The 288,358-nt window shown below is 38.8% G+C and overlaps 2 protein-coding genes across 5 annotated transcripts; one reads left to right on the forward strand and one right to left on the reverse strand.

Annotated features, from left to right (window-relative positions):
* The first annotated feature begins 39,516 nt into the window (after positions 1–39,516).
* RPS6KA6 (ribosomal protein S6 kinase A6) lies at positions 39,517–228,202 on the forward strand. Of its 4 annotated transcripts, XM_044235804.1 has the most exons (24): positions 39,517–39,621; positions 100,366–100,437; positions 101,243–101,299; positions 117,857–117,973; positions 128,381–128,462; positions 129,124–129,204; positions 130,668–130,747; positions 172,409–172,515; positions 172,821–172,858; positions 174,117–174,143; positions 179,892–180,034; positions 182,660–182,730; positions 182,966–183,054; positions 183,835–183,893; positions 186,424–186,526; positions 187,387–187,517; positions 188,316–188,438; positions 189,117–189,206; positions 190,224–190,382; positions 193,889–194,050; positions 204,892–204,968; positions 207,129–207,246; positions 220,975–221,115; positions 222,770–228,202. In XM_044235804.1, the coding sequence occupies exons 1-24, from the start codon at positions 39,544–39,546 to the stop codon at positions 222,893–222,895; spliced, it is 2,331 nt and encodes a 776-aa protein (XP_044091739.1). In that variant the 5' UTR covers positions 39,517–39,543; the 3' UTR covers positions 222,896–228,202. The 4 variants fall into 4 exon arrangements, with proteins under 4 accessions (XP_044091739.1, XP_044091740.1, XP_044091741.1 ...); XM_044235805.1 differs by lacking the exon at positions 100,366–100,437; XM_044235806.1 differs by lacking the exons at positions 100,366–100,437; positions 174,117–174,143.
* A 21,392-nt stretch (positions 228,203–249,594) lies between these two features.
* Positions 249,595–251,720, reverse strand: LOC122896583. Its single transcript, XM_044234715.1, is given in 2 exon segments — positions 249,595–250,142; positions 250,145–251,720. Coding segments are annotated over 2 exon segments (2,124 nt in total).
* Positions 251,721–288,358: the final 36,638 nt, after the last annotated feature.

The following is a 288,358-nucleotide window of genomic DNA, read 5'->3' on the forward strand; positions in this document are numbered from 1 at the left end:
CTATTCATGTCCTCTGCCCATTTCTTTTTTCTTTTTTTATTAAAGATTTTTATTTATTTATTTGACAGACGGAGATCGCAAACAGACAGAGAGGCAGGCAGAGAGAGAGGAGGAAGCAGGCTCCCTGCTGAGAAGAGAGCCCGATGCAGGGCTCGATCCCAGGACTCTGAGATCATGACCCGAGCTGAAGGCAGTGGCTTAACCCACTGAGCCACCCAGGCGCCCCCCTCTGCCCATTTCTTGATTGGATTATTTGTTCTTTGGGGGTTGAGTTGCTAAGTTCTTTAAGATTTTAGACACTAGTCCTTTATCTGATATGTCGTTTGCAAATATCTTCTCCCATTCTGTCCATTGTCTTTTGATTTTGTTAACTGTTTTTTTTGCTGGTCAGAAGCTTTTGATCTTGATGAAATCCCCATAGTTCATTTTTGCCCTTGTTTCCCTTGCCTTTGGCGATGTTCCTAGGAAGATGTTGCTGCAACTGAGGTCGAAGAAGTTGCTGCCTGTGTTCTCCTCAAGGATTTTGATGCATTCCTTTCTCACATTGAGGTCCTTCATCCATTTTGAGCCTATTTTTGTGTGTGGTGTAAGGAAATGGTCCAATTTCATTTTTCTGCATGTGGCTGTCCAATTTTCCCAACACCATTTATTGAAGAGGCTGTCTTTTTTCCATTGGACATTCTTTCCTGCTTTGTCAAAGATTAGTTCACCATAGAGTTGAGGGTCTATTTCTGGGCTTTCTATTCTGTTCCATTGATCTATGTGTCTGTTTTTGTGCCAGTACCATGCTGTCTTGATGATGACAGCTTTGTAATAGAGCTTGAAGTCTGGAATTGTGATGCCACCAACTTTGGCTTTCTTTTTCAATATCCCTTTGGCTATTCGAGGTCTTTTCTGGTTCCATATAAATTTTAAAATTATTTGTTCCATTTCTTTGAAAAAGATGGATGGTACTTTGATAGGAATTGCATTAAATGTGTAGATTGCTTTAGGTAGCATAGACATTTTCACAATATTTATTCTTCCAATCCAGGAGAATGGAACATTTTTCCATTTCTTTGTGTCTTCCTCAATTTCTTTCATGAGTACTTTATAGTTTTCTGAGTATAGATTCTTAGCCTCTTTGGTTAGGTTTATTCCTAGGTATCTTATGGTTTGGGGTGCAATTGTAAATGGGATTGACTCCTTAATTTCTCTTTCTTCTGTCTTATTGTTGGTGTAGAGAAATGCAACTGATTTCTGTGCATTGATTTTATATCCTGACACTTTACTGAATTTCTGTACAAGTTCTAGCAGTTTTGGAGTGGAGTCTTTTGGGTTTTCCACATAGAGTATCATATCATCTGCGAAGAGTGATAATTTGACTTCTTCTTTGCCGATTTGGATGCCTTTAATTTCCTTTTGTTGTCTGATTGCTGAGGCTAGGACTTCTAGTACTATGTTGAATAGCAGTGGTGATAATGGACATCCCTGCCTTGTTCCTGACCTTAGCGGAAAAGCTTTCAGTTTTTCTCCATTGAGAATGATATTTGTGGTGGGTTTTTCATAGATGGCTTTGATGATATTGAGCTATGTGCCCTCTATCCCTACACTTTGAAGAGTGTTGATCAGGAAGGGATGCTGTACTTTGTCAAATGCTTTTTCAGCGTCTACTGAGAGTATCATAAGGTTCTTGTTCTTTCTTTTATTGAGGTGTTGTATCACATTGACTGATTTGTGGATGTTGAACCAACCCTGCAGCCCTGGAATAAATCCCACTTGGTCGTGGTGAATAATCCTTTTAATGTACTGTTGAATCCTATTGGCTAGTATTTTGGTGAGAATTTTCGCATCTGTGTTCATCAAGGATATTGGTCTATAGCTCTCTTTTTTGATGGGATCCTTGTCTGGTTTTGGGATCAAGGTGATGCTGGCCTCATAAAATGAGTTTGGAAGTTTTACTTCCATTTGTATTTTTTGGAACAGTTTCAGGAGAATAGGAATTAGTTCTTCTTTAAATGTTTGGTAGCATTCCCCTGGGAAACCGTCTGGCCCTGGGCTTTTGTTTGGAGATTTTTAATGACTGTTTCAATCTCCTTACTGGTTATGGGTCTGTTCAGGCTTTCTATTTCTTCCTGGTTCAGTTGTGGTAGTTTATATGTTTCTGTGAATGCATCCATTTCTTCCAGATTGTCAAATTTGTTGGCGTAGAGTTGCTCATAGTATGTTCTTATAATAGTTTGTATTTCTTTGGTGTTGGTTGTGATCTCTCCTCTTTCATTCATGATTTTATTTATTTGGGTCCTTTCTCTTTTCTTTTTGATAAGTCTGGCCAGGGGTTTATCAATCTTATTAATTCTTTCAAAGAACGAGCTCCTAGTTTCCTTGATTTGTTCTATTGTTTTTTTGGTTTCTATTTCATTGATTTCTGCTCTGATCTTGATGATTTCTCTTCTCCTGCTGGGCTTAGGGTTTCTTTCTTGTTCTTTCTCCAGCTCCTTTAGGTGTGAGGTTAGGTTGTGTACCTGAGACCTTTCTTGTTTCTTGAGAAAGGCTTGTACCACTATATATTTTCCTCTCAGGACTGCCTTTGTTGTGTCCCACAAATTTTGAACCGTTGTATTTTCATTATCATTTGTTTCCATGAATTTTTTCAATTCTTCTTTACTTTCCTGGTTGACCCATTCATTCTTTAGAAGGATGCTGTTTAGTCTCCATGTATTTTGGTTCTTTCCAAACTTCCTCTTGTGTTTGAGTTCTAGCTTCAGAGCATTGTGGTCTGAAAATATGCAGGGAATGATCCCAATCTTTTGATACCGGTTGAGTCCTGATTTAGGACCAAGGATGTGATCTATTCTGAAGAATGTTCCACGTGCACTAGAGAAGAATGTGTATTCTGCTGCTTTGGGATGAAATTTTCTGAATATATCTGTGATGTCCATCTGGTCCAGTGTGTCATTTAAGGCCTTTATTTCCTTGTTGATCTTTTGCTTGGATGATCTGTCCATTTCAGTGAGGGAGTGTTAAAGTCCCCTACTATTATTGTATTATTGTTGATGTGTTTCTTTGATTTTGTTATTAATTGGTTTATATAGTTGGCTGCTCCCACGTTGGGGGCATAGATATTTAAAATTGTTAGATCTTCTTGTTGGACAGACCCTTTGAGTATGATATAGTGTCCTTCCTCATCTCTTATTATAGTCTTTGGCTTAAAATCTAATCGATCTGATATAAGGATTGCCACTCCTGCTTTCTTCTGCTGTCCATTAGCATGGTAAATTCTTTTCCACCCCCTCACTTTAAATCTGGACGTGTCTTCAGGCTTAAAATGAGTTTCTTGGAGGCAACGTATAGATGGGTTTTGGTTTTTATCCATTCTGATACCCTGTGTCTTTTGATTGGGGCATTTAGCACATTAACATTCAGGGTAACTATTGAGAGATATGAATTTAGTGCCATTGTATTGCCTGTAAGGTGACTGTTACTGTATATTGTCTCTGTTCCTTTCTGATCTACCACTTGTAGGCTCTCTCTTTGCTTAGAGGACCCCTTTCAATATTTCCTGTAGAGCTGGTTTGGTGTTTGCAAATTCTTTCAGTTTTTGTTTGTCCTGGAAGCTTTTGATCTCTCCTTCTATTTTCAATGATAGCCTAGCTGGATATAGTATTCTTGGCTGTATGTTTTTCTCGTTTAGTGCTCTGAAAATATCATGCCAGCTCTTTCTGGCCTGCCTGGTCTCTGTGGATAAGTCAACTGCCAATCTAATATTTTTACCATTGTATGTTACAGACTTCTTTTCCCGGGCTGCTTTCAGGATTTTCTCTTTGTCACTAAGACTTGTAAATTTTACTATTAGGTGACGGGGTATGGGCCTATTCCTATTCTTATTGATTTTGAGGGGCGTTCTCTGAATCTCCTGAATTTTGATGCTCGTTCCCTTTGCCATATTGGGGAAATTCTCCCCAATAATTCTCTCCAATATACCTTCTGCTCCCCTCTCTTTTTCTTTTTCTTCTGGAATCCCAATTATTCTAATGTTGTCTCATCTTATGGTGTCACTTATCTCTCGAATTCTCCCCTCGTGGTCCAGTAGCTGTTTGTCCCTCGTTTGCTCAGCTTCTTTATTCTGGGTCATTTGGTCTTCTATATTGCTAATTCTTTCTTCTGCCTCATTTATCCTAGCAGTGAGAGCCTCCATTTTTGATTGCACCTCTTTAATAGCTTTTTTTATTTCAACTTGGTTAGATTTTAGTTCTTTTATTTCTCCAGAAAGGGCTTTTATATCTCCCGAGTGGGTTTCTCTAATATCTTCCATGCCTTTTTCAAGCCCGGCTAGAACCTTGAGAATTGTCATTCTGAACTCTAGGTTTGACATATTACCAATGTCTGTATTGATTAGGTCCCTAGCCTTCGGTACTGCCTCTTATTCTTTTTTTTGTAGTGAATTTTTCCGCCTTGTCATTTTGTCCAGATAAGAGTATATGAAGGAGCAAGTAAAATACTAAAAGGTGGCAATAACCCCAGAAAAATATGCTTTAATCAAATCAGAAGAGATCCCAAATCGTGAGGGGGGAGAAAGGGGATAAAAAGAGTTTCAAAAAGAAAGAAAGGAAAAAAAAAAGAAAAAAAAGGAAAAAAAGAATTAAAAAAAGAAAACGAATAAAAATATATATATATATATACTAGATAAACTAGTTAAAAAAACGTTAAAAAAGAAAAGGGTAAAAGTTAAAAAAAATTTAGCAGAAGAAGAGAAAAAAAATGAAAAAGAAAAAAAATTAAATTAACTGCAAGACTAAAAAAATCACAGGGAGAAAGCCATGAGTTCCGTGCTTTGCTTTCTCCTCCTCTGGAATTCTGCTGCTCTCCTTGGTATTGAAACCGCACTCCTTGGTAGGTGAACTTGGTCTTGGCTGGATTTCTTGTTGATCTTCTGGTGGAGGGACCTGGTGTAGTGATTCTCAAGTGTCTTTGCCCCAGGCGGAATTGCACCGACCTTACCAGGGGCCGGGCTGAGTAATCCGCTGGGGTTTGCTTTCAGGAGCTTTTGTTCCCTGAGCGCTTTCTGTAGAGTTCTGGAGGACAGGAATACAAATGGCGGCCTCCTGGTCTCCGGCCCGGAGGAGCCGAGAGCCTAGGGCCCCACTCCTCAGTGAGCCCTCAGAAAACAGCGCCCAGTAACTCCCGTCTGCCTGACCTCCAGCCGCGCTCCGAGCTCACCGAGCCTGCTACCTGTTCAAGGTAACACCGAGCTGTGAGCTTACTGTCTGTCGGCTCTGTCTCTGTAGCTGGCTTTCCCGTTCCAATACCCGCAAGCTCTGCAACACTCAGACACCCCCGATCCTTCTTTGACTCTGCGGGACCTGAGGCCACGCTGACCCCGCGTGGGCTTCGCCCTGGTTTAGCCTCTGGAGGGATGTCCCTCAGCGGAACAGACTTTTTAAAAAAAGTCCTGATTTTGTGCTCCGTTGCTCTGCCGCTTGCCGGGAGCCGGCCCCTCCCCCCAAGGTCTATCTTCCCGTCGCTTTGGATTCACTTCTCCGCCAGTCCTACCTTTCAGAAAGTGGTTGTTTTTCTGTTTCTAGAATTGCTGTTCTTCTTCTCTTCGATCTGCCAATGGATTTGCAGATGTTTGCAATCTTTAGATAAGCTATCTAGCTGATCTCCTGCTAGCTGAAGTAGTCTCAGACTGCTACTTCTCCGCCATCTTGACTCCTCCCCCCCTTTCTTTCTTTTTTTTTAACCTCAGAGCAAAAACTCATTAGGCTTCTGTCTTCTATTAGTATCTTAGCATAGGTTATTTCCTCAGATCAGTTTTAATCACATAGCAAGTCTGTGAGATGAAAAACACAATATAATTGAGAATTGTTAGTAAGAAACAAGAGGAGGAATATTCAGAGCATAGATGGCTACTCTAGCCAAACAGCTTTTTGTGGAGGAACTTGGGTAGTTGAGGGGATAATATAAAGACCATAGAGGCCTGGTTATCATATGGACAGGGGCTGGAAGAGAAGAGGTAGAGAAACAAGACTTAAGTACAAAGCAAAAAAAAAAAACAAACCCTCCTCTCTCTTTATAGCTTAACTGAGGCACTAGCCTAATTTAACGCACTGTCCCCTGTCTATGGCATCTATTTTTTTTAAGGCTTTGTTGGTCAGAAAATAGCCATGATACTGCAAGAAGACATTTCATAACCACAGGTCACCTCTTCTACCTCTCTGGTCTTTACCTTTTCAGGTTCACAAATAGGGAAGAAAAAGATAAAGCAACTTGGCTTACAGAAATCTAGGACATTGTACTTCCCTACAGACCATGAGTATAAAGCTAAGGAAAAAAATTCTTGAGAAAGAGTGAAGTATAATATCAGTTAAGATTTTGGGGCTGGTGAGGAGACTTCTTCGTGAAAAGCCATGTATGAAAATTTGTGAAGTCATGGGAAACTTTTGTCTCTATGGTAAAGGTGGCTATGAAAGTTAAGGAAAAAATGTCAGCTTCAACCCAGTAAAGTGAGTCAGTAGGAAATTGGTCAGTTTGCAGAAATTTCTTACTATTAATCTTTAAAATGTTGTCTTCACATGGAATCTGGCTTTGAAGAAGTAGTCCTTGTTAAAGAGCTAGAAATTGTATACCATGAGTAATTAAGTAGTGGGGTTTTTGTTTGTTTTTTAAACCATTGAACACCTTCATTTTCAGGCATGACTTAGTAAGAAAAACATGAAGACTGTGGTTCTAAGTAGAGGATTGGAAATGATAAGCATTCCTGATGTTCTATTAGAATGCAGGTTTGCATCCTCTAAGTTAGATATCTCTTTTATTACTATGAAATTGGTCTTTAGCTTACTCACTTTTTGGAAATAGCATTTTATGCTGTTTAGGACTGTAAAAAACTGGAGGCACTCTCTAGAAAATGAACCCAAATAATCAACAAGATGGAGGTTAGGCCTTAACTCAATTAAATCTATTCTGTCTGGAGAAGAGAAGGGTAAGGGATAATGTAATTTCTGTCTACAAGAAAATGAAGGGGGCTTATGTGGAGAAAAGGGAGAGGATAATTACTTATCTTCTATGACCTTGAAATAGTTTGCCAAGGAAAATAAATCTGAATTTTAAACAGAACACATTTTGGTTGGTGAGAAACGAGTTTTTGAACCTTAGGTTAAAAAAATCCATGGTAATGAAGACTATGTGAGAAAATTTGGAGAGTCTCTAAGAGTTCTTGAAGAATAATAATCATGGACATATAGAAATTCCCTATAATATCTTTTCAACTTTTTGTTATAAAGATAATTTAAAATAATAAGAAAGAATAATGACATCATTGTAGAAGATTCTTTTCTCTTTTTTTTCTGTTGTCCTTGTTTTTGAGTTAATTATTTTTTTTACTTTGATTATATTTTTATTTTTTTAATTTTTTAATTTATTTTCAGCATAACAGTATTCATTATTTTTGCACCACACCCAGTGCTCCATGCAATCCGTGCCCTCTCTAATACTCACCACCTGGTTTCCCCACCCTCCCACCCTCCCACCACTTCAAACCCCTCAGATTGTTTTTCAGAGTCCGTAGTCTCTCATGGTTCACCTCCCCTTCCAATTTCCCCCAACTCCCTTCTCCTCTCTTTTTTTTTATTGTGGTCTGTTAGTCACCATACAGTACATCATTAGTTTTTGATGTAGTGTTCCATGATTCATTGTTGGCATGTTACATCCAGTGCTCCATGCAATACATGCCCTCCTTAATACCCATCACCATGCTCACTCATCTCCCCACCCTCCTGCCTTCTAAAACCCTCCATTCATTTCCTGGAGTCCATAGTCTCTCATGCTTCATCTCTCACTCCAATTTCATTTTTCCCTTCCTTTTCCTAATGTCCTCCATGCTGTTCCTGATGTTCTACAAATAATATGATAGTTGACTTTCTCTGCTTGCCTTATTTCACTCAGCATAAGCTCCTCCAGTCCCATTCATGTTGACACAAAAGTTAGGTATTCATTCTTTCTGAAGTCTGAGTAATATTCCACATCTTCTTTATCTATTTGTCTGTTGAAGAGCATCTAGGCTCTTTCCACAGTTTCGCTATTGTGGACATTGTTGCTTTGAACATTGAGGTATTGTTTCCTTTTTAAAAAAAATTTGTCTGTATTTTCTGATAATCCTAAGTGAAGACTATATTTTTATAATCAGATGGAAAGTGATTAAAAAGTGTTAAACCATGAGAGACTCTGGGAAACAAACGAGGCTTACAGAAGGAATGGGGTGGGGGTAGGGTAATGGGTGATAGGTATTAAGGAGGGTGTGTGTTGTGAAGAACATGGCAGAAAATTTAAGGGGTTCTCATAAGATGGTTTTGAATGTCATTACATAACAAAGTGAGATTATCTGAAGAGACTATGGAACAATGGGTAGCTACTGCTTAATGGATACAGACTGTTTGGGGGGATAAAAAAAATTCTGGGAAAGGTGGTGATAGTTGTACAATATTGTAAATGTACTTAATGCCACTTAATTGTACACTTAAAGATATACAGTGGTTAAAAAACTAAAAAAAGGAAACTATGGAGCAGAGGGCTGTTTGTGGTTGGAGAGTAGAGAAGGTTTGAAATGTCTATTAAAAGAGAGGGATATAAGAGGATAACGATGGCATGAAACCAAGTAGAGATTAAAGAACAAGAATTTGCATTAGACCAATTTACAGTTTTCTCTAAGAACACTCAGGAGTTCAATATAGTAAGGCCAAAGAGGAAGACATTTGGATTGATATACCTTCGGAATTTATCATGTGGATGCTACCTAAAGACAATGAATAAGAAAGGTGATGGAATTGGCAAGAGAACAAATGAAATCTAGACTGAATTGAGCAGTTAAGACAGGGATAGTCTCTTGATTACTCTACTTATCTCCTCATTGTATTTTCAGGGGAGTTGTAGTTCAAAAAAGCAGACAGGCAATGGAATTATGCAGTTTCTATATTCTTACAATATGTCAAAACATTAGCAACCTTTATTGCATAGCATAGCCATGGATATGCTGTATAGTCTTATCATAAGAACAAAGAAAGAAATTATGCCTTGGAAAGAGATGAATGTTATACCTAAAACAGTACACCTTCAAAACTAAGACTTTAATGGGAAGGGCTTAGCAAATAAGAGTGGTTGATATGAAACAATCTTGTATAGCAGAGTAAGTATTATAGCAAAAGCATGATACTTAGATTCCTGAGACCTGAGGCAAAATGCTGGTGGTAGTTTTGTATATTGTTCAAGCTCTGGCTTGGCTGGGTATGTCCACTTGACATAAAGGCATAAGAACAGTAGGAAGAGTAGAATTTGATAGGACTTGGTGGGAGATATAATAAAATGGGTCAAAGAAAGTAATGATTCATAAATAGAAGAATGTTAAAATTAAGAGAGAGAGAGAGGGCAAAAGATAGGGAAGCAGAGTTATGGGGAAAATATGTAAGTTCTGTTTTGGAATCTTGTAGTAATGATTAACTGTAGTAATGATTAACAATCATGCAAACATTTTCAGTAATAACTTAGAAACTAGATGTTGCCTGAAGATCTCACTTTAACTGTCATCAACAGAGATGTGATAGAAGCCATGAAAATCCTTGAAATTTCTAAGGTAAAGAATGAGAAAAAGACCAGGGGCACTAAAAATTAAAGTCCACAGAAAGATTTAGAAGAAAGAATAGCCAGTGAAGTAAATAAAGAATGAATATATGAAGGAAAGACAAAGAATCAAGATAGATACCGTTATGGAGGTAAGGGAAGAAAGACTCTCGAGGAGGTGATGGGCTACAACGTGCTGTGGAGAGACAATGCAGATTTCCTAAAAATTGAACCCTGAGCAAGTAGTTGTCCTAATGAAGTAGATTGCAAATAAAAATTGAAGTGTTATAATGGTGTTAATAGTGTTATTCCTATATAGGGAAGAGGCTGCTTAGAAAAAGGAAAAATCTTGCATGGACCATTTGAAAAGTTAGAAGATGAATGGAGAAAAAAGAGATGGTATTTGCTGTGAGCTTTTCATAGATGTTTTTATGATCTTGAGGAATGCTCCTTCTATCCCTGTACTCTGAAGAGTTTTAGCCTGGGACAGGTGTTGTATTTTGTCAAATGCTTTTTCTGCATCAGTTGAGAGGATCATATGGTTCTTGTCTTTTCTTTTATTGATGTGCTCTACCATGTTGATTGATTTGCAAATATTGAACCACCCTTGCATCCCAGGCATAAAACCCACTTGGTCGTGGTGAATAATCCTTTCAATGTACGGTTGGATCCTATTGGATCCAATTATCTTGTTGGATAATTAATAATCCAATTGGATAAAAAATAATCCAATTGGATCCTATTATCTTGTTGAGTATTTTGGCATCTGTGTTCATCAGGAATATTGGTCTATAATTCTGGCATCTATGTTCATCAGGGATATTGGTCTGTAATTCTCTCTTTTGTTGGGGTCTTTGCCTCATTTTGGGATCAGGGTAATTCTGGTCTTAGAGGAGGAGTTTGGAAGTTTTCCTTCTGTTTCTATTTTTTAGAATGACTTCTGTAGGATAGGCATTATTTCTTCTTTAAATGTTTGGCAGAATTCTCCTGGGAAATCATCTGGCCCTGGGCTTTTGTTTTTTGGGAGGTTTTTGATGACAGCTTCAATTTTGTTACTGGTTATTGGCCTATTCAGATTGTCTATTTGTTCCTGTTTCAGTCTTGGTAGTTTGTAAGTTTCCAGGAAGGCACCCATTTCTTCCAGGTTGCTTAATTTGTTGGCATATAGTTGCTGGTGATAATGTCTAATAATTGTTTCTATTTCCTTGGTGTTAGTCATGATTTCTCCCCTTTTATTCATGATTTTATTAATATGAGTCCTTTCTCTTTTCTTTTGGATAAGTCTGGCCAGTGGCTTATCAATTTTTTTAATTCCTTCAAAGAACCAACTTCTAGTTTCTCTTAAGATCAGGAACACAACAGGGATGCCCATTCACTTCTCCAAAGAAGTGCCCGGACACTTCTCCAAAGAAGACATGCAAATGCCTATCAGACACATGAAAAAATGCTCAACATCACTAGCCATCAGGGAAATACAAATCAAAACCACAATGAAACACCACCTTATACCAGTTATAATGGCAAAAACTAACAAATCAGGAAACAACAAATGTTGGCGAGGATGTGGAGAAAAAGGAACTCTATTACACTGTTGGTGGGAATGCAAGCTAGTGCAGACACTCTGGGAAACAGTATGGAAGTTCTTCAAGACATTAAAAATAGAGCTACCCTATGACCCAGGAATTGCCCTACTATGTATTTAGCCCAAAGATACAGGCAGAGTGACAAGAAGGGGCATGCATACCCCAATGTTCATAGCAGCAATGGCCACAGTAGCCAAACAGTGCAAGGAGATGAGATGTCCTTCAACAGATGAATGGATAAAGAAGATGTGGTACATATATACATTGGAGTATTATTCAGGCATCTGAAAGGCTGAATACCCACCATTTGCATCAACATGGATGGAACTCGAGGCAATTATGTTAAGTGAAATAAGCAAAGCAGGGAAAGACAATTATCATATGCTTTCAGGCATACGTGGAACATAAGCAATAGCATGGAGGACCATAGGGGAAGAGAGAGAAATCCAAAGGGGGAGAAATCAGAGAAGGAGATGAACCATGAGAAACTATGGACCCTGAGAAACAATCTGGGGGTTTCAGAGGGAAGAAGGGTAGGAAGGGGGTAATAGGGTAATGGATATTGAGGAGGCCACATACTGTGATGAACACTGGGTGTTATACTTAACTAATGAATTGTTGAACACTACATCAAAAACTAACAGTGGCTAACTGAACATAATAAAAATAAAATAAAATGGTTAACTATTCAATAAAAATAAGAGATTGTAGGTCGAGGGAACAATAGGATTATATAATAGTTGTTTTCCAGGTTGAGTTTACCTGTGCTTCCAGAAATTTGCTAAAGAATAAAATATTTGATTATTATTACATGCATGTTCTGCTTATAAAATCTAGTTATTCACTAAATCCATCAAGCCATCAACCAATGTACAAAGCGAATAGATCTTTAGTTGGTTGTGCATTGTTACTAGAATACTAGTGCTACAGACATGTCTGTTGATGTTTTATCATTTATAATATATTATGACAATATTTTTCCTTAACTGGATTTTTAGAATAGATTTGCAAGAGTTTATATGGCAGTGTAAATGATTAGATTATAAACACGCAGACTAAGTTTGAGCATTTGAAATACGAATGGTATTTAATGCCTAGAAATAACAGTTCCGAGGCTTAATTCACAGAATTCATTTTACTGACCCTAATTTCTGAACCCAAGAAAGCAAAAATCTGCATTAGTTTTTGTAAACATAGTTTATTGAGTCATAGTTCAGCTCTGTAAATATATTTATTTATTTACATTTATATAATAAATATATTTACAGAGCTGAACTATTCTCTGAATAGAGAAACTGTATTTTTTCCTTATTGTTCAGTCAGAGTAGAGTAGGGGAGAAAGTGATGAGTAGCCACTCTGTTGGAATTTAGCTTTTGTTTTTGTCTCATTCTTCATTGTGTTTTTCCTTTACCAGAGTGATGGGTAGTGGAAAAGGCACAGCCTTTGGACTCAGATTTCAATTCCAGTGTGAGCTATGCTGCTATTTAGTGGGGGACTTCACTTCTGTAAACTTACCTGCAAAATAAGAATGACATTTATTTTACAGAATTTTGAGTATTTAATGAGGTAACTTATGTAAAACATCTAACTCATTGCCTGCCCTCTATTTTTTTTCTTTCCTTCTTACGTTTTCTTCTTCAAACCTAACTACTCTTGTCTATAAAATTGGTACTATTTTCATTGTTTTATTCATATCAGCTGTAATGCTTATCACTAATTTTTAATCCAGTCCAAGGTCACTAAAACTCATGAATTTGAGGGTCTTGGTAATTGATTTTAACAACTAATGTAAAGAAATGTTTTCAAAGTGTACCTTTGAAGAATAAGAAAAAAGGACAACATCATATGGTATTCATAATATTTACTTCTAATAAGGCAAAATCTATTTTTTCTAGCACATTACATTGTTGGAGTAGGTTGAAAGAGAAAGAGGTAGAGACACAGGTTGTTGGAGAAGAATGTTCTGTCACCTACCCATTCTTTAAAATAAAGATCTGCCCTTTTCAGTAATACACTTGCAATACTCTTCATCAGTAAATGTTTCTTTTTAAAAAGGATAAAGCTTGTTTTTCAATCTCCTTATTTGGGAGTATTTAAGTAAAAATAAAAATAGAACATTTTAAAATATTTGAATGAAATTCTTTAATAATAATTGGTAATAGCCCAAAATCTTTTTTAGAAGTGGACTATAAATTTAAATAAATAAAATAAAATTTCAATTCCAGCTATCCTCTATCCTACATAAATCCAAGTGTTTAAAATTGCAAATTAACTTTACCTGCATCTATACTAATGAAACTGAAGTACTAAGTCTCTTTTCTATTGGGAAATAGACTTCCCCAACCCTTAATACTTTTCTATTGGAAAATAGACTTCCCCAACCCTTAATACTTTGGTCTAATCTATTTGAAGTTTCACCACAAACTTACATTAACATAGCAATACACTGGTTTATTATAACTTAATATGTATTGAATGTTAACAGCATAATAAATGCTGTCAACTGAGTTCACAGTTAATTACTTAAGTTGATATTTGTAGCATCTAAATTTTGTATAATTAGAGACTATCTAATTATTGATAGAACGGTTATGACCAGTTGTCTGGTGGCCCAGAAGGTCTGAATTGAGGTAAAAGAGTATCTTTATGCCAGGAACTGCCCTTGGATTAAAAAAAAAAAGTCTGAAATGGGAATGTGGGAATGCCAGGAATTTAAATGAGAAAGAGTAAGTGAAGATCCTAGGAGAATATAAAGGAAAAGAGAATAACTCAGACTATTTTCTCCTTCCGTACCTGAGGGATATGTAAAGCTTAGGTTTCATAGGGTGTGGGGACTCTACCTTTGTTCTACATCCTCTTCCTCTTGTCCAAGAAAAAGAGTTGATCTAAAAAGTTCCATTATTTTTTAAAATTATTGTTGTAGTCAGTGTAATATGCAGTGAATGCAGTCAGTTTCTGTCTGCATTGCAAGTGAGCTAGAGTGAAGATAAAATCTATTCTGGGAAGCTTTTCCCCCATCCCTTCCTCTTCTCATCCCCATTTATTGAATTACCGTATTTTCCTGCTCCACCATTTTTCCACCTCAAGTCATGTGCTTTTTGTTTTGTTTTGTTTTGTTTTGTTTTCAGGCTGTACTCCTGGCATAACACACTTAGAAACAGTTTCCATTGTGAGGCATAATGAATTCTAGAAGGACACATTGTAGAGCATGTGGCTGTAAGGACAACTCCAATTTAAGCCTGTGCTGTTGCTTTTCATTCTTCAAACATCAGCAGAGATCTGAGAATCAGGTAAGAGCTTCTAGTAACAAGTCTTTGGGTTTTATTATGCTATGATTAAGGGGCAGAGGAGTGGGAAATGTTGAATGTCTTAGTGTCTTGACTGTGTGTGGATCTACTAAATAGGTGTATCTTGTTTGAAGCTTTCTCTAAGAGATCATACCAGTCCAAAGAATTCTGCCTTTGTTCGTGTGGTGGATTAGGGAGGTGGGATAAGATTGGGATTCCGAACAACTTTGACAAGTTGGAGTTGGTAAAAAAAAACATGAACAAGACTAGATCTATTAAAGGCAAGTTCACTTACAGAGAAATACCAGATTACAGAAATGAGTACAAGGTGGCACTAGATTGGTTATGTATAAGTATAGCAAATAATTGCCTTGGGACTGTGGGAGTTGTAGGTTAAAAATGCCAGTAATAGAATGCCATATGGTTGAAAATGGTAAACATTAACTCATATATAGACACAAATAGATAGGTATAGGTATATTAACAGCATGAAGAGACTGAGATATAATCTTCTTGGTATATTCTGAATTAGTTAGGTTTTTATCATGTCTTCCATGTGGAATAGTACATTATTTCATTATCTATGGCTTAAATGAGATGTAGAGTACTTAGAGAAGGGCCAGGGTAATCTAGCCAAAGTGATTCTTTTGAAAGATTTAGAAAATTGCCCTATAAAAGAAACCTTAAGAGAATTGAGGGTTAATTTAACCACAAGTCTAAAATTGCTGACAAGATACCATAAAAGAAGCTGAAGGAGTGGATCAGGCAGCTGTTCAATATATCTACTCAAGTCAAACAGGAAGAGATGAGATTTAATTATAGTGGAGCAAATCAGAAATTTGTTTTCACGTAACCCTTCTCTTCACTCTACAGTACTGAAAAGTAACATTCTTTAGAAGTAAAGATAGAATTAAATTTTTCCCTATTTGTCTCTGAATAGGACAAATAGCTGACTTTATGAAATGACTATTTCAGATTGCCCACATGGCAAATGAATATATTAGCAGATTTTTATAAAGCATTTTAAATAATAGAAACCTGTTGAAGTTTATTCACCTTGGTTTCAACAGTTCAAAGAGGAAAATTGGATTCCTAAACATCCATTTTGTTTCTCATTATAATTACGATAACATTTGCCCTCGGGGCTATCTTAGTTTCATAGATGTTATGATTTCCCAGACCTCTTTTACCAACTTTTTTTTCTGGCTCTTAGCATGCTTACACATTTTTCATTTATCTATTCTGATCTCCTAGCCTGTGTGCTAACAACAAAAAAAATTGTATATGTGAAAAATATTGTATTTGATCATATTTCTAGTTAATCAGATTATTCTAGTTATCACTTAGTTTCTACCCTTAGAATTTTTCTCCATGCCCAAGAGTAGATGTTTGTGACAATTGGTTGAAATGAAATGAGATGCTAAGCTGCCCCTCAACTCATTTTTCATTATGTAATTACATAAATTCTCATAACATAAACTTATTTAAAGAGATAAAATGAGATATTGGAGAAGAGTAAGAATTTTTAATGTGCTACTGACTCACTGAGTATATCTGATTGGACACTGTGGTAGGCACGCTCAAGGAATATTTATTTTTCCTTACTCCAGTTTCACCACGGCTTTATCTAATTGCACCAAGTTTAGATACCGAATAACTTGTAATCTCAGGCAATTAGCAACTTGTTTGGAATTAAATATATTTAACACTGTTTTTTAAATTCTTTTTTATTTTTTATTAACATTTCACAGCACTCACCATAGTACATACCTTCCCCAATGTCCATAACCCAACCACCCTCTCCTTACCTCCCTCCCCCAGCAACCCTGAGCTTGTTTTGTGAGATTAAGAGTCTCTTATGGTTTTTCCCCCTCCTGATCCCATCTTGGTTCATTTTGTCCTCCCCTACTCCCCAAACCCCCCACTTTGCCTCTCAACTTCCTCATATCAGGGAGATAATATGATAATTGTCTTTCTCTGATTGACTTAATTTGTTCAGCATAATATCCTCTAGTTACATCCATGTTGTCGCAAATGGCAAGATTCCATTTCTTTTGATGCTGCATAGTATTCCATTGTATATATAAACCACATCTTCTTTATCCATTCATCTGTTGATGGACATCTAGGTTCTTTCCATAGTTTGGTTATTGTGGACATTGCTGCTATAAATATTCGGGTGTTAACACTGGTTTTGATTAATTTTTTTCACTGAAATTTTCAGTGGAAATCTAAATTAATTCATTACCTCACCCAATGTGGAGAATTGGAGCAATCATCCACATGATTTAAACAAAAAGATGACCTCTTTGACTTCAGTTATAGTACCTGAATGTTTTAAACAAGATGTGACTTTTGCTTGAAAACTGGAAAGAGAGTTGGTGAGAAATATTTGCAAATGTAATATTTGTTCAGAAAGCTGCCTAAATGGGGCACCTGGGTGGCTCAGTGGGTTAGCCTCTGCCTTTGGCTTGGGTCATGATCTCAGGGCCCTGGGATCGAGCCCCAAATCGGGCCTTCTGCTCAGTGGGGAAGCTGCTTCTCCTCTCTCTCTGCCTGCCTCTCTGCCTGCTTGTGATCACTCTCTCTCTGTCAAATAAATGATTAAAATCTTAAAAAAAAGAAAGCTGCCTAGATATTCAACTTCTGAGTTGATTTATATGTGTCTGAATAGTAATTGCAGTAGTGCTAATTAATGCAGTACATAGTGTACTGATCACTGACTAGAAAGTCATTGTTTCAAGACAAATACAAATCTAAATTATACTTGTGAAAATTAGGAAAGGAGAAAAGATGATAGAGATCCTAAGCTGTCTCTCATAGTTACGGGTGTGGTATTATACCAAAAATGTGTAGTAAGGAAAACAGAGATTCTAAAATTCACATTTGAAGTAGCAGCAAGTCAAATAATGCAGGGAATACTAAAAAGTGGCTACAAACAGTGGTGGCTGAATAGTTAGAGAATCTTTTCTTCTCTACAAATATTCATCTTTACTCTTACATCAGTTAATTAAAACTATGAGCAGAAGCAAGGTAACAATAGTCTTTTATTGCTGAACAGTGCATTAAAGCGATAGAAAATTCCACATGATTAATCATCATTACTTAGTAAGTCAGGAAAACAGGAAAGCAAATCAACCTAGGTAATGTGACTATGAAACAACTTGTAGTTTCAACAAATTTGGAATTTTGAAATTGAAGGTATCTGTATAATCACAAAACACAGACCACTAGACTATTTGAATTCTGTCTCAGTGTGATTAATATAAATTAGTAACAGAATAGATATACATTACAATAATTAACTATTAATATGGCACCCTCCAGACCCATCTCCCCCATCTCCAAATGCTAGTAGGCATTTTCATACATTATCTTCTATAATCCTCACAACTTCTCTACCAGACAGGTTTAATTACATAAATTTAAAAATTGAGGAAGTGGAAGAGAGTTTAAGTAACTTGCCCAAGGTCACAAAGCTAACATTTGGTATGAGCCATAATTAAAATTCAAGTCTGTAAGATGGTATACCACACTGTTACTTGTTGGTGAGTGCAAAGATATATAGAGAAGTAGCCATTAAAACAATTCTTGGTGAATATATGTCATGTTTACAAATACATTTATTGTGTTATAAAGGTTTATTTGGAATCCAATTATAATATTTCTAGCTGAATGACTTCAGCAAGTCATTTTAATCTGGGCCCACTTTTCATCATTTAGAGAAAAAAAATGTAAAACTATTAAGCCTTTCCTTGACACTTCCATGGATATAATGTATGTGATTTAATCAAAGCCTTTCTGCTTTCAAAATAGCAAGAGGCATATACATGTACACAGATAAGTTCAATAAAAGAGATATGTGTAAGGTAAAGAGGTAACACAAGGGATCAATATTTATTCATCTGAACATTTACTGAGAAGGTGTTATATGCTGGGCGCTGTGCTGGATGATAGTTATATACGGTGGTGAAATAAAACAGACATGGTTATGCCATTTTATAGCTCGAATTTTAGTGGGAGAATCAGAAAATAATAAAATAATCCCACATTAAATGTATGTATACAGAGTATAAGTGCTATGAATCAAAGGTATGTGATGTTACCAAAACAAAAATTGGAAGAATTTGATCTAATCTGTTAAGGCGGCTTCAGAGAGAAGGGGTTGTTTCAATAAGCTATGACAGAAACTTAGGAATCATTGAGTAGCTAAGGAGGGGAAGTGGGAGGTACAGAAATGGCTTATACACATAAGTTTAAGCAACATGGCATAGGAGAAATATAAAATATAAATGGGAAATTATCAAAAGATGAGGCTAGAGAGATATAACACTACCAGTTTATAGAAGGTCTGTAATACTAAATTTAGATTTAATTCTGAATATAATGGGCAGTCACTGGAGACTTTTAAACCAGAAGATGACAGAATTATGTATATGTGTTTGGAAGATCATCTCACTTTTCCTTCAAAGCCAAACTTAAATCTTAAATTCTAAGAAGGTTTCTTTGGTTTTCTTATGTTCTAATAAGAATGCATCTTTTCATTTTCCATATTGACAGCATAAAATCTATTTTCTATCAATATTACTGACCTATGAGTCCGTCTCCCCCCACATTAGTTTGCAAGCTTCTGATGATCAGGATTTGTCTTGGTCTTCTCTCTAACACACCTGGTGTGGGAAGATGCATATGGGGAGGCAGAGAGTGAAGAGAAAAGAAAATTCTCAGAAGACTTACAAGCTAAACTCCCTGCACTGATTCAGAAAGCAAGTTAAGGCTACATAAAGACTCTTAAAATGGTCTAGATGGGAAAAAAAAAACATTGAGTAATGGAAGTGGAACCAGTAAAAGGAGGAATGGAAAGGACGGAACACATCTAATCTCTTAGAGATTCATTCATGCATGCATTAGTTCTTTCACAAATATTTACTGAGCACCTTCTACGTGCCAGAAACCAGTTAAGCTACTGAAGATACAACATTGAACAAGGCAGGTATAGTTCCTGTCCCAAAGAAGTTGTATACAGTATAATAAGGTGGTTCAAAGCACTGGCTCTGTAATTGTCCAGATTTGAACCCAGATTCTACTGTTCCTTAGTTGTATGACCTAGGATAAGTTACTTAATCTTTCAAAACTTCCTCATTTATTAAATAGAGATACAAATGTCACCTGTTTTATAGCAATTTCTCAACAGATATCAGTAAAATTATGTTAGTAAAAATTATTATTAATAACTGATAGAAAAGTAAAATATAGTGCTTTGAAAGTGCTTTGGACATGTCAGAAGATTCTAATAGTGGAAGGAGTGGAGTCAGAAAAACACTTTTTAGGAAAGGAAGGAGGCAGTTACATTGGTAACCTACAGATTAATAGAAATTAGCTAAGCAAAATTTGAGACATGGGGAAGAAGGTGGGAAAAAGGTCAGTGTGGCTAGAATTTAGTAGTAAAATGAAGCCAGAGAGATACATAAAGCCTGATAGACCACTGAAAGCATTTGGATTTTATTTTAAGAACATTGAAGGTCCAGTGAAATATTATCAAGAAAAGAGATAAGTCTCATCTGCACAAAACTGACAAAACCAAACTTGACACCTGGATGTGGGAAATGAGGACAATGAAAGAGTTAAAACAACTACAATGTTCCTAGCACAAATGACTATGCAAGATGAGATCATTAACATAGCTAGAGTACACAAGCCCAACAGTAGGATTTTTATGATGGAGAGAAGTAATGAATTTGGTTTGTGACGCATTGAATTTGAGGTGACTGAGGAATTTTATGCAAAGATGTTTAGCAGGAATTTAGAGATTATTTTTAGAGCCCAGAACAGTGGCATGACTGAGGCTATTGATTTAGATGTTATCAATGTATAATAGGGTGGTCAAAGCCATAGAATTAGATGATCAATGGGAATTGATAGAGAAAGAGAGGAAAATGAAAGGGAAAATGTCATCTTTTAGAGGTTCTCAGAAATAGAACTCAGTCTTCTCAGAGAAGACTGAAGAAAGGTCAGAAGTTTATAAGGGAAACTAAAGGGTATATTGGGAGAGAAGCTAAGATGAAATATAATAAAACATAAACATATTTTGTAGCCTTCAGACATAATCTGAAATGGATTATCCTATGCACGTTCTGTGTGAGCATTTTTGCATAAACATTTATAATACATTTTACCCTGATGAAATCTGTAATCTCCAGCTGTCTTTCAAAAGTCAGATCCACTCCAAACTCAACGTTCATTTGTTCTATTCTGGGAAATTGCCATTAATTCTTGAGCAAATAATTTCTCTCAATTGAGTGCTAAGTATTGCTAGTATCTATCATTTAACTACCTGGATAATTATATGTGGATGGAAGAACACAGGGAAAGGATAGAACAGAAGACCTACCAAAGAAAATAGTCAAATTGTCAGAGTAGATTTAATGGACAGAAGCAATGGCATACTCTTTAGAAACATTATGTACAATGCATGCAAAAGCATACACACATATACATACAAAGTTACCTTTTGCTCCAATACAAAGAAACTATACTTAGTTTCTGCAAAGCAACAGGATTTCTCATCCCTAAAGAATTTTGCACATGTTGTTCCCTTTACCTAGAATATCCTTATCTCCACTAATTTCCCTCTCTTTCTCCTCTCTCTCCTTCATACTCAGGTCTCACACACATACACACACCATATCATGCAAATCCCCATTTCCTTTTAAAAATTTATCTCTTGGGTGGAGGAGTTAAAACGGTGGAGTAATAGGGGGACCCTGGGCTTGTCTCATACCTCAAACAGAGCCAGAAAAACATCAAATCTTTTTGAATAACTAAGAAATTGATCTGAAGATTAAGAAAACATTATGCACAATTGGAGGGAGACAATGTTGCAGATGTGAGGTTTGGAGATGTGAATTGGGGGAAAGAAAAACTGGTGCTATGGAGGGGAGGGAGTCAATGGTGTGGAGCAAAGTCAGGGAGAGAAAGAGTGGGAGAGAGAGTAACACATACGTTTCATGCAAGAGGCCATGGTGTGGGGACCCCCGGGTCGCACTGGGAGAGAATGCTCCCCTTCCTGGAGTACATTTGGAAGAGGGTATGTTGCCTCTCTATGAATGAAAAGCCCACCGGACCACATTGAATTGCCATTCAACAGCAGGGGACAGAGGCACATGCAAAGAGTAGATAGATAACCTGGTCACAGCTTTTCACTGTACTTCACCATAGACTCCTGGCACCTGCATGGCCGTATGACTACTTTTTGGGACAGAACTGTGCCAGGCTCACTGCGGCAAGGTTCGCCTCCAGGGAAGGGGAGGGGGTCCACAACTTGCCAGTCCTTAAAGATTTGGTGTTTTGAATCAGAGCTACCAGCCAGAAATAAAACACAGGAGAATTGTGGCGCTGGTGTGCCAGTGGCCTGGACACAGACAGGTTGAGGGTAGAGATCTGACAAAAGCCTGGGCCACAGGAGGGAAGATTGTTTGCATTTCTGTAAGGGCCTCCTGAACAGCAATGGCCACAAGTTCCATTCTCTGGGGACAAGAGGACAGGATGATGCCATCTTCCACCTCGTAGCCCCCCAATACCCTACCCACCACCACAGTTGGCCTTCAGAGAGAAACACAGTACATCCAGTGGAGGCTGGAGTCACTTACACGAAACCACTGTCCTGTGCCCTGCCAGAGCATTTTTATGAGGGCAGGTCTGACCAAGAGCCACAGCAGCAGGCCTCTCCCTCAGAAGACCAACACAGGCCCCCTGCATACACCAAGTCTACCGATCATAGAGTGCTCCAAAGGGTCAGCTTCAGTTCTGGTGGAAATAGGACTTATTTTATTTTATTATTATTTTTTTAAATTTTCCTTGGATCAGGCTTACAGTTTCTTGTATATTTGTTGTTTCTTTTTTTCCTTTTCTTGTTTTTTGGATCAAGCTTTTTTTTCATTCTTTCATTTTCTTCTCTTTTTCTTTAGAATTAGGCTTATAGGTTTTTGTTGGTTTGATGTCTTGTTTCTTTTCCTTTTCTCTTTTCTTGAATCAGGGTTTTAAAAAAATCAGGTTTATCTTAACAAAAAAAAAAATATCAAGGCACACCTTGCTTGAGGTCCAAACACTCCCCACTAAAAGCAAGGAGAAAACCTGCAGAGGAAAGGCTTCTGGGAAAGAGCAGCTATAACACAACAGCAGAGTATGCACCGCATACACTAAAAACACTTCCTGAAGTGTCAGACCGTGGACAGGGTATGAGCCCTTCTTTTCTATTTTTTTAATTTTTTTTTTTTGGAAATTAAGTTTCTTTTGGTATATATTTTTTAAATTTAATTTTTTCAGTGTTCCAAGATTCATTGTTTATGCACCACACCCAGTGCTCCATGCAATACATGCTCTCCTTAATACCCACCACCAGGCTCACCCAACCTCCCACCCTCCTCCCCTCCAAAACCCTCAGTTTGTTTCTCAGAATCCACAGTCTCTCGTGGTTCATCTCCCCCTCCAAAAGTGAATTGGGGTAAATCAGAGGAGGAGACGAACCATGAGAGACTATGGACTCTGAGAAACAAACTGAGGCTTTTTTTAATATTTAAAATAGACTTTTGGGGCACCTGGGTTGTTCAGTTGGTTAGCATCCCACTCTTGTTTTCATCTGAAGTCAGGATCTCATAGGTCCTGAGATTGAGCTCCACATCACTCAGTGGTCAATGGGGAGTCTGCTTGATATTTCTCTCCCTGTATCCCTCCCCAACTCATGCTTGTGCTCTCTTTCCAAAATAAATAACAAATAACAAATAAAAACTTTTTTAAAAATGGAGGAGGGGCAATTTGGTGGAAAAGTAGGAGACTCTGTTTCAGCTGGTCTCCTAAAGGTAGCTAAATATCTACCAGAACACTCTGAACACCCATGAAATCGGCCCGAGATGTAAGATTATACACTTCTTGATCTCTACAGGGGCAGAAGACACCAATGGACAGGTAAAGCTGGAGTGGAAACACTCGGACTGATATTGAAGGATAAACAGAAGGGGGAGGGAGCCACCAGAAGCAACCCACTGGAAAGTAATATCCCAGTACGAAAGTGTCCTGTAGTTGGGGACCAGCATTAACTTGGAGTTTGGATAAACACACTCGAAAAAAAGCAAAAGATCTTAAGGGGCAACTGGTGAAATCGGGTGGTCACAGGCACGGGCCCAAGCCCACAGACCCAGGATGGCCACTGCCGGTGACCACCCATGCCAGAGAGAGTGTGGCAAAGCTCCAGGCCATGGTCCCTGAGCCCCTGGCTTTCCACTGCTTGCATCAGCTTTGGGCTAGGCACACTCCTGCTGGCGCACGTGAGGGAGTCTGGTGTGGACGCCAGCCTGTGCTCTCTGGAACTACAGCTTTTTGCGTTCTACACACACTGAGTGACCAGGGTCTGACCCACTCCTCACCCACACCTGAGAGAGCTCCGTGTGGGCACTAGATGGCGGTCTCTAGGACCTGCCAAAGGTCTGGATACTCCTATCCCCGGTCGGAAGGAACTCAGCACCATCTCTGGTCAGGATCCAACCTGTGCAACTGTGAGGTCTGGATCACAGATAGCTCCTGGCAAAGGCAGCCACAGGAAGGGAGCTCCTTGGTCCAATATTGTTCGAGGTTTTAGTGGCACAGGGGTGTGGAGAAAAGCGAGGGCCTGGGGCTATCACTGAGATGGTCTTGGGGATGTGCACTGCCCATGTGAGGTTGACAGCTCAGCGGAGTTAGCAGAGGGGCTGTCTGTGTGTTCTGGAGCACCCAGAGGGGAGCAGACTGAGGCTTCTCTCTGAAGCAGAGGTCTGGGAGCAGTTTGCTTTCCACTAAACCTCCAAAAAGCCACAAAAGGCCACCAAAGAACAAAACCTCCAGAGAACAAAAGCCTGAAAAACCAGTTTCCACAGAGCCCAGCCCCTTGATAGGGATCAGGAGGACTCAACCTGAGCAAGACTGACTGAAAAAAAATGCGGCAGGCCCCTCCCCCAGAGAGCCAGCCAAAAGAATGAGAGGACAACCACCACAGGGTCCCCATAAAACTGTAAAACCCCAATGTTGGGGAAAAGAAGGTATTAAACTCCCAGTATTACCCTAAAGTCTGCATATTTCATAGATACAGCTTTTATTTTTAATTTGTTCTCACTATTCTTGTTCTTTTTAATTTTTTTAACCTACTTACCATTACAACTAGAGGTTTAATATAACAAATTCCATAATAATCTTTTAACTTGAACTTTTTTCATACACGTACCTGTGTTTTTCTTTTTCTTTTCTATTTTTTTAATATGCATACAGATATAAGCTTCAAGGTAGTCCTCTTTCCTTAATCAATACTACCCCTGTATATAAAGCAGTTTTAATCTCCCTTTATCTCTGGAAAGTTGAGTCCTTTAACAACGTTATCAAGATACCCCCAGGAAGAATCAAAATAACCTTCCTTGCCCACACTGAGGATTTATAACAACCCTCCCATCTTTTTCTTCTGTCAGTGATTCTGTGTATTTGTTTTTGTTCTGGTATTACATAAATCTTATTCTTGGGATTCATTTTGGCTGGGTTTTTTTTTTTCTTGCATTTACTTTTGTTGGTCTTTTTGTTTGTCTGTTTTTGTTTATACATCTTATAAATCTTACCTTTGGGGCCCATTCTGGCTGGGTCGTCTCTCTTTTTTTTTTCCTGTCTCTCTCTTTCTCTCTCTTTTTTTTAATCTTCTTTCATTCTTTTTGGTGGGGACTCCCAATTGCTCAGAAGCGTTCCAGGGTGCACCTTGCCCGGATTGAGGTTGATACATTCAGCTATACATTCCCTCAGCCATCTTTCACCAAAATGACCAGGAGGAGGAACACCCACTCCACCCATAGAGACTGTGCCCTCTCCATCAGAGCTATTGGATACGGACTTAGCACTATGTTGGAAAGGAATGTAGAGTAACAATTATCCAGGCAATGACTATATTGGAGAAAACCATTAGTGGCAACATGGAATCTCTAAAGGCAGAAGTGAAAGCCACCCCAGAAGAAGTTAAAAATGCTATCAATGAGATCCAATCTAATCTAAATACTCTAACAGTTAGGTTAACCGATGCAGAAGATAGAATTAGTGATCTAGGGGACAAAGTGATAAAGAAAAAGGATCAGGAGGAGGCCTGGAACAAACAGCTTAGAAGACATGAAAACAGACTTAGGGAAATAAATGATACCATGAAACATTCCAACTTCAGAATTATTGGGATTCCTGATGGGGAGGAAAAAGAAAGAAGACTAGAAGATACAGCTGAACAAATTCTCCATGAAAATTTTCCCAATCTCGGAAATGGAACCAGTGTTCGTTCATGTCCTAGAGGCAGAAAGACCACCCCCAAGATCAACGAATCTAGAAAAACCTCAAGACACTTGATTGTGAGACTGAGGAATCATAATGTTAGACAAGAGCTCCTGAGGGCATCTAGGGGGAAGAGATTCCTTATGTACAGAGAAAGGACCATCAGAATAACATAAGACCTGTCCACAGAACCCTGGCAAGCCAGAAAGGGCTGGGAAGACGTATTCAGGGTACTAAATGAGAAGAACATGCAGGCAAGAATACTTTATCTGGCAAGGTTGACATTCAGAATGGAAGGTGATATAAAGAGCTCCCAAGACCAGCAAGATTTAAAAGAGTATGTGACCACCAAGCCAGCACTACAAGAAATATTAAGGGAGGTGTTTCTATAAATGAAGAAAGAACCCAAGAGTGACAAAGAACAGAAATTTACAGAGGCAATTGATAGAAACAAGGACTTCACAAGCAACATAATGTCAATAAGAACATATTTTTCAATAATTACTCTCAACATGAATGGCCTAAATCCTCTCATAACACAACACAGTGTTGCAGATTGTATAAAATGACAGGACCCAGCCATATGCTGTCTACAAGAAACCCATTTGGACCCTAAAGATACATCCAGACTGAAAATGAAGGGATGAAGAAACATCTTTCATGCCAATGGTGCTCAAAAGAAAGCCGTGGTAGTGATTCTCCTATCAGATAAATTAGATTTTAAACTAAAGGCTGTAGTCAGAGATAAGGAAGGACAATACGTCATTCTTAAAGGGTCTATCCACGAAGAAGATCTAACAATTGTAAATATTTATGCCCCCAATATGGGAGCAGCCAACTACATAAGCCAACTGTTAATCAAGATAAAAAGTCATAGTGATATGAATATATTAATAGCAGGGGATCTTAACACATCACTCTCAGTAACAGAGCATCCAAGCAGAAAATCAATAAAGAAACAAGAGCATTGAATGACACATTGGACCAGACGTCATAAATATATACAGAACATTCCACCCTAAAACGACAGAATACTCATTCTTCTCGAGTGCAAATGGAACTTTCTCCAGAGTACACTACATACTGGGTCACAGATCAGGGCCCAACTGATATCAAAAGATTGAGATTATTCCCTACATATTCTCAAACCACAATGCTTTGAAACTGGAAATCAACAACAAGAAAAAGTATGGAAGGAATTCAAACACTTGGAAGCTAAAGATCACCCTGCTTAACAATGTTTGGATCAACCAGGAACTCAAAGAAGAACTTAAACAATTCATGGAAACTGATGAGAATGAAGACACTTCAGTACAAAAACTATGGGATATGGCAAAGTCAGTCCTAAGAGGGAAATACATAGCCATCAAGCCTCACCCATAAAAACTGAAATATTCTGAATACACCACATCTCTTTAAATCTCAAAGAACTGGAGAATCAACAATAAATTAAGCCAATCTCACACACAAGAAGGGAAATTATCAAGATTAGAGCAGAGATCAATGAGTTAGAAACTAGAGATACAGTAGAACACATCAATGAAACTAGAAGCTGGTTCTTTGAAAGAATCAATAAGATCAATCAACCACTGGCCAAACAAATCCAAAAGAAAAGAGAGAGGATGCAAATTAATAACATTATGAATGAAAAGGGGGAGTTCATGACTAACACCAAGGAAATAGAAATAACCACCAGAAATTATTATCAGCAGTTATATGCAAGTAAATTTAGCAACCTAGACAAAATGTATACATCCCTGGAAACTTATAAACTTCCAAAACTGAATTAGGAAGAAATTGACAACCTGAATAAACCAATGTCTATTAACGAGATTGAAGCAGTGATCAAAAATCTCCCAAAACACAAGATTCCAGGTCCTGAGAGATTCCATGGAGAATTCTACCGAACATTCAAAGAAGAAATAATACCTGTTCTCCTAAAGCTGTTTCAAAAGATCGAAACAGAAGGAAAACTTCCAGACTCTTTCTATGAAGCCAACATTACCCTGATCCCTAAACCAGTCAAAGAACCATCAAAAAGGAGAATTTCAGACCAATATCCCAGATGAATATAGATGCCAAGATTCTCAAAAACATCCTAGCTAATAGGATCCAACAGTACATTAAAAAGATCATCCACCATGACCAGATGGGATATATCCATGGGATGCAAGGGTGGTTCAACATTTGCAAATCAATCAATATTATAGAATGAATCAATAAGAGAAAAGAGAAGAACCACATGGTCCTCTCAATTGATGCAGATAAAGCATTTGACAAGATATAACATTGTTCCTGATTAAAACACTTCAAAGTGTAGGGGTAGAGGGAACATTCCTCAACTTCATAAAATCTATCTATGAAAAACCCACATCAAATATCACTCTCAATGGGGAAAAGCTGAGAGCCGTTCCTTTGAGATCAGGAACACGACAAGGATGCCCACTCTCACCACTGTTGTTCAACATAGTACTAGAAGTCCTAGCAACAGCAATCAGACAGCAAAAATAAGTAAAAAGTATTGAAATTGGCAAAGAAGAAGTCAAACTCTTACTTTATATGGAAAACCCAAGAGACCCCACCCCCAAACTACTAGAACTCATACAGCAATTCAGTAATGTGGCAGGATACAAAATCAATGCACGGAAATCAGTAGCTTTCTTATACACTAACAATGAAAATATAGAAAGGGAAATTAGAGAATCCATTCCATTTACTATAGCACCAAGAACCATAATATACCTGGGAATCAACCTAACCAAAGAGGTAAAGGATCTGTACTCAAGGAACTACAGAACACTCATGAAAGAAATTGAAGACGACACAAAAAGATGGAAGAGCATTCCATGCTCATGGATCAGAAGAATAAACATTGTTAAAATGTCTGTACTGCCCAGAGCAATCTATATTTTCAATGCCATCCTGACCAAATTCCACCAGCATTTTTCAAAGTGATGGAGCAAAGAATCCTAAAATTTGTATGGAATCAGAAGAGATCCCGAATTGCTAAGGAAATGTTGAAAAAGAAAAACAAAACCGGGGGCATCACATTACCTGATTTCAAGCTTTACTACAAAGCTGTGATCACCAAGACAGCATGGTACTGGCACAAAAACAGACACAGACCAGTGGAAGAGAGTAGAGATCTCAGATATGGACCCTCAACTCTGTGGCCAAGTAATTTTTGACAAAGCAGGAAAAAATATCCAATGGGGGGAAAAACAGTCTCTTCAATAAACTGTGCTGGGAAAATCGGACAGCTATGTGTAGAAGAATGAAACTCGACCACTCTCTTACACTAAGAGAATGAATTCATCACTAAGATGAATTCAAAATGGATTATAAAGCAGAAATCCATCAGAATCCTAGGGGAGAACATAGGCAATAACCTCTTTGACATCAGCCACAGCAACTTCTTTCAGGATACGTCTCCAAAGGCAAAGAAAAGAAAAGAAAAGTGAAAATGAACTTTTGGGACTGCATCAAGATCAAAAGTTGCTGCACAGCGAAGGAAACAGTCAACAAAACAAAAAGGCAACCCAGGGAATGGGAGAAAATGTTCGCAAATGACATTACAGACAAAGGGCTGATATCTAAGATTTATAAAGAACTCCTCAAACTCAACACACACAAAACAGATAATCATGTTAAAAAATCGGCAGAAAACATGAATAGACACTTCTCCAAAGAAGACATACAAATGTCTAACAGACATAAGAAAAATGTTCATCATCTCTAGCCATCAGGGACATTCAAATCAAAACCACATTGAGATACCACCTTACTCCAGTTAGAATGGCCCAAATCAACAAGACAGTAAACAACAAGTGTTGGAGATGATGTGGAGGAAGGGGGAACCCTCTTACACTGTTGGTGGGAATGCAAGTTGGTGCAGCCACTTTGGAAAACAGTGTGGACATTCCTTAAGAAATTAAAAATAGATCTACCCTATAGCCCAGCAAATGTACTACTGGGTATTTACCCCAAAGATACTGATGTAGTGAAAAGAAAGGCCATCTGTACCCCAATGTTCATAACAGCATGGCCACAGTATCTCCAAACTGTGGAAAGAGCCAAGGTGCCCTTAAATGGACAAATGGACAAAGAAGATATGGTCCATATACACAATGGAGTATTATGCCTCCATCTGAAAGGATGAGCCCCAGCTTTTGTATCAATAGGGACAGGACTGGCGGAGGTTGTGCTGAGTGAAATGAGTCAAGCAGAGAGAGTTAATTATCATATGGTCTCACTTACTTGTAGAGCACAAGGAATGACATGGAGGACATTAGGAGAAAGGAAAAGTAAATTGGGGAAAATCAGAGGGGGAGATGAAGCAGGAGAGACTGTGGACTCTGAGAAACACACAGGGTTTTGGGGGAAAGGGGGGTTGGGTGAGCCCGGTGGTGGGTATTAAGGGGGGCACATATTGCATGGAGCACTGGGTGAGGTGCATAATCGATATATTTTGAAACACACGAAAAAATTTAATTTAAAAAATAAAAAAAGAAAAGAAAATACTTTTTATAGCAGTTTTAAGTTCACTGCATAATTAAACAGGAAATACGGAGTTCCTGTATATGTCTCGCCTGTACAGGTACAGCTTTCCCTACTATCAACATCTCACACAAATTTGGACACTTTTTACAATCAGTGAATCTTTTTAAATTCCTGTGTATTTAATATATAGTGTTATATTAGTTTTAGGTATACAATATATTGATTAATATTTCCATATATTACTCAGTGCTTATCAAGATAAATGCACTCTTGATCCCCTTCACCTATTTCACCCATCCTCCCACCCACCTCCCCTCTGGTAACCATCTGTTTTCTACATTAAGAGTCTGGTTTTTTTCCTTTTTTTTTTTTTTGTTCATTTTGTTTCTTAAATTCTGCACATGAGTAAAATCACTTGAAACTTGTCTTTCTCTGACTGACTTATTTCACTTACCATTATATTCTCTGGTCCCATCCATAAACTTAACCAAAGAGGTAAAATATCTGTACTCTAAATACTATAAAAGAATGATGAAAGGAATTCAAGATGATATAAAGAACTGGAAAAACATTCTATGCTTACGGATTGGAAGACCAAATATTTTTAAAATCTCTGTATTGCCCAAAGCAATCCACACATATAATGCAATCCCTATTGAAGTACTAACAGCGTTTTTCACAGAACTAAAATAAAAGTTCTTAAATTTATAGAGAACAAAAAAAGACCATGAATTTCCAAAGCAGTCTTGAAAAAGAAAAACAAAGAGGCACCACAGTTCTGGACTTTAAGCTATGTTACAAAACTGTATTAATTACTAATTGGATCCTTGTTTTTTGTTGAAGATACGGAATTCTTTACATATTCTGGGTACAAGGCCTCTGTCATATATGTGATTTCCAGATATTTTCCCCAATTCTAGTTTATATTTTCATACTCATGATAGGATCTTTGCAGAACAAAATATTTTAATTTTGATGAGATCTAATTTATCAATTCAATATTGCATGCATGGATCATGGCTTTGGTTTCATATTTAAGAAATCTTCACCTAATACTTGTGATGCTAAGTCAAAGATTTTTCCTGTATACTTTTTAAAGTTTTACAGTTTTTCATTGTATTTTATTTTTAAAGTTTTTATTTACTTAGAGAAAGAGAGAGATAGTGAGCAGGGGGACAGGCAAAGAGGAGAGGGAGAGAGAGTAGCTCAAGCAGATTCTGCCCTGGATATGGGGGCTCAATTCCATGATCCTGAGATTGTGACTTGAGCCAAAATCAAGACCACCCAGGCGCCCCTATAGTTTTTCATTGTATAATAAGATTTATGATCAATTACTTTGCTGTTGCTTTTTATTTAGTACATGCTAGCAGGGTAGTGTGACAAGGATGTTTCTCTGCTGTCCCAATTCAGCTTCAGTTTTAGGTAGTCTTGTGTCTCTGGTTTTCCAGAATGTTTTCTCAGTATTACTGCCTCTCCTCTATGTGGCACTCAAATTTTACCTTATTATCTTTGTGAGCCTTTGAGGGAATTTTTTCACCCATTCCCATTGGTAAGAAGGCTCTAATTATCTGTGTCTAGAATGGTTTTCTTTCCCTCTCCTAAGAAATAGAGATTTTTTTTTCTTTTACCCTTCCTTGGAAGCAGTGGGTGTTCACAAGTTTCCTTAGAGGCAACCATGTGTGCTACCCCATTCCCCCACCTCCAATCAGTGACATTTGTGCAGTGTTTTGCTTTTCCTGCAACAATGGCTGTCCTCTTCTTCCAGGCCTGTGATGTTTAGGGAGGCTTTATCTGATATTTTGCCCTGCCATCCATCTTTCCATGATCACCAGATGTAAGTCTGTGAAGAAAAGCCCGAGAGTGGATGCCGACTTCCCTTGTCTTTGCAACTCCACGAAGTTCTATGATGCCATGCTATTCCACATTTGGCTTTAGGCAACTCATTAAAATATTTATCTCAATTCTCCTTACTGCTTTATTGCACCTTATGTCTTGTACCCTGGTGTTCTTCTATAGGTGAACCAATTTGTATTCTGTCTGTCTTTGGAAGTTTTGTCTTTGTATTTGAGGCTATTCTGCTGCCCTTTGACATCAACTCTTATGGGTTCAAGAAATGTTATGATTTTGTTGCTTATTTGCCTTTTTTGTTGTTGTTAGGGTAGAAGTGATGCTATTTCCATCTTTTCTATAACCTAGGTTGAAGTGGAACTTTGATTAATATCTTCTTAAGTAATAAATTTGCTTAAAGAACAGTGAAGGGGAGGATATATATGAGTTTCCTTTGGTATCATACCCCCTTGTATATAAGCCCAATTATTTATTCTAGGTCTAAGGTGTATTGCAATGTTAATATTTTATTATTTTTAAAAGGTTGAAAAATCTCCCCTGATTTAATTTATAGTATTTGTGTTTTTAATATGTTTTTCTCATTTAAATGTTATAGGATATATAACAAAGGTGTTTTTAGGATATTGTATTAGAGTCAGTTTGAATATTATCTGTTTAAGTAAGACTTTAACTTATTTTCTTCAAATGGACTTAAAATTCATAAGATAAGAAATACCACTTATGGACCTTCAAGTAAGCATAGAGTTCTAAAAATAGAACTACCACATGATCCAGCAATTTCTTTTCAGGATATATACCCAAAATAAATGAATTCAGTACTTTGAAGATATATCTGCATTCCCATATTCATTGCAGCATTATTCATAATAACCAAGACATAGAAATAGCCTGTCAATCAGTGAATGAATAAAGAAAATGGGATATTTGAAATATTACCTAATTATGAAAAAGAGGAAATCCTGCTATTTGTTTTGACATAGATGAAGTTGGAGGAAATTGTGCTAAGTGAAATAAGCCAGACACAAAAGAAAAATACTGGGTGTTCTTACATGTGGAATCTAAAAAGTCCAATACAAAGAAATAGAAAGTAGAATGGTAATTACCAAGGACAAGGAGGCAAAAGAAATAGGGAGATACTGAATGAAGAATGCAAAGTTACAGTTATATAGGATGCATAAATCTAGAAATTATCTACAGCACGATGACTATTATGCTAATTCACAAAATTGTTATATAATAATATATTTGTTAATATAGTTAATAATACTATATTGTTAATATATACTATATTGCATATATACAATATATATGGTTGTTAGTAATACAATAATTATATTGTTGTTAATAATACTATATTTAATACTGGAAATTTGCCAAGAGAATACATTTCAGGTGCTCTCATAACACAAAAAATTGGTAACTGTGAGGAAATGATACGTTAATCAGCTTGACTATAGTAATCCTTTATATATATACATATATATGTATATGTATATATACACACACATATATATGTATATATTACCAAATCATATTGCACACATTAATCATGCACAATCTTTTGTTTAAAATGGGTTTTAGGGACGGCTGGGTGGCTCAGTTGGTTAAGCAGCTGCCTTCGTCTCAGGTCATGATCCCAGCATCCTGGGATCGAGTCCCGCATCGGGCTCGTTGCTCAGCAGGGAGCCTGCTTCTCCTTCTGCCTCTGCCTGCCATTTTGTCTGCCTGTGCTCGCTCTGTCTCCTCTCTCTCTGATAAATAAATAAAATCTTTAAAAAAATAAAAAAATAGGTTTTAATCTTGCTTTAGTTAAACTTCTATTTAAATATACTAAAAGTTGTAAAAAGCAGAGAAGTTAGGTAGATGCTGTGTTGCCTTTAAGAACTTTCAGTGTTTATATAGGCTGTGTTTTCTAGGAACATGTTATGAAGTTGTAAGACCATTTTGTATTGTGTTCACTTTGAAAACCTGTTGAGACTACATTTTAGGTTAGTTCAATAAATAATTTAGGAGTGAAATGAACTCTGACTCACTAAATACAGGAAGGAAATAATGAAAATGATTCTTAATTTCAGGATGAAACCAAATTCTTAGTTTGAACTGTCTTGTTTTATCTACATATGTCTAGACCCTTACATAGACCTCCTTGGGATTATGGCTCTCTTTGTTACTTCATCTTATAGGGAGGCCAAATATTACTTAGGAAATTTAAACAATCCTCCACCCCCTAGTTCCTAGGGACTAAACATTATTCAAATATGTGGCCTCCTTGAACATTCAGAATTCTAACAAGAAGTGGGGTGCTAAGTAGGAAAGAGGCTTACTTAGGTAAGATTAGGCTTAGACTCAAACCAGCAACTCTTCCAAGGAGCTATCCAGGGTACTACAACACATCTACTGAAGTTGGCTAGATCCTTTTCTTCAGTAGCCACCTTAAAATTTGCCCATTTTCCCACTTGACTACCTAAAACAGGACATCAGACAAAAGCCACTTTTTATTATAGTCAACTCTGTACACTGTTATTAACATGCCAAATGTTTTTATATGGTCTTAAAATCTCTCAATAAGGTTTGTAACTTCTATAGGTTCTCCTTTGGAAATTTACATTAAATTTAAATTTACATTTACATTAAATTTAAATTTACATTTACTTTCCAAGTCTCTATTCATATGCCATATGAGTTCAAAAGTTCTGAAATTCAAATGAATCATTTAGGCTTTTTGGACAAAATTACTCTAAAATATCTGTCTCTTACTTTGGCTAATTGTAAATTAAAAAGCAGTTGTTCTCAAAGTGCAGTCCCCAAAACATCCTCAGAAGAATACCTGGGAACTTGGTAGAAATGCAAACACTCAGTTTCCTACCCCCAATTTATTGAGTTACAAACACTGGAGGTCAGCAATCTGTGTTTTGACAAAGCCCTGCAGAAAATTCTGATGCATACTTACCAGTGACTCAAGACTGTGCTGTTAATAAGACTATGATGGTAAGCTTAAAATTATCTGGTTCAGCTTAATATAAATTTTATTTAGAAACCTTAAATACATGGAGAATCTAGTAAGCAGGTATGGATAGGCCAAGGGAAACCTTTTATCATTACTTCACATATTTTATTGTAGGTGAAAACAGTTTTGTGAATTATATGCAAAGGACATTCTGAAGGTAATTAAACTGGTAGCTGCACACATTTATATATTTTAATTGCTTTACAGATTTATGAGCATGTGAGCATATTTGAAGTTTGTATGGGTCATGTAGCTACTCCCATATACTTAATCTGTGAATGCTCACCTTATCTCAGAAGGAACTCTCCTCAGCAAGGTACCAAGATTTGTTAGGCACCCAGTGGAAAATTGTGAGTTAGTGAAGAAACATCAAATAACTTGTCAAATCAGCTAACTTGACTTTTGTGAACAATGCTGTGAAGGACATTAGCAGCCAGATTGCCTTTACAAGTGGCATATACCTTTGGCTTATAAAAATGTATCCATTTTGTCAACTTAGGTTGACAAAACTGAGGTTGATTGGTTATAATATTTATTTACATCAACCTTGGAATTCATTTCCTGTCATTCCATCATCTTGGCAAACCCACTAGTAAGATCAATGGTCCCCCCCCCAAGAAAATAGCATTATAACCAAATATGTTGACATGTTTGAAGAGATTTAGAAATAAAAAGAAAATAAATTTTACTGCTTGATATTTTCCTTATATGTGATACAGTGGAATGCATTTGTAACCTATACCATTATAACAATTTAATGAGCTGAAGCTAAATCATGAAGTGTAAATACCTTTCATAAATATCTTGAGTTAGACTACAAATGATGGTTACTACTCTTCCTAATATCTAGTATTACTAAGGGATTTCACTTTTCATGTACTATAAAATTTGTTACTGTCCAAAGAAGAACAACTATTAAACTATGATCATATTTATCATTTAATCCTGTTAATTTCAACTAAAAGAGAATAATGAGTTTACATTTGATAAGTATGTTTTGCTTCCCTTTTGAAATCAATTTCTAGAAGGCCTTAAGTTATTTATTATTTATAGAGAATGAAAGTTCTCTGGCACTCCTAAAACATCATCTAAAGATTATAAGTATTTATTAAAAGTTAAACACTTTAAACTTTCCTATTTGTGTACATGACTCCATTTTTATTATTTATGTCTGAATACCTTCAAAATAAAAAGTTTGAATATTTTCCTGATAGTGCTTTTATGTTCTTTGTTGGCTCACCATTTTCCAGCTATTTGAATTATGAACTTTGTCAAATAAGCAGAGAATACTGAGTGATTAAGTGGCTCTTTCCATAATTATACCCTATATAAGCATTACTTTGTAAATGCTACAGTTTAGAAATCAAAACCATAGTGTAGAATCTGTGGGTGGTCTGTGATCTGCTGATCAAAGGATCTTAGTTCATATTTTACACCCCTTTAGTGGGGTCAAGAAGGTTTTTATCTCCATATGGGTCAGTTAACTTTATTCAGTTAAATTACATGACCATTTATTTTCACATTTAACCCTGGTAATCCAATGTATGTCATTTATTACAGGGTAAATAAATCACTTTGAATGTTTAAGTGTACTTTTTCCTTAGTCCTGAAAATACTCAGGACACATGTTCCTAATGGTGGTGGAACCCAACTCATTATCTTTTGTAATGAACAATGTATTATAGAGAAACTGAGTATAGTACATCCCAGCTCCAGAGCCACCAAAATATTACTAAATCTTGTGTAAACTTCTAATGTCATGCTCCAATAATTGGAAATCCAGAGACACATAGGCATACAGAAGATTTCAGGCTAAAAATTTCCTAAAGACTAAAGAGAAAGCAAGAATCTCTGCTATGTATATTTTGCAGAAGACTGAAACTTGTCTTCCTTAATACCTGTCTTTGTGCTGAAGAAAGTAATCATGTTTTTCACCAAGAATCTAAGGACCTCTGAGCTTGTCAAAATTGTGTATATTGGAGAGGGCACGGATTGCATGGAGCACTGGGTGTGGTGCAAAAACAATGAATACTGTTACGCTGAAAATCAATTAAAAAATTTAAAAAAAATTTAAAAAATTGTGTATATTAGGTCCTGGTCACTAGTAGCTTAATATCAGACACTATGCCTTTGATAAAGGGAATCAACACAGAGCAAATAAGCATTAAAGTCTGCAGAGTTAAGTACTGTCATACATTTTTATGTTAGCCCACAGCTTATACACAGTGTCTGGCTAGAGTAGAAAAATATTTTTTGTCCATCCAACGTGTTGAGCACCAGACATATGCTGTGTGTAGAGTTTAATAAGTTAATTCACTAACATCAAAACCTCAAAGTTTGTTAGTAAAGAAAATTAAAGAAGTGTTGAAATAAGGATATGGAAAATACTTTATGGAAGTAAAGAGAAATGGGTGGCTAATTTTCCCCAGAGATGAGTGTAAGGAGGGTATGGAGAAGGGAGGGTAATATCAGAGGGCTTTCACAGAACAGTGGGTTAGAAGTTTTGGCATCAGGCAGAAGTAGTTTTAATTCTAGAATTTCCATTTAATATCTGTGAGATCTTGGTAAAATCACTGAACCTTTTCTAGGGTCAGTTTCCTCATCTGCAAAATACAGATAATATAAATTTTTACAAATTGTTATAAGGGCTAAATGAATTCATGAAGAGCATATGCTTGGAGCATAGTGGGCTCTCAGTAAATAATAGTTGTTATTAATGACCGCTATTAAAAATAAGTTGATTAGGAAGAGTAGGATAGGGAAGATACAATAAGATGTGCATTGATTTTACTGGAATATGAGGTGGTAGATGAAACTGGAAAGATAGAGGCCAGTTGGTGAGAACATTTGCATTCAAAGCTAACAAGTATGGATATTTTAGTAGAGATGATGGAGTATCATTGAGGAATTTTAATTCCTGGGCTGCCAGAGAGGAAGATGGACTGGAGAAAGAGTATAAATTTAGAGTGAGAAAGACAAAATAAGAGGAATCGTTAGTATCACTAGCTCATATTCTATGGGGTAAACTGAGGCAATGACACTGGGGGGGATAAAGCAGACATTTAAAAAATATTTGAGACTGGGGCGCTTGGGTGGCTCAGTTGTTAAGCGTCTGCCTTCAGCTTAGGTCATGATCCCAGGGTCCTGGGATCGAGCCCCACAGGGGCTCCCTGCTCAGCAGGAAGCCCAATTATCTCTCTCCTACTCCCCCTGCTTGTGTTCCCTCTCTCGCTGTGTCTCTCTGTCAAATAAATAAATAAATAAATAAAATATTTGAGATAGACATCAAGGGACATGTTAACTGAAAGAACTGAGAAACAGAAATTTATTAAAATCCTTAAGTTGAGGGAAGGTTTTTGATTTTTTTAAATGAGAGAGATGTATGCATGTTTGTAAGCTAAGAAGAATGTAGCATAAACATTTATGAAGTCTAGAAGCACTGCGTGTCACCAGTACTTTGGAAACGCTGAGAGGGATGGGGTTGGAAGAATTAGGGAGTTCAGGTGTACTAATTCGTTTTAAATGCATTTTCTTCCTGCTTCCAGCTTTTAGAAACCCAGTGTACACTCGACTGAAATCCCCGCCCCACTACTCATCACTATACACAAATGGGTGTGGCTCGGTGTATAGGACACCTGCTTTTGTGAGCCCTGCAAGCCAATATTCCTGGAGTCCTCCCCTGACACTGACTCCTCCAACGCTATGGAGCGTCTCCCAGTTGCCACATTCGTTTTGGGAATCTTCCCGCCTGCAAGCCGGCTTCGCAGACTTGAGAGGGCCCGCTGAGCATGTGTGAAGGCGACGCGCATGCTCCGTGTAGTGGGCAGGTTTACCGCAGAGCGAGCAGTGCCTTTTACTACTCTCCTCCCGCCCCCTCGCCGTGCGCGTTCTTCTCTCTCACACAATCCCCAACCACGCGGTTCTCCGTGTTCACCCCGCTCTTCCCCACCCCCTCCCTTCAACCCAGGCTGGGGAATCTCCATTGACGTTCGGGTGACGCTCCAGTACTGCCGCCGCGGAGCAGGGAGGGGGGTTCCCAGCGTTGCACAGGTAACGCCGCCGCTGCCGCCATTTTGACGGAGCTGGGTACGCGGAGGGAGCCCTCGGAGACCGGGTCGGGGACGGAGGCAACATCGAACCACTGTCGCGCGGGCGGCAGTGTGAGCACCAGCCGTGCGGAGCCCTCCGCGCGGCAGCACAGTTTTCTTGTCTAAGGGGAGCAGATGCCCGCGGCGGCGATCCTCCTCTCCCAGCCGCTGAGGGCATCCTGCAGCCAGGGCAGCTGTTGCTGAAGGAGGCGCTGGGGGTTCCGCGGGTGGTGGCGGCGGCTGGCCAGCTCCAAGAACGGGATGCGCGGCTGCGCCAGTGGCTGGCAGCTCCTGCTCAAGTGCTCCTGAAGGGGAGATGCTACCGTTCTCGCCTCAGGACGAGCTCTGGAATCAAGAAATGGAGGTTTTCCGAGGCGGCGCGAGCAGCGGCGAGGTTAGTGCGGTGGCCAAGTGCTGGAGCCACTCCCCTCCTTCCCTCAGGACCCTGGCTGGAGGCTGGACAGAGAGGGTCATGGGGCTGACGGGCGGGGTGCCCAGACCAGCTCCCCGGAGGCTGTCGGGCGGCGAAGCACGCGCTGCCCCAACTGTGCTTTCGCTCGGGAGACAGCGGTCTGGGGCGTGGGGAGTCGGAGCCGCCTGGGCCCGGGCTCGGTCTCAGAAGGAGCTCCTGCCTCTCGGGCCACACTGGAACTGTGATATAAGTTCCTTCACTCTGAGACCTGAAGTGAGACAGGGGAACGCGCCAGGTGCTGCGTGGTGCTCAGCATATTCCTTTCTCTGCTGCGCCAGGTTTGCTCTCTTGGACCACTTTCGCGGACAGGGCTGACTCCAGCTAGCTGTTGAACCCGGGCGCTTTTGGAACCTAGCGCAACAAAAACACACCTAGGTGACAGTAACTCTGGGGACATTGGCTTATAGGGATGTGTGCTCCTTACTTAGTTTTCTAGTTTCTCCATGACATGTTGTGGGTTTTGTAACAACCCCAATGGAGATTAACTGGCGCCCAGGTTTCTTTGTTGACATTAAGGTGGTGTTCTGGGGTCCCCTCAATTCTACCACCCTCTTCCTCCTGTTCTTCTTTCCCCAACTGGTGTTCCCGCCCGCCCCCGTCGGTCGGTAAAAGAAAACACAGTAAACCCTAGCCCTTACAAGACGAATCTTTGGAAGACTTTGAGGTTCAACCAGAATATTTTGGTTCTCCTCTCTTCCCGCTCTTCTGAGATTGTTCTGGTTGGACTTAGGTCAGCTGTGCAGTGAAAACTTAGATGTGCACAGGTATTCTGTTTTTAGTGTTACTGCTGTTGTTGTTAGAAGCGGGCAACATTTAAACTCTAAAAATTAACCTTTTGGGAAAGTCAGATCCTTTTTTTGATAACTTAATGGATGGACAGCTTAAGAGCTTAAGAGGCCACAGTAGACCTCATAAAAAGTCTGAATGCCAAACTGGCGTTTTGAGGTAGGACTGGCAATCACAGACCTCCACCTCTCAAGATGCTAATTTGTGTTCAAGTACTTGCTCCATCTTTAAAAAAACATTCTTTTTTTCTTTTCAATGTTCAACTAAATTGGGGTTAAAATTCCATGCCAGGATAACATTTAATAAGAAATGTAATAGAAAAGATTCAGAAGGAGTCTAAAGTTGAATCCACTCCACTGTAGTAAATATTTTACTAGAAAACTAAGCAGTTCCAAAATGTATTTTAATATTCTACATCTCTAAAGAACAGGATAAGTGAAGAAAGCTAAATTTCTTCTTGGAATATAGGGATGTTTCATACTTGCAAGAATTTTCTAGCAAGACCATTCGGAGGGAGATGAATTTTATTCACATATGTAATTGGTTGACATGTAGTTTCATGTATCTGGTATATAAAAACAGTTACATGCTTGTATATAAGGATGGGGTGAGATATGGAGAGTCTTTTACATGCTTCCTATTTTATTATTTTTGTTAAATTTGAATGGAGAAATGTTTTGAATCATAATTACCACATAGGGTGTTTTATTGTTTGCAGTATATTTTAGGTATTAGAGAGATTTAATAATGTGTCTCTCTAACTCATCAATTCAGAAAAATACTCAAATGGAAATTCTTAAATCCTGTAAAACAAATGGTGACAGTTAATGTGGTGAACATGATATTGCTGCTGCCTTCGTCTGAAACAGTTATGATCAATGAGATTTGACTATGATGCGTCAAGTGACTTACTTAAAAATATTCTAGGTGAAAACTAAATACTACATCTGAACAGACCTGTTTTAACACGTAAAAGAGATTTTTTCTGTTATTAAGAAAACTTTTCACAGGAAGGAAATAGTTTTACTGCTCAGACTATATTTTTAAAGTTTTTTTAAAGGTTTATTTGAGAGAGAGATAGAGCGCACACTTGAGCACAAGCCACAACGGGGCAGAGCGAGCAAATCTCAAGTAGATTTCCTGCTGAGCACGGAGCGGCTTGGAGCTATCTTGTGACTCAGAGATCGTGACCTGAGCCACAACCAAGAGGCAGACATTCAACCAACTGAGCCACCCAGGCGCCCCCTCCCAGACTTACTTACTTTTTAAAAAAAATTTTTTTATTTTAATCCAACTCAATTAACATTTGGTATATTATTAATTTCATAGTTAGAATTTAGTGATTCATCATTGCATATAATAGTGTACCTTACGTCAACTGCCTTCCATTTTAATCGCCCATCACCCAGTTACCCCATCCCCTTATCCACCTCCCCTCCAGCAACCCTCAGTTTGTTTCCTATAGTTTAGAGTCTCTTATGGCTTGTCTCCCTGTGTGATTTCGTCTTATTTTACTTTCCCTTCCCTTCCCCTATGTTCATTTGTTTTGTTTCTTAAATTCCATATGTGAGTGAAATCATAGATTTGTCTTTCTCCAACTGACTTTTAATTATGTGTTTGTTGATATTGGCTTTGGAAATGTTAACACTTTGGCATGAACTTTGCAGCCCCAATCATGATAGTTTTTAGGACTAAGGATGTTATCATTGTAGAATATGGTTTTTGAACATGTGTTGGAATCCTTAAAGAAAATGTGAGTGAGAATGTGTTAACTTTAATGTCAAAGAAAGTAATTTCCATCAGTTTTTGTGTGTGTTGAATCCTGGTAAAATTAAAGATTACGTGCACTATTAAATACTATGGAGTCTTTTTCAGTATCTGTCTTTTACGTCTTGTTTCATGGGCAATTGTTAACCTCTGAAGTATCATTCAGAAGTATGAGGATTATTTGTTTGAGACTCTGAAAGTGCTTTCTCACAGTTACTGAGAGTTACATTTTTAGACCAAGACACAATAGGGAGTTAGAATGATACAGAGCCTTACCACTGTTTGTAAAATTGTCCTGTGGGAAATGTGTTGGAGGTTTGAAATAAGAACTAGCTTGGTTCCAGTGAGAGGTGGAAAATGGGCCTTAAAAGGGGAATATGAGTTCTTTTGGATACTGGGAAGAAGGTTCCTGGGGGCAGAAAATAAGATAAGCAAGAGGCTTTGGCTGTGAGAGCTCTTGCAGGAACTGTCTTGATTAGGTATACGAGGAATAGGGCCTTCAAAGAGCATCGCTCCACAGGAAGAAACGATTTTAGCTCTTGACTGGATTTTGTCAGGCTGAGGAAAGAGGTGTTACTTGAGATGTTACTGGGTATTGGGCATTCCTGGGTAAGGGTTATAAACAACAGCCTGATGTAGTAAAGTAAACTTCTTATGAGTTACTGCTCTGTGCCTTACAGTATACATTTGGTTGGTTGGTTCATTGCTTTTTGGTGAGAGAGTACTTGCTTCCTGAAGGAGGAATTGATTATAGTTTTCAAATTGCATGTTATAGCCCATCAATTTATATTGTAATTGGTACTTTTATTTGTTCATTTTTCTCCCAAATTTTTACTTAAATTTCAATTACTTAACATTCAGTGTAATATTAGTTTCAGGTATAGAATTTAGTGATTCAGCACTTACGTGCAACACCCTGCTCTCCTGCCAAGTGCCTTCCTTAATCCCCATCAGCTATTTAACCTATTGCTCCACCCATTGGCCCTCCGGTTTATTTTCAGTTATCAGTTTATTCTTAATAGTTAAGATTCTGTTTCTCGGTTTTCCTCTCCTTTTTACCCCCATATTTGTTTGTTTCTTAAATTCCACATATGAGTGAAATCATATGGCAGCTGACTGATTTCACTTAGCATAATACTCTTGGCTCCATCCTTGTCCTTCCAAATTCTTTTTATAGCTGATAAATTTTTTTTGGCTGATAAATATTTTTATAATGTTTAATATTTTATAATATTTTGTAGCTGATAAATATTATAATATATCTACATATATATGCATATATATATTATCCATTCATCATTCAGTGGATACTTGTGTTTCCATAATTTGGCTCCTGTAGATAATGCAGCTATAAACATCAAGATTCATGTATCACTTTGAATTAGTATTTTTGTATCCTTTGTGTAAATACCTAGTAGTATAATTGCTGAATCGTAGGGTAGTTCTATTTTTAAGTTTTTGAGGAGCCTCCATACTGTTTTCCAGACTGGCTGCACCACTTTGCATTCCAACCAGCAGTGTGAGAGGGCTCCCCTTTCTATGCAGCCTCACCAACATCTGTTGTTTCCCGTGTTGTTAATTTTAGCCATTCTGAGTGGTGTGAGGTCATAGCTCATTGTGGTTTTGATTTGTATTTCCCTGATGATCAGTGATGTTGAGCATCTTTTCAGGGTGTCTGTTGGCCATCTCTATGTCTTCTTTGCAAAAATGTCTATTTATAAAAAAAAAGTCTGTTCGTGTTTTCTGCTCATTTTTTAACTGGATTATTTTTTTTTGGTATTTAGGTTTATAAGTTCTTTTAAAAAAATATTTTTATTTATTTATTTGACAGAGAGAGAAATCACAAGAAGGCAGAGAGGCAGGCAGAGAGAGGGGGGAAGCAGGCTTCCTGCTGAGCAGAGAGACCAATGCAGGGGCTCTATCCCAGGACCCTGAGATCATGACCTGAGCTGAAGGCAGAGGCTTAACCCACTGAGCCACCCAGGCACCCTCAAGTTCTTTTTTATTTTTTAAAGATTTTATTTATTTATTTTACACAGAGAGAGAGATCACAAGTAGGCAGAGAGGCAGGCAGAGACAGTGGGGAAACAGGATCCCTGCAGAGCAGAGAGCCTGATGTGGGGCTCGATTCCAGGACCCTGAGACCATGACCTGAGCCAAAGTCAGAGGCTCAACCCATTGAGCCACCCAGGCGCCCCTATAAGTACTTTATATATTTTAGATACTAACCCTTTATCAGGTACACCATTTGCAGATATCTTCTCCCATTCCCTAGGTCGCCTTTTAGTTTTGTTGCTTATTTCCTTCACTGTGTAGGAGCTTTTTATTTTGATGACATCCCAATTGTTTTTTTTTCTTTTGTTTCCCTTGCCCCAGGAGACTTATTTAAGTAAGAAGTTACTACAGCTGATGTCAAAGAGATGACTGCCTGTGTTCTCCTCTAGGATTTGAGAGGTTGCCTGCCTCACAATTAGGTCTTTAATCCATTTTGAATTTATTTTTGTATGTGGTGGAAGTAAGTGGTACAGTTTCATTCTTCTGCATGTTGCCCAGTTTTTGCAACCCCATTTGTTGAAGAGACAGTCTTTTGACCATTAGATATTCTTCCCTGCTTTGTCAAAGATTAGTTGACTTTGTAGTTGTGGGTTCAGTTCGGGGTTTTCTATTTTGTCCCATTGATCTGTGTCTGTTTTTGTGCCAGTACCATACTGTCTTGATCCCTACAGCTTTGTCATATGACTTGAAGTCTGAAATTGTGATGCCTCCAGCTTTGCTTTCCTTTGTCAAGATTGCTTTGGCTATTCGGGGTCTTTTGGGGTTCCATACAAATTTTAGGATTGTTTATTCTCCCTCTTTGAAAAATGTTGGTATTTCAATAAAGATTATATTCAATGTGTAGATTCCTTTGCCTAGTATAGACATTTTACAGTGTTTGTTCTTCCAACCCATGAGCATGGAATGTTTTTCCATTTCTTTATGTCTTCTTCTGTCTTTATGTCTTTCTTTATGTCTTTCTTTCATCACTGTTTCATAGTTTTCAGAGTACAGGTCTTTTGCTTCTTTTGTTAGGTTTACTCCTGGCCATCTTAGGTTTTTGGTGCAATTGTGAGTGGGATTGATTTCTTGATTTCTCTTTCTGGTGCTTCATTATTGGTGTATAGAAATGCAACAATTTGCTGTATATTGGTTTTGTTTCCCGTGACTTCACTGAAGTCCTGTTTCCATTCTAGCAGTTTTTTTGTTGGAGTCTTTCAGGTTTTCTGTATAGAGTATGATGTCATCTGCAAGTAGTGAAATTTTGAATTCTTCTTTGCCAAGTGGGATGCTTTTTTATTTCTTTTTGTTGTCTGATTGCTGTGGCTAGGACTTTTAATAACATGTTAAATGACAGTGGTAAGAGTAGACATCCCTGTCTTGTTCCCGACCATAGAGGAAGAGCTCTCAGTTGTTCATATATGACCTTTATTATGTTATGTTCCCTCTACTCTGACTTTTTTGAGGTTTTTTATCATGAATGTATGTTGTATTTTATCAAATGCTTTTCCTGTACTATTGAAAGGATCATATGGTTCTTATTATTTCTTTTATTAATGTGGTGTCTCACATTAATTTATGAGTATTGAATGATCCTTGCAGTCCAGGAATAAATCCCACTTGATTGTGGTGAATAATTCTTTTAGTGTACTATTTATTTCAATTTGCTAGTATTTTTTGAGAATTTTGCAATCATTTTCATCAAGAATATTGGCCTGGAGTTTTTAGTGGAGTCTTTGGTTTAGGAATTAGGATAATGCCAGTCTCATAGAATGAATTTGGTAGTTTTCCTTCCATTTCTATTTTTTTGGGATAGCTTGAGAAGAATAGGTATTGATTCATTTAGCATTTGATAGAATATTCCTGTGAAGCCATCGAGTCCTGGATTTCTTTTTGCTGGGAGATTTTTGATGACTGATTCAATTTCTATGCTGGTTATTGGTCTGTTAAAGTTTTCTATTTCTTTCTGCTTCAGTTTTGGTAGTTTATATGTCTCTATGAAGTTAACCGTTTCTTCCACATTGTCCAATTTTGGCATATAATGCTTCATAATATTCCCTTGTAATTGTTTGTCTGTCTGTGGTGTTTCTTATTATTTTTCTTCTGTCAATTGTAATTTTATTTATTTGGTTCCTTTCTCTGTTCTTTTTTTATAAAGTCTGACTAGACATTTATCAATATTACTAATTTTTAAAAAGAACTAGCTCCTGATTTCTTTGATCTGTTTTATCGTTTTCTTAGTTGCTATATCATTTATTTCTGCTCTAATTTTTATTTCCCTCCTTCTGCTTGCTTTGGGCTTCATTCATTTTTCTTTTTCTAGCTCATTCCTGTGTAAGGTAAGGTTGTCTACTTGAGATTTTTCTTCTTTTTTGTTGTAGGCCTGTATTGCTATATGCTTCCCTCTTAAGGCTGTTTTTCCTGCATTCCGAAGGTTTTTGAACATTGCATTTTCATTTTCATTTGTTTCCATGTATTGTTGTTGTTTTTGTCATTGTTTTTTGATTTTCTGATTCATCCACTCATTCTTTAGTAGCATATTTTTTACCTCCGTGTATTTGTTGCCTTTCCAGATATTTTCTTGTGGTTGACTTCCAGGATCATAGTGTTGTGGTCAGAGAACATGCATGGTATTATCTCAAACATTTTTTTGAGGCCTGTTTTGTGACATAATATGTGATTTAGTCTGTAGAATGTCCCATGTACACTTTAAGAAAATGTATATTCTGCTGTTTTAGGATGAAATGTTCTGGATATATCTGTTAAGTACATCTGGTCTAGTGTGTCTTTCAAAGCCATTGTTTCCCTGTTGATTTTCTGCTTAGATGATTTGTTTATTGATGTAAGTAGAATGTTAAAGTTTTCTACTAATATATTATTATTATCAATGAGTTCCTTTAAGTGGTTGCTACTAATTATTTTATATATTTGAGTTACTCCCATGTTTGGGGCATAAATATTTTTAATTGTTAGTTCTTTTGGTTGGATAGTCCCCTTTATTATGATATAGTGCCTTTCTTCATCTTTAGTTATAGTCTTTGCTTTAAAATCTAGTTTGTCAGATAGAAGTATTATTACTCCAGCTTTCTTTTGACATCCATTTGCATAATAAATATTTTTCCATCTTCTTATTTTCAGTCTGCTGGTATCCTTAGATCTATAATGATTTTTTTGTAGGCAGCATATATATGTGTCTTGTTTTTTTCATCTGTTTTAATTGTTGATTTTGCTGGGCATTCTCTGTGTCTCCTGGATCTGGATATCTATTTTCTTTCCCAATTTAGGGAAGTTTTCTCTCTTTTTTTAAAATTTAATTTTTTTTTCAGTGTTCCAAGATTTGTTGTTTATGCACCACACCTAGTGCTCCATGCAATACATGCTCTCCATAATACCTATCACCAGGCTCAACCATCTCCCACCCACCTCCCCTCCAAAACCCTGTTTGTTTATCAGAGTCCAAAGTCTCTCATGCTTCATCTCCCCCTCCAATTTTCCCCAATTTACTTTTCCTTTCTCCTAATGTCCTCCATGTTATTCCTTAATGCTCTACAAGTAAGTGAAACCATATGATAATTGACTCTCTGCTTGACTCATTTCACTCAGTATAATCTCCGCCAGTCCCGTCCATGTTGATACAAAAGTTGGGTATTCATCCTCTCTGATGAAGGCATAATACTCCATACTTTGAAGGGCATCTTAGCTCTTTCCACAGTTTGGTGATTGTGGCCATTGCTGCTATGAACATTGGGGTACATATGGCCCTTCTTTTCACTACATCTGTATCTTTGGGGGTAAATATCCAGTAGTGCAACTGCAGGGTCATAGGGTAGTTCTATTTTTAATTTCTTAAGGAATGTCCACACTGTATTCCAAAGTGGCTGCACCAACTTGCATTCCCACCAATAGTGTAAGAGGGTTCCCCTTTCTCCACATCCTGTCCAGCACTTGTTTACTGCCTTGTTGATTTTGGCCATTCTAACTGGGGTAAGGTGGTATCTCAATGTGGTTTTGATTTGAATCTCCCTGATGACTAATGATGATGACCATTTTTTCATGAGTCTGTTAGCCATTTGTATGTCTTCTTTGGAGAAGTGTCTGTCCATGTCTTCTGCCCATTTTTTGACGTGATTATCTGTTTTTTTGAGTATTGAGTTTGAGGAGTTCTTTATAGATCTTTGATATTAGCCCTATTGTCTGTAATGTCATTTGTGAACAACTTCTACCATTCTGTGGGTTGCCTCCTTGTTTTGTTGACTATTTCCTTTGCTGTGCGGAAGCTTTTTATTTATTTTTTCAAGATTTTATTTATTTATTTGACAGACAGAGATCACAAGTAGGCAGAGAGGCATACAAGGGGGTGGGGAAGCAGGCTGCCTGCTGAACAGAGAGCCTGAGGGAGGGCTTGATCCCAGGACCCTGAGATTGTTATCTGAGCTGAAGGCAGAGGCTTAACCCACTGAGCCACCCAGGCAACCCAGAAGTTTTTTTTTTTTTTCCCAATTTATTTATTTTCAGAAAACAGTATTCATTATTCTTTCACCACACCCAGTGCTCCATGCAAGCCGTGCCCAACCCAGAAGGTTTTTATCTTGATGAAGTCCCCAAAATTTATTTTCTCTTTTGTTTCCTTTGTCTTTTGAGAAATGTCTTGAAAGAAGTTGCTGTGGCCGATGTCAAAGAGGTTACTGCCTATGTTCTCCTTTAGGATTTTGGTAGATTCCTGTCTCATGTTGAGGTCTTTTATCCATTTTGAGTTTATCTTTGTAAGAGAATGGTCAAGTTTCATTCTTCTATACATAGCTGTCCAATTTTCCCAGCACAGTTTATTGAAGAGACTTTTTTTCACTGTGCATTTTTTTCTGCTTTGTCGAAGATTATTTGACCATAGAGCTGAGGGTCCATATCTGGGATCACTACTCTCTTTCACTGGTCTATGTGTCTGTTTTTATGTCAGTACCATGCTGTCTTGGTGATCACAGCTTTGTAGTAAAGCTTGAAATCAGGTAACGTGATGCCCCCTGTTTTGTTTTTCTTTTTCAACATTTCCTTAGCAATTCGGGATCTTTTCTGATCCCATACAAATTTTAGGATTCTTTGCTTCATCACTTTGAAAAATGCCGGTGGAATTTGGTCAGGATGGCATTGAAAATATAGATTGCTCTGAGCAGTACAGACATTTTAACAGTGTTTATTTTTCTGATCCATGAGCATGGAATGCTCTTCCATCTTTTTGTGTCGTCTTCAATTTCTTTCATGAGTGTTCTGTAGTTCCTTGAGTACAGATCCTTTACCTCTTTGGTTAGGTTGATTCCCAGGTATCTTATGGTTCTTGGTGCTATAGTAAATGGAATGGATTCTCTAATTCCCTTTCTATATTTTCATTGTTAGTGTATAAGAAAGCTACTGATTTCCGTGCATTGATTTTGTATCCTGCCACATTACTGAATTGCTGTATGAGTTCTAGTAGTTTGGGGGTGGGGTCTTTTGGGTTTTCCATATAAAGTATCATAACATCTGCAAAGAGAGAGAGTTTGACTTCTTTGCCAATTTCAATACTTTTTACTTATTTTTGTTGTCTGATTGCTGTTGCTAGGACTTCTAGTACTATGTTGAACAACAGTGGTGAGAGTGGGCATCCTTGTCGTGTTCCTGATCTCAAAAGAACGGCTCTCAGCTTTTCCCCATTGAGAGTGATATTTGATGTGGGTTTTTCATAGATAGATTTTATGAAGTTGAGGAATGTTCCCTCTACCCCTACACTTTGAAGTGTTTTAATCAGGAACAATGTTATATCTTGTCAAATGCTTTATCTGCATCAATTGAGAGGACCATGTGGTTCTTCTCTCTTCTCTTACTGATTCATTCTATCACATTGATTGATTTGTGAATGTTGAACCACCCTTGCATCCCATGGATAAATCCCACCTGGTCATGGTCGATAATCTTTTTAATGTACTGTTGGATCCTATTAGCTAGGATGTTTTTGAGAATCTTGGCATCTATATTCATCTGGGATATTGGTCTGAAATTCTCCTTTTTGGTGGGGTCTTTGCCTGGTTTGGGGATCAGGGTAATGATGGCTTCATAGAAAGAGTCTGGAAGTTTTCCTTCTGTTTTTATTTTTGAAACAGCTTTAGGAGAATAGGTATTATTTCTTCTTTGAATTTTTGGTAGAATTCCCCAGGGAATTTGGCAGGTCCTGGACTCTTGTTTTTTGGGGTATTTTTGATCACTGCTTCAATCTCGTTACTAGATATTGGTCTATTCAGGTTGTCAGTTTCTTCTGTTTCAGTCTTGGAAGTTTATAGGTTTCCAGGAATGTATCTATTTCTTCTAGGTTGCTTAACTTATCGGTGGATAGCTGTTGATAATAATTTCTGATGATTGTTTCTGTTTCCATGGTGTTAGTCGTGATCTCTCCCCTTTCATTCATAATGTTATTAATTTGCATCCTCTCTCTTTTCTTTTGGATTTGTTTGCCCAGTGGTTGATTGATCTTATTGATTCTTTCAAAGAACCAGCTTCTAGTTTCGTTGATGTGTTCTACTATATCTCTAGTGTCTAACTCACTGATCTCTGCTCTAATCTTGATAATTTCCCTTCTTGTGTGTGAGGTTGGCTTAATTTGTTGTTGATTTTCCAGTTCTTTAAGGTGTAAAGAGTGCTGGTGTGTTTGGGATTTTTCAATTTTTTGGGTGCGGCTTGGATGGCTATGTATTTCCCCCTTAGTACTGCCTTTGCCATATCCCAGAGGTTTTGTACCAATGTGTCTTCATTCTCATTTAAGTTTAAGTTCTTCTTTGATTTCCTGTTTGACCCAAACATGCTTGCATAGGATGGTCTTTAGCTTCCAATTATTTGAATTTCTTCCAAACTTTTTCTTGTGGTTGATTTCCAGTTTCAAAGCATTGTGGTCTGAGAATATGCAGGGAATAATCTCAGTCTTTTGATCTTGGTTGAGCCCTGATTTGTGACCCAGTATGTGGTCTGTTCTGGAGAAAGTTCCATGTGCACTTGAGAATAATGAGTATTCTATTGTTTTAGGGTGGAATGTTCTGTATTTATCTATGAGGTCCATCTGGTCCAATGTGTCATTCAGTGCTTTTGTTTCTTTATTGACTTTATGCTTGGATGGTGTATTACTGAGAGCAACATGTTAATATTCCCTTCAGTTAATGTACTCATATCAATGTGACTCTATTTTGATTAACAGTTGGCTTATGTAGTTGCTTGCTCCCATATTGGGGGCATAAGTATTTACAATTGTTAGATCTTTTTAGTGGATAGATGTTTTATGAATGATGTAGTTTCCTTCTGTATCTCTGACTATAATCTTTAGCTTAAAATCTAATTTATCTGATAGGAGAATTGCTACCCCAGCTTTGTTTTTTGAGACCCGTTGGTATGGAAGTTGGTTCTCCATCCCTTCACTTTCAGTCTCGTTGTATCTTTAGGTTCCAAACCTGTCTCTTGTAGGCATCATATGGACAGGTCTTGTCATTTTATCCAAAATGCAACCCTGTGTATTTTATGGGAGGATATGGGCCATTCACATTGAGAGTGATTATTGAAAGATAAGTTTTATGGATAAGTGTTATTTGCCTGTGAAGTCTTATTTCTATAGATTGCCTCTTTAAATTTCTGTTCTATGTCACTCTTGGGTTCTTTCTTCTTTTATAGAACGCCCCCTCCTTATTATTTCTTGTAGTGCTGGCTTGGACCAAGTAATAGTGCCAGAACCTTGCGGGTCTTGGAAGCTCTTTATCTCTCCATCCATTCTGAATGTCAACCTTGCTGGATAAAGTATTCTTGGCTTCTTGGCTGCATGTTCTTCTCATTTAGTGCCCAGAATATGTCTTACCTGCTCTTTCTGGCTTGCCAAGTTTCTCTGGACAGGTATGCTGTTATTCTTTTTTTTTTTTTAAGAAGTATGCTGTTATTCTGATGGTCCTTTCTCTGTACACAAGGAATCTCTTCCCCTTAGCTGCCCTTAGGACCTCTTGTCTAAAATTATGATTTGTGAATTTCACAATTTATTGTCTTAGGTCTTTCTAGATTTGTTGATCTTGGGGAGTGTTTTTCTGCCTCTAGGACAGGAACACTTGTTCCAATCCCCAGATTAGGGCAAATTCTCATCCAGAATTTGTTCAGTTGTATCTTCTAGTTTTCTCCCTTTCTCCATCCACTCAGGGATCCCGGCAATTCTCACATTGGAGTATTTCATGGTGTCCTTTATTTCCATAATTCTGTTTTCATGGCTTCTAAGCTATTTTTTCCAGGCCTCCTCCTGATCCTTTATTTCTATTAGTTTGTTCTAGATCACTAATTTGATGTTCTCCCTCGGTTACCCTAGCTGTTAGAGTATTTAGATTAGATTGGATCTCATTAATAGCATTTTTAACCTCTGCCAGATTGACTCTTACTTCTGCTCTTAGAGATTCTATGTTGTCACTAACAGTTTTCTCCAATGTAGGCATTGCCCGTTTAATTGTTACTCTGAATTCCCTTTCTGACATATTGTTTATGTCCATATCCAGTAGTTCTGATGCAGAGGGTACAGTCTCTGAGTTTTTCCTTTTTTGGGTGTGCCTCCTCCTAGTCATTTTGGTGAGAAGTGGTTGATGGTATATATAGCTAAATATATCAACCACGATCTAGGCAAGGTGTACCGTGGAAGGATTCGGAGGAATCGGTAGTCACCACTAAGAAGAAAGAAAAAAGAAGAAAAGAGAATGAGAAAGGAAAACCGTGAACCCCACCAAAATGAGCCCCAAAAGTAAGATAAGGTACATAAACAAAAATGAAGAAACAAAAAGACCAACAAAAGTAAATGACAAGAAAAAAAAGAACTTAGCAAAAATGAACCTCATGAATAAGATTTATATAATACCAGAACAAAGCAAATTCACAGAAACACTGAGAGAAGAATAAGATGGGAGGGTGGTTATAAATCCTAGATATGGGCGAGGAAGGTTATTTCCGTTCTTCCTGGGTGTATCTTGTTAACTTTCTTAAAGGACTCAACTTTCCAGAGATGCAGGGAAATTAAAACTGGTATATATATAGGGGTAGTTTTGAGTAGGGAAAAAAGGATTACCTTGAAGCCTATATATTTATGTATATTTAAAAAAGGAGAAAAAGAAACACAGGATATGTATGAAAAAAGTTCAACTTAAAAAGTTATTATGGAATATGTTGTATTAAACCTCTAGTTATGGTAAATAGGTTAAAAAAATTAAAAGAACAAGAATCGTGAGAACAAATTAAAAAAAAGGAAAAGTTGTATCTATGAAATATACAGGTTTTAGAGCAATACTGGGAGCTTAATATATTGTTTTCCCCTGTCGTTGTGGGTTTACAGTTTTATGGGGACCCTGTGCTATTTGTCTTCCTGTTCTTTTGGCTTCTCTTCTGAGGGAGGGGTCCGCTATATTGTTTTCCCATCAATCTTGCTTAGGTTCAGTGGCCCTGAGGGCTATCAAGGGGCTGGGCTCTGTGGAAACCGGTTTTACAGGTTTTTGTTCTCTGGAGGGTTTTGTTCTTAGGCGGCTTTTTGCGACTTTTTGTAGGTTTAGTGCAAAGTCAAGTGTCTGTACCTAGACCTCTGCCTCAGAGAGAAGCCTCAGATTGTTCCCCTCTGGGTGGTCCAGAACACACAGACGAGTCCCTCTGCCACCTCCGCTGAATACTGCAACCTCTCCCAGTCGATGTGCACCCCCTGCCACCATCTCAGTGGTCACCTGAGTCCCCTGCTTGTCTCTGAACCCTTGTGCCACTAAAACCATGAGCGATACTGGTCCAGGGTTCCTGCTTTCATTGGCTGCCTTTGCCGAGACTGCTGTCTGGAGTCCAGGTTTATGCAGGGTGTGCTCAGACCCCACATTCTCGCAGGTCTCAGCTGAGGGACTCGGACCAGAGACAGCACTGGGTTCTCTGAGGCGCGGGCTGGGAGCACTCAGACCCCTCAGTCAGTCGCGGAAGGCTGCAGTCCTAGAGACTGCTGGCGGGCACCCATACCAGGTTCTCTCAGGTGTGGCAGGTGTGCGCCCAGCCAGAGTGGTGGTGCAAGTGTAAGACCCGCGGATCCCCTTACCCAAGAATTCAACACTGCCACAGGATGCAAACAGCAAGAGGTTCTTTATTGTAGCGCAGGCGCCTGCGGGTGGTCAGCAGCTCCTGCTAGCTGAGCACACCAGGCTGGGGTGGTGCAGGATTTTTATAGACAGATACAAACAAGTTTTGGATGGGGCAGAGTTGATTGGCTGACAACTTGAACATTCGAAAAAGGCATACTTGGTGTTTGCGGATTGGCTTTGGAGGACCCGCGCGCGAAGAAAAAGGCGGGAAGGGGGAGTGAGTAGGGGGAGTTGGACCTTATTACTCAGCAGAGAAGCATCCTGCCTACTTGACTATGCGGCCCCCTGCCTCCTGCCTATGCCTCGGCTATTAGCAGAAGGTATCTTGTTCAAACAGGAGACCAGTATCACCCCCTAAAAGCCAAGCGGTTACAGAAATGCAAAAGAGCAGTTAATTAGTTAACTGGGGGAAGGGTCTTTCATTCCCCCCTTTTTCTTTATCATGGATTAATCCTATATCCATTCGCTCTGGTCCTGTCTGAGAGAGGACAAAGGGGGTGATGTTAGTCTCTAAGGAATTTTTGGAAGCAAGGTCTGCAGGACCTTGAGGGGCCAGCTATTGTTGGGAGAAAGGTTATTTATTACTAGTAATAAAAATCTTCTTGTGAGACCTTTTAGATGTGTATCAATGGGCCATATGCTTGGGAATGATTCTCGACACTATCTTGGAGATCTAGAGACAAAGCTTCACATTTCTCCTATCAAGTGTCCTTGTTAGTGAGATTTGGGTTTAGAAGAAATTTAACTTTATTTACTTTTCTTTTTACCTCCGCCTCCTTTGGTTTCTTATGGAGGGGAGGGTGACGTTAGGGCTTGAGGAACTGAGTTATGTGTCCTTGGAAATTGGGCTATTGATAAGGTAACTTCTTTGTTGTAAATCTCAAGGACATTTGCAAACAAAGGGAGACTCCTGCCTTACAAGACTGTGATCTCTGTAATATAAACATTTGTTCTTCTTTCAGGGCAGTCAGGGGTGCCTGTGAAATGTCATACATATTACCAAGGGGAGTGGGTGGAGAGGGGGTGCAAGGCGCCAGCCCTTGCTTCGTTCTCAGCCAGCCTCCTACTCCCTCATCACAAGCAGCAGAAAGGCTTGGACTCAGAAACTAGGACCTGGAGGCTCCACTGCACTCTGTCTGGCATGTGTGGTCACCAGCAGTGACCATCCTGCAACTGTGGGCTTAGTCCCGTGCTCATGACTGCCTAATTCCACCAGTTGCCCCTTAAGATCTTTTGCTTTTTTTGAGTGCTTTTAACCAGACTCCATGTTAACGCTGGTCCCCCGTACCCCAGTCACAGGGCACTTGTATTGGCGTATTACTTTCCAATGGGTCGCTTCTGGTGGCTCCCTCCACCTTCTGTTTATCCTCCAATATCAGTCCAAGCATTCTCACTCCACTTTACCTGTCCACTGGAGTCTTCTGTCCCTGTAGAGATCCAGCAGTGTATAATCCTACATCTCAGGCTGATTTCCTGGTTGTGATGTGAGTGTTCTGGTAGATTATTAGCTCACTTCAGGGGACTGGTTGAAACAGGGTTTCCTACTTCTCTGCCGTCTTGTTTCTCTTCTCCCCATGCTAGGGAGGTTTTCAGCCATTATTTCCTGAAATAAATTTCCTGTCCTTTTTTTTTTTTCTTCTCTTCTTCCAGGACTCCTGTTCATGGAGTCATAATTCCATAATTCTCATATTCCATAATTCTCTCTTTTATTCAGCTTCATTTTTTTCCTTCTCTTTTCCTTTCTTTTTTTCCTTTCTAATCACTTATTTACTCCTTTGCTGCTTCTTTGTGTTCTCTTCATCTAGTCTGTTTTAGATCTCAGTTACTGAATTTTTCATTTCTGGCTGTTTTTTTAAATTTTTTTTTAAATATCTGCAGAAGGACCTCCCTAAAGTCTATCATCCTTTTCTCAAGCCCAGCAAGTATCCTTATGATTGTTGTTTTAAATCCTCCATCAGGCATGTTATCTAAACATCTGTTTCACTTAGATCTTTTGCCATGACCTTATCTTGTTCTCTCATTTGGGATAAGTCTTTCCATTTGCCTCTTTGTCTGAATCTCTGTCTTCTCTGTGTTAGAAAAGCCTGTTATGTTTCCTGATCCTGAGAGTAATGTTTTTATGCAGAAGAGTTCATATTGTGTCCAGGGTCTGGTGCTTCAGGGATTGTCGTATGTGTGTGCTGTATGTGCTCTGCTGGTATGTTTTGGCTGCTCTTTCATTACTGTCTGCAGAGGCTCTCCTTGCCTGCAGTAGGCAGTGTTTGGTCCTTGGTCCATGTGTGTTGAGTTTTAACTAGGTGTGTTCTGGTCTGCTTGATAAATGAGTCCTGATGCTACTTCTTCTAGTAATGAAGCCTTGCAAATCTCTCTGGTTGGGAGAGGAGGTGGTATGGGCAGGGATTTCTGCTGGTCTTCTGGAGAAGAGGCCCACTGCACTGGGATAGAGGCAAACTTGACCTTAACGGTCCGTACCAGCAGAGTACAGGGGTGTGGAACCTGGTGTAAACAAGTTAGACCACGGGTATTGGCTCTGTGGTACAAAAGATGGTCCTCTGTTTATGCTGAGGAGTGGTGGAAGGAAATGGTGTCATCCAGCTCCTTTGTTCCTGGAGCGGGGTCTCTGTGCTTGCTGCTTTCAGGAAATCACCCCAGGAGGAGCAAATATTCTCCCTGCTGTGTGTCCCATGTACCCCTGCAGATCGCTGCCTGCATGCTGTCTGTTTTGGGGCTGTTTTACTGCCTTCTTCCCAGAAGGAGTAGATACTTTAGGTTCTATCCCAGCCAACCCTAGGGACTTTCAGAACTCCAGGTTCTAGGGGGATGATGTCATCAGTAGTCTGTGTCAGCCCTCTGGGCGTGTTTCATTGTGCTGGGATTGAGAGAGGCTTGACCTGCAAGTGCGGTTGTGCCAGAGCACAGGGATGTGGGACCCAGAGTAAGCATGCTACGTGGTTAGGGTGGGGGCCCAACTGCCCTCGGCAGGTGGCTCTGTGTTTATGCTGTTTATGTTTATGCTCTCTGTGGCAGAGGAAGATGGAGAGGCATGTCTGTGAATGCTATCTTTCATGGAGGAGCTCCTAGAAGAGCTGATAATCTCCCCAATGTATGACCCAGGCAGTTCCTCAGCTCACTCTTTCCACTCTGTCTTCTCCCAGGGTTGTTTGTCTGCCTCTCTCCAGGAGGAACATAGCATCTTCAGGGCTTTATCCTAGACTAGACTGCTGACCTTTAAAACTAGTCTTCAAGTCCTGCTGGTTGCAAAAACTCATGAACATCAGCTCTTCTCATTTTTCCAGCCAGTGGCTTTAGGGAAGTGTTATCTTTATGAGTTCCACTGTATGTTCCACCCTTTCTCTCATCTTTCTCTGGTATCATGGTTCCCTCCCCTACACAACATCAGCAATCCATTTCTCCCATAAACCATGTCTTCTCACTTCCTATCTTCTTCTTTGATGTGGCTTCTTCTCTCCCTTCCATTGTAGAGTTCTGTCATTCTTCAGGTTGTTTTTCTGGGATATTCAGAATGACCTGATAGTCATTTAGTTGTGTTCTAGGGAGGAGACAAACCTAGGGTCCTTTTACTATGCCACCATCTTCATTTTTGCAATTGGTACTTTTATATTATTTCTTTAGCCTAAACACTGCCTTTGTTTAAAGAAGTTAATTTTGAGAGTAATAAAGTTTGCTGATAAAAAACAGTTTGGGATTAAAGGCAAAGACTTGAAATATTTAACCAGAATGTCAAATATATGGCAGATTAGGAAAAAGGGCTAGTTTTAATTTAATGAGACCCTATAGTAATAGAGGAAAGAACATGGGATTTGGAGGTTTATTAATCTGGGTTCCAGTCTCCCCTTCAAGTCATACTAGGTATGTGACCCAATGCAAGTTACCTAACTTCCTCGAGGCTAAGTTTCTTCATCTGTAAATGGGGAAAAAAAATCCTCAAGTATTGTTATGTAAACAAATTTATTCATTACAGGGCTTAATACAGTTATCAAGGTGCTTTGAAAACAAAACAAAATGAAACTGTATCAGTACAAAAAAAACGAGGGCATATGTCTTTCACGATGCAGTTGTTTTATAGAAGGGTGGAAATAAATTCATTATTATTTCAGCTCAACCAGCAAATTTTGTTTTTAGTTTTTATAGCAGTATGATGCGTAAATAATTAGCCTTTGATGCTTTGGGTTTTTTGTTCAGATGAGGGTGTACAGGATAGCAACAGAAATGTGTCTAGCTTAATTTCTTGGACAAGATAGTCTGTTTAATTACAAAATTCTGGGAGTTCTTTTATAGATAGTGAATACAATTTAACTGGAAAGGATATAATTGTCTCATCACATTAACCATGACTATTTTCGTTAAAAAAAAAAAAAACTTAAAGTTAACAGAATAAATAAGAGGTGCTTTGCATGTAGTAGTTCTCTAGTATATAGTAGATTCTTCTCTTTTCCCATAGTCGTCGTAATTTCCCTTTCCCTGCCCTTAGACTGAATTATTGTCACCTATGTCAAAACCTTGGGATTTAGATAGCGGCGGTCATAGCCCCCAGCTTATGAGCAGTGTTTTTAAGACTTCCTATATCTGAGCATTTCATTGAAGTATAGTAATCATATTTGCAACCACAGATAGGGTGATTCAGGGATAAAATATGAAGTTAGGAGCACTATGAAGAATAAGAAACAATTTCATTTGCTGTAACTGGCTTTTGAAGTGTGTCATCAACATTTACTTTTTACTTTTTTTTTTTTCCTTTCAGAACTTTTTCCATGGTAGGAATTGGTTCAGCTTATCAAGTGTTTGTAGGTTACAAGGCAGTGCAGTACATAGTACTGTAATATGAAATGTCTAAAGACATACCACCCTGAGTCTCAGCCTACTCCCATGGGTTTACATGTAGGTAGGCAAGATATACGTGTGTGGAAATTCATTCTATGAGTCACAAGACCATCAACAATGAGGTGGTTGTGGTAGTAGTTTAGGGGTAGATCTGGCAATACCTTGTTAAAGAGGTGGAATTTGAACAGGGCATTAGAGACTGGATAATATTTTCCAGACAGATGAAAAGAATATATTTCTGGTAGATGGGGTCAATATAAGCAAACACATGGAAGCATTCTTGGGAGGAATGAAAAATCTAATATTGCTAGCATATAAGTCTATGATACAAGAGTGAAGACATAGTATGAAGTGAGGTAGGGAATGTACTGAAGGTAGTCTTGTGTGGGACTTTTGAAGCTAGTTTAAGGGTTCAGTGCTAATTTATAAAGGGGAGCTACTAAAGGTTGTCGAGGCCATGAGTAATATGACCAGATCTATGCTTTGAGAAATAAGTGATGTCAGAGTGGAGGATGGGTTAGAGTGGAGGAGAGACTGAAAGTGGAGAATACCAGCTAGGAAGCTATTGTATTAGTGGAAATAGTAGTGAGATTTTAAAACTAGGGCAAAAGGGGAAGAAAAGAGAGGACTGATGGGCTAGAACTTGCAGAGATAAACTAATTAGAATTTAGCAACTGATTAGAAGTAAGAGGGAAGAATAAAATGACAGGTATTCGGAGTGTTTTGATAGGACTTAATTTAACAGACATTTTATGCATGCCAGCCAATCTAAGTATCTGTGTTAGCCACTGAACTAATACCAAGATAAGTAGATCTTTGCAGCATAAGAAGATAGCTAGATGAACTTTTTCCTCTCTTGAGGAGAATATTGTCTTGAACAAGAGAAAACCACTCTTTCTTAGTGTGCTTAAGATTTTTATTACCACAGGAAAATTTATTAATTACTTACCAAAGGAGGGGGGACCTTTTCATGCTTTCAAAATGATCCTTGGACCTGTAATTCTTGCTTCATCAATATTCATTTTCAGTAGTCGGCAGCCCCTGAGTGCAGAGGGCTGTTCTGAAAATAGTGGTCATTGCTGCTTTCTGGGATGTAGAAAAGAGAATAAGGACATCTTTATTTCTTACAGGCTTTCACCAGGTTTATTTGGAATAGGAAGGGGAAGGGGCCAAAACCGTCTTGCTTGCTCCACCACAGGTACCTTCCCAGTTGACTCCAAAGCTGTTTTCCTTTAAACCAGTCTGGTCTGGAAATATTCCAGTTAGTTCCTTCAGGAAAGGACCTTTTACTTCCTTACCTAGGCCTAACTTGGTGTGTTGCTATTGTGGACCATATTGTTGTTTCAGTACCACCCCTCTTTATAGTCTCCTTGATCTATAATTTTGAGAAGGAAACAGAAGATTTTTTCCCTTCCTGAAAATTTCTTTATTGGTGGATGCTGTCATTGTCTTTAGCAGCAGTTCTGAAGATCTGGTAAGCAGTTGGAGTATAGAGGTAAGTCTTTTAGTACTTTGTCAGAATTTGTTATATAATGTTTACACATATATGTTATTTTCAAATATTATTTACTATTCTTACTGCTAGTTTTCTTTGTGTATTTTGTTTTCTTCTGGTTTGTTTTTAGGTGAGAATTATCAAAGGAGTTGGAAGGGGGAGAGACTTAGAGCTAAACTTAATGGGGTTTTTGTAAATAATAGAAATGTTTTCTGAATTGCCCTGGAAGCATTCTATGTAACTGATTTTGCTGCTAGATTTCAACTTGTATCTATACATAGGTTCTGCTGTGTGTGTGTGTGTATGTGTGTTGGTGTATGTGCATGTGCATGCACAAGTGAGAGAATTTTACTTATACCTTACTTCATTTCACAAAATTTTTGAGATGGTTTATAGGAAATATTATCCAATAACAAAACTATTTTGATATTCAGGATAAGGAAAAACATAAAGTGAGAGATGTATGGAAAGGATAGAGAATGGGGTTGGAGAGTGAAATAGAAGACAGGTAAACAGGCTGTAAATATAGTTAATATAGTTAACTTAAAATATAATTGAATTGCAAATTTGGCTTTGAGTTTCCCTGGGGTTGTAGTACTCAACTCTTACTGTATGCCATATATACCTGGGAATTTTAAAACCATTGTCCATGCTAGTGGCTCAGAGAGACTGGTATTTTACTGATCTGGTGGGGGCCTGGGCATCATTCCCCAGATGATTATGGTGTACAGCCAAGGATAAAGAACCAAAGTAAAAAGAGAAATAGTCATATAGTTCTCATTATCCAACAACAACGACGATAAGCAATATCGGTTAAAAGCTAGCAGTTAGCGCTAACATAAATTTTCCATGAAACCTTTCCTTAGACCTATTTTCTAAATGTATATTGAGGAAAAATAAAGCTATTAATTAAAAAAAATTTTTTTCCATGAATTTTAAGGCTTTTCTGTACGTTTCATTTTGTTGTTTTAAGATATGGCTGGCGTATTGGGAATATTTTATCTGTCTTGTATGCTCTTGCTGTGTAGTTTTGAGGAACATGCTTTCCCACAGAGTAAAAACAAAATACAAGTGTCCTAGCTGATTTTTTAAATTGCTTAGCCTTGATGTGGAGGTTAAGTGATCTGTATACCTTATTAGCAGGTAAATCAGAAGATACTGACTCTTTTTTTAATAAAATATCCCAGTAAATATTCTATAAATATTCTATAGGCCTTTGATATTCAGACGCCTTGGATAATTATTCTTAACTATAGGATTTATTTGCCTCTCCTATAAAGTGGTTGGAAACAGACTTTAAGAGGAAATATAGCAATTCTAACACCTAAATGCAATTTTTTTAACCTGAAAAGACATTGAAATCCATTCCATCTTAAATGTTTTTAAACTTAATAGAGAAAAATATGACATTTATTGAACATGTACTATATCTTCAGTTTTATTCACTCTTCAAAATAGCTTTGTAAGAAAAAGGGTGTCTTTTTAACAGATAAGAAAAATACATACAAATTAATGGGAGGCATATTTGGAATTTGAATGTAGATCATTTTAATAGTTTTATACCCTTTTATCTATGCATTGTTGTCTTTCCCCACCATAAAGACAATATTAAAGATAAGGAGAGGATATAGATAAATTGTTGGTCATCATATCAGATTGGTAAATCAGATCTGATTTAATAACCATATCTACTCAAAATTATATAGGACCTACAATATCTAAAACAATTTTGAAAATAAAGACTAAAATGCAAGAAATCACTCTATATGGGATTTTAAGTAAACCTTAAATTTTAAATTTTAAATTTTAAATTTTAAATTTTAAAATTTAAAATCCAAAAGACTCCACTCCAACCAATTTTAAGTAAACCTTAAAATCCCATATAGGATTTTACTGTATTACTGCAATTAATTAAGACAGTGTGAGATTGATGAAAGTATAGATGCATAGATCGATAGAACAAAATAGGGAACCCAGAAATAGGTCCACACAAATATGCTTAACTGAAATTGGAGAAAATTATAGAAACAAATAAAGGTCTTCAGTTTCCTCACATATAAGATGGAAAGTAATGTATTTCTGATTATTTTGAGAAGTTAAATAGTTGTGCTTTGTACATAAGTTTGAGAAGAATAATAAAGTTTTGTTGCTTTAACAAAATGATTCTAAAATTTAGGTGTCCTAAACAAAGTACTTTTTTATCCTGATAAATAAATCAATGGACTTTAAACTTACTTCACATTTCTGAAGGTATTATTTTAATGAAAGTACATGAACCTCATATCTAGAAGAGGTTATTACAATGAGAAGAATTTCTACCAAAGAATGCCATGTTACAGACATGTCGTGTGTATGCATGCATTCATCTGTACATATATATGTATGTATCCTTTGAAAGTAGACTTTTCAAAGCTTATTGTGTAGCTCATATGAGGTTGGCCAGATAGCCAGTGTCTTGGCATTAGGAATACGGTGGAGCTATTAAAAACTATCAAAGTCATTGGCTCTGATTTCAACCAATCAGGGTAAACATATTCCTGCCAGATAGTAACCAGGGAATCTGTTTCTCTGTCACTGAACCAAAGTTTTAAAAATTCAAATGCTTGACAAATACTTTCTAATGTGTATATAATAGTGGTATGCTTAGTTCAACTCATAATGATTTATAATTTGCCAAACTTAAAGCATGATGGTAAGGAGATTGGCTTTAATTAGTTCTAAATATATTTTGCATGCATTTATTCAACATATTATTTTAAATGCCTGTTTATGTGTAAGGTATTACATTAGTTACTAGATATGGATCATTTGATTAATGTTCTAGTTTTCTGCCTTGATAACTGAAAACCAATTAACTGTATACATCCATTCTTGCATAGTCATGAGGAAATGTGGAAGGACCATAGGTCAAAAAGACCAACAAATTTAGGCTTATTGAAAGCTTTTCTTAAATTTAATCTTTCTGGGACATTAGTGTTTTAATTCTATACTCCTAGGGTATGATTACTTAGATTAACTGATAGTTCCTTTCCACTCTCTGCTTCTTAAAAAATATTGATAGTTTAAAAAATATTAATAGATTCTCTTGTATTTAAATCATTTGTCAAGAATCAAGTCACAGTATGTATGACAGTTCAGTTTATGTCTTATTCTTGTTTTTAGGACTTTCTCTTACTCCTGGCATTTGATTATGGCTGTTGGAGAGGATTATTATGTTTGGGTATATATCCCTCTTACTTTTATTTAGAGTTCTTCTAAAATCATTTTTGCTTTACGAGAAAGAAACTTACTTTTTACTAATGGATTGTCTTTGGATTTAGGTATCTTAGGTTTTTGAACTTGCTGCATTGGTGTTAAAATAATGAGGTTTCTAGAGGTTGATTTTCTCAGTTATCAAGTCACCCTTCAAGCTGCCAGTGATAGCTCTCAATTCAGTGATACTTGATTTTGTATATTTCACTTCCAGCTTGCTGATTTGTGTGCTCAAATGTGGCAGAAAACATAAATTAGTATTGTAGTGATGGTAGAATTTTAAAACTAGGCCTTTTCTCATTATTTTCATTGGGATTGTTCAGAATAGCAAGATAAATAATAACTTATTTGGCAATTTTAACAGATACATATTAGTAGTCCCTGTGAAACATAGGTTTGACTAGATAATGTAAGGCTGACTTCAGCAGTTTTCTTTAAACTACCAGGTTCTGTGTTACAGAAGTATTATTAAGAGGGCTATGGCATGGCTGTTTTTCTAGAAATAACAGCATCCCTGAAGAGAATGATATTTAATTAGGCTGTTGATTTGGTGACTCATCCCAAATGAATAGATTTTATAACTTTAGAGTCTATCTCTTTAATCTGATAGAAACAAAATGTCCAAAGAAGAAGTAAAACTATCACTCTTTGCAGATGATATGATACTATATGTGAAAAATCCAAAAGACTCCACTCCAAACCTGCTAGAACTTGTACAGGAATTCAGTAAAGTGTCAGGATATAAAATCAGTGCACAGAAATCAGTTGCATTTCTCTACACCAACAACAAGACAAAAGAAAGAGAAATTAAGACAGTCCCATTTATAATTCCACCCGAAACCATAAGATACCTAGGAGTAAACCTAACCAAAGAGGCAAAGAATCTATAGTCAGAAAACGATAAAGTACTCATTAAAGAAATTGAGGAAGACACAAAGAAATGGGAAAACTTTCCATGCTCCTGGATTGGAAGAACAAATATTGTGAAAATAGCTATGCTGCCTAAAGCTATCTACACATTTAATGCAATCCCTGTCAAAATCCCATCCATTTTTTTTTAAAGAAATGGAACAAATAATCCTACAATTTATATGGCACCAGAAAATACCTCAGATAGCCAAAGGAATATTGAAAAAGAAAGCCTAAGTTGGTGGCATCACAATTCTGGACTTCAAGCTCTATTACAAAGCTGTCATCATCAAGACAGTATGGTGCTGGCACAAAAACAGACACATTGATCAGTGGAGCAGAATAGAGAGCCCAGAAATAGACCCTCAACTCTATGGTCAATTAATCTTCATCAAAGCAGGAAAGAATGTCCAGTGGAAAAAAGATGGCCTCTTCAATAAATGGGGTTGGGAATACTGGACAGCCACGTGCAGAAAAATGAAATTGGACCACTTCCTTACACCACACATGAAAATAGACTCAAAATGGATGAAGGACCTCAATATGAGAAAGGAATGCATCAAAATCCTTGAGGAGAACACAGGCAGCAACCTCTTCAACCTCAGCCACAGCAACTTCTTCCTAGGAACAACGCCAAAGGCAAGGGAAGTAAGGGCAAAAATGAACTATTGGGACTTCATCAAGATCAAAAGCTTTTGCACAGCAAAGGAAACAAACAGTTAACAAAACCAAAAGACAACTGACAGATTCTGAGAAAAGATATTTGCAAATGACATATCAGATAAAGGGCTAGTATCTAAAATGTATAAAGAGCTTAGCAAACTCAACACCCAAAGAACAATCAAGAAATAGGCAGAGGACATGAGCAGACATTTCTGCAAAGAAGACATCCTGATGGCCAACAGACACATGAAAAGTGCTCCACATCACTGGGCATCAGGGAAATACAAATCAAAGCCACAATGAGGTGCCATCTCACACCAGTCAGAATGGCTAAAATTAACAAGTCAGGAAATGACAGATGCTGGGAAGGATGCAGAGAAAGGAGAAACCTTCTGCACTGTTGGTGGGAATGCAAACTGGTGCAACCACTGTGGAAAACAGCATGAAGGTTCCTCAAAAAGTTGAAAATAGAGCTACCCTATGACCCAGCAATTGCACTCCTGGGTATTTACTCTAAAGATACAAACATAGTGATCCGAAGGGGCACGTGCACCCGAATGTTTATAGCAGCAATGTCTACAATAGCCAAACTATGGAAAGAACCTAGATGTCCATGAACAGATGAATGGATAAAGAAGAACCAGTATATATATATATATATATATATATATATATATATATATACACACACACACACACACACACACACACACAAAGTGGAATACTATGCAGCCATCAAAAGAAATGAATCTTGCCATTTGTGATGACGTGGATGGAACTAGAGGGTATTATGCTTAGCGAAATAAGTCAATCAGAGAAAGACAACTATCATGTGATCTCCCTGATATGAGGAAGTGGAGATGCAGTGGGGGTTTTGGGGGTTAGAAAAAGAATAAATGAAACAAGATGGGATCAGGAGGAAGACAAACCAAAAGAGACTCTTAATGTCACAAAACAAACTGAGGGTGAATGGGGGAGGGTTGCAGGGAGAGGGTGGTGGGGTTATGGACATTGAGGGGGGTATGTGCTATGGTGAGTGCCATAAAGTGTGCAAACCTGGCAATTCACAGACCTGTACCCCTGGGGCTAATAATACACTATATGTTTATTAAAAAGAAAAAAATTTAAAAAAAGAAAAAACAAAACAAAAAAAATGTCATCATCATTTCGGTTTTTACACTATTAGGTTGTACATTTTTTTAAAGGAATAGTGTGTTTGAATTTCTTTGTTTTAAAACCTTGTAACACTTAGTTTGACTAAAATAAAATATTGGAAATTTTTGGCTGAATTATGTAGATTCCCAAAAGTGAGCTGAATATTCTTACCCATTAAGTTCTTTTTAAGATTAACAGCATCTATAACCTTATTGTTTATGCCTTCAGGGAGGAGTTTTTCATAACTTTCTGCAAATAAAATTCTTGCAAAAAAGCATAAAAATAAACCATTTTGTTGCCCTTTTTTTTTCAATTTTATTAGAGTACAAGGGATGTTGGAATAAAAGTAAGTTGCATATACAGGTTGAAAAAAATAAAAAAAGAAAATACAGGGTTACAAGAAGTACACACCAAGACACATAGGACTTAAAATGGCAAAAATCATGGTAATTAAAGCATTTTAGAAGTTGAAGGAGAAAAAAGACAGTTACATACAAAAGGAACACTAAAAGACTATCAGCATATTTCTCAGAAGCAACTTTGCAGGCTAGAAGGAAGTGGCATGTTATATTCAAAGTGATGAAAAGGCAGACTGTAGCCAAGAATACTACTCTTAACTAACAGGGGTATCATTCAGAATATAAGGAGAGATAAAGAGAGTCTCAGACAAAAACTAAAGGAATTTATGACCACTGAACTAGACCTACAAGAAATAATAAGGGGACTCTTGGAGTGGAAAGGAAATACCATCAGTGAGAGTAGAGAAATTAAAAAACACAAAAACAGTCCAAATAATTATTTCTGTAAAAATAAGTCAAGATATTCATAAAATAAAAGAATGTAAAATGATAGCAAATATCTGAAATGGGAGGGAGAGGAGTAAAGAATGAGTTCAATCTTAATTGACCATCAGCTTAATATAGACTGCTGTATGTAGAAGATGTTATATATAAACTAAACAGTAACCACAAATCAAAAAAACAGTATTAGATATGCAAAAACAAAAGGAAGAAAACACATATATCATTAAAGAAATCCAACAAACCATGAAAGAAGAATCAGAAAAAAAGGCTACAAAACAACCACATAACAAGTAACAAATGGCAATGGCAATAAATACATATGTAACAGTAATTAGTACAGCCATTCTGAAAAACAGTACCTGAGGTTCCTTAAGATGTTAAAAATAGAACTATCCTACAACCTTGCAATTACACTACTGGGTATTTACCCCAAAGATTAAGATGTAGTGAAAAAAAGGGACTCGTGTACACCAGTGTTCATAGCAGCAATGTCCGCAATAGCCAAACTGTGGAAGGAGCTGAGATGCCTTTCAACAGATCAATGGATAGGAAAGGTGTGGTACATGTATGCAATGGAATATTATTCAGCCATCAGAAAGGATGACTGCCCACCATTTGCATGATTTAACTCACGTGCAATTTAAGAAAAAAAACAAATGAGAAAAGAAAAAAAAAAGACAAATCAAGGAACAGATTTGATGGTAGAGAATGAAGCGATGTTTCCTGGGTGGGGGGGCTGGAGAGCAATGAATGAAATAGGTGATGAGTGTTATGGAATGCATTGTTGCAATGGGCAGTGGGTGATGTATGGAACTGTTAAATCACTACATCTGAAACTAATACGACAGTGTATGTTAACTCTACTGGAATTAAAATTTAAAAAATGAAGAAAAAGCACGTGGTTTGTGAAGTTAGTTTGTACTAATCTTGCTGACAAAATGTGTGGTTAAGATTTAACTGAAAAAAAAAATAACCCTTTGAGATAATTTCCATGCAAGATATGAAATAACAAGAATTTATAAGATACTTAAAAATTGTATGAATGATCCAAGCTATGTATTTTTATTTTAAAGATTTTGTTTGTTTGACAGAGAGAGAGAACATAAGCAGGAGGAGCAGCAGGCAGAGGGAAATGGAGAAGCAGACTCCCTGCTTAGCTGGTAGTTCTATGTAGCACTCTATCCCAGGACCCTGGGACCATGATCGGAGTTGAATGCAGATGCTTAACAGACTGAGCCACCGAGGTGCCCCTAAGCTATCTGTTTTTAAAATGATTTTGAAAGAGCTGAATTTTTGTTGGCTCTGAGAATTTAAAATTCAGAGTTAGAAAGATAAGCAAAATGACTTACCAAAAATACTTTATGGTTAAATTTTAAAGTTTATTTTAAATATTTCAAGTAAGAAAATAAAATCTAAGATAAACTTATCACAGTTATTTTTTATTGAAGTTACATTGAGTTCATTTAGAATACAAATTCAGTCATTCCATTCCAGAAATATTTTTCCATGATCTACTATGTTTTAGGTAATATGGAATACACTGGGGTTATGAAGATTTCTAATCCATGATCGATTTACTCAGGGAGTTTACAGCCTGATAGAGGGATGGAACTGATAATAATAAGAAGATAAAAAAGAACACATTATATTGGGGCACCTGGGTGGCTCGGTGTGTTGAGCCTCTGCCTTCGGCTCGGGTCATGGTCTCAGGGCCCTGGGATCAAGCCCCTCATCGGGCTCTCTGCTCAACAGGGAGCCTACTTGCTCCTCTCCCCCTGCCTGACTCTGCCTACTTGTGATCTCTGTCTTGTCCAATAAATAAATAAAACCTTTAAAAAAAACACATTATATTAATAGATAGAAGTCTGTGTCTGGTAAGGTGGAGGGAAAAATGGATGGTGTAACATTGAGTCTTGATAAATTGATATTTGATAGCATGGGTAACCCAAAGTGGGAAACACTTGAGACACCATTCACATTTAAATTGGGACTGTTTTTATGCTTTATCAATGTATGTATTTTATACTAGAACCTCATATATCTGTTTTTAAAATCCCTGACTTAGAAGGATAATAGTTTGGGGTTGGTACACTCTTGTTTATCCTGAGACTCTTTAAAAAACCACTCTTTCAGGTTGATTTGAAATAGAATTGTCCTTTCTTAAAATTGCCCTGAAGCAGTGACAGTGGCTAGATGGGTGTTTGAAATGACTAAACTGTTGGGATAAAAATGACAGGAATATTATATAATTAGAAAACCAAAATAGATCCCGCAAATCATTTAAAATGAATATTGTAGGTGCTATTGAATTTTCTGTAAGTAGTATGTTGACTATAAAATTCAATCCAAAAGATTAAAAAAAATAGTCTACTGGGGGGCGCCTGGGTGGCTCAGTGGGTTAAAGCCTCTGCCTTCGGCTGGGGTCGTGATCCCAGGGTCATGGGATCAAGCCCCGCATCGGGCTCTCTGCTTGGTGGGGAGTCTGCTTCCCACTCTCTCTGTCTCTGCCTGCCTCTCTGCCTACTTGTGATCTCTGTCTGTCAAATAAAAAAAAATCTTAAAAAAAAAACCAGTCTACTGGGGAAATGGCTGTTAACTTCTTTTTTGGCCATAACTATTAATATGGCCTTGTAGTTTAAATCTCAATGAGTAAATGATATCCACCATGTAGAAGTGAAAACAAAAAAAGATCTGTTCTTGGAAATTCCCAACTGAAAGACTTAGTGGAATTGATAAAGTAAAAATATACAAAGGTATTTTTCACTTCTCTCCAATTTCTGATTCTTAAAGCAAGATGTATATTCATGAATATATATGTACTTTTATGGTTTGGAAGATTCTTTTCAAGTTTACCAAAAATGATTCCATCTTTATTTTAAAAGTTATCTTCCCGCAATTGTATGACATGTTGAAACTAAAACTATTAAATCACTAGCATATCATGAGGTAGTAGTAAGTTTTCATTCACAAATGTTATTTTGTTTACAGGTACCATCATTCATCTTTGGTAAATTATTAAAATGTTTCATATTCTTTTTTGTTTTCTTTGTGGGAGGAAAACATTGACACATCAGGCATTTATTGAGCACATGGTGGACACTGCCACCTGCTTTAAGACGATTATAGAAATCCTTCTAACAACCCTAAAGTGCTTATTTTACAGTTGAAGAAATTGAGAAACCTCAATAGAAAGTTCAAGAAACCTCCTCAAGGCAATGAAAGAGTTTTGGAATAGGAATCTAGATTTGCTTGACATTAAAATATACTACTATGCCTCTCTCATGAATAAAGCATGGCATCTGCCCTCAAAAAGCTTTAAATCTAGATAGATAGATATGGCAAGAAGTTTATCTGTTATAGTATAATTATTATTTTGTTATTTTCTAAATATAATCTAAGGCATTTTTATTTTATATTCATTTTTATTTTTTTAAATAATTTTTTAAGATTTTATTTATTTATTTGACAGAGAGAGATGAGAGGCAGGCAGGGGGAGAGGATCATGCAGGCTCCCTGTTGAGCAGAGAGCCCAATGTGGGGCTCGATCCCAGGGCCCTGAGACCATGACCTGAGCCCAAGGCAGCGGTTTAACCCACTGAGCCACCCAGGCACCTTAAATAATTTTTTATTATGTTAGTCACCATACAGTGCATCAATAGTTTTTGATGTAGTGTTCCATGATTCATTATTTGTATATAATACCCAGTGCTCCATGCAATACATGCCCTCCTTAATACCCATCATCAGGCTCATCCATCCTCACCTCCTCTCCCTTCTAAAATCCTTAGTTTGATTCCTGGAGTCCATAGTCTCTCATAGTTCATCTCCCCCTCTGATTTCTCATCCTTCATTTTTCCCTTCCTTCTCCTAATGTCCTCCATGCTATTCCTTATGTTCCACAAATAAGTGAAGCCATATGATGATTTATTTTAGAGAGAACATGCATGCATGCACTCAAGCAGGGGATAGGACACAGGGAGAGGGGAAGAGAAAGTCTTAAAGTAAACTCCCAGCTGAGCACGGAGTCCAACATGCGATCATGACCCTGAGATCATGACCTGAGCTGAAATTAAGAGGTGAATGCTTAACCGACTGAACCACCCAAGCACCCCTATCTTATTATTATTTTTATAGTATTTAAAATTTGTTACACAACAGAACATTTACGGTCTTAACCAGTTTTAAGTATATAGTTCAATAGTATTAAGTACATTCATTTTGTTCTGCCATTGATCTTCAGAAATCCTCATCTTGCAAAGCTGAAACTCTTTAATCATTAATTACTTGCTCTTGTCCTCTCTTCCCAGCCCCAAGCAACCACCATTCTTATTTCTGTCTCTCTGAATTTGATTACTCTAGATATCTCATATAAATGGAAGCATATAGTAATAGTTTTTTTGTGACTGGCTAATTTCACTTAGCATAACATCTTTAAGATTCATCCATGTGGTAGCATGTGTCAGAACTGACTTCCTTTGTAAGGGTGAATAACATTCCATTGTATGTATGTACCAAGTTGTTTGTTCATTCATCTGTTGGTAGACACTTGGGTTGCTTATATCTTTTGGTTTTTATGAATAATGTTGCTTTTAACATGACATAGAAATATCTATTTGAGATCCTACTTTCAATTCTTTTGAGTCTATACCCAGAAGTGGGGTTGCTTGATATTATAGTCATTTCATTTTAATTCTTTTTTAGGAACTGCTATACTGTTTTTCATAGCAGCTGTACCATTTTACATTGCCATTAGCAGTGCTCAGAATTTCCACATTCTCACCTGTGGTAGAATTACTTTGGAAAAAGAAATCCTAGGATATGTTCTGGGCTCATTGCATTTTTATTTTGGTAATTTCTTTCATAGCAACAAAGCTGTGTTGTTGATAATTTTTGTTCAAAGGGATAGCTCCTAATACCCTAAAATATTTATGGTTGTTAAAGGAATATGTCATTATGTTTTCTATACTTTTTAAATTAGTAATTGATTTTTTAGGAAACATAAAAAATATGTTTAGAAGATAAAAATATAACTGTTCAATCTGAACTAAAGCAAAAATTAGGTAGCCCTATTGGTCATGTTCTACTTAACAGGAATTTGGCTCTACTTGGTAATTTTTCCTAGGTCATTTACTAGCATGTAGTTTGCAGTTTCATATCTACCAAATGAGAACAAAGACATGGATTTAGTAAGTAACAATATAGTCTAAAGTAATAAATAGTAAAATTTTTCTCTAGAAAGGTTTAGGGGAGAATTTTAAATCATATATACTTTTGTCCAATAGTAATACTGACTTTATTAAATATCTATTGTTTCATAACAAATTCCCATAAACTTTGTAGCTTAAACCAAGACACATTTATTGTTTCACAGTTTGTGTGGGCCAGATGCCCAGGCATTGCTTAGCTAGGTCTTCTTCTTAGGGTCCCACAGAACTTTAATGAAGTTTTCAGTTTTCTTATATTGTTATATGGAGGACTGACTGGGGAAGAACCTGATTGTAAACTCCCTCAGATTTTTGACAGAATTCCTTTCCTTGCTGTTGTAAGACTGAGGACCCTGGCTTCTTCCGGGCTGTTAACTGGAGGCTGCTCTCAGCTCCTAGAGGCTTTCATACTTTATGGGCTTCCTCCACATGACCACTTACGTCAATCAAGCCATCAGTGAAGGCCTCCAGAGTCTTGTATAATGCAACACAGAGCTGAAATCCCATCAAGCTTCCATATTATGTTGATTGGAAGCAAGACACAGGTCCTGTCCACCTCAAAGGGATGGGGATTATACAAGGGCATGAACCACAAGGAACATGCGGGCCCATTTTAAAATTCTGTCTTCCCCATTGATCAACTGGGATGTTTCTTTTTTATTTTATTATGTTGTGGGCTCGATTCAATCTATAGACATACTTTTTTTCTAAGCATATATGGACCACCTCTAAATTTATATCTAATTTACTGGAGTTAGGTAAATTAAATAAAAAAATAAAAAGAACTCTTCTTTCCAAATCTTTTAGTGGTTAACCTGTAAAAGTGAAGCTTATTTGATAGAGAAAATCTTCTTTGGATGTGAACTTCTTAAATTTTAACACTAGATACCACATAAATGTAATGCTTTTGTTTACTATGTGGAATTTGGGGATCCTGGAGGCTACTTGAAAGTCTTATAATACTATTAAGTTTTTTGTGAAGACTAGTGTCCTGTGTATGTTTTGTTAAACATTTACATCATCCTATTTCTTTTCACCTTGTAATTTGTTCTTTCTTACTTGATTATCTCTCCATTTCCTTCTTCTCTATATCTTTAAACACCAAGCCATGAGCTCTGTTAGTCCTGAATTTAACTCTACAAAACAGGTATATGCTTAATAGAGTTACCATGGCTGCATAATAACTCTTAGAAGACTATATTTACTGATACGTTCATTTTCCCATACCACCTCCAATTCTAAGGATCTGAAGGGATAGGTATATTTTTCTCAGTTCAGTTTTCCGTGCTGAGATGTTTCTGTCGCTAGTTATGAGAAATGTTTAGTGTGAGATGACCCATGTGATTTTCTGAGATCAGATGAGTACTGTAATTCAGTTTAGTATTACTGTTTTCTCAGAATATTTTTTTCTCCAGAATCTTTTAAAGTGATCTGTTTAATTATTTTCTGAGAAAATGAAGATAGTTTTAAAGAACTGTATACTAGGCTCTGATATGAGAGTCTGTTTACTTGAGTTTTGGAGTATCTGAATAAGTTATTACCTTATCATTGCTAACCTTTCCAGAATCTTTTATAGAAAATGGTTTCTTTTCTTTTTGGCTCTTAATTGGTGGAAATAGCATGTCTGGTTATCTTTTCAAATAAAAATTTTTATTTTTGAAATAAAGGTTTATTGTCCCAGAGAATTCTGAAAATATTTTTGTTTTCATACTGGTGGAATGACATAAATTTTAGTAAATATTAGTGAATGCTGAGGTCTTCTATAGGAATAAATATTCTTATATTGAAAACCTAGTAACTTGTTGAAGGTAGATGAGGTGAGAGTAATGGAATTTTCTGTTGTTAAAGATTTCTGTAGCCTGAAATGATTTTTAGTATGCAGTGATATCTTTGACTCATTTGGATTAATTTTACTTCAGTTTTTTCAGACCTACAAATTTGTGGTAAATTTGTTATAAGATGGTCTGAAAAAGAAGTAACCAGTAACTAAGCTAACAGAGGAAAGCAGTATTACCCTTTCTATGGATACTCCTGAGAGTCATTTTGTAGTAAAATTTCAGTTATCAGGACTCTGCCTTAATATTGGTTTGTGAGCTGTCTTGCTGAATATGCCTCTTCCTGTATGTTAATGATGAATCAGTCACAGGTGGTTTTTTTTTCTTTTTTTCTTTTTTTTATCCCCCATGTATATGTGCCTTTAAGGTAAGTAGTAGATGGTGGTACTATTTATTGAAATTAGGAACCCTGAAATTAAGCAGATTTTTATGTGTGTTTGTGTGGGGGTATCACTTTTTTGTATTTGTTGTTTTTGAGAGATGTGAGATAAGCAAGTGGAAATGTCAAATAGTAGATACATGGATCAGGAATTCAGGAGAATAGTCTCTGAGTAAATGTGAATCATGTCAGTAAGTTAGATGTCTGGGGAATAAATGTAGAGTGAAATGAGAAGATGACTCAAGTCCATTTCCCAAGAATCTACAATGTTTCATGGATACTGAAAAAGAACAAAGAAATAAGAGTAAAAAATAATGAAAGTGTGATATCACAGAATCCATAGACTCAAATAGGAAAAAGTGGTCAACTGCAACATCAAATAAGGACTGATGAATCTATTAGCAAAATAGACAGCATTGGTGACTTTGTTACTCATTTTATTGTTTTAGAAGAAAGATCCTTTGTCCAGGGCTCCTAGGTGGCTCAGTTAAGTGTCTGATTTTGGCTCAGGTCGTGTTCTTAGGGTCCTGGAATCTAGCCCCATGTCAGGCCCCCCACTCATCTTGGTGTCTGTCCCCCCCTGCCCCCTGACCCCCTGCTCATGTTCACTCTCTCTCTCTCTTTCTCTTAAATAAATAAAATCTTTAAGACCAAACAACAACAATGACCCCACAAAAAAAAAGATACTATGTCCAGTTTAAGATGGCAACATAAGAAGATCCTGAACTCACCTCCTCCCATGGACACACTAAATCTATAATTACACATGGCATAATTCCCACTGAAAAAGAACTAAAAACTAGCTGAAGAGCTTCCTCTACAATGAGAGACAAAAGTGCCACATTAAGACAAATAGGAGAGGTAGATACGGGGTCTGGCCCCAAACCCCATCCCTGGTACAGCAGTGAACAATAGTGAGGGGTCTCGCAGGCCCAGAGCCTCTCCCTGGTGAGTGAGGGATTTGTGCCCCACCTTGGGCATCCCAACCTTTGGGACATGCACCAGAGACAAGGTCCCCAGAACATCTGGCTTTGGGAACCAGTGGCACTTGGACCCAGGAGACCAGGGGGTTTGTGAGGATCTGAGATAACTCTTTTAAAGGTGATTGCTCATGGACTCATTTATCCTGGGAGCCAACACAAAGGAGTTTGAGAAATGAGTGGATTATATGTGAAGGTGATTCAGTTGCTAATCTTAAAATGTCTGCTGCAGAGGCAGGAATCATTTGGGATTTTCCTCCAGGATAGAAATGCTGGAGAGCACCTTTTTTTTGCATTATTTCATTACTTAGCATAGGTGGTGTGTGGATACAACCTTGCTAAAGCTAAGGACATGTGTTCTTCTGCAGCATCACCAAACCGTGCACATTCCCAACTGCTAGTTCTCTTTTCCTGTCTTGCTAAATCCATGGGGTGCCACACATGGATTTTATACTATCACTAAAACTGTAGGCATGCCCTACTTCCAACATTCTTTCCTGGCTTTAGTAAAGCCATAGACATGCCCTCCTCCACTCCCTCAGTGCTCCTGTCAGGACTTGATAAAACCATGGACATACCCTATGACTAGGGTCCCTTTTTCCAGCATTCCTAAAGCTGTGGACATGCCATGTTCCCAGCACTCTTTCCTGGCCTCACTAAAGACATGGGCGTACTCTGGCCCCAACATTCCCCTCCAACCTTGCTAAGGCTGGTGGGTGAGTGTAGTCCACACAGGGGATCCTCTTGATTCCCTGGCTCTGGTGGTCAGAGAAGATTGCACTCTTGGATCCTGCATCATGATAACAATCTGAAAGATGGTTCTGGGAAGGATAACACACCCAGGGGACTATATAGACAGCAAACTGAAACACACATCTAGTCTGCACATGAAAGAGGCCCATTTCATTGTCCTGACACTTCAATGGAAGGGCAGGCTTTAGGTTGGCCACATTTCTAAAGGCTACAGAGGCACTCTCAAGGAATGCAGGCTAGGGTCTGTGTGCCCTCCCTTGGCCTTGCTACAGCTCACTGGTACCTCCCAGAAAGGAGCTTATACACTTCTCTGAAGCCCCAATTCTTGCAACATTCACACAGGGACATACCCAGATCTCCTAGTCTGGAGGTGTGTAAGGTCTCTGAGTGTGGTCTAACTGTATATATTTGAATACTTTAAATGCTGGTGCCTGACGAACTGGCTTTCAGTCAGCTTGAATCTAGGTGTTGAATGAGATCACTCCTTTTCAGAAATTGTCAGGTTTTAGTACACCCTCAACAAGTGTGACACATCAAGATAAATCAGGCTACTTAGATAATCACAGAGGTTTGAAAGATAGTCAAAAACTAGGGCAAGATTGGATGACATTGTTCATCTTCTACATAAAGACACTCCTTCAAGACTGGGAGAAGTAGCTGTTTTGCCTAAAGCATAAACACAAGTCAAGCAAAATGAGGAAGCAGAATGTGTTCCAAACAAAAGAACAAAACAAAACCTCAGAAAAAGACCATAATGAAATGGAAATAAGTAATCTTCCTGATTAAGTATTCAAAGTGATAATCATGAAGATACTCACTAAACTTCAGGGAAGAATGGATGAACACAGTGAGAACTTCAATAAAGAGATAGAAAACATAAGAAAGTACCAAATGGAAGTCACAGAACTGAAGAATACAATGACTGCTCTGAAAAATACATGAGAGGAGTTCCATAGCAGACTGGATAAAGCAGAAGAAAAAATCATTGACTTGGAAGATAGGGCAGTAGAAGTAACCCAAATAGAGCAACAACAAAAACAAAAGTAAAGATAGTTTGAGAGACTCATGGGACAAGAAATGGAACAATATTTACATTATAGGGGTTCCAGAAGGAGAGAGGAAAGTGGCAGAAAATATACTTGATTAAATAGAAGCTGAAAAATTTCCTAACCTTGGGAAGGAAAAGACATCTAGGTCCAGGAAGCCCAGAGAGTTCCAAGTAAAATGAAACCAAAGAGGTCTCCAGAGACACAATATAATTTAATGTCAAAGTTAGAGAAAAAGTATCTTAAAAGCTTCAGGAGAAAAGTTAGGTGCAAGGGAACCTCCATAAGTCTGTGGGCTGATTTTTGGGCAGAATTCAGCAGGCCAGAAGGAAATGGCATTATATATTCAAAGTGCTAAAAGGAAAGAACTTCCAACCAAGAATACTTTACCCAGCAAGGCTATCATTCAGAGCTGAATGAGAGATAAAAAGTTTTCCAGGAAAAAAAAAAAAAGGCAGCTCAAGGAGATCATCACCAATGAACTAGTCTTAAAAGAAATGTAAAGGGTCTTCTCTAAGCTGAAAAGAAGTGATACCAAAAATGATAAAACATGTGAAACTAAAAAAACTCCTTGGTAAAGGCAAATATATAGTAAGGTAGTGGATTAACCACTTAAACAAAGTTAGTATGAAGATTAAAAGACAAAAATGGTAAAATTAACTGTACAATAATTAAGGCATACCCATAATAAAGATATAGAATATAATGTGATAATATAGTATGGGGGAATAAAAATGTAGTTTTTACAGTGTGTATTGATTTAAATGCTGCTAACTTAAAATTGACACCTGTGTATAAGGCCCATTACATGTGAACGTCATGGTAACCACAAAGAAAACACTTACATTAGATAGACGAGATAGTGATAAAGGAATCTAAGCATAACACTAAAGAAATTAAAACCACAAGGGAAGAGGGCAAGAGAAGAAAGAAGAAACAAAGGAACTATAAAAACAGTCTGAAAACAAAGTGATGATAAGTAAATTCCTATCAATAATTTCTTCAAATATAAATAGACCACATATTCAATAAAAACAGTGGATGAGTAGATTGAAATACAGGATTCATCTCTATATTGCCTACTGGCTATTCATTTAAGTTCTAAGGACTTCCACGATCCTCCAAGTGAAGGGATGGATAAAGAAATGAAGATGGAAATAAAAACCAAGCTGTTGTAACTATATACTATCAGACAAAAAAGACTTGAGACAAATCTATATATAATAAAAGTCAAAGAAGGGCATGAAATAATGATAAAGGGGTCAATCCAACAAGAGGACGTAACATTTGTAAAGATTCATGCACCCAAATTAGGAGTGCCTGAATATAAAAAGCAAATACTGACAAACCTAAAGGGAGAATCACAGCACACAGTAATTAGTAGGAGACTTTAATACCCCACTTCAAAGGATAGATTATCTAGACAGAAAATTCAATGAGGAAACAATGGCCTTAAAAGACACTTTAAACTGGTTGGATATAATAGACACATATGGAACATTTCATCCAAAAGCAGTAGAAGACACTTTCTTCTTAAGTAAATAAAGGATATTCTTCAGGATAGATTACATTTTAGGCCACAAAACGAATTGCAATAAATTTAAGAAGACTGAAATCATAGTAATCATCTTTTATGACTAGAGTGGTATGAAACTAGAACTCAGTTACAAGAAAATGGGAAAAATCACAAATATGTAACCATTAAACATTATGCTACTGAACAACCCATGGGATGCTGAAGAAATTAAAGGGGGAAAATTGAACAAATGAAAATGGAAATACAATTTATCAAAATCTTTGGGAGATAGCAAAAGCTTTTCTAAAAGAGAAGTTCATAGTGATACAGGCCTACCTCATGGAAAAAGAAAAGCCTCAAGTAAATAATTTAACTTTCGCCCAAAAGAAATAGAAAAAGAGCAAAAAAGCCAGAAGTTAAGAGAAGGAATTAAATTATAAAGATCAGGGGCGGCTAGGTGGCTCAGTGGGTTGAAGCCTGTCTTCAGCTAGGTCATGATCCCAGGGTCCTGGGATCAAGCCCCACATCAGGCTCTCTGCTCAGCGGGGAGCCTGCTTCCCCTTCTCTCTCTCTCTGCCTGCCTCTCTGCCTACTTGTGATCTCTGTCTGTCAAATAAATAAAATATTTAAAAAATAATAAAGATCAGAAGGGAAATAAATACAGACAAAAGAACAGTAGAAAGGAACAGTGACACTAAGACCTGCTTCTTTGAAAGGATAAATAAAATTTAAAAAGCACTAGACTCACCAAGAAAAAGAGAGACAAGGCTCAAGTAAAATCAGAAATGAAAGAGATGTTATAACTGGTACCACAGAAATACGAAAGAGCATAAGAGACTAGTATGAATAATTACTGCACCAACAAACTGGAAAAGGAAGAAATAAACAAGTCCTTATAGCATAGAATCTTCTAAAACTGAATTATGAAGAAATAGGAAATCTGTAGAGACTGTTTACTAATAAGGAGATTGAATCAGTAATCCAAAACCTCCCAAAAACCAAAAGTCTAGGACTAGAGAGTGTTGCTGTTAACTCTACCAAATATTCAAAGATGATTGCAACATTCATAAAACTTATGAATGAAACTTATTTTAATACCTGGCCTTCTCAAACTCTTGCAAAAAAATTAAAGAGGAAGGAAAGCTTCCAAACTCATTTTACCAGGCAGGCATTACTCTGATACTCAAACCAGACAAGGACATGAGAAAAAAAAAGAAAAGAAAAGAAAAAGAAAATTACAATATCCATGATGAACATAGATGCAAAAATCCTCAGCAAAATATTACCAAATAGAATTAAAACAAATACACTGAAAGAATCATGCACCATGATCAAATTGAATTGGGGCCAGGGATGTAGGGATTGTTGAACATCTGCAAATCGACACAATATACCACATTAACAAAATGAAAGATAAAAATAATATGATTTTCTCAATAAATACAGAAAAAACATTTTTAAAAAGTCAACATTTATAAAGACTCTCAACAATGTAGATATAGAGGGGATGTACCTCAGTATAGTAAAGGGTATATATGGTTTTCAAAAAACAAAACTAGCATTATATTCAATGATGAAAAACTGAAACCTTTTACACTAACATCAGGAACAGAACAAGGATACACACTCCTGTTGCTTTTATTCAACATAATATCGGGAAATTTGGATGTGGCTGTTAGACAAGAAATAAAAAAATAAAAGTAATACAAATTGAAAGGAAGAAGCAAAACTGTCTCTATTTACAGATGGAATAATGCCATCTATAGAAAACCCTTAAGACTCCACCAAAAAAAGCTTTTAAATCTAATAAATTCAGTAGAATTGTAGGATACAAAAGCAATGTGCAGAAATTCACCGTGTTTCTATACACTAATAAACTGCGAGAAATAGAAATTTTTTAAAAATCCTGTTTACAGTGAGATCAGGATAAAATACCTAGGAATGAATTTATCCAAGGAAGAGAAAGACTGTACATTGCAAACTACAATATATTGATGAAAGAAATTGAAAGCACAAATAAATGGGAATATGTATTGAATTCATGGATTGGAAGTATTAATATTGTTAAATGTCCATACTACCCAAAGAAATCTGTAAACTCAGTGCTGTCCTTATCAAAATTTCAATAGTATTGTCACAGAACTGAAACAAATAGTATTAAAATTTATACAGAATCACAAAAGACCCTGAATAGTAAAGCAGTCTTGAGAAATAACAAAGCTGGAGGAATCTCATTCTTTGATTTTAAACTATAAGACTATAGTAATCAAATCAGTGTGATATTACCGTAAAAACAGACATACAGATCAATGGAACAGAATAGAGAGTCATTAAATAGACCCATACACATATGGTCAATTTATGACAAAGGACCCAAGAATATACAGTGGTGCAAGAACAGTCTCTATAAATGGTTTTGGGAAAACTGGATCAACTATATGTAAAGGAATGAAAGAAGACCACTGTCTTCCACCATACACAGAAACTAACTCAAGATGGATTAAAGTCTTTAGTGTATGACCAGAAATCATGAAACTCCTAGGAGAAAATAGGTGGTAAGCTCCATGACATTGCTCTTGGAGATACTCATTTGTATCTGGCTCCAAAGGCAGTGACAAGGAAAGTAAAAGCAAATGAAACTACATCAGACTAAAAAGCTTCTGCACAGTTAAGGAAAACATCAACAAAAAAAGGCAACTTTTTGAACGGGAGAAAGTATTTGTAAATCATATATCCAGTAAGGGGCTAAATATCCAAAATATGTAAAGAATTCATACAACTTAATAATAAAAAAGAAAACAGTTTGATTAAAAAGTGGACATAGGATCCGAATAGATTACCAAAGAATGCATACTGATGGCCAAGAGACACACAAAAAGATGCTCGGCATTACTAATCAGGGAAATACAAATAAGAGCCACAGTGTGATATCTCATACCTGTCAGGATAGCTGTTATCAAAAAAGTAGGATATAACGTGTTGGAGAGATGGTGTTGATAAGGTAATCGTACATCCTCAGTGGGAATGTAAATTGGGATAGTCACTGTAGGAAACACTATGAAGATTCCTCAGATTAAAAATAAAACTACCATATTAGCCCATTACTCCACTTATGGGTATTTATTCAAAGGAAACAAAACACTAATTCAGAAAGATATACACACCCCTATGTCCATTGCAGTGTCATTTATAGTAGCCAAGATACAGAATCATCCTGTGTCATTATGGATGATTGGATAAAGATGTGGTATATATAACACCTTGGAATACTGCTGAGCCACAAAAAGAAGGAAATCTTGTAATTTGTGACAACATGGATAGACATTGGTGCTATTAAACTAAGTAAAATGAGTCAAAGACAAATCCCACATGATTTCACTTGTAAGTGGGATCTATAAAACAAATGAGTGAAGCAGAATTCATAGATACAGAGAAAAGATTGTAGATTATCAAAAGGGAGGGATTTGAGGTGTGGGCAAAAAGCATGAAGAATGCCAGTTACGTGATGATGGATGGGAGCTAAAATTATTTTGGTGTTCATTTTTGTAGTTTATACAAGTATATATTTGGTGTATATCTGGAACCAATATATACTGATTTTAGCTGGTTAAAAGGGAAAAAAAGAAAGATGGTAATCAAATAAATAATGTGTGTGCCATTGTGGATTTTTTTGTCATTTAATTCTTAATAAATTTATTTTAAAATTTATGTATGGTAAAGTTGACTCATTTTCTTGTATATTTCTGAGTTTAGACAGATTCATAGAGCTGTGTAACCGCAACCAAAACCAAGACTTTGAATAGTCCATCACCCTTCAAAATTCCCATTGCTGCCTCTTTTTAATTCACCCCACTCCTAACATCTGACAACTGTTAAATCCTGCTCCATACCTTAAATATTTACCTTTGCTATAATGCCATGTCAATGGAATCGTACAGTATGTACCCTTTTTGTTTTTTTATAGTAATGTATTTGATATTTATCCATGTTGTTGAATGTATCAAATAGATATTCCTTTTCAATGCTAATTAGTATTTCTGTTTGTCTTATTTATTTCTCCTAGAAAACAGTGGTATGAACTCTTTCCCTATGGTTTTGCATTTTTTATTGTGTCATATATAGTTGTAAAACATTTAGCTTTTTGGGTGTGGATTCAAAGCATTTAAGATTAAACCATGTTGAAAGAATCTATATCTCTTCCTTTTTATTGATGAGTATTCTTTCTCCACCTACCAAATGAAGGACATCTGAATGATTCTGTGTTTTGACAGTTATAGGCAAAGCTTCTATACACAATCATGTCTGTATTTTTGTATTAACATAAGTTTCTAAATATCTCAGGGAATATATTCCTGTGTTCTGAGCAGAGGCTCATAGAACAGATAGAAACACAACCTCAGTCTTCCTGTATAAAGGCCTATTTACTTAGCCTGGAGTTTCAGCCTAAGGAAATGTTTCTGGTTACCCACATATGTAGAGGCTAAGGGGGAATACCCAGGGAATGTAAGCAGAAAAGCACCATCTTGCACACCCCATTGGCTTTGCTACAGCTTGACTAGACTTCCCAGAAAAGACCTTATACACTCATCTGGAGCCCTGATTTTTGCAACTGTCATCCAGGGGACACCTCCAGATCACCTGGTCCAGAAGCCAACAGGAATTATGGTTAAGGCCCCACAGAACTGTATGTATTTACTTACATTAAAAGCTGTTTCCTGGGAGTCTGGCTTTCAGTAAGCCTGAAACTAGGTGCTAATTAGGGTTCATCCACTTGATTATTGACAGGTCATGACATATTTTCAGGAATCGAGGATATCAAGAATAAATCAGGTGGTTTAGATGGTCATAAATGTGCAAAAGATAACTAAGAGCTAGGACAAGGTTGAACAAGGATAATCACTTACTCAAAGCCACTTCTTTAAGGCTGAGAGAGGTGGCTGTTATACCTGATACATAGAAAAATACACAAAAATAAATTGAGGATACAGAGAAGTATGTTTCAAATGAAAGTAAAGGACAAAACCGCAGATAAAGACTTACTGTTATGGAGATAAGGAACCTACATGACAATTCAAATTAATGTTCACAAAGATGCTCACTGATTTTGAGGGAAGAATGGGTGAGCACAGAACTTCAGCAAAGAGATAGAAAACAAGTACCAAACAGAAGTCACAGAACTGAAGAATACATTAACTGCACTGAAAAATACATGAGAGTGGTTCAGTAGCAGACTAGATAAAATAGAAAGATAAGCTGGAAGGTGAGGCAATGGAAATCATCTGGATGGAGCAGGAAGAAGAAAACACAGTAAAAACAAATATGAAGGTAGCTTTAGAGACCTCTGGCAGAACATCAAGCAGAATAACATTCACATTATAGGGATCCCAGAAGGAGAAGAGAGTTAGAAAAAGGGGCAGAAAATTAATTTGTATAAATAATGTCTAAACATTCCCTAATGTAGGGAAGGAAACAGACATCTAGATCCAGGAATCCCAGAGAATTCCAAGTAGAATATATTCAAAGAGAGCCTCACCAAGACACATTGTAATTAAGATGTCTAAAGTTAAATATAAAGAAGAATCTTAAAAGCAGCAAGAGAAAAACAACTTGTTACATACAAAGGAAATCTCATAAAGTTGTCCTCAGATTTCTCAGCAGAAACATTTACAGCCAAACGGAATTTTGAAATGTCATATTCAAAGTGCTGAAAGGAAAAAAAATGCAAGTAAAAATATTCTACCCAGGAATATTATCACTGCAGCTTTGAAGGAAAGCTAAAGAGTGTTCCAGACAAGCAAAAGCTAATAGTTCATTACTTACTAAATCAGACTTATAAGAAATATCGAACTTCATTACTCTGAAAAGAAATGGCAGTAGTTAAGAACAAGAAAACATACAAAAGTAAAAATCTCATTGGAAAAAACATATATAGAGTTAAGGTAATGGTGAAGTCACTTGTAAATTTCTATAAAGATTAAAAGGGAAAAAACTGGTGAAATTAAAACTATGATCATTAGTTATGGGATTTATAAAATAAAAAGATGTTAAAAGTGACATCAAAACCATAAAATGTGGGGAGTAAAAATGTAGTTATGGAATGTGTTTAAATTTAGTTGCTATCAACTTAAAATAGACTTATATACATAGGATCATATATGTGAACCTCATGATAACCACAGTGCGAAATCTGATAAAGGAAGTTTTCACCTTTAATGTTTGTGAGGCTGGGGGCGCCTGGGTGGCTCAGTGGGTTAAAACCTCTGCCTTTGGCTCGGGTCATGATCCCAGGGTCCTGGGATGGAACCCCACATCAAGCTCTCTGCTCCGAGGGGAGCCTGCTTTCTCCTCTCTCTCTGCCTGCCTCTCTGCCTGCTTGTGATCTCTGTCTGTCAAATAAATAAATAAATAAAATCTTAAAAAAAAAAAAAAAAAACAACCCAGGTATTTAATATTTGTGAGACTGGGTCCTAGGCTCCCAGGGAAGTTATACTTCAGTATTTACCAAGATCAAAATGATTTGGCAAAACCTCAAAGCATGGGTTCTATTTCTGGCCCAATCACACATTATGCATCTGCTGCATTAAAGAAAATAACCAAAAAGGAGCTTTCTAAACACAAAAGATAAGACGAAGTCAGAAACTTCCTTGATTCCCTTAGATTAAAAGTCATACAGCCCAGCATATACTAGAAGCTAAAAATCTACAACTTGCTTAAATGTTCTTTGTGTAATAATTTGTAATGTTTATGTAAAAAATGTATATAACTGTACACTAAATGTTCCTACACTCAAGTAGTCTTTTCTTTGTAAGGGAGATTGTGTATACCAGACAGTCCTAACTTGAGCTCAAGTAAAACTAACTAACTTCCTTCCTTCCTTCCTTCCTTCCTTTTTCTTTCTTTCTTTTGTAGAAATTCTAAAAGGGTTATTTTGTGTCAATAAAAAAACACAAAATGTAGTGTAGGGAGTAAAAATGTAGACTTACGGAATATGTACAAATATAAGTTGCTATCAACTTAAAATGGACTTATTTATATAGAATCATATATGTGAACCTCCTGATAACCACAATGCAAAATTTTATAATAAGTACACTAAAGAAAGTGTAAAAGGAATCTACACATTAACACTAAAGAAATTCATCAAATCACAAGGAAAGAAAGAAAAAAAGAAGAAAGATCACAGGGGAATTACAAAAACAATCAAATCTTGGAACAAAATGGCAGTAGGTATGTACCTATCAATAATTACTTTAGAGGAAACAAGATGGCGGGGAAGTAGGAGGAGGTGCCATTTCAACTTGTACCCTAAAGTGAGCTAATTACCAACCAAAGAACTCTGATCACCCATGAAATCAGCCTGAGATTAGAATTACACACTTGGATATCTATGGGGGCAGAAGACGCCAGTGGGCAGGTAAAGCAGAGTGAGAACATCGGATGATAAACCAAAGGGGGAGGGAGCCACCAGAAGTGACCCATTGGAAAGAAATACCCTAATATGAGAGTGCCCTGCGATTGGGGATGAGCATTAACTTGGAGTCTGGTTGAAAGCACTCAAAAAGAGCAAAGGATCATGGGGGGAAATTGTGGGAATCGGGGTGGTTAGGGACAGGGGCTTAAGTCCCCGGACCCAGGACAGCCACCTCTGGCGCTGAGCTAGAGAGAGTGCAGCAAAGAAACCAGGTCTTGGTCCTGAGCCACCAGCACACCTGAGAGCGTCTGGGTGGCGGCTCCTGTGAGGGGCAGGGAGCCTCACCAGCCAGCTGGCAGAAACACAGCCTTATGCACTCTCCACCTGTGTGCCATGCTACCAGAGTCTGAGTCATGCCTCACACCTCTCCCTGAGAGAAGTGTGTGCAGGCGCCATTCAGCAGAACCACAGCCTTTTGCACTCTCCTCGCACCGCACTGCCAGAGTTTGAGTTGAGTCTCTCACCGCTCCCTGAGGTGCATGCAGGCGCCAGCCCACGATCTTTGGGACCTGGAGAGTCAGAGCACTCCCAGTCCGGACCAGTGGGAAAATCTCAGTGTATCGCTGCTTGGGACCTCTGATGGTTTGGAGCTGCCCAGACAGCCGCGGCTGTCGTGGTTTTGGGTACAAGCAGGAGTTCCTGTGTCACCAGAGACCATGACTGGGAACATGCTGTCAGTGGCCAAAGGGGAATTTATGTGCTCTGGAGCACCCAGAGGGGAACAGACTGAGGCTTCTCTCTGAGGGAGGTCTGAGTGCAGTTTGCTTTCTTCTAAAGCTCCATCAAAAACCATCAAAAGCTGCCAAGACGAGAGAAACAAAAAGCCTCCAGAGAACAAAAGCCTGAAAAACCGGTTTCCTCAGTTTCCTCAGTTCCTACCCCCTTGATGGGGGCAGGAGAACTTAACTCAGGGAAAAGTGACTGAAAAACCTTGAGGCAGGCCCCTCCCCCAGAAAGCCAACCAAAAAAAAAAAAAAAAAAAAAAAACCACTACTTCATAACTATGTCATAGATGCAACTTTTATTTTTATATTCATTCCCACTATTCTGGTTCATTTTTTTAATAGATAATTTTTAACATATTTACCATCACAGTGAGATTTCCAGTACATCAAATTCCGTAATAACCTTTTAACCTGAACTTTTTGATACATATACCTGTGTTTTACTTTTGCTTTTCTATTTTCTAATTTTTTTAATTTAATTTTGTGATTATTCTTTTTTATATTTGTTTATTAATATTCATGTAGAGTTAAATTTCATGGTAATCCCCTTTCCCCAATCAATGCTACCCCTATAGGTAAAACAGTTTTTAATACACCTTTATCTTAGTAAAGTTGAGTCCTTTAGCAAAGATACCAAGATACATCCAGGAAGAATCAAAATAACCTTCCTCGCCCACAGTGAGAGTTTATTTATTTATTTATTTATTTTTAAAAGATTTTCTTTGTTTTTTTGACAGACAGAGATCACAAGCAGGCAGAGAGGCAGGCAGAGAGGGAGGAAGGGAAGCAGGCTCCCTGCTGAGCAGAGAGCCCGATGCGGGCCTCGATCCCAGGACCATGGGATTATGACCTGAGCGAAAGGCAGAGGCTTAACCCACTGAGCCACCCAGGCGCCCCCACAGTGAGAATTTATAACAACTCTTCCATTCTTTTCTTCTGCCAGTGTTTCTGTGTATTTGTGTTTGTCCTGATAGTATATAAATTTTACACTTGGGGTTCTTTTTGACGAGGTTCTTTTTTTGTTTCGTTTAGTTTTTATATATATATATTTTTCTCTTGTCATCTACTTTTATCAGTCTTTTTTGTCTGTTTTTGTTACCTTGGGGCCCAGTTGGGCAGGGCCTTCTCGTTTATTTTATCTTTCTTTTTTATTCCTCTCTCTCTCTCTCTCTCCTTTCCCTCTCCTTCTCCCTCTTTTCCTTTTTTCGGTTGGATGAGGACTCTTGATTGCTCAGAAGCATTCCAGGGTTCACCTTGCCTGCACCAGGGTCGATACATTCAGCTACATCTGTTCAGCCATCTCTCACCAAAATAACTAGGAGGAGGAATACCCAACAGAAGAAAAACTCAGAGGTTGGGCCTTCTGCAACAGAGCTAATGGCTATGGATATAGACAATATGTTGGAAAGGGAATTCAGGCTAAAAATTATCCAGGCAATGGCTAGGTTGGAGAAAGCCATGGATGACAAAATGGAATTGATTAAGGCAGAAGTGAAAGCCACCAGGGGTGATGTTCACAATGTTCTCAGTGAGTTCCAATCTACTCTAAATTCTCTAAAAGCTAGGGTGACTGAGACAGAAGATAGAACTAGTGATCTGGAGGACAGAGAGAAATGATCAGGAGGAAGCCTGGAACAAACAGCTTAGAATCCACGAAAACAGGGAAATAAATGATGCCATGAAACGTTCCATCGTCAGAATTATTGGAATCCCTAAGGGGGAAGAGAAAGAAAGAAGACTAGAAGATATAGTTGAACAAATTCTCCAAGAAAATTTTCCCAGTCTTGCTAATGGAACCAGCATTCATATACTAGAGGCAGAATGGTCTTCCCCCAAGATTATAGAATCTAGAAAGACCTCAAGACACATGATAGTGAAAATGATGAATCATAATTGTAGCCAGCACCTCTTGAAAGCAGCTAGGACAAAGAAGTACCTTATATATAGAGGAAAGCCTATGAGAATGACATCAGACCTGTCCACAGAAACCTGACAAGTCAAAAAGGGTGAGAAAGACCTATTCAGGGCACTAAATGATAAGAACATGCAGCCAATAATACTTTATCCAGCAAGACTGAAATTCAAAATGGATGAAGAGATAGAGTTTCCAAGACCAGCAAGGTTTAAAAGAGTATGTGACCACCAAGCTGACACTGCGGGAAATATTAAAGGGGGGGGTCCTATAAAGGAGCAAAAATTCTTAGAATATCATTGAACAGAAATATATGGAGACAATCTACAGAAAGAAGGACTTCAAAGGTATTACAATGTCAATACAAACGTATCTCTCAATAATCACTCTCAATGTGAATGGCCGAAATGCGTCCATAAAACAACACAGGGTTGCAGATTGGATAAAATGACAGGACCCATCCATATGTTGTCTACAAGAGACCCATTTTGAACCTCAGGATACACCCAGACTGAATGCAAAGGGATGGAGAAGCATCTTTCATGCCAATGGGCCTCAAAAGAAGGATGGGGTAGTGATTCTCATATAAGATAAATTAGATTTTAAACTAAAGACTGTAGTCAGACATACAGAAGGACACTACATAATTCTTAAAGGGACTATCCACCAGAAAGATCTAACAATTGTGAATATTTATGCCCCCAATATGGGAGCAGCCAATTACATAAGAAAACTGTTAATCAAAGAGTCATGTTAGTATGAATACATTAATAATAGGAGATCAGAACATGCCTCTCTCAGAAATAGACAGATCATCAAAGCAGAAAATCAGTAAAGAAACAAGAGCATTGAATGACACGTTGTACCAGATGGACCTCATAGATATATACAGAACATTCCACCCTAAAACAACAGAATACTCATTCTTCTCAAGTGCACATGGAACCTTCTCCAGAATAGACCACATACTGGGTCACAAATCAGGACTCAACCGATACCAAAAGACCGAGATTATTCCCTGCACATTCTCAGATCACAATGCTTTGAAACTGGAGCTCAATCACAAGGAAAAGTTCTGAAGGAACTCAAACACCTGGAACCTAAAGACCACTTTGCTTCAGAATGCTTGGATCAACCAGGAGATCAAAAAAGGACTTAAGCAATTCATGGAAACCAATGAGAATGAGGACATTTCAGCCCAAAACCTATGGGATACAGCAAAGGCAATCCTAAGGGGGAAATACATAGCCATCCAAGCCTCCCTCAAAAAAAATTGAAAAATCCAGAATACACCAGCTGTGTTTACACCTTAAAGATTTGGAGAATCAACAAGAAATTAAGGAACTCCACACACAAGAAGGGAAATAATCAAGGTTAGAGCAGAGATCAATGAGATAGAAACTAGAGATACAGTAGAATGCATCAGTGAAACTAGAAGCTGGTTTTTTTTTTAAAAGAATAAGAATGATAAACCATTGGCCACACTAATCCAAAAGAAAAGAGAGAAAGCTCAAATTAATACAATTATGAATGAAAAGAGAGAGATCACAACTAACACCAAGGAGGTAGAAACAATCATCAGAAGTTATTATCAACAGTTATAAGCCAATAAGTTAAGCAACCTAGAAGAAATAGATGCATTTCTAGAAAAGTATAAACTTCCAAAATTGAACCCGGAAGAAATTAACATCCTGAATAGACCAATATCTAGTAACGAGATTGAACCAGTGATCAAAAACCTCCAAAAAAAAACGAGCCCAGGACCTGACGAATTCCTTGGGGAATTCTACCAAACTTTCAATGAAGAAATAACACCTATTCTCCTGAAGCTGTTTCAAAAAATTGAAGCAGAAGGAAAACTTCCTGACTCTTTCTATGATGCCAGCATTACCCTGATCCTCAAACCAGGCAAAGACCCCACCAAAACCGAAAATTTCAGACCAATATCCCTGATGAATATGGATGCTAAGATTCTCAACAAGATCCTAGCAAATAGGATCCAACAGCACATTAAAACGATCATCCACCATGACCAGGTGGGATTCATGCCTGGGTTGCAAGTTTGGTTCAACATTCGCAAATCAATCAGTGTGATAGAACAAATCAATAAGAGAAGAGAGAAGAGCCACATGGCCCTCTCACTTGATGGAGAAAAAGCATTTGACGAAATCCAGCATCCATTCCTGATTAAAACGTTTCAAAGTATAGGGATAGAGGGAACATTCCTGAACTTCATCAAATCTATGAAAGACCCACAGCAAACATCATCCTCAATGGGAAAAAGCTCACAGCCTTCCCGTTGAGATCAGGAACACGACAAGGATGCCCACTGTCACCACTCTTGTTCAACATAGTATATGTGCTGCAGAAGTGAGCACTTGTTCAACATAGTATTAGAAGTCCTAGCAAGAGCAATCAGACAACAAAGAGAAAGAAAAGGTATCCAAATTGGCAATGAGGAACTAAATCTCTCTTTGCAGATGACATGAGACTTTATATGGAAAACCCAAAAGGCTCTACCCCCAAACTACTAGAACTCATACAGCAATTCAGTAACGTGGCAGGATACAAAGTCAATGTACAGAAATCAGTGGCTTTCTTATACACTAACAATGAAAATACAGAAAGGGAAATTAGAGAATTGATTCCATTTACTATAGCACCAAGAACCATAAGATACCTGGGAATAAACCTAACCAAAGAGGTAAAGGATCTGTACTCAAGGAGCTACAGAACACTCATGAAGAAATCGAAGAAGACACAAAAATATGGAAGACCATTCCATGCTCTTGGATTGGAAGAATAAACATTGTTAAAATGTATATACTGCCTGGAGCAATCTATACCTTTAATACCATTTTGATCAAAATTCCACTGGTATTTTTCAAAGCCTGGAGCAAATAATCCTAAAATTTGTATGAAATTAGAAGAGACCCCGAATTGCTAAGGAAATGTTGAAAAAGAAAAACAAAACTGGCGGTGTCACGTTACCTGATTTCAAGCTTTACTACAAAGCTGTGATCACCAAGACAGCATGGTACTGGCATAAAAACAGACACATAGACCAGTGGAACAGAGTAGAGAGCCCAGAAATAGACCCTCAACTCTGTGGTCAAATAATCTTCAACAAAGTAGGAAAAAATGTACAGTGGAAAAAAGACAGTCTCTTCAATAAATGGTGTTGGGAAAACAGCTATATGTACAAGAATGAAATTCGACCATTCTCTTATATCATACACAAAGATAAACTTGAAATGGATAAAAGACCTCAACGTGAGACAGGTATCCATCAGAATCCTAGAGGAGAACATAGACAGTAGCCTCTTTGATATCAGCCACAGCAACTTCTTTCAAGATATGTCTCCAAAGGCAAAGGAAACAAAAACAAAGATGAACTTTTGGGACTTCATCAAGATCAAAAGCTGCTGCACAGCAAAGGAAACAGTCAACAAAACAAAGAGGTAACCCACGGAATGGGAGAAGATATTTGCAAATAACACTACAGACAAGGGGCTGATATCCAGGATCTATAAAGAACTTCTCAAACCCAACCCACACAAAACAGATAATCACGTCAAAAAATGGGCAGAAGACACGAACAGACACTTCTCCAAGGGAGACATGCAAATGGCTATCAGACACATGAAAAAATGTTCATCATCACTCACCATCAGGGAGATTCAAATTAAAACCACATTGAGAAAATAATGAATACTGTTTTTCTGAAAATAAATAAATTGGGGGAAAAAAAAAACATATTGAGATACCATCTTACATCAGTTAGAATGGCCAAAATTAGCAAGACAGGAAACAACGTGTGTTGGAGAGGATGTGGAGAAAGGGGAACCCTCTTATACTGTTGGTGGTAATGCAAGTTGGAGCAGCCACTTTGGAAAACAGTCTGGAGATTCCTTAAGAAGTTAAAAGTAGAGCTTCCCTATGAGCCTACAATTGCACTACTGGGTATTTAACCCAATGATACAGATGTAGTGAAAAGGAGGGCCATCTGTACCCCAATGTTTATAGCAGCAATGGCCATGGTCGCCAAACTGTGGAAAGAACCAAGATGCCCTTCAACGGACAAATGGATAAGGAAGATGTGGTCCATATCTAGTATGGAGTATTATGCCTCCATCGGAAAGGATGAATAGCCAACTTCTGTATCAACATGGACGGGACTGGAGGAGATTGTGCTGAGTGAAATAAGTCAAGGAGAGAGAGTCAATTATCATATGGTTTCACTTATTTGTGGAGCATAACAAATAACACAGAGGACATAGGGAGATGGAGAGGACTATGGACTCTGAAAAACAACCTGAGCGTTTTGAAGGGGCGGATGGTGGGAGGTTGGGGGAGCCAGGTGGTGGGTATTATAGAGGGCACGTATTGCATGAAGCACTGGATGTGGTGCATAAACAATGAATTCTGTTACACTGTAAATAAGTTAAATAAAAATAATAATTACTTTAAATGTAAATGGACTAACTCCTCTAATCAAAAAAAAAATAGGAGTGGCTGAATGTGTTAAAAAAGCAAAAAACACAAATCAAAAAGACATATCTATATACTCGATATATACTTGAGAGGTAGGGACTCACAAAGACTGAAAGTGAAAGGATAGGAAAATATTTTTCATGGAAATGGAAATGAAAAGAAAGGTGTTATAGGTACATTCATATCAGACAAAAGAGACTTTGAAACAAAGATTATAGTGAACAACAAAGGAAAGACTCTACAAAATGAAAAAGTGGTCAAGAAGATCCAATACTTAAAAATATATATGCATCCAAGTTTGGAGCACCAAAATATTTAAAAGCAGGTATTATCAGGGAGAAATTATTAAATGAAAAAACTGACATCAATACAATAATAGTAGGGATTTTAACCTGCCAGTTACGTCAATGGATAGATCATATCCAGACATATATGAAACCTTGTTTCAGTAAGAAAATAATTGATCTTCAATGATCATTAGACTAGATGGACTTTAAGAGATATGTATTGGGAGAGAACATTCCATCTAAAAGCAACAGAATATATATTTTCTGAAGTGCACATGGAACATTCTCCCAGATAGATTACATATGAGGCTACAAAACAAGTCTCAATAAATCAAAGAAGGATGGAATATATGAAGCATCTTTTCTAATGACAGTTTTATGAATCTAAAAATTAATTACAAAAAAAGGTGGAAAAACTACAAATACATGGAGATTAAACATGTTACTGGACAACTACAGGGCCATAGGAAAAAAAATAAAAGAGAAATAAAAAAATCTTGAGATTAGTGAAAACAGAAATATTATATACCAAAATCAATCAGATGCAGCAAAGAACTAAGAGGGAAAGTTATAGCAGTAAAGGCCTACCCCTAGAAAAGAGAAATCTCCAGTAAGCAATTTGACTTTATACCTAAATAAACTAGATAAAAATCCCAAAATTAGTAGAAGGAAGGAAATAATAGAGGGAATAAATGAAATTGATATGAAAAAGATAACACAAAAGATCAATTAAAAGCTGATTCTTTGAATAGATAAAATAAATTAAAACTTTAGACTTGCCAACAAAAAGAGTGGGCTCAAGTAAGAAAAATCAGAAATGAAAGAAAAGCTGTAGGTGTTAACATAGAAATAAAAAGGTGATAAGAGATTATTATGAAAAATTATAATAAGATCAGCTTCAAACTGATGCCAACACCAGACACATAGACTTAAAAATATTATAGGCCAATATCCCTAATGGAATGGGATGCCAAAGACCTCAGCCAAATATTAGAAAAAGAATTCAATAATACATTAAAAGGACTATATGGGGAGCTTGATTGGCACAGTCAATTGAGTGTCTGATTCCTGGTTTCTGCTCAGGTCATGATCTCGTGGTCATAGAATTGAGCCCTGTGTCCAGCTCCATGCTCTGTGCAGAGTCTGCTTAAGACTCTCCTTCTCTGCCTCTGTCTCTCTCAAATAAATCTTTGGGATGCCTCGGTGGCTCAGTTGGTTAAGCATCTGCCTTCAGCTCAGGTCATTATCCCAGGGTTCTGGGATTGAATCTCAGCTCCTTGCTTTGGCTCAGGTCATGGTCTTGGAGTCCTTTGATCATACTCCATGTTAGACTCTCCATTCTGGGAGAGTGTGCTGGTCCCTCTGCCCCTTCCTTTGCTCCTGCTTTCAGTTTCTCTCTCAAATAAATAAAATCTTAAACACACACACACACACACGGCTTTTACATCATGACCACATGGAATTGGTTCTAAGGATGCATGGATGATTCTGTATCTATAAATAAATTAACATAATAAACTGCATTAATGTAATGAAAGATAAAAATATGATCCTCTCGGTAGATGCAGAAAAACATTTGACAAAATTCAACATTGATTTATGATAACCCTCAACAACATGGGCATAGAGGGTATGTGCCTCAATATAATAAAGGCCATATATGACCAAATGACAGGTAATACTCAGCAGTGAAAAGTTGAAAGCTTTTCCCTTAAGATCAGGAATATGACAAAAGATGTCTATTATCCTTACTTTTTTTTTCTTAAAGATTTTATTTATTCATTTGACAGACAGAGATCACAAGCAGGCAGAGAGGCAGGCAGAGAGAGAGAAAGGGAAGCAGGCTCCCTGCCAAGCAGAGAGCCGGACGTGGGGCTCGATCCCAGGACCCGGGGATCATGACCCGAGCCAAAGGCAGAAGCTTCAACCCACTGAGCCACCCAGGCGCCCCTATCCTTACTTTTATTCAATACAGTATTGGAAATTCTAACCACAGTGAGTAGGCGAGTAAAAGAAATAAAAACATTCATATCAGTAAGAAAGAAATGAAACTGTCACTATTTGTAGATGACATGGTACGATAAATAGAAAACCTTAAAGACTCCACCACAAAACTAACAGAGCTAATAAGAAAGAAATCAAGGAAACAACTCTATTTTCAGTTGCACCAAAATGAATAATACAGGAATAAATTAAACCAAAGAGGTGAAGACCTGTACACTGAAAAATAACAGGTATTCATGAAAGCAATTGAAGGAACAAACGGAAAGACATTCTATGCTCATGGATTGGAAGAATTAATGTTATTAAACTGTCCAAACTACCCCAGATAAACTGTAGATTCAATGTAGTCCCTAATAAAATTACACTGAAATTTTTTACAGAACTAAAACAAGTAATTCTAAGATCTGTATAGAACCACAAAACCCTGAATAGCCAAAACAGTCTTGAGAAAGAACAATGCTGGATGTATCATGAACCCTGCACCCTGATTTTATTTTATTTTATTTATTTATTTAATTTTATATTTTTCCCACCTATGAGAGAGAGAGAGAAAACGAGTGGTGGGGAGGCGCAGAGGGAGAGAAAGAGAAAGAAACTGACTCCCCGCTGAGTAGGAAGGCCACACAGGGCTTGATCCCAGGACCTGGATATCATGACCTGAGTCAAAGGCAGATGCTTAACTGACTGAGCCACCTAAGTGCCCTCATGCACCCTGGTTTTAAACTGTATTACAAATCTCTAGTAGTCAAAACCGCATGGTATTGGCATAAAACACACATTGATCAATGGAATAGAATAGTGAATACAGAAATAAAAGCACCAATATATAGTCTATTTAAAATGGTGTTGCTAAACTTGACAGCTACATCCAAAGAATGAAAGTGGGACACTCTCTTGCACTCTATACAAAATTAACTCAAAATGGAATAGAAACTTGGCTATAAGACTAGACACCACAAAAATCCTAGAAGAAAACTTTGATGATAATCTCTTTGATCAATCAGTTTTAGCAATATGTTTTTTGGATGTGACTCCAAAGGCAAGGGAAGCAAAAGCAAAAATAAACAGATGGGTCTACTTCAAACTAAAAGTTTCTGCACAGCAAAGGAGAAACAACAAAAAATGAAAAAAGAAAAAACCTATTGAAAGGAAAACATTTACAAATCATATAACTGGTAAGGAATTAATATCCAAAATATAGAAGAGCTCCCACAACTCAATTACAAAACCAAACCAAACCAAATCAAACCAAACCAAACCAAAACAGTTTTTAAAATGGTCAATAAAGCATGCACCTCCTAATCTTGACATTGTAAATTCAAGCCCCATGTTGGGTGTAGAGATTACTTAAGAAATAAAATCTCAAAAAATTTTAAAAAGACGCACAGAGGATCTCAATAGACATTTTAACAAAGAAGATATACTAATGCCCAAAAGGTATATGAAAATATTCTCAACATCACTAATTCAGCAGGAAATTGCAAATCAATACCATAGAAATATTTCCTAACACCTGTGGGGATGGCTGTTGTTAAAAAGATACCCAGTGTTAGGGAGAATGTGGGAAAAAAAACAGAAACCTCATGTACTTTTTGGTGAGAATATATATGGGTGCTGGATTTATGGAAAATAGTACTGAGGTTTTTCAAAAAATTAAAAATAGATATACTGTAGGTAGGATCCAACAATTGCACCACTGGGCAATGTTGCAAAGAAAATGGAAACATAATCCATAAAGATATTTCGACTTCTGTGTTTACTGCAGTTTACTGCAGCATTATTTCAATAGGCAAGGTATGGGAGCAACCTAAGTGTCCACTGATGATGAATGGATAAACAAGAAGTCATGTGTGTATGTATTGTATACACACACACACACACACACACACAATAGAATATTACTCATCCATGAAAAAGGGATGAAATACTATCATTTGCAACAGCATGAATTGAGCTTAGGGGTATTATACTAAATGAAATAAGTCAGACACAGAAAGACAAATACTGCATGATGTACATGTGGAATAAAAATAAACAAAACCCAGATTCATGATACAGAGAACAGATTGGTGGTTGCCAGAATGATAGGGCATTGGGGAGGTGTAATTTTTGCAGGAAATTAAGAAGTACCAACTTCCAGTTATAAAACAATTAGGTCATGTGTATACAATGTATAGCTTAGGATATATAATCAGTAACATATTAAATTTGTAAGATGGTAGCTAGACTTATTTTGGTAACTATCTTACAATGTATGTGAATGTGAACTCACTATGTTATACAGCTGAAAATAATGTACTTTATGTCAGTTATATCATAAAAACTAAAACATTTATACACAACAGAATATTCGTGTATTTCTAGATATGCACAGCTATTGCCACAGTTTTAGAACTTTATCGCATCATAAAGAAACATTTTACCCTTTATCTGTTACCCCCATTTCCTTATCCCATACCCCTAAGCAACTAGTTTACTTTTTGTCTCAATAGATTATTCTCTTTTCAAAATTTATATGAATAGATTTGTCATTATTTAAGTAATTCTGTATGTCTTTTTTTCTGGGATGTTAATGATGTGGATTTTAGATCTTCTCACATTCCACATTCCACATGTCTCTAAGGCTCTGTTCATTTGCTTTTCTTTTTTTTTTCTTTTTTTTAAAGATTATTTATTTATTTATTTGACAAAGAGAGAGCGAGAGAGGGAACACAAGCAGGGGGAGTGGGAGAGGGAGAAGCAGGCTTCCTGCTCATCAGGGAGCCCGATACAGGGCTCCATCCCAGGATCCTGGGATCATGACCTGAGCTGAAGGCAAACGCTTTAATGACTGAGCCACCCAGGCACCCCTGTTCATTTGCTTTTAATCATTTTCATTTTCAATATCAGTTGGTCTTTCTCTTTAAGATTTTGTTTATTTGCCAGAGATAGAGCAAGAGCGCACAAGCAGGGAGAGTGGCAGGCAAAAGGAGAAGCAGGCTCCCTGCTGAGGTAGGAGCCCAGTGTTAGACTCAATCCTAGCACCCTGGGATCATGACCTGAGTTAAGTGAAGACACTTAACTGACTGAGCCACCCAGGCATCCCCATTTTTCATTTTCTTCTTCATATTGGTTCATTTCTGTTGCTCTATCTTCAAGTTGACTATTTTTTCTGCCATCTCCATTTTCTTATTGAGGCAATCCAGTATTTTTAAAAATCAGCACGGGGTGTTGTGCATAAACAATGAATCTTGGAACACTGCATCAAAAACTAATGATGTATTTTATGGTGACTAACATAACATAGTAAAAAAAACATTATTTTTGTCCAAAATTATTTACATTTTTTTTTAAAGATTTCATTTGTGTATTTGACAGAGAGAGATCACAAGTAGACAGAGAGGCAGGCAGAGAGAGAGAGGGAAGCAGGCTCTCTGCTGAGCAGAGAGCCTGATGCGGGACTTGATCCCAGGACCCTGAGATCATGACCTGAGCCAAGGGCAGTGGCTTAACCCACTGAGCCACCCAGGTGCCCTACATTTGTTTTTTATGGTTAATATTTTTTGCTGATAACTTTATCATTCTGTTCATGTATTTTTTCATCTTTATTTTTATTTTTATTTATTTGTTTTAATTTATTTATTTGACAGAGAGAGGGGGAGAGGGAATACAAGCAGGGGGATTCGGAGAGGGAGAAACAGGCTTCCTGCTGCCAAGCAGGGAGCCTGATAAGGGGCTTGATCCCAGGACCCTGGGATCATGACCTGAGCTGAAGCCAGACGCTTTAATGACTGAGCCACCCAGGTGCTTCTGAAGTATGTTTATTTTAACCAAAGAGCCTAGTTATAATAGCTGCATGATCTTTGTCAGGTATTTCATCAGAGTTATCCTGGAATTGATGCCCATTAATTTTGACTGTTTAAGTATACAATCTGCCTGATTAGATTCAAGTTCTCTCACCCTCTCTGTGTGACAGTTCCAACATTAATTATGTCTTCAGATAATTTGGGTCAGAACTCTCCATGTCCTAATTTAGTAGTTAGTTTTAGGCCTGATCAGTGGTTTATGTTGCAGTTCATTTTTCAAGCCCTTTGATAGGCTTCTTTGATTCTGTTCCACACACATGCAGTTTGTGATTGAGACCAGGAATTGTGTCTGTTAAGATGCAGAATTAGGGGATCTCCTTTTCCCGTTGTATCTTTTCCATGATGTATTCTGTGGATTCTCCAATTCCCATAGGTTCTTTATCCTGATTCTTCCAACCAGAACGGAGCTTCTCTCAGAGTTTTAGTCTTTCAAGATGTCACACAGGTTTGTACTGTTAGGGCTGCCCTTGGGATGAAGTGAAGGAGAGCATGAAAAAGATAACAGGAAATACCTCCCCTCACACTTTTTTTTTAAATCACATGAGCCTCTTTTCCTGGTCATTTTGATCAGATACATTTTCTCTTGATTGGGGCTTGCCTTGGAGCAGGACTAGGAGTCAAAAGAGAAAAAAATTGGGGAAAAAACCCTTTAATTCTTATGTTCACCAGCTTAAAATTGTGTCTTTTACTGTTCCTTTTTCCAGAAATGAGGTTTTTCTTGGAAATATTTTTCATACTCACAGTGGAGTTCCATGAATCAGTCAGTCTCTTCTAGGGTCAAAGTCAAGAGATAACGTTTTGAAATAAACCCAGGAAACTCAACATAGTGCTGGTTGTTCTTTGAACTTTGTCCTCCCCCCCAATATGCTTGCTGTTATTTAATTTTCAGAGTCCTCCCATAGTTCTGCCCATTTTTAATTGAACTTTTTTTTTTTTTTGGTGTTTAGCTGGGGACATAGGTCAAGCACAAATGTCATATGTTTACTGTATGTTAATAAATCATAGCAAAGCTCTAAATAATATGAGATGAAAATACAGTTCTGAAAGTTAAGGATTCTCAAGAACAATCTGGAAACCATATTAATAATACTCCTTTTCTAAATACCTTCTATGTGTTGTTTGACATTTTGTGTTTCAGTAACTGTAGATCTTGCTAAATCATGATGGGAAATGCCTGGGGTTCTATTATTCCTAGTTCTTACCCTTGTTATAGTAATCCCAAACTTCAGTTTTTGAACAATATTTTTCAGGTGGATGGTCTTCAGATTGTTGATGAGCCGATGGAAGAAGAAGCAGATTCTTGCCAAGTAAGTACTTTCTTTAACAGACTGTGCTGCATTTTTAAGATAAAAGGAAAGAGAATAATCATCTGTCACTTAAGGAGAAAATCATTTGTCAATTAAAGAAATTTAGATAAGTTAATAATAAGCAAATTCAATTACTAATAAAACAATAGTTTAAAATACAGTTTTTTGTCAGAAACATTTATATGAAAATTTTAAATCTTTTCAACTTTATTGATGTATAATCTATATGCCATGTAATTTGCCCATCTTAAGTGTAATAATGAGTGAAATTTTTACTTGCTAGTATATGAGTAACTGCATTACTTAAATACAGAATCCTCTGTAAATAAGATTACCTTCAACTTTAGGTTAGAAAAGAGATCTAGTGCAGAAATATTTGACCTGAGGCCATTTAAAATGTATTTTCTGGCTTTGAAAAAATATTACATCTAAATTATTTCAGAATTTTCTAACTAGTTTTATTTTAATTTACTTTATTTTATTTTAAAGACTTTTTATTTGTTTGACAGAGAGAGAGAGAGTGAGGGAGAAAAAAAGCAGGCTCCCCAATGAATAGGGAGCCTGATGCAAGACTTGATACCAGGACCATGGGATCATGACCTGCACTAAAAGCAGATGCTTAACTGACTGAGCCACCCAGGGGCCCTTCTAACTAGTTTTAAAAACCATTTGACTACTAGGCCATTCTATGCCAGGCCTATGTACTAGTCCCTTGTCCTACGAGTTCTAGTTTTATAGAAGAGTGTTCTTAAGATTTTAAGAAGGTCTAAGTTGTACATCCACGTTTATTTTGTTATTTTATTATTATTATTTCAATAATATTTTCCTGGAATTATAGATTGTTTAAGCTGGAAGGAGCCTCAGAGACAATATTTTTTAATAATCCCATTGTATAGGTAAATCTGTTGAGACCTGGAGAGGTTATGATACATACTTGTTTGTCAAGTTAATAAGTAGCAGAAGTGAGACTTATGACCCAGTGTGCATCATGTTAAGTCATTTGTGTATTGTGTAGACAAAAAAGAAGTGGAAAATAAGAAAAACATAATCCTCCTCTTATTTAGTTGTGGATAAAATCAACCTTGATGTCCTTTTTTTCCCCCCGAAACTGGTTTAAAAGATGATTTTTTCAGATAGGACCAGCAGAGTTATTTAAATTGGGTTTCTCCAAGATTCTTTGAAATATTCTTTGTAAAAATGCACTACCTCTGTAGGTTGTCATGATGTAACAGTAACCTTAGTTCTGGTTAATAGATAAAATGTCATTATTTCTATTGTAATTTACTTAATATAAATGACTTGTGTTAATTTTGAATTTAAATGTAAGCTTCTATCAAAATCATCTAAAGTTTTCTCTACAGATCATATGTACTAAGAGGCATAGTATTTACATTAGTAGTTTATAAAAGATAAAGTGTAGGAAAATACAAAAACAGTGGGGAATGGTATATTTGAGAATCAATAAATTGATAGAGAAATACTATGCCCCATACTACAGGGGCAAAAAAATGTATGTGTGTGCATGTGCACATATGTACATGTGTAGCCAACATAAACACATAGATATATATAGAGGGTTATTGTCAAATATTTACCTTCCCAGTTTAAAAAAAAATCAGGAAGTATACTTTTAATGGAAAGACAATAAAAATATACAGTGATGATGCTAATGTGATCTAAATTACTCACCTTCAGTGGTTAGAAAGGGAAATCTGAAGATTTGGAGAATCAGTGACCTAGAATCACTTCTAAAGATTTTAGTTTTTTTATATATTTTTATTTATTTATTTGAGTTGGCAGAGAGCACAGAAGCAGGGGGAATAGCAAGCAGAAGGAAAGGAGAAGCAGGCTTCCTGCTGAGCAGGGAGCCTGATGTGGGGCTCAATCCGAGGACCCCGGTATCATGACCTGAGCCAAAGACAGATGCTTAACTGACTGAGCCACCCAGGTGCTCCAGGATGTGATTTAGTTTATAGCCTGAGTTATATGAACTTAAAACAAAGTACATTTTCTGTGTGATGATTTAGGTACTCATTTGATGTCAGTTAAATTATGAGTGATAAGAAACACTAAACATAAATTTATCTCTTTGTTTAATGTTTTTCATTTATAGGATTTTTAGGAATATGGTTACTTATTCCAGTGTGATGCTGGGAGATGTGTGTTTTTTGTGGTTGGCTTTTTTTTTTTAATAGTGGAGAATTGTAGAGATTGCTCTGTGATGCATAGATTCTTTAAGCAGTATTTAAATCTGATTTTAAGAATTGCCTATGTTGCCTGATGCTGTTTTGTTATTGATTGATTTAGACAGCTAATCCTCTTCATCTCAGTTATCGTAGCTTTGGATTTTCATGGTCATCTGATCACTTTTCATCAGTTAAAATAGGAAGAATTAAGTAAATTTCTTCCCATTCTCCAGTTATCTATATCTACGCATATCTATATATATGTAGCATATATTAGTAAAACTAAATTATAGTTAGTATAATTTTAATATGTCCAGATTAGTAATAATGAATTTTTCTGTTTCTCAAAACAGTGTTACTCTTTGGTAAGCATTAAGTAACAGGTCAGAGATAAAAGGTATATCATATTTCACCACTTAGTTCCCTATTTCTCCCAACAGTGTCCAGGTTAGAAAAACAAATGTTATGCTTCTTCTTTAATAGGTTACTGACATGAATTAATTATTTTATGGTGTCAAAATAAGAAGAGATGTCTTGTATTTGCTAGTTTATGATCAATTCATATTTACTTTTAAAGTTTGTACACAGTGGTTAATACTACCTCAAACAAAATACATATTATTAATGCTACTAAAGTTTTTGTAATTTCAAAAGAAGAATCACTTAACAATTAGATTTTTGTTCACTACAGTAGTACAACATCAGCAGTATGTTTAGTCTCTAAATTGATATATATTTTTTTATTACCCAGAAATATAAAGGTTACATTTAACTGAAAATGTACATAAAAAATGATTTCCTGATATTTTGACACCCTATGTTTCTAACTTTTGAAATTATTCTTGACATGTGTCTGTCTTAAGAATCCTTTAAGAAATATTCTTTTACAAGTGTTTTATTTAAACTTACGTATAGCTATAAGTAAGAAGTTCCTTAAGTCGGGGGACCTGCTTCTTATAGGGTGGATTTTTTCCTTCCTTTACTTCTCTTTCCATCTGGGCATTTTTCCTTGCTGCACTTCAATGTTTTTCTTCCCTTGCAAAGTTGGTCCTTACTTCTCCTTTTTATTCATTTAGCATTAAAAAAAATTGAACACTTGGAAGTGAAGGTTGCAGAGTAATAGGGGGACCCTGTGCTTGCCTCATCCATTAAACACAGCTAGATAAATATCAAATCATTCTGAACACCCAGGAAATCAATCTGAGGACTGAGAGAATAATCTGCACAACTAGAGGGAGAAAAGAGGCCATATTATGGAGGGTGTGAAATGTGGAGGTGTGATTTGGGGGAGAAAAGAATCATGGTGCTGCAGAGGGAAGAGAGGAGAGAGAGTGAGGTGGGGGAGAGAGAGAAAAAAAATGGGCACAGGGCATTTCACAAAAAACACTCCCCCAAACAACTGATGTTCTGGGAAAACAATAGAGGCTGATTATGGCAAATTTTTACAAGCAGTGGAGCTCAAGTTCTGATGCTTTAGAAGTCTGTGCCATTACCAGTGTGGAGCCTATTTGGCATAGAGATGCTCCTGTGGAGAAGGAGGGGAGAGGGCCAGGAGTGGACAGTGTGGTCTGAGGATCCCCTGAGTCACACTGGGAGGGACAATCCCCATTCTTGAGTGCATTTGGAAGAAGTGGCACTGCCTCTTCAGGGACAAAAGAGCCAGTGGGCAACATTGAGCTGGACTGTTCATTAGTGTAGGAATAGATGCACCTACTGAGGGCAGCTAACCTGGATGCTGGCTTTATGCTGTGGTTTTCCATAAATTCTAAGCCCCTACATGTTCCTGTGACTGATCTTTTGGGGAAAACAACAACAACAACACCAACCACAGCTCAGTGAAACCCTCCCCCAGAGGATCAGCATGGGTCCATGAAGTGCCAGGTTCTTAAAATTTGGAGTTTTGAAACCCAGCTGGCATGCCTGAGATACAAACACAAGAGCATTGCGCTACCTGGTGGGCAAAAGGCTCAGACACAGATAGGGTAAAGAGACAGGGATCTGAGGGATGCCTGGGACAAAGTAGGAGAGATTGTTTGCTCTTCTGAGAGGGCTTCCTGAATAGGCAAGGCATGAAATCCCCTCTTCAGGGGTGAGAGAACCACCTGATGCCATTTTTACCCCTGCCCACCAGCAAGGGTGGACTTCAGTGAGCAGCCCAGCACCCAGGGTGGAAGCTTGCACCTCTTACACCAAGCTCCACTCCCCTGTACTCTAAAGGTACTTTTTGTTTTGTTTTGTTTTGTTTTGTTACACTGGGGCAAGTGTGCCTGAGACTCAGAGCATCAGCAGACCCCTCCCCCAGAGGACCAGCACAAACCACCCAATTGTACTATCTGCTGACCACAGAGGGCTGCAAAGCTGTAGCTCTAGGGGAAATAGGATCTAGCTTCTTTTAAAAATCATACTAAGGGGCACCTGGGTGGCTCAGTGGGTTAAGCCTCTGCCTTGAACTCAGGTCATGGTCTCAGGGTCCTGGGATAGAGCATCGCATCGGGCTCTCTACTCGATGGAGAGCCTGCTTCCCCTTCTCTCCCTCTGCCTGCCTCTCTGCCTACTTGTAATCTCTCACTCTCAAATAAATAAAAATCTTAAAAAAAATCATACTAAAACACACCTAGTTAAAACTTGCTACACAGTGGGCAATATCCAAGCACTCCCCACTGCAGACAAAGAGAAAGTCTGCAGGGTGTTGACCTAAGGGAAAGAGCAGCCAAAGCACAAGAGCAGTGTGCACACAGCATACATCGGAAACAATTCCTGAAGCACCAGGTCCTGGACAGTATAGGACCTCTTCTTAATATATCCATTATTCTCAGGAGCAGGAAACATAACAGACTTTCCTAGCACAGAGAAGACAGAGAGCTACACAAAATGTCAAAATGGAGGCATTCATCTCAGAAGAAAGAACAAGAAGTCAAGGATAGGGATTCCATTAGAACAGTTATAAGTAATATGCCTGAATCATAATTTAGAACAATGATCATAAGGATACTAGCTGGGCTAGAGAAAAACATAGACAATGCCAGGAGTCCCTCACCACAGGGACAAAAGACTAAAATCTAGTCCAGCCAAAATAAAAATGCTATAGCCAAGATGTGAAATAATAAAGGTGAGAAGAGGGTGTACACTTAGGGAAAAGGTGTACACTTAGGGAATTCAGCAACTATATGAAGCATAATAAAATCCATATCATAGGAGTTCCAGAAGATGAAGAGAGTAAAAAATGAGCAGAAAGTTTATTTCAGGAAATTATAGTTGAAAACTTCCCTAATCTTGGGAAGGAAAGAGATATCCAAATCCAGGAGGTACAGAGAACTCCCATCAAAATCAACAAAGCAAGCTAACACCAAGATATATCACAGTTAAATTTGCAAAATATAGTGATTAAGGTAAAATCCTGAAAGGAACAAAACAAAAAAAGAAGTCCCTAACTTACAAGCCAAGCCAAATAAGGCTTTCAGCAGGTCTCTCCACAGAAACATGGCAGGCCAGAAGAGGGTGGCATGATATTTTCAACATGTTGAATGGCGGGGAAAATGCAGCCAAGAATACTTTATCCAGCAAGGCTGTCATTTAGAATGGAAGGAGATAAAGCTTCCAAGAGAATAATTAAAGGAGTCCATGACCACTAAATAAGCCCTGCAAGAAATATTAAAGGGAACTCTTTGAGTGGGAAAGTAAGACCAAAAGCAACAAAGAAGATAAAGGAACAGAAAGAATTTCCAGAAACCGCCAACTTTGCAGGTAATACAATGGCACTAAATTCCTATTAATAATCACTCTCAATGTAAATGAACTAAATTCTCCAGTCAAAAGCTATAGGGTGTCAGATTGGATAAAAAACAAAAACAAAAACAAAACTAAAACAAAACAAAAAAAGAAGACCCATCTATAAACTGCCTCAAAGAGACTCATTTTAGACCGAAGGACACCTGCAGATTGAAAGTGAGGGGATGGAGAACCATTTATCATGATAAAGAGTATCAAAAGAAAGCAAAAATGACCATACGTCTTTCAGACAAACTAGATTTTAAACCAAAGACTGAAACAAGAGATGAAGAAGGGCACTGTATCATAATAAAGGGGTCTATCCAACAAGATCTAATAGTTGTAATTATTTATGCCCCCAAATTCAGAACACTGAAATATATAAATCAAATAATAACAAACATAAGGAAACTCATTGACAATAACACAATAATAGTGGGAACTTCAACACCCCACTTACTTCAATGGACAGTTCATCTAAGCAGAAAATCAACAGGAAACAGTGGCTTTGAATGACATGCTGGACCACATGGACATAACTGATATATACAAAACATTTCATCCTAAAACAGCAGAATGCACCTTCTTTTCATGTGCACAGGAAACATTCTCTGGAAAAGATCACGTACTGGGTCACAAATCAAGCCTAAACAAGTAGAAAAAGATTGAGATCATACCATGTATATTTTCTGACCACAATGCTAGGAAACTAGAAATCAACTAGAACTTTTCTGGTCAAACTGGAAAAAATTTGGAAGACCACAAATACATGGAGATTGAAAAACATCCTACTAAAAAGGGAATGGGTTGGAAAACAAAATGAGTGGGTTAGCCAGAACATTAAAGAAGATGTAAAGAAGTATGTGGAAGCAAATGAAAATGAAAACATAATGATCCAAAACCTTTGGGATGTAGCAATAGCAGTCATAAGAAGGTAGTATATAGGAATGTAGGTATAACTCAAGGAGCAATAAAAGTCTCAATCTAACCTTACCACAACCACAATCTAACCTTACACCTAAAGGAGCTAGAAAAGGAAGAGCAAAGATAAGCCTAAAGTGAAATAATAAAGTGAAATAATAAAGATTAGAGCAAAATTAAATGATATAGGAACAACAGCAACAACAAAATGGCACAGATCAATCTAACTCGGAGCTGATTCTTTGAAAGAGTTAATAAAATTGATAAACCCCTAGAAAAAACTTATCAAAAAGAAAGAAAACATACTCAAATAAATGAATCATGAATGAGAGAGGAAAGATCACAACCAACACCACCAAAATATAAACAATTATAAGCAAATATTATTAATATTATGAAACAAATGGATAAATTCCCAGAAATAAATAAGCTACCCATGCTGAAAAACACTGACACCGAAGAAATAGAAAATTTGAACAGGCCTATGCCCAGCAAAGAAATTGAATCATTAATCAAAAATCTCACAACAAAAAAAAGTCCAGGGCCAGTCGGCTTCCCAGGGATATTCTACCAAACATTTGAAGAATTAATACCTATTCTTCTCCAGCTATTCAAAAAAATAGAAATGGAAGGGTAACTTCCAAACTCTTTTTATGAGACCAGCATTACCTTGATTCCAAAACTAGGCAAAGGTCCCACTAAAAACAGTTATAGGCCAATATCCCTGATGTACATGAATGCAAAAATTTTGAACGAGTTACTCACAAATTGAATCCAACAATACATTAAAAAAATTATTCACTGATATCAAGTGGTATCTATTTCTGGCTACAAGGTGGTTCAGTATTCACCAATCAATCAGTGTGATACACCACATTAATAAAAGAAACCTGTGATCCTCTCAATAGATAAAAAGCATTTGATAAAATGCAGCATCCATTGTTTATTAAAAAAAAAAACTTCAACAAAATAGGGGAATAGGTAATATACTTCAATGTCCTAAAGGCCATATATTAAAGACACACAAGTTATATCATTCTCAGTGGGGAAAAAACAGCATTTCCACTATTGTCAGGAAAAACACTGGGATGTCTACTCTCACCATTGTTATTTAACATACTACTGAATGTCCTAGCCTCAGCAATCAGACAACAAAAATAAATAAAGGTCATCCAAGTTAGCAAGGAAGAAGTAAAACTTCCATTCTTTGCAGACAACATGATACATTCTGTAGAAAATCTGCAAGATTCCATCAAAGATATCACCTTACACCAGTTAGAATGGCCAAAATTAGCAAGACAGGAAACAACATGTGTTGGAGAGGATGTGGAGAAAGGGGAACCCTCTTCCACTGTTGGTGGGAATGCAAATTGGTGCAGCCTCTTTGGAGAACAGTGTGGAGATTCCTCAAAAAATTAAAAATAGAACTTCCCTATGACCCTGCCATTGCACTCCTGGGTATTTACCCCAAAGATACAGATGTCGTGAAAAGAAGGGCCATCTGTACCCCAATGTTTATAGCAGCAATGGCCACGGTCGCCAAACTGTGGAAAGAACCAAGATGCCCTTCAATGGACGAATGGATAAGGAAGATGTGGTCCATATACACTATGGAGTATTATGCCTCGATCAGAAAGGATGAATACCCAACTTTGTAGCAACATGGACGGGACTGGAAGAGATAATGCTGAGTGAAATAAGTCAAGCAGAGAGAGTCAATTATCATATGGTTTCACTTATTTGTGGAGCATAACAAAAAGCATGGAGGACATGGGGAGTTAGAAGGGGGTTGGGGTAAATTGGAAGAGGAGGTGAATCATGAGAGACTATGGACTCTGAAAAACAATCTGAGGGGTTTGAAGTGGCGGGGGGGTGGGAGGTTGGGGTACCAGGTGGTGGGTATTATAGAGGGCACGGATTGCATGGAGCACTGGGTGTGGTGAAAAAGTAATGATACTGTTATGTTGATAATAAATAAATGAAAAAAAAAGTTGTTAGAACTGATATATGAATTCATCAAAGGCACAGGATACAAAATCAAGTACATTTGCATTTCTGCACACCAAAAATGAAGAAGCAGAAAGAGAAATCAAGGAATTGATCCAATTTACAATTGCACCAAAAACACAAGATACCACAGAATAAGCCTAACCAAAGAGATAAAAGAAAGTTACTTTGAAAACCATGAAACTCTGAAAGAAATTGAAGATGACACAAAGAAATGGAAAGACATTTCATGCTCATTCATTGGAAGAACAAACATTGTAAAAATGTCTATACCACCCAATGCAATCTACACATTTAATGCAGTCCCTATTAAATCCCACCAGTATTTTTCACAGAGCTAGGACAAAGAATCCTGAAATTTGTACATAACAAGAAAAGAGCCCAAATAGCCAGAGGAATGTTGAAAAAGAAAACCAAAGCTGGGGGCATCACAATGCCTGACTTTAAGCTATATTACAAAGCTATAGTCATCAAGACTATATGGTACTGGGACAAAGACAAATAGATCAGTGGAACAGAACAGAAAACCCAGAAGTTGACCCACAACTACATGGTCAATTAATCTTCAACAAAGTAGCAAAGACTATCCAGTGGAAAAATGACAGTCTCTTCCAACAAATTGTGTTGGGAAAACTGGACAGCCACATTCAGAAGAATGAAACTATGCCACTTTTTTACACCATACACAAAAACAAATTCAAAATTTATGAAAGATGAAAGACCTAAATGTGAGACAGGATACCTTAAAAATCCTGAAGAAGAACACAGGCAGTAACCTTTTTGACATTGGATATATCAACTTCATACTGGATATTTCTCAAGTCAAGGAAAACAAAAGTAAAAACTATTGGGAAATTATCAGGATAAAACGTCTGCACAGTGAAGAAAACTAAAAGGCATCCTACAGAATGGGAGAAGATATTTGCAAATGACATATCTTAAAGGGTTATTATCCAAAATCTATAAAGAAATTATCAAACTCAACCCCCCAAAAGCAAATAATCTGGTTAAGAAGTGGGCAGAAGACATGAATAGACTGTATTCCAAAGAAGATATCAGATATCTAATAGACACAGGAAAAGTTGCTCATCAGGGAAAGACAAATCAAAACTACAATGAGATACCACCTCACACCTGTCAGAATGGCTAAAATCAACACAGGAAACAAGTGTTGGTGAAAATGCAGAGAAAGCGAAACCGTCTTATACTGTTAGTGGGAATGCAAACTGCTGCAGCCACTCCGGGATATATATATACAATATATATAATATAAAATATAGCTGCCATATGACATATATATGTGTGTGTGTATGTATATATATATATATATATATATATATACTGCTATATGACCCAGCAATTACACCATGAAGTATTTATGCAAAATTTACAAAAATGCTGATTTGATGGGGCACATGTACCCCGATGTTTATAGCAGCATTATCAACAATAAGCAAATTGTGGAAAGAACCTGTTTCCTTCACTGATAAATGAATAAAGAAGATGTTGTACATGTATACAAGAGAAGATTACTCAACTATAAAATGAAGCTTGCCATTTGCAATGATGTGGATGTTAGTAGTGTGTATTATTCTAAGCAAAAACAGAGAAAGATAAATACCATATGATTTCACTCATATGTGGAATTTAAGAAACAAAACAGGTGAATATAAAAGTGGAAGAAAAAAAATAGAGGGTGGCACACCATAAGAGACTGTTAACTATAGAGAACAAACTGAGGGTTAATGGAGGCAGGTGGGCATGGGAAGGGCTAAATGGGTGATGGGTATTTAGGAGGCCACTTGTGATGAGCACTGGGTGTTATATGTAAGTGAAGAATCACTAAATTCTACTCCTGAAACCAATATTACAATATATGTGATCTAACTAGAATTCAAAGAAAAACTTGAGGAAAACATAATGCAGTATTAAAAATACTGATAATGTGATAAAGGGAACATTTCTGCAAAAGAAAAAACATCCAAACCCTTGTAGTATAGATACGCAAAACTCTCTGATAAACAAATATTTTTCATCTAAATATTGATGCTTAGCCATTAGAAGGTATAGTTATGCTATACCACAAGGGATGAAAGATAAATAGTTTAAATAATTCCGTAATCTCCCTTTTTATAAACATTTTGTGGTTTTCAAAATTCTCAGTTGACTCTGTCACCCTGATCTGAAATAGATAGGGTAAGTTTTATTGCCATTTTATAGGTGACGGAACCAAAGTGTTGATCCTAGTAAATAGAATAATCCAAGCCAAGTGGGAACTAGCTTGACTCCCTTGTTTGGTTTTCAGTTGGTACAAATTGATACTATTTTCCTAACCTAAATATTCTGTAATTACTTTCCAATATGTACGTTATTTGAGGTGTTTTGTTCACCCTAGTTGTGTTTTGACATTTACATTATTATTACTGTTAGCTCTCTTTCAAAGTATGCTGATACTTAGCTTGGTTTTCAGTGACCCTGGATTATTCACTGCATGAGAAGAGTACATTTAGCTGCTTTCCCAGATCTTTGCATGTACATTTTACCAAATTCACAAACAAGTGCTCTTGGAATTTTTGGGTAATCAAACTGGCCTGGCTACCCAGAAATATAGCAAGTATTTGAACAGATGGATTATTACATAAAACCCAAACAATTATGCTTTAGAAATTTCTCTTCTTTATTTCCATTTTTAATTTTAATTCCAGTATAGTTAACATACAGCGTTATATTAGTTTCAGGTGTACAATATAGTGATTCAACAGTTCCATGAATCACCCAGTGCTCATCATGACAAGTGCACTCTTTTTTCCCTATCATCTATTTCACCTATCCCCCACCACCTTCCCTCTGATAACCATTGGTTTATTCTCAATAATTAGGAGTCTTGTTTCTTGGCTTTTCTCTCTCTCTCTCTTTTGTCCCCATTTGCTCATTTGTTCTTTTTCTTAAATTCCACATATCAGTGAAATCATATGCTAGTTGTCTTTCTATGACTGATTTATCTCACTTAACATTATACTGTCTAGGTCAATCCCTCTTAATTTTATTTTGACCTTATTTTGTGAGTGTAAACTCTGTGGGCCTCAGTTATTTCCTCTATTTCTTCTATGCTTAGTTCCATAGTCAGGAAGTAGTCATAATAGCATTATATAGTATGATTTCCTAATAGATGGTCTTCAGCTTCTCTTTTTCATTAACAGGTGATTTCAAATAAGTTGTCGAAAGATTGGAACAGTAGTGTATTTGGCAGTTTGTTTTGTACTCTATCGCTATGTTTTTCTAGTGTTACAACATTGTTGGGCCTCTGAATTAAAAAGATGGTAACAGACTGAAGGTCAGAGCATACTATTTTGGTTGTGATTGAACCTTCATAATTTTTATATTTATCAACAATTACTATGATATTCCAAAAAAAATACACACACTACCAATTATCCTTGCCATAGATTTGTCATATGGCATTGGAAAGAACAGTGGCTCCTATTTCGAAGTTATTAGATCTTGATTTCACAGTAGCAACTTTCTTTATAGAGATCAACTATATTCAGGTACTATGTATAAGTTTGCTAGGGCTGCCATAACTAGGTACCACAGACTAAGTAACTTAAACAACAAATCTATTTTCTCACAATTCTGGAGACTAGAGGTTCAAGATCAAGATGTTGGTAAAGTTGGTTTCTTCTGAGGCCTCTTTCTTTTTTTTTTTTAAGATTTTATTTATTTATTTGACAGAGAGAGAGATCACAAGTAGGCAGAGAGGCAAGCAGAGAGAGAGGGGGAAGCAGGCTCCCTGCTGAGCAGAGAGCCAGTGTGGGGCTCGATCCCAGGACTCTGGGATCATGACCTGAGCTAAAGGCAAAAGCGTAACCCACAGAACCACCCAGGTGCCCCTGAGACCTCTTTCTTTGTGGATGGCTCTCTTCTCTCTGTGCTTTCCACATGCTTTTTCTTTTGTGTGTGTCTATGTCTTAATCTTCCCTTCTTATGAGAACAGCAGTCATATTTGATAAGGGTCTATCCTAATAACCTTATTTTACCTTAATTACCTTTCTTAAGGCCCTGTCCCTGAATAGCTACATTCTGAGGTACTGGGGGTTGAGACTTCAGCACATGAATTTTGAGGGGAAACAATTCAGCCTATTACATATTATATACCTTTTTGTTTCATTAAGGGATGTGATATATCTGACAAAATTTGTTATCCTCAAGTCCATATTTTATCTTTGTGTCCCCAGTACGTAGTGCAGTGCCTAATACATAGCATGTGTTCCATGAATATTGTTGTTTTTTCTGAATGAATGAATAAAGAGAAAAGACAGTATATACGGGGAGATTATGTAATATATCACAACTTTATTATACCAGGATGGAGAAAATTTTTTTGAAGATGAGTCACCTTAGGAGAAAACAAATGGATTACTGTCTTATTTCAGACTAGAATGCTGCCAGTCTAAAGCATTTGGAATGGTGCAGAATCAAAAGAAAGTGAAGTAAAGGAAGAGGGGAGGGCTGCAGATGACACAAAAATGTTAATAATAAACACCCATGGGGCACCTGGGTGGCTCAGTGCGTTAAGCCTCTGTCTTTGGCTCAGGTCATGATCTCGGGGTCCTGGGATCAAGCCCCGCATCGGGCTCTCCACTCAGCAGGGAGCCTGCATCCCTCTCTCTCTGCCTGCCTCTCTGCCTACTTGTGATCTCTGTCTGTCAAATAAATAAATAAAATCTTAAAATAATAATAATAATATACACCCATCAAATCAAACAGTACTGTGGTAAGCCTTAGGAATGCAGAGATGAATGTGATGATACCTGAATTCAGGAAGCTCAAAATCTAGTGGGGGAGAAAGACAAGGTAATGGGTTATTAGAACACAGTGTAACAATATTTTATGGTAGCTATTCACTGGGGAAAGTAGTCTTTTCTAATCTAGAAGCATTTTTGTGTTGGAGACGTTTTATGATAATGCTGCCAAAAATTGAAGGACATATTATATTTTTAAAGGATGGGCATCTGTGGATTTTAATTAAGAGAAGAAGAGGCATTGGGCAGACACTTCATTTGGAAGACATTCTTAGGTTTGGTGAAAGTAGCTAGAGTATAGTTATTTCCTTGGTGACAGTAACTAGAATAGAGGATGGCTGTTTCCTAGCTCTGAACATTTCTAAAAACCTAATGTCATCATGACCCATGTTTATAATGATGATCTTAAATGGCAGAAACTAAAGTACTTAAAATAAAAATGCTGTGCTGTGTTCAGCATAGAATTACAGACTTGTGGGAACCTTAACGATCCATCTAGGGGCGCCTGGGTGGCTCAGTGGGTTAAAACCTTCTCCCTTCAGCTCAGCTCATGATCCCATGCTCCTGGGATTGAGCCCCGCTTCGGGCTCTCTGCTCAGCAGGGAGCTTGCTTCCTCCTCTCTCTCTGCTGTGATCTCTGTCTGTCAAATAAATAAATAAAATATTTAAGAAAAAAGATCTATCTAATATAACCTGCTTGTCATGTGAGAACAATGAAGGAGAATACTTTGTTATTTGGGCTAAGGCTGCTTATCTTAGCGCGTGGCAGAACCAGGAACAACATTTAGTCTACTGACCCATCTACCAGTGTTCTTTCAGGTGGAGAAAAATTCCAAGATGTGTTTTTATTATATGCTCTGAAGACCAGTGGTACATTTACAGCATGTGGTGAAAACCACGTTAACCATCATATTAAGAGTATACAGTCTGCTGTTGCTTTTGGTATACACATACTCCATTGCAAAGGTGCATACAGATACGCTGTACTTTCATCCCAGCATGGTAGCTGCAAAGCATATGTATTTCTATTAAATAAAGTTTTTTACTTTTTTGGGGAAACTCACTCTCATAGCTACTTAGGAGTCTGCTGAACTATTTTTTAAAGATTTTATTTATTTATAAATAAATTTATTTATTTATTTATAAATAAATAAAATAGAAGATTTTTATAATAAATAAAAGAGAGAGAAAATAAAAGGCAGAGAGGCAGGCAGAGTGGCAGGCAGAGAGGCAGGCAGAGGGAGAGGGGGAAGCAGGCTCCCCGCTGAGCAGAGAGCACAATGTGGGGCTCGATCCCAGGACCCTGAGATCATGACCTGAGCCAAAGGCAGAGGCTTAACCTATTGAGCCATCCAGGTGCCCCAAGGGCATGCAGTTCTTAATGTTCGTAGAGCATGTGATTCTGTCTTAGGGTCACGAGTTTAAGACCCACGCTGGGTGTGGCACCTCCTTAAAACAAAAGACCCTCCCTGGAGTATGAATTATGAGGTGGCTGCAGAGAAAGGCAAGAGACGGATAAAACCTTGTAAATTATAGGCCATGGCAAAAGTTCAAAAGTTCTTTGAAATGGAATTTCAGTAGCCTTTTAAGTAATTAATGATATATAAATGTTTAAACGTCTAACTGATTACATTGTTGAAAAGAAAAACTGGGTATAGGCAAACAAAATCTGCAAAGCCCAAACAAATGTTTTCAGGCTATGAGCCTATTTTTATTGAAACTTTGTATATAAATTATATGCCAGATACCCTACCACCAGGATCAGGCAGAAAAGAAGCCACCCTGGGAGAGTTTCTGCTTTTTTGTAAGACTCTACTCAGCTGTGAAGATTATACTCAAGTGATGTGTAATTCCAGTCCCTAGAGAAGCACAGTAGCTAGGATAAAAAAAACCTCAAATGTATTACATATCACAAAATAACAAGAGCTGGGATATAGTATCTAACATTCTTACTGCATAGAAGAAATAACTGAGGCCCACAGAGTTTAAGTTCACATGACCAGTTAATCACAACATCTAGAAGTCCTGGTAGCTTTCCAGAACATCATATTAATTCCAGTCTGGATGGCAAGCATATTCTCAATCAATTCATATGCTAATTGACTGATTAATAAATAGTGACTGTGGCCAAAGTGGGCATGAGCCCCATCCCAAGTAAACTAGACTTCATGGCAGCTAAAATAACTTCCATGTTACACAAGTAGTCAAACATTCACTCTCATGAGGGTAGGCAAAGGAATTTTAGCTTCAGGTATCCATAACCACTAATCAGCCAGAAATGAAGAATCAGCTCTTGAAGCATGCCTATGGATGTTCATTATACATTAAAATAGTATTTCAGGGGTGCCTGGGTGGCTCAGTGGGTTAAGCCTCTGCTTTTGGCTCAGGTCATGATCCCAGGGTTCTGGGATCGAGCCCCGCATTGGACTCTCTGCTCAGCAGGGAGCCTACTTCCCCCCACCCCGCCTGCCTCTCTGCCTACTTGTGATCTCTCTCTCTGTCAAATTAATAAATAAAAATATTTAAAAAAAAAAAAAGAACTGCATGCCCAAGTGACTGGGCCAGTCAAGCACCCCTCCAGGGAGGGTACAACTGTTGTTGATGTTTGTCTTTTGTCACTACCTAGTTGGACGGGAAACCTGAAGCAGAGATTTTATGTGCTTCTATTTATATGCACTTATATAATAGGGGTGATGGTGTATCTCTATGTGTTAGAAAGTAGGGAAATGAATTTACCAGTAGCCCATAAAACTCTGTGTTAAGGTGAAAGGGTTGGATGGTCAGTTAATTTCTGGTATGATTTTGGTTCTAAATATGGCTAATCGTTAGATGTTGCAACTGGATTTGAGTGTTGTGTGGATTTCTTTTTACAGGATGAAGGAGTTGTTAAAGAAATTCCTATCACTCATCATGTTAAGGAAGGTTATGAGAAGGCAGATCCTGCGCAGTTTGAGTTGCTCAAGGTTCTTGGCCAGGGATCCTTTGGAAAGGTAATAAATGGTTTATTCCACATTTTTTTTTCTCTTCTTAACATTTAACCAAAAAATGTACTCATAGACAGAAATTTGGAAAATATGCCATTTCTGAATTTGTCAAGGATACATACAGAGGTAACTCTCTAACTTTACTCCTTTTATTTTTTTTAAAAGATTTTATTTATTTATTTGACAGAGAGAAATCACAAGTAGACGGAGAGGCAGGCAGAGAGAGAGAGAGAGAGGGAAGCAGGCTCCCTGCTGAGCAGAGAGCCTGATGCGGGACTCAATCCCAGGACCCTGAGATCATGACCTGAGCCGAAGGCAGCGGCAGGCACCCCTTTACTCCTTTTATTTCTGTTGTGCTTTAGTCACATGTCTTTATACTTGTCTGTTATAACCAGCGTTTGCCAGCACTGTGGGCTTACTCATTTCTTCTGGACAAAGTACAGCATGCTATTTATTAGCTGCCTAGGTCAGCGTAGTTTGATTTAAAAAAAAAAAAAAAGAAAAAGCTTCCTTGTTTCTCTGTTCATATGCTGGCATGATCACAGCTCACTTTTTTCTAGTGATTTCATCTCTATTCCTTAGCTCTATCACAAAAGTCAGAATGTATGTACCGACTCACATATGAGTGCGTGAATTCACCTATCCTCGCTTAAATCAGTGTGTATATACATTACAGCAGGGGCATGTACTGGGTGACATATGGATGACGTGAAGCTCCTGCCTTCAAGGAGCTTAAATTTCAAGGGAGAGAGCAAAATTGAGAAAGATTAACCCTGAAATCATTATTAAAACTGTTTATTGAGTGCTTACTGGCTGGCATATGATTCTCAGAGGTGTGTAGGTCTAGCTCTTGACTTTTGTACAGCTAGCATCTAAGACATGAAAGTTGCTGCACACACACAATCATGAACAGCCCTTAAGAAAACAAAAACAACAACTTGAGGGGAGAGAGATAAGGGGAAACTGTTCATTTGAGGGTGGCTGAGATTTAGTGTCAAAGGGGAAAACCAGGGCAACTGAACAGTGATTATTATGATCTGAATCATTTTAAAAGAAAGATGTTTATTGAACACCCAGTATGTGCACCACATTTGTTAAAGCAGTATTAGTGAATATAAAATTGACATTAATTGTCTTAAGGTAGTGTGATATCTATGTGGTGCAGAATGTAACATATAAAATGTTTTCAGGACACAAAAAAGACAAATGAGGGTAGATTATGGTTTGATAGTAAATTGATATGGAAGATATTTGAAGACTAGGAGTTAAGACCTGAATACTTGTACTGGGGAGAGTAAAACTAGATGGAGCTTTTAACACATTGTGTGTGTGGGGTCTGTTTATAGAACTGACCTGTAGAGTAGACATGTACATTTGTCATACCTATATATTTTGTTAATTTCTAAAAGTACAATATTCTCTTAATTATTTTACATTGTATTTTTATGATGTTAATTTTAGAGGAGCAGAGATGAGGTTCTTTTATATCCCAAATGTGTAAATGCTTAAATATCAACTTTAAAATTTCACCAGGCAAATATTTCAAGCCATTGAAAGTCATTGGTTTTTTTATTTGATGTGCATATTCATTATGTATATCTATTTCTATCCAGCTTTCTTCAGAAAAGATTTAAGTTTTCGATAGATGAATACCAAATAAAATAAGATTGAAAATAAGTGGAGAAGATGATTATAGCAGGAAAGATTAGATGAAGCCAGTGATATAATCTTGTCATTTACAAGTACATGACATAAAAGCCTGTAAGTCTTCTAGAAGTAGGACTAAAATGAAGACTTAAAATTTCTGGAAGCTATTATAAGGAAGTTGATACTTTTCTTTTTTTAAGATTTTATTTATTTATTTGACGGAGAGAGATCACAAGTAGGCAGAGAGGCAGGCAGAGAGAGAGGAGGAAGCAGGTTTCCCACTTAGCAGAGAGCCTGATGCGGGGCTCGATCCCAGGACCCCGCCATCATGATATGATCTGAAGGCAGAGGCTTTAACCCACTGAGCCACCCAGGTGCCCGAAGTTGATACTTTTAATTACATGATTATTACAGTATCTTCAAAGTTGTAAACAGATCTAACAGACCAGCAAATTTTTTTCTCCTGGGGTTTCATAAAGAGAATACAATGTAACATAATGTAATGTCTTTAGTAACATCTTCACATTAAATATAGCAACATGTGAACAAGTTGTCAATGTAGTCCTTAAATTCAGGAAATACTCAGCTTTGTGCAGGAACTTCAGTTTAACAGTGATATCATAGAAGCCTTTTTAAAATTTGTAATACTTAAATACAAATTGATGATCTTCATGCAGTTCATCAACCAAAGAAATATTAAGGAGGTGGCTCATCTTTTTTCCCCCTAGGATGTGAACCTACCTGTTTGTCAGTATTACATCATTTGCATGGGCATTGGATGGATGTGTCTTGTTACATGCTGAACGTATGCAGGAATTTGGCTAAGGCTGCAAATCAGAGAAGTGTAGGAGAAATTCCAAGACACTTTGGGCTGCAGCCTTATTTAGTTGTCTGCAAAAGTTCCATTGTTAAAATACAATAAATGGAATTTTGGCCTATATAAAGCCTTGCAATTACATATCTTTATAGCATATTTAATGGTGAAAAATACTACTAGAATATTTTTTTTAACATTTTATTTATTTATTTGACAGAGAGAGATGACAAGCAGGCAGAGAGGCAGGCACAGAGAGAGGAGGAAGCAGGCTCCCCGCCGAGCAGAGAGCCCGATGCGGGGCTCGATCCCAGGACTCTGAGATCATGACCCGAGCTGAAGGCAGTGGCCCAACCCACTGAGCCACCCAGGCGCCCCTACTAGAATATTTTTAAATTGTATTTTAAAGAACTTTGCATTATCATCATGAAATAAGCATGTAAAATTCTGAACACACTGAGTATAATGCTATTAATGATCATTAATGTATGAATTGAAATATAGCATGCCAAACAGCTTACTTTTTAAAATATATTATTTATTTTTTATTAATATTTTTATTTTTTATAAACATATAATGTATTATTAGCCCCAGGGGTGCAGGTCTGTGAATCGCCAAGTTCACACACTTCACAGCACTCACTATAGCACATAACCCTCTCCAATGTCCATAAATATATTATTTCTTTATTTGACAGAGAGAAACCCAGTGAGAGAGGGAACACAAGCAGGGAGAGTGGGAGAGGGAGAAGCATGGTTCCCAGTACCAAGCAGTGAGCCTGATATGGGGTTCGATCCCAGCACCCTGGGATCATGACCTGAGCCAAAGGCAGATGCTTAACAACTGAGCCACCCAGGTGCCCCTGAACAGTTTACATTAATTATTTTAAAACACAATCAAATAAGAGAAATGAAAACACACCTGAAATTGGCAGACTAACTTTTCTTGTATTTCTCATTCAAGTAATATTTATACAAACATACCTTTTAACATTCAGGAATATATATATATATATATATATATATATATATATATATATATATATATATATAACTGATGTGATAATACAGTATGGGACTTAAATATGAATTTTTTAAGTATTTATTTATTTGAGAGAGAGCACATGCACAGGCATGGAAGTTGGGGGAAGGGCAGAGGGAGAGAATTTCAGACTTTCTACTGAGTTCACCACCCATTAGATCATGACCTGAGCTGAAATCAGGAGTCAGATGCTCAGCTTCTTGAGCCACCCAGCTGCCCCTAAAAATGAATTTTTAAAAATATTAAACCCTTGCCCTCTTGAGTAATTTTCAAGAGATAGTTTTAAAAATATGTTTACATCTTAAAATTTTTTTACAGTTTTTTTTTCTCTTCAGTCAATGTTAAAGTTGCGTGATCTTTAAGTTCACATGTACAAATATTACTGAGTGCTTCTTAGTGGAAAATATAAAATTCCATATGACCAAAAGAGGTATATTGGAATAACTCACTCACTCATTTCTTTTCTAAACTGTTTCCAAGAACTGGATTAGTGTGACTGAAAAGAAATCTCTGATCAGGATAGGTATGTTTTTTGATACAGTAGCTTGAAGCCATGCAACTTCTTCTAGTTGATCATGAGAAGAGAGCAGAGTGAGAGGATATTGTCTTATGCTAATTCAGTCCATCTAAGATCTGAAAAGAACAAATCAGGTGATGAACAAATAAACAGTTCTTTCTATAGACTATATATAATGATTTCCATTCGATGCCATATTAGGATGCTAGTAGTGAGTGTTAGAAGAGCTAGGGAAAAAGTGACTGCTTTGTGCAAGCAAGCGTCTTCCAGAACGTCTGGACCATTTTTTTTGTTCTTTCTTGATTCTTCTTTATGCCCACTATATTTCATTCTATTCAAGCTTAGCAAGGGCTATGTTTCAGAACAGTAGTTCTCAATGTGTGATCTATCTACTCCTGAGCATCCATAAGACACTTCAGGGGGTCATCAAGGTCAAAACTATTTTATAGTAGTACTAAGATACTATTTGTAAAACTTCTGGTGCCTTGGCACAACCAAAGCAGTGACTACAAATTATGTCAGTAGTCATTGTATTCACTACTGTGCAGTTTTTAAAAAATGCAAGTTTTACTTCAAAATGTCCTTGATCTTTGGTTAGGTTTATTCCCACGTATCTTACGGTTCTTGGTGATATAGTAAATGGAATCGATTCTCTAATTTCCCTTTCTATATTTTCATTGTTAGTGTATAAGAAATCAACTGATTTCAGTTCATTGATTTTGCATCCTGCCATGTTACTGAATTGCTCTATGAGTTCTATTAATTTGGGGGAGGAGTCTTTTTGGTTTTCCATATAAAGTATTGTGTCATCTATGAAGAGAGAGAGTGAATACCTTTTATTTGAATACCTTTTATTCAAATAAATACCTTTTATTTGAATACCTTTTATTTCTTTTTGTTGTCTGATTGTTGTTGCTAGGACTTCTAATACTATGTTGAATAGCAGTGGTGATAGTGGACAGCCCTGCTTTGTTCCTGACTTTAGGGGAAAAGCAAAAAATTAGCTTTGGAAAATTTTTGACACTGAATTTGACATCTTAGTACTCAAAAAACTTTTCTGATGAGATCACTACTGTTCAGCATTTGGAAGATTTGCATAACTCAGTGAGGCAGTATTTTTGAGATGACTAACACATGATATTATCAAATTAGATAGTATAAAATCCATTCAAGGTGTAAGGTAGACCAATAGACTATTATGTAACAGAATATGGACAGTTAATTGATAAGGTGTCAAATTCTGTATTGAAACTAACCTATACACACACACACACACATATGTGTGTATATATATATATACACACACACATAATATTCCATTGTGTATATATATGTGTGTTTATGTGTGTGTGTGTGTGTGTGTACCAAATTTTTTTTTTTTTTTGCATCTAGGATTAGGGTTTGGTTTAGGGCCAGAGTAAGGGTTAGGTTTAGGGCCAGGGTGAAGTTATGTGCTTATTATCCTGCAGTTCAAAGACCTCTCCAGAGAGATAAGTTTAGGGTTAATGTTAGGGTAGAGTTAGGGTTAGGGGTTAGGGTTAGTGTTTGGGTTAGAATGAGGTCTTCTTTTAGAATAACACTCTCTGCCTTGATCCATGTCTTTGCAAATGGCAAGGTTTCATTTTTTATGACTGAGTAATATCCTATTGTATGTATGTACCAAATCTTCTATTTCCTCAGGTCAATGATTAGGGTTCAGTTTAGGACTAGTGTAAGGGCTAGGATTAGTGTTAGGGTTAGGGTGAGGAGATGTGCCTCTCATCCTGCAGTTCAGAGACCTCTCCAAGTGATCCATTTAGGATTAGAGTTAGGTTTGGGAGTTAGTGGTTACCAGTTAGGAGTTAGGGATAGGATTTGGGTTAGAGTTAGGTTTAGAGCTAGTGTTAGGGTTAGGATGAGGCTATGTCCCTCCTATCCTGCAGTTCAGGAACCTCTCCAGAGTTTACGTTTAGGTTTAGTATCAGATTAGAGGTAGAATTTAGTAGTTATTGGTAAGTGTTGAGTTATGTATAGGGACACGGTTAAGGTTAGGGTGAGGGTTAGGGTTTGTGTTTGGCATCCTGTAGTTCAGAGACCTCTCCAGAGAATAACCTTAAACTTATTTTGGTGTGAGAATAAACATGGCCACAATCCACAGAGCTGAGGTCATGAGGGGACTTGTTGTTCTAAGTATTCTTTAAGTGCAAATTCAATTGGTCATTCTGTTTTTGTTGCTTTTGGGTCCTTTTACCTCAAGTTTTTTATTTAAATTCCTGTCAGTTAACATACCGTGTGATATCAGTTTCTGGTGTAGAATTTACTGATTCAGACTTATATACAACACCCTGTGCTCCACACAACAAATGCCATTCTTTTTTTTTTTTAAAGATTTATTTATTTGACAGAGATCACAAGTAGGCAGAGAGGCAGGCAGAGAGAGAGAGGAGGAAGCAGGCTCCCTGCTGAGCAGAGAGCCGGATGCGGGACCCGATCCCAGGACCCTGAGACCATGACCCGAGCCGAAGGCAGCGGCTTAACCCACTGAGCCACCCAGGCGCCCACAAATGCCATTCTTAATCCCCATCACCTTTTAACCCATTCCCCTGCCCACCTCCCCTCTCATAATCAGTGCTTTTTTCTCTGTTACTTTAGAGTCTGTTTCTTGGTTTTTCTTTCTTTTATTCCTTCTATGTCTATTTTTTTTGTTTCTTAAATTCTACTTATGAGTGAAGCCATATGGTATTTTTATTTCTCTGATTTATTTTGCTTAGCATAATACTTTCTAGCTCTAGCCACATCATTCGAAATGGCCAGATTTCATTGGTTTTATGGCTGAGTAATAATCCCTTGTATGTATATACCACCTCTTCTTTACCCATTCTTCAGTTGATGGACATTTGGGATCTTTCCATAATTTGGCTGTTGTTGATAGTGCTGCTATAAATATTGGGGTGCATGTATCAATTCAAATCAGTACTTTTGTATCCTTTAGGTAAATGCCTATTACTGCAATTGCTGGATCATTCTATTTTTAATTTTTACTGGTGATTCTATTTTTAAGTTTTTGGTGAACCTCCATACTCTTATTTCAGAGTGGGTGTACCAGTTTGCATTCCCACCAACAGAGGGTTCCCCTTTCTCCAAATCCTTGCCAACATCTGTTGTTTCCTATGTTGTTAATTTTAGCCATTCTGACAGGTGTGAGGTGGGATCTCATCATAGTTTTGATTTGTATTTCCCTGATGATGAGTGATGTTGAACATTTTTTCATATGTCTGTTGGCCATCTGGATGTGTTCTTTGGAAAAATGTTTATCCATGTTTTCTGCCCATTTCTCCACTGGATTATTTCTTTTTTAGGTGTTGTTTTTTTTTAAGTTTGTTATATACTTTGGATACAATCCCTTGCAAATGTCTTCTCCATGTCATAGGTTACCTTTTAGTTTTGTTGATTTTTCCCTTCACTACGCAGAAGCTTTTTGTTTTGATGAAGTCTCAACAGTTTATTTTTGCTTTTGTTTCCCTTGCCTCAGGAGTCATATCTAGTAAGAAGTTGTTATGATTGTCAAAGAGGTTATTGCCCTTCTCTAGGATTTTGATGGTTTCTTGTCTCATATTTAGGTCTTTCATCCGTTTTGAATTTATTTTTTTGTATGGTGTAAGATAAGGGCCCAGTTTCATTCTTTTGCATGCTACTCTCCAATTTTCCTAATACCATTTTTTGAAGACACTGTCTTTTTTCCATTGGATATTCCTTCCTGATTCATGGAAGATTTATTGGTCATAGAGTTGTTGGTTCATTTCTGGATTTTCTGTTCTGTTCTATTGATCTATGTGTCTGTTTTTGTCCCAGTACCATACAGTCTTGATCACTACAGCTTTGTAATGTAACTTGAGAAAGACTGGATTTGTGATGCCTCCAGCTTTGCTTTCCTTTTTCAAGATTGCTTTGCCTATTCAGGGTCTTTTGTAGTTCCATACAAATTTTAGGACTATTTGTTCTAACTTTGTGAAAAATGTTGGTGATATTCGATAAAGATCGCATTAGATGTGTAGATTGCTTTGGGTAATACAGAACATTTTAAAAATATTTCTTCTTACAATCCATGAGCATGAAATGCTTTTCGCTTTTATTGTGTCCTCTTCAATTTTTTTCATCAGTGTTTCATACTTTTCAGAGTAGAGATCTTTACCTCTTTTGTTAAGTTTATTCCTAGGTATCTTATGGTTTTTGGTACAATTGTAAAGGGGATTGATTCCTTGATTTCTCTTTCTGCTTCATCATTATTGGTGTGTAGATATGCTACAGTTTTCCATATGTTGATTTTGTATCCTATGACTTTACTGAACTTGTTTATTTAGTAGTTTTTTGGTGGAGCTTTTGGATTTTCTATATGGAGTATCAAGTCATCTGCAAGTAGTGAAAGTTTGATTTTTTTGCTGATTTGGATGCCTTTTTATTTCTTTGTGTTGTCTGATTGTTGTGGCCAGGACTTCCAATACTATATTAAATAACAGTGGTGAGAGTGGACAACTCTGTCTTGTTCCTGGCGGTAGAGGAAAGTTCTCAGATTTTTTCCCCATTAAGGATAATATTAACTGTTGGTTTTTCATATATGGCCTTTATGATTTTGAGGTATGTTCCTTCTAATCCTAGTTTGTTGGGGGTTTTATCATGAATGGATATTGTACTTTGTCAAATGCTTTTTTTGCATCTCTTGAAATGATCATGTTGTTTTTAACCTTTTTTTAAAATTAATCATTGTTAAGTAATCTCTGCACCCAATGTGAGGCATAAATTTACCACCCTAAAATCAAGAGTCACATGTTCTACCAACTGACCAAGACAGGTACCCCAGATTTTTTTAACCTGCTGTGGATTCGTTTTACTATTTTAGTGAGAATTTTTACATCTGTGTTTATCTGCGATATTGGCCTGTATGCTTTTTAGTGATGTCTTTATCTGGTTTTGGTATCAGGGTAATGTGGGCCTCATAGAATGAATTTGGAAGTTTTCCTTCCTTTTCTGTTTTATGGAATAGTTTGAGAAGCATATGTATTAACTTGTCTTTAAATATTTATTAGAATTCGCCTATGAAGCCATCTGGTCCTGGACTTCGGGTTGCTGGGATTTTTTTGATTACTGATTCAATTTCATTGTTGGTAATCGATCTGTTCAAATTTTCTATTTCTCTTGATTCAGTTTTTTGTTGTTGTTGTTGTTGTTCTAGGAATTTATCCCTTTCTTCCAGATTGTCTAATTTGTTTGCATAGTTTACCATAATAATCTGTTACAATTATTTATATTTCTGTGGTAGTGGTTGTTATTTCTCCTCTATCATTTGTGATTTTTTTAAAAATTTGGGTTCTTTTTCTTCCCTTTTTGATAAGTCTGGCTAGAGGTTTATCAATTTTAATAATTTTTTCAAAGAAGAAGCTCCTGGTTTCATTGATCTGTTGTATTGTTTTGTTGTTGTTGTTGTTGTTTAATTTCTATATCTTTTATTTCAAAGTAGTGAGCAACTTTTACTAACTTTTAAGAATGAAGCATCCTGGGGCACCTCGGTGGCTCAATGGGTTAAAGCCTCTGCCTTCAGCTCTGGTCATGATCTCAGGGTCCTGGGATCGAGCCCCACATCAGGCTCTCTGCTCAGTGGGGAGCTGCTTCCCTTCCTCTCTCTCTGTGGGTCTCTCTGCCTACTTGTGATCTCTGTCTGTCGAATAAATAAAATCTTAAAAAAAAAGAATGAAACATCCCTTTACTAATAAAAATCTCCTATAAAATTTTAATCCATTTATATTTATTTTCATGACTGAGGCTTTTTAAAAACTGTTTTTAATGAGTCATAATCTTAGTTTGAATATATGAGGTAATATTACTCAAGTTTGCTCAATAATCTTAAAGAGTTTAATTTGTTTATTGTGATAATTTGCCATCTTGATTCTTCAACCTGGCAGACAGACCTAATTGCCTCTGATTTCTTATTAGAACATAAAATACCGGTAACTTCTAAAATGGACCAGTAAGGAAGTAGAAATGAAGGTATAAAATTAACAGTCATTATATTTCTTTGGTCTTTAAAGGTAACAAAAAATGCCTGGGTCTTCAAAGTAGTTCCCTTAGATCAAATTGCCTTTCATTATGTTGCTTATCTCATACAACACAAACTTCTTAAAGTCATGACCATGTCATCTATTTTAAAAATTTTCTTTCCTACAGTAGTATTATGGTAGTGTGATTTAGTAAATGAATGAAAATGAGCAAACATTAACCAAGAGTGTAATTTATAAAAGAAAGGTATATATTTATAAAATTAGAGAAAATGCATGGACTTACATATATGTGTGTGCTAATGTATATGGCAAGAATGTCTTCAAATATGAATTTTACTTTAAAAAAAATTTTCTCTGTTAGGTTTTTCTTGTTCGGAAGAAGACCGGTCCTGATGCTGGGCAACTCTATGCAATGAAGGTGTTAAAAAAAGCTTCTTTAAAAGGTAGAAAATTACAAAGCTTATTAAAATAGAATTTGATAATGCTTGTTTTAAGAAATGTGCTTTGTATTGCTTGTATAAGTTGAGTAGACTTAGTTTCCTTTAAACATTAGTAAGTGTTACAGTTTTCTAGCCTGATATTTCTATGTTTGATATTTGCATATGCTCTAATTTAGTGAGACTGTACCCTGGCAAAAATTTAGTTGTATAAAATGTGACACATTTTATTTAACATAAAGTGAACTTATTTTAATAAGCTATATTCTTTTATTTTAAGATTATTTTTTTCTGTTCCATCTGTGTTGGTTTTGAATATTGAAAAAACACAAGCACCTGGGTACACTTACAACACCATCTTCTAGGCTGTCATAGAAATAACACTGTGCTCAGTTTTAATCAGTAAACTCATTTGAACAATTGGAGACCAATACAAAATAAATACATATTAGCCAAATATCTGTTTATGTCACTTCAATCCAACTAGATCTAAACAATTTGTTGGCTTTCTGAGAATATGGTAATTACTGTCTTGGAATATATAGATTGCATATTTAAACACTTACAATGTTATATTTTCACATTTTTGTGGGGTGAATTATTGATGAGATCGCTACTGAAATATTATATAGAAGAGTAATATATTCTACCCTTCTATGATTTTTAGTCCGAGACAGAGTTCGGACAAAGATGGAAAGGGATATACTGGTGGAAGTAAATCATCCATTTATTGTCAAGTTACACTATGGTATGTAATTTTTTAAAAATTTATAGAATTAGAGAATTAAGATTTCCTTTCAAACAATAATATAACAGAGAATAAATACTTCAGAATGATTTAATATACTCAATTATATAAAATATATTTATCTGAAATAAGAATCAATATCCAATTTTGAATTGTGTTTTCTGTACCTATTGGTTAATTTGTCTAAGGTATTAAGATAGTATCTTCTGGTTACTTGTCTGGTAGTATTTCTTGACTCTGCTAGTCTGTACCTTTAATGATCTTAGGCTATAAACTGTGATAATTTATTCAAAGCATCTGATGTTCGGATATGTTCCTCTTACATGTTCATAATGAGCATATTAATTTATTTCCTAGCTGTTGAAGAGGACCATGTGGTTATATTAGTCCATTTGATTTATTCTTTCTTATATTTGGGGGAAGAGGAATACCAATAAGAAGCAGTAAATGTAATGGAAAGAGCATGCGTTTGGAGTCAGACAGCTCAGAGTTTCAATCATGGTTCCATTCATAATTTAATACATGCATGAGATTGTGAAGTGTGGCCTTCCTGGAGAATTCAAAGGTATACACATGATTAAATCACTGATCTATTCTATGATGTCATGTTAAGTTTTCAATATTTAAAAAAGTAGCAGCTATTGACTTTATTAGGAAATTTTGAAAAATAATGCACTGAAATATGTACTAAATTATTTGTATAAAAAATCTTCAAAAAATGTCCACCCATTATTCTTTCACTCCTTGTTACCCAAAATGGAAAGTAGTAGTATCTAATGTCCCACTTCCTTGAATCACCAGGATGGCATTACATTTATCAGAAAATACCAATTGTGTGCAAAATACTCCATTGAATGCAATAGGCTCTAGAGGTGAAACAGTCTCTGACTCAAAAAACTTCTAATCTATTGAAACACAGACATGTAAACAAATTAATTGTACAAATCAAAATGGAGTGAGTGCCATAAGAGAGACATAAATTTAAAAAAATGAAATCTCAAAAGTAGTAGCAAGTAATTCTTAGAGAGAAGAGGGTAAGGATGCTATGAAATGTGAAAAGAGAGAAATCCTTTAATAGAGGAAAGCTTGATGGAGGAGGTGGCATTTTTCTTGAGCTTGAAAGAATTAGTAGATTTTCAGTAGGTAGGGAGGTGGAGTTCTGGCAGTTAGCAGTAGAGCATGATGCTCCATAAATCAGGACGATGGTGGTGGTAGAAGTTTCTGAGGAACCACATGGAAAGTTGATTATGTTCTAGGAAGGGATTTACAGCTATTTCAACACCAAATTCAATTTTGAGATAATATTATCCAATAACATTGGACCATATGAATAAATGGTTAATTCCTTTATAATATTTATTGATAAAACTCTAAACATATATATTAATTAAAAGTTATACTAAGGTTGTTAAGCCTTTAAGATTCTGTTAATGTTCTGTTACTACATCCTAATTTGTAATTAGCCTTTCAGACTGAAGGGAAGCTGTATTTAATACTGGATTTTCTCAGGGGAGGAGATGTCTTCACAAGATTATCCAAAGAGGTTGGTATCTGTTTGTAAATTTTTACCCTATTTTTATTGAAAAAAAACTAAGAAAAATCATTTGTGTTCTACCAATTAATTTTTTCTATAGAAATTTTAAATAATTATTGTTTGTTTCACTGCCTACTCTTTAGTTGATGTGGCAGTTAATGGCATTTTCTGTCTGCCTATCATTTAGACTATCTGAGTGTGTTACTCATTATTCCTTTAGGCACAAGATCAGAGTAAATAACTGGATCAAGTAGATGGGGCAAGCCTAGGATTTTGGCTACTCAAGCTACCAGAATTCTTCTGGGAGCAGTGTTCAATGTATTCTAAAATAGCTTTATGAAGGTATTAATTGACATACAGTGAATTGCTCATTTTAGAGTACATACTTTAATAAAATTTGACATTTGGATATACCTGTGAAGCTGTCATCACAATCAAGATAGTAAGTTTATCCATCACCCCCAACCATTTCCTGTGCACCTTTGTAATGCCTCCCTTTTGCCCTGCCCCTACTGAATCTGCTTTCTGTGATTATTGAGTTTATATTTTCTAGGACTTTATATAAATGGAATCATATAGTATCCATTTTCTGTATAGCTTATTTAACTCAGAATAATTATTTTGAGATTTAGCCATGGTGTTGTATGAATCAGTGGTTCATTCACTTTTATTGCTGAACAGTATTCCACTGTATGGATACAGTGCCATTTGTTTATGCATTAACTTACTGATGGGTATTTGGGTTGTTTGTAGTCTTTGGGTTGTTTGTAGTCTTTGGGTATTACTAATAGAGCTCCTACAAAAACTCATGCACGAATGATTGTATGGACATATGTTTTCATTTTCATGGTTATGTTTTCATTTTTGATGATTAGATACCTAGGAGTATAATGACTGGGCTATTTCATATGTGTATGTTTTTAAACTTTTTTTAAAGACACTTATCAAATTGTTTTCTAAGGTAGGATTGTAATTTTTACATTCCCAGCGGCCACGTGTGAGAGTTTTAGTTGCTCCACATCCTTGCCAACCCTTAATATGGTCAGTAGTCTTGTTATGATTTGGGGCATAATTGTGTAGCTGCACCTATTGTGATTTTGAATTGCATAATCCGAATGACTAATGATGTTGAGCATCTTCTCATGCACTTATTCAGCATCTGTCTTTGATAAAATATTTGTTTAAATCTTTGGCTTATTTTGTATTAAGTTGTATGCTTTCTGAGTTTTGAAAGTATACATTTTGGATGGTATGTCCTTTCTCATATATGTTGCTTGCAAATGTTTTCTTCTGGTCTGTGGCTTGTCTTTTTGTTCTCTTTAATACTGCCTTTCAAAAGCAGTTCTTGATTTTGATGAATTCCAACTTGTTTTTTTTTTCTTTTATGAATTTGTTGTCCTATATAAAGAATATTTGCCTAATCTCAGGTCACATAGATTTTCTATGTTTTCTAGACATTTTTAAAATTTTGCATTTAAGTTTATAATCCATTTTGAGTTTATTTTAGTGTATGGTGACAGGTATGTGTTGAAGTCCTTTTCTTTCTTTCTGTCTTTCTTTTCTGTCTTTCTTTCTTCTTTTCCATATACATATCCCAGTGTGCTAACATGGTGATTAAAAGTCTATGCTTTCTTCATTGAATCACCTTGCATTTTTGTTGGTTACCAATTGACCATGGATGTGAAGGTCTATTTCTGGACATTCTGTTTTGTTCATTGATCTATTTGTTTATCTTTATTTCACTGCTACTTGATTTCTTAATTACCGTACCCTTATAATATGTCTTAAAGTAAGTTAGTGCAAATCCTTGAGCTTTGCTCTTCTTTTTCAAAGTTGCTTTGCCTCTTCTGGGTCCTTTGTATTTCCATATCAATTTTAAAATCAGCCTTTCACTTTCTATAAAAAAGCTTGCTGGGATTTTCATTGGGATTGCATTGAATCTGTAGGTTAATTTGCAGATAATTGCCATTTTCACAACACTGAGTCATCAATCCTTGAATGTGACTTTTTTCTCCAGTTTTTGAGTCTCCTTTAATTTCTCTCAGCAATGTCTGGTCTGTATAGGTCATGCACATTTTTTATCAGATTTATCTGTAAGTATTTCCTTTTATAAAATGACATTGTAAATGGAATTGCTTTCTTATTCATTTTCAAGTTGGATGAAAATACAGGTTTTTTTTCATATTGTATTTGTCTCCCATAATTTAACTTACTTATTACACCTAATAGTGTTTTTAGTAGATTCCATAGAATTTTCTATTTATAACCTACTAACAAGGAATTTTTGCTTTTTTTTTCTTTATGAAAATAATTTTTTTCTTTTATTTGCCCTTGTTGCAGTGGTTTGACTCTCCAGTCTCCAGACCTTCTTGCCTTATTTCTTTTAGTTATTTCTAATCACAGGGGGGAATAACTTCATTTTAGCATAAATTACAAAGTTCAGTATAGGTCTTTTTACATGTTCTTTATCAGGTTGTGCAAGTTCTCTTCGGTTGCTAGTTTATTTCATTTTTATCAGGTATGTACATTAGGTTTGTAATATTCTTTTAGTGTAATTATTGAGATATTATGTTTTTTCTTCTTTAATCTTTTCACAGGTGAATTACATTGATTTATTGTCAAATGTTGAAGCAGTCTTGATTATGGGTAAATCCCCCAAGTAGACATGGGGTAGTATCTTTTTTTCATATTGGTGGATGATATTTTCTAAATTTTTTTCAGATTTTTATATTTATTTTTATGAGGGATATTTGACTTTAGATTTCTTATATTTTTTATGTCTAGTTTTAATGCCAGAACAATTCTGGTTTTATAGAATGAGTGTTTTCTCCTGTTGAGTTTTCTAGAAGAATTCATTGTAAAACTGTTATTAAATGATTGGTAGAATTCACCAGTGAAGCTATCTGGGCCTGAAGTTTTTAATAGTGAGGTGTTTTGACTACAAATTCAATTTACTTAAGAGACTTGTAGGTATTTAGTTTATCTTTCTTTTTTGAGTGAACTTTGTTATCTTGTGTCTTTTAAGGAATTTAATGTTTTAACAAATTTATCAAATTCATTGACATGAAATTGTTCATAATAGTCCCTTAATTATCCTTTTTATAGCAGTAGAAACATTATTGATATTTGTATCATTCCTGATGTTGGTATTTTGTATCTTTTCTCTTTTTTATCTTGCTTAGCTTTGCTTGAGATTTATCAATTTCTCTTATTTTTTCTCAAAACCAACTGACTTTTGGTTTCATTGATTTTTTTTCTATTGTTATTTCCATTTTTATTTCATTGTTATCCACTTTAATTTGTATTACTTCATTTTTTCTGCTTACTTTATGTTTCACTGACTTTTCTGGTTTTTAAAATGTAAGCTGAAATTACTGATTTGAGACCTTTCATCTTTCCTAACATGGATGTGTAGTGTTATAACTATCCTTCTAAATACTGTTTTAGCATTATCCCATAAATTTTGATATATGTTTTAATTTTCCCTCAGGTCTGCATACTCTAATTTCCAGATAGCTTTCTATTATTGATTTCTAATTTAATTTAATTTCATGAACCATAGTTTATATTACTTGAATTCCCTTAAATTCACTTATAATTATTTTTTGCTCCAGAATATAATGTACCTTAGTAAATATTCCATGTGTGCTTGAGAGGAATATGTATTTTGATTTTGCATGGTGGACGGTTCTATAAATGCCAATTAGATTGTTGGCTGACAGTAATATTAAGTCAACTACATTCTTCCTAAGTTTTTGCCTACATATTCTGTAAACTTTCGAGATATAGAAATTTAAACCTTTGATTATAATTACGGATTTATCTATTTTTTATTGAATTTATTTTAATTTTTGCTTCATGTATTTCAAAGTTGTGTTAAGTGTGCAAATTTTTAAGATTTTCATTTATCCTTGATAAATTAACCTTTTTTTATTACAAGATGACTTATTTTAACACTGCTAATGTTCTTTGCTTTGAAATCTTCTTTGATATTAATATAATCATCCAAGCTTTTTTATTGGTTTACCCTGATATATTGTTTTTCATGTTTTCATTTAATCTGTTTCTGTCTTCATATTTAATGTGCAATACTTGAGGCAGTACTTAAGGACAACATAATTGTCCTTGCTTTTTATCCAATCTGAAAATCTGTGCCTTTTAATTTGGGTGTTAGACCTGTTACATTTAATATTGATATGGCTGGGTTTAAATCTCCAATTTTGCTGTTTGTGTGTTTTTTTTTGTCCCATCTCTTCTTTACTTTGTTCCTCTTTTTCTGCATTATTTTTTAATTGATATATAATCGATGTACAACTTTATGTTAGTTTTAGGTGTATAATAAAATGATTTGATACTTCTATACACTGAAAATTGATCACCACAGTAAGTCTAATTACCACCTGTCACCACAAAAAGTTACAAGATTTTTTTTCTTGTGATGAGAAATTTTAACATCTATTCTTGTGGCATCTGTAAATATACACTGCAGTACTATTGACTAGTCACCATGCTGCATGCCACATACCCATGACCTATTCATGTATCACAACTGAAGTTTGTACCTACTAACCCCTGCATTTCCCCCACCCATCAATCATCCTCCCCTAGGCAGCCACCACTATGTTCTCCATATCCATGACTTTTGTTTGTTTCATTTTTTAGATTACATATATAAGTGAGATAGTATGGTATTTGTCTATGACTTATTTCACTTAGCATAACACATTCAGGGACCAACCATTTTGTTACAAAAGACAAGATTTCCTTCTTTTATATGGCTAAATAATATTCCACTGTGTGTGTGTGTGTGTGTGTGTGTGTGTGTTTGTATGCTGTATCTTCTTTTTTTTTTAAAGATTTTATTTATTTATTTGACAGAGAGAGATCACAAGTAGACGGAGAGGCAGGCAGAGAGAGAGAGAGAGGGAAGCAGGCTCCCTGCCAAGCAGAGAGCCCGATGCGGCACTCGATCCCAGGACCCTGAGATCATGACCTGAGCCAAAGGCAGCAGCTTAACCCACTGAGCCACCCAGGCGCCCAAATCTTTTTATTTTTTTTCTTTAAAGATTTTATTTATTTATTTGACAGAGAGAGATCACAAGTAGGCAGAGAGGCAGGCAGAAAGAGAGGAGGAAGCAGGCTCCCTGCTGAGCAGAGAGCCTGATGCGGGGCTCGATCCCAGGACCCTGGGATCATGACCTGAGCCGAAGGCAGCGGCTTAACCCACTGAGCCACCCCGGTGCCCCTGTATGCTGTATCTTCTTAGTCCATTCATACATCAGTGGACACATGATTTACATATATGGCCATTGTAAATAATGCTGCAGTCAACATAACAGGTTAGTGTTTCTGTTTCCCTTGCATAAATATCTAGTCCTATAATTGCTAAATCATATGATACTTCTATTTTTAATTTTTTTAGGAAACTTCATATACTGGTTTGCATACTAGCTCTACCAATTTACATTACTACCAGTAGTGCTTGTGTTCCATTTTCTCCACATCCTCCTCAAGACTTACTATTTCTTGTCTTTTTGATGATAGGCTTTCTAATAGATGTGAAGTGATAACTCACTGTGGGTTAGATTTTTATTTCCCTGATGATTAGTGATATCTCCTTTGAAAATGTGTCTACTCAGATCCTCTGCTCTTTTTTTTTTAATTGAATTGTTTGATTGTTTTTGGTGATGAATTGCAGGAGTTCTTTATATATTTTGGATAGGAATACCTTATCAGATATGTGACTTGAAAATGTTTTCTTCCATTTAGTACATTGCCTTTTCATTCCATTGATGTTTTTCTTTTCTTTTTAGTTTGATGTGGTCCCACTTGTTTATTTTTATTTTTGTTACCTTTGCTTTCAGATCAGTTAAAAAATCAAGACTGTCAAGTAATTTACTTCCTAAGTTTTCTTCCAGGAGTTTTATGGTTTCAGGTCCTATATTTAACTCTTTGATCCATTTTGAGTTAATTTTTGTGTATGGTAAAGGATAATTGTTTAGTTCCATTCTTTTCATGTGGCTGTCCAGTTTACCCAATTCCATTTTTTTCCAATTCCATTTATTAAAGAGACTATTTCACCCCTTGTGTTTACTTATGTCCTTTGTCATAAAATAATTGACTGTATATGTGTGGGTTAATTTCTGGGCCTTTAGTTCTGTTCTGTTGAGGTATATGTCTGTATTTATGCCAATATCATACTGTTTTGATTAGTATAGCTTTGTAATATAGTTTCAAATCAAGGGGCTTGATGACTACAACTTTTATTTTTTTCTTTTTCAAGACTGGTTTGGCTATTTGGGGTCTTTTATGATTCCAAACAGATTTTAGAATTGTCCGTTCTATATTTTTTGAATAATACCACTGGAATTTTGGTAGGGATTGCATTAAATTTGTACATTTTTTGATAATATGGACATTTTAACAATATTAATTCTTCCAGTCCGTAGGTTTGGAATAGTTTTCCATTTATTTGTGTCTTTTACAGTTATTTTCATCAGCGTTTTATGGTTTGTATAGATTTTTCACTTCTTTGGTTAAGTTTATAGCTAGATATTTTATTCTTTTTTAATTCTAATTTTTTATTATGTTCAATTAGGCAACATATAATACATCTTTCGTTTTTGATGTAGTGTTCAGTGATTCATTAGTTTCATATATAATGTAAATGGATACTTTTCTTAATTTCTGTTTCTGATAGTTCATTATTAGTTTATAAAAATGCAAATCCATGTTGATTTTGTTCCTTGCAAGGTTACTGACTTTGTTGATTAGTTCTAACACTTTTTTTTTTAATGGAGCTGTCTGTGTTTTCTATACACAAAATGATGGTGTCTGCAAATAGTGACAGTTTTACTTCTTCCCAATTTAGATGCCTTTTTATTTCTTTTTCTTGCCTAATTGCTCTGGCTAGGATTTCTAATACCTGTGTGGAATAAAAGTGGAGAGAGTGGACATTCTTATCTTGTTCTTGATCTTAGAAAGCTTTTCATTGTTGAGTATGATGTTAGCTGTGGACTTACTATGTTGAGGTATGTTCCCTATACACCAACATTTTTGAGATGTTTCACCTAAATGGATGTTGAATTTTGTCATGCTTTTTGTACATCTAGTGACATGATCATATAATTTTTATCTTTTACACAATTAATATGAGGTATCATGTTGTTTGATTTGTGGAAGTGGAATCTTTGTTATATCCCTGTAATAAATCCCACTCCATCATGAGACATACTAATTTTAATGAATTTTTTAATTTGTTTACCAATATTTTGTTGAGAATTTTTGTATCTATGTTTATCAGGGATATCTATGTTTTTCTTTTGCTTCCTTTTGGTTTTTTAGTGTCTTTGGATGATTTTGTTACCAGGATAATGCTGACAGCATGAAATGACTTTGGAAACTTTGCCTGCACTTCAATATTTTGGAACTAATTCTAGGATAGGTATTATCTCTCTTTAAATGTTTTGTAGAAATCACCTATCAAGGTATCTGGCTTTGTTGAGAATTTTTTTTAATTAATTTTTTTCAGCATAACAGTATTCATTGTTTTCGCACCACACCCAGTGTTCCATGCAATCCATGCCCTCTCTAATACCCACCACCTGATTCCCCCAACCTTCCACCCCCCGCCCCTTCAAAACCCTCAGGTTGTTTTTCAGAGTTTATAGTCTCTCATGGTTCACCTCTCCTTCCAATTTCCCTCTAATCCCTTCTCCTGAGAATTTTTTTTAATATATAAATGATAGTTTTATTTTTACAAATTAGTTTATTCCGATTTTTTTCTCTCTTCTTGATCTAGGCTTAGATTATGAAAGGATTCCAGAAGTTTACCATTTCTTCTAGGTAGTCTAATCTCTTGGCTTATAATTATTCATAGCAGCCTCTTATAATGTTCTATATTTCTGTGTTAACAGTTGTAATATCTCCTTCATTTCCTTTTTTGTTTTTGTTTTTGTTTTTTGTTCTGTTTCTGTTCTTGTATTTTTTATTTTATTGTGTTCAAATTCAATTAATTAACATGTAATATATCATTAGTTTCAAAGGTAGAGTTCAGTAATTCATCAGTTGAATGTAACACCCAGTGCTCATTATATTCACATGCCCTCCTTAATGTCAACCACCCAGTTACCCCTTCCCCCTACCCACACGCCCTCCAGAAAACCTCAGTTTGTTTCCTATAATTGAGTCCTCAGGCTTTTTCTCCCTCTCTAATTTATTATTATTTAATTTTTCCCTCCTTTCCACTGTGATCCTCTGTTTTGCTCTGTAAATTCCACATATGAGTGAAATTGTATGAAAATTGTCTTTCTCTGATTTTTTTGCTTAGCATAATACCCTCTAGTTTGTATCCTTTCAGTAAATACCTAGTAGTGCAGTTGCTGGGTCATACTGAAGCTCAATTTTTAATTATTTCAGGATTCTTCATGCTGTTTTCCAGAGTGGCTATACTAGCTTCCTTTCCAATAGCAGTGTAATAGGGTTCCCCTTTCTCTTACATCCTTGCTAATGTCTGTAATGACAGACTTGTTAATTTTAGCCATGCTACCCAGTGTGAGGTGGTATCCCATTGTGGTTTTGATTTATAGTTCCCTGAAGCCATGTAATGTTTTTTTAAATGGCTTTTTTTAATGTGTCTGTTGGCCATTTGTATGTCTTCTCTGGAGAAATGTCTGTTCATGTCAGTTGTCCATTTCTTGACAGGATTATTTGTTTTTCTGGGTGTTGAGTTTGTAAGTTCTTTTACATCTCAGATACTTGCCTGTTATTTGATGAGATATTTCAAGTATCTTCTCCCATTCTGTAGCTTGTCTTTTGATTTAGTCAACTGTTTCCTTCACTATGCAAAAGCTTTTTATCTTGATGAAGACCCAACAATTCATTTTTGCTTTTGTTTCCCTAGCCTTTGGAGATGTGTCTAGCAAGAAGTTGTTGTGGCCAAGGTCAAAGAGGTTGCTGCCTGTATTCTCCTCTAGGACATGATAGATTCCTGTCTCACATTTAGGTCTTTTATGCATTTTGAGTTTATTTTTCTGTATGATATAAGATAATGGGCCGGTCTCATTCTTCTATGTGTGGCTATCCAGTTTTCCCAGCACCATTTGTTGAAGAGAATGTCTTTTTTCCATTGGATATTCTTTCCTGTTTTGTCAAAGGTCAGTTAACTATAGGGGGCACCTGGGTGGCTCAGTGGGTTAAGTTTCAGCCTTCAGCTCAGGTCACGATCTCAGGGTCCTGGGATCAAGCCCTGCATCGGGCTCTCTGCTCTGCAGGCAGTCCCCTCCTCTCTCTTTTCTTGCCTCTCTGCCTACTTGTGATCTCTCTCTCTCTCTCTGTGTCAAACAAACAAATAAATAAAATCTTCAAAAAAAAAAAAGATTAGTTAATTATAGAGTTGAGGGACCATTTCTGTGTTCTCTATTCTGTTCCATTAATCTATGTGTCTGTTTTTGTTCCAGTACAATACTCTCTTGATGACTGGAGCTTTGTAATATAGCTTGATGTCTGACATTGTGATGCCACCAGCTTTGGTTTTCTTTTTCAACATTCCTTTGGCTGTTCGGGGTGTTTTCTTGTTTCATACAAATTGTAGCATTATTTGTTCCAGCTCTGTGAAAAATGTAGATTTCTTAAATTTAAATTCAATTAGCCAGCATATAGTACATCATTACTTTCAGATGTAGTGTTCAATAATTCATCAGTTGCATATAACACCCAGTGCTCATCACATCGTGTGCTGTCTTTAATGCCTATCACCTAGCTTGTAGATGGTATTTTGATAGGGATTGAATTGAATGTGTAGATTGCTCTAGGTAGCATAGACATTTTAAAAATATTTGTTCTTCCAATCCATGAGCATGGAATGTTTTTACATTTCTTTGTGTTTTCCTCAATTTCTTTCACAAGCATTCCATATTTTTCAGAATATGGATTCTTTATTTCTTTGGTTAGATTTATTCCTAAGTATCATATGGTGTTTGGTACAATTGTAAATAGGATCAATTCATTGATTTCTATTTTTTTTGTCTCATTGTTATTATGTAACAATGCAATTAATTCTTTGCATGATTTTATGTCCTACCACTTTTATGACTTCCCATGTGAGATATAGCAATTTTTAGGTTGACTTTTGAGTGTTCCACATAGAGTATCATGTCATCTGGGAATAGTGAAATTTTGACTTCTTCTTTGCCACTGTGGATGATTTTCTTTCTTTCTTTCTTTCTTTCTTTCTTCTTTCTTTTTTGTGTGATTGCTGAGGATAGGACTTTCAGTACTATATTGAACAACAGGGATGAAAGTGGACATCATTGTCATGTGTCTGCCCTTAGGGGAAGGTCTCAGTTTTTCCCTGTTGAGAAGATATTTACTGAGGGCTTTTCATAAATGACTTTTATGATATTGAGGTATTTTCCTTCTGTCCCTACACTGTGGAGAGTTTTAATCAAGAAAGTATGCTGTATTTCATCAAATGCTATTTCTGAATCAATTGAGAGTATCACATAACTCTTGTCCTTTCTTTTATTAATGTAATGTGTCATGTTGATTGATTTGTGAATGTTGAATGTGAATGTGAATAAATAAATGCAAAATTTCTTTCTGATAAGTCTGACAAGGGGGTTAGCAGTCTTACTAATGCTTTCAAATAACCAGCTCCTAGTTTCATTGATCTGTTCTACAGTTCTCACTGTTGAATCAAATGATCAATCAAGTCTCATTGATTTTTACTCTAATCTTTATTGTTTATTTCCTCTGGCTTGGTTTTCTGTATTTTTCCAACTCCTTAAATGTGATAGTAGCTTGTGTATTTGAAACCTTTCTTGTTTCCTTGAGAAAGGCCTGTATTTCTCTATACTTCCCTCTTAGGACCACCTTTGCTGCCTCCCAAAGGTCCTGAACTCTTGTGTTTTCATTTTTGTTTGCTTCCATGAATTTTTAAAAATTTTCTTTAGTTTCCTTGTTGACTTATACATTGTTTTGGTGTTGCTTTTAACTTCCATGTATTTGTGTTCCTTCCAAATTTTCTCTTGTGATTGAGTTCAAGTTTTAAAGCACTGTGGTCTGAAAATATGCAGGGAATAATCCCAGACTTTTGGTACTGGTTGAGTACTGATTTGTGACCAAGTATGTAATCTGTTCTGGAGAATGTCCCATGTGCATTTGAGAAGAATATGTATTCTGTTACTTTAGGACAAAATGCTCTGAATATATCTGTGACGTCCATCTGGTCCAGTGTGTTATTCAAAGCCTTTTTTCCTTATTGGTCTTCTGCTTAGATGATCTGTGTTATGGTGAGTGGAGTGTTAAAGTCCCCTACTGTTATTGTATTATTATCAATTTTTTTTTAAATTTTGTTAATTGGTTTATATAATTGGCTGCTTCTAAGTTAGGAGCATAAATATTTAGAACTGTTAGAACTACTTCTTGTATCAAACCTTTAATTATTATATAGTATCCCTGTTCAGTTCTTATTATAGTCTCTGATTTAAAATCTAATTTGTCGGGGCGCCTGGGTGGCTCAGTGGGTTAAGCCGCTGCCTTCAGCTCGGGTCATGATCTCAGGGTCCTGGGATCGAGCCCCGCATCGGGCTCTCTGCTCAGCAGGGAGCCTGCTTCCTCCTCTCTTTCTGCCTGCCTCTCTGCCTACTTGTGATCTCTCTCTGTCAAATAAATAAATAAAATCTTAAAAAAGATAAAATAAAATCTAATTTGTCTGTTAGAAGGATTGCTACCCCAGCTTTCTTTTGATATCCATTAGTCTGAGAAATGGTTCTCCACACCCTCACTTTCGATCTGGAGGTATTTTTAGGTCTAAAATTAGTCTCTTGTAGACAGCATATTGGGTCTTCCTTTTTTAACTGATACCCTGTGTCTTTTGATTGGAACATTTGGCCCTTTATATTCAGAGTAATTATTGAAAGATATGAATTTATTGCCATTGTTTTACCTGTAAAGTCACTGTTTCTATAGATTGTCTCTGTTCCTTTCCAGTGTGTGTTACTTTTGGGCTCTCTCTTCACTCAAAGTATCCCCTTTAATATTTCTTGCAGTGCTGGTTTAGTGATCACAAATTCTTTAGTTTTTATTTGTCCTGGAACCTCCTTATCTCTCCATCAGTTCTCAATGAAAGACTTGCTGGATAAAATATTCTTGTCTGTATATTTTTTTTCACTTAGCACCTTGAATATATCATGCCAGTCCTTTCTGGCCTGCCAGATCTCTGTGGACAGGTTTGCTTCCAGCCTTATGGGTCTACTCCTTTCAGGGTTTTTCTTTATCTCTGAAATTTGTAAGCTTCACTTTTATATGTCAGAAATTACATGTTTCCCTATTTTTATTGATTTTGATGGGGCTTCTCTGTGCCCCCGATCTTGAATGCTTGTTTCCTTCCCTGATTAAGGACGTTCTCAGCTATAACTTGTTCAAGTAAACCTTGTGCCCCCTCTCTCTTTCCTCATTTTCTGGGACCCCTATTATTCAAATATTATTGTGCTTTATGGTATCACTGATTTCTTAAAGTCTCCTCTCATGATCAAGTCATTGTTTTTCTCTCTTTCAGCTTCCTTACTTTCTTCATTTTGTCTTCTGTATCATAGACTCTTCTGCCTCATTTACCCTAGTAATTAGAGCCTCCGTTTTTTTTTTACTGCATCTCTGTAATAGCATTTTTAATTTCAGCCTGCTTAGATTTTAGTTCTTTTATTTCTGCAATAAAGGATTCTCTAGTATCTTTTATGCTTTTTTAAAGCCCAGCTAGTATCTTTATAGTCATTGTTTTGATTTCTATTTCCAACATCTTACTTACATCCATATTGGTTAAATCTATGGCAGAGAGTACTACCTCTGTTTCTTTCTTTTGCTGGGAATATCTCCTCCTAGTCATTTTGTCCACAAAAGATAGAAGGAAAGAAAGAGAAGGGGAAAAAAGGAAAAGAAAAGAAAAAGAAAAACAGCAATGATAGCAGTAATAATATAAAAACATCAAGAATATCTCCAGGAAGTGATTATGGTGTATGGTGTGTACACTCCGCTGTTTTGGCTGCTCTTTCCCACTGGTCCTTCCTCTACAGAGTTCCACCTTGCTTGTAATAGGGAATGTTTGGTCCTTTAAGTAGGTATGCTTTGAATTGTTTGTGAAATTAAGCCAGAAGCTGATGTTTTGGAGCTTTTTTTAATCAGTAGACTTGATAGATGTGGGGGTTTATGTTGTTCTTCTGAGGCAGAGGCCTGCTGTGATGGCACAGAAGCTGACTTGCCCTTGTAAAGATGTTCCTCTCAGGCCAGGGGGTGGGTTTTGGTGTTTGGACTCCAATCCTTACCCGAGGTGCTGTGTTTCTCTCTGGAGTCCTATTGTGCTGGTGGGTGGAAGGTGAGAGGGGTGGTGAAGGAGGTAGAATATGGTGCCACCTCACCCTCTTGCCCCTGGGGAAGGGAACTCCTGGCAGCCACTGCTCAGGAGGCCTTCTTAGAGTAGCCAGCAGTCTCCTGTGTCCTGGGCCCTCCTTAGTTCCCTGACCTAAACTGTCTGTATATGGGTCGTTGGCACACCCAGAGCCACAGATCTCCTTTATTTAATCTCTGGCCAGTGGCTCATTTTAAATGGCCTATTGTTATGCATTCCTACTCCTGTCTCCTGGCTGGGAGGCTCAGGGCATGCCCAGCACTATCCTGTCCCTGGAAAGCCTTCACATAGTGTGTGTGCAGAAGCTTGAGTTTATTGTAATGCTCAGTGAAAAATATGAGCCAGGTTATCAGCCACCTGCACTTGACTCAGTCCCCTACTCCTCTTTGTCATATAAAAGCCATTGCAGAGGCTTGAATCTATGGTGGCAGACAGCAAAAATTGGCAGCAAGGTTATCCACGTTCTGCTGTTGTGGACGGTCATTCAGTTCTAGAAAACCAGCTGTTTGGCATGCACACAGAGTTTTGAGCCTGTGTGTTCACACCATAAAATTTTTTTACCCTCTACATGCCCGTCTGACCCCAAAGCTGAGCTTCACTCACTGGCTCCCCAGCTGTCCCTTTTTCTCAGGAGAGGACGAATATGCTCCTCCAAATGCCCTTCAGGAAGGGGAGCAGTCTCTCCCTGAGCAACCCAAGGATCCCCTCCCCACGGCTTTTTGTGTGGTTACAAACCACTGCAATCTTTCCAACTTTCTCCCTCTTCTAGACTTTGCTCCATGAACTGTGCTTTCTCCCCTTCCCAGCTGTGCGGTTTCCCAGTCCCTCTGTTCGGGTTTCTGAAACTCATCTCTGCCAAATTCTCTCACTCCAACTGTGCAGATTGTTTCTGTACTCCTCAGATCCTCTTCCTAGTCAAAATAGTTGAAGTTTTATCTAGCTGTATTTCAAAGGGTAAGGCAAGTTCAGTGTCCCCCTACTACTCCACCATCTTGGAACACCCCCTTACCTTCATTTCTGATTTTATTTGAGCCATTTTTCTTTATTTCTTGGTGAGTCTAGCTAAAAGTGTGTCAGTTTGGGGCACCTGGGTGGCTCAGTCAGTTAAACTTTTACCTTTGGCTCAGGTCATAATCCCAGGGTCCTGGGATTGAGCCCAACATCAGGCTCCCTCCTCAGTGGGTAGCCTGCTTCTCCCTCTCCTGCTCCCCCTGCTAGTGTGCTCTCTTTCTCTCTCTGTCCAATAAATAAATAAAATCTTAAAAAAATAAAATTATGTCAATTTGGTTTATCCTGTAATTGCAAATGGCAGGATTTCATTTTCTTATGTCTGAAAAATATTCTATTGTACAAATATATACCACATCTTCTTTATCCACTTATCTATTGATGGACACTGGGACTCCTTCAATAATTTGACTATAGTAAATAATGCTACAGAGGGGTATAATACCCCTTTGAATTAGCGGTGTGTGTGTGTGTGTGTGTGTGTGTGTGTGTTTGTAAATAACCAGTGTTGCAATTACTGGATCATAGGGTAGTTCTGTTTTCAAATTTTTTTGAGGAAACTCCACACTGTTTTACAGATGGGTATCAATTCTATGTATATTTGCAGTACTAGCCTTTTATAGGGTACATCATTTGTAAGTATCATCTCCCATTCATTAGGTTGCCTTCAGTTGTGTTGATCATTTAATTTGCTGTGTAGAAGCTTTTTATTTTGATGTATTCCCAAAAGTTTGTTTGATCTTTTTTCCCTTGCCTCAGGAGACAAAGCTAGTAAAATTTTGCTACAGCTGATGTCAGAAAAATTACTACCTTTACCCTCTTGTAGAATTTTTATGATTTCAGATTTCACATTTAGGTCTTTAATTCTTTTTGTGTTTATTTTTTGTGTATGGTATAAGAAAGGATCCAGTTTCATTATTTTGCATGTAGTTGTCCATTTTTGCCAACATGATTTGTTGTAGAGACTATCTTTTTCCCATTGTGTATTCTTTTCTCCATTGTCAAAACTAATTGCATAATTGTAGGTTCGTTTTGGGCTCTCTGTTCTGTTCTAGTGATCTTTGTGTCTGTTTTTGTACAAGTACCATCCTGTTTTGACTAGTATAGCTTTGTAATATAACTTGACATCTGGAATTATGATACTGTGATGCCTCAGGTTTGTGTGTGTGTGTGTGTGTGTGTGTGTGTTTTTCCAAGATTGCTTTGGCTATTCAGTGTCTTTAGTGGTTCCATACAAATTTTAAGATTATTTCTTCTATTTCTGTGAAACATGGTTTTGGTATTTTTTTAAGGATTGCATTAAATTTGTAGCTTTCTTTGGGCAGTATAAAAATTTTAACAATATATGTTCTTCCAATACATGAGCATAGAATGTCTTTCCATTTCCTTGTATCATCTTCAATTTCTTTCATCAAAGTTTTATCATTTTCACACTATAGCTCTTTTACCTCTTTAGATGATTCCTAGATATTTTATTGTTTTTGGTTTAATTGTAAAATGGATTATTTTATTAATTTCACTTTCTACTGCTTCATTATTAGTGTATAGAAAAGCAACACATTTCTTCACATGTATTTTATATCCTGTGACTTTACAGAATTTGTTTATCAGTTCTAGTCATTTTCTGGTGGAGTCTTACAGGTTTTCTACATGGAGTAATATCTCAACTGCAAATACTGAAGTTTTATGTCTTCCTTCTGATTTATACTCCTTTTATTTCCTTCTGTTTCCTGATTGCTGTGGCTAGGACTTCCAGTAATATATTGAATAAAAGTGGTAAGAATGGACATTCTTTTCTTGTTCCTGACTTTAGGCTAAAAGCTCTCGGTTTTTCCTCATTGAGTAATGTGTTTGCTGTGAGTTTTGCATATAAGCCCTTTATTATGTTGAGGTATATTCCTTCTAGACCTAATATATTGAAGTTTTCTTTATCATAAATGGATGTTGTAATTTGTCAAATGCTTTTTCTCCGTCTATTGAAAGGATCATATGATTCTTATTTTTTCTTTTATTAATGTGGTATATCACATTGATTGATTTTTGAATATTAATCCATACTTGCATACTAGGAATAAATCCCACTTGATCATGGAGAATGATTTTTTTAATGTACTATTGGATTTGATTTACTAGTATTTCTTTGAGAATTTTTACCTCCATGTTCTTCAGTGATATTGGCCTATAGTTCTCTATTTTAGTGGAGTGTTCATCTGGTTTTTGTATTAGGGTAATGCTGGCTTCATAGAATGAATTTGTAAGTTTTCATTCCATTTCTATTTTTTGGAATATTTTGAGAAGAAAAGGTATTACCTCTTCTTTAGTTGTTTGGTAGAATTCACCTGGGTAGCCATCTGGCCCTGGACTTTGTTCGTTGGGAGATTTTTGATTACTGATTGAATTTCTTTGCTGGTTATCAGTATGTTCAAATTTTTTATTTCTTCCTGTTTCAGTTTTGGTAGTTTATATGTTTCCAGGATTTTTTTCATTGCTTCCAGGTTGTCTAATTTGTTGGCATATAGTTTTTCATAATATTTTCTTATGATTATATTTCTGTGATATTATTTCTCCTCTCTCACTTGTGATTTTATTCATTTTGGTCCTTCTCTTTTCTTTTAGATAAATCTGGCTAAGGGTTTATCAGTTTTATTTTTTCAAGGAACCAGCTCCTTGTTTCATTGATCTATTTTATTTATTTATTTATTTTTAGTTCCTGAATCATTTATTTCTCCTCTTATCTCTTATTTCTCTTCTTTTGCTGGCTTTAGGCTTTGTTTGTTGTTATTTTTCTAGCACCTTTAGGTGTAAGGTGTAAGATTAAGTTGTTTATTTGAGACTTTTCTTGATTCTTCGCATACATAGGCCTGTATTACTAGATCTCCCTCTTCAAAGTGTTTTTGCTACATCTGAAAGGTGTTGGACTGTTGTGTTTTCATTTCATTTGTTTCCATATAATTTTAATTTTTTCATTGATCTCCCAGTTGACCCATTCATTCTCTAGTAAGATGTTCTTTAACCTTCATCTGTTTTTGGTCTTTCCAAATTTTTCTTGTGGCTGACTTCAAGTTTCATCATGTTGTGGTGAGAAAATTTACATGGTTTGATCTCAATCTTTTTGTACTTGGGAGGTATGATTGGTGACCCTGTATGTGATATATTTTGCAGAATGCCTCATTTGCCCCTAAAGAGAATGGTATTCTGCTGCTTTAGGTTGGGATGTTCTGAATATTTCTATTAAGTCCATGTAGTCCAGTGTGGCACTCAAAGATATTATTTCCTTGTTGATTTTCTGCCCAGAAGATCTGTCTATTGATGTAAGTGATGTGTTAATATTCTCTACTATTATTGTACTATTATCAGTAAGTCCCTTTATGGTTTTTTTGTTTGTTTGTTTGTTTGGGGGGCAGCAAAGCAAGGTTTACTGAATGATAGTAGAAAGCTCCTGAAAAGGAAGGGGACCCAAGAGGGTTGCCCTTTTATGTTTGTTGTTAGTAGTTTTATATATTTGTGTGTTCCCAAGTTGGGGGCATTAATACTTATAATTGTTAGATCTTCTTGTTGGATAGTCCCTTTTATATGATATAGTGCCCTTTTTCATATCTTGTTATAGTCTTGTTTCAAAGTCTAGGTTTTCTGATATAAGGATTGCTAGTCTTCCTATCTTTTGACCTCCGTTTCTATGATAAACATTCTCCATCCCCTCAGTTTTAATCTACAGGTGTTTTACAGTTTATAATGAGTTTCTTGTAGGCAGCATATTGATAGGTCTTGTTTTTTTATCCATTCTGACACCATATGTCTTTTGATTAGAGTTTTAATCCATTTACATTCATAGGAATTATTGATAGATATTTATTTATGCCATTTTATCACTTGTTTTCTCGTTGTTTCTGGAGATTTTCTCTGTTCCATTCTTATCTTTGTCACCTTAGTCTTTCCTTTCCATTCAAGGAGTCTCCTTTCATATTTCTTACTAGGCTGGTTTAGTGGTCACAGTGTGCTTTAGTTTTTACCTAGGAAACTCTTTATCTCTCCCTCTATTCTTAGTAATAGCCTAAGTGGCTATTACTTGGCTACAGATTTTCCCCCACTCAGGGCTTCAAATATATCATGCCACTCCCTTCTGGCTTGCTATGTTTTTGCTGAGAGATCTGCAGCTAGCCTTAGGGGGTCTTTCCTTCTGAGTTAGGGACTGTTTTTATCTTGCTGCTCTTAGGATTTTTTTCCTTATCACTATATTTTGCAAATATAATTACAGTATGTCTTGATATTTGCCCGCTTTTGTTGATTTTTTTGGAGGAGTTCTCTATACCTCCTGGATCTGGATATCTGTTTCTTTCCCCAGATTAGTGATATTTTCAGCTAATATTTCATGAAATCATTTTCTGTCCTTTTTTCTCTCTCTTCTTCTCCTGGGACTCCTATGGTATAAATGTAATTATGTTTGGAGTCATTGAGTTCTCTAAGTCTCTACTTGTGTACTATAATTCTTCTATATCCCTTTTGTTCAATGTGATAATTTTCTACTATCTTATCTTCCATATCACTAAAATGTCCCTCTGCTTCTTTCATGCTTATTTTCTTTGGATCAAGTCTGTTTCAGATCTGTTATTGCATTTTTCATTTCTGACTGTTTTTGACTATCTCTGCAGCAAAGGCCTCCCTGATGCCTTACATTCTTTTCTCAAATCCAGCGAGTATCCTTAGATTGTTGCTTTAAATTCTTTATCAGGCTTGTTACTTATATCTGCTTCTCTGAGAACTCCAACTGTGACCTTTTCTTGTTTCATTGGGATGAATTCTTCCATCTTGAATTTTTTTCTATATCTCTGTCTTAGAAAAACCTGTTATGTGTCCTGCTTCTGAGAGCAAATGGTTTTATGCAGAAGAGGGCATGTAGTGTACAGGGCCTTGTGCTTCAGGGATTGTCTCTGGTATGTTCTACATGTACTTTGTTACTGTGTTATAGCACTCTGTCCTTCAGGCCAGTCATTTTAAGAGGTTCTCCTTATCTGCAGGGAGCAGTGTTTGGTCCTTGGCCAGAGCGTGGCAAATTTCAACTAGGTGTGCTCTAGTCTGCTTGATAAATGAGTCCTGATGCTACTTCCACTAGAACTGAAACCTTGCAGAACTCTCTGGTTGGGAGACGGGGTGTGAGCAGGAGTTTCTGTCGGTCTTCTGGGGAAGAGATCCTCATCCCTGGGACTGTAGCTAACTTGACTGTGAGGGGCAGGACCAGCAAAGCTCAGGAGTGTGATTCTTTGCTTAAGCAGGTTAAGCAGCCTGTGTTCAGTTTTGTCACCTAAGGTGGTTCTGTGTTTATGCTGAGAGGCAAGGGGGAAAATGGCACCAGTCAGCATCTTTGTCCCTGAGGACAGGTTTCTGTACTTGATTCTCTCAGGGAAGCACTGAGAATAGTGAACATTCTCCTATGTGTCCCAGCCACACGCCAGATCAGTGTCTTCATGTTGTCTGCCTCTGAACTGTGTGCCTGCCTTATCTCCAGGAAAAGAGCAGAATCTTCTGGGCTTTAACCATGTCCTCAGATTTTCAAAACTATAGGTTCTAAGCAGGTTGTACTGGCTGAGGCCTGCAAAGGCTCTCCTGAAAAGAGTCCTGCCCAGCTGTGATTGAGGGAGGCTAGACACAGAAAGGTGGTAGTGCCAGAGTTCAGGGGAGTTTGACCTGCAGCAAGCAGGCTAGGTAGCAAGCATAGGAACCAGGCTCAGTCTGTCAGGTGGCTTTATCCTTTATATAGCTTCTATTCCTTTATAAGGCTTTTCCTTTTTAAGAGGCAGGAGAGAGATGTGACACCTGCTAGATCCTTGGTCCCTGTAGAGGCATCTCCCTGAAACTACCTATCAGAGACATGTCCAGGGTAAGTGAATAATCTCCTCCATTCTGTGTCCCAGTAGTTCCTCAGATTGTTCCATCTGCCCCCAGTTGTTTGCCTGACTTCTTTCCAGGAACAGGACAACATCCTCAGGGCCATAACCCAGACATGACCGCAGAGCTTTAAAACCAGTTTTCAAGCCTGCTGGTCCCCAAAACTTAGGAAAATCAGCCCCTCTCATTTTCCCAGCCAGTGACTTTAGGGAAGTGTCTCAGTATGCATTCTACTGTGTACCCCTCTCTGTCTCCCCTTTCTCTTAGTTTCCCCTATTTTCATGGTACTCTTACAATTCTTTTTAATTCTTTGATATTGGGTGTCATTTCTCCTCTTCCATTTGTAATTTTGTTTATTTTGGGTTCTCTCTCTCTCTCTCTCTCCTTGTTGTGTTTTGTTTTGTTTTGTTTTTTTCTTTTTTGATGAGCCTGGTTAGAAGTTTAGCAATTTTCTTGACCTTCTCAGGGAAATATCTCCTGATTTCATTTATATGTTATATTGGTTGTTGGGGTTTTTTTTGGGGGGGGGTTCTATATCATTTATTTTCTGCTAAAATCTTTATTATTTTCTTCCTTATGCTAGTTTTGGATTTTGATTGTTCTTTTTTCAGGCTGTTTTAGGTGTAAAGTTAGATTGTTTATTTGAGATTTTTCTTGCTTCTTTCAGTAAGCCTGTATTGCTATTACCTTCATTCCTATACCTGCTTTTGTTGCACCCCAAAGATTTTGGATCATTGTTTTCATTTTCATTTGTTTCCACATAATTTTTGAAACTTCTTGAATTTCTTTGTTGACCTATTCATTATTTAGTAGCATGTTATTTAACCTCCATGTTTTTATGCTCTTTCCAGATTTTTTCTTGTGGTTGATTTCTGGTTTCATAGTGTTGTAGTCCAAAAAGATGTATGGTATGCCTCTGATCTTTTTTAATTTGTTGAGACTTGTTTTGTGGCTGAAATGTGATCTGTTCTGGAGAATATTCCATGTGTACTTGAAAATAATGTGTAGTCTGCTGTTTTAGTTTAGAATGTTCTGAATATATTTGTTATTTCCATCTGAATCAGTGTGTCATGAAAAGCCACTGTTTCCTCCTTGCTTTTGTTTGGATGATTTGTCAATCAGTGTCAGTGGGGTGTTAGAATCCCCTGCTGTTGTCCTATTACTATCAGTTTGTTTCTTTTATGTTTGTTATTAGCTGTTTTATGTTTTTGGGTACTCCCATCTTTGGTGCATAAATATTTACAATTGTTACACATCTTCTTGGTGATTTGTCCCCTTTATTATTACATAGTGTCTTTGTTGTTGCACTCTGTTTTAAAGACTTTTTTGTTTAATGTAAGTTTTGCTATCCCAGCTTTTTTTTTGACAGCCATTTACATAGCATTTTCCATCTTCTCACTTTCAATCTGTAGGTGTCTTTAGGTTTGAAATGAGTCTTTTGTAGGGAGTATATAGATGGGTGTTGTTTTCTTATTCCTTCTGTCATTCTGTGCCTTTTTATTTAAGCATTTAGTCCATTTACATTCAAAGTAATTATTTGTAGGTATGTATTGCCATTTTGTTACTTGTCCATGCCTTTGCTTTTACTGTCTGTGTGCTTAGACTGTGTGTGTATGTGTATGTGTGTCCTTGTGTTTAAAGTGAGTCTCCTGTAGACAACATATGGATGGGTCTTGTTTTATATTTATTCAACCACTCTGTGTCCTTTGATTAAAAATATAAGTCCATTTATATTTAAATAATTGATAGATATGGTACTTTTTTCCATTTTGCTAATTATTTTCTATCTGTTCTATAGTTTGACTCTTTTTCTTTCTTCTTCTGCTCTCTTCCTTTGTGGTTTGATGACTTTCTTCAGTATAACACTTAGATTCATTTGTTACTATCTTATTTTTTATCTACTATAGGTTTTTTTTTGGTTACTGTGGGGCTCACATATAATAGCTCTCTCTCTCCCCCTCTTTCTCCCTCTCTCCCTCATTCTCCCTTTCTTCCTTTTTCCCTCTCTTGCTTCTTTTTCTCCATCTCCCTCTCTATATACATATATATTTTATAAATTTTTTTATTCCCTGCCATATTTTGTTTTGATGTAACTTTTTATGTCTTTTTATTTTGCATATCCCTTAACCTATTGTTGTGTTTTTCGTTATTTTTACTACTGTGTCTTTTTTAAAATTTTTTTAAATTTTTTATAACTACTGTGTCTTTTATTCTTCACACTACCATTGTCAACAATAAACCCACTACCTTTATTATATACAATAGGCCCTCATTATCTGCAGTTTTTCTTTGTTTGGTATCATTTACCAATGGGAACCCATGGCCCAGAGAAGATAATGGTACTTAAGACATATCCTCAGGTCAGTAGGCTAATGCTATAGCATAATGCTTATGTGGATTCCCTTTACTTCACCTCATCACTTATGCATTTTATCATCTCAAATCATCACAAGAAAAAGGGTAAGTGCAGTATAGTAATTATTTTGAGAAAGACAGAGACTGCATTCATGTAACTTTTATTACAGTATAATGTTATAATTGTTCTTTTTCATTATAAGTTATTGCTAATCTTTTACAATTATAAAATAAGCTAAACTTTATCATATATATGTGTGCATTGAATAAACATAGTATATATAAGGTTTTGCTACTACCTTCAATTTCAAGAATGTGTTGGAACATATCTCTTATCAATAATGAATGGGTAGGGGGCTCCTGTATTTACCTTTACTAGTGAGATTTATACTCCCACATGTTTTCTTATTAATAATCAACACCCTTCTTTCTTCTTAAAAAAGTCCCTTACCATTTCTTATAATGAAGTCTTTTGCTTTTTCATATCTGGAAAACTCTTTCTTTTTCCTTCAATTCTGAATGCTAATCTTACTGGATAGAGTACGCTAGTCAGGTTTTTTGTTTGATTGTTTGTTTTTTCCTTTAAGCCCTTTGAATATATTGTGCCACTTTCTTCTGCCTGCACAGTTGCTTTTGAAAAATATGTGAACAGTCCTATGGGGTTCCCTTGTGTGTAATAAGTTGTTTTTCTCTTGATACTTTTAAGATTCTCTATTTTTAACTTTTCAAATTTTACTTATGTGTCTTTGTGTCGATCTTTTTTGTTTTGTTTATTTGTTTAAAATTTGGAACTCTGGACTTCCTTTATCTAGATGTTTCCTTCGCTAGGTTGAAGAAGTTTTCAGCTATTGTTTCTTCAAATAAGTTTTCTGCTGTTTTACTCTCTCTTGCCTCCTTCTGGGACCCCTATAATATGAATGTTATTCTGCTTTATGTTGTCCATAAGACACAAAAGCTATCTTCACTTCTTTAAATTATTTTTTCTTTTTCTGCTCTTTTTTTCTAAAGATTTATTTATTTATTTGAAAGAGAGAAAGCAAGAGAGGGAGCACAAGCTGGGGAAGTGGGAGAGGGAGAAGCAGGCATCCCAGGACTATGGGATCGTGACCTGAGCCCAAGGCAGATGCTTAATAACTGAGCCACCAAGGCGCCCCTCTTTTTCTGCTCTTTTTGGGTGAGTTCAGCTTCTCTGTCTTCTACATAACTGAGTCTTTCATATGCTTCATCTAGTCTGCTGTTGAACCCCTCTAGTATATTTTTCTTTTTTTTTAATTATTCATTTTTTTTAAAATTTTTGATAAACATATAATGTATTTTTATCCCCAGGGGTACAGGTCTGTGAATCGCCAGGTTTACACACTTCACAGCACTCACCATAGCACATACCCTCCCCAATGTCCATAACCCCACCTCCCTGTCCCACATGCCCTCCCCCCAGCAACCTTCAGTTTGTTTTGTGAGATTAAGAGTCACTTATGGTTTGTCTCCCTCCCAATTCCATCTTGTTTCATTTATTCTTCTACCCCCTTAACGCCCCTTGTTGCATCTCCACTTCCTCATATCAGGGAGATCATATGATAGTTGCTTTCTCCAATTGACTTATTTTGCTAAGCATGATACCCTCTAGTTCCATCCACGTCATCGCAAATGGCAAGATTTCATTTCTTTTGATGGCTGCATAGTATTCCATTGTATATATATACCACTTCTTTATCCATTCATCTGTTTATGGACATCTAGGTTCTTTCCATAGTTTGGCTATTGTAGACATTGCTGCTATAAACATTCAGGTGCACGTGCCCCTTCAGATCACTACATTTGTATCTTTAGGGTAAATACCCAGTAGTTCGATTGCTGGATCATAGGGTAGCTCTATTTTCAACTTTGTGAGGAACCTCCATGCTGTTTTCCAGCGTGGTTGCACCAGCTTGCATTCCCACCAAGAGTGTAGGAGGGTTCCCCTTTCTCTGCATCCTCGCCAGCATCTGCCATTTCCTGACTTGTTAATTTTAGCCATTCTGACTGGTGTGAGGTGATATCTCATTGTGGTTTTGATTTGTATTTCCCTGACGCCCAGTGATGTGGAGCACTTTTTCATGTGTCTGTTGGCCATCTGGATGTCATCTTTGCATAAATGTCTGTTCATGTTCTGCCCATTTCTTGATTGGATTATTTGTTCTTTGGGTGTTGAGTTTGATAATTTCTTTATAGGTTTTGGACACTAGCCCTTTATCTGATATGTCTTTTGCAAATATCTTCTCCCATTCTGTCAGTTGTCCTTTAGTTTTGTGAACTATTTCCTTTGCTGTGCAAAAGCTTTTGATCTTGATGAAGTCCCAATAGTTCATTTTTGCCCCTGTTTCCCTTGCCTTTGCTGATGTTCCTAGGAAAATGTTGCTGCAGCTGAGGTCAAAGAGGTTGCTCCCTGTGTTCTTCTCAAGGATTTTGATGGATTCCTTTCTCTCATTGAGGTCCTTCATCCATTTTGAGTCTATTTTCGTGTGTAGTGTAAGGAAATGGTCCAATTTCATTTTTCTGCATGTAGCTGTCCAATTTTCCCAACACCATTTATTGAAGAGGCTGTCTTTTTTCCATTGGACATTCTTTCCTGCTTTGACGAAGATTAGTTGACCATAGAGTTGATGGTCTATTTCTGGGCTCTCTATTCTGTTCCATTGATCTATGTGTCTGTTTTTGTGTCAGTACCATGCTGTCTTGGTGATGACAGCTTTGTAATAGAGCTTGAAGTCCGGAATTGTGATGCCACCAACTTTGGCTTTCTTTTTCAATATTCCTTTGGCTATTCAAGGTCTTTTCTTAATTATTTTAGGATTATTTGTTCCATTTCTTTGAAAAAAATGGATGGTATTTTGATAGGAATTGCATTAAATATGTAGATTGCTTTAGGTAGCATAGACATTTTCACAGTATTTGTTCTTCCAATCCAGGAACATGGAACATTTTTGCATTTCTTTGTGTCTTCCTCAATTTCTTTAATGAGTACTTTATAGTTTTCTGAGTATAGATTCTTAGCCTCTTTGGTTAGATTTATTCGTAGGTATCTTATAGTTTTGGGTGCAGCTGTAAATGGGATTGACTACTTAATTTCTCTTTTTTCTGTCTTGTTGTTGGTGTAGAGAAATGCAACTGATTTCTGTGCATTGATTTTATATCCTGACACTTTACTGAATTCCTGTACAAGTTCTAGCAGTTTTGGAGTGGAGTCTTTTGGGTTTTCCACATACAGTACCATATCATCTACGAAGAGTGATAGTTTGACTTCTTCTTTGCCGATTTGGATGCCTTTAATTTCCTTTTGTTGTCTGAGTGCTAAGGCTAGGACTTGTAGTACTATGTTGAATAACAGTGATGATAATGGACATCCCTGCCGAGTTCCTGACCTTAGCGGAAAAGCTTTCAGTTTTTCTCCATTGAAAATGATATTTGCAGTGGGTTTTTCATAAATGGCTTTGATAATATTGAGGTATGTGCCCTGTATCCCTACACTTTGAAGAGTTTTGATCAGGAAGGGATGCTATACTTTGTCAAATGCTTTTTCAGCATCTATTGAGAGTATCATATGGTTCTTGTTCTTTCTTTTATTAATGTGTTGTATCACATTGATTGATTTGTGGAAGTTGAACCAACCTTGCAGCCCTGGAATAAATCCCACTTGGTCGTGGTGAATAATCCTTTTAATGTATTGCTGAATGCTATTGGCTAGTATTTTGGTGAGAATTTTCACATCTGTGTTCATCAAGGGTATTGGACTGTAGTTCTCTTTTTTGATGGGATCCTTGTCTGGTTTGGGGATCAAGGTGATGCTGGCCTCATAAAATGAGTTTGGAAGTTTTCCTTCCATTTCTATTTTTTGGGACAGTTTCAGGAGAATAGGAATTAGTTCTTCTTTAAATGTTTGGTAGAATTCCCCCGGGAAGCCGTCTGGCCCTGGGCTTTTGTTTGTTTGGAGACTTTTGATGACTGTTGCAATATCCTTACTGGTTAAGGGTCTGTTCAGGTTTTCTGTTTATTCCTGGTTCAGTTGTAGTAGTTCATATGTCTCTTGGAATTCATCCATTTCTTCCAGATTGTCTAATTTGTTGGCGTAGAGTTGCTCATAGTATGTTCTTATAATTGTTTGTATTTCTTTGGTGTTAGTTGTGATCTCTCCTCTTTCATTCATGATTTTATTTGGGTCCTTTCTCTTTTCTTTTTGATAAGGCTGGCCAAGGGTTTATCAATCTTATTAATTCTGTCAAAGAACCAGCTCCTAGTTTTGTTGACTAGTTTGTTCTATTGTTTTTTTGTTTGTTTGTTTCTATTTCATTGATTTTTGCTCTGATCTTTATGAATTCTCTTCTCCTGCTGGGTTTAGGTTTTCTTTCTTGTTCTTTCTCCGGCTCCTTTAGGTGTAGGGTTAGGTTGTGTACTTGAGACTTTTCTTATTTCTTGAGAAAGGCTTGTACCACTATATATTTTCCTCCCAGGACTGCCTTTCTTGTTTCCCACAGATTTTGAACCATTGTGTTTTCGTTATCATTTGTTTCCTTGGATTTTTTCAATTCTTCTTTAATTTCGTGGTTGACCCATTCATTTTTTAGAAGGATGCTGTTTAGTCTCTATGTATTTGGGTTCTTTCCAAATTTCCTCTTGTGATTGATTTCTAGCTTCAGAGCATTATAGTCTGAAAATATGGAGGGAATGATCCCAATCTTTTGATACTGGTTGAGACCTGATTTATGAACCAGGATGTGATCTATTCTGGAGAATGTTCCATGTGCACCAGAGAAGAATGTGTATTCTGTTGTTTTGGGATGAAATGTTCTAAATATATCTGTGATGTCCATCTGGTCAGTGTGTCATTTAAGGCCTTTATTTCCTTGTTGATCTTTTGCTTGGATGATCTGTCCATTTTAATGAGGGGAGTGTTAAAGTCCCCTACTATTATTGTATCATTGTTGACGTGTTTCTTTGATTTTGTTATTAATTGGTTTATATAGTTGGCTGCTCCCACGTTGGGGGCATAGATATTTAAAATTGTTAGGTCTTCTTGTTGGACTGATCCTTTGAGTATGGTATAGTGTCCTTCCTCATGTCTTATTATAGTCTTTGGCTTAAAATCTAATTGATCTGATATAAGGATTGCCACTCCTGCCTTCTTCTGATGTCCATTAGCATGGTAAATTCTTTTCCACCCCCTCACTTTAAATCTGGAGGTGTCTTCGGGTCTAAAATGAGTTTCTTATAGGCAACATATAGATGGGTTTTGTTTTTTTATCCATTCTGATACCCTGTGCCATTTGATTGGGGCATTTAGCCCATTAACATTCAGGGTAACTATTGAAAGATACAAATTTAGTGCCATTGTATTGCCTGTAAGGTGACTGTTACTGTATATTGTCTCTGTTCCTTTCTGATCTACTACTTTTAGTCTCTCTCTTTGCTTAGAGGACCCTTTCTGTATTTCCTGTAGAGCTGGTTTTGTGTTTGCAAATTCTTTCAGTTTTTATTTGTCCTGGAAGCTTTTTATCTCTCCTTCTATTTTCAATTATTGCCTACCTGGATATAATATTCTTGGCTGCATGTTTTTCTCTTTTAGTGCTCTGAATATATTATGCCAGTTCTTTCAGGCCTGCCAGGTCTCTGTGGATAAGTCTGCTACCAATCTAATATTTTTACCATTGTATGTTACAGACTTCTTTTCCCGGGCTGCTTTCAGGATTTTCTCTATGTCACTATGACTTGTAAATTTTACTATTAGGTGACAGGGTGTAAACCTATTCTTGTTGATCTTGAGGGGGGTTCTCTATGCCTCCTGGATTTTGATGCTCGTTCCTTTTGCCATATTAAGAAAATTCTCTCCAATAATTCTCTCCATTATACCTCTGCTTTCCTCTCTCTTTCTTCCTCTTCTGGAATCCCAATTATTCTAATGTTGTTTCGTCTTATGGTGTCACTTATCTCTTTAATTCTCCCCTCGTGGTCCAGTAGCTGTTTGTCCCTCTTTTGCTCAGCTTCTTTATTCTCTGTTATTTGGTCTTCTATATCGCTAATTCTTTCTTCTGCCTCATTTATCCTAGCAGTGAGAGCCTCCATTTTTTATTGAACCTCATTAATAGCTTTTTTGCTTTCAACTTGGTTAGATTTTAGCTCTTTTATTTCTCCGGGAAGGGCTTTTATATCTCCCAAGAGGGTTTCTCTGATATCTTCCATGCTTTTTTCGAACCTGGCTAGAACCTTGAGAATTGTCATTCTGAACACTAGATCTGACATATTACTAATGTTTGTATTGATTAGGTCCCTAGCCTTCGGTACTGCCTCTTGTTTTTTTTTTTTTTTTTTTCTGGTGAAATTTTCCGCCCTGTCATTTTGTCCAGATAAGAGTATATGAAGGAGCAAGTAAAATAGTAAATGGGTGGCAAGACCCCAGGAAAATAGGCTTTAACCAAATCAGAAGAGACCCCAAATCGTGCGGCGTAGAAAGGGGATAAAAAGAGGTTCATAAAAAAATGAAAAAGAAAAAGTTTTAAAAACAAAATAAAGAAAAAAATATAAAAATGAAAAATATATATATATATATTAGATAAACTAGTTAAAAACAATAAAGAAATGGGTAAATGTTAAAAAAAATTAGCAGAAGAAGAAAATATATTTGAAAAAAAATTAAATTAACTGCAAGACTAAAGAATCATTGGGAGAAAGGAATGAGTTCCGTGCTTTGCTTCCTCCTCTGGAATTCTGCTGCTCTCCTTGGTATTGAACCTGAACTCCTTGGTAGGGGAACTTGGTCCTGGCTGGACTTCTTGTTTATCTTCTGGGGTTGGGGCCTGTTGTAGTGATTCTCAAGTGTCTTTGTCCCAGGCGGAATTGCACCGTCCTTACCAGGGGCTGGGCTGAGTAATCCGCTCGGGTTTTCTTTTGGGAGCTTTTGTTCCCTGAATGCTTTCCGTAGAGTTCAGGAGGACGGGAATGAAAATGGCGGCCTCCCAGTCTCTGGCCCAGAGGAGCTGAGAGCTCGGGGCCCCACTCCTCAGTGCACCCTCAGAGAATAGCGCCCAATCACTTCTGTCTCCCTCACCTCCAGCCGAGCTCCGAGCTCACCCAGCCTGCAATTGGTTCAATGTAACCCAGAACTGAGAGCTCACTCCTCGGCTCTGTCTCTGTTGCCTGCTTCCCCGTTCTAATACCTTGAAGCTCTGAGACACTCAGACACCCCCGATCCTTCAGTGACCCTGCGGGACCTTGGGTCATGGTGACCCCGCAGGGGCTTCACCCCGGTTTACTCCCTGGAGTGATGTCCCTCAGCGGAACAGACTTTTTTTTTTTTTTTAGAGATTGTATTTATTTATTTGACAGAGAGAAATTACAAGTAGATGGAGAGGCAGGCAGAGAGAGAGAAAGGGAAGCAGGCTCCCTGCTGAGCAGAGAGCCTGATGCGGGACTCGATCCCAGGACCCTGAGATCATGGCCTGAGCCAAAGGCAGTGGCTTAACCCACTGAGCCACCCAGGCACCCGGAACAGACTTTTAAAATCCTGATTTAGTGCTCCGTTGCTCTGCCGCTTGCCAGAAGCCGGCCTCTCCCCCCAGCAGTCTAGCTTCCTGTCTCTTTGGATTCACTTCTCCGCCAGTCGTACCTTTCAGAAAGTGGTTGATTTTCTGTTTCTAGAATTGCTGTTCTTCTCTTCAATCTCCCATTGGAAATGTAGGTGTTTACAATCTTTAGATAAGCTATCTAGCTGATCTCCTGCTACCTGATGTAGTCTCAGCCTGCTACTTCTCCGCCATCTTGACTCCTCTCCGAACCCCTCTAGTATATTTTCCAATTTAGTTATTTTATTCAGGTGTATTATCTTTGTTTGATACTTTCTTATATTTTCTATCTATCTGTTGACATTTTCATTGTGTTTCTGTTCTTCACTATAGTTTTCTGAGAATCTTTATAACTAGTACTTTGAACTCTATTAGGTAAATTACTTATCTATATTATATTGAGGTTTTATCTTATCCTTTCATTTGTAACATATTCCTCTATTTCCTCATTTTGCTTGACGTTCTGTGTTTTTATGTATTAGGTGAAACATATACTTATCCGTCTTGAAGGAGTCATTTTGTGTAAGGGATGAACCTTATCTTTCAACTGTATCTGAGCTCATGGTTATCTCTTAAACCTTCATGATTGTTGGTGGCTCAGTCAGTAAGATGTCCAACTCTTGAGTTTGGCTCAGGTCCTGATCTTACAAATGTGAGGTCAAGCCACACGTCCAGCTCTGCACTCAGCATGGAGTCTGCTTGAGATTCTCTCCCTCTCTCTCTGTCCCTCACCTCTCTCTCTCTTCTTTCTCAAAATAAATACATAAAACCTTTAAATCAAAGTGTTCATTATTGTCAAAGCAGCTTGATTTGTTCTTTTTTTAGAATTTATTCTTGATAGGTCTCAGTTATTGTTGATGTACCAAGACCTGTCAGTGTTCCAAATGGAAAGATTTCAGTCAGCAACTAGTTTTAGACTGACTGAAAGCAAGATCGTCTGGCAGGAGTTTTAAAGCATGCCAATACATACATTCCTTTGGACTGCAATTATATACCCTGCTAGCCTCCAGACCAGACAATCTGGAGGAGGTCCCCTGGGCTATTAGTTGCAAAAATTAGGATTTTGTGCCCTCCCTCAGCCTTGCTACAGCTCACTGGTACCTCACAGAAATTAGAGCCCATATGAAGCTCTAATTTCACTCAGTTTTTTTTTTTTTAAAGATTTTATTTATTTATTTGAGAGAGAGTGAGAGAGAGCACGAGCGAGGAGAAGGTCAGAGAGCGAAGCAGACTCCCCATGGAGCTGGGAGCCCGATGCGGGACTCGATCCCGGGACTCCAGGATCACGCCCTGAGCTGAAGGCAGTCGTCCAACCAACTGAGCCACCCAGGCGTCCCTAATTTCACTCAGTTTACTCTATGTGCACTCTCTCTCTCTCGCTCTCAAATAAATAAATAAATAAATAAAATCTTTAAAAAAAAGAAAGAGACCTGAAAACTAGGTAAACAGATTCTTCACAAGAAATGGTAAAAGGCCCACACATTTTGAGGTTACAGAGTGAGGGGGAGAGGACGGGCAAGGGGGAGGGGCAGAGGGAGAAGCAGACTCCCCATAGAGCAGGGACCTAGGAGCCTGATGTGGGGCTCGATTCCAGGGTGCTGGGATCATGACCTGAGCCAAAGATAGATGGTTAACTTACTGAGCCACCCAGGCACCCCTAAGGTCTCTTTCAGAGGGAACTTTTCCACATGTAGACGTAGATTTTGTGTGTCCATGGGAGGAAGTGAGTTCAGGATCTTCCTATGGCAGTATCTTGGAACCTCACTTTATTGCCCATTTTTAATTTAACTGTTTTTATCTATGATACTTTTTTGTGTTACCTTAGTAGTTGTTTAATATTTATGGTATAAATCTGTAACTCAGGAGTCAGAATCTGGTTTCAGGCCAAATATGGCCTCTTGCTTATTTCTGTAAATACAGTTGTATTGCAACACAGCCACATCCATTAGTTTATTGTCTATGTCTACTTTTCAATGTCAATGCTTCAATGGCAGTGAAATTGCATGGTAATTTTTTCCAGTAGAAAACATCCTGTAGACCTTATGAATTTATTTTTCTTGTATTCTGGATACTATTTTTTTTTGTTTTTTCCTAAAGATTTTATTTATTTGATAGAGTGAGAGAATGAGAGCACAAGCAGGGGAGAGGGAAAAGGAAAAACAGGCTCCCCTTTGAGCAGGAGCCTGACATGGGGCTTAATTCCGCGGTTCTGGGATCATGACCTGAGCTGAGGGCAGACACTTAATCAACTTAGTCACCCAGGAACCCCCTGTTGTTATCTTATAAGTAGTATTTAGCTTTGGTCTTGGATGCAGTTAACCTTTTGAGTCTTGCTTTTAAGCTTTGTATGTGGGACCAGAGCAGAATTTAGTCTAGAATTAATTTTTCCCAATACTGAAGCATGACCCTTCTTAGTACTCTAAACCAATACCCTGTGAATTATGAAACATTTTACTCTCACTTTTGAGAATAGGACCTATCGTGTTACTTTGTGAATTCTGTGAATTCTTGTTTATAATCCCTTAGGATTACCTGGCCTCAAGTAGTTTCCTCAATCCATGATTGGCAATTTTTTACTGAATGGCATACTTTCTGAAATTTATCTTGTTAGGTGATCATATTATTGTATTCTTATTTTTTTATTTATTATTTTTGTATTCTTATAAATATTGAGATTTATTCTGGAATATAAAACTAGTTTGATTTTTTTCAGGTTCTTAAGCTGGAGCACAACTAATCAGAGACTAATTTTGCAGCACTCTGAAGCAAAACACTTTGGACTACTCTGTCCAATATCCTGTGAATTATGAGGTTTTCTGCTGTGATTAGAGGGAACAGGAAGTATTCTTGGTCCTGTGTAAGTTCCACAGAATAGTCCTCTAATCCTTTCATTGATTGTTTCCTAGCTCAGGATAATTTCCTCACTCCTGTGTCATAAACATTTCTCTTCTAAATCCTCTAAATAACTCTATAGTTCTCTTTCTTTCTCTGAAATTCTCCTTTCTATACTCTATCCTGTGAATTCTATACTTCTTGTCTCCCCAGCCTCTCATTAACTCAGGAAGTCTTACAGGCTTTGCCTGACTAGGGCCTCCTTACACAGCTGCTTAGAAACTCTAGATAGTAAGGTAGGACAGCTGTAGGGCTTACCTTGTTTGTTTCCCATTTTTTCACTATTCATTGTCCTTTGTTGACTGATGGCTAATATCTTGAAAAGTGTCATTTCATAGCTTTTGTACTGTATTTTAGTTGTTTCAGGCAGAAAATGTGTCCTGTCCTTGTGTACTTCATGTTGTCTTAAAATGGTAGTCTGGGAATAGCATTTTAATTGGGTGATAGTGTTTCAACATCTCACTTCCAGAATTAAGATGTTGAGTATTGATTCCCAGAGCTCTGGAACGTGCTGTGAAAAAGGAACTATATGCTAGCCAGTGCTTAAGTGGCTAAGGTCTCTGGCTTGTATCTGTCTACATCCAGTGCAGTACATGCCATGCATGAACATAGACTGTGATCTTGATATTTTTTTTTATTATTACAGAACAGAATTCAGTTTATGGTAGAGTCTATTTCGGACTCCTTTCCAAGGATGGTTATAAAGGACCTTGTTAAAAGCTGCACTCAAGACACCAAATGGCAACAGTGAAAGGCTCCAAAATTCATGATTTCTTGTGTTATACTGTAGAAGTTTTAAGAATGTGTTTGAAAAATTTTTACTTGTAGTCATTTCTAATTTTCTTTTAAACTCTTCAAACCTTCATGCTTGATGTGGGACTGTCTAAACCCATACTAGCACAGAGATGCAGTCAGTAAGTTTTGATTCCTAAGTCTGGAATATTAGGTAAGAGCAAGCATTTTAAATGAATTTCCCAAAAAGACAATAAGTTAGTATATTCATTGAACAGGCTTTTAGAAAATGATTTCTTACTTCTATAGACAGCTTATTAATAAGAAATTGTTGTTTGGTTATACTTCACTTGTGTATAGAAAAAAGACTGTTATGTCATCCAAACTGAGGTCATATTCTTCATGCCTTAGTAAAAGACTTTAAAACGTATATTTTTGTGTGGGTTAAAGAATATTATACTGTATGTCATATATATTTCAAAGGGAACAGTACCTCTCCAGATGGCTCTCCCACAAACACCTTCCCCCAAAAACACCATGTTTTACCTTGCTAATATTAAGAAAATATATCTGGATGAATGGCTGATAATTATAAAGCCTCCAGTTTTCCCAGAAATAATTTACAGGTTTAAAAGTTTTTTTTTTTTTCAGAGGGGAGAAGCAAGATGCGGAGGAGTAGGAGACCTAAATTCCATCTGGTCCCAGGATTTCAGCTAGATAGTTATCAAACCATCTGAACACCTACAAACTCAACAGGAGATAGAAAAGAAGAATAGCAGCAATTCTATGAACAGAAAGGCAGCCACATTCTGGAAGTGAATATTTTTCTGGGGTTGTTGTTACTGTTTTAGTATTCTGTTCTCTCATTCATCTGTTCTTCTCTGGATAAAATGATAAGGTGGAAAAACTCAGCCCCCCCAAAAAAGAACGAGAGGCAGTACTGACTGCTAGGGACCTAATCAATACGGACATTAGTAAGGTGTCACAACTAAAATTCAGAATGATGACTATAAATATGCTAGCTTGGCCTGAAAAAAACATGGAAGGTACTAGAGAATCCCTTTTTGGAGAAATAAAAGAACTAAAATCTAACCAAGTTGAAATAAAAAAAAGCTATTAGTGAGGTGTAAGAAAAAACAGAGGCTCTAACTGCTAGGATAAATGGGGCAGAAGAGAGAATTAGTGATATAGAAGACCAAATGATGGAGAATAAAGAAGCTGAGAAAAAGAGAGATAACAGCTACTGGACCATGAGGGAAGAATTCAAGAGATGAGTGATACCATAAGAAGAAACAATATTAGAATAATTGGTCCCAGAAATAGAAGAAAGAGAGACGGGGAAGAAGGTATATTGGAGCAAATTATAGCAGGAATTTTGCTAATTTGGCAAAAGGAACAAGCATCAAAATCCAGGAAGCACAAAGACTCCCCATCAAAATAAATAAAAATAGGTCAACACCCCATCATTTAATAGTAAAACTTAAAAGTTTCAGAGACAAAGAGAAAATCCTGAAAGCAGCTTGGGACAAGAGGTCTGTATCGTACAACAGTAGAAATATTAGCTTGGCAGCAGAACTACCCACAGAGACGTGGAAGGCCAGAAAGGACTGTCATGGTATATTCAGAGTACTAAACAAGAAAAATTTGCAGGAAAAAAAAAGTATATCCAGCTAGGCTGTCATTGAAAATAGTAGGAGAGATTAAAAAGCTTCCAGGACAAACAAAAACTAAAAGAATTTGTAAACACCAAACCAGCCCTATAGGAAATATTGAAAGGGGTCCTCGAAACAAAGAGAGAGCCTAAAAGAAACAGACCAGAAAGGAACAGAGACAATATACAGTAACAGTCACCTTACAGGCAATACAATGACAATAAATTCATATCTTTCAGTAGTTACCATGAATGTAAATGGACTAAATGCCTCAGTCAAAAGTCACAGCATTTAAAAAAAAAGATCCATTGATATGCTGTCTGCAAGAAACTCATTTTAGACCCAAAGACACCTACAGATTTAAAGTTAGGGGGTGGAAAACAATTTACCATGCTAATGGACGTCATAAGAAAGCTGGGATGGCAGTCCATATAACTGTCAAATTAGATTTTAAGCCAAAGACTGTAATAAGAGATGGGGAAGGATGTTATACCATACTTAAAGGGTCTGTCCAACAAGCAGATCTAACAATTTTAAATATCTATTCCCCTAACATGCAAGCAGCCAATTTTATAAACCAATTAATAACAAAATCAAAGAAACACATTGAAAATAATACAATAATAGTAGGGGACTGTAACACCCCCCCTCACTGAAATGCACAGATCATCTAAACAAAAGATCCACAAGGAAATAAAGGCTTTAAATGACACACTGGACCAGGTGGACATCACAGATATATTCAGAACTTTCCATCCCAAAACAACAGAATACGCATTCTTCTCTAGTGCATATGGAACATTCTCCAGAGTTGATCACATCCTGGGTCACAAATCAGGTCTCAACCAGTACCAAAAGATTGGGATCATTCCCTACATATTTTCAGATCACCACAATTTGAAACTAGAACTCAGCCATAAGAGGAAAGCTGGAAAGAACTCAAATACATGGAGGCTAAAGAGCATCCTACTAAAGAATGAATGGGTCAACCAGGAAATTAAATAAGTTTCAAAAAAATAATGGAAACAAATGAAAATGGAAACACAACTGTTCCAAATCTTTGGGACACAGCAAAGGCAGTCCTGAGAGGTAAGTATATAGCAATACAAGGCTTTCTCAAGAAACAAGAATGATCTCAGATACACAACCTAACCCTACATCTAAAGGAGCTGGAGAAGAACAAAGAAAGCCTAAACCCAGCAGAAGAAGAGAAATAATAAAGATCAGAGCAGAAATCAATGCACTAGAAACCAAAAGAACAGTAGAACAAATCAACAGAACTAGGAGCTGCATCTTTGAAAGAATGAATAAGATTGATAAACCCCTGGTCAGACTTATGAGAAAGAAAAGTGAAAGGACCCAAATTAATGAAATCATGAATGAAAGAGGAGAGATCACAACCAACACCAAGGAAACACAGACAATTATAAGAAAACATGATTAATTATATGACAGCAATTTAGGCAATCTGAAAAGTATAGAACATTCATGAAAGAAATTGAGAAAGACAAAAAGAAATGGAAAAAATATTCCATGCTCATGGATTGGAAGAACAAATATTGTGAAAATATGTATGCTACCTATAGCAATCTCCACATTTAATGCAATCCCTATCAAAATACCATCAACTTTTTTCAAAGAAGTGGAACAAATAATCCTAAAATTTATATGGAACCAAAAAAGACCCTGAATAACCAGAGGAATGTCGAAAAAGAAAACCAAAGTTAGCGGCATCACAATTCCAGACTTCAAGCTCTATTACAAAGCTATAATCATCAAGACAGTATGGTACCAGCACAAAAACAGACACATAGATCATTGGATCAGAATAGAGAGCCCACTAGATTAGCTTAGAGTCAACTAATCTTTGACAAAGCAGGAAAATAATGTCCAGTGGAAAAAGACCATCTCTTCAGCAAATGGTGTTGGGAGAATTGGACAGCCACATGCAGAAGAATGAAACTGGACCATTTCCTTACACCGCACACAAAATGGACTCAAAATTGATGAAAGACCTCAGTGTGAGACAGGAATCTACCAACATCCTAGAGGAAAACACGGGCAGCAACCTCTTTGACCTCAGCCGCATCAACTTCTTCCTAGAAACATTGCCAAAGGCAAGGGAAGCAAGGACAAAAATGAACTATTGGGACTTCATCAAAAGCTTTTGCACAGCAAAGGAAACAAACAAAACCAAAATACAACTGACAGAATGGGAGAAGATATTTGCAAATGACATATCAGATAAAGGGCTAGTATCCAAAATCTAGAAAGAACTTATCAAACTCAATGCCTAAAGAACAAATAATCCGATCAAGAAATGTGCAGTGGACACGATCAGACATTTCCCCAAAGAAAACATCCAGATGGCCAACAGACACATGAAAAAATGCTCCACATCACCCAACATCAGGGAAATATAAATCAAAACCACAATGAACTACCACCTCACACCAGTCAGAATGGCTAAAATTAACAAGTCAGGAAACGACAGATGCTGGTGAGGATGCAGAGAAAGGGGAACTCTCCTACCTGTTGGTGGTAGTGCAAGCTGGTGCAGCCACTCTGGAAGACAGCATGAAGGTTCCTCAAAAAGTTAAAAATAGAGCTACCCTATGACCCAGCAATTGCATACTGGGTATTTACCCTAAAGATACAAATGTAGTGATCTGAAGGGACATCTGCACCTAAATTTTTATAGCAGCAATGTCCACAATAGCCAAACTATGGAAAGAACCTAGATGTCCATCAACAGATGAATGGGTAAAGAAGATGTAGTGTGTGTGTGTGTGTGTGTGTGTGTGTGTGTATACAATGGAATACTATGCAGCCACCAAAAGAAATGAAATCTTGCCATTTGCAATGCTGTGGATGGAACTAGAGGGTATTATGCTGAGCAAAATAGAAAGACAATTATCATATGATCTTCCTGATATGAGAAATTTGAGAAAAAAGATAGAGGATCATAGGGGAAGGGAGGGGAAAAAAAATGAAACAACATGAAGCCAGAGAGGGAGACGAAGAATGGAAGAGACTCTTCATCTCAGGAAACAAACTGAGGGTTGCTGGAGGGGGCAGTGGGAAGGATGGGGTGGCTGAATGATACACTTTGGGGAGGGTATGTGCTATGGTGAGTGCTGCGAATTGTGTTAAGACTGATGAGTCACAGACCTGTACCCCAAAACAAATAATACATTACATGTTAATAAAAAAATTGGTTTTTCAAATAAAGTCTCCAATAGGAATTTTTGTTTGTTTGAATGTGACAGAATAATTTTACCAGCTTATCTAGAAAAGTAAACAAATAAAAAAAACTAATACATTTTGAGAATAACACCCTTTTCTTACTGTACCTCTTTTTTAAAACTTGTAAAACTGCTGCTATAAGCCGAACATTATAATATCAACACAAGATTAGACACACACTGTAAATCCCCCAAATATTCACGTATATATGACTTACTATATGTTATTATGATAAAGGACAAATCGCAAGTTAATGTCAAAGAGATTGATTGTTCAGTCAATGGTATATGATACATTGGTTAGATATTTCAGAAAAAGATCATTTAAAATTTTCATCTCTACCATACAAAGATACATTTTACTTAAGAGTTAAATCTGGAAAACAGTTGTCCTAATCGAACATGCAGCCAAATGTGTTGTTGACCACTTAATGGAGGTTTCTCCTTAATCGTTAAAATAATGAAGGAAAATCATACAGAAAGGATGCATAAATTTGACAGCATAAAATTAATAATTCCTGAATGTCAAAAACAAGCACAGAATGGTGAAAATATTTACAAGTAATGTGATGGAGAACTTACATTTTTAAAATTTGAGGTACTTGTACTGATTGAAAAAAAAACACAGTAAGTAAATAATGGAAAATAAGCAAAAACATTACTGAGAATTCACTTACAAAATAGAAAGGCCTAAAGGACATGGAAAATGTTTTAGTCTAGATAACAAAATTTAATTTAAAATGATTGGTGGTTGTGTAAGACTCATGAGTTACAGACCTGTACTCCTGAAACAAATAATACATTATAAGTTAATTTAAAAAAATAAACAATTGGTGGCCTTCTTCTGTATCAAATTTTTAAAAAAATTATGAAGAGTGATATTGTGGATTTGGTAAGACAAATGCTTTCATAAATTGCTGATGGGAGTAGAAATTATTGTAAAATTTTTGGAAAGTAGTTTTATTCTATATGTCAAAATCTTGGACTGTTTATTTTCAGAGACCCAGTATTTCCTGTTTTATTTCTTAAAAATCCTTTTTGTGGAAATAATCATAAATATAAATAACACATATGCATATTACAGAGTTATTTAAAATAATGAAAAACTGAAAATAATCCAAAATGAACACTTAGGTAAATTAGTATACTGGTATTGTGCAGCTACTGAAAACTGTGAATAAATTTTAAAGATATGGCAGAATGCTTATGTTACAATATTAAGGGGGGGGAAAGGAAGCCACTGAAATAATATATATACTGTGATCTTAAATATGCTAAAACACACATGCATTCATACATACATAAATGATTTGAAGAGCAGACAACAAAAGACTAGCAATGCTTAACTTACCGGGTGCTAGTGTTTAGGTGCTGTTCTTTCATGGGTTCATTGGTGATAGGATGATTAGTAAATAGGAACACATTAATAGTAGTGAAGCAAAATAAGCTGAAACATAACATATGGTGGAAGTGGCTTCTGTAGAAGAGGTAGTTCTTAGAGATAAGTATTCCTGAATTCAAATTGTAGGCCTGCTTCTTATAAGCTATATTATTCTAGCTATTCTGATTCTGAGTCACTTTCTCTAGAAGTAAGGTAGTGATAATATATATACCTCAGAGTGTTGTTTGAAAGGTTGTAGTAACATAATAACTGTAAAGTTACTGGCACATAATTTCTACTTAGTGAGTTTCTTATTTGTGTCTATCACGAGGCTTTTCACAGAGACAGCTTCATGACAAAATAATATGCTTGCCATAAAACTGTAACCTGGGACACCAGGTGGCTCAGTCGGTTAAGCCTCTCTGCCTTTGGCTCAGGTCATAATCCCAGGGTCCTGGGATCAAGTCCCACATCGGACTCCTTGTTCGGCAGGGAGCGTGCTTCTCTCTCCGGCTCTGCCTGCCACTCTGCCTGCTTATGTGTGTGCCCTGTCTGTCTGTCTGTCTGTCTCTCTCTCTCTCTCTGACAAATAAATAAATAAATAAATAAATAAAATCCTTAAAAAAAAAAAAAAAAACAACAACTATAACCTGGGCAAAGCTGCTTCTTCAGAGTTAGAAAGATTTTTGTTTAGGATTTATGTGTTAGGTTTAAATGAAAATTTTGATAGGTCTTTCTGAGAAGTTAAATAAGTAACAAATATTTTTATTTTTAATAAGGTATCAAGTGAAAATTATGTTTTTATAACTTTACCATTCTAATATTCAAATGAACTCCCTGAAATTTAGATAATGCATGATCTTTGTTTTTCTATAGCTTATTTAAAAAAGCAGGTAGAGTTTCAAAATTTATCTTTAACTGCTCATTCTCTGCAATTTTACTAGTAACCAGAGTCTGTATTATGTAATTGAAGGGCCATAATTCTAAATGGGCAAGTCAGTTATAAGGTTTAATCATATTTCATTCAAATTTTGAGCTTTCCTAATAATTCACATATTTTTGTAGTGAAAATAACCAATTTCTAGACAAGTTGTTTGTTTTGGCCGTCAGAAGCCTTTGATAAGTCTTAAAAATTATATCCAATGGAAAAAAATACATCTAATAGTTGAGTAGTGCCTAGTTTTCTGTGTAAATTTAACACTCACTTATGAATGATTATAGACATAAACCTATAATAAGTATACCTCATTGTTACACACATAGTATTTTATAGTTTACAATGCTTTCTTTCCACATAAGCTATTTTGACTCTTCAGTGTAGAAGATATGTAAATTCCATAAAATGTTTTAGGAAAATTTACATTAAAATAGTTAATATTGAAGGAAAGGATTCTTAAAGAGTTTAGTTTCATCTATCTACTTTTTTTTTTACCTACCTAGATTTGTCTGTTTACTGGTTTTTTAATGACATAAATTTTAAAAGTTCAATATTGAAACAAGGATCAAATGTTAAATTATTGTATTCTAGGTTCTGTTTACAGAGGAAGATGTGAAATTCTACCTTGCAGAACTGGCCCTTGCTTTGGATCATCTGCACCAATTAGGAATTGTATATAGAGACCTGAAGCCAGAAAAGTAAAGCTATATTCTCCTTATGAATCCCTGTTACCAGTACTTCTGTAACTACTTTTTTCTCCATTAAGTCTTTTATTTAAAAAGTATATGAAAATATGAGCTATACAGTTTTATGAAACTTACTTGTGAAAAGTAATCTTTATGTGATACTCATTGATTTTATTTTCCCATTGATTTTAAATTAATCATTTACATGTTTTCAAGTATATCAAATAAATATTATTTTAAAGTATATGATGACTTTTGTGTAAATGCTTTATATAAAAATATTTTATTCCATCTTGTATATGAATTTTGATTTACAGCATTCTGCTTGATGAAATAGGACATATCAAGTTAACAGGTATGCAAATTTCCTTATTTTACCCTAAGCCCATTTGATATTTTTCTATAATATATATTTGTCTAAGCCTGTTTTCTTTTTTCCTTGACTTGTATTTTATTCATCTCTTTAGTGAACTAGAATTCATATAAAAGATAAGTAAGATAACTCTCAATATGTTCTAATTGTAATGCCAAAAAATTATATACCAGAGAGTTACATCCTGATTAACAAATGACATTTGGCTTTCTAGATAAACATACATCATCTTAGTTTAGTCCAGACTGAAAGATTTATCATAAGTAGTTATCACATTTGAAATACAGTGAATTATAAACTTTTAAACCAAGTGTTTTGGAATCAGAGGTTCATTTTTTTATTTGTGAAAATGTTTTATTTTTCTTTATTTTGAATATTGTCGGTTTACTATAACACAAGGTCCTAATCCTCACAGGATTCTTAAGTGTAAAATATCTTTATTATACCATTTTAAAAAACTTATTTTTAAATAATTATAGACTCACAATAAGTTGCAAAAATAGTACTGAGAGGTCTTGTCTACCCATCACCCAGCTTTCCCCAATGGTGACATCTTATAAACTACAGTGTATTATCAAACCCCAGAAATTGATATGTATAGTACAACTCACTGGGCCATATACTTGGATTTCACTAGTTTTGCATGCATTTTTTTGTTTGTGTATAATTCTGTGACTTTTTATCACATGTACAGATTTGAATATCACCACCACAAATCAATATACAAAACTGTTTCACAACTATAAAAGAACTCTGTTGTGCTACCCAGTTACAGTCTCTTGTGCTGCCCATTTTTTACAATCATGCCCTCTCCCACCTCCCCTAACTCCTGGCAAAGACTAATCTATTCTACATCTCTAGTTTTGTTATGTTGAGAATATGATATAAATAGAACCATACAGTACCCATCCTAGGCATTTGTCCTAGAGAAATAAAAACTTATGTCCACATAGAAACCTATACATGAATTTTCATAGCAGCTCTATTTATAATAGCCCAAGACTGGAAATGTCCCAAATGTCCTTCAAAGAATGCATGGATAAACAAACTGATACAATCATACAATGGAATACTGCCCAGCAGTAAAAAAGACAGAATTCTTGATATATGCAGCAACTTGGATGGATTCAAGGGCATTATGCTGAGTGAGCCAATCTCAAAAGGTTACTTATGTTATAAATAGATAGTAAAATCTTTATTTAATTATCAGAATGTTAAAATGAAGATGTGGTCTTTACAGAGAATTTTGGACCAGTACACATTAAAGGTAAGTTGCTTTAAATTCCTAAGTATACTGCTTCAATGTAAAAATAAAGTATAAAGCTGTTAACTTGAAAGCTCAGGCAAATGTGACAGAGTTCAAATAAAGTTTAGTAAATCTTTTTGAGTCACAGCTTGCTTCTCTTTTTCATATATAAAGGAAGCAACATAGGTTTAAAGGGATTATAAAAAGATAAGGAAATAAAAAATAATAGGAAGAGAGAACAGTAGAATTTTAAGATTTTGTATATTGTATAATTTTTATCTTAAAGCAATCAAGTTTTAGTTGCAAAGCTAATTAGAATTTAATTCTTTTCATTTTTAAAAATAAATTATACCTGTTTTGTCAGGGGTTAAGGAAGGGAGGTGGGGAAAAAGTAGAATAAATCCTACCTATATCTCTTTTCTACAGTAAGATTAATTGGGTGAATAATGATGTCAAATTGCTTTATATTTAGTCTTATATTGTAAATTCTGCTTTTATAGCTTTTGGACTAAAACTAGCTGAGGAGGAAGGATTAATTAGAATAAATGTAAACTTAAAAGCAAAGGACAGATGCTTATAACAGGAAGAAAATGTGATATATATATATATGTATATATATGCACACACACACATACATACATATATATAAACAATCTATTTTCCTTAAAATGATGTAAATATTTCTTTAAAGAAACTATACAATAGTAAATATTAGTAATTTACAATGTTTTATAATTATAGCCTAATTCAAAGTTGTGTAATGAGTAATGTATGGATTTCATCTCAAACCATTCCTGTAATGTCAGTTAAAGTGTGACTATTCACGGCAAATATTCTAATACTTTACTTTTTTTTTTCCATTATTCCCTTTAATTTATTTTCTTTTTATCCTTTCTTCCTTTCATTCTCTTTCTTTTCTTTTTCTTCCTTTTCTTTCTTTTTCTTCCCTTTCTTCCTTCCTTTCTTCCTTCCTCCCTTCTCCTCTCCCCATTTTCCTCTTGTCCTTCCTATCTTCTTCCTTCCATTTTGAATACTATAGTCAAAAGTACCAGACTGATTGCTGTTTGTTATTGATACCTATGGGCTATAGTGATTTAGGAATGTGTCATCTAGTCAGGGTCTTCCCCAACATTGTTTCTTCTAAGGCTTAGGAGGAAGAATTAGGAGGTTTTCCTTAATCATAGGAGAAGGGAATATCTTTCTTTTTACCTGTCCACTTTAAAAATCCTCTAGATAAAAAGAATGGATGCAATGTTTAACAGGTTACTCTAGAATGGCAGCGGACTATACAGATGTTTCTTGGTATGACTATAGTTTGAGCGTAATTGACCTCATACTGAGAATATGATTGTATAGCAGAAGATCAACAGAATGAGAGTGAATACCCCCAAAATATCTGCGTTAAGTGTCAATATATTATTTTTATTCCTTTTGTGTCTTTTTTTTTTTCCGTAACAACCCACCTCATAGTCTAAGTTGATTTCAACTATCTGTGGTTGCTATAATGTGTTTTTGGAGCGACATAATTCAGGGTAATTTCTATAAAGAGAAGGGAGAAAAAATATACATTGTCAGAAATTTATATCACACAGTACTTGAGCTGGATATTTAAGAGAGAATGTATGCCTAAAATAATTTTAATAATTTTTATGGTTATCTGCAAATTAATCACTGAGATTACTTTTACCCATAGTAAATACTCATGAAATCATTGTTTTCTAGGCATCCTTTTAAAATTTGAAGTCTCAGAGTCATTTAAGGTTACAAAGATACCTGTCCCTCCCCACTCCCGAAAAAAAAAGCCTTTATGTAGCTGATTTCTGTATTTTGTTTTCAGATTAGTGGCTTGGAAAAATCTCTGATTAACTTATATCTTATTTAATCTTATAGCTAATTCTTACTGTAAATTTTTTGTCAGTTGATTGCTGAGCAAATTCTAGTGTTAAATGTCAGTTTTGTCAGAGAAAGTACAGCAGAGGACCTCTGTGGAGTGGTATAAATCTCTGAAAGGTAATGGAGGATAAGAAAATTCTCTTCCTTTTCTCCTCCTCTCTGGAATGGCCAAAGAAGCCAGTGTTCTTCTCTACAAGGTATGTTGTTTTATTTAGCTGAACTGACCTTGAAGGCTAAATTTTATTACATCTAATCTTTGACATGGAATGTGCAAGAGTTTAAAAGTCTCAAAATGGAGAGAAATAAAGTAGAAGTACATTGAAAAGATTTTTTAAATTGTGGAAAAATCACAATGCATTCGAGTTATTATACAAGGGTAAGTGATTTTTAAATGGAAATATTGAGCATGGTTAGAAAATTAATTTTGAGAGACCCTAAAATTAATATTGATATTTTAAGAGATCCATATAGTACTTATGGCTTTATTTTCATTTATAGAATTAAGGTATAATTTACATCGAGTAAAACTCATTCTTTGGGTCTTTGTGGTGATGGAACTTTCTTTATCTTGACTACATCCTTGTTATATTGTGGTTATGATCTTGTAATATAGTTCTGTAAGATGTTACCATGGGGGAAACTGGGTAAAGGGTAAATGAGATCTCTTGTAGTATTTCACATAACTGCATGTGAATTTGTAGTTGTCTCAAAATATAAGATTTAATTTTTAAAAATCACTTTTTCATCTATAGTTCTGCAAAGTTTGACAAATACATTTAGTTTTAATCCCATCACCAACTTAAAGATATAAAACAATTCTATCATCCTCTACAATTTCCCCATTATAAGTTAATCCTCCTTTTTACCCCAGACAAATATCAATCTAATTTCTGTCCCTAAGGTTTTGCCTTTTCCATGATGTTATATAAATAGAGGCATACAGTAAATAGCCTTTTGAGTCTGGCTTCCTTTACTTAATATAGTGCATTTGAGATTAATCTATATTGTGTGTATCAATTTATTTTTTATTGCTGAATAGTGTTCCATTTTAGCATGATGCCATGGTTTGTCTAATCCCCAATTAAGGGGCATTTGGCTTGTTTCCAGTTTTTGGCAGTGATGAATAAAATCACTGTAAATATTCATGTGCAGATTTTATGTGAACATAAATTTTTATTTCACTTGAGTAAATACTGAAGGAGTGGAATTGCTTGATCATATGGTAAGTGTATTTTTAACTTAATGAGAAACCTCTAGAGTGTCATCCAAGTGGTCACACCATTTTACATACCCAGCAGTAACATGTGAGTGCTCTAGTTACTCTGCATTCCTGTCATTACTTGGTATTGTCAGTATTTTTATTTTAGCTATGCGAATAGGCATGTAGTAGTATTCATTGGGGTTTTAATTTGAATTCCCCTAATAATTAATGACAGTGAGCATCTCTTTGTGTATTTATTTCTTTGGAGAAGTCTCTGTTCAGATCTTTTGCCCATTTAAAAAATATGGATTGTTTGTTTTCTTACTACTGAATTTTGAGGGTTTTTTTTGCGTTTTTAAAATATATTGAGTACAAGAGCCTTACCAGATATGCAGCTTGCAAATATTTTCTCCAGTCTGTAGCTTCTTTTTTTTTTCTTCTCTGAACAGTATGTTTGAAGAGTTTTGATTCTGATAAAGTCCAGTAATCAACTTTTTTTCTTTTATGAATTATGGTTTTGATGTTGTATCTCAGAAACCCATGCCTAATGCAAGATCACAAAGATTTCCTCCTTTTATTCTTTTGGAAATTTTAGTTTTAGGTTTTCCATTTAGTTCTATGATTCATTTTTAGTTAATGTTTCTTTATGTTATGAGGATGTTTTTGTGTATTAATATCCTGTTGTTCTGGCACCAAAGAAAAGAACTTAACTTTCTTTATGGAATTGCATTTACACCTTTATCAGAAATCAGCTTATAATATATAGGCAGTTCTAATGCAGCATGTGGGATCTTAAAAAAAAAATCACCCCACTATGAATAATTATATAATGAAAAGCACATTTTTCCTTAATGGGAAAAATGGGGCTAGTAGTTTAATACTCAAATATATAACCAGACAAAAGAAATATAGGAAATTAATAAAAATGAAAGCATTCTTTTACACATTCTAAGTGTTTAAGAATATATAAATTCTACAATAAGTAGGAACCTTACTTTGGAAAAAAATCCTGAAATTTGCTTGTAGAATTGTTGTCAGAAGGGTTACAGTTTGTTGGTTCTTGTGAAATAGTAGAAGATAGATTATCTGGAATTGGGAGGAAGGTTGTAACACTACAGGTGGACAGGAGTGGCTCATAATACACATGGCGAGCTGAAATAGCTGACCGATGTGTGGGGTATGTGCTTGCTTCAGCTAGGTACAGTTAGTTTTGTAGTGTTTCACCTAGTACTCTCTTGTAGACAAAATTGTGCATAAGCCACACATAAGCCAACCCCATTTGAAATTCACATTATGCTCAAATTGTTCCCTAATGTATCAATCACATTGGAACAAATTTACATTTTCTTTTAATTTAATATTTTTTCAGTGCTCCAAAATTTATTGTTTATGTACCACACCCAGTGCTCCATGCAATATGTGCCCTCAAAACAAGCACTAGAGTAGAACTGTATGTGTTAGTCTATTCTTGGACACTGTCCTTTTGCATTGATATACATCAATATGTATGTCAATATATAGTGTCATATATGTGACATATATGTGTCTAGCCTTTCTCCAATGCCACAATTTCTTGATTACTGTAGCTTTATATTAAGTAGTGAAGGTGAGGTAGTGTAAGTCATTCATTGTTTTTTTCCTCCAAAATTACTTTGGGTATTGTATTTCCTATAATATTTTTATGTAAATTTTAAGTTTAGCTTTTTGATTTTTACAAAAGAAATCTTGCTGGCATTTTTATTAAAGTTTCATTGACTCTAAAAGCAGTTTCATTGACTCTGTAGATTTTTTTAAGATTTTATTTATTTGACAGACAGAGATCACAAGTAGGCAGAGAGGCAGGCAGAGAGAGAGGAAGGGAAGCAGGCTCCCCACTGAGCAGAGAGTCTAACATGGGACTCGATCCCAGGACCCTGAGATCATGACCTGAGCTGAAGGCAGAGGCTTAATCCACTGAGCCACCCAGGCAACCCTGTAGATCAGTTTTTAGGAGAACGGGTACTTTAACAGCACTGAATCTTCCAAACCATGCATACGATGTGTCTCTGCGTTTATTTAGATCTGCTTTGATTTCTTTCAGCAGTGTTTCTAGTTTTCAGCATACAGGTCTTACATATACTTTGTATATTTATACCTGTGGATTTTATGTGGGGGATTTTGGTGGTATTATAAATGGTTTCTTTTGAATTTCAGCCTCCAATTTTTCATTGATAGCACATAGGAATAAGATTGATTTTCATATATTAGTACCTTTAGCTCTTGAAAGCCTTAAACAAAAATGGAAGCTCACCAAAGCCAAAGCATAAGTTGCTTTTTTAGTGTTTTAAAAAGTGTAAGTTACTCTCTCCTTCTTGTCTTAGCCTGATTTAAAACTTAGATCACTATGACAGCTTTGATTTAATTGTTGACCTCTCAAAGTTGCTGAATGATATTCTGGTATAGACATGAAAACATGTATTTTGATGATAAAATTTAACTGAGCAATCTTTAAATGCTCTTAAAGAGTATATTATGAAATACAGGCTGCATTCCATTGTCTCACAGGAGAGGTTTCTGAAAAGTAATTATAGGCTATCCATGAATTGTTTTAAGGCCTAACACAATTTTATTTCTTTTGGATTTTTCTATTTTCTGAATATCTTCAGATACATTTTTGTGTCATATTGTTATTATAGATTTTGGACTCAGCAAGGAATCAGTAGATCAAGAAAAGAAGGCTTACTCATTTTGTGGTACAGTGGAGTATATGGCTCCTGAAATAGTAAATCGGAGAGGCCATTCCCAGAGTGCTGATTGGTGGTCATATGGTGTACTTATGGTAAGTAGTGTTTGTTTGTTTTTTTTAAATTATGCCAATATAAAAGTAATATTATTTAGAATTTTAATTTAAATTTTGGAATGTCTAGGTGAGAACAGAGTTTTGACAGTTCATGATTACTAAAAAATTTGTGAATGGCTAGCTGTTACACAGTAAGAATTAAGGTTTTTGTATCCTGGTTTCTTTTAAAGTTCCTAGATGAAAAAAAGGTAAATGGTACCATTCTTTTATAAGCTATTCAAATTTAAAACTTAGAAAAAGGCTTTCCAGATTTTAGGTTTCAGAATACTATGTTTAACTGTCACATGATTTTTAATTAGGTATCACAGAATTCAGCACTTTACCATAAACTGTCTTATTGTTGAATTGTTCCATGTATGTACCTGGAGAGCAATCCTGTTTCCTACTACTTTTCATCTTCCATGGTACCTAGCATAGTGGGCATACACACTGATTAATCTGATATAAATTAAGGATAGAATTTGGAGTATTAAGTAGGGTGATAAATGAATGGCTATTGAATCAATTTGCTTGTGTAAGTCATCTTTCTGATAATCCATTTTGCCTATTTACTACTGAATAACATACTATATGACACATTAATGTATTAGTAACTATTACAAACCCAGCATTTGGAGAGGGTAGTGGGGTAGGAATAAGCTGGAAGTGCAATATTTGACATTTTTCATGACCTAAGAAGGCATATGGTCTGGTTGGGGAAACTGGATCAGCTCAGTCAAATGATAGTATACCTTAGGAATTCAGGCAAGAAATCACATACATTCATTTAGGAGACGTGGAGGAGGTGAAACTTAAATCCTGAAGCATGTATAAAATTTAAATAGCTCCAAGTCAGGAAGTATAGTGTTGTGATCATATTAGCAAAGAACTGGAGAAACAATTAGAATATTAGAATAGTAGTGGAGAGTGAGGGTGAAGGTGGAGGAAACGAGACAATAAGCCTATAAACATATATACATGTGATTCTCTGGAGTAGTAGGAAATTTTTATAGATTCTTTAAAAAGATGGTAATTAGAGCAAAAATTTATTTCAGGAAGGAAGAAGGAAGTGCCTGATCTTAATACCTGATTTGATGTCACAGATGAAAGCAGAAGGAAAGGGTCAAAGATAAAGATACTTTTAAAATTTATGAACTTTAGGGAATTGAAAGAATGGAAATTCAGTAGAAAAGAGATAGTTGGGAAGAAGAGCTGGTTTTGGAAGTGGAGAAATAATTTATTTATATAATATTACATAGGTTACTGTAGGTTTGTGGCTAACCCTTTGGTGATAATAAATTAGGAGAGGGAAGTGGAGAGAGGATCAAAATCATCTGGAGACTTTAAAAAAAAAGACACACTACTCAGTCAGCCAACATACAGTTTAATTTAGGGGGGGGGTGTGATTCCAGTATAATATCCTTCTTCCTTTTGTCCTTGCCATTACCACCTCTACTCTTCCAGTCCCCAGTAGAGAACCATACCTTTAGGTTTGGGCACAAGGGACTGGAACTTGAGAACAGTGATCCCTATATACTATAATCTCTTTTTTCTTTTTTCCCTTTCTGTGGCACCTACCTCTATTTCTTCAGTTTCCAGTTGAGAAACATTACTACACATTTGGGAGGGATGACTGGGGCTTGAGAGAGATTGAGGCTAGAACAGATTTGAAAGTCATCAGTGTATAGGAAAGAGTGGAATGGGTAAGCTAACTAAGGTTAAGAATTCAGATAAATGAGCAGAGGACTGAAGCAAAAGCCATTGCTGAATCCAAGTTCAAGATTTAAATGTTAGAGATATATGTTGGCTTACTGAACATAATAATTAAAAATGAATGAAACAAAAGATTTAAATATTAGAGATGTAAAAAGTTTTCTCTTTAGTGAACTGTAATCTTAATTTTTAGACCTAGTCTTTTTTATGCCATTATTAAATGTTCTAATTATTTACATTGCAGTTAAATCTCTTAGAGAAATTGTTTTTATGCCATGTACAATGATCTCAAAATTCCTTTTTAAGATACTGGTGTGTGTAGCTTCTTGTTCTTTTTTTTATTGCTTTTTTGGGGGGGAGCAGTGAGGAGAATGAGAATGACTAAATCTTTTTTTCTTTTTATTTCACTAATGACTAGTGATGTTGAACATCTTTTTCATGAGATTATTGGCCTTTTGTAGAAATTCTTTGAGTTTTTATTTAAATTCGTTAGATAATATACATTGTAATATTAGTTTCTGTTGTACAAAGCATGTATCAATTTGAAATGGCTCAATGATAATTTTTTTCCATTCATTGTTAAATGTTTGCTCTAAATATATTTTAAAAGAAGATGCTATGTATCTATTTTCAGATTGCATTGGTTTTGGGACATTAGCCAGATTAGACAAGACTGGAAAAAATTGGTTGGTTTCATTTCCTACAGGTCACCTGTCAGTTGGGCTATGTGTAGTGGGGTACCAGAAGTGTAGGCCCTTAATGGACTTAGTTTTCTGGTCCTTTATTGACCTATCATGTAGATCCTACATGATTTGATGATTATGTATTATCTGTCTCATTTTTTTTTCCTAAAGAATTTTATTATATATTCTAAGTTCTTCTAAATTATGTGTTACTTTCTATTTGTTTTAGTTTGAAATGCTTACTGGTACTCTGCCATTTCAAGGTAAAGACAGAAATGAGACCATGAATATGATATTAAAGTAAGTGTGAACATTATTTGTTTTCTTTTGGGAAAAATTCCTTGCTTTCAGTTTTGAGATACTTGTTTTCAGTTGACACAAAAGAACATTTTTTCACACTCTCTTGTTTTGTTTTCCTACCATAAAAGAGATACTGTCTGTCATTGTTAAAGAATTCTTTTAAATTCTTTTTAAGATCTGTCAATTTAAAATATGGCTAGATTTAAGTGAAATTTTCTAAAATCTTCTTTTTCAGAGCAAAACTTGGGATGCCTCAATTTCTTAGTGCTGAGGCACAAAGTCTTCTAAGGATGTTATTCAAAAGGAATCCAGCAAATAGATTGGGTATTCTTCATTGCCTTAGCTTTTATAACAATACATTGCATGCTTTGGGAGGATAATTGTAACTTTGTTTCCTGGCTAAGTTTGTTTACTATTGCAATATATTTATACCTAGAAGTTTGCATTTCATATGTACATGGATCCAGTAAACTCTATTGTGTCTATAATTTAAAAATGGAGTGGTCTAGTTATTCAGAACTTTTGTTTAATATCTATCATTATGTATATCATGTGGATTACCTCTTGTAAAATAATTCACAGAATTATCCCTTATATAGGTAATCCTGTTACATATTTGAATGTAATTATTTTGTCCCTTCCAGTACTCTTCAAGGTAAATATGTCCCTAGTCTCTCATTATTTGGCTACTTACTGGTAACCTTTCCCTGGATCCGGATATGATCGTATTGTTTTATTTATGTACTTGTGTTAAAATTTCTATGTGACTTTATTCTGTTGCACTTTTAAATTTGGCCTTGAGATACAAGATTGAAAGTTGAATTGTAAAGGAAAAAAAAACCCTCAATTTTAGTTATATGTTAAATGTTACTTTGATTTAACTTGCAAGGCATTTCAGTATTTCATGATACTTTATGTGCTTCAGTGTGAAAATCAGCTGTATTTTATCATTAAATCAAAAACACAATAAAATATCAGATAGATCATAAAATTTTCACTGCAAGAATCTATGAAGTGTGTATATTTTTACACAGATAATAGCAGAGAAGCCAGGTAGAAGGCTTAAAAAATTACACCAGTAAAAAATTGTTTCTTCTTTTATAGGTTCAGAAGGAGTTGAGGAAATTAAAAGACATCTTTTTTTTGCAAATGTTGACTGGAATGTAAGTTCAGTAGAAACTTTGTTACTGAGTGACTTTAATATAAACTAACACTGAAGAATAAAATGGTTATATTTGGACTTTGTTGATAAACTTAATGTAGTTTTTTTGGGGGGTATGAGATTTTTACTTAGATGTCATTTTATGTAGATGTCATGGCAATTACTTTGAACCAGTAAATGTGTGGATGATATTTAGTAAATTTTTGTTACTCATATGTTTTACCTATTGAGTGTGGTTACTATTCTCCCCTATTCTCAGTTGGGGAATGTGAAGGAGGGAGAGAAAGGGGTAAGGGGGTAAATGATAAGGCAAATTCTTAAAAAAAATGAATTCTAATTTATTTCTCTTCTTCCTTCACATTCCCCAACTGAGAATAGGGAAGAATAACCACACTTAATTGGTAAAAAGCTTCTGTACAGCAAAGGAAACAATCAACAAAACTAAAAGGCAACCTACGGGAATGGGGGAAGATATTTACAGATGACATATCTGATAAAGGGTTAGTATCCAAAATATATAAAGAACTTACAAAACTCAACACCCAAAAATGAATAATCCAATTAAAAACTGGGCAAAAGACATGAATAGACATTCTTCCAAAGACATACAGATGACCAGCAGATACATGAAAAGATGTTCATTGTCAGTTGTCATCAGGGAAATACAGAGCTACAATGAGATATCACTTTATATCAGTCAGACTAGCTAAAATTAACAACACAGGAAACAACAGGTGTTGGCAAGGATGCAGACAAGGGGGAACCCTCTTACACTGCTAGTGGGAATGCAAACTGTTGTAGCCACTCTGAAAACAGTATGGAGGTTCATCAAAAAGTTAAAAATAGAACTATCATATGACCCAGCAGTTGCAGTATTAGGTGTTTATCCAAAAATACTAATTCAACGGGTTACATGCACCCTGATCTTTATAACAACATTATCAAGGATAGCCAAATTACAGAAACAGCCCAAATGTCCATCAACTGAGAAGAAGTGATATTATCTATCTATATATATATTAGAATATTACTCAGCCATCAAAAAGAATGAAATCTTGCCATTTGCAATTACAAAAACGGAACTACAGTGTATTATGCTAAGTGAAAAAAGCCAGTCAGAGAAAGACAATTATATGGTATCACTTATATGTGGAATTTAAGAGACAACACAAATAAACATAGGGGAAAAGAAAGAGAGGCAAGCCAAGAGACAGACTCTTAAATATAGAAAACAAACTGAGAGTTGCTGGAGTGGAGAGGTTGGGTGGGAAATGGGTTAAACAGCTGATGGGGATTAAGGAGGGCACTTGTTATAATGAGCATCAGGTGTCATGTAAGTGATGCCTCACCAAATTCTATACCTAAAACTAGTATTGCACTGTATGTTAACTAGCTGGAATTTAAACTAAAAGTTGGAAAAAATGATTTTTATAATTGTACAACTGCATAACATAACCCATTAGTATTAATACCCTGAAAGGCCACTCAGTAGACATGCTACGTGGGAGTCTTCCCTGTGTCATATGTGTGTGCCTCCCTTTCCTGGTGTCCTTGTATCCCCTTGTCATTTTTTTTCCTAATCTTGTCTACTCTTCCTTTCTCCTCAACTAGACAACTGCAAATTCCTTTTTTCCACCAGTCAGTTTATGTTCATTGTTCTTAATTTAAATAACAAAAGAATTGATTGTTTATATATTTCAATAAATGAAAATCAGAGTAATTATTAATTTCCCCCCCCTTTGGGACTGTAACCTTTTAAGAAAGCAGATTTTCAAAAGAGGGTAATATATTTTCATATATTTTAATATGTTTTAAATGTCTTTCAAAAACTTGTTTTAGAAAGTTAAATTGTTAGACAAGATTATATTTTTAGATTATATAATAAGAGCCCTAAACAGTATATTTAAGACATATTTTTATGTAACAACAAAATATTTTAGGTGAAATATATACTTCTTAAAGATAATCTAGGGGCACCTGGGTGGCTCAGTGGGTTAAGCCTCTGCCTTCTGCTCAGGTCATGATCTCAGGGTCCTGGTATTGAGCCCCACATCGGGCTCTCTGCTTAGCAAAGAACCTGCTCCCCCCCCCCCCGCCTGCCTCTCTGCCTACTTGTGATCCCTCTCTGTCTGTCAAATGGATAAATAAAATCTTAAAAAAAAAAGATAACCTATTAGTTTTGAAATTCTTGAATGTTATTAGTTATTTCTGTATGGTCACATTGTGATACATTGTACATGGTTATTTTACCAGTGAGAATTCAAGTTAGTTTTTGATATCCAAAATTGAGCATCATTCCTTGTGACTGCAACTTTTGGCATCATTGTTGTGTTTCCTGGTCTCATTTGACTATGTACATTCTCTCTCAAATTTTTGGAATTTGGTTAACAGGTATCTGAAGCCTGTCAAAATTTTATTTATTAAATTGTGAGTCTTATGTTAAGGACTGTGAAACTTATGTTCTTTCCCTTAGAAAATACAATAATTTTAAAATGTTAATATGATTTTGTATAATCCTGTTTTTTTTCTAGAAATTATATAGAAGAGAAGTTCAACCTCCTTTCAAACCTGCTTCTGGAAAACCAGATGATACCTTTTGTTTTGATCCTGAATTTACTGCAAAAACACCTAAAGGTAATGTATGTTTATATGTAACATTAGGGCTGTCATTCAATTAGATTGTTAAAAATAAACTAGCTTCTTAGGTGAAAACTAAATGAATTTTGAGTTTGCAGAGGGTGGGTTTGTCCTGTATGAAAGTGTGGATCTTATCTACAGCATTGCTTTGACATCGTTCAGAGAATTTAAATAGGAAGTATTTATCAGGGAAGCAAGGGCTAGAGGAAAGGGCAAAATTTTTTCATTCTTTTTTTTTAAATTTTTATTTATTTATTTATTTATTTGAGAGAGAGAGAGAGAGGGAGGGAGAATGAGAGTGAGCACAAGCAGGTAGAAGAACAGAGGGAAAGGGAAAAGCAGAGTCCCTGCTGAGCGGGCAGTCAGACACAGGGCTCCATCCTAGGACCCTGGGAACATGACCCGAGCTGAAGGCAGATGCTTAACCAACTGAGCCACTCAGGTGCTCCAAGTTTTTTCATTCTTGTTTTTAAAGTCCTTTGACATGCTAATGATTTACTAAGGAAGTAAAATGAGATATATCACTGACTCTTACAATTTATAATTTAATGAGGTCTACTTATAATAGCATCTATTTCATATATTAATTCAACAAATATTGAATATCAACAAATATTGAAGGTACTAAGCAGTGAAGATGCAGCAGTGAACAGAACAAGCAAAAATTACAATCTATGGGGCTTGTATACTAGCTAGCATGGGGAGATAGAACGTCTGCAGTAAATCAAACACATGATATACTATGTCTGTTGGAAACATTTAGTGGTTTCTTTTATAAATATAAATAAAGAAATGCTAATAGTTCATATCACAGAATTCTATGTAATTCTAATTAAATTTAATTATTTGGACATTAGATTCTCCTGGTTTGCCAGCTAGTGCTAATGCTCATCAACTCTTCAAAGGATTCAGCTTTGTTGCAACTTCTATTGCGGAAGAATATAAAGTCACTCCTGTCACAAGTGCAAACGTGTTACCAGTTGTTCAGGTAAATTCCACTTAATCAGATTATTTGGTGTAGGGATAACTATTTCTTTCAGTTACTGCTAATGGATTTACAGTAATTTTAAGTGATTTTAAAAATTTATTTATTTTTATTATGTTTAGTTAGCCAGCATATAGAACATCATAGGTTTTTGTTGTAGTGTTCAACGATTCATTAGTTGCATATAACACCCAGTGCTCATCCCCCAAAAATGTTCAACATCACTAGCCATCAAGGAAATACAAATCAAAACCACAATGAGATACCACCTTACAGCAGTTAGAATGGCCAAAATTAAGAAGATAGGAGGCAACAAGTATTGACGAGGTTGTGGAGAAAGGGGAACCCTTTTACACTGTTGGTGGGAATACAAGCTGGTACAGACACTCTGGAAAACAGTAATGAGGTTCCTCAAGACGTTAAAACTTTTAGGTGATTTTTAACTTCTTAATTTATCTCTGTGTATAATATGATTTAAAGATGTCTCCTCCATATGTTTTGGAAAAAAGCAGATATTAATTTTTTAAATTGTATTTTTTAAATTGTACTTATGTATCCCTTCTGGCAAGAAAAAGATAATGGCAGTGTCTAAACTAGTTGTTTTATTGTTTTGGCTTTGGGGATCTCAAAAACCTAAAATTTAAGATCAGCAATGAACCTTCTTAACCCATTTATAAATACTGATAAAACTTCTCTATAGTGATTTTTTTTTTAAATTTCAGATTATTGAATATTTAGGAGAGAAGATAAAAACCTGAAAATATTTCATTCTCTTTAATATTTTACTTTAAAAAAAAACAGATAAATGGAAATGCTGCACAATTTGGTGAAGTATATGAATTAAAAGAAGATATAGGTGTTGGCTCCTATTCTGTTTGCAAGCGATGCATTCATACAGCTACCAACATGGAATTTGCAGTGAAGGTATTATCTCTGAGCCTATCCTGTTTGTTTAAAAATATATATAAGTTTTATAAGTTTATAAATATATATAATTTATAAGTTACTATATATGTCTTATATATATAAAATTACAGGGTAACTGACACATTTTTCAGTGGAGCAAGTGGAGATAGCAAAGATAAGATTATAGGGGATTTTTTTTCCAGCTTTTAAATTCAAGTTAGTTAACATATATGGTAAAATTAGTTTCAGGTGTAGAATTTAGAGATTCATCACTTACATATAACACCCAATACTCATCATAGATGGGGGAAGAGTCTTAACACTTAATATTTTCATTTGAATTTCTTTATAAGACTATTTTGGAGGAATGGTATATTTCATGAATGTCTTGTTTTAAATAGTTTTATTGTTATATGTTAAGATTGTGCAATTGTGACAATTACTGTTACATTTTGATCACATTATCTGTTGGTATAGTTTCAGTTAAGTGGGATATAATGTTAAGGAAATGTTCTGGGTTTTTATTAAGTTTCAGTTATAGAAAAATTATAAATGTTAAAATAATGTAAAACTAGCATCACTCTCGAGTTTTCAGTGTTTACTTAAAATATAACCAAATTGAAAATATTTCATTCATTTTTAGACAAAGCAAATAATATGGTTTTCTCTGAGATTTTTTCTTTATTTATTTCTTAGATCATTGACAAAAGTAAGAGAGATCCCTCAGAAGAAATTGAAATTTTGATGCGCTATGGACAACACCCTAACGTCATTACTTTAAAGGATGTAGGTATTCAAAATCTATGTATCAGCTAAGCTAATGAAGTTCTGACTTGACACTTTATTTCCTTTTTGAAACTTTTCATGTTTATGGTATATCCTACTTTTAGGCCACAGAAATCTCAAAAATCTTAAATTAGCCGCTTTAGTTCTTTCTTTTTTTCCCCTGTGATTCTGTACTCCTATACCACATCAAAAAGGAACCACGATGATTGGTAAATGACAGTGTCCTGATGGCTTGAATATATTCTGACTGGTCAACTAATCAACATCATAACCAGCACCATTTATTATTCTGTAGTACTGTAAGTGTAGAAGATATAGGAAATTTGGAATCTGCTGAATTCTCAAATAGTTTACTTTCTTGGTTATATAGAAAATGGCTATAACATTATGGATTGTTCATTGAGTGAGATAGTATTATGCATTTTGATTTGTAATCTTTAAGCAGTATTTTGTTTTATATATATATGCACACATTTACACACACACAGACACACATACATACACACACATCTGTATACACTAACACCTCACATGCCCTGAATTGAAGGGTACACATATTTTTCTTAATTTATTCTCCTTAATATAGTATTTTTGAACTCAACAAATATTTAAGATACCATATCAGATAATGGACTGTGAGGGCAATATTTAAAAACAATACATTTACTGCCAGAAGGAAGCTTATTATTAATAGGAAAGAGAAGTGGCTATAATATAATAAAAAATGAGATAGGTGCTATTTGAGAGACAGAGTTCTGTCGTTCCCACTTATACCATTTGTGAAGTATAATGTACAACTTCAAAAGTTAATACAATCATATGTTTAACATGGTCTCGAAACTGTGTAGGAGGTTGTTTAGCCATTTTAATCTTCAGTGTAGCCTGTACTATATTAACAGTAAGGTGTTAATGTCCTTTTTAAATAATAGAGGTTCACTAGAAAAGGAAAGTAAATATAATTTCAAAATTTCAGAATTATAATTATAAATAATAATATTTAAAAAATTTTTTTTTTAGGTTTATGATGATGGTAGATATGTTTACCTTGTTACGGATTTGATGAAAGGAGGAGAACTACTTGACCGTATTCTCAAAAAAAAATGTTTCTCAGAACGGGAAGCTAGTGATGTACTGATTGTAATAACTAAGACAGTTGACTATCTTCATTGTCAAGGAGTAAGTTGTAGTTATATTCTCCCCTTCAATTTTGAGACTTCTGTATCTTCATAAAATTATATTTAGGAGATGCAACCCAAAATGAATTTTCCTGTAACATATATTTCTATAGAGAATATCCTAATAAAATTCATAATGTAGTGAAAGTTACAGATTTAGGAAATTGGGTAATACTTTATTAATTCTCTTCACTCTGCCTGTTGCCCTGATTTAAGAACATACTAGTTTTAAGATGGTTTGAATTATATAAATATATCTAACTTTGATTTTGAAATTATTAAACCTAATCAAACTTAACAGTCAAAATAATTATCCAAGGACATGTTGTGAATATTATTCAAATTATGCTGTATCTGACATATAAAGTTCTGGCAGTAAAAGGACTGTATACCTTTTTTGAGGGATATAGTTGACATACAATGTTACATTAGCTCCAAGTGTACCACATAGTGATTCAACAACTCTATACATTATGCTGTACTCACCACAACAGATGTAGCTACCATCTGTCACCATACAGTGCTATTACATTACCAGGGACTGTATTCCCTATGCCATTCTTCTTATTCCTGTGACTTACTCATTCCAAACCTAGAACTCTATTATCCCTTCACCCATTTTGCTGATACTTCTACCTGCTCTCCTCTGGAAGCCGTCATTTTGTCTCTGTGTTTATAGGTCTAATTCTGCTTTTTGTTTATTTTTCATTTGTTTTTTAGATTCACTTGAAAGTGAAATTTTATGGTATTTGTCTTTCTCAGTCTGACTTATTTCACTTACCACAATACCCTCTAGGTCCATCCATGTTGTTGAAAATGGCAAGAACTCACTTTTTTATGGCTATGCACTAATACCCCATTATACACACACACACACACACACACACACACACACACACATCCTATCTTCCTTATCCATTCATCTGTGGATGGACACTTAGGTTGCCTCCATATGTTGGCTATTGGAAATAATGTTGCAGTAGACATAGGGGTGCCTATGTCTTTTAAAGTTAGTGTTTTTGTTTTCCTTGGGCAAATTCTCAGTAGTGAAATTATTAGATGATATGGTAGTTCTATTTTTAACTTTTTGAGGAACTTCCATACTGTTTTCCACAGTGGCTGTACCAGTTTACATTCCCATCAGCAGTGCTCTATGGTTCCCTTTTTCCATATCCTTGCTAGCACTTGTTATTTCTTGTCTTTTTGATTCTAGCCATTCTTATAGTGGTAAGGTGATACCTCATTGTGCTGATTTGCATTTTCCTGATGATGAGTGATACTGACCATCTTTACACGTGTCTATCACCCATCTCTATGTCTTCTTTGTAAAGATGTCCAGAGGACTTATATTATGACCCTTGACAGCCTCTCCTCCAAATACAGTAATAAATTTGGATTCTAAGCATTTGAAATATTAATATATTAAAATTTTTGGTGGAGGAGCAGGCCTATTATTTTGCTTCCCATGTCTTCATAAAGAAAGCAAGTGAATTGAGTTATGAAAAAAGTCAATTTTTATTATATACATTTATACAAGGAAACAAAGTCACAAATAATTTAAAATTTTAAGTTTGAATCAGTTGTAATAGTACATATGTACTCACTTAAGTATAAAAAATTTAAAAATGAACAATTCAGAATTGGCACAGTGAAAATTCTATAGGGACCCTTCTTTTAATTAAGATAAATAAACCAGTACATAGTGTGTGTTTTAAGAGAGTATATTTTAAATATTTTGAAATATAAACTGTACAGTGCTAAATTTGATTCCTTGACTGTCTTCATCAACGCTCTCTAAAATAAAGGGTGACCAGGGTTTGTGAGAAAAGTAAAATAACTATTTTTTTCTTTATTATTTTAGAAACCTTCAGATTCTTATAGCAATTAAGTCAATGACAGACATATATTGAGTATTTCTACATGCCAGGCATTGTAAAAGGTATTTCAGATTCAAGCATGAGTAAGACTTGGTCCTCATCTTTAAAAAATTTTCAGTGCAGTAAAATGCTGATTAAAGGTAGGACTAGAATAAACAAAGTTGATAATATTAGTAGAAAAATCATCGCATAGAGAATTTCAGAATATTTTCCATTTCTAGCATTTCATTTGGTTCTCACTGCCTTTCTTCTGAGTTTCATGCATTGTGAACATGTTTTTGTTTTACTTCATTGATATAGTTATTATAGTCTCTTAATTTTTAATATTTCTTTTATAAATATGTATTTTATGAATTTTGAACAGTACTTTTTATTGAGATATATTTGACATGTAACATTAGGTAAGTTTAAGGTGTACAGCATGTTGCTTTGATATATTTATGTAATGCAAAATGACTTATGTATTGCATTAGTTAGCACTTTCATCACCTCACATGTAATAATGGCCCCTTTGTTTTTTTTTTATATTTTTAAAGATTTTATTTATTTATTTGACAGACAGAGATCACAAGTAGGCAGAGAGAGAGAGAGAGAGAGGAGGAGGCAGGCTTCCCACTGAGCAGAGAGCCCGATGCGGGGCTCGATCCCAGGACCCTGAGATCATGACCTGAGGCGAGGGCAGAGGCTTTAACCCACTGAGCCACCCAGGAGCCCCAATAATGGCCCCTTTAAAATCCTTGTCAGGTCCAATGTTGTTCATCCTGGAGTTGGAATTGATTTTCTCTTTTCATGGAACTGTGTTCCATTTTCTTAGTTCCTTGTATATCAGACATTTGATTGTTAAGTTATGAAGGTTTTCATATTGTTGTTTTTTCTTCAGTGATTATCATTTTGTTTTGGTGGATAATTTTCTTGGCAGGTTTGCACTGAAAACTCTGCTTTTGGGGCAGCAGCTCTGGTCTCTGTATCTTTTATCTTTGTTTGAATTACATTGCCCTTCCGTGTATTTTTGATTCAGGGGTCAGTTCTGGCTCTTTTCCTAATGGAATTCATCCCAAGCATTCACGGTTTCTTGGCATCTCTTTTCCATTCCTCCCAGCCAGAAAGACTGGGCTTTTCCACATGTGTTTTCACCATAGGAACTGCACTTAACCCTAGGCTAAAAGCCACAGATAGGGGAACCTTACTTAGAGCTCCCTGTATTCCCTCCCTCAACGAAGCGTATACATCGCATCAGAGTCTGTCTGCTTCTGTTCATTCCGCTATACCTTCAGGTAGTTGATTTTTTGATTATGTTCAAGTTTTGGAGCTATTTACTGTGGAGAAGAACATGTTAAATAGGCTCTTAGTCCATTATTTCCAGAAGTGGAATTGAGAATTGAGTTTTGACATTTTGAGGTTGGAAATGATTAACTTATGGTTTGAATAGAAACTGGAACATTTATTGGACAGAGATAATTTCTTCTATATGCTTCAGGCTGTCAAAGCTTTTGCGGTTGGAGAAATTGTCATTTTCAAAATTTTATGATTTAGAAAGTTCCTTCTCCTGGAAATTCTTTAACTTAAAGTGTTTCATTTCATAGATATTTAGTTCACTATAGAAATGTAATTTTTTTCTTTTATGTTCAAGGTTGTTCATCGTGATCTTAAACCTAGTAATATTTTATATATGGATGAATCAGGCAATGCAGACTCCATTAGAATCTGTGATTTTGGGTTTGCAAAACAACTTCGAGGAGAAAATGGACTTCTTTTAACTCCATGCTACACTGCAAACTTTGTAGCACCTGAGGTATTTGTTAAAACTTAAAAGTATTGGCCTTTTGTTCTTTTCCTTTAGTTGAATATGTATGATGTCCTGTATATGTTACAATTGATAGGTAAAAGCTGAGTTGTCTTATCCTTTCCCAACTCTAAAGCTCTTTAAATCAGTGAATTCTGATAACCTCTAACATAAATATTCAGACTAGTAACTAGCATCTGAAAACAGCCTGAATGTATAATCATTAGACTACTCTTTTTTGTTGGGTTATGTACTAGCATCAGAATCATACACTTTTAGAGCTGGGAAGGCGAATGGAGATAACCCTATCTTCAACATATTAAATGTTCTAAGTGAAAAAAATTGAAGCTCAAAATACTTTAAATAAGTTTTTCAAGACCTAGCATTCACTTTTTAATAAAGCCAGGATAGATTTTCAGGTATTTCTGTTTGGACTGAGCAAGAGGTAATTTATATTGTTTAACATTATACATGACTTATAAAGGCAGTGCCATCAATTGTCTTTAAGATCTAATTCCTGGAAAGGATGAATACCCAACTTTTGTAGCAACATGGACGGAACTGGAAGAGATTATGCTGAGTGAAATAAGTCAAGCAGAGAGAGTCAATTATCATATGGTTTCACTTATTTGTGGAGCATAACAAATAACATGGAGGACAAGGGGAGATGGAGAGGAGAAAGGAGTTGAGGGAGATTGGAAGGGGAGGTGAACCATGAGAGACTATGGACTCTGAAAAACAATCTGAGGGTTTTGAAGGGGTGGGTGGTGGGGGAGGCTGGGAGAACCAGGTGGTGGGTATTAGAGAGGGCACGGATTGCATGGAGCACTGGGTGTGGTGCAAAAACAATGAATACTGTTATGCTGAAAAGAAATTTTAAAAAAATATCTAATTCCTGGAGAAAACAGCTTCATAGGGATTTTTATAAGCAGAGGGATTTTTCTTGGAAAATAACATTTATATGTAGATATTACAGGGAAGAATTAGGAAAGGTGAGTCTGGGGAGGTAAGGAGTATAGATTTCACATTTGTCGGTTCTGATACTGGGGATGGGAGCTTTGACAGTAGCAACTCCCATAGGAGTGAAAGTATGGTTGATCAGAAATGAATTGGGGAAAAAAAAAAAAAGAAATGGATTGGGGGCTGCCTGGGTGGTGTAGTCGGTTGGGCATCTAGCTCTTGGTTTCAGCTGGGGTCGTAATCTCAGGGTCGTGGCATTGAGCCCCAAGTCAGGCTCTAGCTCAGTAAGGAATCTGCGTAAGACTCTCTCTCCCGGGACGCCTGGGTGGCTCAGTTGGTTGGACGACTTCCTTCGGCTCAGGGCGTGCTCCTGGAGTCCCGGGATCGAGTCCCGCATCGGGCTCCCAGCTCCATGGGGAGTCTGCTTCGCTCTCTGACCTTCTCCTCGCTCGTGCTCTCTCTCACTGTCTCTCTCTCTCAAATACATAAATAAAATCTTTAAAAAAAAAAAAAAGACTCTCTCTCCCTTTGCCTCTCCCCATCCTCTCTCTCTAAAATAAATTTTAAAAACTGAATCAGGGATGGCACTGGCCATATAATGTCTTTGTTTGTAAATTAGTAACTGTTCTTATATGTTATGAATAATGCTAACCTGTATGAGTTACCATATGTTCAGCACAAAACAAAATACACAAAAATCTTCAGGTTTGAAAACTTAAATTTTCCAAGTCAGAGAAGAGCAGTAAAATAATTTGAGGATAAATTCCTATCTCATATGCATGTTTTCTGATTTTTTTTAGTCAAATACTATCCCTTTCAGGATAATTCACATCAGATATAGCATATTCATATATTCATATTTAAATATCAACAAATCTGTATTTTAATAAGTATGTATTAGAAAAATATTGTTTTGTATTTTATCGTGTTATATTAGTCACCATACAGTACATCATTAATTTTCGATGTAGTGTTCCATGATTCATTGTTTGCGTATAACACCCAGTGCTCCATGCAATCCATGCCCTCCTTAATAGGCATCACCAGGCTCACCCATCCCCACAACCCCGTCCCTTCTAAAACCCTCAGTTTGTTTCCCAGAGTCCATAGCCTCTCATGGTTTGTCTCCCACTCCAATTTCTCCCCCTTCCTTTTTCCCTTCTATTCCTTATGCTACACAAGTAAGTGAAACCATATGATAATTGACTTTCTCTGTTAGACTTATTTCACTCAGCATAATCCCCTCCGGTTCCATCCATGTTGATGCAAAAGCTGGGTATTCATTCTTTCTGATGGCTGAGTAATATTCCATTGTGTATATGGACCATATCTTCTTTATCCATTCATCTTTTGAAGGGTATCTTGGCTCTTTCCATATTTTGGCGACTGTGGCCATTGCTGCTATGAACATTGGGGTGCATATGGCCATTCTTTTCACTGCATCTGTATCACTGCATCTGTAAATACCCAGTAGTGCAATTGCAGGGTCATAGGATAGCTCTATTTTTAATTTTTTGAGGAACCTCCACATTGTTTTCCAAAGTGGCTTCATCAACTTGCATTCCAACCAACAGTGTAAAAGGTTTCCCTTTCTCCACAACTTCTCCAACATTTGTTGTTTCTTGCCGTATCAATTTTTGCCGTTCTAACTGGTGTAAGATGATAACCTCAATGCAGTTTTGATTTCAATTTCCCTGATGGCTAATGATGATGAACACTTTTTCAAGTGTCTGTTAGCCATTTGTATGTCTTCTTTGAAGAAGTGTCTACTCATGTCTTCTGCCCATTTTTTGACTTGATTATCTGGTTTTTGGGTGTTGAGTTTGAGGAGTTCTTTATAGATCTTGGATATCAGCCCTTTGTCTGTAGTGTCATTTGCAAATATTTCCTCCCATTCTGTGGGTTGCCTCTTTGTTTTGTTGACTATTTCCTTTGCTGTGCAGAAGCTTTTTATCTTGATGAAGTCCCAAAAGTTCATTTTTGCTTTTGTTTCCCATGCCTTTGGAGACATGTCCAAACTTCCAAAGAAGTTGCTGTAGCCGATGTGGAAGAGGTTACTGCCTATGTTCTCCTCTAGGATTTTGATGGATTCCTGTCTCACATTGAGGTCTTTGATCCATTTTGAGTTTATCCTTGTGTATGGTGTAAGAGAATGGTCGAGTATCATTCTTCTGTATATAGCTGTCCAATTTTCCCAGCACCACTTATTGAAGAGACTGTCTCTCTTCCGCTGGATATTTTTTCCCACTTTGTTGAAGACTAGTTGACCACAGAGTTGAGAGTCCATATCTGGGCTCTCTATTCTGTTCCATTGGTCTATGATTCTGTTTTTGTGCCTGTTCCATGCTGTCTTGGTACAGAGCTTTGTAATAAAGCTTGAAATCAAGCAACATGATGCCACCAAATTTGTTTTTCTTTTTCAACATTTCCTTAGCTATTCGGGGTCTTTTCTGGTTCCATAAAATTTTAAGATAGTTTTTTCTATCTCTGTGAAAAGTGCTGGTGGTGTTTCAGTTGTATTAAGTGATTGCATTAAGTGTGTAGATTGCTTTGCATAGTATAGAGATTTTTTTTTCCAATTTATTTATTTTCAGAAAAACAGTATTCATTATTTTTTCACCACACCCAGTGCTCCATGCAAGCCGTGCCCTCTATAATACCCACTACCTGGTACCCCAACCTCCCACCCCCCCCCACTTCAAACCCCTCAGACTGTTTTTCAGAGTCCATAGTCTCTCATGGTTCACCTCCCCTTCCAATTTACCCAAATTCCCTACTCCTCTCTAACGCCCCTTGTCCTCCATGCTATTTGTTATGCTCCACAAATAAGTGAAACCATATGATAATTGACTCTCTCTGCTTGACTTATTTCACTCAGCATAATCTCTTCCAGTCCCGTCCATGTTGCTACAAAAGTTGGGTATTCATCCTTTCTGATGGAGGCATAATACTCCATAGTGTATATGGACCACATCTTCCTTATCCATTCATCCGTTGAAGGGCATCTTGGTTCTTTCCATAGTTTGGCAACTGTGGCCATTGCTGCTATAAACATTGGGGTACAGATGCCCCTTCTTTTCATGACATCTGTATCTTTGGGGTAAATACCCAGGAGTGCAATTGCAGGGTCATAGGGAAGCTCTATTTTTAATTTCTTGAGGAATCTCCACACTGTTCTCCAAAGAGGCTGCACCAACTTGCATTCCCACCAACAGTGTAAGAGGGTTCCCCTTTCTCCACATCCTCTCCAACACATGTTGCTTCCTGTTTTGTTAATTTTGGCCATTCTAACTGGTGTAAGGTGATATCTCAATGTGGTTTTAATTGGAATCTCCCTGAGGGCTAATGATGATGAGCATTTTTTCATGTGTCTGGTAGCCATTTGTATTTCTTGATTGGAGAAGTGTCTGTTCATATCTTCTGCCCATTTTTTGATGTGTTTGTCTGTTTCGTGTGGGTTGAGTTTGAGCAGTTCATTATAGATCCTGGGTATCAACCTTTTGTCTGTACTGTCATTTGCAAATATCTTCTCCCATTCCGTGGGTTGCCTCTTTGTTTTTTTGACTGTTTCCTCTGCTGTGCAGAAGCTTTTGATTTTGATGAAGTCCCAGAAGTTTATTTTCGCTTTTGTTTCCTTTGCCTTTGGAGACGTATCTTGAAAGAAGTTGCTGTGGCTGATATCAAAGAGATTACTGCCTATGTTCTCCTCTAAGATTCTGATGGATTCCTGTCTCACGTTGAGGTCTTTTATCCATTTTGAGTTGATCTTTGTGTACGGTGTAATAGAATGCTCGACTTTCATTCTTCTACATATAGCTGTCCAGTTTTCCCAGCACCATTTATTGAAGAGACTGTCTTTTTTCCACTGTATATTTTTTCCTGTTTTGTCGAAGATTAATTGACCATAGAGTTGAGGGTCCATATCAGGGCTCTATACTCTGTTCCACGGGTCTATGTGTCTGTTTTTATGCCAGTACCATGCTGTCTTGGTGATCACAGCTTTGTAATAAAGCTTGAAATCAGGTAAGGTGATGGCGCCAGCTTTATTTTTGTTTTTCAACATTTCCTTAGTGATTCGGGGTCTCTTCTGATTCCATACAGATTTTAGGATTATGTGCTCCAGCTCTTTGAAGAATGCCGGTGGAATTTTGATCGGAATGGCATTAAAAGTATAGATTGCTCTAGGCAGTATAGACATTTTAACAATGTTTATTCTTCCGATCCAAGAGCATGGAATGGTCTTCCATCTTTTTGTGTCTTCTTCAATTTCTTTCATGAGTGTTCTATAGTTCCTCAAGTACAGATCCTTTACCTCTTTAGTTAGGTTTATTCCAAGGTATCTTATGGTTCTTGGTGCTATAGTAAATGGAATCGATTCTCTAATTTCCCTTTCTGTATTTTCATTGTTAGTGTATAAGAAAGCCACTGATTTCTGCACATTGACTTTGTATCCTGCCACGTTGCTGAATTGCTGTATGAGTTCTAGTAGTTTGGGGGTGGAGTCTTTTGGGTTTTCCATATAAAGAATCATGTCATCTGCGAAGAGAGAGAGTTTGACTTCTTCATTACCAATTTGGATACCTTTTATTTCTCTCTGTTGTCTGATTGCTGTTGCTAGGACTTCTAATACTATGTTGAACAAGAGTGGTGAAAGTGGGCATCCTTGTCTTGTTCCTGATCTCAATGGGAAGGCTGCAAGCTTTTTCCCATTGAGGATGATATTTGCTGTGGGTCTTTCATAGATAGATTTGATGAGGTTCAGGAATATTCCCTCTATCCCGATACTTTGAAGCGTTTTAATCAGGAACGGATGCTGGATTTTGTCAAATGCTTTTTCTGCATCAATTGAGAGGACCATGTGGTTCTTCTCTCTTCTCATATTTATTTGTTGTATCACATTGATTGATTTGCGAATGTTGAACCATCCTTGTAGCCCAGGGATGCATCCCACCTAATCATGGTGGATAGTCTTTTTAATGTGCTGTTGGATCCTGTTGGCTAGGATCTTGTTGAGAATCTTAGCATCCATATTCATCAGTGATATTGGTCTGAAATTCTCCTTTTTGGTAGGGTCCTTGCCTGGTTTGGGGATCAGGGTAATGCTGGCTTCATAGAAAGAGTCTGGAAGTCTTCCTTCTGCTTCAATTTTTTGAAACAGCTTCAGGAGAATAGGTGTTATTTCTTCTTGGAAGGTTTGGTAGAATTCCCCAGGGAATCCATCAGGTCCTGGGCTCTTGTTTTTTGGGAGGTTTTTGATCACTGATTCAATCTCGTTATTAGATATCGGTCTATTCAGGTTGTTGATTTCTTCCTGGTTCAATTTTGGTAGTTTATATTTTTCCAGGAATGCATCCATTTCATCTAGGTTGCTAAGCTTATTGGCATATAACTGTTGATAATAACTTCTGATGATTGTTTCTACTTCCTTGGCGTTAGTTGTGATCTCTCCCTTTTCATTCATAATTTTATGAATTTGGGATTTCTCTCTTTTCTTTCGGATTAGTGTAGCCAGTGGCTTATCGATCTTATTGATTCTTTCAAAAAACCAGCTTCTAGTTTCATTGATACGTTCTACTGTATCTCTGGTTTCTCCCTCATTGATCTCAGCTCTAATCTTGATGATTTCCCTTCTTATGTGTGGAGTTGGTTTGATTTGTTGTTGATCCTCCAGTTCTTTAAGGTGTAGAGACAGCTGGTGTGTTCTGGATTTTTCAGTTTTTTTGAGCAAGGCTTGGATGGCTATATATTTTCCCCTTAGGACCGCCTTTGCTGTATCCCATAGGTTTTGGACCGAAGTGTCTTCATTCTCATTGGTTTCCATGAATTGTTTCAGTTCTTCTTTGATCTCCTGGTTGATCCAAGCATTCTTAAGCAAGGTGGTCTTTAGCTTCCAGGTGTTTGAGTTCCTTCGGAACTTTTCCTTGTGATTGAGCTCCAGTTTCAAAGCATTGTGATCTGAGAATATGCAGGGAATAATCTCAGTCTTTTGGTATCGGTTGAGTCCTGATTTGTGACCCAGTATGTGGTCTATTCTGGAGAAGGTTCCGTGTGCACTTGAGAAGAATGAGTATTCTGCTGTTTTAGGGTGGAATGTTCTGTATATATCTATGAGGTCCATCTGGTCCAATGTGTCATTCAATGCTCTTGTTTCTTTATTGATTTTCTGCTTCGATGATCTGTCTAATTCTGAAAGAGGCGTGTTAAGATCTCCTACGATTAGTGTATTCATATCAATATGACTCTTTATCTTGATTAACAGTTATCTTAAGTAATTGGCTGCTCCCATATTGGGAGCATAGATATTTACAATTGTTAGATCATCTTGGTGGACAGTCCCTTTAAGGATTATGTAGTGTCCTTCTGTATCTCTGACTACAGTCTTTAGTTTGAAGCCTAATTTATCTGATATGAGAATCGCTACCCCAGCCTTCTTTTGAGTCCCATTGGCATGAAAGATGCTTCTCCACCCCTTCACTTTCAGTCTGCGTGTATCTTTAGGTTCAAAATGGGTCTCTTGTAGACAGCATATGGATGGTTCCTGTCGTTTTATCCAATCTGCAACCCTGTGCCATTTTATGGGTGCATTTAGGCCATTCACATTGAGAGTGATTATTGATAGATACGTTTTTATTGTCATCGAGTTACCTTTGAAGTCTTTCTTTCTGTAGACTGTCTCTCTATTTCTGTTCAATGCTATTCTTGGGATTTTTCCTCTTTTATAGAACCCCCCTTAATATTTCCTGCAGTGTCGGCTTGGTGGTTGCATAGTCTTTTAAGCCTTGCCGGTCTTGGAAACTCTTTATCTCTCCATCCATTTTGAATGTCAGTCTTGCTGGATAAAGTATTCTTGGCTGCATGTTCTTCTCATTTAGTGCCCGGAATATATCTTGCCAGCCTCTTCTGGCTTGCCAGGTCTCTTTGGACAGGTCTGACATTATTCTGATGGGCTTCCCTCTGTAAGTAAGGAGCCTCTTTGCCCTGGCGGCTTTCAAGAGATTATACCTACAATTATAATTTCTCAATTTGACTATCAGGTGTCGTGATGTTTTTTTGGAGTGTATAATCTTGGGTGGAGACCGTTCAGCCTCTAGTACATGAACGCTGGTTTCATTCGCGAGATTCGGAAAATTTTCATGAAGGACTTGTTCCACGATATCTTCGACTTCTTTCTTTCTCCTCCCCTTCAGGAATTCCAATAATTCTGACGTTGGAACGCTTCATGGCATCATTTATTTCCCTGATTCTGCTTTCGTGGGATCTAAGCTGTTTGTTCCAGGCTTCCTCCTGATCTTTTCTCTCTATCTGTTTGTCTTCCAGATCACTAATTCTATCTTCTGTCTCAGTTACCCTAGCTTTGAGAGAGTTTAGATTAGATTCGAACTCATTGAGAGCATTGTGAACCTCCTCCCTGGTAGCTTTAAGCTCCGCCCTAACATTGTGAACATCCTGTCTGGTCGCTTTCAGTTTGGCCCTAATCAATTCTGTTTGTTCATCCATGGCTTTCTCCAACCTAGCTATTGCCTGGATAATTGTTAGCCTGAATTCTCTTTCCGACATATTGTCTATGTTGATAGCCGTTAGCTCTGTTGCAGAAGGTCCATCCTCTGTATTTTTCTTGTGTTGGGCATTCCTCCTCCTAGTCATTTTGGTGGGAGAAGACAGAACAGATGTAGCTGGATGTATCAACTCTGGTGCAGTCAAGGTGCACCCTGGAACACACTGGAATAGTGGAAACGAGTGAATAATACAAGTTTTCCTATGAAGTAGTGGTGGTTCTCTTGTAGTCCTTTTTTTTTTTTTCTTTCTTGGTTTGTTTTCTGGGGGAGGGGCCTGCCACGTGGGTTTTCAGTCAATGATGTTTACTGAGTTGAATCCCCCCGCCTCCCTCAAGGGGGTGGGCTCTGGGGAAACTTGGTTTTTTTCAGGCTTTTGTTCTCTGGCGGTTTTTTGTTTTTTTTTTTTTTTTTGCTTGTTCACTTTTTTTTCCTCTCACCTTGACCGCCTTTGATGGTTTTTGTAGTATTAGAAGAAATCAACCCGCACCCTGATCTCCGTCTCAGAGAGAAGCCTCAGTCTGGGTGCAGAAGCTGAATAAATTCCCCCTTGGCCGCTGGCAGCGCAGGTTCCAAGTTGCAGACCCTGGGGGCGCAGGATCTTTTGCTCGTCCCCAAAGCCAAGGCAGTGGCGGCTGTCTGGGAGCTCCCGACCGCCAGAGAGGTTCCAAGCAGGGATCGCACACTGCGATTTTGCTGCCGGCCCCGCCTGGGAGTGCCCGGCCTGCGCGCACCTCTTTTCAGAGGCGGCTGTGGGTCGGGCGTGCCTCTGGGGCACTGAGAACGGGGCGCTGGTCCGTAAGCCGCAGGCTGGGCTTTTGCGCGCCTCTGTCTGGGGAAGAGTTTCGCGGGCGCGGGTCTTAGACTTTGAAACAATGGCGCAGGTCAAGAAGCGCCCCCGGGCCTTAGTAACCCGGGAGAGCTGGAGGGACGTGCGCACGCATCTCAAGCTTTGTGGTAGGGCTAGCGTGCGTTCTGCAGACCGGCGCAGCTCCCATCCCCTCACAGGAGCCGGAACCCACGCGCTCTGGGGCGCGCTGGCGCTGGCGGCTTAGGGACCAGGAGAGGTTTCTCTGCCGCACTCTCTCTGCCTCTGCGCTGGGGAGGACGTCTGCGACCGGGGACTTAAGCCCCTGTCCCTAGCCGCCCCGATTCCCACAATTTCCCCCCGCAATCCTTTGTTCTTTTGGAGTGCTTTCAACCAGTCTCCAAGTTAATGCTGGTCCCCAGAGGCAGGGCACTCTCGCTCGTATTGGGGTATTACTTTCCCACCGGTCGCCTCTGGTGGCTCCCTCCCCCTTTTGTTTATCTTCTGATATCAGTCCGCCATTCCCATTCCGCTTTACCTGCTCACTGGCGTCTTCTGCCCCTGTAGAGATCCAGACGTGTATAATTCTGATCTCAGGCTGATTTCATGGGTGATCAGAGTTCTTTGGTAGGTAATCAGCTCACTTTGGGGTACCAGCTGAAAAGACGCCTCTTCCCAGTACCCCGCCATCTTGTCCCCCCCTAGTATAGAGATTTTTATAGTATTTGTTCTTGCAATCCATGTCACCTCTTTATTTTTTTAACAAACTACTAACTTCATAGAGAAAACTCACATGAATATATAATAAATATATGACTAGATGTCATTTATCACTGGCTCTAAGATACAGAAAAATTAATGAAACCATTAAGAATATATCAGATGTGTTTTTGTGATCCAGAAGTATAATGTTCTTCCCAAAACATACTAGGCTTGAATGTAAAATATAAATTCATCTTGCTTCAATGAGAGCATATTATTATCTTACCATTTATTGCTTAGTAAGGAGGCAGTTATCATAGATATTAAAAACACAATCTCTAGAGTACTACTTACTAGTTTTGTTGGGAAAACTGTAGTATATTTGCCTTAGTTTCCATGTCTTTAAAATAGAAATAGTAATATCTACTTCAAAGAATCAGTGTCAGGGTGAAAAGACTGCATTCTGTATAGTACACATTAGGCCTTCTGTACAATATTCATCTTAAATTCTGATGTCTGTGTCTGGTTTTTCTAAGAGGAGAAGTGAAAACCCATTGGGGTCAGGGATCATATCTTCAAAGTTTTGGGGGTTTTTTTGTTTTTTTTTTTTTTAATGACCCATGATACTCAGTCACCTTATTAATGGCCATTTACTCAATGCTTACTAATTGTAAATGACTTTGCCTTTGACATTACATGAATCTATTACTGAAAAGATTTAAATGATCTAAACTTTTACATTGTGAGCAGTTATGAGATTATTGGAAATGCAACAACTGTCTTTTGGATAATAAAACTGAGTTTATATATGTGTATTTCTTTCTCAGGTTCTTATGCAACAGGGCTATGATGCTGCTTGTGATATTTGGAGCCTGGGTGTTCTTTTTTACACAATGCTGGCTGGGTAAGAAACTTATATATTCAAAATAATACACATCGTAATTTGAATTTCATCTATATATCTTTATCTGTAATAAAAATGGACAGATGAAAATAGCCTTAATAAAATTCTACCAACATTTTAAAATATCATCTATTGTTTATTTATAAAATGTGAAAACAAAGTGTTTAATGAGGCTCTAGTCAGACATATAAATTAAAAGAATTTTCAGCTAGCACTAAAACTTTGAAAAATAAAAGCACATACTTTTTTGATGTTTTACTTTCAATGCATTAAGGTTTGAAAATGTTTACTTGAACATAAAACAATTTCTTCCTTCAGTGGGTACTTGCCCACTGAGCTTGTTGATACTGATTTAAAATTTTTTGACGTATTTGAATTCTGGCTCTCCTGACTGAGCTTTATAAAAAAATATAAATAGCAGCATAATACTAAACTACAGAAACATATAGAGCAGCCTTCTCTTAAAAAGTAAATACTAAAAAAAATATAATAATTGGATTATGTTAATGTTGGTAATTTACATATAAGAGCTGTTTTACTCTTAATTTTTTTTTAGTTTTTTTACTTTACTCTTTTCCTTTTATTCAGGAATAAATATTTATGGCTGTAGAAAAAGACTAGGTTTAGCAGTCTGTTGCATAGATTAGAATTTGAAGCATTATAATGCATTATATATGATACCTAGGTGTTACTTTTTTAAAGAAGCCATTTAGTATAATTTAAATACTCTTGACATAACAGGAACATTATAAATACGAATATTATGACTGAATTATTTATTGACTTGGTAATTACATGTATCAGTATATTCCAAATACTTTCAGATATATCATATACAAAATATTTAGTTATGACTATAGGAAATATTGAAACTAAGAGTAGTTAAAATTTGTATATGAATTTAGGTTAGCCCTATTGTTTCCAAACCATGGGCTACCATTTCTAGATTGCTGCTTTTGCATATTTACTTTGTGACTGATAAAAAAGGATTTTGTGTGTGGGTGTATGTATAGGTGTTTAGTGTTATCTCTACTTAATTGTTGCATAAGAAAGTTAAGGCATTAGCATATTAAGATATCTCATACTTCTTTTTTTTAAGATTTTATTTATTTATTTGACAGATCACAAGTAGGCAGAGAGGCAGGCAGAGAAGCAGGCAGAGGGAGAGAAGGGGAAGCAGCCTCCCTGCCTATCAGAGAGAGCCTGATGTGGGGCCTGATCCCAGGACCCTGGGATCATGACCTGAGTCGAAGGCAGAGGCTTTAACCCACTGAGCCACCCAGGCGCCCTTCCTCATACTTCTTAACCATAAGTCTTTCTATTCCCAAATTTGAATACCATTTTCAATTCCACCTGTTAGAATGATGCAAAGCTGATCATTTTTGTTATTCCATAATTAATTTTTAAACTACTTTAATTTTATACACTCTGTCTTCAACTATAGAGATTTCTTGTCATATTGATATAAATATTTTGCCAATTGTTTATAGACATTAATTAAAATATTGTTAACCTGTTCCCATGGATAATACTGATTAAATGCTAATGATAAAATTTGAACTAATCAATAAATACATTCTAAATATATAACATTGACAATTTCTTCATAGTAGGTATATTTGGTTTGCTAACTTATGCCTGGGAGAATACAAAATTTTTTATTCTGGTCTAATTTTAAGCCTATAGCTTTACATGAAATGCTGCCTTTATTTTATTTTACATTGATTAACTGATCAAAGGGGAAAAATGATGTTGGCAAGACTCTGTTAAATAATTAGGATTGGGGCGCCTGGGTGGCTCAGTGGGTTAAGCCTCTGCCTTCGGCTTGGGCTGTGATCTCAGGGTCCTGGGATCAGGGCCTGCATGGGGCTCTCTGCTCAGTGGGGGGCCTGCTTCCCCCCTCTCTCTCTGCCTGCCTCTCTGCCTACTTGTGATCTCTCTCTCTCTCTCTGTCAAATAAATAAATAAAATAAAATAAAAATAATTAGGATTAAGTTCATTGAAATATAAAATTTTATGTGAAGAGTAAAGGAAAACATTAGATGATACTCTTCATTTGCTATAGTAAATATCTGCATGTTGTCTTATACTCTTTACTTTCAGTTAGATTTAATTTGTATGTTAGACCCTAATGTCTATTGAAATCTGTTTTATTAATAGCTATACTCCATTTGCTAATGGCCCCAATGATACTCCTGAAGAGATACTGCTACGTATAGGCAATGGCAAGTTCTCATTGACTGGTGGAAACTGGGACAATATTTCAGATGGAGCAAAGGTATAAATCATAAATATCTTTGGTTTTGTTGCATCCTTGTTAAATTGCTGAAATCTTTAAGTTATAGCCTAGTCTGTATTTGCAGAGTATCTGATGGTGTTATATGTCAGTATTTGTTTTTAAGTCAGCTCACATTTATATGTGTATTGAACAAGATGAATTTTTTCTGCAATGCTTCTGGGTGATATTTCTCTCTTATCAGTTCATATGTGTTCAAGAAATATAAACTATTTTCAGTATTAACGAAAGCTAAAAATATAAATCGACTGGGGAAAAATACATATTTAAAGCCAACTAGAACTGATTTCGGCATTTAGTGTATTTTTGCACCTCATTTCTTCTTTAGCACAGACATTGACTCATGATTATGCAGGCAGTTTTTAATGTTAACTTATTCTTTGAGAATATATAAACTTTTTATCAGTAATGCCTAGATATTTATTATTGATAACTTAGACCTGTCCAATGGAAATATAATGTAAGCCACATATGTATTTTAAAAATTTCTGGTAGCTCCACAAACAAGTGAAACCATATGACAATTGATGCTCTCTGCTTGACTTAATTCACTCAGCATAATCTCTTCCTGTCCTGTCCATGTTGCTACAAAAGTTGGGTATTCGTCCTTTCTGATGGAGGCATAATAGCATGGAGGACATGGGAAGATAGAGAGGAGAAGGGAATTGGGGGAAATTGGAAGGGGAGGTGAACCATGAGAGACTATGGACTCTGAAAAACAATCTAAGGGTTTTGAAGGGGCAGGGGTTGGGAGGTCAGGGTACCAGGTGGTGGATATTATAGAGGTCACAGATTGCATGGAGCACTGGCTGTGGTGCAAAAATAATGAATACTGTTATACTGAAAATAAATTTTAAAAAATTTTAAAAAAATTTCTGGTAGCCACAATAAAAAGATAAAAAAAACCACAGTTGAAATTAATTTTTTGAAGATTTTTATTTACTTATTTGACAGAGAGAGAGAGATCACAAGTAGGCAGAGAGGCAGGCAGAGTGAGATGAGGAAGCAGGCTCCCTGCTGAGCAGAGAGCCTGATGTGAGGCTCAATCCCAGGACCCTGAGATCATGACCTGAGCCGAAGGCAGAGGCTTTACCCACTGAGCCATCCAGGCACCCCATGGTGAAATTAATTTTAAGACTGTTTTATTTAACCTGGTATATCCATAATATATCATTTCAATATCTAACCACTATAAAAAATTAGTAAGTTATTTTATATTCTTTTTTTATACTAAGTCTTCAGAACCTGGTGTGTAGTTTATACTTAGAAGCCATGTAAATTTGGACTACCCACATGTTTAAAAAATATTTTTCTTTGTCATTATTTTTTTTATTTGTGTGTAGTTGACACACAATGTTACATTAGTTTCAGGTATGCAGCATAGGATTCAATAAGTTTCTACATTATGCTATACTCATCACAAGTTGTACTACCCACATTTTTTTAAACTTATTTTTTATTTTCAGCATAACAGTATTCATTATTTTTGCACCACACCCAGTGCTCCATGCAATCCGTGACCTCTATAATACCCACCACCTGGTACTCCGACCTCCCACCTCCCGCCCCTTCAAAACCCTCAGATTGTTTTTCAGAGTCCATAGTCTCTCATGGTTCACCTCCCCTTCCAATTTCCCCCAACTCCCTTCTCCTCTCTATCTCCCCATGTCCTCCATGCTATTTGTTATGCTCCACAATAAGTGAAACCATATGATAATTGACTCTCTCTGCTTGACTTATTTCACTCAGCATAATTTCTTCCAGTCCCGTCCATGTTGCTACAAAAGTTGGGTATTCGTCCTTTCTGATGGAGGCATAATACTCCATAGTGTATATGGACCACATTTTCCTTAAGGATTAATAGCCAATTGGCTAGTGGCTGCTGTAGTAGGCAGTAGAGTTTCAATGTAACTGACCTTATTTAATTTAGGGAAAAATACATTGATCAAACCTTGACTATGAACTCTTAACATTAATAATTTAAAAATTTTGAGTTTTAAGACCAATCCAAAGGTCGTCAGCATGTGGCTTATAGGGTCCTGAAGCTTTTAAGCTGCAGTTTGAAGTAGAAAACAATTTAAGACTAAAGGAATTGCTTATATTTAATATTTGCTGATTATAAAACATAACTGTCTCAAGAATAGTAGCTTATCTGTAGAGTACATTATGGAGTAAATCTCATATTGTAATTGTTATAGAGTAAGTAAATCAGGGATTTTATTGTAATTGCCTTTTTTTTTGGTAGGAAATAAATGACATTTTATTAATACACAGAAGAAATACATCTTTCTGATAATTACAGTATTTTATCTACTAACCCAAACGCCCCTTTCTTCATACTAGTAGATCTTTGGAAACCAAATTAAATGTGGTAAGCATAGTTCTGGAAAACAAGAACATGTATAAATTGTAGAAATTCTGTTGAGTCTTCTTTAGTGTACATTTTTCATAGGAACTACAATGTTTCAGCTGGATTATGCCTTTCTAAGGACAGTTATATGGGTACTAATTATAATTTTCCAACCATGCATTTTCAGTGTTGTTGGGTCAGCTTTTTCTTATTATTTCATCATTTCTTGTTTATTATAACAGATGTTTAATAACAATATTTTTATGAATCCAACTTCCTTTTTTTTTCCCAATTTATTTATTTTCAGAAAAACAGTAATTGCCTTTTAAACATTAGAAAAAACACAGAAGGGATTCTGTTTGGATCTTGGCTATGACACAAATGTACTGTGTGGTATAGTGGAGAAAACACCTGATTGGAAGCCAAGAATACTATTAGTTTTTGATCTGTTGACTAGCTGCTTCAGTTTTCTCATCCATAAAGTTTGGGGACTGAATTCTCCAAAATTCCATTTCTTTGCAGCTTGTTTTATTTATAATTTGTCATATTTCTCCATGTAAACTGATTAAAACTATTAGTATTATTCATTAAATACATGTATGTTCTAGTCAACCAGTTTGTGTGTCAGAAAATGCATTACAGAAATGCATTACATGCATTACAAGGAGTAATTCCAATGTTTAAAGCTATAGATATGATCCTCTTGCATTTCTTTTAAAAAAAAATAACTAAGCAGTGAATGTAATCCTGAAATAAAGATTCATATGACAATTATGCTTAGATTTCAGTTTTCCATGTTCCATGTGTTTTATGTTTGGGTCTATCTAGTGCTTAAGAAGTAATAATACAAGGGCACCTGGGTGACTCATTCTGTTAAGCGTCTGCCTTTGGCTCAGGTCATGGTCCCAGGGTCCTGGAATACAGCCCCACATTGGACTCCCTGCTCAGTGGGAAGCCTGCTTCTCCCTCTCTCACTCCCCCTTTAAAAAAAATAATAATACATATTAAAGTTAAGTTTTGTTCTCACCTCCTCTTTTAATGTGATATTCTGGAGTAACTAACACAGGAAAAGATATTGGGGGATATTGAAATATTTTACAAGGTCTTTCATGTATTCCCTTTTTATGGATCAAGTCACTTTAGTTCTATCTTTGAAACTTCTGAAAATGGTGGCAAATGCTGAGCAAAGAACTATGTGAACCTTCTAAAAAAACCCTATATCTTGTACATTTTAACAGTTTGATTTATCTTTGTTTGTTTTGAATTAGTGATAAAGGTTGATATTAGTGATAAAAGTTGCCCATAACTCCTTAAACTAGTACACCTCAGTTGTGGGAGTTGTGGCATCTGCTATCATCTTTTTTCTTTTTCTTTTTTTTTAATTTAAATTCAGTTAGCCAGCATGTAGTTGGCATCATTAGTTTTTGGTGTAGTGTTCAGTGATTCATTAGTTGCATATAACACCCCGTGCTCATCACATTATGTGCCCTCCTTAATGTCCATCACCCAGTTACTCCATCCCCCGACCCACCTACCTTTCCACAACCTACCTTTCCACAACCTTCAGTTTTTATTTCCCCAGAGTTAAGAGTCTCATGATTTGGCTTGCTATCATCTCTTGACAGTTTCTTTACTTAATTGCAGTTCATTGCAAGCTACTTTTTTTTCCTTTAAATGCTCTGGCTATTGGTGAATAGATGACTCTGTCTGCCTCCTGTCCATGCAGAGTTCATAAACTTTGTTCATTCAGTTAAATGGGGCGGGGGGTGGGGGTTGAAGTGTGATAGCTTTGTATGCTTTATTGCTACAACAGTTTCAGCTAAGTCCTCGCCTCCAAACTGCAGGCTTCAAGAACACTGGCATTTTACTGCTTCCCTTTTGTGAAACAGGGAAGACAACTATCTTGTAAACAAAGCAAAGATAGAAGAGGCAAGAGTAATTAAAATCCCATGGTGTCACCTCATGTAAACACAGTAATACCTGATTAATTAGAAAACTGTTCTATCTAAATTTTCTAATATTTTAAGTTAACAATGTGATACTTATTTCAAGTACATAGACCTTTAACCAACAAAGAACTGACCAGTAGAATTTCTTTTTTTTTAAGATTTTATTTATTTATTTGACAGACAGAGATCACAAGTAGGCAGAGAGGCAGGCAGAGAGAGGGAGGGAAGTGGGTTCCCCATTGAGCGGAGAGCCTGATGCAGGGCTTGATCCCAGGACCCTGGGATTGTGACCTGAGCTGAAGGCAGAGGCTTTAACCCACTGAGCCACCCAGGCGCCCCGACCAGTAGAATTTCTTATGCAACAACTATTTATGACCTCTTCCCTTGCCTCCTATAAAAAAAGTAACTCCTACTTCTCTTCTACTGTGTTCCCATTACTATGTTGTATGTACTTTATTAGAGCACTTAACACGTTCTCCTTTGTTTCTATCTGTGTGCATTTTTATTCTCCCTCCTCAGTGTTTAAATGTCATACTCATTTTTACATTTCCTAACACACTTAGCATAATAAATACTTAATTGAATACTTTTTCAAAAACTAATCTTTTCTTCAGGTACATCTTCCATTGTTAATTTACACAGTAAGATTTTTCTGTCCATATACAAAGATAAATATTGTCCTATTATGAATGACTGTAAATTTTCTGTAAGTGGCCAAGTTTTACATAAATATTTATTTTTCATTTTGGCTTGAATGTTCTTTAAGTATAAGAGCCTTTGTGTATGTATTTATAAGTAATAGACTTCTGGATCTGGAAGGGACCTGGTACATCATTGTGTAGTTAGATAAACCAAGATGTGTAGAATTTATCTTACCCATGATCACAAACCAACAAATGAGAGAGCTCTAGTTGATTTTCAGTCCAGCATTCTTTTCATTCTACTACACATTAGAGATTTTCTAGAGAAAGAAAGGCTTTATTAGCTTGCCTTATGTGAGGAGAATGAAAGAGAGGTCTATAAATCTTTAATAGTAACAGCAAAGGGGGCACCTGGGTGGCTCAGTGGGTTAAGCCTCTGCTGTCAGCTCAGGTCATGATCTCGGGGTCCTAGGATTGAGCCCTGCATGGGGCTCTCTGCTCAGTGGGGAGCCTGCTTCCCCCTCTCTCTCTGTCTGCCTCTCTGCCTACTTGTGATCTCTCTCCCTGTCAAATAAATAAATCTTTAAAAAATAAAATAAATAATAACAGCAAAGGTGTTCTTTTTTTTTTTCTAAAGATTTTATTTATTTATTTGACAGGCAGAGATTACAAGTAGGCTGAGAGGCAGGCAGAGAGAGAGAGAGAGGAGGAAGCAGGCTCCCTGCTGAGCAGAGAGCCTGATATGGGGCTCGATCCCAGGACCCTGGGATCATAACCCGAGCCGAAGGCAGAGGCTTTAACCCACTGAGCCACCCAGGCGCCCCAGCAAAGGTGTTCTTATTCACACAGTTCTTTTACATAATATGAAATTTAAGTATACTAAAACTTACCTTTACCTGATCTGTATTGCAGAACAGTTTAACACTTAAAAAAATTATAATGAAATTCTTCTAGAACTTCTAGTACCATAGCTTTTATTTTGCTTTATTTTTTTGCCAAGCATATTTCTTTATTTTTTAAAATTTTTTTATATTTTTTAGATTTATTTTCAGCGTAACAGTATTCATTGTTTTTTGCACCACACCCAGTGCTCCATGCAATCCGTGCCCTCTCCAATACCCACCACCTGGTTCCCCCAACCTCCCACCCCCTGCCCCTTCAAAACCCTCGGATTGTTTTTCAGAGTCCATAGTCTCTCATGGTTCACCTCCCCTTCCAATTTCCCTCAACTCCCTTCTCCTCTCCATCTCCCCTTGTCCTCCATGTTATTTGTTATGCTCCACAAATAAGTGAAACCATATGGTAATTGACTCTCTCTGCTTGACTTATTTCACTCAGCATAAGTTTTAAGTCCAGGATAGTTAACAGTGTTATCTTAGTTTCAGGTGTACAATATAGTGCTTCAGCACTGCTATACATCATTACTCAGTGTTCATCATTATATGTGTACTTTTAAGGCCTGTTTCACCCATCACCCAACTCATTTCCACTCTGATATACTTTGTTTTAAAGGAGTACCTTCAGTTACTTTTTTTTTCAACAAAAACATTTTTTACTTGACACATACTTCACCATAAGTTGTTCTAAAAGATACGGATAAAACCTTCCATCTAAGAAAAGTAGAATACACATTTTCTTCAAGTACAGAAGAAACTCCTGGTTAAATCACATAAAGAGAGACAGAACAAATATAAATTTAAGATGGCTGAAATCTTACCAAGTATATTCTAACCACAATGGTACAAAACTAAAGATCAACAATAAAACCAAGCTGGAAAATCTACAATGTAAATATTAAATATTTAATATTGTAAATATTAAATAACACACTACTGCACAAGCAATGGTATATTAAGAAATAAAACAGAAAATCATATTTCTTTAAACAAAAGAAAAAGAAAACACAATATTCCAAACTTGTGGGATGTAGCAAAAGAAGATATTAGAGTAAAATTTCTTCTATAAATGCTTGTATTAAGTAAAGTTCAGCTCTGCCCAAGGACCAAACATTGCCCACTACACACAAGGAGAGACTCTTCAGATGACTGGCCTGAAGGATAAAACAGCCAGAACAGAGCAGCACTGTCCCTGCAACACACACTAGAGACACTCTCTGCAGCACCTATATGACCCCTTGGACACTATATGACCTCTTCAGTGTAAAGCTAATCTCAGGAGCAGGACACATAACAGACTCTTCTAACACACAGAAGAAGACAGAGATTTAGACAAGATGCCAAGACAGAGGAATTCATCTCAAATGAAACAAGATAAGGTCACAGCCAGATATCGAAGCAAAACTGATATAAGTAATATGCCCAATGGAGAATTTAAAGCAACAATCATAAAGATACTTGCTAAGTTTGAGAAAAGAATGTAAGACTTCAGGGAGACCCTTACTAGAGAGATAAAAGAGATTAAAAAAATGAAAAATGCTATAAATGATACTTGAAACAGACTGGATGCAATGAATACAATGAAGGAAGAGGCAGAGGAATAAAAAGTGATACAGAAGAAAAAGTAGTGGAAAATAATGAAGCTGAGCAAAAGAGAGAACCAAGAATTGTGGAACACGGGAATAGACTTAGGGACCTCACTGACTCCATCAAATATAATAACGCTCATATTATAGGAGTCCCAGAAGAAGAAGAGAGAGAAAAGGGGACAGAAAATTTATTTCATTAATAATAGCTTAGAACTTCCCTAATCTGGGGAAGAAAATAGACATCCAGATCTAAGAGGCACAGAAATCCCATCAAAATCAACAAAAGCAGACCAAGACCAAGGCATACATGCTTAAATTTCCAAAATAAAGAAACAAAGAAAAAAAATCCTAAAGGCAGAAGGCAGAAATCCCTAACTTACAAAGGAAGGCACTACAGGTTAGCCGCAGATCTTTCAATGGAAAGTTGGTAAGCAAAATAAATTCATGTGCTGAATGATAGAAATCTGCAGGCAAGAATACTATCTTCAGCAAGGCTATCATTCAGAATAGAAGGAGAGATAGTTTCCCAGACAAACAAAAATGAAAGGAGTTTGTGACTACTAAACCAGCCCTCCAAAAGATACTAAAGGGGACTCTGCGTGGAAGGGAAGGATCAGAAGTGAAAAAGACTTGGCAGGATCAGAGAAAATCTCCAGAAACAATGATGAAACAAGTGATAAAATGGCACTAAATACATATCTATCAATAATTACTTTGTAAATAGATCAAATGCTCCAACCAAAAGACATAGGGTATCAGAATGGATTAAAAAAAAGGCGGGTGGTGCCTGAGTGGCTCAGTGGGTTAAGCCTCTGCTTTCAGTTCAGGCCATGATCTCAGGGTCCTGGGATCGAGCCCCACATCGGGCTCTCTGCTCAGCGGGGAGCCTGCTTCCTCCTCTCTCTCTGCCTGCCTCTCTGCCTACTTGTGATCTCTGTCTGTCAAATAAATAAAATCTTTAAAAAAAATCATAACCTTACACCTAAAGGAGTTAGAGAAAGAACAAGAAAAAAGCCTTAGCCAGAAGAAGATGGGAAATAATAAAAATTAGAGCAGAAATAAATCATATAGAAATGAAAAACAAACAAAAAACAAACAATAGCACAGATTAATGAAATCAGGACCTGATTCTTTGAAAAAAGTAATGAAATTGGAAAAAACCCCTAGCCAGACTTAACAAAAAGAGAAGAGGAAGGGCCCAAATGAATAAACTCACAAATGAGAGAGGAGTAATAACAACCAACACCACAGAAATACAAACAATTTAAGAGAAGAGTATGAAAAATTGTATGCCAAAAAATTGGACAACCTGGAAGAAATGGATGGATAAATTCCTGGAAAAATAAACTACCAAAACTGAAACAGGAAGAAATAGAAAACTTAAAGAGACTGATAAGCAGCAAAGAAATTCAGGCAGTAATCAAAAATCTCCCAACACAAGTCCTAGACTAGGGGAATTTCACATGAATTGTACCAAAAATTTAAAGAAGAGGTAATACCTTTTCCTCTCAAACTATTCCAAAAGTTAGAAATGGAATGAAAATTTGACAAATGCGTTCTATGAAGCCAGCATTACCCTGACACCAGTACCAGATAATCACTCCACTAAAAAAAGAAAACTATAGGCCAGTATCCCTGATGAAAATGTATGCAAAAATTGCAAACAAAATGCTAGCAAATCAAATCCAATAGTACATTAAAAGAATCATGCCTCATGATCAAATGGGACTTTTTTCCTGGGTTGTAAGCATGGTTCAGTATTCACAAATCAATCAATATGAGACACCACATTAATAAAAGAAAGGATAAGATCCATATGATCCTTTCAGTAGGTGCAGAAAAAAAATTTGACAAAGTAGAACATCCATTCATGATTAAAACCCTCAACAAAGTAGGTTTCAATTTCTTTCATCAGTGTTTCATAGTTTTCAGAGTGCAGGTTTTTCACTTCTTTGGTTAGGTTTATTCCCAGGTATCTTATGGCTTTTGGTGAAATTGTAAATGGAATCAACTCCTTGATTTTACTTCTGTTATTTCATTATTTGTGTATAGAAAAGCAACAGTTTTCTCTCTGTTGATTTGTATTTTGTGAATATACATAATTGGTCATTTCTAGCAATTTTTTGGTGGAGTCTTTTAGGCTTTCTATATATAGTATTATGTCATCAGCAATTAGTGAAAGTTTGACTCCTTCCTTGCAGATCTGGATGATTTACATTTCATTTTTTTCCTTACTCCTGTGGCTAGGACTTCAGTAACTGTTAAATAGCAGTGGTGAGAGTGGACGTCCCTGTGTTGTCCTGTCTGTAGAGTAACAACTTGGAATTTTTCCCCATTGAGGATGATACTAGCTGTGCATTTTTCATATGTAACCTTTATTGGGTTTGGTGCTGGGAAATTAAAAAAAAAACTTTATTGGATTTGGTATGTTCTGTCTAACCCTACTTTCTTGAAGGTTTTTATCAGGAATGGATGTTGCACTTTGCCAGATGCTTTTTATGCATCTACTGAAATGATCATGTGGTTCTTAGGCTTTCTTTTTATTAATGTGGTATAGCATATTGATTGATTTGAGAATATTGAACCATCCATACAACCCAGGGACAAATCCCACTTGGTCATGTTGTGTGTTCTTTTTAATGTGCTGCTGAATTTGGTTAGCAACTATTTTGTTGAGAATTTTTGCATGTATGGTCATCAATGATAGCAGCCTGTATTTTCTTTCCTTGTAGTGCTTTCATGTGGGTTTAATATTGGGTACTGCTGTCCTCATAAAACAAGTTTAGGAATGTTTCCTCCTCTTCAGTTTTTATAAGAGTTTTAGAAGGGTAAGCTTAATTTTCTTAAGTGTTCACTTAATTTTCTTAAGTGTTCAGTATATTCACCAGTGAAGCCATCTGTTTGGGATATTCTTGATGACTGCTTCATCTTCTTACACATTACCTGGTCTTCTTTTTCTTCACTTTTGGTAGGATATGTATACCTAGGAATATATGCATTTCTTTTAGGTCATCCAGTTTGTTGACATAAATTTTCGTAGTACTCTCATGATCCTTTTTATTTCTCTGGCATCATTTGTAATGTCTCCTCTTTAATTTTGTATTTAATTTGAGTCTTCTTTTTTTCTTAGTCTACCTAAAAAGTTTGTCAGTTTTTTTTATCTTTTCAAAAAGCCAGCTCTTTGTTCTCTGGATCTCTTCTGTTGTTTTTCTGCTCTTTATTTCATTGATTTCTGCTTTGTTATGTCCTTCCTCCTGCTTTGGGGCTTTGTTTTTCTTTTTTTCTAGTTCCTTGAAGTATAATGTTGAGTTGTTTGAGAGCTTTCTTGTTTCCTTTTTCTTTTTTTTTTTCTTTTTTTTTTGAGATTTTTTTTTCTTACTGTAGGCATTCATTGCTATAAACTTTCCTTCTTAGACCTGTTTTTGCTGCATTCCATAAGTTTTGGCATATTTTATTTCTGTCTTGGTTTATTTTAATTTACCACTTGATCTTTTTCTTTGACCCTTTGGTTGTTCAGGAGTTCTGTTGTCTTGTTATTTGATTTTTTTTTAAAAAAGATTTTTGCTTATTTATTTGACAGAGAGAGAGTACAAGTAGGCAGAGCAGCAGATGGAGGGAGAAGAAGAAGCAGGCTCTCCTCCAGCAGGGAACCCGATGTGGGGCTTGATCCCAGGACCCTGGGATCTTGACACGAGCCGAAGGCAGCCGCTTAACGAACTGAGCCACATAGGCGCCCAGATTTTTTTTTCTGACAAGAAATATTCTATCATTCTGATCTCTTTTTTCACTATATGTAACTTTTTTTTTTAATCTCGATTTGCTTTTAAAGTTTTCTCTGCCTTGGATTTTGAGAAACAAGGTTTGGTGTCCTTGATATAATTTTCTTTATTTTTCTTGTACTTGGGCCTCACTGAGCTTTTTAGATCTATGGGCTTATGGTTTTTGTAAAATTTGGAAATATTATTCTCTCACATAGTTTTTCTTCCTTTCTTTCCTTTTGGGACATCTATTGCATTTATGTATTATGCTGCTTGAAGTTATCTCACAGCTCTTTTCTTTTGTTTGTTTTATGCTGACTTCCTTTTTGATAGTATCTATTGCTATGTCTTTATCAGTCTTTTTGCCTACCATATCAAATTTTCATTCATTTTATTTTTTTGTCTCACATTTTAGCTTTTATCTCTAGAAATTTGATTTGTGGCTTTTTATATCTTCTATGGCTCTATTTTTTAATATATGGAATGGAGTTATAATAACTGTTTTACTGTCCTTATCTGCTAATTCTAACATATGTATCAATTATGGGCCAATTTTGATTGGTTGGTTTCTTCTCATATGTTATTTTTCTTCTCTTTTGTATGCCTGACAATTTTTGATAACAAGTCAGACATAGTGAATTTTACCTTAATGCATGCTGGACACTTTTGTATTCTTATACAGATTCTTCAGCTTTATTCTGGGGCACAATTAAGTTAGGTGAAACAATTTGATAATTTGGGCTCTCCCTTTTAATCTTTCTTAGGCAGGACCAGAACAGTGTTTAGAGCTACACAGTACTCAGGCAAGTTACTTCCAAGTACTCTACCAAATACTCCATGAATTAGGAGATTTTTCCAGTCTGGCTTGTGAGAACTGGTAATATTGTCAGCCCTGATGAGTTCTGATTTCCCTCTAATCCTTTCAAATAGTTTTTCCCACAGATGTTGGTTTATCAATAATCTGCTGAATAATTGAGGAAAACCTTCTACAGGTCTCTGTAGTATTTTCTCTGCTCCTTTCACCACTCTAGTAGTCCATCCTGCTAACTCTGCCTTGGTCTTCCCTGACTCTTAGTTCTGTCTCAACCACTCAAGGAAGCTACCAGGCACTGCCTGGGTTTCTCTTACCTATACAAAAGCCTGAAAACACTCTAGGTAGTAAGTATGGGCAATCATAAGGCTTACTTGATTTGTTTCCCATCCCTTAGGGATCACTTGTCTGTGTTGCTTAATATCTGATCTCTGAAAAACAGTTTATGGGGTGCGTATGTGTGCGTGGTGTGTGTATGTGTGTTTCTTGGGGAGTGTTGTTTCAAACAGGTGAGTGAATACAGCCTCTAGTATTCTATTTTGGCTAGAGGTAGAAGTCCTTGGACTATTGAGCTTTTATCACTTTTTATGAATATCAGTTAGGTCTGTTTTATTGAAGTAATTCAATGTTGTTTTCTAAATTACTTCCCCATTCATTTTTTTTATATTTGTCCTTTTTCCAGTAGGTTTTTTTATTGTTTTATTCTCCTACATACTTTGATTATTCTTCAATTTCTGATGTTACTACATAGAGTCTTTAGTGTCACTGCTTATGCTGTTGATGAAACATTCACAAATGATGACTTTTTTTAGATGATGCTTGTTAAGGAGAGTTTATTTTTCTTTTTCTAAAAGATGCTTGGTAGAGATAGTTTCTATTTAAAATTGTGTTTTATTATCAAGTTGTATTATACTTACAGCTTGTTATCGTAAGAGATAAAGTAAGTATATTTACAGTTAGTCTGCAAGAAACTTATGATACTCTGACCACTAGAATGCTAGCAGTCAGCTGCCAACCTCGGATTTATGTTTGCTCTTTTTAGTGTTTTATACCTAAACCCTCAGCTATTGAGTGTATTAACAACATGGGACCTTCCCTTCTACGTTGTATGAGTCTATACATACCCGTGTATTTTAGGGCCTAGCTTACCAGCAAAGATCAATGCCTCTCTTCTCCTTGACTATTCAGCACATTCCAGGATAACCCTTGCTACTTTACATTTTCTTCCTCCCTCACTAACCACATTCCAGTTCCACAGATTTAGTATCTTCTGATTTAGAAATGACAGCTAAGAGTTTACCATATATCGAAACTCTGTTTGAAGATTCTGACAGTTAACTATGCAAAGTATAAGTGTGGTTTTCCCTGCATGTACATCAAACAAAACAGATCACAAAGCTGCTGATGCTTTCATATATCAAGAAAATGTGAAATAATATATTTTACTAGGGCGCCTGGGTGGCTCAGTGGGTTAAGCCGCTGCCTTTGGCTCAGGTCGTGATCTCGGGGTCCTGGGATCGAGTCCCGCATCGGGCTCTCTGCTCGGCTGGGAGACTGCTTCCCTCTCTCTCTCTCTGCCTGCCTCTCCGTCTACTTGTGATTTCTCTCTGTCAAATAAATAAATAAAGTCTTAAAAAAAATAATATATTTTACTAAAACCTTTGCTGGCATATGGTTTCATATATGTCTATATATGTATTTTTCATTTTAATTTAGGATTTGCTCTCCCATATGCTACATATGGACCCACATCAGCGGTACACTACAGAACAAGTATTAAAACACTCGTGGATAACCCACAGAGACCGCTTGCTGAATGATCAGCCAAATAGAAATGATACATCAGATGTCATTAAGGTAAAACAAACATACTTTTATGCATCTCCTAAATACTTAATAAAGCCTGCATGCCATTCACTGACACACATATAATTACCTTAAATACTTTTCTTTTTCAAAGATATATTCATAGATTTGTTTTTATTTTTGTTTTTAGATAACCAGCATGGATTTTTTTTTAAGATTTTATTTATATAGATGACAGAGATCACAAGTAGGTAGAGAGGCTGGCGGAGGCAGGGGTGGAAGCAGGCTCACTGATGAGCAGAGAGCCCAATGCCGGACTCAATCCCAGGACCCTGAGATCATGACCTGAGCTGAAGGCAGAAGGCTTTAACCCACTGAGTCACCCAGGCGCCCCCACCATGGATTCTTGTTACTCTTCTTCTCTACCTACTGCCTTTCTCTTGATAAATAAAAAAACTTTTTTATTGTATTTGACTTGCTCTTGAGACACTGGGACTAGAAGTGTACTAAGTGCAAGTTTCATATGGAAAGAAAATATTGTTATTGGTTCCTAAATTAATAACCATTGGCACAGGTTTCCATATTTATAGACACTGAACCTTTTTAAGATTTTAGTATTTTATGCATTTATCTGTTGATACATACTTAGGTTCTTTCCCTGTCTCGGCTGTTATGAATAAGGCTGCACTGAAAAGGGGAGCACAGAGATCTCTTTGAGGATAAATGACTAGTGCTGGACATATATACAGTGGGATATTATTCAACTTTAAAAAAGGAGATCCTGCCATTTGCAACACCATGGATGGCCCTGGAAGACATGGAAAATGAAATAAGCCAGACACAGAAAGAAAAAATATATATATATAATCTCTCTTAAATGTGGAATTTTTAAAAAGTTAAATATATAAAAGCAGACAGTAGAAGAGTGGTTACCAGGGGCAGGGAAGAGGGAAAAATGGTGATATATTGGTCAAAGTTCAAAGTTGTAGTTATGTAGGATGAATAAGTATAGGTATCTAATGTGCAGCATGATGACAATAGTTAATAATACTATATTAAATACTGGAAATTTGACAGAGTAGATTTCACATGCTTTTATCACAAAAAATGAAAACTATGTTAAGATACATTAGTTGACTATAATAACCACTGGACTATGGATATGTACATCACATTATGTTCCATGTCTTAAGTATAAAACTTCTATTAAAAATAAAATTCTTAAAATGTTTTAAACAAATTATATGCATGATGAAAGACTGACAGAAAGAATACATTTTAATGTTTTAAAAATATGTAAGAAGTATAATCACTGAAATAAAAAAAATACACAAGTAAGCAGGTAGTAATTCATGAAGGGAACATTAATGCATAGATCAAGTATATGCAGTCATTTTCCTCAGAAATAAAGTTGTATTCTAGTTAAATCTCTCATGATATAATATGGAATTTGGGGGCACCTGGGTGACTCAGTTGTTAAGCGTTTGCCTTCGGCTCAGGTCCTGATCCCAGGGTCCTGGGATGGAGCCCCACATCGGGCTCCCTGCTCTGTGGGAAGCCTACTTCTCCCTCTCCCACTCCCCCTGCTTGTGTTCCTCTTGACTATTTCCGTCAAATAAATAAAATCTTTATAAACAAATAGTAATATGGAATTTTTTACATCCAAATATTGTTATTCGATTTGTCTTATTTCTCATTATTTTAGGGAGCAGTGGTCACCACATATTCTGCCCTGACTCACAAGACCTTTCAACCAGTCCTTGAGCCTGTTGCTGCTTCAAACTTAGCTCAACGACGGAGCATGAAAAAACGAACATCAACTGGCCTGTAAGATTTCTAGTTGTTCCTCAGCCGTCCTGGATAAAGTAAAAATTAACTGTGGCTTTTTTCCTAATCTTATATCAAAAGCATCATATTCTGCTACATAACTTGAATATTCTGTTTAAACCTCCTCTTTTAGGGAGATTAAAAAAAAAAAAACACAGGTCCACAGTAGACATACAATATTGTTTTGTAGTAGTGCCCAAGTGTTTAAGTATATAATTGGTGTCTACAAAGTCTAACAATTTTTCTGCACACTAACTTGTAAAGTTCCTTTCAAATAAAGTTACTTTGTTAGTTTTCTGGTCTCATAAAATAATGATTTGGGGAATCATTACCAATAATCAGGATGCAAATATAATAGCATAATGCCAAGCAATGCCAATTATTTTTTAACACCAGATCCTGAAGAATAGGCTTTTTAAAAAAGAAAAACAAACGAGAAGTGTATTGTATAAGCTTGTTATTGTGTACAACCAAAGGACTACATTCATTTGTGCTAATATATGAACTCCTGATATGGTTGGTGCCAAAGTTTTTACAGAACTAATTCACAAATTATGTGTGCAGACAGGCCTGTATATTGCCCATAAATGTCCTTATCTAGAAATAGTGGTTTCTATAAGTCCTCTGTAAATATGACATCTAAGGGAATTTTAGTGCAATTGAGGAATTTTTTAGACAAAGGCTTTATGTTGGTGTTGTAATCTACTAAGTGGGTTATAGTTAAGCCTTTGAAAATAAAATACATGTGTTGCTACTACCTTCGTGACACATGGGCTGGGTTTCAAGTTAATCAGTTGGATTTAATCATCTGTCCCTTTTATAATACGCTACACTGTTGTTTTTTGGACTTCCAAAATTGAATTACAATATAGCATATTAATTTACCTTGAATTCTATGGCAATATAGTTTAAACTTTATTGTAGTGGACTTAGCACACATGATACAGCAAAATGCATTTCAGTAAAGTTTAGACAATGCTACAAAGAGATAAACTGACATTTTGAAAAGGAAGCAATATTAATGATTAACACAAAATCTAAACACATTTTTAATCGTATTTATAAAAAAAAGTCTGACAGATTCGCTCTTGTTATTAAATTTATGACTCAGAACCACTGGGTAATATATATTGTTTTCTCTAAATGATGGAATTTTAAAGAATCTTTTCATGTTGTTGAAGAAAATACCATTACTACTACTATTACTACTACTACTGACAGAAATTCATGAATGTAAACTGGAGGATATTACAGTTTTGTTTAGCGAATATAAGTGAACTATTTGTATGTGCTAAATGTACTATCTGCTGTGTGTTTTATTTTGTTTAATTCAGAGAGAAAGTTAATTACTGAGCACTGAAGTATACAATTCAGGCTAGAAAACTTGTAACTTCAGTGTTCAATAAAGAAACTATACGTATTCTCTTCAAAATGCAAGTGATATATATTCCATGTACAAAAATCTGTTTATTGAGTGTGATGTATAAAAGTATATACCCTCAATTTGAAATGTCTTCTTGCAATAATTGAAAGACATTAAAAAAAACATCTAATGCCACATGGAAACAGTACTTAGAAATAGACTGGTATCATATCTTGTGGATTTTTATTTCCCAGTTTGGCCTTTTCTTTCCTCATTTTGCTTTATTACTAGAAGTACTTGCATGTCACAATTTGTGTCCATATCATCTGACTTACTTTCCTCTTGTCATCTTGTTTGTGCTGTTATGCTTCTTCTTATCAGAATTAATATGACAAACTAAGAGGTATGATTTTGGTGTTGAACTTTTCAGAACAGAGATACTATTTCCATGTAAGCTTTTCTAGTAATAGCATTAGGGTAAGTGAAATTGGAAAGTGAAAAATTATCACAAAATAACTTTCAGTCTTTCCATAATCAGTAGTTTTTAAAAATAGCTGATGTATACCTAATGTTTCAATGAGGTTACTGAAGGGTAATATCATATAGTTCATTCATGAAAGGAACATGGAATTAAGCAATGAACAACTTGATTCTTCATTGCTCAGTGAGGACTGACAAATTATAAAAGACACAGATATGCTCATGTATTTTCCCAGTAATTGCATAAATGATTTCTGCTGGAAAGCTCAAAGTAGGTTAAAAACAGTCATAGGGACAACCCTATTATAAGGAAGTCTTCAAACCATATACCCTCATTTTGTAGAAGGAATCCATGTGGGGATGCCTCATCATGTCCGTTTTGGCTAGAGCAAAAAATGCAGATATGAATGGGAGCTTTTTGGGTGGGGCTTCTATAAATGCTTAACCACTGGAACAAATCCTTTCTATAAAATTTGAAGATATTATGGTTTTTAATGGAGTCATAAATAATTAATTTGCATTGCTTTTCTTTCTAGTTGATGGTTCTTGCTAGTATTTAATGATAGCACAATTTGGAGTTTTTATTGTTCTGGAAGGAAGAGGATATTATATTTTTTTTCCTCAAAGGGAAAACACCAGCTTTGCCCAGATAGACTAATACTAAATTTATTATCCTAAAGCACATATTATCATGAATAAAGGCAGGAAACCATTGGTAAGATAATTAAGATGTAGGGGTGGTGATTTTGTGGAGGAAAATTATTTCAGTTATTTCATGAAAATCAACCTTGAGCCTATTTTGTTAGACCCAGAAATGCCTAAGCTTTAATTTTTGTAATTTGTTGCCATCGGTAATTACAAATGGTAAAACATTTTGATAGACCCCTGGTTAACCCAAAGGGATTTCTTATGTGTAGGCAACGCACAAACTTAAGAACAGATGCTTGGTGTTTCCAACATCTCCTCACCAGAGCATCATGTTAAGATAGTACTGTCCGTAGAAGGTCACTCATACTGATTGAATAGTATTTTCCTGATAGTATGAGGCCCTTCATATATGAAAAAGGAAGACTTCTTAACTTGGCCTTAAGATCAACTAGAAAGTTTAGGATTTAAACTAGGCAAAGTGTGTCTGTGGCATTCTGTATATTCTCTTTCCCTGGCTTTCCAGTCCCCACATGCTGTCCTACTCGTGGACCTCAGAGAGGACTCCATGATTAAAGCTTAGTCCAGAAGAATTCTCTGCCCCAAAGCACCTCACACCCTTCCCCTTCCTCAAATCAGAACTTCCATTCTCACAGAGCAGCTGTATTCAGCTAAAAGGATAAAAGGAGAGTGATGTCATTTAAGTTCTCCCTTTTTTTTTTTTTTTTTTTTTTTTTGGTCAGTAGCTAATAAATAATTGGCATTTTTCAAGGAAGATGTCCATTAATCTAATGAATTTCCACTTGCTGGATTTTTAGGCAATCTAACCAGACGAGAACAACCCTATCAGTTATTATCAGGGAAAATATTTCTGGACAAGGAATTTATGCAGTATGCCCCAGGATCAGATTATCTCATAAACTGCTGCATTGGTGCACTGCTTCATCCTTTCTACTCCTGGATATACCTTTTTTCCTCCAAGAAACTTCCAAGCTCTTTAATCACAATGAACTTATGTGATAGAATGGTGTGCAGGGAGATAGTTGTCAAGTGCGTATTTGTCTGCATTCTTATTCCTCTTAGTACGTAGCCTGTAATGTAAGGAATCTCCAGCTCTACCAGCCTCTCTTCCTCTATTCCTATCGTCCTGCTACACAAGAACATGGAGCAGCTGAATGCAAGCCACCAGTAGAGTCCAAGTCTGCAGACCCTCTGTCTACATTTCAGGACACAGAGAGCCTCAGTCCTCCCACATGAATGCAAGCTGTATTAACTCAACTGCAGTTAAACTCCTTTAGAACAGTTTCTTAGATTTCAAAACTTACTAGGTATGTTTGGTGTGTATCTCAATACAATGATTGCTGAAATTAGCACCACTCAGGAGTGTGCTGTCCACCCTCCTGTCCAGAGTGCAGGCCACTGATGGACTGTTTTATTCATAACAATACAGTGAAGTCATCTGAATAAAATGATAATGCTTGATCACCTCAAATTCAGTTTAGTTGCTAATACTTGAATGTATGTTAGTCCTAAATTTTAAGAATAAGTTTCTTTGAAATGTGAAGAAAAATACAAAGGGAAAGTATTTTGAAAATACAGAAATTCAAGTTTGTTTGCATATATTCCACAAATTATGTACCTTTTGATCAACCAGCAAGAAATCTTAGCTAAATGCTTATAAATAAACATCTCTATGACTGGCAAGGTAGGATATGTTCTATATTCACATTTCTAAACCTTGGACAATAGGACTTCTTTGGATTACTGTTTAGCTTTCAAACTATTTGTCTAATTATGTGAACTAATTTACTCTTCAAAGGGTATTAAACATCTAATTTTATGTAGAACAGTTCCTAGAGAACATACTAAGTGCTTTAGTTTATTAATAAATTGTCATAATGTGACCAAATGGATTTATTTGCTTTTTTCTTTCCTAACAAACTAGTATTACTCAGATCACATTTTAGTTCTCTTTTCAAATTCACTCTGAAATTGATACCACTAATAGCAAAAAATGTAAGTTTGTCTTTGAGTATAATAAAATCATTTGTAACATCACAAAAGCATTCTAGCAAAAAAATCCATTTTAAAAGTTATATAAGAAAACTTAATTATCCAAATGCCAGCATGGTTTGGAAATGAGAATTTATTTTGCATCAAATTCCACAGTACAAAAAAAGAGAGTGTGGTTTTTCTGTATTTGATTAAATAAAAAAACAAAACAGCAATTACTGTTGGTAGTTGTGAGTTATATAAGGTTTATGCGGAAAGAATAAAGTTTGGGGCTATCCTTAACAATAAAAAATTGCCTTGCCAGCACTTCCCATATACTTTGGGATTCCTAAACTTAATTTCTGATATAGAAAACATATTTACTGGCATTTTATTACACTTCTCAAGGCAGAAATTGTGTTAAGTGGAAATTGTGTGTACTTAAAAACTTAAAAGTTGCAATTAAAAAAAAAAGGTCCCAGTTGTTCAGATAACTGTATTTTCTTTCTCTGGCTACATTATGGAATTTATACCATCATTTATTTTATAAATGTTTTATTTAAAGCACTATTTCTTTTGACATTATCGTTTTCATTGTACTTTTTTCCCTGTAAGACCAAACCTCGTAGTGCATTTTACAGTGTTTCTTTCCCTCACAGTGCTGCTAAAGAAATGGCTATCATTTTGAACTTACAACATGCCAAAGATGGACATAGAAATTATATTTATTTTTGTTCTTGTTAAAACTCTGTGAGCAACATTTATCACAATATCATGTTAAATTACTGGCATTCTCTGGGCACTAAATAAAAAGGCTGCAACTTTCTAACATTTTACAGTTTACCTTGCTTGATCATTTATAGATGTAAAACTGTGCTTTTATAAACATATAATAGCTATTCGCAGGTTTCATTAAAAGCTGTTAACTATTGTTTAGGAGCCAATTGTAGAAGTTTTTCAAGATATTTGTTTATGAATTTACCTTGATATTTCCTGAACTGTAATATTTCCCACTTTAGTATTATTCTTTTCATGTTTATAAGGCAAGGTAATTTGTGAAAATGACGATGAAAACTTACAGTATTTGTAGGACTTATCAGAAGAATGCATTTCTCTGCAAGTTAGTTGAGGTGACAACCTTTTCTACAGTACAACAAATTAAAACCTTAGTCTCTGGGTATTAGAAAAATTACTTGATACTTGGTATCAAGTAGAATAACATAAATTCTTCCCCCCCAAAAGTCATACATTTCTAGGCCATGTTAGGTTGTACCAGCTATGCATACACATATAGAAATGATTTTGTATGAGGTTCAAAATGCTTTTGGATCACCCTGGCAATCAAAATCTCTGTACCACTTATATTTTTCTAAATTTCTTAAAGGTAGGCAGGATAGACCCTAGGGCAACTTTGGAAAGTCTGCAATAATGGCTTTCCCATTGGCCACCTCCTTTGCATCTATCTTCTGCTTTTGCTTCTTTCATCCCTCCCATCCCTCCAGCCCCTTAGTAAAATATGTGATAACCACATATACATCGTTATACTTTAAGCAGCTTATTCTTCCTAAAATATTACTTCTTTCTGCATTCTCCTTTTAAGCATTAGCTACCAAGATAAAAAAAAAAAAATGTGATTTCTGGTCTGTGTGGCCCTGAAATAATTCAGACTTACCAGGCTAAAACTTATTTAATCTTCTTAAGTTGATCTGGAGAGTACCTTAAGGAGTAGAATAAGCAGACCACATTTTGTTTCTCCCATGATTCCCCAGTGTCCTTCTATTTTCTTGGAGACACTGAAAATATTAGAAGAGCTCATTTTCAATGGCTTTTCTAAACTGTGCCTATAACCTCGAGAGGTCTCCACTCCTTTAAACCCTGTGCCCTTGGCTACTAGAAGTATCTTCATAGGAACTCCAATCTGTATACACATGGCCAGAGTCAGCCCTGCCCTTCCCCTCCCCTCCCCTTACTTTATTTCCTTTCCTTTCTTGCCTCCCTCCCTCCCTTTCTTCCTTTCTCCCTTCCTTCCTTCCTTCCTTTCTCTCTTTCTTTCCTTCCTTCCTTTCTTTCTTTCATTCTTCTCTCTTTCCTTTTCCTTTCTTCCATTCATCCTTCCATTCTTCCTTCCTTTCCCCTCCCTTCCCTCCCCTCCCCTACCTTTTCTTTATTTCCTTTCTTTCATTACCTTTCTTTATTTCCTCTCCTGAGAATTGGCCAGCATTCTGCAGCAATTCCGGCCACACTCATGCCCCTTTTGACAATGCTTTCTGGCTAGTTGCCTGTTCGCTACCTTCCAGGAACTCCAGCCAGGGACACAGGGCTCCTCCAAGGGCCCCAGCTGAGGGGAGCTTTAAGGGGCCAGAGTGGAGGGAGGGACTCCTGCAGAAGATCACTCTCCCTATTGGTGGCCTGACAGGGCACAAAAGGTGGGTGTAACTTCCGGTGGACATGCAGCTTTCTTCCACTCTGAGGGTTCCACACAGCTCCAAGTAACACAGTTAATATGTGGGTTGTAAGCAGACTTCTGGGGTTTAGCTTCGGGGATCCCGCTCTGAATGGCATGGGGGACAGGTCACTGGGGACAGAAGCCTGAGAACCCAACCTAGATTTTGGGTTAGGGCCTAGGGGTGATGAAGTTCTAGAACATAGGTGAGGTTCAGAGGGTAAGGTCCGGAGCAGATGACCAATTCTTGAGACATCTTTGGTGCAAAATGGTGGTTTATTAAAGCTTGGGGACAGGACCCGTGGGCAGGAAGAGCTGTTGCCCTAATATCCTGAGGAGTGGCTGATTATATACACAGGAGTTGGGTAGGTGAGGACAAAGGGGGTGTTCAGAAGGGCTGTCATGGTAAAGAAGACTGTCAGAATACTGGAGGCCTGGTTATTGTCAAGCCAAGGCTGTTTTTCCCTCTAATGAGGCACTAACTTGAAGACAGTTGAGAGTTTCCTGGTTGGAATGTCACATTCCTCCTATCACACACCCTTGTCAATGAGCTTTAGGTTTAGAAGAAATTTAACTTTATTTACATTTCCTTCCCCCTCAGCCCCCTTCAGTTTTATGGAGGGGAGGGCGTTGTTAGGGCTTTAGGAACCGAGTTACTTGTCTCTGGAAGTTAGGCTATTGATAAGATAGCTTCTTTGTTGTAAATCACTAGGACATTTGTAAACCAAGGGAGACTCCTGTCTTGCAGGATTGTGATCTCTACAAGTTAACTATTTGTTTTTCTTTTAGGGCAGCCAGGAGTGCCTGAGGGATGTCACACATGTTACTGAGGTGTGGGGGTGAGAGGGGGTGTAAGGTGCCAGCTTTTGCTTTGTCCTCAGCCAGCCTTTTGCTTCCTCATCAGTGGCATGGCAGCACCTATCTGCCCATACTGAGGTGGGTTCTCCAGGGGGCTGATTTGAGGGCAGGGGTCAGGGAGTGCATCAGACACCCAGATGGCTGTCAAACAGCCACTGAAACTGGAAGTGGCCTCAGGGGGTATGCAGGGTTCTCCCCCTGGGAGGGTTCTGCGGCTGCTCCAAAGGGCAGTTTCCTTCTGGGTGGCAATTGGAGTCCTGTGGTATGCAGCAGAGGTCCCCAGTCTGGTGGGCATAGGGGCCAGGCTTCTGGGGACAGAAGCCTGTATCCCATCCTAGGGTTAGGGTTAGGGCCTAAGGACATGGCAGGCCCAATCTGCCAGCACTTAGACAGTCTCTCTGGGGCCCATGTTCCGGGGGGGGGGGGGCAGGTGGCATGTCAGAACCAGGGTTCATGGCCTGGGGTGCCACCCAATGTTGGGGTGACCTTCGGGGGGGGTGCAGGTTTCTCCGGCTCAAAGGGTTGTGTGCAGCTCCAAATGGGACAGTTTCATCCAGGGTGGCAGACAGACTCCTGGCCCGGGGCTCAGAGGTTCCCAATCAGGAGGGCTTGGGGCCAGGACTCTGGGGACAGAAGCCTGATAACCCAGCCTAGGGTTAGAGTTAGGTCCAAGGGGCATGGCAGAGCGGATATGCATGCATTGAGACTAGCACCCCAGAAGGCTGAATGGAGGGAGTGCTTGGCCACTCGTGGGCCTGGCTTTTAGACCACTTTCAAGCACGGCTCCGACCACCACCACTCAAGACCTCAAGCCAGTTCCTAGAGGATCCGCTGAAAGCCTGGGCAGGCAGAAGGGAGTTGGCTGGGTTTCCAACCAATTCTCACCAGGTTTCTGCCCAAATCAAGATCTATTTGAGGGACATGTGGCTCCCGTAAAGGCCCCACCTGAGGGGAGCTTTCTGAGGGCAGAGATGACAGTAGACTCTGGCTGACCATCACTCTCCATGTTGCTGGCCTGTTGGTGCTCCGAAGGTGGGGATAGCCTCTGGGGAAAGGGGGGTTGTCATACAACCATTTCCGGCTCTCAGTGTTCTGTGCAGCACCAAATGGGACAGTTTCTATGTGGGTGATAAGCAGACCTCTGGGGATTGGCTTTGGGGTCCGCACCCACACTCCAAAGGCCAAATGGGACACGCCCTAGAAATAAAAGCCTGAGAACCCAAACTGGGTTTCCACTAAGGGCCTAAGGGCATGCCAGCACGAATCTATAGATACTGAGGTGTTATACCCTGTGGGGCTGAGTTGAGCTTCGGAAAATTGACCAGACCCACCCGGCCAACTCCCTTCCGGCCCCCGGGCATTCAGCGGAGCCCTCTGGGCCTGCCTCGAAGTCCCAAGTGGTCATAATCTTAGCTCTGCAAGAAAGCGCTATAAAACCAGGCACACTCGAGGCCAATTCCTAACTCTTCAAAGCCTTAAGGTGTGCTGGTCTCAATGCAGGCAGATCAAGCCTGCCATGCGCCTAGGCCCTGCCCTAATCCTAGGTTACATAATCAGGCTTCCATCCCAGAGGCCTGACCTCCAAACCCTCCAGATTGGGGACCAGTGAGTCACACCGCAGGACTCTCCTTGCCACCCAGAACGAAACTGTGCCTTTTGGAGCTGCGCACAACCCTCACAGCTAGAGAAAGCTGCATGCAGCCCCCAGAGGCCACCCACACTTTCGTCGCCCCAGCAAGCCACCGACATGGAGAGTGACAGTCAGCCAGAGTCCCTCCCACACCTCTGACCTCAGAAAGCTCCCCTCAGATGGGACCCTCAGGGAACCACGTGTTCCTGACCCTAGTTCCCCTATGGTGGCAACACACACCTAGCCAGAAACAGGTCTGTACAGGGGGCACCAGTGTGGCCCAAATCTTGGCACATCGCCTGCCAATTCTCACGAGCTTTTGAAAGGCCTAGACAAACCTCACCCCACCCGAAACTTGTTTACGCCGGAAAGTGTTATCAACCAGCTTCTTCTGCTTCTGTAAAAGTGCTTGCTCAACATGCGGGCTAACTAGCTACTTTCGCTTCTGTTTGAATGCTTGCTTAATGCGCGCGTGGGCTCCCAACACCAATCAACCAACACCAGGTGTGATTTTTTTAACTTGTTTGTACCCCACCCAAAAACTTGTTTGTACCTGCTTATAAAAACCCCGCACTTACTCTGCTTGGGACCTCTCAGCATCACCGGCAACGAGTGCGTGGAGGTCCGGGTTCGAACTCGTAATAAACGACCTTTGCTGTTTGGCTTTGACTTGAGTCTCTGGTGGTCTTTTAAGATGGGTGTACAACGCATCCGGCATTATATTTGGGGGCTCTCCCGAGATACCCCCCTTCAGGACCACCAGACAATCGGTCAACAGGTCGTCGGGAGCCGATCGGTAAGAGAGCCGGCTTTGTCTCTACATTTTGTCTTTTGTGAGTCTTGTTCCTGTGTTCTGTTTTTGCATTCTGTCTTCCCTGCATTTTGTATCTGGGTTCGAGTCCCAGACTGAGGACTGGCAAATACGCCCTGGCGGACGCGCTATAGGGCTGCCAATGGGCCGACGGAGACGTCCCTCGTTGCCCATCAGGGGTCTCTCAGGGATTGTGGGTTAGAGTCCCACCCCAAAGGGCCCATCAGGGGTCTCTCAGGGATCGTGGGTTAGAGTCCCACCCCAGGGAGACCATCAGAGGTGTGAACTATGATAAATGCTATCGTGTCTGTAGATTTTCGACCCGTTTGATTCTGAAGAGTGCTTGACTGTGTGAATGTGTCTGTATGGCTCCACCGCTTCGGCTACGGAGTCTGAGTGGGCTGCACCCTGTGTCTCGCGGGGCGTCACATGGCATATTGGTCATCTACTCCACGGAGTAGCCTGGTCCGGGGATTATACGGATAGACCTTAGCTAAGATGCTCCTAAGTTCCCGCGAGGGATGCGAGCAGGACAGCATCTGAAAGATTCCCCTCTCCTTGTCTGCGACAACCAGGAGGGGGAGCAGCGGCGCTGCCGCCTCCTCCTCCTGGCTAGATGGGAGGGAAACCCAGAACTCTCTGTTTAAAAGGACAAAGTTTTCTTAGATTAATTGATCTGCTGTTAAGAAAATGTAAATGGTTTTCTCTTTGCCTGCCCAGAAAAACCAGTTTCTATGTTTTGTTTTATCAGGTGTTTAACATCCCTAATTATATTTAGGCATGTGTTTTAAAACCTTCTAAGGTTTTAGCAATTGTTGACAAGATTTAGACCAATGATAAACCTTGGGTTAGATTTGGGTAAATGCTATAGCTACTCTAAAGGTTCAATCAGTACATTTACTAGAGTTCAATGTTTTTTTTTTTTTTTTAAAGATTTTATTTATTTATTTGTCAGAGAGAGAGGAGCGAGAGTGAGCACAGGCAGACAGAGAGGTAGGCAGAGGGAGAAGCAGGCTCCCTGCCAGGCAAGGAGCCCGATGCGGGACTCGATCCCAGGACGCTGGGATCATGACCTGAGCTGAAGGCAGCTGCTCAACCAACTGCGCCACCCAGGCGTCCCGAGTTCAATGTTTTCTTAAGAGTCATCACTTGATATTTAACCATATCTATTCTGAGTTTTGTCATTTGTAATTGTTTTGATTCTCTTGTAAGACGAGTTCCGCCTTAAAGGAAATTCATATGGGAAGAATTTCGGGACAAATACAGGTCTTTGATATGTTAAATCATGGGAACTAAAATGGGTAAAAATTTACAAAAGTAAAAGCTGCATTCGGACTAAATCAGAATTAGTAATATGGGACTAAGTGAACTAAAAGATTATAGTGTTGTGTCTCTTAATGTTTTGTCTTATTGCTGGTTCTCCAATGTTTGCTCCTCCAGACTAGGGAAACTTTTTCCTAAGTTATCTGTAACTTATAGAGATGTAAAAGTACTCATTTGTAAATGAATCAAGGCATTCAACTTTTCTCTCTATCTAAACCCTCTGAAGAAAAAAAGGTCTCAGTAAGTATTCTTTCTTCCTTGGCAATCAGTCATTTGCATAAGTTCAATAAGAATCTGTTCTCCTTGTAACAGAACCAGCAGGCAGGAGGAGGGGGCACATCCACACCTCCCGGATTCCACCGTTGCGCTACCCCTGAGGCTAACAGGACCCCCTGATGACACTGGTAACCCTAGACTCCAGTATTGGCCTTTTTCCACTAGTGATCTGTATAATTGGAAAGCTCAAAATGCCCGCTTCTCTGATAACCCCCGAGACTTAATTGCCTTTTGGACAGTGTAACGTTTACCGATCCGCCCACCTGGGACGACTGTCAGCAACTTCTCCGGATCCTGTTCACCATGGAGGAAGGAGAAAGAATCCAGGTGGAAGCCAGAAGGCTGGTCCCAGGAGACGATGGCCAGCCCACTGTCAACCCTGACCTGATTTACGCTGCTTTTCCTCTCACCAGACCCCAACAGGATGGCTGGGACTACAACGCGGCAGAAGGTAGGGGAGGACTGCTCATTTATCGCCAGACTCTAATGGCGGGTCTCTGGGCTGCTACTCACAAGCCCACTACTTTGGCCAAGGTATATGCAGTAATGCAAGGTAAGACAGAGTCCAGTGGCATTTCTAGAAAGGTTGATGGAAGCCTTTAGGCAGTTTACCCCCATGGACTCTGAAGCTCCTGAGAATCAGGCAGCAGTGGTATGTCCTTTGTGAACCAGGCAGCCCCAGACATTAAGAAAAAATTACAGAAATTAGAGGACTTAGAAAGGAAACAGATCCAGGATCTACTTAGGATCGCCCAGAAGGTTTTTAACAATCTAGAGGCACCGGGAGAAAGGCAGTTAAAGGCCATGGAAAAGATGACAAAAGTCTTGGCGGCAGTAGTACAGCAGGACAGCCCCCCCATGCGCAAAGGCCGATCCCCTCCACACCCCTTATGGCAGGACTTAGAGCCGGGGCATAGCCAAGGGGATCTTGACCCAACACCTGAGTCCATGGCGACGGCCAGTGGCTTATCTGTCTAAGAAGCTGGATTCAGTAGCAGCTGGATGGCCACCATGCCTCCGGATGATAGCAGCTACTGCCTTGATGGTAAAGGAACTATGGGACAGGAGCTACGGGTTACTACCCCACATTCCATCGAGGGCGTCCTCAAGCAGCCACCTGACAGCTGGCTCAGCAATGCCAGACTCACTATCAGGGACTGTTGCTTAACCCTCTCAGAAGTATTTTCATGCCACCAACCGCGCTTAATCCCAAGTCACTTCTGCCCGACCCCGACCAGGGCGCACCGCTCCACGACTGCACCGAGATTTTGGCCGGAGTGAGAGAAGACTTGAAGGACCAGCCGCTACCAGATGCAGACATCGTGTGGTTTACTGATGGCAGCAGCTTCGTCCACCAAGGACAAAGGTACGCAGGGGCCGCGGTGACATCTGAAACAGAAGTTATTTGGGCGGAGGCATTGCCTCCGGGCACCTCAGCACAGAGGGCTGAGTTAATCTCCCTGACCCAGGCCCTAAAGTTGGGGCAGGACCTCCGGATGACGGTATACACAGACAGTCGATATGCCTTTGCCACGGCCCACATTCATGGAGCAATTTACAGAGAGAGGGGGTTGCTCACTGCTGAAGGGAAAGACATTAAAAACAGGGACAAGGGGCGCCTGGGTGGCTCAGTTGGTTGAGCAACTGTCTTCGGCTCAGGTCACGGTCCTGGAGTCCCAGGATCGAGTCCCACATCGGGCTCCCAGCTCCATGGGGAGTCTGCTTCTCCCTCTGACCTTCTTGCCTCTCATGTTCTCTTTCACTGTCTCTCTCTCAAAATAAATAATAAAATAAAATCTAAAAAAAAAAAAAAAGAAACAGGCATGAAATTTTGGCCCTGCTAACAGCCATCTAGGCTCCCAAGAAGCTAGCCATAGTACACTGCCCCGGCCATCAAAAACCAAACGATCTGGTCTCCCAGGGAAACAACTTTGCTGACCAAACTGCTCTCCAGATAGCCCACAGAACCATTCCAGTGTTGCCAATACAGCTGCCCTACCCGGGGCCCCGAGAACTGCCACCTCGCCCCAAGTACTCTGAGGAGGACATCACCTGGATGAGTAAAAGATGGTTGGTGGCGGGACTCTAAAGGCAATATCATCCTCCCTGAGGCCTTGGGACAGGCAGTCTTAGAGCGGATTCATCACACTACCCATTTGGACTCCAGAAGGCTCCAGAACGCTTGCCCACATCCTGCTGTGATTGCATCCCGAGAAAGGGGAACCCTGCCGGGGGCCTACTGGGAGACAGATTTTACAGAGGTAAAGCCTGCAAAATATGGCTATAAGTATTTACTGGTGTTTATAGATACCTTTTCAGGTTGGACTGAGGCTTTCCCAACCAAGCATGAAACAGTGCAAGTTGTAGCAAAGAAACTACTCGAGGATATCTTGCCCAGGTATGGCTTTCCTGTTATGATGGGATCAGATAATGGGCCAGCCTTCATTTCTAAGGTAAGTCAGGGCCTGGCTTCCGTACTTGGGTTTAATTGGAAATTACATTGTGCATATAGACCCCAGAGCTCAGGACGGGTAGAGAGGATGAATAGAACCTTAAAAAAGAGACCCTTGCTAAATTGACTGGCGCTAACTGGGTGGCTCTACTCCCTTACACTCTGTATCGGTCCTGCAGCGGGTCCACAAAAGAATTTGGCCTAAACTGAAGGATTTATATGAGACAGGCCCACCGCCCAAATCCCACCAACACCGCCGGGGGGATTGGGTCCTCGTCATGTGACACCGGCCTGAGACTCTCGAGCCCAGGTGGAAAGGACCTTACCAGATCATCCTGATCACCCCCACAGCTGTTAAAGTGGACAGCATAGCCGCCTGGATCCACCATGCTCATGTCAAACCAGTCGACCCCCTGTCAGATCTCATCAGGAAACCTGACCAGGACGTCAGTTGGACAGTGGACCGCAGTAAGGACAATCCTCTAAAACTAACCCTGCACCGAAAACCTGACCCCCGCTTTCCCAATAATTAATATGAAACTCTCTCTCTTGGTCCTGATGCTTACATTCCTACCGTAGTGCGGGACCTCCAGTCCTCACATGCCACTTAACCTAACATGGATAGTCTATAATATGGTTAACGGAGAGATTCTAAACTCTACCAGTAAAGCTGCTCCCCGGGGGACATGGTTTCCCTCCTTAACCTTTGACTTAGCTAAACTCCTCCACCTAACCTGGGATGAAAACTTCATAAGTAAACATCACTTTTATGTTTGTCCCGGCCATACATAAGTGAGAGCATGGAAATGTAGGGGAGCCCCTAATTTTTATTGCTCGTCATGGAACTGTGTCTCCACAGGGCACATTTGGTGGAACCCACCTGATAAAAACACCTCATAACAGCCAAAAGACACCCCCACCCGCCTAACCCAACTAGTTCAGTATGCCTTTCAAGTCCTAAACTGTACTAATCCTAGTGCCACAGAGTCCTGCTGGTTGTGTTATGAAACATCACCCCCCGCCCTTTTATGAGGGCTTGGCCACTGCTGGAAGTTATAATAGCTCCAGTTCACCTTCTGTGTGTCGTTGGTCTAACTCCCAACCATCGGCTAACTATAACGGCCATAAACGGACAAGGGACTTGTATAGGACAGGTCCCACTGGAACATTCCCACATCTGCAACCAGACTATAGCCATAAATGACACAGAAAAATATCTAATACCACCCCAAAATACCTGGTGGGCTGTGCCTCTGGACTTACCCCATGTATCCATCTGTCAGCACTGAACCGAACTAAAGACTATTGTGTTCTGGTGCATCTTGTACCTCGCTTAATCTACCACCCCTTTGAGGATGTGATTTCATACTGGGAGGGAGGACCACACAGGGTTAAGAGAGAACCTGTAAGCTTGACTCTTGCACTCATTCTGGGGCTGGGACTAGGAACTGCCGGGGTAGCTACCGGAACCTCAGCCTTAATCTCACAACACCACCATCAGGGCCTGTGAGAAGCCATAGATGCAGATATACAGGAGCTAGAATTATCCATCTCAAAGTTGTAAGAGTCAATCAGCTCGTTAGCTGAAGTAGTCCTACAAAACAGACGGGGGTTAGATCTCCTACTCTTCCAACAGGGGGGCCTCTGTGTTGCCCTTAAGGAGAAATGTTGTTTCTATGATAATCACTCAGGAGTAGTCAAAGATTCTATGGCTAAGGTGAGAGAAGGGTTGGCAAAGCGGAAAAAGGAGCGAGAGGCAACACAGGGCTTATTCCAGTCCTGGTTTGCCTCGTCCCCTTGGCTAACGACCTTAATCTCTTCCTTGCTGGGACCCATCTGTATCTTACTCCTCCTGTTAACTTTTGGACCATGCATTTTAAACCGCCTGGTAACTTTTTTCAATCAACGCCTCCAGACAGTGCAAACTCTTGTCTTAAAACAGCAATACCAGCCCCTAGACTTACACGACAACGACTGCACTCATGACCACGGAGGATCCAAGATTGGCTCCTCAGGTACTTGAGAGGGAGAAATGAAAGGCCTGGACAAACCTCACCCCACCCGAAACTTGTTTACGCCCGAAAGTGTTATCATCAGCTACTTCTGCTTCTGTAAAAGTGCTTGCTCAACGCGCGGGCTGACTAGCTACTTTCGCTTCTGTTTGAATGCTGCTTAGTGCTCGCGTGGGCTCCCAACACCAGTCAGCCAACACCAGGTATGATTTTTTTAACTTGTTTGTACCCCACCCAAAAACTTGTTTGTACCTGCTTATAAAAACCCTGCACTTACTCTGCTCGGGACCTCTCAGCATCACCGGCAATGAGTGCGCGGAGGTCTGGGTTCGAACTCGTAATAAAGGACCCTTGCTGTTTGGCTTTGACTTGAGTCTCTGGTGGTCTTTTAAGGTGGGCGTACAACGCATCCGGCATTACACTTTGTTCCCAAATAGAGATGGATTTGGGCAGAAAGCTCCTGAGAATTGGCCGGAAACATCGGCAAAGCCCGGCGGGGCTGCACGGACACTCAGCGGAGCCCCCTGGGACTGGTTCAAGGTCCCGCGTGGTCGTGGTCTGACCCCACAAGAAAGCAATCTCAAAGCCAGGCACAGGCGTAGCCAAACCCTCCCCTTTCTCAGACTTCCAATGTGTCGGTCTCAATGCAGGCAGATCAAGACTGACAGGCCCCTAGGCCCCGCCCTAAGCCTAGGTTGCATTATCAGGCTTCCTTACCCAGAGTTCTGGCCCCCAAGCCCTCCAGACTAGAAAGCCCTGAGTCACAGGCCAGGACTCTGCCTGCCATCCAGGAGGAACCTGTGCCTTTTGGATCTGCTCAGAAACACAGGAGTGGGAGAAAGAGGCGAGGCCCACCACCACCTGCCCGAGATGCCCCCATCTTCTACCTGCCAACTGGTCCACAGCACTGACAGTGACGCTCTGCTCGGGTCCCTTCTTCATCTCTGTGCTCAGAAAACTCCCCTCAACTGGGGCCCTCCCTGAGCAACCTGTTCCAGACACCAGTTCCCCAATGGTTCCAACACACACCTAGCCAGCAAGGGCTCTTGACAGGGGGCGCCAGTGTGGCCCGAATCATGGCGCATCACCCGCCAATTCGCAGCAGCATGGTGCCCCAATCGATCTCTATTGGGGCACCAAGCTCGTGATTATTGGCCGGAACTCCCCACCAAATCGCGTCCAGGTGCCCGGACTTTCAGCAGAGCCCCTTGGGCCTGGCTGGAGGTCCCACGTGGTCCCCGTCCGAACCGCACAAGAAAGCGATCTCAAAGCCAGGCACACGCATGGCCAAACCCTCCCTTTTCTCAGCTCTCCGGTGTGCTGGTCTCAGTGCAGGCTCATCAGCCTGCCAGTCCCCTAGGCTCTGCCCTAACCCTAGGTTGCATTATCAGGCTTCATTCCCCAGAGGCCTGGCCCACAAACCCTCCAGCCTGGGGAGCCCTGAGTCAAACGCCAGGACTCTGCTTGCCATCCAGGAAGAGCCTGTGCCTTTTGGAGCTGCGGGGAAACCTGGGACTGGGAGAAAGAGGCATGGCCCGCCCCCACCTCCCCAAGGCCACCTCCATCTTCTTCGTCCCACCAGGCCCACAGCACGGACAGTGACGCTCCTGCGGGGTCCCTCCCTCATCTCTGCCCTCAGAAAGCTCCCCTCAACTGGGGCCCTCACGGGAGCCGCATGGCCCTCGAAGGGGTTCCTGGAGGTTGGCAACATGCACCTAGCCAGCATGCGCTCTCCCCAGGAGACACGAGTGTGGCCTTAATCACTGCACTTCGCTGGCCAAATCTCACCAGCTCTCTGCCCAAATCCATCTCCATTTGGGCAGAAGGCTTGTGAGAATTGGCCCGAAACCACCGGCCAACACCCATCCATCTGCGCAGGCTTTCAGGGAGCCCCCTGAAGTGGCTTGAGGTCCCACAGGTTCGCGGTCGGAGCCCTGCGTGAAAGCAGGGTACAAGTCAGGCACACACGTGTCCAAACCCGTTCTCTACTCAGCCTTCTGGCTTGCCATGCTCAGCTCAGTCAGATCCGCTCTGCCATGCCCCTTGGCCCGAACCCTAACCCTGGTTTGGGATATCAGTCTTCCGGGCACAGAGCCTTGGCCCCCAAATCCTCCGGACTGGGGACCTCGGAAACACATGCCAGGACTGTGCTTGACACCCAAGAGGAAACCCTCTCCTGTTTGGAGCTGCATGTCATGCTCAGATTGGGAGATACCTTCATGCCCCCAAAAGGTCACCCCCACCTTTGGCAGCACCCCTGGCCAGGAGGCTGTGGCCCAATGGACCACCTGCACCCTGCCCTCCAATCGGGCCCCCAGGGAGATTGCCTCAGCGCTGCCAGAATGGGCCTGCCATGCACCTAGTCCCTAACACTAAATCTAGGATGAGACACAGGCTCTCATCCCCAGAAGACTATTCCCCAAGCCTTCAGGACTGGGGACGTGTCAGCTACACCCCCAGACTCCGCTTGCCCCCCAGGAGGACATGGTGCCTTTTGGGCCTGTGGAGAAATCTCAGGGCAGGGGAAATCTGCATACCCCCTGAGACCACCCCCTCAGGTTCAGGGGATTCTTGGCAACCACCAAAGTGTCTGAGGCACTGCCTGACTCCCGCACTCAACTCAGCCCCCCAGGGAGCAAGCCTCAGTACCAGCAGATTGACGGTGTCATGGCCCTAGACCCCAACGGGAAACCCAGGCTAGGATCTCAGCCTTCTGTCCCCAGGGGCCTGATGCCGGAGCTCTGCCGAGTGTGGACCCCGAAACCCAACTCCACAGGTATTCTTGCCAACGACATGGAAACTGTGTCATTGGGAGCTGCACAGAGCCCTCAGACCAGAAGAAAGCTACATGTAGCCCCCAGAGGCCACCCCCCCTTTGGTCACCCCAGCATGCCACCGACACGGAGAGTGAAGTTCAGCCCGAGTCCCCCTCACATCTCTGGCCCTCCTAAATCTCCCCTCGACTGGGGTCGTCACGGAGCCATGTGTCCCTGACACCAGTTCCCGGATGGTTGCAACACACAGGTAGCCAGAAAGGTCTCTTGACAGAAGGCGCCCCTGTGTCCTGAATCTTGGCCCATCGCCAGCGAATTCTCTGGAGCATTGTGCCCCTATCCAGATCCATTTGGGCCCAAAGCTCGTGAGAATTGGCCAGAACACCCTGGCCAGCTTGCGTCCAGCTGCGCGGACTCTCAGCAGAGCCCCTGGGCCTGACTAGAGGTCCGCCATGGGCTGGATCGGAACCCAACAAGAAAGCGATATTGAAGCCATGCCCACATGAGACCAAACCCTCCTTGTCCTCAGCCTTCTGGTGTGCCGGTCTCATTGCAGGCTGATCAAGTCCACCAGGCCCCTAGGCCCTTCCCTAAGCCTAGGTCGCCTTTTAAGGTTTACTTCCCCAGAGGCATGGCCCACAAACCCTCCAGCCGGGGGAGCGCTGAGACCCATGCCAGGACTCTGCTTGCCATCCAGGGGGAACCTGTGGCTTTTGGAGCTGCGGGGAAACCTGGGACTGGGAGAAAGAGGCGTGGCCTACCCCCACCTCCCTGAGGCCACCTCCATCTTCTTCCACCCACCAGGCCCAGAGCATGGACAGTGATGCTCCTGCAGGGTCCCTCCCTCATCTCTGCCCTCAGAAAGCTCCGCTCAAGTGGGGCCCTCCTGGGAGCCGCTTGGCCCTCGAAGGGGTTCCTGGAGGATGGCAGGCAACATGCATGAAAGTCTTGGCCAACTGCATTTTGGCTGGGCAGGCTTTTAGCGGAGCCCCCTGGAAGTGGCCTGAGGTCTCGCGGGTGTTCAGCGTCCCATGAGAAAGCAGTGTACAAGCCAGGCACACACATGTCCAAACCCGCCCTCTCCTCAGCCTTCTTCTTGGCGTGCTCAGCGCGATTGATCCAGTCTGCCATGGCTCTTGACCTTGAATTCCTAATCCTGTTTTGGGACAGCAGGTTTTGAGCACAGAGCCTTGAGCCCCTCACCTAAGGAATGGGACCTCAGAAACACACACCAGGACTACGCCTGGCACCCGGGAGGAAACCGTCTCCTGTTTGGAGCTGCGTGTCTCCCTCAGACCAGAAGATTCCTTCTTAACCCCACAAGGTCACCCCTGCATTGGGCGGCACCCCTGGGCATGAACCCGCGGTCTGATGGGCCGCCTGTTCCCCGACCACCCCTTCGGCCCCCAGGGAGAGTGACTGCTTGCTGGCAGATTGGGCCTGCCGGGTCTCTACTCCCTAACCCCAAGGCTAAGATGGGATCCAGACTTCCGTCCCCAGAAGCCTGGCCCAGCCCTCACTCTGGGGACCTCTAGGCTACAACCCAGGACTCCGCTTGCCACCCAGGGGGAAGTGGTGCCATTGGGAGCTTCGCATTACCCTCAGCCCACGAGAATCTTTCTTGAACCCGTAAGGCCTCTGCCACCTTGGGGACGCACCCCTGGACACGAAGCCGGTGTCTGATGGGCCTCCTGCCCCTCGCCCTCCACTGTGGGCCCCAGGGAGATTGCCTCAGCGCTGGCAGATTGTGCCCGCCATGCTCCAAAGCCCTAACCCTAAATCTAGGATGGGATTGTTGTGCCAAAATTCTGATTGTTGTGCCCCCCAAAGACGACCACCAGAGTCCAGAATCAAAGCCAAACAGCAAGGGTCGTTTATTACGAGTTCGAACCTGGACTTGCGCGCACTGGTGCCGGTGACGCTAAGAGGTCCTGAGCTCAGGATCACAGCACTTTTTATACTCTATTTTGGGGAGGCAGGGACTTAGCATACATCATAGTATCTCGCAAGAAATCACTACATACCGCGGGAAAATCAAACAGCAACTCTAATATGACTGGCGGGCTACAGAGCGGGAAAAGGCTGGGAACAGATTATTGGTTAGATCAAAGGGCTGTCATTCTTCACACTGCTTAGTTGGTGCTGCTAGGGTATGTGCCCCCTCAGGATTGGCCGGGGTCTCTCTGTCTAGCCGCGGGATGCCAGACCGTTATTATCTCCCATACCCAAAGCTGGGTGGGGCATTCGGAGGCAGTCACTTTGTCATGTACAATTCTGGGTGGGGGTTTCTCTGCCACCAGATGGCTGTTATCTCTTGGCCCAGAGCCGGGTGGGGGTCAGGGAGCGGTCACTCTGCTAGGTTCGATATGCGGGGGGGTTGTGTGGTTACAGAGCGCCTATAGGAAGTTTGCTGGTAATTTTCTATCTCCTCATGGGTTAGCAAGTGAAGGTACAGAAGCAGAAATAGCAGTTATGGTTATAATTTAGGCATCTCATTCCCCTCTTTCAGTTGGACATGTTATAGTCAATCTTGACTTTACGTGCTTGATTCTGCTACCTTTGGATCAATAGGTTGGTACTGAGTTCTAAGAACCATGAGCTGTACTGTGTTGATCCTATCCTTAACAAAAGTAACTAACCTATTAATAATACAGGGTCCTATGGTTAAGGCAAACAGAATTATAACCAAGGGACCCGCTAGGGCTTTCAGCAGGGTCGTCAGCCATGGGGAGAAGTTGTACCAAGATTCAAACCAGCTCTGCTTGGAATCATATTCTCTTTTTCTCTTCTCTAGGCCTTCTCTAACTTTGGCCATGTTGTCCTTTACTATTACTGAATGATCTACATAGAAGCAACATTCTTCTCCTAGCGCTAGGCAGAATCCTCCCTGTTGCAGGAACAAAAGATCTAGGCCCCGTCCGTTTTGGAGGACTACCTCTGACAGGGAGGTTAAGGAGGTTTGTAAGTAGGTGATGGACTCCTCTAATCTTATGATATCCTCATCAATGGCCATTCTTAAATCATGATAACTTTTCTGTTTTTCTTGCGCAGCTACGCCTGTTCCAAGCCCCACCAGGCTAGCTCCTAGTAGGAGACTTAGGGTGACAGCAGTTATGGGTTCCCTTTTTGCCCTGGGACCGAGACTGTCTACAGGTCATATTTGTCTCCAGTTTTTTTGCCAGTGATCAAGGAATTCTGGATTCTGGTGGTAGCTTATGGTAGGGACTAGTCGTACTAATACACAGGAGTCCTCTAGATTTTTCATGGCTGTTAGGTGTACACAGGGGGTCAGTCCCGCCTTGGAACAGGCCCACCAGGCATCTTGAGGGGGCAACAAGTACCCAGTCCCTTTTGGTTTTTCACTAGTGTTACAGAGGGGGGGCCATCTCCTCATCTAGATCTCTGAAACTAAAACATTTCCCCGTCCCGGTCACCTTAGTGAGAGTGAGTCCAACCTTTGATTTCCATCTACAGGATCCTGTCTGTTCTGACATGGTTATATTGTCTTTAACAGCAATGCCTTCATAATACGGGGGTATAATACCATAGCAAAGCCAACAGGATTCTGTTTTGGTTGGTTGGGTCTGATTCAGTACTAGAAAAGATTTCTGCATTAACTTGACAAGGGGGTTCCCCTGGTGGGGCAGTTAGGTGGATGCCCGCGTGGGTGAGTCTAGCCCTGGTGCCAGCGAGGCCTGGCTGGGAATACCGGCAGGGCTGCTGGGATGGCTCGAGGTATGGTTCAAAGGGGTAGTGGGGATTGGTTTGGGCGCCAAAGTAGCTTTGAAAGCTGGTTCATTTGGCTTTAGGGAAGAATTAGGGCCTACTGCCATTTCTGGTACTGACTTAATTCTTAGTTTCAGCTGGAACGTTAGTCCAGGGTCAATACCAGGCGTATGAAGTCTTAAACCCCAAGTCCTTCCTCTGGGCCAGTCTGAGAATTCCCTTCCCTTCTGAGTGAACCAAATTGTCAGAGGATTACATTGGAAGTTTTTGCATTTTCCTTTCAGGATCTTTGTACAATCTTTTTCTAAGGGATTATCTACCTTCTGTCGAGTTACTGCTATGAGGTCCCATTTCGAGGAAGGGTGCCAATAGGCATGCCCTGAAGTCTCACACCCACAGTCCCTACAGAAGTAGTCACCTCCCCCCCCCACATCTTTTCTCTTCGCTTTTCGACCTCCATTCCTGAAGGCACACATAGAGGGGCCACTTCTGTAACAAATATCTTCTCATGGGCATCCCACAACCCCCCCATCGTTGGTAACCCAATGCTCCATCCAGCCCATAAACCTGGCAATAAGTTTTTTTGTGGTAACAGTTAGCCAAGCCTCCACATTCAAGGGGCATAATGGGGTTATAGTGATTGTGGATATCCCATGTTCCCATTGCTAGGGTTCAGAGATCCACAGTCAAATATGGCCACCAAGTTCCCACTGATGCTTCCTTGGTAGCTAGAACTATGGTGTCACCCCAATTAGGGGTGATTTCCCAAGACAGCCGAAATGGTTGGTGGGGGTTCTGGGGTACTATAGCTACAGGGATACCTATAAATGTATGGGCACAAGCTAAAAACAGCAAAAACATAGAAACCATAGTCACGGTCTTACTTTTTGGCGGCGCAGTTTAAGTTTTAAGAGATCGTCCTTGGTCCGGTCAATTGTCCAGGCTGCCTCTCCTGTTGAGGGCTCGATGAGGTCTGGGTATGGGTCCACCGGCTTGGCGTGGGTATAGTGGATCCAAGTAGCCACTCCGTCCACCTTGAAGGTTGTGGATGTCGTCAGTATGACTTGGAACGGCCCCTTCCACCTGGGTTCCAGGTTCCCCTGTCGGTGGCACTTCACAAGAACCCAGTCCCCAGGCTGGTGCTGGTGGGGAGTCGGTGGAAGTCCCATCTCATATAGCTCTCTCAATTTTGGCCAGACCTCGTCTTGAACTTTCTGCAGAGCTTGCAACGAAAACGAAAGTTCAAAATCATCATCTTTTTCATGTTTAACTAACTTTTCTCTCAGGTTAGGAATTATAGGCGGTGGCCTGCCATGCATTATTTCATAAGGGGTAAGGCCCAGTTTGTAGGGGGAATTACGAACTTTGAACAGAGCGTAGGGGAGAAGGGCTACCCAATTTGCGCCAGTCTCCATGGTCAATTTGGTCAGGTTCTCCTTTAATGTTCAATTCATCCTTTCTACCTGTCCTGAGCTTTGGGGTCTATAGGCACAATGCAATTTCCAATCTGCCCCCAGAATAGAAGCCAGTCCCTGACTTACCTTTGAAACGAAGGCCGGTCCATTGTCAGATCCTATCACGACTGGGAAGCCATACCTGGGTAGAATTTCCTCTAAAATTTTCTTAGCCACAATCTGCACCGTCTCACCCTTTGTGGGGAAGGCCTCAGTCCATCCTGAGAAGGTGTCTACAAAGACTAACAGACTAAAAGACTAAAATATATCCATATTTTCCAGGCTTTACCTCAGTAAAATCAACCTCCCAATAGGTTCCCGCCTGTCTCCTTTCTGCCTTGTCCCTGCATTCTAGGGATTGTTACCTGCATTGTTAAGCTGGCAGACTACTCAACTTTCCACAATCTGATCAATCATATCTGAAACTTTTCTAATTCTCAGCCCTGTTTGTCTTACTAGGTCCTGCATTCTTCTTGTACCTAAGTGGGTACAGCGGTGAATCCGTTCCAGCACCCGCCTGCCCAGTCTTTCAGGAAGCACGATGTTGCATTTGGAGTCTCTCCACCAGCCATCAAGGATCTGGGTCATAGGGAGTGTTCTTATCCACTGGAGATCTTCTTCAGAGTATTCTGGTGCTGGAGGCAGGTCCCAAGGTCCTGGGTCGGGCAGCTGCATAACTAGCGACCATGTCGAGGCCCGAGCTATTTTCTTAGCCATCTGGTCATCCAGGTTGTTGCCACGGGAGACCAGGTTCATTGATTTCTGGTGTCCAGGGCAGTGGACAATTGCTAGTTTCTTGGGTTCCCAAAGGGCGGCTAGCAAGGCTAAGATTTCCTCCTTGTTTTTAATGTCCTTCCCCTCTGCTGTGCGAAGCCCTCTCTCTATATATATTGCCCCATGCACATGAGCGGTGGCAAAAGCATAGTGGCTGTCAGTATACAGTCAGCTTTGGATCTTTTCCATCTTTAGGGCCTGGGTCAGGGCTATTAGTTCTGCCCTCTGGGCTGAAGTTCCTGGAGGCAGAGGCTCTGCCCATGCTACTTCAGTCTCTGACACCACAGCTGCCCCCGCGTACCTCTGACCTTGATGGACGAAACTGCTCCCATCAGTAAACCACACGATGTCTGCATCCGGCAGCGGCTGGTCCTTCAAATCTTCTCTCGCTCCATGCACTTGGGCCAAAATCTTGGTGCAGTCGTGGAGTGGTGCGCCCAGGTCGGGGTCGGGCAGAAGTGACGCGGGATTAAGGGTGGTTGGTGGCATGAAAATAATTCTGAGAGGGTTAAGCAACAGTCCCTGATAGTGAGTCTGGCATTGCTGAGCCAGCAGTCAGGCGGCCGCTTGAGGACGCTTTCGATGGCATGTGGGGTAGTAACCCGTAGCTCCTGTCCCATAGTTAGTTTATCAGCGTCCTTTACCATCAAGGCAGTAGCTGCTATCATCCGGAGGCATGGTGGCCATCCAGCTGCTACTGAATCCAGCTTCTTAGACAGATAAGCCACTGGCCGCTGCCATGGTCCCAGGTGTTGGGTCAAGACCACCTTGGCTATGCCCCGGCTCTTGTCCACAAACAACTGGAAGAGCTTAGAGATGTCAGGGAGTCCCGGGGGGGGGGTGCTGACAATAGGGCAGTCTTAATCTGTTGGAAGGCCTGTTCAGCCTCCTCCGTCCAACAAAAGGGTTGCTGGTCCTTGGGAGCCTGATACAAAGGCTTGGCTAGCTCTGCAAAGCCTGGTATCCACAACCTACAGAACCCAACCGACCATAGGAACTCTCTCACTTGCCATTGTGATTGTGGCTGGGGAATGCAGAGGACTGTCTCCTTCCGAGCAGAAGTCAGCCACCTTTGCCCCACTTTCAGTAAGTATCCCAAATAGGTTACCTCTGATTTGCAGACCTGAGCCTTTTTTGCCGACGCCCGATAGCCTAAGTCTCCTAGGGCTCACAGGAGGTCCTCAGTTCCCTGGATACAGGCCTCGGGGGTCAGGGAAGCTATTAAAAGATCATCAACATACTGCAATAGAGTTAGGTTAAAGTGCTATTGTCTGTACTCACTCAGGTCTTCATGAAGGGCTTCGTTGAACAGAGTAGGAGAGTTTTTAAATCCTTGTGGTAGTCTGGTCCATGTCAGTTGGCCATTTATGCCCCTTTCCGGATCAATCCATTTAAATGCAAAGAGTTCCTGACTTTTTGGGGCTAAAGGTAAACTGAAGAAGGCATCTTTTACGTCCAGAACAGTATACCATTATTTCCCTGGGTCCAGGGTACTTAGGAGGGTATAAGGATAGGGTACAGTTGGGTGTATGTCCATTACCCGCTTGTTAACCTCCCTCAAGTTCTGTACCGGCCTATATTCGCCGCTATGGGGCTTACGTACTGGCAGCAGCGGGGTATTCCATGCTGAGTGACAGGAGCACAGGACCCCCTGGTCTAGGAGGCGCCAGATATGGGGAGTGATTCCCTTTCATGCTTCCAAGGGCATGGGGTATTGCCATACTCGGACAGGGTCAACTCCAGGTTTAGTTTCTATGTAAAGAGCTGGGCGGTGCTTAGCCAGTCCCATTCCTCCAGTTTCTGCCCATGCTTGTGGGAAGCTCTGGAGCCAAGAGTCCATATCCTGGTTAGGAGGGGCAGGCTCCTGGTAGAGTCTATACTCATCATCCAAGGTCAGGGTCAAGAGAGATATTGCTTTATTTTGGGAGTCTGTCACTTTGGGCCCATTTGGTGAGAAGTGGATTTGGGCTCCCATTTTTGTCAATAGGTCCCTTCCTAACAGGGGGCATGGACTTTCAGGAATGACCAAAAAAGAGTGGGTCACTTTTCCTGTCCCCAAATCCACAGTCCTTTTTGTTGTCCAATGATATCTTTTTACCCCTGTAGCCACCTGCACCCACGAGGTATGGGTGGACATTTTACCTTTGGTCTCTGTCAATACTGAGTGTTGAGCCCCTGTGTCAACAAGGAACTGAACTGGAGTCCCCTCCACTTGTAGGGTTACCCTAGGTTCGGGGAGGGGTCTGAACCCCGACTCCCCTAGTCCTCCGAGTCTCGGGTGACCAGCACCTCAGAGGAAGACCTGGGGTGCCATTGTTGTGACTTTTTGCCCCGTTTATTTGGGCAATCTCTGGCCCAATGGCCCAACTGCCTACAACAGGCACATTGATCCTTGCATAAGTCCCGCCTTAAGGGGTGTGGAGAGGATCTGTCTTCACGCAGTGGGGGGCTGTCCTGCTGTACTACTGCCGCCAAGACTTTAGTCTTTTCCCTGACCTTTAACTGCTTTACTTCTGGTGCTTCTCGATTATTAAAAACCTTCTAGGCGATCCTAAGTAGATCCTGGATCTGTTTCCCTTCTAAGTCCTCTAATTTCTGTAATTTTTTCTTAATGTCTGGGGCTGCCTGGTTCACAAAGGACATAATCACTGCTGCCTGATTCTCAGGTGCCTCAGGGTCCATGGGGGTAAACTGCCTAAAGGCTTCCATTAATCTCTCTAGATACCCTGCTGGACTTTCTGTTTTTCCCTGTAATACAGTATATACCTTGGCCAAATTAGTGGGCTTGCGAGCAGCGGCCCGGAGACCCACCATTAGAGTCTGGCGATAAATTTGTAGCCTTCCCCTACCTTCTGCCATGTTGTAGTTCCAGCCATCCTGTGGGGGTCTGGTGAGAGGAAAAGCAGCATTAATCAGGTCAGGGTTGACAGTGGGCTGGCTATTGTCTCCTGGAACCAGCCTTCTGGCTTCCTCCTGGACTCTTTCTCCTTCCTCCATGGTGAACAGGATTTGGAGAAGTTGCTGACAGTGGTCCCAGGTGGGCTGATGGGTAAACATTACACTGTCCAAAAGAGCAATTAAATCTCAGGGGTTATCAGAGAAGTGGGCATTTTGAGCTTTCCAGTTATACAAATCACTAGTGGAAAAAGGCCAATACTGAAGTCTAGGGTTACCAGTGTCATCAGGGGGTCCTATTTCCCTCAGGGGCAGCGCGATGGTGGAATCAGGGAGGTGTGGGTTTGCCTCCCATTGAGTGCGCCCCCTCGTCCTGCCCGCTGGTCCTTCATAGTGAGTTTCACTATCAGCAGCACCAGAGGCGGCTGCCGCCTCCTGTTCTTCCTGCACCACAGGAGGGGGCACCGGAGGTGCCTGGGGATTAGCGGGTGGCGGGAGGTAGGGTGGAGGATCCAGGGACAGAAGATCCTGACTATCCGATAACACGGGCGCAGATGGTAGCTTTAGCTTAGAGGGGTTGGTGGCCTTGGTGGCCAGTATTTTACATATTGCCAGAGACAAGAAAGGGGCCAACCAAGAGAGTGGATTTTCAACAAGGTCCTGCCATACCAAGATATAGGGGATCTGACCTGGGTGTCCTTCTCGGCCCGGGAGGTAGATTTTGGATTTTACCTTGGCGATAACAGGGAGGCAGAATGTGCCCTCCGGAGGCCATCCCACATCAAAGGCGGGCCATTCGGAATGGCAAAAGGTAATCAGTTTACTCCTTTGAATATCCAAGCTAAGGTTATGACTTCTCTTTTTAACATCCTTAAAATTGCTAATTAGAAGGGTTAAGGAGGTACTCTGGTTTTGCCCCATTTGAGCAGGGAGTTCCCAGATCAAGAAAATGGTTAAAATGAGGAGAAAGACACCTAGAAAGGGCAAAGAACGACAGAGGCACAGGTGCAAGGGTTGTAAGATAAACGAACAGGTGAGAAATTCAAAAGGGCGGGGTGAGGATGAGCGCTCTCAGTCTACTAGCCCAAAGGGATGGAGGATAACCTTCAGGGAGCTGGAGGTGGGGGCCAGGCGAGTTTCGTCCTTGGATGGCAGGAGTAGAAATCCTACTTCTTCGTTTGCCAGGGTGAATCTACAAGTGAAACAGGTTAGGAATCGCAGGTGCAGGGGACACAGAACACAAAGACACAATTTGTAGGCGCACTTCAGGCCGCTCCGCGGCTGATCAAATGGGCCGGGTAATCAGCCCTAGGCATACTTCCAGCCGCCCCGCGGCTACCCAAAGGGGCTGAATAAACAGCCCCCAGCGCGCTTCCAGCCACTCCACGACTACCCAAAGGGGCTGAATAAACAGCCCCTGACCGAGGTCCGGAGGACGTCTCCTACCGGCCCACTGGCAGACCTATAGCGCGTCCACCAGGACTACTTGCCAGTTCCAACCTCTGACTTTCCGGAAACAGCTTCAGGTTATGGATCCAAGAATGACAGACAACAGGGAGACAGAGCCGGCTCACTTACTGATTGGTTTTCAGCGACCCATTGACTTGGAGTCTGATGGCTCTGGGGGGGGGGGCTATCCCGGACGAGCCCCCATATGTTGTGCCCAAATTCTGAGACCCCCCAAAGATGACCACCAGAGTCCAGAATCAAAGCCAAACAGCAAGGGTCGTTTATTACGAGCTCGAACCCGGACCTCCGTGCACTCGTTGCCGGTGATGCTAAAAGTTCCTGAGATCCGGATCACAGCACTTTTTATACTCTATTTTGGGGAGGCAGGGACTTAGCATACATCATAGTATCTCGCAAGAAATCACTACATACCGCGGGAAAATCAAACAGCAACTCTCTAATATGACTGGCGGGCTACAGAGCGGGAAAAGGCCGGGAACAGATTATTGGTTAGGTCAAAGGGCTGTCATTCTTCACACTGCTTAGTTGGCACTGCTAGGGTGTGTGTCCCCTCAGGATTGGCCAGGGTCTCTCTGTCTAGCCATGGGGTGCCAGATCGTTATTATCTCCCGTACCCAAAGCTGGGTGGGGGGTCCAGGGGCAGTCACTTTGTCACGTACAATTCTGGGTGGGGGTTTCTCTGGCGCCAGATGGCTGTTATCTCTCGGCCCAGAGCCAGGTGGGGGTTTTGGAGAGGCCACTCTGCTAGGTTTGATTCTGGGCGGGGGTTGTGTGGTTACAGAGTGCCTAGAGAAAGTTTGCTGGTAATTTTCCATCTCCTCATGGGTTAGCAAGCGAAGGTACAGAAGCAGAAATAGCGGTTATGGTTATAATTTAGGCATCTTAGGATACAGGCTTCCCTCCCCGGAAGTTTGGTCCCCAAGCCCTCATGACTGGGGTGGGGGGAAACTGCCAGCTACACCCCCGGGCCCCACTTGGCCCCCAGGAGGAAAGGGTGCCTTTTGGGCCTGCGCAGAAACCTCCAAGTGGGAGAAATCTGCAAGGCCCCGAGGCCACACCCTCAGCTCTCTAGGCCTCCTGGTAACCGCCAAGGTGTCTGAGGCACTGCCTGACCATGGCCCTCAATTCAGCTCCCCAGGGAGCGCCTAGGCACCGGCTGATCGGTGCTATCGTGTCCCTAGGCCTGAACCCGAAACCCAGGCTGTGTCCTCAGGCTTCTGACCCAGGGGTCTGACGCCCGAGCTCTGCCGAGTGTGGACCCCGAAGCCCAACCCCACAGGTCGTCGTGGCAGCCACGTGGAAGCTGTGCCATTTGGAGCTGCGCAAAGCCCTCAGAGTGGGAGAAAGCTGCACGTGTCCTCCAGAGGCCACCCCTACCTTGGTCACCCCAGCATGCCACCGACATGGAGAGTGACGGTCAGCCTGAGTTCGTCTCACATCTCTGGCCCTCCACAATCACCTCTCAGCTGGGCTCCTTGCTGAGCCACGTGTCCCTGACCTCAGTTCCTGAATGGTCGCAAAACACAGGTAGCCAGAAAGGTCTCTTGTCAGGCGGGTGCCCATGGGTCCCGAATCCTGGCACATCGCCAGCGAATTCTCAGGAGCATTGTGCCCCTATCCAGATCCATTTGTGCACAAAGCTCGTGAGAATTGGCTGGAACCCCATGGCCAGCTCGCGTCCAGCTGCACAGACTCTCAGCGGAGCCCCTGGGCCTGGCTCGAGGTCGCGCGTGGGCCCTGTCTGAACCTCGCAAGAAAGCGATATTTAAGCCATGCCCACGTGAGACCAAACCCTCTTTGTCCTCAGCCCTCCAGTATGCCGGTCTCATTGCAGGCCAATCAAGTCCACCAGGCCCCCAGGCCCTGTCCTAAGCCTAGGTTGCCTTTTCAGGTTTCCTTCCTCAGAGGCCTGGCCCACAAACCCTCCAGCCGGGGGAGCCCTGAGACCCACGCCAGGACTCTGCTTACCATCCAAGGGGAACCTGTGGCTTTTGGAGCTGCGTGGAAACCTGGGACTGGGAGAAAGAGGTGTGGCCTGCCCCCACCTCCCTGAGGCCACCTCCATCTTCTTCCACCCACCAGGCCCAGAGCACAGACAGTGACCCTCCTGCAGGGTCCCTCCCTCATCTCTGACCTCAGAAAGCTCTGCTCAACTGGGGCTCTCCAGGGAGGCACTTGGCCCTGGAAGGGGTTCCTGGAGGATGGCAGGCAACATGCACCTAGCCAGAAAGCACTCTCCCCAGGGGATGGGCATGTGGCCTGAATCACTGTGCATGGCCGGCCCATTCTCACCAGCTTTCTGCGCAAATCCATCTCCGTTTGAGCAGAAGGCCGGTGAGGATTGGCCGGAAAGCCAAGGCCAACTGCATTCTGGCTGGGCGGGCTTTTAGCGGAGCCCCCTGGAAGTGGCCTGAGGTCCCGCGGGGGTGGTGTTCAGCACCCTGCAAGAAAGCAGTGTACAAGCCAGGTGCACGCCTGTCCAAACCCGCCCTCTACTCAGCCTTCTGGCTTGCCATGCTCAGCGCCTGTCGATCCAGTCTGACCCTGAACCCTAACCCTGGTTTGGGACATCAGGTTCCAAGCACAGAACCTTGGGCCCCTCACCCTAAGCACTGGGGACCTCAGAAGCACACACCAGGACTGCGCCTGCCACCCAGGAGGAAATCCTCTCCTGTTTGGAGCTGCGCGTCTCCTTCAGACCGGGAGATTCCTTCTGGCCCCCACAAGGTCACCCCCGCATTCGGCGGCACCCCTGGGCATGAACCCACGGTCTGATGGGCCGGCTGTCCCCCTACCACCCCTTTGGCCCCCAGGGAGACTGCCTGCGCGCTGGCAGATTGGGCCTATTGGGCCTCTAGTCCCTAAGCCCAAGCCTAAGATGGGATACAGACTTCCGTCCCCAGAAGCCTGGCCCCAGCCCTCACTCTGGGGACCTCTAGGCTACTCCCCAGGACTCTGCTTGCCACCCAGGGGGAAGTGGTGTCATTGGGAGCTTCGCGTTACCCTCAGCCCGGGAGAAACCTTCATGAATCCACAAGGTCCCCCCCATCTTGGGTGGCACTTCTGGCCACGAAACCAGGTTCATATTGGCTGCTTGCCCCCCCTGCCCTCCACCCGGTCCCCAGGGAGATTGCCTCAGCGCTGGCAGATTATGCCTGCCATTCTCCAAAGCCCTAACCCTAAATCTAGGATGGGATACATGCTTCCATCCCCAGAAGCCTGTTTCCCAAGCCCTCAGGACTGGGGACCTGTTAGCTACACCCCAGGATGCCGCTTTCTCCCCAGGAGGAAATGGTGCCTTTTGGGACTGCGCAAAAGCCTTGGAGTGGGAGAAATCTCATGGCACCTGCGGCCACCCCCTCAGGTTCAGTGGCCTGTTGGCTACCACCAAGGTGTCTGAGGCACTGCCTAACCACGACACTCAACTCAGCTCTCCTGGGAGCGTGCCTAAGCACTGGCTGCTCAGTACTAACATGTCCCTAGGCCCAAACCGGAAACCCAGGCTGGGTCCTCAGGCTTCTGACCCAGGGGACTGATGTCTGAGCTCTGTCGAGTGTGGGCCCCAAATCCCAAATCCAGAGGTCTTCTTGCCAGCCACGTGGAAACAGTGCCATTTGGAACTGCGCAGATCCCTCCGAGAGGGAGAAAGCTACATGCATGCAGAAAGCTGCCGCCCCCAGAGGCCACCCCCACCTTGGTAGCCCCAGTATGCCACTGCCACGGAGTGTGACGGTCAGCCCGAGTCCCTCCCACATCTCTGCCCTCAGAAAGGTCCCCTTACCTGGGGCTCTCACGGAGTCACGTGTTCCCAACCCCAGTTCTCCGATAGTCACAGCACACACCTAGCCAGAAAGGGCTCTCGACAGGGGCCACCAGTGTGGCCCGAATCATGGGGCTTCGCCAGCAAATTTCACGAGCTTTGTGCCCTGATCGAGATTGATTTCGACACAAAGCGCCTGAGAATTGGCTGGAACCCACTGGCCAGCTCCCTCTGGCTGGGTGGCCTTTTAGTGGAGCCCCCTGGAAGTGGCCTGAAGTCCTGCGGGGTCGTGATCGGAGCCCTGGGAGTAAGCAGTGTACAAGCCAGGCACATGCATGCCCAAACCCGCCCTCTACTCAGCCTTCTGGCTTGCTGTGCCCAGCGCCGGCAGATCCACTCTGCCATGCTCCTTGGCCTGAACCCTTAGTGGTTTGGTTTATCAGCTTTCTGGGCACAGAGCCTTGGCCCCCAAACCCTCTGGACTGGGTACTTCTGAAACACACACCAGGACTGCGCCTGCCACACAGGAGGAAACTCTCTGTGTTTGCAGCTGCGTGTCTCCTTCAGACCGGGAGATACCTTCATGCCCCCACAGGGTCACCTGCACATGGCACCCCTGGGCATGGATCCGGGAACTAATGGGCTGCCTGCCCCCCAACCTCAACACAGGCCTCCAGGGAGACTGCCTCTGCACTGGCAGATTGGGCCTGCTGTGCTCCTAGGCCCTAACCCGAACCCTAGGATGGGATACAGGTTTCTGTCCCCAGAAACCTGGCCACCACGCTCTCCCTCTGGGGACCTAGAGACTACACCCCAGGACTCGCTTGCCACCCAGGGGGAAGTGGTGCCATTGGGAGCTTCACGTAACACTCAGCCCGAGAGAAACCTTCATGAACCCACAGGGTCACTCCCACATTGTGCGGCACTTGTGGCCTTGAAACCGGGGTCCGATAGGTTGCTTGGCCCTCGGCCTCCACTCTGGCCCCCAGGGAGATGGCCTCAGCGCTGGCAGATTGGGCCTGCCATGCTCCAAGGCCATAACCCTAAATCTAGGATGGGATACAGGCTTCCATCCCCAGAAGCCTGGTCCCCAAGCCCTCAGGACTGGGGATGGGTTAGCTACACCCCATGACTCCCCTTGCCTCCCAGGAGGAAATAGTGCCTTTTGGGCCTGCGCAGAAGCCTCGGAGCGGGAGAAATCTGTATGCCACCTGAGGCCACCCCCTCAGGTTCAGCGGCCTCTTGGCAAGCACCAAGGTGTCTGAGGCACTGCCTGACCCCCACCCTCAACTCAGCCCCTCAGGGAGCACGCTCAGTACCAGCAGATCAGTGATGCCATGACCCTAGGCCCGAACCCGAAACCCAGGCTGGGTTCTCAGCCTTCTGTCCCCAGGACCCTGACGCCCAAGCTCTGCCGAGTGTGGACCCAGAAGCCCAACCCCACAGGTCTACTTGCCAGCCACATGGAAAGTGTGCCATTTGGCACTGTGCAGAACCCTCAGAGTGGGAGAAAGCTGCATGCAGCCCCCAGAGGCTGCCCCCACCTATGTCAACCCAGCATGCCACCGACATGGAGAGTGACTTTCGGCCCAAGTCCCTCCCACATCTCTGCCCTCAGAAAGCTCCTCTCAGCTGGGGCCCTCCTGGAGCCACGTGTTCCGGACCCCGGTTCCCCAATGGTTGCAACACACACCTAGCCAGCAAGGGCTCTCAACAGGGGATGCCAGTGTGGCCCAAATCATGGCACCCCGCTGTCCAATTCGCAGGAGCATCAAGATCAATTGGGGCACAAAGCTCGTGAATATTGGACGGAATCCCCCGCCAACTCGCGTCCAGGTGCCCGGACTTTCAGCGGAGGGCCTTGGGCCTGGCTCAAAGTCTCGCTTGGTCATGGTCCAAATCGCACAAGAAAGTGATGTCAAAGCCAGGCACACACATGGCCAAACCCTCCCTGTTCTCAGCTTTCCGTTGTGCGGTCTCAATGCAGGCCAATCAACCCTGCCAGTCCCCTAGGCCCTGCCCTAATCCTAGGTTGCATTATCAGGCTTCATTCCCCAGAGGCCTGGCCCACAAACCCTCCAGCCTGGGGAGCCCTAAGTCACACGCCAGGACTCTGCTTGCCATCCAGGAAGAATGTGTGCCTTTTGGAGCTGCGGGGAAACCTGGGACCAGAGAAAGAGGCGTTTCCCGCCCCCACCTCTCCGAGGCCACCTCCATCTTCTTCGTCCCACCAGGCCCACAGCTCAGACTGTGAGGCTCCTGCGGGGTACCTCCCTCATCTCTGCCCTCAGACAGCTCCCCTCATCTGGGGCCCTTATGAGAGCCGCATGGCCCTCGAAGGGGTTCCTGTAGGGTGGCAGGCAACATGCACCTAGCCAGAAAGCACTCTCCCCAGGGGACGCGTGTGTGGCCCGAATCGCTGCACATCGCAGGCCAATTCTCACTAGCTTTCTGCCCAAATCCATCTCCATTTGGGCAGAAAGCTGGTGAGAATTGGCCCGAAACCCCGGGAAATACCCATCCGGCTGCGCAGGCTTTCAGCGGAGCCCCACGAAGTGGCCTGAGGTCCCGCGGAGTCCTTGTAGGTACCCTGCAAGAAAGCAGTGTACAAGCCAGGCACACACGTACCCAAACCCGCTGTCTACTCAGCCTTCTGGCTGGCCACGCTCAATGCAGGCAGATCCGCTCTGCCATGCCCCTTGGCCCGAACCCTAACCCTGGTTTGGGATATCAGTCTTCCCGGCACAGAGCCTTGGCCCCCAAATCCTCCGGACTGGGGACCTCTGAAACACACACCAGGACTGCGCTTGACACCCAGGAGGAAACCCTCCTGTTTGGAGCTGCACGTCACCCTCAGATCAGGAGATAATTTCATGCCCCAACAAGGTCACCCCCACCTTGGGCGGCACTCCTGGCCAGGAAGCTGGGGCCCAATGGACCATCTTCGCCCCGCCCTCTAATCGGGCCCCCAGGGAGATTGCCTCAGCGCTGGCAGATTGGGCCTGCCATGCACCTAGTCCCTAACCCTAAATCTAGTATGGAACACGGGCTTCAATCCCCAGAAGCCTGTTCCCCAAGTCCTCAGGACTGGGGATGTGTCAGCTACATCCCCGGACTCTGCTTGCCCCCCAGGAGAAAATGGTGCCTTTTGGGCCTGCGCAGAAGTCTGGAAGCGGGAGGCCACCCCCTCAGGTTCAGGGGACTCTTGGCAACCACCAAAGTGTCTGTGGCACTGCTTGACCCCTCCCTCAATTCAGTCCCCCAGGGAGCAAGCCTCAGTACTGGCAGATTGGTGCTGCCATGGCCCTTGGCCCCAACCTGAAACCCAGGCTGGGATCTCAGGCTTCTGTCCCCAGGGGCCTGACCCCCGAGCTCTGCCGTGTGTGGACCCCGAAGCCCAACCCCTGAAGTCTTCTTGCCAGCGACATGGAAACTGCCATCTGGAGCTGTACAGAACCCTCAGAGCGGGAGAAAGCTGCATGCTGCCCCCAGAGGCCACTCCCACCTTGGTCGCCCCAGCATGCCACCAACACGGAGAGTGCCGGTCAGCCCGAGTCCCTCCCACATCTCTGCTCTCAGAAAGCTCCCCTTAGCTGGGGCCCTTATGGAGTCACGTGTTCCGGACCCCAGTTCTCAGATGATCGCAAAACACACCTAGCCAGAAAGGGGTCTCCACAGGGGATGCCAGTGTGGACCAAATCATGGCAAGTGCCCCGATCCAGATCAATTTGGGTACAAAGCTCATGAAAATTGGCTGGAACCCCCTGCCAACTCGCGTCCTGCTGCAGGGACTTTCATCGGAGCCCCCTGGGCCTGGCTCGAGGTCCCGCATGGGCCCGGTCTGAACCGCACTAGAAAGCGATCTCAAACCCAGGCACACGCGTGGCCAAACCCTCTCTCTTCTCAGCCTTCTGGTGTGCCTGTCTCAGCGTAGGCGCATCAAGCCTGCCATGCCCCTAGGCCCTCTCAGAAGCCTAGGTTGCCTTATAAGGTTTCCTGCCCCATAGGCCTGGCTCATAAACCCTCCAGCCGGGGGAGCCCTGAGTCACAGGCCAGGACTCTGCTTGCCATCCAGGAGGAACCTGTGCCTTTTGTAGCTGCGTGGAAATCTTGAACTGTGAGAAAGAGGTGTGGCCTTCCCCCATTCCCTGAGACCACCTCCACCGTCTTTGTCCCACCAGGCCCAGAGCACGGACCTTACGCTCCTCTGGGGTCCCTCCCTCATCTCTGCCCTCAGAAAGTTTCCACAACTGGGGCCATCACGGGAGCCGCCTAGCCCTCAAAGGGGTCCTGGAGGATGACAATATGCACCTAGGTAGAAAGCGCTCTCCCCAGGGGCCACAACTGTGGTCCGAATCGCTGCACATTGCCGGCCTGTTCTCACCAGCATTCTGCAAAATCCATCTTGATAACTGCAGAAGGCTGGTCAGAATTGGCTGGAACCCCCCTGTGAACTCCCTTCTGGCTTGCAGGCTTTCAGCAGAGCCCCCTGGAAGTGGCCTGAGGTCCCGCGGGGTCGTGGTTGGAGCCCTGTGAGTAAGCAGTGTACAAGCCAGGCACACGCATGTCCAAACCCGCCCTCTACTCAACCTTTTTTGTTGCCATGCTCAACGCAGGCAGATCTGCTCTGCTATGCCTCTTGGCCCAAACCCTAACCCTGGTTTGGGATATCAGCCTTCTGTGCACAAAGCCTTGGCCCCCAAACCCTCTGGACTAGGGACCTCTGAAACACGCCAGGACTGCGCCTTCCTCCCAGTAGGAAACCCTCTCCTGTTTGGACCTGCATGTCACCCTCAGACTGGGAGATACCTTCATGCCCCCACAAGGTTACTGTCACTTTGGGCGGCACCCCTGGCCATGAACCCAGGGCCCCCTGACCTCCACTGCGGCTCCCAGGGATACTGAATCTGTGCTGGCATATTGGGCCTGCCGTGCCTGTCGTGTACCTAGGCCCTATCTCGAGCCCTAGGATGGGATACAGGCTTCCGTTCCCAGAAGGCTGGCCCCCAAGCCCTCACTCTGGGGACCTCTAGGCTACACCCCAGGACTCTGCTTGCCACCCAGTGGGAAGTGGTACCGTTGGGAGCTTCACGTAACCCTCATCCCGGGAGAAACCTTCATGAACCCACAAGGTCACGCCCACCTTGGGTGGCAGCCCTGGCCATGAAGCCTGGAACAGATGGACCTCCTGTCCCCGCCCTCCACTCTGGCCCCCAGGGAGATTGCCTCAGCGGTGGCAGATTGGGCCTGCCATGCTCCTAGGCACTAACTCTAAATCTAGGATGGAATACAGGCTTCCATCCCCAGAAGCCTGGTCCCCAAGTCCTCAGGATGGGTACAGGTCAGCTACAACCCAGGACTGTGCTTGCCTGCCAGGAGGAAACAGAGCCTTTTAGGCCTGTGCAGAAGCTTTGGAACAGGAGAAATCTTCATACACCCTGTGGCCACCCCCTCAGCTTCAGCGGCCTCTTGGCAACCACCAAGGTATCTGAGGCACTGCCTGACCCCTGCCCTCATCTCAGCCCCCAAGGGTATGGCCTCACTGCTGGCATATCGGTGCTGCCATGGCCCTAGGCCCGAACCTGAAACCCAGGCTGGGTTCTCAGGCTTCTGTCCCCAGGGGCCTGATGCCCGAACTCTGCCGTGTGTGGGCCCTGAAGCCCAACCCCAGAGGTCTTCTTGCCAGCCACATGGAAAATGTGCCATTTGGAGCTACACAGAACCCTCAGAGCAGGAGAAAGCTCCATGACGCCCAGAGACCACCCCCACCTTTATCGCCCCAGCATGCCACTGACACAAAGAGTGACGGTCAGCTGGAGCCCCTTCCACATCTCTGCCCTCAGAAAGCTCCCCTCTGCTGGGGCCCTCATGGAGCCACGTGTCCCGACCCCAGTTCCCCGATGGTCAAAACACACACCTAGCCAGAAAGGGCTCTCAACAGGGGGCTCCAGTGTGTCCCGAATCTTGGCGTATCCCTGGCCAATTCTCACGAGCTTTGTGTCCCAATCGAAGTTGATTGGGCACAAAGCTCGTGAGAATTGGCCGAAGCCCCCCACCAACTCGGGTCCAGCTGCTCAGATTTTCAGCGTTGCCCCCTGGGCCTGGCTTGAGGTCCTGAGTGGTCCCAGTCCAAGCTGCACAAGAAAGCGATCTCAAAGCCAGGCACATGGGGGGCCAAACCCTCCCTCTTCTCAGCCTTCTGATGTGCGGTTCTCAATGCAGGCAGATCAAGCCTGCTAGACCCCTAGGCCCTGCCCTAAGCCTAGGTTGCATTATCAGGCTTCCTTCCTCATAAGCCTGGCTTCCAAGCCCTCCAGACTGGGGACAACTGAGTCACACCCCAGGACTCTGCTTGCCATTCAGGAGGAACCTGTGCCTTTTGGAGCGGCATGGAAACCTAAGAGTGGGAGAAAGAGAGGTGCCCTGCCCCCTGGCCACCTCCATCTTCTTTCCCCACCAGGCCAGCAAAATGGACAGTGATGTTCCGCTGGGGTCCCTTCCTCATCTCTGCCCTCAGAAAGCTCCCCTCAGCTGGGGCCTTCACGGGAACCGCATGTCCATCAAAGGGGTTCCTGACTGTCACAATATGTGCCTAGCCAGACAGAGCTATTCCCTGGGAGCACGAGTGTGGCCCGAATCACTGCACATCACCGGCCAATTCTCATCAGCTCTCTGCCCAAATCGATCTTGATTTGGGCAGAGAGCTGGTGAGAATTGGCTGGAACCTCCCGGCCAACTGCCTTCTGGTTGTGTGGGCTTTCAGTGGAGCCTCCTGGAACTGGCCTGAGGTCCCACATGGTCACGGTCCAAGCTCTGCAAGAAAGCAGTGTACAAGCCAGGCACATGCATGGCCAATCCCTCCTTCTACTCAGCCTTCTGTCTTGTTGTTCTCAGAGCAGGCAGATCCGCACTGCCATGAACCTTGGCCTGAACCCTAACCCTGATTTGGGATATCAGCCTTCTGTCCAAAGAGGCCTGGCCCCCAACCCCTACGGACTGAGAACCTCTGAAACACATGCCAGGACTGTGCCTGCCACCCAGGAGGAAACCCTCCCATTTGGAGCTGCATGGAACCCTCAGACCGGGAGAATGCTGCATACCCCTCTAAGTCCAACTCCAGTTTCAGTTGCTCCTTTGTAACAACCTCTTTTTCTGAGCCACATCCTGACCCCTGTTCTCAACTCTGGTCCCCTCAAGCCCATATTTGTACCAGCATATTGGAATTGCTATGCCCTTAAGCCCTTAGCTTAGCCTTAGTTTGTTTGTACAGGCTTCCATCTTAAAGTCCTAGCCCTTTGGTTTCACAGATTGAATTCCCCTCAGTGACACCCCCAGACTCTGCCCAACACTCGGGAGGAAAATGTGCTGTGTGGAGCTGCGCAGAGCCCTCAGAAGGGCAGAAACTTCATGCCCCCCAACACTAACCCCAAATATATATTTATAACTTTTTGCTTTGGTTTTGGTTGCCATTTTGGGATGTAGGGTCTTCAATCAGGAACAAATGGATTACCCTGCTTTTTCTACCTGGCAAGATTATTCTCTCCACTCCTCCTTTCCTTTGGTTTTCTTTTGGTTTTGTTCACATTTCTGTTGTGCTTTCCATCAGCTCTTTTTTTGTCTATTGTATATTTTGCTTGGATCATATTTGATATTTTGGCATCTGCTCACTCGCTCACCCATCTTTCTCTGGGCAAAATGATTAGAAGTAGGAAGTCACAAAAAAAGAAGGAAGCAGAGGCAATATTCTCTGACATAGAGTTAATCCAAATGGATATAAATAAGATGTCAGAGATGGAATTTACAACAAGAATTATAAACTTCATAGCTCGGATTGGAAGCTTAAATGACAACAGAGAATCTCTAAAAGCAGAAATGACGTCCAATTATGCTGAACTTCAAAATGCTCTAACCGAGATGCAGTGGAAATTGGATGTTCTAATAGCAATGGAGAATGAGGTGGAAGAGAGAATACATGATCTAGAAGACAAGCTGATGGAAAGGAAGGAAGTTGAGGAAAAGAGAGAATTACAAATTTGAGCCCATGAATAAAGGCTTTAAGAATTTAATGATGTCCTGAAAAGAAAAAAAAGTCCATATTATTGGTGTTCCTGAGGGAGAAAAGAGAGAGAGAGGGAACCAGAAGGTATATTTCAGCAAATGATAGCTGAAAACTTTCCTTATCTGTGGAAGGAAACAAGCATTCATATCCAACAGGCAAAGGGGACCCCTTCCCAAAATCAACAAAAATAGATCAACACCCCGACATATAGTAGTGAGGTTTGCAAATGTTAGAGTGAAAGAGACCATCCTGACAGCAGCTTGGGACAGGAGGTTCCTTACATAAAGAGGGAGGAGCATCAGAATAATATCAGACTTATCTACAGAAACCTGGTTGGCCAGGAAGGACTGGCGTGATATATTCATGGTACTAAACGAGAAGAGAATGCAGCCAAGCATTCTTTATCCAGCTAGGCTGTCATTCAAAATAGAAGGAGAGATAAAGAGCTTCCAGGATAGACAGAAACTGAAAGAATATGTGACCACCAACATAGCTCTGCAAAAAATATTAAGGTGTATACTATAAACAAAGATAGGCCGTCAATGGTAACATAGATAAGAAAGAAGCAGTGACAATCTTCAGAAACAGGGACTTTACAGGTCATATGGTGGCACTAAATTCATATCTTTCAATAGTTTCTCTGGTAAATGGGCTGAATGCTTCAATCAAAAGACACAGGGTATCAGATTGGATAAAATAGCAAGACCCATCGGGGCACCTGGGTGGCTCAGTGGGTTAAAGCCTCTGCCTTCGGCTCAGCCCAGGACCTTGGGATCAAGCCCCACATCAGGTTCTCTGCTCAGCAGGGATCCTGCTTCCCCCCTCTCTCTGCCTGCCTCTCTGCCTACTTGTGATCTCTGTCTGTCAAATAAATTTAAAAAAAAATAGCAAGACCCATCTATCTGCTGTCTACAAGAGACTCATTTTAGACCTAAAGATACCTCCAGACTGAAATTGAGGGGATAGAGAACAATTTACCATGCTAATAGATCTCAAAAGAAAGCTGGAGTAGCAATCCTCATATCTGAAAATTTAGATTTTAATCCAAAGACTGTAGTAAGAGATGTAGAGGTCCACTCTATCATATCAAAGGGTCTATCCAACAAGATGATCTAACAATCATAAATATGTATGCCCTCAACATGATGTAATGCCAATTATATCAACTAATTAATAACCAAAGTAAAAAAAAACACACTGATAATAACATATTAGTAGAAGGGGACTTCAATATCCTACTCACACCAATGGGCAGATCATCTAAGCTGAAAATCAACAAAGAAACAAAGGCTTTGAATGACACACTGGAGCAGATTTACTTCACAGATATACACAGAACATTCCATCCTAAAACAATAGAATACTCATTCTTCTCAAGTGCACATGGAATGTTCTCCAGAATAGATCACATGCTGGGTCACAAGTCAGACCTTGACTGATACCAAAGATTGATATTATTCCCTGCATATTTTCAGACCACAACATTTTGAAACTTGAACTCAATCACAAGAAGAAATTTGGAAGGAACTCAAACACTTGGTGGTTAAAGAGCATCCTTCTAATGAATGAATGTGTCATCCAGGAAATTAAAGAAGAATTTAAACAATTCATGAAAACTAATGAGAATAAAAACATATAGTTTCAAAATCTCTGGGATACAGCAAAGATGGCCCTAATAATGAAGTACATTGAGATACAAGCCTCTCTCAAAAGAAAAATTAGAAAAATCCCCAATATACAAGCTAAACATACATCTAAAGGACATAGAGAAAGAACAGCAAATAAAGCCTAAACCAAGCAGGAGAAGAGAAATAATAAAGGTCAGGACAGAAACTAATGAAACAGAAACTAGAAAAATAGTAGAACAGATCAACAAAACAAGAAGCTGGTTCTTTGAAAGAATAAGATCAACATACCTCCTGCCAGACTTATCCAAAAGAGAAGGGGGTGGGTGCCTGGTTGGCTCAGTCAGTTAAGCATCTGCTTCTGGATCAGGTAATGATCCTGGATCAATCCCTGGGATTAAGCCCCCTACCAGCTCCCTGTTCAGCAGGAAGTCTGATTCTCCCTCTCCCTCTGGCCCTCCCCCTGCTCACATGCTCTCTCTCTAAAATAAATAAATAAAATCTTAAAAAAAATGTTTATAAATATAATTCACAATGAAAGGGTTATTTGGTTTATGAATTATACTACATTTTTATTATGTAAAGTATGCTTAATATTTCAACATGAGTTGTGAAACAGCCACTGAAATGAAGTGAAGAGTCTGGTATATTGATAACTACTCAGGACTCTTTGAAATGGAATAGGATACAAATAAATGCTCTGGACTGTTGGGGATTTCAGAGCCAAGAACAGTGTGTGCAGTTTTGAAAATAAAGTGAGCTTCCTCTGCATATATCTAAGTGGTTATTTTTTGATCAGATGATTCGTATTTTCGTGACATTCTCTATGATCGTTAAGAATCATTGTACAGTTTTAAAGTTGTACAATCGGTAATCAATACATTTATTATGAAAATGAATTTGTTACTTTCAAACCATAGCGACATAAAAGGCCTGGGGTTGTTAGGACCCCTAGTGGAGATAGATAAGAGTGCCACTAAGACTAATGAAGAAATTAAAGACAGCACTATTTTAAAAATTGAACTGGACGGCATCATGCTAAGTGAAATAAGTCACAGGAAAAAAAAATACTGTATGATAGCACTTCTATGTAGAATCTACAAAACTCCCCCAAATCATGGAAGAATAAATTCAGACTTGGGGTTACCAGAAGCAGAGGGTGGAAGGAGAGGATACTAGAAAAAGGTGGTCAAAATGTACAAAAGTGCTAGAGAGGTAATGTGCAACTTGATGGCTATAGCTATCACTGTTGTATTATATATAGGAATAATGTATATAGGAAGAGTTCTCATCAGAGGGGTAGTTTTTCCTTTTTTAATTATTTCTTTTCTTTTTACTGTATCTATTTGAGAAGGTAGGAGGTAGCTGAACCTATTGTGCTAAACATGTCACAATATATGTAATTCGAACCACCTTAAATGTATGCAGTGGTATATGTCAGTTATTTTTCAATAAAATTAGAGGAAAACGTACACAGTACTGGAAGGAGACCTCACAGATGTGTAACTGTGTTTTGCAAGAGTCAGTACACGTTAGGAATCCTAACAGAAGGGTTTGCTAGGAGGAGACATTCAAAAGATGAAGGACCCTAAGAAACTCATGATGATTAAGGCTGTCTCAGTGAAGGAGCAACTGGAATTTCATTTGTTTGCAAATGTTCGAGAACTCTAGTAGAGGCAGCACAAGTTTTGAGAAATTGCCTTATGTAGAGACATTGCTAATTGAATGAAGGCAAAAATAACACACTCTCCATAATTTCCTGGGGGTAAGACTATGCACAACAGACACCATCCAGCTTCCCACAAGTCTAAACCAGGTTGCAGAAAAATGAGTAGGTAGGGCCAATTTGGTCCAACAGGTGGATTTATGCACTGGCAACTGGGGGACATGTGGAAAGAGACCACCAGAAATGACACCTGAAAGTGGAAATTTCTGGGGGCACCTGGGTTGCTCAGTTAAGTGTCTGCTCTGACTTTGGCTCAGGTTATGATCCTGGGCTCCTGGGATCGAGCCCTACATTGGGCTCCCTGTTCAGCGGGAAGACTGCTTCTCCCTGTCCCACTCCCGCTGCTTGTGTTCCCTCTCTCACTGTATCTCTCTCTGTCAAATAAATAAAATCTTAAAAAAAAAAAGAAAGTGCACTTTCCTTTATTGTCTTAAATGCAAAACAAACAAACAAACAAAAACACCTGTTGAGATTTAGAAAATTAGACTAACAAAACCAGAATAGACAAAAAGGAGAGTTATTGATATGTGAACACGTTGTGACAGAGGTGACACCTAGATTGCAAGGGAAAAACATTATTTGTCATTTACTGGTGTTTGGTTCCCTGGATATCCATATAGAAAAAAAATAAGTGAATCCTGACTTCTATTTTGCACATACATAAAAGTCTACCCCAAGTGGATTAACTAAGCATAAATTTATGAACTTACAGGTTGGCAATGAGCTTGTAGAATACATATACCAATAGCTGTTTCAATGTCAACTTCTCTACTAAATCTATTATCTGCATCACTTTTAGGACTGTTTTTATTGATTGATTTTTCTCTTCACTGTGGGTTGTATTTTACTACTTCTTTGCATGCCTGGTACTTTTTTTTTTTTTTAAAGTATAGCTGATACACTAGGTTACATTGATTTCAGTTATACAACTTAGTGATTTGACAAGTTTATACATTTTGCCATGTTCACTAGAAGTATAACTATCATCTGCCCCATTCATTAGTTGACTATTACTATTGACTGTATTCCCAATGCTGCACCTTTTATTCTAATAACTTATTTATTTCATACCTTGAAGCCTGTATCTCTCTCTCCTTTCACCCATTTTGCCCAACCCTCCACCCCCCTCCACTCTGGCAACTGTTTGTTAGTTCTCTGTATTTATAGGTCTGATTCTGCTTTTTGTTTATTCATTTGTTTTTCTTTTTTTCCCCTTAGATTCCCTTTATAAGTGGAATCATATGGTGTTTGTCTTTCTCAGTCTGACATATTTCACTTAGTAAAATACCCTCTAGGTTCATCCATGTTTTTTCAAAAGGCAAGATCACATACTTTTTTTCTTGACTGTATAATATTTTACCATTTTGTGTGTATGTGTACATGTGTGTCGCATTTTACTTATCCATTTGTCTATTGGTGAATTCAGGTTTTCTGTTATCTTGGCTATTGTCAAAAATGCTATAAAAACATAGGGGTGCATATCTTTTTTTGAATTAGTGTTTTCAGTTTTTTGGGTAAATATTCAATAGTGGAATTATTGGATCATATGCTAGATCTGTTTATAATTTTTGAAGAAACCTCCATACTGTTTTTCAGAGTGGTTGTACCTTATACATTCTTTTATTTTAACCATTCTAACCGGCACAGGTGATATTTCATGGTGGTTTTTATTTGCATTTCCCTAATAATTAGTAATGATGCACATCTTTCTATGTGTCTGTTGGCCATCTGTATGTCTTTTATGGGAAAAAATGTCTATTTAGGTCTTCCATCGATTTTCAAATAAATTTTTACTTGGGGTTTTCCCTTGTTGTTCAGTTGTATACTTTATTTATTTATTTTGGATAATAAATGAATATATAATTTACCCATGAATATATAATTTACAAATATCTTCTCTCATTCAGTACATTGTCTTTTTGTTTTATTGATGGTTTCCTTTGCTGTGTTGAAGATTTTGATTTTGATGTAGTCCCAATAGTTTATTTTTGGTTTTATTTACCTTGCCTTAGGGGACATACTTAGACAAATGTTGCTACAGCCAATGTTAGAGTATTTATGGTTTGTGCTCTCTTCTAGGATTTTTATGGTTTCAGGCCTCACATTTAAGTCTTTAATCCATTTTGAGTTTATTTTTTGTATACTGTTAGAAAGGAGTCCAGTTTCATTCTTTTATATGTAGTTGTCCAGTTTTCCCAGCACTATTTATTGAAAAGACTATCTTTTCTGCATGGTATAGTCTTGTCTCCTTCATCATAGATTAATTGACGTTATAATCATGGGTTTATTTCTGGGGTCCTTATTCTGTTATATGGATCTATGTGTCTGTTTTTATTAGAGTACCATACTATTTTGATTACAAGAGTTTTGTGGTATATCTTGAAATCTGATAATGTGATACTTCCAGCTTTGTTCTTTCTCAGGATTGCTTTGGCTATTCAGGGTCTTCTGTGGTTCCATACAAATTTTAGTATTATTTTCTCTAGCTATGTGAAAACTGCTATTGGTATTTTGAAAAGGATTGCTTTGAAAATGTAGATTACTTGGGTAATATGGACATGTTAACAATATGTATTCTTCCAATCCATTAGCATGGACTATCTTTCCATTTGCATTTAATTTTCAATTTCTTTCATTAGCATTTTATAATTTTCAGAGTACTGATCTTTCACCTTTGGTTAAGTTTATTCCTAGGGATTATATTTTTTGTACAATTATAAATGGCATCATTTTGTTAAATTTCTGTTTCTGCTACTTGATTATTTGTGTATAGAAAAGTTATTGATTTCTGGGTATCAATTTTGTATCCTTCTGGTTTATTGAATTCATTTATTAGTTCCAGTAGTTTTTTGTGAAGTCTTTAGGATTTTCTATGTAGAATATCATGTCATCTGAAAAGAGTGAGAGTTTAACTTCTTCTTTACCAACATGGATGCCTCTTATTTCTTTTTCTTGTCTACTTGCTTCTAGCACTATGCTGAATAAAGATAGCAAGAGTGGATATCCTTGTCTTGTTTCTGAACTTAGAAGAAAATCTCTGTTTTTTTACCATTGAGTATGATGCTAGCTATGGGTTTTTCATATATGGTCTTTATTGAGAAAATTTTTTCTCTCACTCCACTTTGTTGAGAGTTTTTATTGTGAATAGATGCTGAATGTCAATTTTTTTCTCTTCTTTGTAAAAAAGTTTTTTTATTTAAAATCCAGCTATTTAACACACAGTATATTAGCTTCATGTGTACTACAGTGATTCAACACTTCTATACAATATCCAGTGCTCATCACAGCAAATGCACTCCTTAATTCCCATAACCAATTGAACCCACCTCCCCACCCATCTCCCCTCTAGTGACTATCAGTTTGTTCTCTATAGTTAAGAGAGTGTTTCTTGGTTTGGTTCTCTCTCTCGTTTTCCTCTTTGTTTTAATTCTTAAATACCATATATGAGTGAAATCATATGGTATTTATCTTTCTTTGACAGACTTATTTTGCTTAGCATAATACTCTCTAGCTCCAGTCACATTACTGCAAAAGGCAAGATTGAATTCTTTTTAATGGCTGAGTAATATTCCATTATATATATAAAATATTATTTGTTCTTTGGTGTTTTATATTTTTTAGACTTTATTTAAATTCAAGTTGGTTAACATATAGTGTATTATTAGATTCAGGGCTTAGGATTTAGATTAATCAGTTGCAAATAACACTCAATGCTTATTACATCAAATGCCTTCCTTAATGCCCATCACCCAATTACTCCATTCCCTTACCCAACCCCCTTCTAGCCACCTTCAGTTTATTCCCTACAGTTAAGAGTTTCTTGTGATTTGCCTCCCTCTCCTTTTTAACCTTATTTTGTTTTTCCTTCCCTTCCCTGTGTTTATCAATTCTGTTTCTTAAATTTCACATAAGAGTGAAATCATATGGTAATTGTCTTTCTCTGATTAACTTATTTCACTTAGCGTATTACATTGTAGTTCCATCCATGTTGTTGTAAATGACAAGATTTCATTCTTTTTGATGGCTGAGTAATATTCCACTATATATATTTATTTATTATATATATATATATATATATATATATATGAATGTGTATGCATACACACACACATGTCACATCTTCTTTATCCATTTCTAGTCCATAGACATCAGGGCTCTTTCTATATTTTGACTATTATGGACATTGCTGCTATAAACATGGGTTTGCATGTGCAACTTCAGATCACTATTTTTGTATCCTTTGGGTAAATACCTAGAAGAGCACATAATGTAATGAGCACTAGGTATTAAATAAGACTGATGAATCACTGACCTCTACCTCTGAAACTATATGTTATTCATTGAATTATATGTTAATTAATTGAATTCAAATTGTCATCATGCACTGAAATAATGCTCTCAGACACCAATGTGAGCAGTCGTTGAGGGCTGTCTCTGCAAGGGAGAGTAGCAGCAGTTGAGTTATGCACATAGCTTTTATTTTGTATTGTTTTATCAGAAAACCGAGGAAAGCTGTATCATAGCATGGGGAAGAAATACAAAGAGATGGCAATTATCTTGAAGCTGAAAAGCAGGCCTGCGCCCTCCCCTACACTCAGGCTTGGAGGGAGGCAGTCAGGGGATAAGGGAGTACTAGGATGTTTGTGCTAGTAATCGCCGAAGGCAGGAAGGGGAGTGGAGGTTTACTTTCTTTCATGGCTCCTAATCTATGCCCTGCCCCAGGAGATGATGGGATCCTGTTTGTACCAGGCTATTGTGTTCAGTAGCCCAAGACCCGGAATGATGCTGACATTTCAGCTGCTTCCACAATCACCCTTTAGGGTTTACAATATATTTTCTAAGAATAACTCTACAGGTCCCCCTTTTTGTTTATTGGGATTTGTAGGTGGGCTATTAAAAGGGATGGAGATGATCTGTGTGCTCACTACAAGTGTGTATAGGGTCCTACAGGCAGAACTGCAGTAATGGTTTGCCTTGATGACTATGATGAAAAAGAAAACCATCAAAAATGGTACAGCCATGTAAAACTAAGAGGTGTGATTGAGAAAAACAGTTTCTTGGCTTGAGCCAGGTAGTAATGTCATTTAGAGTATTAATGGCAGCTTGCTGACTTTCTTGTTGGAGTTCCTATATTTGTAAATTTTGCCATGTCTTACATAAACACCCCAGGAGGTAACTAAAACATTACCCATAATTACCTAGAGGTGAAGGAGGACAAAGGGGGGTGGATGGGAAGGCCTATTAAACTACAACTGTTATAATAGCTCTTTTTTTTAAAGACTTTATTTATTTGACAGAGAGAGATCACAAGTAGGCAGAGAGGCAGGCAGAGAGAGAGGAAGGGAAGCAGGCTCCCCGCTGAGCAGAGAGCCCGATGCAGGAATCAATCCCAGGACCCTGAGATCATGACCTGGGCCGAAGGAAGAGGCTTAACCCACTGAGCCACCCAGGTGCCCCTATAATAGCTTTTTTTTTTAAAAAAAGATTTTTATTTATTTATTTGACAGAGAGAGATCACAAGTAGGCAGAGAGGCAGGCAGAGAGAGAGGAAGGGAAGCAGGCTCCCTGCTGAGCAGAGAGTCCAACTCGGGGCTCGATCCCAGGACCCTAGGATCATGACCTGAGCCAAAGGCAGAGGCTTAACCCACTGAGTCACCCAGGCACCCCTATAATAGCTCTTTTGACAAAAATCTATCCATAGCCTTTTTAAGATTAATTGTCAATGACAAATACAAAGCTTAAAAATCTTCTACACAAATATTAGTAAAAAAAAAAAAGTCATTGGAGCAGGTAAATTTAACTTGTTCCATCTGCTGGAGACACAATTTGAATTCAACTTTTTAAAATATGTATAAACTAATTTTGTATTGTATCTGATTCATGACAAAATTTTTTGAATAGAAGCTATAAGGTCACTGTGTCTGTGTCTATATTTATATATGTCTATGGCTATATGTCATGTATATGTGATTTTTCTCTACCTCTGAATGGTGTTGCCAAAATTAATTTATATTAAAAGCTTTATTAAATTGGCTTAAGAAAAATAAGTGCTTATCAACTTAAATATTTCTAATCTCTAAGAAATATATTAGAAACTGATCCAGTGATTTTCGAGTGTACTTGATGTAGGATAACTTTCAATAAATAAAAGATAGTTTAGTTTGTTGGTTTAATTAAAATGGCTTCAGAGTTATCAGTGATGTGTCCATGGTCAAAGGAGTGAGACTGATACAAAGTGAAGGTCAAGAAAAGCTTTATTTTGTGCCAAGCATCAAGAATCAAACCGACTGTTCAGGGCCATCTCTTACAGAGAGGGCGACCCCTCCCAACCTTACAGACTAACTTATAAAGGGCAATGGCCATGTGGTTGAGCCTGGCCACACACAGGTGGCCAATGAGATTGCAACACACAGAGAAAGCTGCACAGTCATTCTAGGTCACACATGGGTGGACAATTGAATTACAATTCACCCTATAGTAGATATTCAATTAGCCTATCATCTTGGTCAGAAAAGGCAGGGTCCACAGACCTTGGTAGCTAGGGAGACAGTATGCGTGCCCCCACAGATTGGATGTCTCCACCTGGCCTGACTCGTCCTTGTATTTGGGCTCTGTTACCTGGTACTGGTCAACCATATTTTACTAGTTTCCCAGACTTGCTTTTAATTAAGTCCCCTTGGGGGGAGGGCGGCAGGGTCAGTTTAAGTTTTACTGCATAAAGAACAAAATGGCTGTTCAACCGAGATGGAGCCGCTCTGACTACATAGGCCCTTACAATCAGCATTAAACGTAAAATAGACACACAATTTATATTCCACCTGAGTTTATTAGTCAAATAAGCTTATTTTATCAGTTACAAAGTTTGTCATGATGACTAGCTATATTAATGTCTTATGACATTTTGATAACTAATATAAATTTAATTGTTAAGAATCAATAAATTAAATTCAAATGAGGTAAATTTTTTTTAAATTTCTTATTTCTTTTCAGTGTAACAGTATTCATTATTTTGGCACCACACCCAGTGCTCCATGCAATTCGTGCCCTCTCTAATACCCACCACCTGGTTCCCCCAACCTCCCACCCCCCGCCCCTTCAAAATCCTCAGCTTGTATGTCAGAGTCCATGGTCTCTCACGGTTCACCTCCCCTTCCAATTTCCCTCAACTCCCTTCTCCTCTCCATCTCCACTTGTCTTCCATGGTATTTGTTATGCTCCACAAATAAGTGAAACCATATGATAATTGACTGTCTCTGCTTGACTTATTTCACTCAGCATAATCTCTTCCAGTCCCGTCCATGTTGCTACAAAAGTTGGGTATTCATCCTTTCTAATGGAGGCATAATACTCCGTAGTGTATATGGACCATAACTTCCTTTCCATTTGTCTGTTGAAGGGCATCTTGGTTCTTTCGACAGTTTGGCGACTGTGGCCATTCCTTCCATAAACATTGGGGTACAGATGGCCCTTCTTTTCACGACATCTGTATCTTTGGGGTAAATACCCAGGAGTGCAATGGCAGGGTCATAGGGAAGTTCTATTTTTAATTTCTTGAGGAATCTCCACACAGTTCTCCAAAGAGGCTGCACCAACTTGCATTCCCACCAACAGTGTCATGGAGTTTCTCTTTCTCCACATCCCCTCCAATACATGTTGTTTCTTGTCTTGCTAATTTTGGCATTCCAACTGGTGTAAGGTGATATCTCAATGTGGTTTTAATTTGAATCTCCCTGATGGCTAGTGATGATGAACATTTTTTCATGTGTCTGATTTCCATTTGTATATCTTCATTGGAGATGTGTCTGTTCATATCTTCTGCCCATTTTTTGGTATGATTATCTGTTTTGTGTGTGTTGAGTTTGAGGAGTTCTTTATAGATCCTGGATATCAGCCTTTTGTCTATACTGTCATTTGCAAATATCTTCTCCCATTCCTTGGGTTGCCTGTTTCTTTTGTTGACTGTTTCCTTTGCTGTGCAGAAGCTTTTGAGCAGTGTTCTGTAGTTCCTCGAGTACAGATCCTTTACCTCTTTGGTTAGGTTTATTCCCAGGTATCTTATGGTTCTTGGTGCTATAATAAATGGAATCTATTCTCTAATTTCCCTTTCTGTATTTTCATTGTTAGTGTATAAGAAAACCACTGATTTCTGTACATTGACTTTGTATCCTTCCATGTTACTTAATTGCTGTATGAATGCTAGTAGTTTGGGGGTGGTGTCTTTTGGGTTTTCCATATAAAGAATCATGTCATCTGCAAAGAGAGAGAGTTTGACTTCTTCACTGCCAATTTGGATACCTTTTATTTCTATTTGTTGTCTGATTGCTGTCGCTAGGACTTCTAATACTATGTTGGACAAGATTGGTGAGAGTGGGCATCCTTGTCTTGTTCCTGATCTCAATGGGAAGGCTGAAAGCTTTTTCCCACTGAGAATGATATTTGCTGTGGATCTTTCATAGATAGATTTGATGAAGTTCAGGAATGTTCCTTCTATCCCTATACTTTGAAGTGTTTTAATCAGGAACGGATGCTGGATTTTGTCAAATGCTTTTTCTGCATCCATTGAGAGGACCCTGTGCTTCTTCTCTCTTCTCTTATTGATTTGTTCTATCACATGGATTGATTTGTAAATATTGAACCTTCCTTGTAACCCAGGGATGAATCCCACCTGATCATGGTGGATAATCTTTTTAATGTGCTGTTGGATCTCATTAGTTAGGATCTTGTTGAGAATCAATATCAATCTTAGTGCTGTTGGTCTGAAATTCTCCTTTATGGTAGGGTCTTTGCCTGGTTTGGGGATCAGGGTAATGCTGGCTTCATAGAAAGAGTCTGGAAATTTTCCTTCTGCTTCAATTTTCTGAAACAGCTACAGGAGAATAGGTGTTATTTCTTCTTTGAAAGTTTGGTAGAATTCCCCAGGGAATCCATCAGGTCCTGGGCTCTTGTTTTTTGGGAGGTCTTTGATCACTGCTTCAATCTCGTTATTAGATATCGGTCTATTCAGGTTGTTGATTTCTACCTGGTTCAATGATGGTAGTTTATATTTTTCCAGGAATGTATCCATTTCATCTAGATTGCTAAGCTTATTGTCATATAGCTGTTGATAATAACTTCTGATGATTGTTTCTACTTCCTTGGTGTTAGTTGTGATCTCTCCCTTTTCATTCATAATTTTATGAATTTGGTCTTTCTCTCTTTTCTTTTGGATTAGTGTGGCCAGTGGCTTATCGATCTTATTGATTCTTTCAAAAAACCAACTTCTAGTTTCATTGATACGTTCTACTGTATCTCTGGTTTCTCCCTCATTGATCTCAGCTCTAATCTTGATGATTTCCCTTCTTATGTGTGGAGTTGGTTTGATTTGTTGTTGATCCTCCAGTTCTTTAAGGTGTAGAGACAGCTGATGTGTTCTAGATTTTTCAAATTTTTTGAGCGAGGCTTGGATGGCTATGTGTTTTCCCCTTAGGACCGCCTTTGCCGTATCCCATAGGTTTTGGACCGAAGTGTCTTCATTCTCATTGGTTTCCATGAATTGTTTCAGTTCTTCTTTGATCTCCTGGTTGATCCAAGCATTCTTAAGCAAGGTGGTCTTTAGCTTCCAGGTGTTTGAGTTCCTTCGGAACTTTTCCTTGTGATTGAGCTCCAGTTTCAAAGCATTGTGATCTGAGAATATGCAGGGAATAATCTCAGTCTTTTGGTATTGGTTGAGTCCTGATTTGTGACCCAGTATGTGGTCTATTCTGGAGAAGGTTCCATGTGCACTTGAGAAGAATGAGTATTCTGTTGTTTTAGGGTGGAATGTTCTGTATATATATATGAGGTCCATCTGGTCCAATGTGTCATTCAATGCTCTTGTTTCTTTATTGATTTTCTGCTTCGATGATCTGTCTAATTCTGAAAGAGGCGTGTTAAGATCTCCTACTATTAGTGTATTCATATCACTATGACTCTTTATCTTGATTAACAGTTTTCTTAAGTAATTGGCTGCTTCCATATTGGGAGCATAGATATTTACAATTGTTAGATCATCTTGGTGGATAGTCCCTTTAAGGATTATGTAGTGTCCTTCTGTATCTCTGACTACAGTCTTTAGTTTGAAGTCCAATTTATCTGATATGAGAATCGCTACCCCAGCCTTCTTTTGAGGCCCATTGGCATGAAAGATGCTGCTCCATCCCTTCACTTTCAGTCTGCGTGTATCTTTAGGTTCAAAATGGGTCTCTTGTAGACAACATATGGATGGGTCCTGTCGTTTTATCCAATCTGCAACCCTGTGCCGTTTTATGGGTGCATTTAGGCCGTTCACATTGAGAGTGATTATTGATAGATACGTTTTTATTGTCATCATGTTACCTTTGAAGTCTTACTTTCTGTAGACTGTCTCTATATTTCTGTTCAATGCTACTCTTGGGATTTTTCCTCTTTTATAGAACCTCCCTTAATATTTCCTGCAGTGTCGGCTTGGTGGTTGCATAATCTTTTAAGCCTTGCCTGTTTTGAAAACTCTTTATCTCTCCATCCATTTTGAATGTCAGTCTTGATGGATAAAGTATTCTTGGCTGCATGTTTTTCTCATTTAGTGCCCTGAATAAAACTTGCCAGCCTCTTCTGGCTTGCCAGGTCTCTGTGGACAGGTCTGACGTTATTCTGATGGGCTTCCCTCTGTAAGTAAGGAGCCTCTTTGCCCTGGCGGCTTTCAAGAGATTATACCTACAATTATAATTCCTCAATTTGACTATCAGGTGTCGTGATGTTTTTTTGGAATGTATAATCTTGGGTGGAGAGCGTTCAGCCTCTAGTACATGAACGCTGGTTCCATTCACGAGATTGGCAAAATTTTCATGAAGGACTTGTTCCACTATATCTTCTAGACTTCTTTCTTTCTCCTCCCGTTCAGGGATTCCAATAATTCTGACGTTGGAATGCTTCATGGCATCATTTATTTCCCTGATTCTGTTTTTGTGGTTTCTAAGCTGTTTGTTCCAGGCTTCCTCCTGATCCTTTCTCTCTATCTGTTTGTCTTCCAGATCACTAATTCTATCTTCTGTCTCAGTTACCCTAGCTTTGAGAGAGTTTAGATTAGATTGGAATTCATTGAGAGCATTGTGAACCTCCTCCCTGGTAGCTTTAAGCTCCGCCCTAACATTGTGAACATCCTGTCTGGTCGCTTTCAGTTCGGCCCTAATCAATTCTGTTTGGTCATCCATGGCTTTCTCCAACCTAGCTATTTCCTGGATAATTGTTAGCCTGAATTCTCTTTCCGACATATTGTCTATGTTGATATCTGTTAGCTCTGTTGCAGAAGGACCATCCTCTGTATTTTTCTTCTGTTGGGCATTCCTCCTCCTAGTCATTTTGGTGTGAGATGACTTAACAGATGTAGCTGGATGTATCAACTCTGGTGCAGTCAAGGTGCACCCTGGAACACTTCTGAGCAATCAGGATTCTCCACCCAAACCAGCGACAAAAGAAAATAAAAAGAAAAAGAAAAAAAAAGAAAAGATGAAAAAGAAAAAGAAAACAGAGAGAAAGAGAGAGAGAGAGAGACAGGAAAGAAAGGGAAGATGAAAAAGAAGGTTCCGCCCAGATGGGCCCCAAGGTAAGATTTATGAAGTAGACAAAGAAGAAGAGATAAAAAGACTGATACAAGTATATGGCAAGAGAAAAAAAATATATATATGCAAATGAAGAAAGAACCTCGTCAAAAAGAACCACAAGTGTAAAATTTATATGCTATCAGGGCAAACACAAAAAACACAGAAACACTGGTGGAAGAAGATGGGAGAGTTCTTATAAATTCTCAGTGTGTGCGAGGAAGGTTGTTTTGATTCTTCCTGGATGTATCTTGATATCTTTGTTAAAGGACTCAACTTTCCTAATATAAAGGGGATTAGAAATTGGTTTACAAACTATGGAAAGAACCAAGATGCCCTTCAACGGATGAATGGATAAGGAAGATGTGGTCCATATACACTATGGAGTATTATGCCTCCATCAGAAAGGATGAATATCCAACTTTTGTAGCAACATGGACGGGACTGGAAGAGATTATGCTGAGTGAAATCAGTCAAGCAGAGAGAGTCAATTATCATAATGTTTCGCTCATTTGTGGAGCATAGCCAATAGCATGGAGGACGGGGGGGCGTTAGAGAGTAGTAGGGAGTTTGGGTAAATTGGAGGGGGAGGTGAACCATGGGAGACTATGGACTCTGAAAAACAGTCTGAGGGGTTTGAAGTGGCGGGGGGGTGGGGGGTTGGGGTGCCGGGTGGTGTGTATTATAGAGGGCACAGCTTGTATGGAGCACTGGGTGTGGTGAAAAAATAAAGAATACTGGTTTTCTGAAAATAAATAAATTGGGAAAAAAAAAAAAAACCAACCAACCAAACAAACAAAAACTACATACCTCATATCCCTCCCCTCTACTCCACTTCTTTCCATTCTCAACAGCTCCCTCCTGGGCTATTGTCCCAGCATCTGCTGCTTTCAATTTTCTATTCTCCAATCTATCCTCCACATAGCCAACTTCCTGAAACAATAATCTGACCAACTCATGCCTTCAGTGCAAAAAAAGTCGAAACTGCTTATGAAGGAATTCAAGACTCACCATGGTTACAGCCTAAACTAATCCTTCCAGCTTCAGTACCAGTCTTACTCTCTTGTTATCTATTGCGTTAGCCTATTCGCTTTTTTTCTAAGTACCATGCCGTTTATTTTCCACAGTATTTCCAACCCTTTTCTATTTCTACTGTGAATGATGGGGTATGTAAGCACCAGAATCTGGAGTATCGATCATTTTATCACCTTCAAACTATATTTTCTTTCTAAAAAAAGAAAAGAAGATGGGGGTAAGAGAAAAGAAGGACAGAGAAACACCAGCTGGGCCAAACTGCTTGCCATTCCTTAAATATTTTTGCTTTTTCTCAGGCCTCCATACACTAACCCAACAGTTTGGAATGTCCTCTCACCTTGCATACCTGGAATTGTGCATATCCACCTAGGCATTGCCTTGAATGTATGTATTTACTTATTTTCTCTCCCTTTCTTCTTTCAGGATCAAAACCACGTGTTACTTATCTTTGACTTTCTATTGCCTAGCATTGAAGCTGGCTCATAATGAGCAAACAAATATTTGTTGAATCAATCAATACATATAATGGCCCTGACTGTCTAGGCTACTTCTAACAAGATGGATAGATAAACAGACACACAAAAGGATAAAGGAAGAGAAGGAACATGTTCAGAGATGGTTTTTAGAATATGATAATAATTCTATTTCTTGGCCTAGGAGATGGTACAGTGAAGTTCATTTTATTATAGTTTTTTTTTTTTACTCTACTATTTTTTTAATTCATTTTTTATTTTCAGCATAACAGTATTCATTGTTTTTGCACCACACCCAGTGCTCCATGCAATCCAGTGCCCTCTATAATGCCCACTACCTGGTGCCCCGACCTCCCACGCCCTGCCCCTTCAAAACACTCAGATTGTTTTTCAGAGTCCATAGTCTCTCATGCTTCACCTCCCCTTCCAATTTCCCCCAACTCCCTTCTCCTCTATATCTCCCCATGTCCTCCATGCTGTTTGTTGTGCTCCACAAATAAGTGAAACCATACTACTCTAGTATTTTTTGAACATATAGTATTCTACTCTTAACCCCCCCACCACCCCATTTCTCAAATGTAATCAGATAAACAATCCATAATATATACCAAAGTTCTTTAAACATATACTTTTTCTTACTCTTTTATATATGTGTTATATTTCACAATAAAAAATTAAAAATAAAAAAAAATTGGTTTACCTATAGGGGTAGTATTGATTGGGGAAAGGGGATTACTTTAATGTTTAACTCTATATGAATATTAGAGGATAAAAATAAAAAGGAAATAAACTAGACTAAACTAAAAATTTAAAAAAGGAACTCAAAAAATAAAAATGCAAAAGAAAAACATAGGTGTATGTATCAAAAAGTTCAGGTTAGAAAGGTATTATGGAATTTGATGTACTGTACAGCTCGCTGTGATGGTAAATAGGTTAAAAAAATTACCTACGTGTAAAAAAAAAAAAAGAAAGAAAAGATATGAACCGGAATAGTGGAAACGAGTGAACAATACAAGTTTTCCTGTGAAGTAGTGGTTGTTCTCTTGTAGTCCTTTTTTTTTGTTTGTTTTCTTTCTTGGTTTGTTTTCTGGGGCAGGGGCCTGCCACGTGGGTTGTCAGTCAATGATGTTTCCTGAGTTGAGTCCTCCCGCCCCCCTCAAGGGGGTGGGCTCTGGGGAAACTGGTTTTTTTCAGGCTTTTGTTCTCTGGCGATTTTTATGCTTGTTCACTTTTTTTCCTCTCACCTTGACCGCCTTTGATGGTTTTTGTAGTAGTTGAAGAAATCAAACCGCACCCTGATCTCCCTCTCAGAGAGAAGCCTCAGTCTGTGTGCAGAAGCTGAATAAATTCCCCCTTGGCCGCTGGCAGAGCAGGTTCCAAGTTTCAGACCCTGGGGGTGCAGGATCTTTTGCTTGTACCCAAAGCCAAGGCAGTGGCGGCTGTCTGGGAGCTCCCGACCACCAGATAGGTTCCAAGCAGCGATTGCACACTGAGATTTTGCCGCCGGCCTGGGCTGGGAGTGCCCGGCTTGCGTGCACCTCTTTTCAGAGGCGGCTATGGGTCGGGTGCGCGTCTGGGGCACTGAGAATGGGGTGCTGGTCCGTAAGCCCCAGGCTGGGCTTTTGCGCGCCTCTGTCAGGGGAAGAGTTTCGGGCGCGTGGCTTAGGCTTTGAAACAATGGCGCGGGTCAAAGAGCGCCGGCCGGGCCTTTGTAACTCAGGGGAGCGTGAGGGACGTGCCTGCTTATCACAAGTTTTGTGGTAGGGCTAGCGAGCATTCTTCAGACCGGCGGGGCTCCCATCCCCTCACAGGAACTAGAACCCACGCATTCTGGGGCGCGCTGGCAGCTTAGGGACCAAGAGCGGTTTCTCCACCGCACTCTCTCTGCCTCAGCGCCGGGGAGGCTGTCTGGGACTGGGGACTTAAGCCCCTGTCCCTAGCCACCCTGATTCCCACAATTTCCCCCTGCGATCCTTTGCTCTTTTGGAGTGCTTTCAACCAGTCTCCAAGTTAATGCTGGTCCCCAGACGCAGGGCACTCTCGCTTGTATTGGGGTATTACTTTCCAACCGGTGGCCACTGGTGGCTCCCTCCCCCTTTTGTTTATCTTCCGATATCAGTCCGCTGTTCCCATTCTGCTTTCCCTGCCCACTGGTGTCTTCTGCCCCTGTAGAGATCCAGATGTGTATAATTCTGATCTCAGGCTGATTTCATGGGCGATCGGAGTTCTTTGGTAGGTAATCAGCTCACTTTGGGGTACCGGCTGAAAAGGCGCCTCTTCTTACTCCCCCGCCATCTTGTCCCGAGCTCTCTTTATAGATTTTCTGCTTCGATGATCTATTTCTGAGAGAGGCATGTGAAGATCTCCTACTATTAATGTATTCATATCAATATGACTCTTTATCTTGATTAATAGTTTTCTTATGTAATTGGCTGCTCCCATATTGGGGGCATATATATTTACAATTGTTATATCATCTTGGTGGATAGTCCCTTTAAGAATTATGTAGTGTCCCTCTGTATCTCTGACTACAGTCTTTAGTTTAAAATCTAATTTATCTGATATGAGAATCACTACCCCGGCCTTCTTTTTTTTTTTTTTTTTTAAGATTTTATTTATTTATTTGACAGACAGAGATCACAAGTAGGTAGAGAGGAAGGCAGAGAGAGAGAGAGAGAGAGAGAGGAGGAAGCAGGCTCTCTGCTGAGCAGAGAGCCCGATGCGGGACTCAATCCCAGGACCCTGAGATCATGAACTGAGCCGAAGACAGAGGCTTAACCCACTGAACCACCCAGGCGCCCCTACCCCGGCCTTATTTTGAGGCCCATTGGCATGAAAGATGCTTCTCCATCCCTTCACTTTCAGTCTGGGTGTATCTTTAGGTTCAAAATGGGTCTCTTGTAGACAACATATGGATGGGTCCTGTCGTTTTATCCAATCTGCAACCCTGTGTCATTTTATGTGTGCATTTAGGCCATTCACATTGTGTTGGAGGCTATAGCATGGTTGGAGTCGAGGATCAAACCAGGCCCTGACTTGTGTCTCCTTCAAAGTCCGGACACCTTGACAAGGTTAAGGATGGGAAAGTTGAGTAACACTGAGAAAAGGGTCTGTGCTGTGTCTTGTGCTCACCTACGTGACTTCCCACACACTTCCCCTACCGAAGGGAACAATGTGGCCAGGGTCATGAATTCTTAGTTGGTCCTTGTTGTTCTCTACCTCCCATAACCCACTCCCTGGTTGATTCTCTTGCTAATGGCTTTAGCCAAAACTACCTGGTATCATGAGGTTTGCTTGTAGTTAATGTAAACTTGTTATAGAACTTGTGATCATCTGACTAGGTACTGATGTATTACTCTTCCTATTGTGGTCTGCCTTATAAATGCTTGTAAGATGTAGAATAAAATTGGCACTGTTGGACATCATCTTCAGTGTCACTCCTGCCCCCACCTCTTTGTCTCTTAATTTCTTTTCACCATCCTCTTAGCCCTCATGTTTTCCTGGTCGATTTGTCGCACTGGCGGTGACAAGTGGCACCCAAACAGGGACCATGAGACATTTCAAGGGAGTGCACGGGTACAGATAAGTGTACAAGATTCAGTAAGAGGAGCCCGGGCCGGCGGGTGACAGCAGGAGTAAAATAACATGGGACAGTCTCATCCTGTGCATCAGGAGGATCTTTTTGTTACAGTATTGCAAGCCCTCTTAAAGCAGAAGGGGTCTAGGCATTCAAAGAAGGTTTTACAGCAATTTTTTGGTGTGGTGTCTGATCTTTGTCCTTGGTTCCCTAAAGGGGGAATGGTAAACTTACAAATTTGGCAGAAAGTAGGGCAAGAGATTAAAAATCATTTGAATGTTAGAGGATCATGTGCTTGCCATGAAGGAACCATGAAAGTTTGGGAAGATATTCGAGAGACTTTAGATCCGCAACATTCTATATAATTAACCTCTATAGCTTCTCATGATTCTCTTTGTAATTTGGCCATAGATGAATTGGAGAATGAGTATGAGCATCTCGGTACAGGTATTTCTTCTGAGTTAATTGCTGGCTTCACCGATTCTCATTCCGATCCTTTTGATACTCCTGGGGATGGAGTGCCTCTGAATGATGGTAAAGAAGTATTTCTTGCCTCTGCTCCTGTAAATCCCAGCCATTCTGTTTGTCAGCTGGTGTATCCCTACTTTGGAAAGAATTTTGAGTCTATTGGGGTTCAAACAACATTTATGACACATAGACGAACTCAGACTGATTACCTTAAGATTTCCGCCTCTAAGGACTCAAGTGTAGGATTTCCAATAATGCAGCACCCTCAATCTGGCGTGCCCTACAGAGATGGGGAGCCTATGCCTAAAAGTATGTTTCCCGTGAGTCCACACTCAATTGTTTATCCAAAACAACTTCCTGAAGGAGCTGAACCACTAAAAATTACACCGCTACAGCGGACACTTTATCAAGCCCAACAAGCTAGAGAGGATACTTCTGCCTTTTCCACTTATCCTGTGACACAACTGCCTGATGGCTGAAGGGCTTATAATACTGCAAATTTTAAAATGCTAAAAGAAATTAAGATGGCCACTTCACAATATGGGCCTACTGCTCCATATACCTTGTCTTTACTGGATAGCATGGGTTTAGAAGCTTTGTGCCCTGGAGATTGGAAAGTCATAGCACAGGCATGTCTGTCAGGAGGAGATTATCTTTTATGGAAGACAGAGTTCTTTGAAAGGGCTAATGAAATGGCTATATATAACAGAACTAATATTCCTATATCCTACGAAATGTTAATAGGAGATGGAGCTTATGTTGAGGTACAACATATGCAAATTGATTATCCTGAAATTGCCTATCAACAAATTTTGCAATGTGCCTTAAAGGCATGGAAGCATCTTCATTCATCAGGAGTGCAAACTGAGGAATTGTCAAAATTCGGCAGGACCCAGATGAACCCTATCAGGATTTTGTAGCCCAGCTTTTAAAGGCTGTTGGTAGAATTGTGGTAGATGGAGAAGCTGGAACTATTATTGTTAAACAATTGGCTTTTGAGAATGCTAATTCTGCCTGTCAAGCTGCTATCCGCCCATGGAAGATAGCAGGATTAGAGGATTATATTCGCTTATGTGCAGAGATCAGATCAACCTATATCCAAGGAGTAACTTTAGCGGCTGTGATGAAGGGTATTTCTCCAACAGAAATGCAAAGACGTATGATTACAAAGGAGCAATTACAAAAACGTCTTTGTTTTCAATGCGAACAACCTGGGCATTTTAAGGCCCAATGCCCACAATTGAGAGGAATTTCTTCAGGAACTTCTTCCTCCTTTAATATCGGAAGAAAGTCCGCTCCCAGTTCCGTATGTCCTCGTTGTCACCGAGGATTTCATTGGGCAAGAGATTGTCAATCTCAAAGAGTCAAATCTGAGAAGCTTGTTCAGGGAAACTGGAATCGGGGCTTGGTGCAGCCCCAACAAACAATAGCAGCAATGTTTCCTCAGTCACCCCTGTCAGGGCCAATACCGCTGACCTCCCAGGCATCGACAGATTATATCGAGGTACCCCCTCCAGTGCAGGATTAGACTTGGCCCCAGATACCCCTGTTTACATGGAAGCTGGGGAACCACCCAAGGCTATTACCACCGGAATCTGGGGACCATTACCTAAAGGGACTTGCGGTTTATTATTAGGGAGATCTAGTTGGACAATGAAAGGATTATCTGTCCATCCTGGGGTGATAGGTGAGGATTACACAGGAGAAATTAAAATTATGGCCACTTTAAAAGAAGGAGTACTTTCGCTACAACCTCGGATTCCTATTGCCTGGTTAATTATTATGCCACGGCTGGAAACCAGTAATCCAGTGGTAAAGGGCAAGCGAGGAACCGGAAGCTTTGGGTCTACTGATGTTTGTTGGGCTCATCTAATTTCTGTGGACAAACTTTATTTGACCTTATTTGTTCAGGGTCGAGCCTTTTCAGGATTGGTGGACACTGGAGCAGATGTTTCAGAAATCGCCTCCCGGCACTGGCCTAAAAACTGGCCTCTTGTAGATTCTGATACTTCTATTAGAGGTGTAGGACAAAACTATGCTCCTAAGCTAAGTGCTAATTTTTTAAAATGGTCCACTGTTGATGGTCATCAAGGAGTATTCCAACCATTTGTGCTACAAATCGATCTTAATTTATGGGAACGTGATGTCTCAACAGATATGGGTATTTCTTTAACAACAGTTCCTATCCCCAGATCTGAGCAACATTCAGTTGTAATGGCCCTTATGGAAAAACATGGGATATATTTCAGGTAAGGGCTTAAGAGAAGATTTAGAGGGAAATCCCCATCTTCTTCATTTACAATCACAACCTTTAGAAGCGGAGTCAGGTTTTCTTCAGGGCCACTGAACTGCCCCCCCCCCACCCCCGCCGCGTGCTGCTTATTGAGTGGAAATCTAATGACCCTGTATGGGTGGATCGGTGGCCCTTATCTTCAAAAAAGCTGGCAGCAGCAGCTACTCTGACAGAAGAGCAGCTGCTTTTGGGTCATTTAAAGGAGTCCTGTAGCCCTTGGACTACTCCTATATTTGTGATAAAGAAGAAGTCAGGAAAATGGAGATTATTACAAGGATCTGAGAGCTGTAAATGTTACCATGAAACCTTTGGGAGCCCTTCAGCCTGGTTTGCCTACACCATCTTCAATATAAATTGATAGTATTAGATCTAAAAGATTGCTTTTTTACTATTCTTCTAGCCCCTCAGGATTGTGAACAGTTCGCTTTTACTTTTCCTAGTACTAATAATCATAAGGAACCTGCTAAGCGATATCAGTGGCAAGTCTTTCCCCAGGGTATGGCTAATAGCCCCACCTTGTGTCAAGAGTTTGTGTCTCGTGCAATTGCCCCGTTTCGAGTACTATTCAAACCAATGGTTTATTGCATACATTATATGGATGTTATTTTATTGGCAGCTACAACAGAAGATATGTTACAAAGTGCTTTTGTCTTTTTAATTAATCAACTACAACAATATAATTTAATTATAGCTCCTGAAAAGGGTCAAAAGATGGAGCTGTTTGAATATTTGGGTTACATCATTGAGAATAAAAGAATTCGCCCTCAAAAAATTTCTTTAAGAACGCAATCTTTATGTACGTTAAATGATTTTCAAAAACCATTAGGAGATATTAACTGGATTAAGCCTTTTCTACATTTAACAGCTGATGATATGAAACCTTTATTCGATATCCTAAAGGGAGACGGTTCTCCTTCCTACCCTCAAACCTTAACTGAGAGCGCTAAGGCAGCATTGCAATTAGTCAATGATAAATAGTCACAAGCGCAACTTTGTCAGTGTGATCCTACCACACCAATATACCTGATATTGTTAATGCCATCAAAATTACCCTTGGCAGTGATATGGCAAACTCAAGGACCTCTGGAATGGATTCATTTAGCATTACATCAATTGCATATTATTACCAGACAGATAGAATTGTTAACTCAATTGATCACTAGGGGCCGCTAGCGAATTGTTCATATCACAGGTAAAGAACCTGATTTTTTAATTTTACCAATGTTAACTATTGATCGTGTGCAGACATTATTCAAATTTAACCTTGATTGGCAGATAGCTCTTTCTAATTACCCCGGACAACTTTGATATCATTTACTGGCAGATAAGTTATTACATTTCTTTTCTACTATTGTAGAAATTATTTATAATAGGAATTATTTCTATTGTAGTAAATGATCCTATTCAGACAAGTCCCCTTGCTTCTGCTATTAATGTTCTTATAGATGCTGATAAAAGAGGATATATTGGCATTTATAA

This window comes from Neovison vison, chromosome X, assembly GCF_020171115.1.
Source record: "Neovison vison isolate M4711 chromosome X, ASM_NN_V1, whole genome shotgun sequence".
Taxonomy (NCBI): Eukaryota; Metazoa; Chordata; class Mammalia; order Carnivora; family Mustelidae; genus Neogale; species Neogale vison.

Bases quoted from the DNA above. Each gene is read 5' to 3' on its own strand.
- RPS6KA6 (XM_044235804.1), top strand. From the start codon at position 39,544: ATGCTACCGTTCTCGCCTCAGGACGAGCTCTGGAATCAAGAAATGGAG. The intron at 204,969-207,128 runs GTAAGAAACTTA...TTTTATTAATAG, and splicing joins TTTTACACAATGCTGGCTGG to CTATACTCCATTTGCTAATG. The intron at 207,247-220,974 runs GTATAAATCATA...ATTTTAATTTAG, and splicing joins ATATTTCAGATGGAGCAAAG to GATTTGCTCTCCCATATGCT.